At 52.8% G+C, this 285,024-nt stretch overlaps 4 protein-coding genes and 1 pseudogene across 15 annotated transcripts; 1 reads left to right on the forward strand and 4 right to left on the reverse strand.

Moving 5' to 3' along the window:
* Nucleotides 1-19,018: 19,018 nt before the first annotated feature.
* On the reverse strand, nucleotides 19,019-80,094 carry CTCF (CCCTC-binding factor). Of its 2 annotated transcripts, none has more exons than XM_048816427.2 (11): nucleotides 80,006-80,094; nucleotides 36,664-37,456; nucleotides 35,772-35,942; nucleotides 33,927-34,060; nucleotides 31,812-31,932; nucleotides 30,582-30,731; nucleotides 29,148-29,308; nucleotides 28,418-28,600; nucleotides 27,924-28,059; nucleotides 23,382-23,546; nucleotides 19,019-20,584 (listed from the first exon to the last, which is right to left on the reverse strand). In XM_048816427.2, exons 2-11 carry the CDS (start codon nucleotides 37,442-37,444, stop codon nucleotides 20,403-20,405), a joined length of 2,184 nt encoding a protein of 727 aa, XP_048672384.1. In that variant the 5' UTR covers nucleotides 37,445-37,456; nucleotides 80,006-80,094; the 3' UTR covers nucleotides 19,019-20,402. The 2 variants fall into 2 exon arrangements, with proteins under 2 accessions (XP_048672384.1, XP_048672385.1); XM_048816428.2 differs by lacking the exon at nucleotides 80,006-80,094 and adding an exon at nucleotides 40,972-41,167.
* A 396-nt stretch (nucleotides 80,095-80,490) lies between these two features.
* LOC125620565 (zinc finger and SCAN domain-containing protein 32) lies at nucleotides 80,491-101,708 on the forward strand. Its single transcript, XM_075118255.1, has 4 exons — nucleotides 80,491-80,978; nucleotides 93,496-94,039; nucleotides 97,712-97,785; nucleotides 98,429-101,708. Exons 2-3 carry the CDS (start codon nucleotides 93,520-93,522, stop codon nucleotides 97,753-97,755), a joined length of 564 nt encoding a protein of 187 aa, XP_074974356.1. The 5' UTR covers nucleotides 80,491-80,978; nucleotides 93,496-93,519; the 3' UTR covers nucleotides 97,756-97,785; nucleotides 98,429-101,708.
* Nucleotides 100,842-219,306, reverse strand: RIPOR1 (RHO family interacting cell polarization regulator 1). Of its 11 annotated transcripts, none has more exons than XM_048816420.2 (24): nucleotides 219,124-219,306; nucleotides 214,053-214,152; nucleotides 134,870-134,996; nucleotides 121,585-121,737; nucleotides 119,623-119,701; nucleotides 119,076-119,099; nucleotides 118,131-118,184; nucleotides 116,834-116,986; nucleotides 116,679-116,742; nucleotides 115,309-115,352; nucleotides 114,874-114,999; nucleotides 113,765-113,913; nucleotides 113,095-113,224; nucleotides 112,551-112,694; nucleotides 109,589-110,401; nucleotides 108,974-109,113; nucleotides 107,095-107,269; nucleotides 106,544-106,679; nucleotides 106,176-106,337; nucleotides 105,694-105,852; nucleotides 103,618-103,814; nucleotides 103,405-103,488; nucleotides 102,526-102,616; nucleotides 100,842-101,437 (listed from the first exon to the last, which is right to left on the reverse strand). In XM_048816420.2, exons 2-24 carry the CDS (start codon nucleotides 214,066-214,068, stop codon nucleotides 101,340-101,342), a joined length of 3,318 nt encoding a protein of 1,105 aa, XP_048672377.1. In that variant the 5' UTR covers nucleotides 214,069-214,152; nucleotides 219,124-219,306; the 3' UTR covers nucleotides 100,842-101,339. The 11 variants fall into 11 exon arrangements, with proteins under 11 accessions (XP_048672377.1, XP_048672374.1, XP_048672379.1 ...); XM_048816417.2 differs by lacking the exons at nucleotides 214,053-214,152; nucleotides 219,124-219,306 and adding exons at nucleotides 102,040-102,103; nucleotides 175,080-175,254; XM_048816422.2 differs by lacking the exon at nucleotides 214,053-214,152.
* Nucleotides 219,307-234,935: 15,629 nt separating this feature from the next.
* LOC125620930 (C-signal-like) lies at nucleotides 234,936-249,601 on the reverse strand (annotated as a pseudogene).
* A 9,078-nt stretch (nucleotides 249,602-258,679) lies between these two features.
* LOC125620929 (C-signal) lies at nucleotides 258,680-266,441 on the reverse strand. Its single transcript, XM_048817212.2, has 6 exons — nucleotides 266,101-266,441; nucleotides 265,536-265,587; nucleotides 263,722-263,909; nucleotides 261,017-261,175; nucleotides 260,485-260,604; nucleotides 258,680-258,894 (listed from the first exon to the last, which is right to left on the reverse strand). Exons 1-6 carry the CDS (start codon nucleotides 266,326-266,328, stop codon nucleotides 258,781-258,783), a joined length of 861 nt encoding a protein of 286 aa, XP_048673169.1. The 5' UTR covers nucleotides 266,329-266,441; the 3' UTR covers nucleotides 258,680-258,780.
* Nucleotides 266,442-285,024: the final 18,583 nt, after the last annotated feature.

The raw sequence follows: 285,024 nt of genomic DNA on the forward strand, positions 1-285,024 counted from the left end.
TGCCTCATAGGAGTTGTATTTCAGGCCCCCAGTCTATCTTATGGGCTGAGCTCCTGGAGGACTGCATTTCCCATGAAGCAATGTGGCTGCTCCCTCACCAAGCTGAATGGTGCATCACCTGTGGACACATCATGGGAGATTTCAGAGTAGCAGCCGTGTTAGTTTGTATTCGCAAAAAGAAAAGGAGTACTTGTGGCACCTTAGAGACTAACCAATTTATTTGAGCATAAGCTTTCGTGAGCTACAGCTCACTTCATCGGATGCATTCAGTGGAAAATACAGTGAGGAGATTTATATACACACAGACCATGAAAAAAATACACATTATAAGGAGAGTGATCACTTAAGATGAGCTATTACCAGCAGGAGAGTGGGGTGGGGGGAGAGAAAACCTTTTGAAGTGATAATCAAGGTGGGCCATTTCCAGCACATTTCCAGGAGTTAACAAGAACATCTGAGGAACAGTGGGGGGGAAGGGGGAATAAACAAGGGGAAATAGTTTTATTTAGTATAATGACTCAACCAGTCCCAGTCTCTATTCAAGCCCAAATTAATTCCAATTCAGCAGTCTCTCATTGGAGTCTGTTTTCAAAGTTTTTTTGTTGAAGGATAGTCACTTTGAGATCAGAAATTGAGTGACCAGAGAGATTGAAGTATTCTCCGACTGGTTTATGAATGTTATAATTCTTGACATCTGATTTGTGTCCATTTATTCTTTTACATAGAGACTGTCCGGTTTGCCCAATGTACATGGCAGAGGGGCATTGCTGGAACATGATGGCATATATCACATTGGTGGATGTGCAGGTGAACGAGCCTCTGATAGTGTGGCTGATGTGATTAGGCCCTATGATGGTGTCCCCTGAATAGATATGTGGACAGAGTTGGCAACGGGCTTTGTTGCAAGGATAGGTTCCTGGGTTAGTGGTTCTGTTGTGTGGTGTGTGGTTGCTGGTGAGTATTTGCTTCAGGTTGCTATCTGTAGGCAAGGACTGGCCTGTCTCCCAAGATTTGTGAGAGTGATGGGTCATTGTTAGCCGACGGCCAAGGATGTTTGGTGAGGTGCCAGCTATGCCCGTTTATACCATCCGTGACTTTAACCGCTAGGACGCACTGTCCCTTCGCGGCGGGCAGCCCGGGCTAGGCTGACGGATGCCCCAAGGTCCTAACCACCCGTGACTTTAACTGCTAGAGCTCAGAGCTCCTTCGCAGCGGGCAGTCAATACTGACTGACAGGTGCCCCAATGGCAGCACTAAGAGCCTCTCCACACCCGTGACTTTAACTGCTAGAGCTCAGAGCTCCTTCGCAGCGGGCAGCCAGGATTGACTGACAGGTGCCCCAAGAGTTTGCCCCGTGGAGGCGGCACAACTCAACGCTAGGCTCTTAGTACTCTCACCTAATGGCCAGGCTTTAGAGCCAAAACGGCTGAGGTTCTTTAATTGTGATGGCTGCTTTACAGTAAACCAGAGAAAACAAGTCAGGCTTATGCATAAATGGTTACCAAAATTTATTAAGCTAGATTCTAATCATGTGGTTACAAAATTGCTAGTGCCTACTTATTTAAATGTAGAGATGTTACACACACAAACAAGTTACAAAACTGAAGCCACAATCCCAAAGAAAGAAAACAAAGTACAGAGCTCTATTTCAAAATACGTGTACACTAAAGATAGGAGATCAGGTGTGGGTGCTTCTTACCCTCCTTGCATCTCTCGATTCCAGCGATGCCAAGCCAGGATCGGTCACTCAATTCCGCGGAAAGACGAATAAGGGACAAGGCGTAGGGACCCTCTTAGCTGCAGAAGCCTTGGGAGGCTGTCACTTATCTGACCAGCAGACAGATAGTGAAAAGTACTCAAAAATCATGGTGCTGTAGGTCCCCTACTTATACCTCTGTACTCCTTTATTCTCTTTCTCCTTTCTTATGCCAAATTGAGGCTGGTCTGTCGGGGTGACGCCAGCTTTTGCAAGAGTAGTTTACACTTGCAAGGGAGAGAAACAATACGTTTCGACTACTGGACATTTCTTTTATCAGGGTAAATATTTTCCCACCTAGGATGTTGGTGTGTGTGCATCACGCTACTTAGTAGGGCTAAGAGCCATGTCTGTCACAGGGCCTCTGCCTGCTGTGAGCTTAATCGTCGTATCTGTTCCCAGAGGCACATTGTAGCAGCACACCTGTGCTTCAAAGGCTGTGCTGGAATATATGTTAAGTGCCCTGTTCCTGCTTCCTCCTGTGTTTCCAGCAATGCTGGTCTGGGGGGGGGGGGGGGGGGGGCTGGCTGTCTGGCTACATTCCACCCCCTGATGCACCACACTACATCCCAGATTGCAAGGTGGCGGTGATGCCAGCACCTCTTGCCCTCCTTGGGGAAATCTAGAAATACCCAACAACCAAATTAGAGGATGAGGGTTCGCGGAATTGGTTAGGATCCCTTTTTAGCTCTAGGTATCTGACTTGCGTGGAGGAAAGAGCAGTTTGAATCAAACGCTTCATAATACATAAAGTTACACAAAAAACAATTACAATAATTAAAATGGTTAAAACAGTATTTACAACCGAATGTAAAAACGGGGACAGGGAAAATCCCAAGTGTTGAGCTAACCATTGCATCCATGAGGTTTGTCCATTCTCAGCCACTGCATGTAAAATTTTAACTGCACCTTTAATAGCAACCACATCTTGCTCTATTTGCCCTGAATGATTTACATAAAAACAACAAGATTGGTTGATGACAGCACACACTCCTCCTTGCTGGGCTAGGGTAGCGTCCAGTGCTATTCTGTTCTGCAGAGCATATCGGGCCACAGACTGAAGTTGTTCATTTAAAAGCCCTAATGCATCAGCAGTATGATTCAGAGCAATTTCCAATTGTCCAGAAACGTTTGCTATTGCCATCTCGAGCTCAGTTATACCTAACCAAGGTATAAGTGCACGTGTAAATCGGTGAAAACCAGAGGGCCGTTCAATCAGGGGGTTATAGGTGAACTTTCGTTTGGACCGGTGTATAAAACTTCCCAGATTTGTTATTCTGGGGGCATTAACATGAGGGTGTACTGTTAGTCCCTCGGGTACTGCATGTCCCAGTGAACACCTTCCAGTCCAACCTACAGGTAGATATTTATATGCCTTGTCCCCACAAATAAAGAACAAGCCAGGTTCTTTACTAAGAATAGGTGAATAAGGTCCTCTGTGCCACCTGCCCCCCTCAGGTTTAGGTATGGGTTGGTGATATGGAACACAATATCCCATCTTAATGTTAGTACAGAGCAAAACTATTAACAAATCTTCTAAAATTTGATCTGAGCGAAAAAGTCCATTTTCATTACACTGATCTAATAAGGAGTTAATAGATTTGATTAGCAATGGGTTATAAATGTGTCCGGAACTGGGAATAAAGAACAGTGATTGGTCATACCAATCTCTGCTTTCAGGGTATCTACTCATATTCAGGGGAACAATTGTGGCATTATGTATGCTAAAAAGGGGTCTATGTTCAAGTGTGCCATTGATGGGACCTTTCCAACATTTTAAAGTCCTTTTGTCGCTCATGGGTGGGTAGGTAGTCCAACCCCCACTTTTCTGATCAAATACAATTGTATGGGCACATTGCTGCTTATCTAGACTACCCATTTGTATGTCACCCTGAGTTTCAAAACAAATAGGGTATACTTCTTTAGATGATCCCGTTACATATTCCACAGGCTGTCCCCAAACAGTGCGATGCCATTGTCCCACCTCCCCCGAGTCATTGTGAGGGTTGTTGGTGTACCATGCTGGTCCCCACTGAAAGATGTCGCTTTTGTTCCACCAATCATTTAGGCTGAGTGGTACAAATTCAAGTCCCAGTCCATTGGTTGAATCTAGCAAGGTGCACATCCAGCAATTTGTAGCACCAGCAGCTGAGGCGATGGTTTGGATTGCTCCCCGAAGAGGATGTTCTGGTATTGCCAAGGTGACTGGAGCCAACAGAAGGATCATGAGGGCTTGCAGGAACATATCTCTGGTGGGTCGTGTTCTAGCTAAAAAAACTTATTTTAAAACCAAAAGCAAAAATTACACCTGCTATTATAAGTAATGGCAAATATATCAACAGTCCATAGTAGTCTCTAGTGATCAAACAGGTCTGCTGCATGGTCCATTTTGCTGACAGGTTAGCTGGCAGGTTGCTCGGAACCATGGGACCATTCCTGCAATAAATCACATGGTCAGCCGGTCTTGGATGCGATCCAAGCCTCTGTAATGGTTATTAGCCTTTTATCAGCATTTAAGGCACTCCATACACCTTTCTCTTTATAGGCGTGCAAAACGCAGGTAAAGGTACCCAGGGCTGGGTGTTTAATCACAATAGTGTCTCCGGGAGCATACTTGGAACTGTGCAGTGGTGTTCTGGCAGGGGAGATAGCTTTCCCTGTAGGGAAGAATCCCCTGCTGATTGGACTTCCTGTAGGAGTCTGTCTGTTGTTTAATCTCTGCACCACTTCGTCCAGTCTGTCTCCCCATGTGCCATCAGTAGGCTTCAAGTGATTCTTTAGCAACCCATTCCAGCGCTCGACCATGCCATTAGATTGAGGTCGATATGGAAGGTGGAAGGTTCATTGGACTCCATGGTTAAGGGTCCATTCCCTTACAAGTTTATTCTTAAAATGCGAACCATTATCTGATTGGATTTCTTGAGGCATTGGGACAATTGCTGTTAAGCGGTTTAGTCCCATAACTGTGGACAACCCTGTTGCCAGTCGGGTTGGATATGCAAAACCAATCCCTGAAACAATTTCTACCCCAGTCAAGATGTATTTCCACGTCTGCCTTGTAGTGGGCAGTGGTCCGACATAGTCGACCTGCCAGGTTGCCCATAGTGTTTTTCCATCTCTTAGCCTGGCAAACCTTTGTCCTTCTGCTATATGTTTTCTAGTCTCAGCACAAATAGTGCAGGCTTGCACCAGGTCTCTAGCCTGTCTGTGGGTGATAGGCCACCCCCTGATATGTGCTTGCCGCACTAACTCATCACTTCCTGTGTGTCCTAAATTATCATGTAACCATGAATATAAGCGTTCCCATTCTACTTGTGTGGTAAAGAGCTGGGCAGCTGCATCGGCTAAATTGTTTAACTGTGCAGCTGGGGTATTATTCCTCTGATGAGCTGAGACATGTCCTATAGACAGGGGTTGTTGCAGGGCATGCTGATATAACCACTTCCAGTATTCCAGTCCCCATACTGGTTTACCTCCTATTTCCCAGTGGTTATTTTTCCAGTTAGTGATCCACTGAGTGGCACCTGCCCATACCGCATAGGAGTCCGTATATACTGCGGTGGCTCCTGCTTCACAGGCCAGTTTAATTGCAGCTAATTCTGCAAGTTGTGCTGACCCATCAATTTCAGCAGTTAGGGGTGCTGCAGAGGGGTCTGCAGGCACTGCTGCAGCTTTTCCCTTCCATTTTCCTTTAACCAGCCTGGCACTGCCATCAGTGAACCATACTCCCTCAGGCTTAGAAGGATCAAATGGGGCAGCATCCTTAATGGGAGACTGCTGTGGAGGTAGGCGGTATTCATCAGGCATTCCTACTTTCCATAGGGATTCCTGAATCATAGTGGGGTTTTGTGCAGTGTCTGCACTACCTACCCTGTGGTGTATGTAAAGTGCCCATCTTTGGATAGTCATCTTTTGTGCTACACCAGGTGGTAACTCTTTCCCTTCCAATATAGGTTTAATGATTGGAAGAGGAGTGTGAATTGTGATGTCCTTATCCTGAGTTAATTCCTCAGTTTCTCTCAAGGCTGTGTAAGCTGCCAGAAGCACCTTCTCATAAGGCGTGTAGTTAGCCTGTGACCCTTGCCATGACTTGGAACCAAACTCAATTGGTCATCTGGGAGCAGTGTCACTTTCTTGCCAGAGAGCATAAGACATTCCAGTGGCTCCCACAGTTAGGTACAAATGGAATGGGGCTTCAGGATGTATGGGACCCAGAGCCTGATAGGTGTGTATCTCCCCTATCAGTTGCCTGAGGGCTTCCTCATGGGCAGGAGCCCATTCCCAGGCAGCACTTTTCTTTAACAAATTGTACAATGGTCTGGCTATAATGGCAAAGCCAGGTACATGTTTTCTCCAAAACCCCAGGGTTCCCAAAATCTGTCTCAATTGATCTTTACTTTCAGGGGAGGGTGCCTGATTTAGCTCTTGCACAGTGTCATTAGGCACAGACCTCCTACCTCCCATCCATACAGTACCTAAGAATTTTATCTCTTGGGAGGGACCTTGGCATTTCTCAGCTGGTAACTCTAAATTAAGGGCTTCTAGTGCTCCTTTGATTTGATTCATAGCCTCCTGTACCTCTTCTGAGGTTTTCCCACCTATTAAGATGTCATCAATGTATTGCACAGTTTGTACATTGGGTGGCAGGATAAGGTCATCTAGGACCTTTGCCAGTGCCCCATGGCAAATAGTGGGTGAGTGTTTAAACCCTTGTGGCATTCGGGTAAAAGTGTATTGTACACCTTTCCAAGTAAAAGCAAATCTTTCCTGGTCAGCTGGTTGCAAAGGGACCATGAAGAACATGTCCTTTACATCTAATACTGCTAGCCAGGGTTTATCCCAGGTTTGTATGGTGTTTACAATATCTGTTATGCTAGGGACTGCTGCAGTTAATGGTCCAGTGTTACTGTTTAGCTTCCTATAGTCTATAGTGAGTCTCCATTTGCCATTTGGTTTCTTGATGGGCCACACAGGAGAATTAAAGCGAGAGTGGGTACGAATTAAAATTCCTCGCTGTTCCAAATCTTTGATCAGGTCAGTAACAGGGCTTATGGCCTCAGCTGGGACATTATACTGCTTTATGTTTGTTACTGTTGAGAGCGGGAGAGCAGGCGCGCTGCTAAGTAAGTTTACAGAATAGTGGGGAGGGCTTTCCTCTTCCAGGTGGGTGGCATGAGGAACAGAACTGACTCCAAAAGCCCATCTTTCCCCATTAATCCTTCCCTTCTTTCCTCTTAAAACATCCATGCCCAGTATGTTGGCATTGCCCAAAATCACCTCATATTTTCGGGGCTGATGGTGGGGTTGCAATGGGATATCCAGTTTTATCTTAACTAATGGGTAAGTTATGGTACTGCCATTTACTCCTGTAACAAGTATCTGCTTTCGGCCAGTAGGTGGCGAGCCCTGAAAACTTTCTCGCTTAATCATGGACATTTGAGCCCCTGTGTCCATTAAGAAAGGAATAATGTGTTTGTCATTTACAGTTACATGTATCCGGGGGTCTTTTGCTGTTGTTTTCTCCTCTTTGGATTTAAGCTGGTTTATTAGGAGAGGAGATTGACCCCCGCAAGCTAGTTTCCCTGCTCTGGTAACTCTTGCAGTTGCTGCAGCAATGGAGTATACAGGGTGTCTGCAGGTGGGGAAAGAGGAGAGAGCTGCAGAGGTGCACTGGGAGTAGCATTAGTTCTCTCCCAGTCAGCTCTTTTAAAGGTGGTGAATAATTTTAGCCGCTCTGTGGGCAGTCCATTTATCACATCTCTGGGATAACCTAAAGCCAGACATTGTCTCCACAACTTGGCTCTAAGCTCCTTTTCCTCCTGGGTTGGCTCTCGCTTGTTTTTATGTCCTTTAGATGGTGCCCCCTTGTTTCCCTGAAGGGAACGCATCTTAGCTTTGCCTGTCAGTGCTCTGATGTCTCTGAATTCTCTAAAGTATGACACCAGAAGGTTTAGCAGTGCCCGAAAGGTACTGTTATGTGCTGCAGCTTCTGATCTAAGGGACAGTGCCATAGCCCTGTGGTTACTCGGAACTCCCTTAAGCAGGGGTCTGAGATCATCTACATCTACCTGACCCTCCCATGGGCTTTCATAGGCTAACCCTTGAGGGTTTTGGCCAAGCATGCTAATGACAGCCACAGTTAATAGAGCTGTTTTTACCTCATCTATGTTGGTCCAGTGCATTACTGTGGGTTCATCTCGGTCTGCTGGGTAAATTCCTCTTGCCCATTGACAAGCCAGAGACCAAAGTGTTTTAGGGGTGTTCCCCTCTGAGTGTTCCAGGAATATTCCTGCACCTAAGTTAAGGCGCTCAGTTTCTTGGGCTGTCAGGCGTATATATCCACCCCCAGTGTCCCAGAGGCGGACCAGCCACTCTATTATACCTTCCTCAGGCTTTTTAGCAAAATCTCCCTGGATTGTTTTTAACTCCATGGGAGTATATTGGCGGGTGGTAATTTTGGTAAAGTGTGTTGGAGCTTTACTCCCTTTTCCCTTTTTACCTCCCTTCTTTGTTTTTGAAGAGGTGGATGGATAATTGTCATCCCCTTCTTCATCCAGCTCTGCCCCACTCAAATTTTCCTCATGTTCTTCTGATTTGTGATGTGTGATAGCTGGTCTTAATTTTACAGAGGGACCTTCCTCCTCAGAGGAGGGGGACTCATCTGCTGAATCCCAAATGTCTCCATCCCATTCCTCAGGGTCTAGCCAGAGAGCAGTCTCAACTTTAGCCCGGTTGATACTGCGTGTTTTAGTCTCCAGCTTTTCCCTTCGTTCTATCCCTTCTTTCTCAATTAAGGGAAGTAATCTTTTCTGAAGATGTTCCATATCCCTATTCAGTGTTCTTACTCTGGTATCTAAATTCTGGCATTCCTGGCGCAGTGTGTCCCTTTCCTGTTGTAGCCTATTCTATTGCCAGACTATGATAATCCTTACAGGCAGCTTGCCAAATGTTAGTAAGCAGCCATATACAAGCACCTTTTCCTTTCCCTTTCTTCATCTTGCAGGCAGTTCTCCAGTTACAGAAATGCTGCCAGATCTCTGCTGGTTTTCCCCAATATTTCTCCAGCAGTTCTTTGCTCCACAGAGGATTTCCCCATCCCTCTTGGGTCAATCTTTTCTCTAGCTCAGGGAATTCTGTGGTGTTTATCATGACTAGTTTCATTGTGTTACTGTAGTGCAGCCTATATCACAATCCTGTTTGTGACGCCAATTTCTGTTAGCCGACGGCCAAGGATGTTTGGTGAGGTGCCAGCTATGCCCGTTTATACCATCCGTGACTTTAACCGCTAGGACGCACTGTCCCTTCGCGGCGGGCAGCCCGGGCTAGGCTGACGGATGCCCCAAGGTCCTAACCACCCGTGACTTTAACTGCTAGAGCTCAGAGCTCCTTCGCAGCGGGCAGTCAATACTGACTGACAGGTGCCCCAATGGCAGCACTAAGAGCCTCTCCACACCCGTGACTTTAACTGCTAGAGCTCAGAGCTCCTTCGCAGCGGGCAGCCAGGATTGACTGACAGGTGCCCCAAGAGTTTGCCCCGTGGAGGCGGCACAACTCAACGCTAGGCTCTTAGTACTCTCACCTAATGGCCAGGCTTTAGAGCCAAAACGGCTGAGGTTCTTTAATTGTGATGGCTGCTTTACAGTAAACCAGAGAAAACAAGTCAGGCTTATGCATAAATGGTTACCAAAATTTATTAAGCTAGATTCTAATCATGTGGTTACAAAATTGCTAGTGCCTACTTATTTAAATGTAGAGATGTTACACACACAAACAAGTTACAAAACTGAAGCCACAATCCCAAAGAAAGAAAACAAAGTATAGAGTTCTATTTCAAATATGTGTACACTAAAGATAGGAGATCAGGTGTGGGTGCTTCTTACCCTCCTTGCATCTCTCGATTCCAGCGGTGCCAAGCCAGGATCGGTCACTCAATTCCGCGGAAAGACGAATAAGGGACAAGGCGTAGGGACCCTCTTAGCTGCAGAAGCCTTGGGAGGCTGTCACTTATCTGACCAGCAGATAGATAGTGAAAAGCACTCAAAAATCATGGTGCTGTAGGTCCCCTACTTATACCTCTGTACTCCTTTATTCTCTTTCTCCTTTCTTATGCCAAATTGAGGCTGGTCTGTCGGGGTGACGCCAGCTTTTGCAAGAGTAGTTTACACTTGCAAGGGAGAGAAACAATAAGTTTCGACTACTGGACATTTCTTTTATCAGGGTAAATATTTTCCCACCTAGGATGTTGGTGTGTGTGCATCACGCTACTTAGTAGGGCTAAGAGCCATGTCTGTCACAGGGCCTCTGCCTGCTGTGAGCTTAATCGTCGTATCTGTTCCCAGAGGCACATTGTAGCAGCACACCTGTGCTTCAAAGGCTGTGCTGGAATATATGTTAAGTGCCCTGTTCCTGCTTCCTCCTGTGTTTCCAGCAATGCTGGTCTGAGGGGGGGGGGGCTGTCTGTCTGGCTACAGTCATCCTTCAGGATAGGTTGTAGATCCTTGATAATGCGTTGGAGAGGTTGGTTGGGGGCTGAAAGTGACAGCTAGTGGCATTCTGTTATTTTCTTTGTTGGGCTTGTCCTGTAGTAGGTGACTTCTGGGTACTCTTCTGGCTCTGTCAATTTGTTTCTTCACTTCAGCGGGTGGGTATTGTAGTTGTAAGAATGCTTGATAGAGATCTTGTAGGTGTTTGTCTCTGTCTGAGGGGTTGGAGCAAATGCGGTTGTATTGTAGAGCTTGGCTGTAGACAATGGATCGTGTGGTGTGGTCTGGGTGAAAGCTGGAGGCATGTAGGTAGGAATAGCGGTCAGTAGGTTTCCAGTATAGGGTGGTGTTTATGTGACCATCGCTTATTAGCACTGTAGTGTCCAGGAAGTGGATCTCTTGTGTGGACTGGTCCAGGCTGAGGTTGATGGTGGGATGGAAATTGTTCAAATCATGGTGGAATTCCTCAAGGGCTTTGTCAAGGTTCCTCCCCCACTCTGAACTCTAGGGTACAGATGTGGGGACCTGCATGAAAACCTCCTAAGCTTACTTTTACCAGCTTAGGTTAAAACTTCCCCAAGGTACAAATTAATTTTATCCTTTGTCGTTGGAATATCCACTGCCACCACCAACCTCTAACTGGGTTTACTGGGAAACGTAGTTTGGACACGTCTTTCCCCCCAAAATCCTCCCAACTCTTGCACCCCACTTCCTGGGAAAGGTTTGGTAAAAATCCTCACCAATTTGCATAGGTGACCACAGACCCAAACCCTTGGATCTGAGAACAATGAAAAAGCATTCAGTTTTCTTACAAGAAGACTTTTAATAGAAATAGAAGTAAATAGAAGTAAAGGAATCACCTCTGTAAAATCAGGATGGTAGATACCTTACAGGGTAATTAGATTCAAAACATAGAGAATCCCTCTAGGCAAAACCTTAAGCTACAAAAAAGACACACAGACAGAAATAGTCATTCTATTCAGCACAGTTCTTTTCTCAGCCATTTAAAGAAATCATAATCGAACACATACCTAGCTAGATTACTTACTAAAAGTTCTAAGACTCCATTCCTGTTCTATCCCCGGCAAAAGCAGCGCGACAGACACAGACCCTTTGTTTCTCTCCCTCCTCCCAGCTTTTGAAAGTATCTTGTCTCCTCATTGGTCATTTTGGTCAGGTGCCAGCGAGGTTACCTTTAGCTTCTTAACCCTTTACAGGTGAGAGGATTTTTCCTCTGGCCAGGAGGGATTTTAAAGGGGTTTACCCTTCCCTTTATATTTATGACAGGCTTCTTTTCCATAGGTCCAGATGATGAAGATGTCATCAATATAGCGCAAGTAGAGTAGGGGCGTTAGGGGATGAAAGCTGAGGAAGCGTTGTTCTAAGTCAGCCATAAAAATGTTGGCATACTGTGGGGCCATGCGGGTACGCATAGCAGTGCCGCTGATTTGAAGGTATACATTGTCCCCAAATGTGAAATAGTTATGGGTGAGGACAAAGTCACAAAGTTCAGCCACCAGGTTTGCCGTGACATTATCGGGGATACTGTTCCTGATGGCTTGTAGTCCATCTTTGTGTGGAATGTTGGTGTAGAGGGCTTCTACATCCATAGTGGCCAGGATGGTGTTTTCAGGAAGATCACTGATGGATTGTAGTTTCCTCAGGAAGTCAGTGGTTTCTCGAAGATAGCTGGGAGTGCTGGCAGCATAGGGCCTGAGGAGGGAGTCTTCATAGCCAGACAATCCTGCTGTCAGGGTGCCAATGCCTGAGATGATGGCATGTCCAGGATTTCCAGGTTTATGGATCTTGGGTAGCAGATAGAATGTCCCAGGTTGGGGGGGTTCCAGGGGTGTGTCTGTGTGGATTTGTTCTTGTGCTTTTTCAGGGAGTTTCTTGAGCAGATAGTGTAGTTCCTTTTGGTAACCCTCAGTGGGATCAGAGGGTAATGGCTTGTAGAAAGTGGTGTTGGAGGGCTGCCGAGCAGCCTCTTGTTCATATTCCGACCTATTCATGATGACAACAGCACCTCCTTTGTCAGCCTTTTTGATTATGATGTCAGAGTTGTTTCTGAGGCTGTAGATGGCATTGTGTTCCGCACGGCTAAGGTTATGGGGCAAGTGATGCTGCTTTTCCACAATTTCAGCCCGTGCATGTCGGTGGAAGCACTCTATGTAGAAGTCCAGTCTGCTGTTTCGACCTTCAGGAGGAGTCCACCTAGAATCCTTCTTTTTGTAGTCTTGGTAGGAAGGTCTCTGTGGATTAGTATGTTGTTCAGAGGTGTGTTGGAAATATTCCTTGAGTCGGAGACGTCGAAAATAGAACTGTATCATGTTCATGGGGGTGGAGGGGCTGTAGGAGAGGCCCCAAGATAGGACAGATTCTTCTGCTGGGCTAAGAGTATAGTTGGATAGATTAACAACATTGCTGGGTGGGTTGAGGGAACCATTGCTGTGGCCCCTTGTGGCATGTAGTAGTTTAGATAATTTAGTGTCCTTTTTCTTTTGTAGAGAAGCAAAGTGTGTGTTGTAAATGGCTTGTCTAGTTTTAGTAAAGTCCAGCCACGAGGAAGTTTGTGTGGAAGGTTGTTTTTTTATGAGAGTATCCAGTTTTGAGAGCTCATTCTTAATCTTTCCCTGTTTGCCGTAGAGGATGTTGATCAGGTGGTTCCGCAGTTTCTTTGAGAGCGTGTGACACAAGCTGTCAGCATAGTCTGTTTGGTATGTAGATTGTAATGGATTTTTTACCTTCAGTCCTTTTGGTATGATGTCCATCTGTTTGCATTTGGAAAGGAAGATGATGTCTGTCTCTATCTATACGAGTTTTTTCGTGAAGTTGATAGATTTCCACTCCATACGGCTAAATGCAGTGCCTTGCATACGTAAAAGAATAAATGGACACAAATCAGATGTCAAGAATTATAACATTCATAAACCAGTCGGAGAATACTTCAATCTCTCTGGTCACTCAATTTCTGATCTCAAAGTGACTATCCTTCAACAAAAAAACTTCGAAAACAGACTCCAACGAGAGACTGCTGAATTGGAATTAATTTGCAAATTGGATACAATTAACTTAGGCTTGAATAGAGACTGGGACTGGTTGAGTCATTATACTAAGTAAAACTATTCCCCTCCCCGTTTCTCAGACGTTCTTGTTAACTCCTGGAAATGGCCCACCTTGATTATCACTTCAAAAGGTTTTCTCTCCCCCCACCCCACTCTCCTGCTGGTAATAGCTCATCTTAAGTGATCACTCTCCTTACAGTGTGTATTTTTTCATGGTCTGTGTGTATATAAATCTCCTCACTGTATTTTCCACTGAATGCATCCGATGAAGTGAGCTGTAGCTCACAAAAGCTTATGCTCAAATAAATTAGTTAGTCTCTAAGGTGCCACAAGTACTCCCTTTCTTACCATGGGAGATGTAGTTTGGCTCCCTGGCCAGACTACAACTCCCATAAGGCAAAGTGCCTTTTAGGGAAATACAGATTACTATCACACTGATTGGAACAGCAGGTCAGTTCAATGCACTGAAGTGAAACAGTTTGATCTTGGGAATGTCCAAATGAAATATTTCCAAACTGATTTTTTCTAGCCTATTTTGTTTTTTTGTTTGTTTTTTTGGGGAAAGAACACCTGATATTTCAACTTTTCCTTCTGATTTGGGACAAACAACTGTTGGAAACTATTGGAATTTCCCACAAGGCAAAAATGCCAAATTTTGCTCAGCTCCGCTTTCAGCCATTGGACTTCAATATACCTCTTTCTGCTGGAGTAAAGCGCCCTCTGCTCTCAAAAGATCTTCCCCATGTAGGGCTTGTTGTGGCAATTGGGCTTGTAACTTTTTGCCTGCTTGGGAATTAACCACCAAAAGTAGGTCAAGTTGTTTTTAAATCAAAAATATTATAAACAGGTGCAAGAAAACCAGACAGAAAAACTGATTTAGTCTATGCAAAAAGGCTACTAATTAGGGCTGTCAAGTGATTAAAAAAATTAATTGCGAGATTAATCACGCTGTTAAATAATTTAGAATACCATTTATTTAAATATTTGTGAACGTTGTCTACATTTTCAAATATATTGATTTCAATTACAACACAGAATACAAAGCGTACAGTGCTCGTTTTATATCATTGTTTTTTATTACAAATATTTGCACTGTAAAAAACAAAAGAAATAGTATTTTTCAATTCAACTCATACAAGTACTGTAGTGCAATCTCTTTATAATGAAAGTTGAGCTTACAAAATGTAGAATTATGTATGAAAAATAACTGCATTCAAAAATAAAACAATGTAAAACTTTAGAACCTACACGGCCACTCAGTCAATCACGTTTGGTTACAATTTGCAGGAGATAATGCTGCCCTCGTCTTGTTTACAGTGTCACCTGAAAGTGAGAACAGATGTTTGCATGGCACTGTTGCAGCCGGCATCGCAAAATATTTATGTGCCAGATGTGCTAAAGATGCATATATCCCTTTATGCTTCAACCACCATTCCACAGGACATGTGTCCATGCTGATGATGGGTTCTGTTCAATAATGATCCAAAGCAGAGCGGACCGACGCACATTCATTTTCATCATCTGAGTCGGATCCCACCAGCAGAAGGTTGATTTTCTTTTTTGGTGGTTTCGGTTCTGTAGTTTCCGCATTGGAGTGTTGTTCCTTTAAGATATCTGAAAGCATGCTCCACACCTCGTCCCTCTCAGATTTAGGAAGGCACTTCAGATTCTTAAACCTTGGGTCGAGTGATGTATCTATCCTTAGAAATCTCACATTGGTACCTTCTTTGTATTTTTTTGAATCTGCTGTGAAGGTGTTCTTAAAACGAATATGTCTTGGGTCATCATCCGGGACTGCTATAACATGAAACATATGGCAGAATGCAGGTAAAACAGAACAGGAGACTCACAGTTCTCCCCCAAGGACTTCAGTCACAAATGTAATTAACACATTTTTCTTTTAACCGAGCATCATCAGCATGGAACCATGTCCTCTAGAATGGTGGCTGAAGCATGAATGTGCACATGAACATTTAGCATATCTGGCATGTAAATACCTTGCAACGCCAGCTATAAAAGTGCCATGTGAATCAGTGTTCTCACTTTCAGGTAACATTGTAAATAAGAAGCAGGCAGGAGTATCTCTCGTAAATGTAAACAAACTTGTTTGTCTGAGCGATTGGCTGAACAAGAAGTAGCACTGAGTGGACTTGCAGGCTCCAAAGTTTTACAGTGTTTTATTTTTGAGTGCAGTTATGTAACAAAAAAAATCTACATTTGTAAGTTACACTCTCATGATAAAGAGATTGCACTACAGAACTTGTATGAGGTGAATTGAAAAATACTATTTTGTTTATAATTTTTATAGTGCAGATATTTGTAATAAAAATAATATAAAGTGAGCACTGTACACATTGTATTCTGTGTTGTAATAGAAATCAATATATTCAAAAATGTAGAAAAACGTCCAAAATATTTAGTAAATTTCAATTGGTATTCTGTTGCTTAACAGTGTGATTAATCATGATTTTTTTTTTAATTGTGATTAATTTTTTTGAGTTAATCAAGTGAGTTAACTGCTATTAATCGACAGCCCTACTACTAATATCCTTCACAACAGTGTTGAAATCATGCTTGGAACAAACAGAAGATGTGAAACCAGAACTTAAAGAATCAAAATTGGTGCATCAGAAACTAGGCCTAACTAGTGGGGCATGGGCTAGGCTACCCAGCATTCCCTCTCTGTCTGGGTCCTTAAAGAAAGAGACTCTGGAGGGAAAATAGTGAAATAGTAAATAGTGAATAGTAAAACAGACAGAGGCTACTGGAGCAAGCTTCACCACCATAGCTGACCCCACCCATCATCTCCTGGGACCCTAGGCCTGTGTCAGCCTGATCCTGAGCGATGTCCTGCCTAGATGGGCCAGAGAGAGGGACCCAGACGACGTCGCCCCCCTTCTGGCTCCAGCTGAATCCCAGCCACACCCGGGGTGACACAGGATCAGACTACCAACAACAGCTCCAGCCCATTGCAGGTAACTGCTTCTCTTTTCCCCAGCAGGAGAGTTATTACCACCTTTGATACCTTCTAAGGGACTGTCAGACACTGGGCTTTGCCTTCTCACTCCAGCTAAAGGGAAAGGGAACAAGGGATGTTGTTACAACAGAACCCTTATTTAATGCTTTCAAAGGCTTCACCTGCTTTTCCTTCTTTTCTGTATTGTTAAGAAAAAGGTTCAAGGGATTTTTAATGGTGTGTTTGCCATGGCACGAAGCAGGCTCAGGTCTCTGTATGCCAACCCCAACCCTTGTTTAACACAGTTTAATGTTGGACAGTGAAAGACTTTAACAGCTTTAACTCTTTTAATCTGTGAGATTAATTCACCAGTCCCTATAAAACATGATCACGTAACCCTTCACTGTCTTTTGGAGAACTAAATAGATTGAGTTTCTCAAATCACTCACTATAAGGCAGACCTCAAATTGTTTGTCTAGCTCTTTTCTGTCCTTTCCAGTTTGTGAACAGCCTGAATTCTGCCACGCTTAAACCTAGCCCTGTATCTGCAGCTTCTGCAGCCTGCAAGGAAGCATGAGTGACACAGCTTAGCAGGGCAAGTGCATGAATGACCTGCTAGAATAACTCTTGGGAGGAGTCGCCTGATCTCCTATAGTTGAAACTGCAAACACTTCACATAAGCAGATCTGCGAGTGCACCCCACCTGGACCTGTATGGGCACCCCCCACTATTCCACTGCAGAGCTCCCCACACAGATAGACCAATGCATCCCTGCCCTGCCCCCCCTGCTATTCCACTGCAGAGCTCCCCACACAGACAGATCAGTGCACCCCCACCCTGACCTGCACCCGCTTCTATTCCACCCCACACCCCTCTGATCCCAGCCAGGGACTGCCCTGCTGCACCCAGGCAGCTCCTTCTTTCTGGGCCAGCAGGGCCTGACTGGCTGTTGCTAGCCCCTCTAAGCCTTGGAGGGCCAGCTCCTTGTGGTCTCCAAAATGGCTGTTCCAGAGAATCCTCTCTAGCCAAGCTTGGTAGCAAAGGCAGATTTTGATTTACTGAGGCCCTGGGCACAAAGAACATTTGCCCCCCCCACACTCAGGGGCATGACCCCCTCCTTTTAACATGGGTGTAGGCCTAGACGCGTGGCATTGTCAGGGGCTGCGCTTTGCGGTGGGGAAGCTGCAGTGCTCAGGGTGTGAATTTTTAACACCCTTGGGCACCATAGCTACGTTGATCTAAATTTTAGCACGGCCCAGGCCTCAGGGTATATGTCTAATTGCAGCCAAAAGGTGGGACTGCAGCACGTGTGCGTGTACCTGAGCTAGCTCTGAACTAGCTATCACAAACAACAATCGCAACATGAGCTGTGCAAACCCTCTTGGCGCCCTGGTATGAACTTGAGCAACTAGCCTGTGCTGCCACAGCTTACTGCTAGCATTACTCAATCTGGATAGATCAGAGCTAGCTTGGGTATGTCTACACGGGTTGCAGTCACACGTCTGACTGTAGTGTAGACACAACTTAAGATGGGGCAGGGGAGGCTTGGGGACATTTATCAGCAGCAGCTCTCACTAACCCAGCATGAACATTTCCAAACTCCTTCTCCCATCACCTGGCCACTACGGTCTGTACAAGCATCTGTCTACCAACATAGCTTAATGCCCTCTTACCTTGCCTACTGTAAATACAGCCTCCCTAGTTCCCAGTTCAGGGCTTATACCAACTGGTGCTTCCCTTCTGATCACTGGGAAGAGAGAAGCCCATGAACATCAGTGCTCTCTTCTGGCCCCTACCCTAGCTCTTCATTCGGTTGAGAATCCAGTCTGGAATTATCCTCCATGATCTCACTGTAGCCAGACTTGCTGATATTCTCCATTCAGTCCCCAGTCCTGGTTCTTCTGGTCTCCATAGCCTTGTTCTCTGCAGCTCCTACTTGGTGGACCATGCCTCCCTGAAACTCTGGGCTTTATAAATTCCGTCTAATTTCTGCAAAGCTTTTCTCTGCCTGAGCTCTTAGATGGAAATTTTCAAAAGGCCCCAAGGCCAGTGAGGCATCTAACTCCTACTGAAGATTCAGTGTGAGTTGCCACCTAACTGCCATTTGTGCCTTTGAAAGTCTCCCCTTTAACAGTAAAATTCCCTAACTACATTTGCAGCAACTCCACAGAGTTTTGAGAAGCCAGATGTTATACAACCTTGTTTTATCATCCAGCCTGCTCTTACCTACCAGCCTGCTGCAGGGCTACTCAGACCTCTTTAGCCCTCTTCTTGCTAGGACTCTCCAGGGTTAACAACATTTAGAACTAAGCAGATGGGAATGTAAGCAACAGGGGGCTTGGTGCATGTGCTATACACAAATGTACTTTCAAATTCATTTGGGGAATGGACTAGATTTCATATAAACATTGTCTTTAACCACCCACTAACAATCCCTAAATGCAATTCCTGGATGAGAACATGAGCCAAGCCCACCAGAGCTTTGTGCTTGTGTGAACAGATGCAGTTGACTGTCAGCATTCCAAACAGCAGTGCTTTCTAGCACTGATAGTGTTGAACATCCACTCCAACACATTTCATATGATTAGAAAGGTCTTCTTTCTTCTGCATAATGCCCCAGACACAGAACTCCAGGTTGCTCAGTGTCCTTCTGGAGAGAGGAGAAATTTCTCCGCAGGTAGTCACAGGACAGCTCAGAACCTTGTCTCCAGGACAAACGGTTAAATGGTACAAAGAAAACAGCCAGTGAGCACGCATGTTAATCCATTATTATTTATTAGCTGTACAGCAGTATATTCTCCTTCCCAGCTTTCAAACCCCATTACATATTTTATAACATTTTTTTTCCTCATGTTGGCTTTCTAAAATAATGAAAAATATCACACAGTACAGCTAAGTACAAAAATGCATCAACCTAGAGTCTGATAGCTAAACTGATAGCTCTCTTAAAAGCGATACATAGAAGAAAAATTTGTTTGAAATCAGCAAGACTGAGGCTCTATAAAAAGCTTACATATTTTAACGTGACAGTTCATATACAGGCATCATTTGTATTTCACATTATTCCTTTGTTGTCTTTTTATTAGAGATCCAAAATTTTATAATTACTGACCTAGTAAAATTTCCTGGCCCAGGTTTCCAGGGCTGCAGTGATCCACCTGTAAATCACCACTTCTGTCTTAACATAGGATTCATAAACACAAAATACAACTACAAAGTAGAGCAAAGAAAATGTAGTTGTGAAGTTATAACTGAAAAGGTTAATTATACAGGTTTTAAATGCCAGTTCCATGTGCTTTGAAACCAGATTTCACGGGTGGGCTTCCGTTGTTTTGCAACAATAGTCTCTCTTCTACGTGATTGGTTATCAACAGCTTTTCCAACATTTACACTCTACCAATTCTCTTGTCACTTAATTTGCAAGTAATTAAAACACTGGGGTTTTTCTTAATCTGCATTTTTTCATCTCTCTTAATTAATGGAAAAAGATTAAAATGTAAAAAAAAAAAAAGTTATTTACAAGCTTGACCATTACAGAAATGCTTTGCCCAGAGCAAAGCATAACGAGGACAGAAACCAGTTGGATCATGCCAAAACTACCGTGTGTGGCTGATTCGGAGAACCGGAGCTAGTCAGTGGGGCAAAGCAAAACCAAAAGCATTTTAAAAGTTTAGAACACTCCCCAGTCTGCATTTACAGTTAAAAACACTACTGGGAGAAGAAGGCTGGAGGACTTCGGGAACTCGAAGGGCAAGTCCAGAGTGGTGTACCACATACTCTAGTTAGGGCTTCCATTTTTCCACTTTTCTGTATTAAAACTTGTTACATGTAAACACTGTCCTTGGACCATCATTACAATGCAGTTCAGAGCAAAATGAATCGAGCATCTCACGGGAAACCCTCAAGGACTCCAACATATATCCTAATGCTCCATGATCCTGTAACGCTAACATAAAACAGCAAGTTCTAGTTAAATCACATTCTAACATCATTTTGAAGTTTTATTTCCCAGTATGTTTGGTAAAATGGTCTAAAATGATGCATTTCCCAAAGCCAAGAAAAAAGGTAAAAGGAAAAATAGATTTGAGCCGTTTAAACACAGCCCAGGCCAGTTCAGTCAGCAAGCTTGGCCTTTTCCTCCATCACCGGTCCATCATGCTCAGAATCATCTCAGGTGTGAGATCTCCATTGGGAGCTTCCACTACTGCAGGCTGAGCTTCCTCTTCTTCCCCTACTGTTTCTGCATCAGGTTCTTTCTTTACTTCCACTATAATGTTTTCAATTGCACCAGTGTTCTGATCTTCAACCTGAATGATTGCTGCAGCTAGCAAGGAAAAAAGAAAGAGATCAGAATACAGATTTCACAGGTGGGGGGGTACGTTAAAACAGATAATCTCCAAAAGTGTTTTATATAGTTTCTTTCCATGCCAGACAGTTTATTACTGAAACTGAACATAGAATATTAACCATCTTTTCACAAATACAATCCTAGTTTATCCAGGATAATCAGGGCCACAACATCTTAGCAGCATTTACTGCTGCCACAATCCACTGCTGAGCACTTCTTATTGTTGCAATATCATTTGAATTAGTACCCCAATTTTTTTAGTAGAGTCGAGCTCAGCCCTGGGTTTCAACAGTGCTCACTGGGCCGGAGGTTTACTGCTGGGGTGAACTGTAACTGTTTACAGCAGCAGTAAGAGGCTCAAGGCCCTGCATGAGAAGGGGCATTCAGCACATACCCCATAAATGGGAATTCACAAGGGCAATTCTCCAGGAACACAGGAGCCCAGCCTCTCCATGCCTGACCTCAAGAGGCACATGCTCCTCAGAATGAGGGGGCAAAAAATATGAGACCTATCTCCCAATCATCCCCAAGTATCACAAGTTCCCTACACAGCTTCCCTGCAGCAGCCTCTACATGCAGTTGTGTTGACAACACAAGTATCTGCAGTACGCTGAAAATTATGGGGCAACTTAAAATACATTGTTTCATAGCAGAGTAACTAACAATACCATACTGATTATATGGGTGTACGTGGACTAAACTCCTCCATTTGCTAACTGGTGTGATGCTGCAGTTGAATTCAGGATCAGAGTGCAGTGTAAATATTTAGACAGACAGGATTCAGTGCCTTGTAGCACAGAACTTGGGGCCTTGAATACACAGGAGGACAATGGGAGGCAGCTACTCCTTGAAGAGGGGAACAGACTCACCCTTCTAGTGTGATTTATATGAATATTTTTCTTGGATTCTGTACAACCCTCTACTGGTCTTTAGTCTTACAGTGTAACCCCTCTGGGCAAGGACCATGTCTACCTATGTTTATATAGCACCTAATACCTAGCTCATTGTACTACCACAATGAACAACGTTCTGAAAGCAAACACTAGTTTTTAACGTCTGATCTGGGCTGCTTTAAAAACCTGATTATTATTGTTACAAATTTTTAGCGTGTCCTTCGCTAGAGCGCCTGGAAGCAATTTACACAGACTGGAAGCATGTTGTTAACCTACAAAGAAAAGATAACTCTCCTCCCCTCCTTTCACAGAACTGCCTCCATAACTCTGAACTCCATAACTCTGTCAGGAAATGCCTGCCTGCACCAAAAGGAGTCTTGCGTTGAGTCCTGCAGGCAGGATCTCAACCACGCTAAGGTGCCTCAGTAAAATGATACAAAGACAGTGAACATATTTTTAAAAGTACTGAGCTCCACAGTAAGTGCTTTCCCTTCACCCTCCCCTGGTTCTTGTCACACAGACAAAAAGCAGAAGACCTAAAGTGCAGGCAATGCGATGTTTATTGGGGTTAATCAAGTAAGCATATCCATAGTTCTGTATGCCACATAGCCTTCCCAGTATCCCTGTTCCCCCTCCTCTTTCTCAGCAGGCATAATTATACCTATAGTGTACATTGTTGGTCCCACCCCATATCAATTTATTCTCATGTTCCATTTTGGAGGCTCTTGGGTAAGGGGGCTTCATTACAACCTCTTTTGTATCCCCTGGGTAGGGCCCTACCAAATTTATGGCCATGAAAAATGCATCACGGACTGTGAAATCTGGTCTCCCCCCATGAAATCTAGTCTTTTGGGGCTTTTACCCAACACTATACAGATTTCATGGGGGGGGGGGGGAGAAGAGACCAGCGTTTCTCAAATTGGGGGCCAAAAGGGAGTTGCAGTGGGGTCACTAGGTTATTTTAGGGGGTTACAGTATTGCCACCCTTACTTCTGTGCTGCCTTCAGAGCTTGGTAGCTGGAGAGTGGCGGCTGCTGACTGAGGGCCCAGCTCAATACCAGACCAGGCCATCCTTATTTCTGTGCTGCTGCTGGCAGCAGTTCTGCCCTCACAGCTGGGCTCCCGGCCAGGAGCTGCCGCTCTCCAGCTGCCCAGCTCTGAAGGCAGCGCTGTCACCAACAGCAACACAAAAATAAAGGTAGCAGGACTGCAACCACCCCTATAAAAACCTTGTGATATCTGCCCCCAAAACTCCTTTTTGGGCCAGGACCCCTACAATTACAACACCGTGAAATTTCAGATTTAAAATAGATGAAATCATGAAATTCATTATTTTTAAAATCCCATGACCATGAAATTGACCAAAACGGACCACAAATTTGGTAGGGCCCTACCCATGGGAGGGGTAAGGAGTGATGTTGTGCTTTGGTCAGAGACAGGTATTTCTTTGGCTTTTAGTGTTTCTTATACTTTCCCCTCCATCCCCCTTGCCCCTCACGACAGATTGCTTGACCTTATCTTGGGAGAGGAGTTGAGGCAGGACTGTCCTTCAAGCTTATGCTCGTATATTAAACTCCCATTCTACCCAGCTGCACTTTTAGCTCTCTCTCGTCTCTTTTCACCCCATCTGCTTGTGGGCAGATGTAACACAGTGTCTTTGCTCACACATATTAGTAAGAATATAGAAATTAGAGAAGTCAATGGGGCAAAGACCCAAAATTCTATCTCAGCCAAACATACAGGCCTGAAAACCACATTATCTTCACTCTCACTCCTAACACTCCGTTCAAGTGAAATGAAAACCCTTAGGAAGGTGCACAGAGACCCACATGAGGAACGATCAAACTGGATGCTACTCTGAAGGTCAGGCAGTGACTTACGCTGGGGCTGTTTTGGTTGGCTGGCTTTGCCTGGCGGCCTTCCTCTTCGTTTCTTAGCAGGAGGTGGTGTGGGAGCCACAGGCTCCACTTCCGGTTCAGCCTCAATTTCTACTGCTGTCTCATCCTCATCTTCATTGTCATCCAGATCTGGTTCAGCATTTTCCTCTTTAAAAAACAGAAAGCAAACAGGATAAATCATCGGTTTATGCAGGGACAAAACATCAACCCTGGCTTCCTACAAGGAGTAAGAACCAACCCTTCATCATTCTGAGGTGTAATCAGCTTCCCACCTCTACTCAAGTGAAGGTAGCGAAGATAAGTGAACCTGCGACAAGGAATTCATTAGAGGGATTTTCAATACTGGGTTATTCATCTTAGAAGGCTGGAAATTGAATCTTCCGGAAGAGGAAAAAGAAAACCCGGCCCCATATCCAGTACCAGTGATTACCGGTTTCAGTGTGAAACATTTTAGAACTTGAGGGGAAGAGCAGGACCTCTGGGAACAATTCAGTTGCCAAGAGATGGCACCAGAATCCTCACTACTGTTACCCTGCTTCATTAGCATAGAGGGGGCTGGGAGAGACAGGAAGTCTCAGCTAGCCATCTCTGGCTGAGGAAGGATTATCCAACACAGTATATTCTCAGGGGTTTTGTCTGATTTTAAGTGACTCATGATGGAGACGCCGCCTCTTCTCTTAGAGGAGACTACTCCAGCCTGACAAATCTCACTCTTAGGAAATGATTTTCCACACTTTTCTTGGAATAATTAATCTAATGGCTCTGAATTCTATCCCACTGAAGCATCCTAAACAATTCTACCTCCTCCTGAAGTTCCTCCCTTCTGATGCTTGCATTAGATAATATGGTCAATACCCTTTTAACCCCTGAAACTCCTATGCTCAGCCCATCCTGGTGTGCAGAGTTGAAGGGAACAAACTTCAGGAAAAGATGTGGTGAGAGTGAAGTTGTGTGGAGGTCAAAGTGGCTGCGACCAACCTCTGTGTAAGTGCCTCCCCTCTACAGAGGAATATACAGAGCCCGTTGCATGTGTGGAAAAAGGGGTATGGCCCGAGGAGAAGCCATACTATGCAGTAAGCGTCCATTAAATCAACTGTGGGAAAAACACATTAAGAGCTGGAGCAAGTTAATGCCTGCAGAATCACCCCTCCCCCAATCAGAAGGGTCCACAGAACAGCCCCAAACCAGCATAAATACTAGCCTGGCTGTGCTACGATGGCTACTGTTGGGTGAAGAATTCCTCCACAAGGCTGCCCAGGAGTCTTCTGGGCTCCACACTGCCACCGGTTCCACAGAGAGGGGATGGTGGGACCACTGCACAGATACCATGATGATTTTGCTCCCTTCTGTGACGTTTTGAATGGGAAGGGAAAACATAAACCTCAATCCATTGTATCTGGCTTTGTCTGCACTTCCTCTGCGTTGGCGTGCTGCTTAGTGCTCACGGCACCCAGTGCCACGTAACACCACAGAGCGCATGCATGTTCTAACTACAGCCCTTACAGAATTCTAACGAGAGGCGCTATCGTTACCCTGGTTATGCTATGGACGTCCGCAGCCCCAGGTGCGCTGGCTTTATTGCCAGCGTATCACGTTGCAAACCCATGTTTTGCTGGGCTGTTCATTCTCACCACATTCCCACTGTCCAAACATTTCCCTCCCATTGAGTGTGTGCGCTGTGGTATTTTACCCCAGGGCTATTCGAACCCAAACTAATACCACCGGGGAGGGGGAGAGAGACACTAGAACAATTCAACACATTTGATATTTTCTCCCTTTATCCACCTGATTTCATCGCAGCTTTCCTCGCGGTAATTACATGTTACCAGTGGCACAAACATGTATAGCACTTAAGATCATTTTTTCGGCTGTAGGTTTAAGAATTAGAGTCTTCATGCAGCACAAATTTAATTTTGGGTGACGTAACTTCTCTGTGCAGACTGGGCTAGGAACTCCTGCCCACGTGCTGTACTTTTCACATTAGCGTATTATCTTTGTGCATTTTGATTCCTTGGAAAGTCCACATAGACTTTGCATTCCATTTGTCAGGAAGTCTTTTCAGTCCCTCGTGAAGCCTCTAAAAGATATTCAGTGCAGAATAAGTCTTGGTTCAGCCACCACTCTTCTAGCAGAGATTTTTGGCCAGCCTACCCCACACAGCTCCTTCCAAACCTGGAGAGAGTGCACTGCTGGACAAAATATAATTCTTTATACAGCTGATAGTTTCTATCACAAGACTTCTCTTGCTGTAGTCTCTTCTCTTTGCCTCTAAGACATAGCTTCTCTTTTAAGGACTTGTGTTATTATGAGACTTTGCAATTGAGGTTTGCACAGTAAGCACTATTTTGACCCCACTTTTCTAATTTCCTGCAAAAGCCTTTTCCCTCGTTGTTTTTGCTAATACAGACTAACACTGCTACCACTCTAAAACCTTTTTTCACCAGACATTTCTCATGCATGTTCTCTTGTCAGGAAGATGACTTTTTCCCTTGGACATTAACTGCATAAGCCATTTTAAGGGTTTGACAAGGAGAGTCTTTGCTTTGGAAAATCATCTTTCAAATGCTTTGTCTAGAAACACCAGCTGTGTTTTCTTCAGTTGAGGACCAGGACCTCAATATTTTTCCATTTAAAAGTGGAAAAATTCAGAGTGCAGGCAAACAGTTTTTGAGTTATCTACTATAAAACATTCCATTAGGTCCTGGAAGTGACTATTCGTTAACCCTTTAGACATGATTGCTAATCTCCATTCTCAGCCAGTAGGTGTTGGCTGCCAGCGATCCTATCAAGTCCTTGCTCCTGGTTGTCAGTGTGCATGTGAACACACAAGAATGCTGTCCTCTAGGAGAGACTCAGGTAGTAGTGGACTCTACCATCAACCCCTTGCAGCTCTACTCTTCAGTTCACCTGAACAACTAGGAAAAACAGTCCTGGGCTGTAAGTAGTTCCCTCACCTCTCCCTGACTTGCAGCTGGGCTTCTGCTTCAGAAAATTTTTCCCCCACAGGAGTTCAATTAACTTCTGTGACTCCATGGCAAATTTGTCAATCAGTTGAGCAAAACCAGGGTCGTCTGGGACTTTGAATGAAGCGTGCGTGTGTGTGTGTGTGTATATATATATATTATAAAATTGTATAATAGCAGTCCAACCCCAGAACAAACACAAAGGGTGCCAATTTATTTAATAGGTGGAAGCTACAGGCCCTGGGTAGCTTAGGTTGCAGAAAGTAGGCAGGCAGGACAACTGGACACCTTGAGAGTAGGAGTGAAAGAGACGAGCCTCTTTTCAATTAGTCATGACCTGGAAGAAGACAGGGATGACAACTCATGACCTACTTCCCCAACAGGTGCAATCCTCTCTGCACTAGTGTGCATGTCACACCAGCTTAATCTGTTTGCTTGCCAGCTAGCTCTCAACTTTCCAGGTGCTAGAACCAGCTTGTAGAGTTTGTAAGCTCTCAGTTGGTCAGAATCAAGGAATTTATGAATGCAAAAAATGCTCTCCGGGTAAAAAGATACAGCCACATTCTAAAAGAAACAAAGTCAATTAATTCCCAAGCAAGAAGTGAGTGGCTGGGGCATTGGTCTGGTATTCAGAAGACCTGCATTCTATTTCTGGCTCTGCCACTGATCTTCGGAGTGACCTTGGACAAGTTATTTACCCTCTCTTGGCTGTTTTTCCTCATCTTTACTGTGCCTAGCATCATGAGGCCCTAATGCCTCCAGCTGCTACAGCAATACAAATAAATACAATAAAACTAAATAAAGTTGAGATATTTCAACTGATTCAGAACACTGGAAGGTGCTACTTATTTTAAAACAACTACACTTAAAAAGCCAGAGAATTCTGAACTCGGGTTCTATGAAACCTCAACTCTGACTCAAATCCCATCCACTGTCCACAGGAAACCACCTTCCTTCCAGTCACTGTATGTCATCTCCAATAGCTACAAGTCCTCACCTCATCTACTGTAAAGAGAAATTGAGAGCCACCGTCTACAAGCACAGACTCTCCTCCAGATCAGCTGCTCATTCACATGGTGCACAGCAATGTCACTTCTTACCCTTATACAATACAGAACATCCACCCCACCTAAAATTCCACCAGAAGCCAGAGAAGAAACCCACTTACTACATACTTTAGCTAGAAGCTTCCTTATCTACCTTATTCACCCCCATCCAGCAATAATCCTTCAAAAACAAGCCTGAGCTGCATCTTTGCCCTATCCACTACACAAACTGGCCCCAGATATCAGTCTCACAACAGCTGGAGTATACTGAGGCATATGTAGAACATAGGCCATTTACAGTTGTAGTCAGTGATGGTAAAAGTTCATACTTGTGTGTGTGCACTCACACAATATAGCATTCCAGGGGGAATGAAATGCATGTGCAATAACTATGCTGTCGACTTCCAGTGAAGACAATCTTGACTCATAAGGTACCAACAGGAAAGAGATGGTTTACTACAAGCTCATAAGAAAGGCCAGGTACATTCAACCAGTTCATTACACAGTGCTCTTACCACTATCAGAGGAATCTTCTTTTTTAGAACGCATCTTTCTCTTTCTCCCACGTTTTCCCTTCTTAGGCTCCCCTCCATTCTCTCCTTCTACACCATCTGGGCCAGAACAGTTATCTGCATGTCTAGCCATGGTGTTCTAATCAGGGAAAGGAAAACAAACACTGAAATAAAAACCAGGTAGCAGGCCTGTATGTACAAATCAAGTTGTACTTCGGATAGCTTATTCCTTACAAAAAATAAATAAAAAATCCCCACTTATGTAGACTCCAGAGAAACCAGTGATTGTGTTAATGTATGTTTATTTTGAGTTTTGTCATCAACTGTCTTTTCAGTTTCTTTTCAGTTTCGGTGGTTACTGCTGCAAAGAATACACTAAAACTAAGTGTAACCTGCGTCCAGCTCCCCTTCTCAAACACATGCTTACAGCTTATTGTTCTTTGGAACAGCCTCCCACCCTTTCAGAGATCAGTTCAAATCGTGGTCTGCTCACTTACCCTGCGAGTGAATGTTTTCCCACACTTTGAACAGACAAAGGCAGCAGGGACAAAGTTGGGGTCATGGTAACGTTTGAAGTGCATATCAAGGAGCTGTTTCTGACGGAAGGTTTTATCACAATGGCTACAGGCATAAGGCTTTTCTCCAGTATGGGTACGTTTGTGCATGATCATGTGCCGCTCCTGTCATTGAGAGAAACACACTCAGAAGCGTAAGCAAAACAGAGCGGTAATGAGCATGAACTCAGACACATGAATGTGAAAGGTTAGCAGTTGTCATTACTGGGGGGAAGAGCTCTAATATTTCACTCTGAGACCAGCATCTGGGAGGGAAGAAGATGCTTCTTCAGGTGAGCTGGGACATCTCCATTCATGCTACATGCAGTTGCCAGGATCCTAACTGCAGTCTCTTTTCCCTATGCCAGCCAATACTCCAGTGCTGTGACAAACATATTCCATTCTTTGTCTTCTTTAGAAGATAACTTCTGTAAAGAGACCCTTAGCTGGAAGGCTAAGGCCAGTGTGAAAGGGCACTACACTTTTCTATATCAGTCCTTAACATAAACTAAAAGAGAAGGCATCAAATTTGATCAGCTACCAAGATTAGTAGTTTCTTCTTTAATGTTTGATTTCTAGCCCACGTTTGCTATGCCTGGATGACAATGCTGTTCTGGATATTCACAAGGGCTGTGTGAACAGCCAACCTCTCTGGAATCACCAGTAGGCTTACCTGTCTGCATGCATAATCACACTGGTCACACTTGAAGCGCTTCTCATTCTTGTGAGATTTCTGATGCTGGATGAGAGCGTATCGCTCGTGGAACACAGCATCACAGTAACGGCACTTCTTGCCCTGCTCAATGTAGGAATGCTGCTTTCGCAAATGAACACCTAATAGCACAAGAAAAAGTCTTTAACCCTTTGTTCTCCTTTATTACAGCTGGAAAAGATATTCTCTTAATACCTATCCTCTTGGGTGCTTTCATTATTTAATCTGGTTGGAAGCCAAAAGCCTGGGCCCTATTAATACTTTGAAATTACATTAACAGCACCATGTATGATTAGCAAGTTCTTCCTCAAATGTCTTTTCCTATTCACCAAAAATGTTTGTTTCCATTGCCAAACTAAATGCACATACACTAATTTGCTGGGAAAGCCCCCAAGAACTAACAGCTCATTAAAATTTCTGATTTATTAAACCACAAAACTATGTCCCATGAAGAGAAGGAGTTAAAATGCAAGGCAGGCAGATTCTTTTGTGTGTGGCAAAATGAGCAAGGTAAAACAGTGAGAGAGTATCAGGCCAGAGCTTGGCGTTAGTAGTTTCTTTGCTTTGTGGGTTTCAATTGGATCCTTCCATTTAATTTGGAAGAGAGAGAAAGAGGTTAAAAAACCCCATACAATTGTGAAGAGTGAGAAGAACAGATCATTCAATCAAAGTGGGAGTGCCAAGAACCCAGCCATGTTGTGCCACACTTCACCACCGAACTTTTACCAAGTCCCTACCTTGTGACAATAGCAGTTTATAAAACAAACCTTGAAAGACTTAATCATAGCAAAGGGAACTGCACTGCTACAATCCAGCAAGACTCTTATCCCTGTCAGAACCCCACACAGTGTACAATGACTATCTCAAGTGATTTAATGTGCTGGATTTCTTTTCTATGAACAGCAGAAGGACTGCTGCCCAGAAGACAGTCATTTTATTGCTCCAAGTTTAGTTTAGAATAGCCTATTTTCGCCTTGAGACTCACTGAGCCAGTCTGACACCCTTAGATGGGCAGTGACAGCGAATTCTGTAGAGCCAGCAAGCACAGTAAGTGCTTTAATTTGGGCTCAGTAAGTGCTTTAATTTGGGCTCAGTAAGGGCATGTCGATGGGCACCACACTGGTGGCCTGCTTTGTGCTCTTGGTAAGCATGATGCCGCGCTGGAATAGTATTAGAAGCAGCCAATAGTTTTCACAGTAAGGGGTGGCTATTATAAAAATCAACAAATTACCATCCAACACCACTCAGCCAGTAAGTGTCATATTTTGCACCACTCACAAGAATCTACAGCCTATGCAATTCAGTCTATATTAATCCCTGTGCCTTGTGAAAACTCCCCTGTCAACTCTGGTCTGTTGAAAGAGCTTTTTCACCACCAGGTTAACCAATACTTACCTAAGTCACTCTTCCTTGCTATGACAGTGTCGCAGTGGGGGCAGTGAAATTTGGCCACATTCTCTGTGTGCTTCTGTAAAATGTGCATTTTCATGGTGCCGCTCTGGGTGAAGCGAGCATGACAGATGTAACATTCATAAGGCTTCTCTCCTTTGATAGGGGAAGGAAAGAGTATTTGGTGCATGAAGTTAGTTTTATTAATCAGTCTTGTCTAATTAAAAACATACCCGAATTGGAAAGAACAGTCCAAATGTGGATTTGGTGGCACAATAATTTAGTGCTCTGGTGATCTATCCCTTTCAGAGGCTAGAGAAGTTTAGGGAAGTCTCATTCCCCCTGCTACGTGTCTGCCCACATCACAAAGCCACTGTGCAACTCATCACCTTAGTTCCAAAACAGACCTGCCTTGCTGAGGAGTTAGGTACAGCAAGCGTTTTGTGAAGGGCTCATGTGCAACATAGCATTGGTCTGCTAAACCCAGGGTTGTGAGTTCAATCCTTGAGGGGGCCATTTAGGGATCTGGGGCAAAAATTGGGGGTTGGTCCTGCTTTGAGCAGGGGGTTGGAGTAGATGACCTCCTGAGGTCCCTTCCAACCCTGATATTCTATGATTCTATGTAAGGATCTGGCATGCACTAAGATTTTTGCTTTCACAAGTGCCAATATCCCCCTACACACACACACACACACACACACACACACACACACAAGACATTTTTCCTTCACACTTTAGCAGCAAGATTAGTATTGCACTAGTGTTTGTTGTCAATTATCCGTGGGATTTCCACAAACTCACTTAGTGAAATGCTCCTGTACCAAACATTGAACAAGTGTGACCCTGAATGTCTGCGAGAAGACTGAAAGTGGGGTAAATACTGATGTTCAGAGATTTATATTACCTTTCTATTTTATGGTATGCCTGTATTCTAGAGCTCTCATTCTGCTAAACAGATTTTTAGTTTTCTGTGACAAAATTGAAGACAGGCTTTCTCAAGCAAACTCCCATTTCTCAATTCAGTAACAACTTTCAATGTATGGATTTAGATGCTAAACCCGGGTGCATGCTCTCACAGACTTTACACCTTTTCTATGAAAACATGAAGCAATCTTTCATTTTGCCAGGTTCATGGTGACAGGTGCGTTGAGAGCTCTAGCATACGTTAGCATTCCTGAGCCTCTATGCTCAGTGCTGAAGCTCCAATAGCACGTTCACCAAGCATGGAATCAATACCAGAGTGGGTTCTCATGTGCCTCTTCAGTTTGTAAGTATCCCTGCTGGCATAACTGCACAAGCTGCACTGGAATGGGCGCTCTCCAGTATGAGAGCGAATGTGGCGTTTCAACTTGCTGACCTGAAATACAAGAATATGATTGGTGTTAGCACAGATGAATAAGACAGTCTTTCAAAATCCAAGCGAAGAAATTCAGTGATAAGTTTTGGGTTTTTTAAACTGAAGTATTCTGCTGGGTTTTTGACTTCTTGTATTACCCAAAATGTTCAGCCCATGTCATGAATCAGTACAGATGTGAAATGGAATAGCCTCAGCTAACGTGTATGGGGGTGTTACATGGTTACTGACCCACAACAAATCCGGCACAAGCTAGCTCAGGAGAATGATGTGCATAGTGATTATCTGGTTTCAGAGTAGCAGCCATGTTAGTCTGTATTCGCAAAAGGAAAAGGAGGACTTATGGTACCTTAGACTAACCAATTTATTTGAGCAACTACAATGAGACTGAAATGCACACTTCTAATAGAATAGAATAGATGTAATAGAATATCAGGGTTGGAAGGGACCTCAAGAGGTCATCTAGTCCAACCCCCTGCTCAAAGCAGCACCAAACCCCAATTTTTGGCCCAGATTCCTAAATGGCCCCCTCAAGTATTGAATTCACAACCCTGGGTTTAGCAGGCCAATGCTCAAACCGCTGAGCTATCCCTCCCCCCTATTATATTCTATTTCTTCCTGTACCATCTCAACCTATTACTGCACATGTCCCACTCCCGTCAACCATGCTTATGCTCAAATAAATTTATTAGTCTCTAAGATGCCAAAAGTACTCCTTTTCTTTTAGTGATTATCTGGTTATTTCTCCTCAACTACAATATGTAAATCACTGTACTGCATTCATTGCAGCCCTCAGAACTTCATATCCATAAAGAGCTCAGATTAAAAGTTCACAGTACCTGCACAGCAAAAGAACCTAGACGGTGCTGGCATAACCGCCATCTTTCATTCAGGATGAATGTAAAGAAGTGACTGAAATAATAGCAGTCTCCAAACCCAAACCAAAGACAAATGCAAGGCTGCCCAGAAATGTGTGTGAGAGTAAGAGAAGGAGGACTCAGAGACAGCACAGAATAAAACAGGCACAGCCTGGAGAATCTGTGATCCTGACAGAAGCTTAAAGAGGGGGCTTGTGGTGCTGGCTAAAGAAGCTTGGGGCTGTAAGAAAAGAATCTCTTTTGTTTGGGCCGTCCTGAGTTCAAGGAAAAAGAACTTTGTACACTACTTGTCAACACAAAAATACATGCCCATCATAATTTTCTCCTTCTAACCGGAGTGCCCACAACACCCTGAACCTGGCTAACCACTCAAATCAAAAAGGGGCAACTACAATGAGACTGAAATGCACACTTCTTTTTCTTCCTGTACCATCTCAACCTATTACTGCACATGTCCCACTCCCGTCAACCATGCTGATCCTTAGCTTGCCTAAGCCTCTTCTCCCTACTACCCAGCATGAGTAATTTCTTTTTAAAGTTATGTTTATTTTAAAAACGCTCCTTCAGCTTCAGTGCTGATTAGGGAAAGAAGAACATTCCAGGAAGCTGCCTCCCCGTCAGCTTTTCAATAATTCTGAATGAAAAGACAGATTTTTGGAGAAGAGAGACGCAAGGAAAAAAAACAAAACACACATGACTCATTTTGACAGCAGATGCTCATTCTTCTTAACAAGCAAGTGCATGGTACAAGACTGAGCACATTTCTTACATCTGAGGGTGCTGCCAACCTTAAAGTACATTTATCTCAAAATATTGTTACCTCCTACATCCAGGAGTTAGCTAATTAACCCTGAATGTTGAATATATTATTAAAAAGGGTAGTGAAAAATCTCTAGACTTCTTGTGCGCATACCACCCACAAACCAATTTCTCTTTAATTTTTTAAAAAAATCTCACCATTTGCTTTCAAAGACAGCAAAATTTCTGCTCAAAGACACTTTTTATGGCCAAAGTGTAAACTCCTCTAAATAAAATGTTTTAATGCAAATTGTTGACACGGACCCTTGCCATGTATGGCATGAATGGTTGGTTCTGTGGTAATGATTAACCCAAACGTACCTCTACACTAGCATAGTCGCACATCGAACATTTGAATGGTTTCTCATGAGTATGTTTGTAACGGCGATGCCGAACCAACTCTCCACTGGTCACAAAGGCCATGTCGCAGTCTGGGCACTTGTGAGGGCGAGTACCTATATGTGTATAGCCAGAAAGGAGGGGAAAAATATTAAAGTTGAGTGATGAGCCAATGAAAACAAACGCATGCTAGCTTCGCTTTTATAAATTAGAAACTTTGGATTCATAATCTGAAAAACCTGAGATACTGTGGCAAATATTGTGTGCTTGAACTGAAAAGTTGCCACTTTTGTGTAAAACAGCCATCGTATTACTAAAGAGATTGACAAATTTTGAGGATGATCAAAAGGATGTATTTAGCTAAATGAACGACCACATATATAGGTAGACAATACAGTGTTTTGTTTTCTGATCCCATGGTTATTCCTAGAATCCAATCATTTAGCTAGGTGTTCTATGTGTAGAGTAAATTGGGAATATGGAAACATCTTTCCCATCCACTCACTTTGTTGAGAGTGGTGGCTTTATTTTTGTTCTCATTCCCATTCGCCATTAGGCAGGTACTTCAAGAAGCCTCTATAACAAAACTAAGTAATTGATTTCTATTTTTCCCTCTCCCATATAAACTTTATAATAATTTTGTATTGGTCCCTGTAGCGGGGTGGTCACCCGCTCTTGCCCTGAAGGGCTGAAAGGCCAGCCCTTGGGGAGGGCTGTGGGCTAGAAGCTGGGTTGATTGGGGAAGTAGCAACAGCTGGGCCACACCCCAATCAAGGCCCAAATGGCCCTTATAAAGGCTGGGAGCCAGAAGCTTAGGCAGAGTCTCTCTCTGGCTAGAAAGAGACAGGCTGGCAGGGACACCTCACCTCACCTCACCTCACCTCACCTCACCTCACCTCACCTCACCTCACCTCACCTCACCAGGCAGGGCTGGGGAAAGGCCTCAGGAGCTGGGAAGCCCTAGGCTAGCAACGCTGCAGGGCCTGGTTCCAGGCCCATATAGGTACTGGGGTTGCAGAGGGGCAACCTGAGGGCGGATAAAGGCAGCCAGCCCAAACCCCTTGTTGCCTGTGATGACTGGCTTTTACACTGTAGTCTGCCCCAGGGTGCAGGGGCTAGACAGTGAAGGCAGTAGCCATGACTGAGGTGACGTGGAGATAGTGGGTGAGGGTTCCCCAGGGTGGGGAGATCCAGGGAGTGGGGCTACTGCCAGGGGGCAGCACACAAGGCAAGGACACCGGGTCCTGGGAAGGACTGGGGCCAGTGGTAAGGCGGATCACTGGCCTGTGGAGGGTGCTCTGGGCTAGAAATCAAGCTAATTCCCAAGGACGACCAGCAGGAGGCGCCACCGGGTGAGTCCGAACCCTTACAGTCCCCCTCACACTCTTCTCTTGGGGGTTTCTGTCCCTTGTGTTCATCTTTGGCCCCGTACTTGTCCTGCTTCCACACAAGGAGGAGTATCAGCATGGAACTGATGTAAGCTTAGGGCTTGAATCAACTTCTACTGAAGTCAAAGGGATTTTTCCAAAAGCTTCAAAGGGAGCTGGATCAGGCCATTTGTCAAGTTATATCCATGTGCACACCGAGCTTCTTCACTGGCTCAGCAAGACAAAAAGCAAAGCTAATTGGGCTCATATCAGCAACACTGAGGTAACAGCACTGTGAAATCCTCTCCCTACAGGAATATCCTATGGGAGAAATTTTGAAGATACAAGGGAGAGAAGGACTAATATGAAAGAGTGAATCCTATAAAATTCCTACTGTACAGGAAGTGTAACTATAACATTGTCTTTACTGATTGTATGGCATTAGCTCTGCATACAATACCTGTGTGAGTATTGAGGTGGTTCCTCAGCAGTGTGACTGTCCGGAAAGCTCTACCACAGAGATGGCACTTGTGTGGTCTTTCATCAGTGTGGCTTTTCATGTGGCGGTCCAAGTTAGAACGACGTGGACAAGTATAACTGCACAGCTCACACTGGAATGTCTTCTTTACACCTGGCCACAAAGCAAACCAGCTTTACTCTAATCAGCCCCGTACTCCACTGCAGTATACTATGTTAGGTGCAAGATTCCAATAGTTTTCCCTTGTTCCATGAAACTGTTACATGGAAAGTAATCTTGTGCAACTGAACTGTATTTTCTATTAGAAATAGAAGGCAGTGATAAGCTATTGTTTTAGGATTTTAATTAGCATGTCAATCATTTTCTTTCCTGCGCTGTCCTCACAAGACAAAAGGCTTTCCCATCATTAATAATCAAGATTTATAGTAAGAGAAAATCAAACACAAACACTGAATTCTTTTGCTGTCAGTTCTATCTGGTAATTGGTTAATAAAACAACAACACAGTTTCTGGGTTTTTATCATTTGGTATAAAACTGTTGATAAATACTAAAATTTCGGAAACAAACATCTACATGATCCAGTGAAATATAGTTTGTAGTCTAGTTGTACAGTAGCAACAACGTCAAAGCATCATATTCAAAGCAAAGTAAACAGCTACGTAGCACAGGAACAGAAGATGAAGGTTACTCTGAAAATGGAAGAACAGAGAGCTTCTACTTATGGCTTTAATAACAGAAGAAATTTTTTTACTAACACAAGGGCTTTAGTCCCAATACAGTCTAGCTGAGTTTGTCATTTTTTCCAGCCCTTTCGTAAGTTCCCATTGTGACAAATACATTTTAAACAGAGCTACTTAAGAATAGTTAATTTACCTTTCTTTTTGATTTTTGTTGGTTTAGGGGGCTTCATGTTGCCCACCACCTTTTCTGCATTAACCTCAGACAGCAAACCCTCCTGCTGCTCCTCTTCAAAGTCATACACAGACACATCCACATCTTTGCCTTCCTCAGTATAGCGGAGCTTGCTCTTTTTGGTTTTCTTTGTTTTTTTGGCTGGCGGCTGATAATCTGGATCTTTCTGCCAGTTGGGATCTTCCTGTGGCTGAAGTTCACCTTGTTCTAGTGTCTCCACCTCACCATTTGCACCTACTTTGACTACCTGGAACCCTTCCGGTAAAGGGAGCGTGTGACAGATCATAGGCTCTCCCTCCTGCAGGCCTCCTTTGGAAACCTCATTTTCATAGGCTCCCTGAAGCTCTTCCACAGAAGTAGTGGCAACTGGTACAGTCACTGGAACAGGTACTTGGACAAGCTGAAGCTCACCAAGGTTTATAGGCTGTTCTTCCATATTAACAACCTGAAGTGTTATTATCTGTGTGTCATCTACTGTAGCCTCTGCTTCCTGAGCCACTGAGCCTTCCATTACTTCAGTCTTCATTTGAAGAAGCGTTGGATCCAGCTGTTCCATCATCACCATTTGCACGCCACTGTTGACATCCTGCACTACTTCGCCCCCATCTGCCTGGTTCGGTGGCATATGGCAAGCATCCTCCTCCTGCCCACCTTCACGACGTCTTTGATAGGTCTTTCTTTCTTTCCCCTTAATGAAAGTTTCAGACTCCTCCCCAATAGCTTCGATTGTCTCGCTTTCCATTTTTCCTTCCTGCTGTAGAAACAAGAAAAGTATTTTACGGGATCACTTAGATGACCGTTTTGACAACAAGCAGTACAAATTGATGGGACAGAAGTTCAGACTGAAGACAAATGGTCAGACAAAAGGGACCCATTACATTCACTGACATTCTAACATGGAAACAAAGCAGAACTTTGGATTCACATTCTATTGACCTACTGTTGGTAACATAGCTTTAATACCAAAGTAGTAGTAGAACACAATCTGAAGTGAAACAACTACTGTGTCAGTTTCACAGAAGGAAGGGATAGGGGGAGGAGAGATTAAGTGATATCACGTTTCCTACTTCATACTTAAAAAAAAAAATCTACAAATCCCAAAGGCAGGATGTACGCTGGTATTATTCATTGCTCATAAATTATTGCTTATGCATCTTATAGTCTCACTTTACACAGTTGCCAGCAATATCACAAAGGCAATCCTGAACTACTGATTTTTAGAAAGCATGAAAATAAAGTAACAACAATACAGTTGTAGCAAGCTTTTATTATGAAGCACAAGTATACACAGACTTGGAAATTTTATTTGGTCCTAAAACTGCAAGATTTATTCTTAAAACAGAAAGAAGATGTTTCTGCAAAATCTGAAGAAAGTGCAACCTGTCTGAGAATTACAAGTCATTTAAAAAAAAAATACCCCAAATGAAATTCTGATGAATTCACATTTGTCTCTCTCTAGCTCAAAAAAAAAAAATAAAAATTACTATGTTCCACGTCGTTCAATCTCTGTAAAAATTCATATGCAACCATATTTAAAGAAAACAGATGATTTAGTAACATTTGCTATGAATCGTTTGGGGGCCCAATCCTGTTCCTGTTAATGTAAAGGGATGTTTTGGACACTGACTTCAGTGGAAACTGGAAACTACATGCATTTGTGCATATTGCCCTCTACTGGCCAGCTGCAGCTTAGCAAGAACACAAGGATCTTCTACAGCTAACATCTTCCTTTGGCTCAAGTGGCCTGCATTTTTGGAGCTGCAGGATTGGAGTTCTAGGGGTTTATAATGGAGAGGTGCTCGCTTTTCTATGCTTAAGGCAGCCACCAGTCATAGCAGAACGCTGATTTTGATTTCCCCTTGTAACTAAACAGATAATGTCATACTTTCAAAATGTTTATAGCTAGATCTTGTTGGCAACAAGAACATTTCAGAATTTTTTAAAATAAAAATGTCTATGTAAACATAGCTCCTTTCTGAAATTTTTGTCCAATATTGCTCTGTTAAAAAACTCACTAGAATACAAAATTTCAAGCATTGGTAGATTTTGACAATGGCTTGTGCAGAAGGTAGTTTTCAAGAGTAGAAATAGTAATTTACGGTTTTTAAGAAATTGCCATTATTTGGAAACAAATCTCTGCCAAAGTCAATGGAGAAAAATCATGGTCACACTGACTATATTCATCTACCAATGAATCAGCTAGGGCTCTCCTTTAGAAAAGAGAAAGTAAATTCCAGAATCAGGTAAAATGACCCCTCAGTCTTGAGAGAGCATGCATGGGTCCATTTTACAGGTGGGATAACATAGGGTCAAAGTTTAAATTAGTTTCCATATGAAGCCACGAATCAGGATCAGAATTCTGATCTCTGAGATGAGACCCCCAACACTAGACCAAAGCGTCTCTCAGAGTATTTAAAAACCCTACACTTAGTGAAGCCAGCTAATTTGGGGCTTACAAAGGTGGCAAGATTTGTTAAGAGCTTTGGGACACTAAAGATGAAAGACTGTAAAGTAAATGCAAAGCATATTAGACACATTTTTATTTTGGGTAAAAGGCACAAATTTGTGGCTTGCTTGCCAGTGGTGCTGAGCACATTCAACTCCTATTTGATTTCAACGGGAATTGTTCAGCACCTCTGAATATCAAACCACTTAAACAGTTGCCTAAGTATGATTTAGATTAACTTTCTCTATCCATTTTGAAAAAATCTGTGTATACATGCATATTATGTGTGCACACACTACACACACACTGCTTGCCTCTATTCACATCTATTTTATTGCATCTTCAGACGTTCCTCCTTTTTTGGGTCTATTGATTATTCTCTCTAAGCACTTGTTGCTTTGACAATGTATCAACATCATGGTCTGCTCAAACTATGGTTCACCTGCTGGTGCATAACCTTTGACTTTCAGAATGTTTCTTGCAAACAGAAGTTGCAGTCTCCAGGGGGCACTGAATACCAGAAGTACTGATATTTTGCTTCATATATACTTCCACTTCCCTCTTTCCTAACACCAATCAGCAATTCACTGTACAGTAGCCCACATGGACAAACATCTGAGAGAGACCTGAGTGCCTGATGCTGACTGGCAGTCTGCAGGGGGTCAGAACAGAGCTGTGTCTTTACCCCACAGTGGAGGTGTAAGAGCCTGGGCAAACTGTCTTCTAATCCAGGGGGTCTCAACCTTTTTCTTTCTGAGCCCCTGTGCAATAAAAACTCCACAGCCCACCTGTGGCACAACCATGTTTTTTCTGCACATCTAGTAGATAAAAAGCCAGGGCCAGTGCTAGGGGTAGAAAGCAATGCAATTGCCTGGGGCCCCACGCCACAGGGGGCCCGGCAAAGCTAAACAACTCGGGATCTGGCTTAGCCCCAGGTGGTGGAGATTGAGCTTGGGCTTCAACCCCAGGCGGTAGGGCTCAGGCTTCGGCTTTCTGTCCTGGGCTCCACAGGTCTGACGTCTGCCCTGATCTCTGGTTTATTTTGGTAGACCCCCTTAAACCTGCTTGTGACCCCCCCCCCAAGGGTCCCCAGACCCCTGGTTGAGAACTGCTGTTCTAATCACCATTTATCCCAGGTATCTGGGTAGGGACATGGAAGGTTAAGAGATAAAAGGAGGCATCACTCTCTAAGTGAGAACTGGGTAAGCAGAGCAGGGCAGAAAAGCATGATAGGAGGACAGAGGAATAGGAAAAAAAGAAGAAATAGAGTAAGTGCCTTAGGGTTAATTAAACTGTATGTATTCACAAGTTGAATTTATTCTAATGCATTAGGGTAGAATACAAGTTTGCACAAAAGTCCTGTAAATCTATGTGTAAATAAGGAACAGTCCAAAAGCTTACTAAGTGACCTCACTGCCTTCTGAGTAGTGTAATATTGCATCAACAGAAGCCTCTGTTCCATTTGTACTTACTATCCAAGAAGAAAACCAAGATGCATGTATTTCTTCAACTCCTCTTTCTTTACTACAAATATTACAGGTAAACATTATTATCCACCACCCCTTTCCAGGAAAGCAAAGGCTGAGAAACTGACTAAGGGAAAGTGGACACTCCAAAATTAAGTCAATTTAAGTTACATCAATGTACAGCTGTTGCAGTAATAAAACTGCTTTTGCACGTCCACACTACGCTCCTTGTGTCCGTGGTGCACATCCTCAATAGCAGCGCTTACGCTGACAGAGAGGGCAGTGCACCGTGGCATAGCTATGCCACTCAACTTGCCACCATCTAGCACAGGGTGTTTTGGGAAGGGTTTGCAATACCTCAAGGGGGCAAACGAATCATGCAGGGGTGACTGGGAACATGGTTTCAACATCTCATAATGTTTTGAACTTCTTTTCAAAAGCCCCACAAAGTTGTGTGTCTGCCATCTCTGTGAGAAGCATGGATCCTGCACAGCTCTGTACTATTATGGTGAGTATTGTGAGCACACCGCGCCTGATCCTGCAGTATTTGTAGAGCCGCCAGAGAAGTCGGGCAGAACAAGAAAATTCCTTGGAGGCTGCCTTGCTGTGGGACACAGAAAGAAACAATTCACATTTGTTATTGGCATTCATGGAGCAGCCGCAGACAGTGAAGCCCTGGTTCTGGACCCGAGAAACAAGCACTGACTGGTGGGATTGCATTGTTATGCGGGTATGGGATGACCAGCAGTGGCTGCAAAACTTTCAGATGTGCAAGACCGTATTTCTGAAAGCGTGTGCAGAGCTCGACCCAGCCTTCTGGCGTAGTGACAAAATGAGAGTTGCACTGATAGTAGAGAAGCAAGTGGCATTTGTTGTGTGGACGTGTGCAACACCAGATTGCTATCGATCAGTCGGGAATCAATTTGGAGTTGGGATATCCATCATGGGGGTTGCTGTGATGCAAGTGTGCGGGGCCATTCATCACATCCTGTTGCAAAGGACTATGACTCTAGGCAATGTGAAGGACATAGTGGATGGTTTTGCAACAATGGAGTTCCTGAACTGCAGTGGGGTAATAGCTGGCATACATATCCCTATTTTGGCACCAAACAACCTTGCCACAGAGTACATCAACAGAAAGGGATACTTTTCTATGTTACTGCAAGCACTGGTGGATCACTGGGGATGTTTTACCATCATCCATGTGGGATGGTCAGGGAAAGGTGCATGATGCACGCATCTTTAAGAACACAGACCTGTTCAGAAAGCTGCAAGCAGGACTTTCTTTCCAGACCAGAGGATCACCATTGTGGATGTTGAAATGCTAGTAGTGATCCTGGGAGACCCAGCCTATCCTTTACTCCCAAGGCTCATGGCCACCTTGACAGCAGCAAGGAGCGCTTCATCTACAGGCTGCGGTGGTTCAGAAGGACACTTGCATGTGCCTATGGCCATTTGAAAGGCTGCTGGTGCTGCCTAGAGATTAGAACTCAGTGGGGGAAAAAAAATCCCAATGGCTATAGATGCCTGCTCTGTGTGTCATAGTATTTGTGAAACAAAGAGGGAAAAGCATCCGCTGGGGTGCAGGGTGGAAGTGAGCAGCCAGTTACCAGGGCTATAAGAAAAGCTCAACAGGGAGCTGTACGGCTCAGGGGGGTTTTGAAAGACTGATTTAATAGTGAGCTGCAGTAGTGTGTGTTGCTCTAGTGTGTGGTGTTGTAGTGTGCTCTGCCTGCCCCCCCCCCTTTTTTTTGCACCCCAGTATGACCCTGACAACGAGTGCGGTGTGTGTTCTGATACAACACTGGAAAAGCACCTATTGCTATTTTGCTCTGAATGACAACGTCAGACCCAGCCAGCCTATGCTGTGAACTGATAAAGATGAGTATCAATGTTTCTACGTCTGGATCGGAGCTGTGCCTGCACAGCCTCTTCTCCTCACAGACCCAGGAGATCCACCACCTCCCGTGTCCTCCAGGCAGGAGCGTGTCTGCAGTGTGTAGCCTGAACGGTCAGCTGGGCAGGCACTAGGTGAGCTCTCCATGCCGAGCAAACAGGAAATGGAATTTCAAAAATTCACAGGGCTTTAACAGGGTAGGGGCATGTATCTGTGTACCTGGTCGCTGGGTAGCAGAGTTCAAAATGGTGACCAGAGCGGTCACGATGGGGCATTGTGGGACAACCTCCTGGAGGCCACTAAAGTCAACGTAAGTAACAAGTGTCTACACATAGGTGGACTTACTAAGTCGGCGTAATGGGTGAGTTACATTGGTGGGAGTGACATTTTAGTGTAGATGCTTATAGAGTTAGGTCAACATAAGCTGCCTTGCGTTGACCTAACTCTGTAGCGCAGACCAGGTGTAAAAGAAGAATGTGTCCAATCCATGTGTGTGGGGGAGAAAAGTGCCATGTCTTCCAGTACCAAGAAACATAATAAATTACAAAACTGTTTAGAGGAATACCCATTATGTCTAGGCCACATGGTACTTTCCCTTCTACCCCGACATTTAACTTAAGAGTTTCCTTGTTTTTACTAGTTTGTGTTCCTGTAAATACTTAGAATTAGGGTAAAATGAGCACAAATCAATCTATTCCATCTGTACCTTTAATTTGTACTTAAGCATTTTAGGGTGGAAGTTTATTTAGTTTGTTTTTAAACTATGCTCTACCTATCACAAAGCTTCTTACAGCATGATACAAGATTATGTAGAAAACCCTATGAACTAATCCAGTTCAATGACCACTGTAATGGGAAATCTTACATGTACATAGAACTATTTGATTGGTACCTTTGCTGCTTCAAAATTCTTGGCAAGTTTCCAAGAGTGACTAAGGCCTTGTCTACACGACAGTTTTGTTGACAAGTCAACTTTCATCAACAAAACAGTGGAGGTGTAAACACTAATGCTGAGAAAACTCTCCTGCTTTGCTGACAAAATAAAACCACCTCAAGAGAGGCGTAGAGCTTTTTACAGCAAAGTTATATGGACAAAGTGTCAGTGTAGACACTGTGCTTGGTAATGCCTGTTCTGACAGCTCTGCTAAGCAGTTTGAACTCCACTGCTCTGCACCCAGGTACACAGGCATCCGCCCCTTCCCCTTTAAAAGCTTGGGAATTTTTGAGATTCCACTTCCTATTTGCTCGGCATGGAGGGCTCATATTGCATATTCCCAGCTGCCCATGATGGCTCCACGCAGCAAATGCTCTCCCATTTGGAGCGCACCTGAGTTGAAGGATCTGCTTGCACTGTGCGGGGAGGCAGCTGTGCAGTCCCAGTTCCACCGTAGGACCTTTGATACCTATGGGCAGATTTCTCATGTCTTGCTGGATAAGGGCTACAAACAAGACACATGTCAGTGCGGTGCAAAGATGAAGGAGCTGAGGCAAGTATACCAGAAGGCAAGGGAGATAAACTGTGACTCTCGTGCTGCACTGAAGACCTGCTGCTTCTATAAGGAGCTGGGCTCCATCCTTTGCAGTGACCCCACCTCCATCAGCTCTGTGGATACTTCGGTGTGGCTAGAGGTGGCAGACAGTGTACAGGAGGTTGAGCTGGAGGATCATGTGGAGCACAAGGCCGGGTTGTCCGGTGGTGTGGCGTGTCAGGACCTCTTTTCCACTCTGGAGGAGTCTAGCTAGTCCCAGCAGTCCGTCTCTGGCACACACAGATTCATAGATATTAAGGTCAGAAGGGACCATTATGATCACCTAGTCTGACCTCCTGCACAAGGCAGGCCACAGAATCTCACCCACCCACTCCCAAGAAAAACCTCTCACCTATGTCTGAGCTACTGAAGTCCTCAAATCGTGGTTTAAAGACTTTAAGGAGCAGAGAATCCTCCAGCAAGTGACCCATGCCCCATGCTACAGAGGAAGGCGAAAAACCTCCAGGGCCTCTTCCAATCTGCCCTGGAGGAAAATTCCTTCCTGACCCCAAATATGGCGATCAGCTGAACCATGAGCATATGGGCAAGATTCACCAGCCAGATACCCAGGAAACAATTCTCTGTAGTAACTCAGGTCCCACGCATCTAGCATCCCATCACAGGCCATTGGGCCTATTTACCATGAATAGTTAAAGATCAATTAATTGCCAAAATCACGTTATCCCATCATACCATCTCCTCCATAAACTTATCGAGTCTAATCTTAAAGCCAGATAGGTCTTTTGCTCCCACTGCTTCCCGTGGAAGGCTGTTCCAGAACTTCACTCCTCTGATGGTTAGAAACCTTTGTTTAATTTCGAGTCTAAACTTCCTGATGGCCAGTTTATAACCATTTGTTCTTGTGTCCACATTGGTACTGAGCTTAAATAATTCCTCTCCCTCTCCAGTATTTATCCTTCTGATATATTTATAGATAGCAATCATATCTCCCCTCAGCCTTCTTTTGGTTAGGCTAAACAAGCCAAGCTCTTTGAGTCTCCTTTCATAAGACACGTTTTCCATTCCTTGGATCATCCTAGTAGCCCTTCTCTGTACCTGTTCCAGTTTGAATTCATCCTTCTTAAACATGGGAGACCAGAACTGCACACAGTATTCCAGGTGAGGTCTCACCAGTGCAGGAGAGGAGAGTCCTGGTAAGTGATATTTTCGAGTTGATGCTGCTCAGTTATATGAGGTAGAACTGTCATTTGCTCACTATATTCTAGAAGTGGGTGAAGGGATAGAAATGTACAAGACTAGCAGTGTTTGAGTGTGCTCCACATTTCCTGTGCAGCTAAGCAGTGTGACGGAACTGTATGTTAATGTACTTGTGCAGGAACCAAAATGGGCGACCAGCATAGGGACCGGGTTTGCAGCCACATGCGTGCAAGAGATGCACTCTTGCTACCTCTTAGAAGTGAGATATCAGCTTCAATGACCCCCGCCTGTGGAAAATGGCAACAGAATTATCCCTAGTCACCTGCAGTGATCCCCTTAAAAAAACCACCTAGACCCTTTGCCCCATCTTGAACGCCCAACCTACTCCTCCCTGGGGCCAAACTCACCATGTTTAGTGTATTCGCCAACATGCGTGCTTGCCAAGAGAGAGAGAAAGTGATCTGTATATTAAAATAGGTGTATTTTACTATAATGATTCAATGATGTGTTTGAACTAACAATCATGCTTCTGTGTATTGTTTGTTGTGCTTCTCTAGATGTAGCCTTCAGGGGAACCCCCTACACACCTGCAGAGAGCCTCTACCAAATAAGGTTGCGACCAAGGCGGAGCAAGGAGGGAGTTCTGAGAGGTGCTCCAATTCTCAGAGGCCAAAAAAAGAGAATACAGGGAGTGGAGAGAGACCCTGAAGGAAAAATTTAAAATAGAAAGGCAGGACAGAAAAGAGAGTGAGGAGTGCATTGTAAAGTGCCAGGAGCAGATGATAAAAGTGACGGAGGAGCAAACAGAGATGTTGAAGTCACTAATCACACTCCAGGCAGAACAAGTGTGCTTGCCCCTCCCTAAACTCCTCCGATACATTCCTTGTAACTTCCTGGAATATCTTGGTACCCCATTCACTCCACCCCAGGACAGTTTCCTAAAATGACAGCTGGACTTACACATAACTATGAGAGCCCACACTGCCCTGCACTCTTATCTCCCTTTCCACCAAGCATTTTGTGTGTGTTGTTAACAGGTATTTAATAAAAACAAACTCTCTGAAACATAAGCAATCTTTATTTATCTCCTACATGTGATGGTTGCTGCTGATAGTAATAATAGCGCCAGTTTGATCATTTGCTGCCTACAAATCCCATTCAGGAATCATTACAATTTTCACGCAAGGTGGCAACTTAAAGCATAGCAGAGTGTTGTATGGGAAAAAAAAACACTACTAGTGCTCATTGTCAAAATGTTGCCTCAAGACATCCTGATTTGAATTCCCCCATAATGCCCCTAACAGCCCTGGTAGCTAGCTGCTCAAATTCAGCAGCCAGACAATCCACCTCCATGCTACAACCTGGAGGAAACTTTTCACCCTTAGCCTCACAAATATTAGTGTGCATAGCAGGCCGCTATGACCATGGTAATATTTTCCTCATTCAATTCGAATCGGTCATAAAGGCAGCGTCAGCATGCTTTTAATCTGCCAAAGACATTTCATGGTCATTCTGCACCTGCTCAGCCTACTGTTGAAGCACCCCTTCCTGCTGTCCAGGTTTCCTGTGTAAGGCTTCATGAGCCATGGGAGTAAGGGGTACCCAAGGTCTCCCAGAATCACTATGGGCATTTCAACATCTTCCACTGGAATCCTCTGGTTTGGAAAAAAGAAGTCCCTGCTTGGAGCTTTCTGTACAGGACAGTATTCCTGAAGATGTGTGCCTCATGCACCTTTCTGGACTATCCCGCATTGATGTCACTGAAACGCCCACGGTGATCCACAAATGCCTGCAATATCACAGAAAAGTGCCCCTTTCTATTGATGTGCTTGGTCTCAAGATGGTCTGGGGCCAAAATTGGAATATGCGTGCCATCTATTGCTCCACCGCAGTTAGGGAATCCCATTGCCACAAAGCCATCCAATATTTCACATACACTGCCAAGAGTCACAGTCCTTTGTAGCAGGATGCGATTAATGGTCCTGCACACTTATGTTACCGCAGCCCAAGGGTAAACTTCCCAACTCCAAACTGATATGTGACTGACCAGTAACAGTCTGGAGTTGCCAGCTTCCACAGCGATCACCATGCGCTTCTCCAAAGAGAGGGCAGCTCTCATTTTGGTATCCTTGGGTCGCAGTGCTGGGGCAAATTCCACACCCAGTTCCTGGAAGGTGGCTTTCTGCATCTGAAAGTTCTGCAGCCACTGCTCGTCATCCCAGACTTGCATAATGATGCAATCCCACCTCTCAGTGCTTGTTTACAGAGCCCAAAAGTGACAGTCCACTGTGTACAGTTGCTCCGGGAATACCAAAAGTAATCTGGCGGTGTTTCTTTCCATGGCACATTGCAGGTCAGGCAACCCTGATTCCTGTTGAGACTGGGTGCTCTAGATATACTGCATGACTATCCGTGATGTGTTCGTAACAGTGACCACAACAGTAGAAAGCAGCGTGGGATCCATCCTTTCAGACAAAGATGGTGGGCGCACAGTAATTGCGGGCCATTGAAAAATGCAGTGAAATGCAGCTGGAAGCCCATGGAATGCTGAGATGGGAAGAACTACATCATGGGACACTGAACCCGTACCCATGATGCAGACAGAGGGGGATTCATAGACGGGTGATAAAAATTATTAGACAGGAAAAGACTTCATGTGAAGAGAGATTTCACAGATTGAGACTGCTTAATTCAGATAAAAGATGAGAGGTACAGTCAGAGTGAGTGGTTCACAGAGAAGGTAAATCAGGTGGTGTTGGTCACGTTGTAGCACATCGAAAATCTTAAGGTATGTCGACACTGCAATTAAAAACCCGTGGCTGGCCCATGCCAGCTGACTCAGGCTTGTGCAGCTTAGGCTATGAGGCTGTTTAATTGTGGGGTAGATGTTCGGGCTTGTGCTGGAGCTTGGGCTCTAGGATCCTGCGAAGTGCAACGGTCCCAGAGCTCGGGCTACAGCCACTATTAAACAGACCCTTAGCCTGAGGGCCAACCGTGGATGTCTAATTGCAATGTAGACATACCCTCAGGCTACAACATGGCAACCTAATACGGGAGGTAGCTTGCACTTCAGCTAATGTTAAGAAGGCTTTTCAACAGTGTTAAGCTAACACAGTTGAGCAATCATGACTGAAACACACCCCCTTTTTGCCCACCAAGACGGGGTCTCATAACTAGGGGTCTAAAAATTCACGGCCATGAAATTTAGTCTCCCTGTGAAATCTGCTCTCCGGCTGCAGAGCGGAGAGTGGCGGCTGCGAGCCAGGCATCCAGCTCTGAAGCCAGCACCATTGTCAGCCGCAGCGCAGAAGTAAGAGTGGCACGGTACTGTGAGGAGGTTTTGCCACCCTTACTCCTGTGCAGCTGCTGGCAATGGCACTGCTTTCAGAACCGGGCACTACTCTCCTGCTGCCCAGCTTCAGGCAGCACCACTGCCAGCAGAGGTACAGAAGTAAGAGTGGCAATACCACAGCCCCCTAAAAGGCTTGCATCCGATTTTTGGGTCAGGGCTCCCCATCTGAGAAATGCAGCGGAGAAATCACACATTTTTCGTGGATTGGTCACAACATAAATAGCAAATTTTGCAGATGTGTAACACAAAATGTGTGATTTCTTTGTGATTTAAGTAGACCCCCTACTCATAACACAAGATCAAGGGGTTGGTAAAAAAAACCCTGAAAAGCAGCGAATTTAATACTGAAAGTGACTTAAAAAAAACCAGGTTTCAGAGCAGCAGCCGCGTTAGTCTGTATTCGCAAAAAGAAAAGGAGGACTTATGGCACCTTAGAGACTAACCAATTTATTTGAGCATAAGCTTTCGTGAGCTACAGCTCACTTCATCAAATGCATCCACTGAAGTGAGCTGTAGCTCACAAAAGCTTATGCTCAAATAAATTGGTTAGTCTCTAAGGTGCCACAAGTCCTCCTTTTCTTTTTGCGGATTCAGACTAACACGGCGGCTGCTCTGCAACAAAAAGAAGATACACCCTCAAGGCACGGGACAGGACAGGAACAGCAGTCCCCTGCTATTCCCCAGCCTTCCTCTTGTCTAGAGCAGGAAAAAAGGTGTTTCTTCAAAACACGTTAGCGCCTTCAAGTGTTGCTAGCTCGTCCTAGTCATACCTAGGGGCTGCCCCCTTGTTACTCACCATTTACAGCAGGTACCTTCAGGCTTTTAAATAACAATTAATACTATAACCAACATTTTTTAAAGAACGTCCGTTCCCCCTCAAATTGAGACAAGGTCTGTAGGGTTTCTTGCACCTTTCCCTGAAACATTTGGTACTAGTCATGCTCAGAGGCAGTATGTTTTTTGAAAAGCAAGTTTGCAAGCCAGAAAATTCCAAGTTAACGTGAAATCAATGAAATAATCAAAAATGTATGGAAGTTAACCTAAACTTAGCTCTGCCAACTTTTTATTCTTGTCCATTATAGTTAATCTGTGCTTCCCCAATGTACTTATCACTGTAATATATGGACACATAACCAGACCCCTTAATAGCAACATGCACATCTTTGTTGACTATCTACGCACTAACACAGGGATCAGCAAAGTCTGGCCCCCTGGCGGGCCAGGCCAGTTTGTTTACCTGCCACGTCCACAGGTTCGGCCAATTGCACCTCCCACTGGACGCAGTTTGCCGCTCCAGGCCAATGGGGACTGTGGGAAGCGGCGCGGGCCAAGGGATGTGCTGGCCGCTACTTCCCGCAGCCCTCATTGGCCTGGAGCAGTGAACTGCGGCCTGTGGGAGCTGCGATCGGCCAAACCTGCGAATGCGGCAGGTAAACAAACTGGCCTGGCCCGGCAGGGGGCTTACCTTGGCGGGCCGTGGGCCAAACATTGCCGATCCCTGCACTAACATATGCATACCCAGCCACCTCTTACTAGGGCCCTACCAAATTCACAGCCATGAAAAACGCGTCACAGACCATGAAATCTCATCTCCCCATGAAATCAATCTTTTGTGTGCTTTTACCCTCTACTATACAGATTTCACAGGGGAGACCAGCATTTCCCAAATTGGGGGTCCTGCCCAAAAGGGAGTTGCAGGGGGGTCACAAGGTTATTTTAGAGAGGAGGGGGGAGTAGCAGTATTACCACTCTTACTTCTGCACAACTGCCTTCAGAGCTGGGTGGCTGGAGAGTGGCGGCTGCTGACTGGGCCCAGCTCTAAAGGCAGCAGCATAGAAGTAAGGGTGACAATACCATACCATGCCATCATTACTTCTGCGCTGCTACTGGCTAGCTGCCCAGCTCTGAAGGCAGCAGTGCTGAAGTAAGGGTAGCAACAATGCAAACCCCCTCCCCCAACTCCTTTTTGGGTCAGAACCCCTACAATTACAACACTGGAAATTTCAGATTGAAATAGCTGAAATCATGAAATTTACGATTTTTAAAATCCTGATTGAAATTGACCAAAATGGCGTGAATTTGGTAGGGCCCTACCTATTACATACAAACAACTTGTTCTCCAACTCACTCTCCTTTGATGAGCAAGACGCATCACTTTGTACCCTCCATACTGACTCAAAGACCTTCCCTGCAAAAGCTTATTTATTTCTATTTAAGTCAACATGCCACATTATATTATACACACACACACACACACTTTATTATCTACAAGCAGTTCACAACCACCCTCTACACCTATCATTCCACTGGAAGTCTCAAGGCACAAATCAACCCCTCCTGCACTTTGTATTGTAAGACCAGTATTCTTATTTACCTTCCTGTGTAGGTCCTACACTCCTTCACCTATATACACCAATGTATTTGCCTTGACCTCTACCCTCTCTATAAAGACTATATTTAAACTGGACCCAGAGTGTCTAACTCAGATATTAAACAGTTTTATCCATTCTACATAGAGACCGATTGAAATGTTTTACATTGCCCTGCTAGTAATTTAAAACATTGGACAAATTGCGACAATGCTTCTAGACAGATATCTACGTTACCAGGAGGGTTCACAGAATAACAGAGTATGACACATTTCAGAGTAACAGCCGTGTTAGTCTGTATTCGCAAAAAGAAAAGGAGTACTTGTGGCACCTTAGAGACTAACCAATTTATTTGAGCATGAGCTTTCGTGAGCTACAGCTCACTTCATCAGATGCATGAAACTGCAGCAGACTTTATATATACATATATGTATCGCAGAGCTTGGCTGTAGACGATGGATCTTTCACCCTGACCACACCACACGACCCATCGTCTACAGCCAAGCTCTGCGATACAACCGCATTTGCTCCAACCCCTCAGACAGAGACAAACACCTACAAGATCTCTGTCAAGCTTTCTTACAACTACAATACCCACCTGCAGAAGTAAAGAAACAGATTGATAGAGCCAGAAGAGTTCCCAGAAGTTACCTACTACAGGACAGGCCTAACAAAGAAAATAACAGAACACCACTAGCCGTCACCTTCAGCCCCCAACTAAAACCCCTCCAACGCATTATTAAGGATCTACAACCTATCCTAAAGGATGACCCTACACTCTCACAAGTCTTGGGAGACAGGCCAGTCCTTGCCTACAGACAGCCCCGCAACCTGAAGCAAATACTCACCAACAACCACATACCACACAACAGAACCACTAACCCAGGAACTTATCCTTGCAACAAAGCCCGTTGCCAATTGTGCCCACATATCTATTCAGGGGACACCATCACAGGGCCTAATAACATCAGCCACACTATCAGAGGCTCGTTCACCTGCGCATCCACCAATGTGATATATGCCATCATGTGCCAGCAATGCCCCTCTGCCATGTACATTGGTCAAACTGGACAGTCTCTACGTAAAAGAATAAATGGACACAAATCAGATGTCAAGAATTATAACATTCATAAACCAGTCGGAGAACACTTCAATCTCTCTGGTCACGCAATCACAGACATGAAGGTCGCTATCTTAAAACAAAAAAACTTCAAATCCAGACTCCAGCGAGAAACTGCTGAATTGGAATTCATTTGCAAATTGGATACTATTAATTTAGGCTTAAATAGAGACTGGGAGTGGCTAAGTCATTATGCAAGGTAGCCTGTTTCCTCTTGTTTTTTCCTACCCCCCCTCCCCCGATGTTCTGGTTTAACTTGGATTTAAACTTGGAGAGTGGTCAGTTTAGATGAGCTATTACCAGCAGGAGAGTGAGTTTGTGTGTGTATGGGGGTGGGGGGGATGTGAGAAAACCTGGATTTGTGCAGGAAATAGCCCGACTTGATTATGTAAAGAGTTGTCACTTTGGATGGGCTAGCACCAGCAGGAGAGTGAATTTGTGTGGGGGGGTGGAGGGTGAGAAAACCTGGATTTGTGCTGGAAATGGCCCACCTGATGATCACTTTAGATAAGCTATTACCAGCAGGACAGTGGGGTGGGAGGAGGTATTGTTTCATATTCTCTGTGTATATATAAAGTCTGCTGCAGTTTCCACGGTATGCATCTGATGAAGTGAGCTGTAGCTCATGAAAGCTCATGCTCAAATAAATTGGTTAGTCTCTAAGGTGCCACAAGTACTCCTTTTCTTTTTTAGAGTATGACACAGTTAAAGTACTTCCACTCTATATTTGCAATCTTCACAATTTGTCATGTCATTAGACACACATTTTAACTTTGAGGTTTCTTGGCTTTCACACATTTGTGAGGTATTTACAAGCTTAATTCCATCTTAATGTTTCTATCTGGATATTAATAATACAAATGGAAATATGTCAGAGTTTTAAATCATGGGAATACTACATTTCTCATACACAAATTAGAGTAAAGAAAAGGAGTACTTGTGGCACCTTAGAGACTAACAAATTTATTTGAGCATAAGCTTTCGTGAGCTACAGCTCACTTCATCGGATGCATTTAGAGAATCATCCTACAGCCATTCAAATCAATGGCAATACTCCTACTGACTTCAATATTTCAGGATCAAGCCTTTGTATGAACAGTCCTTCACAACAGGAGTTCTCAACCAGAAGTTCAGGGCCCCATGGGGGGGCCGCGAGCAGGTTTCAGAGGGTCCGCCAAAATAAACCAGAGAGCAGGGCCAGCATTAGACTCACTGGGGCCCACGGCAGAAAGCTGAATCCTGAGCCCCACTGCCTAGGGCAGAAGATGGACCCTGAGCAACTTAGCGACGTGGGGTTCCCTGTGGCATGGGGCCCCAGCCAATTCTCTGCTTGCTATTCCCTAACGCTGGCTCTGGCTTTTAATCTACTGAAAAACAGTAGCGGTGGCATGGAATTTTGATAGCATGTTGGGGGAGCCTCAGAAAGAAAAATGTTGAGAACCCCTGCTTCAGAACACCAGCCAATTTTGAAGCATCCATGCAAAACCCTGGCTAGTTTCAAGACTCTTGCTCACTGTGGGCAAGGGAAGCTCTGCTGTGACAGAATAAAGGCAGGATTCTATTACATCTGAAATTTCTATTTCTTCTGCTAAGTAAGTCCAGAGAAGAGAAAGATGCAGGAGAAAGAAATGCTAATAGCAAAAAAGCAGTTGCTGAAATACACAATTAATAAATATGTCCTTAATATAAACTTCAAGAACTTTGTGCTGAATGTTTCAGCAACGAGGGGGTAAAGAAGCTACAAAATATTTATTTTTCCATTGAGTTTTCCCATGTGACAGGACCTATCATACAAAATTAGCCAAGTGTGAAATATCCATTCTGTTTTGGTGAGCAACAACATTAAGAGATTTATTAGCAGCAACACAAGCTCAAACTAGGGAATTAAGCCTGTTTCCCCTAATTGCACCCAGACCTTTTTTCCTAGTTGAACTAGACAGAAGTTTCCTTCTGGGAGCAATGCAGGACATAGTTAATAAAACAAAACATTTCATGGAAAGCTTTCTTCCTCAGAAAACCTAGTCAGAGTTTAACACCTACTGACTGTAGGCATTCAGATTACCACAGATAGACAAGGTGGCAAACAGTGGTGAAATAGCAGGAACAAAATTAATATCTGCACTAGTCTTTCCTGCACTAGACAAAAGAGGAAATTCCTGTTCAGAACCACTTTTTAATGGTAAAATAAAATGTGGCCTTGAGACAGACGCCTCCAAGGAACAACTTTAAAAACTTGTGTGTAGTAAGTCACCAAAACTAGACTGTTACTTGTACAAGGATTTTGAAGGAAAGAACTGTATAATACCAAAATAGCAGAATTTCCATATCCTTGTCACTATTCTAGAAATTAGAGATGGAAGAGACTCATTAAGGTCCACCAATTTAACTCCTTAGCTCTATAAGATATAAATAATTAAATCCCATACTTCAGGGTATCAGCAGAATGTAGCATGAAGACAGCAAGGAATTTCAGCTCTTCACAATTGGACAGATCAAAGTTGGGTTCTTTTCACAGTCATCTGATGCATGAGTTAGTGGCCAATACATCAGAGGATATTAGACTTGAAAGAATCCATGTGCTATAAATCCTAGGACATATTCAAACTATACTGTGTAACGGGAACAAGCTCTCTCTGAGTTTGAGTCCTGACCTCTTCTAAATAACGTCTGAATGTCAGTCTTTTTTTTTTTTTTTTAAAAGAACAGGAGCACTCCTGTTCTTTTTGCGGATACAGACTAACACGGCTGTTACTCTTGAAACCTGTCAGTTTTCTTTTGCTATCCCTTCTCTTCGCGTTTGTGTTCCTGACTCTTCTGTACTTCTACCTGGCTACTTTATTCTTTTCACAGTCTGGCTGCTCTTCACTCAGCACTTGATGTCAAAACAAATATTCCAGAATGGAACTGATGAATAGTCCTGGTAAAACAATTTAAACAGGAAGGAGAGAAGTGTTCTCAGAATGTCTTATGTTTGCTTAATAAAAGAACTGCATAGTTCCACATCTCTCATCATGATGAACAGAATGAGTATAACCCAAGGGCTCCTATGGTGCTCAAGCAACAAACCTGCAACACAACTGTAACCTTTTAGTGAGTACAATATTAATTATTCCTCATTCTTTTTGCTAGGCAGAAAACATGGCGACTACTGAAAAATACACAACTCATTGCTCCTTAGGACTTACCACAATATTAAATTAGCCATCAAATATGGAGTCTTTGCAGTCCAGCACCAGCAAATCCTGAAGAATTTTAACTATGCATCAGGTTTCACTCTACCTTGTGCCACGGAATCCCAAATCCACTTAACATGAGGGCACTTCCTTTCAGCATCAGATTAGTGCAAACTAGAAAATACTGCCCTGCCACATGCTGCAAAAGCAGTATGTAGTAATATCAGGTCCACAACCTCCTAAAATTCTATTAATGGAATAACAAAATCAGCTGTAGCATAATTTATTATGCTTTTTTTTTTATTGTTGGGATAAAGGAGCTTCAAGTTTAGAGATGTAAGTCACAGAGACCAATTGTAAAGTTATCCTCACTTCAAGTGGGCTTCAAGTACTCAGATTTACATAATTTTTCAATTGAAACATTTTTTCAATTTAAGAGTCTGGTCATAATTATGATTAAAAACAGGTGAATTAGTTCTCTTATTCTGTGCAAGCAAAATTACAGGTATGCATGTATGCAGGAAAAAACTCACATTTCTACAAACATACACAAAATGGAGGCACCTAATAGCAACGCCATATGATTCATTCTAAAATTAGCTTAAAACAGGCTTAAAATATAAATTCCTGCTTTCACTAAAAGTAGCTGGCCTATCAGTGTGAAGTTTCACAGTTTTTATGCCCTTTGAAATGTCTAACAGACTGTTCAGTTTCTGTTCTATTTAAAATTTACGAAGTATTTGAATCTGCACCCTGGTTGAAAATTTTCTTTGACAGTCTCACTTTTCACTGTTGTTGGTATCTCTTCAAAAGCATCACCTATCTATATAAAACTTGGTAAGCAGATGAATCCGGAGTAGAAATAGTGCAATGTGTAGGGTTGTTTTGTTTGGTTTTCAAAGAAAGCCGGATTTAGGATCTTTTTTGCCCCTATTCGATCATAAGGGAGTTTATGTGATGTACACACAAGCCTGATTGGCAGGGATGGTGAGGTGTTCAGGTGCATGCAAGCCTGATGGCAGAGGCCAGGAACAAGATACCTTCTTTTGTGTCAGGAGTCACACTTTTCTCTCAGATTCTAAAGGGCTGATGCACAGCTGCTGCTGGGTAAAATATTCTCCATCAGCAGTTATACTTCTACCTCCCTCCTCCCCAAGTCCTCCTACTTCTAAGCCTCTACCATTTCCTAACATTGGAAAAAAAAAACCCTAGCAAATATTTTAAAAAAACAACCACCAACTTTTTTATGAAGCAGTCAGGGGTTTCTATACACGTTATATGAGGCAAAGCCACAAAAAAGAAAATGAAAAGTTAGGGTACCTAACAGTACAAACCCTCTACTCCTCCAACCAAAAGTGCACACCTGACCATTACAACAACTACTGTGTATCACAAGCCACACAACTTTAACTTTCCCTCCTCGACATCAAAAATCCGGTAATAGGACAGTGGGGATTAATCTGGTAAAGGATAGCATCCAGAAGAGTGAAAGGGAGCAAATTAAATATGAGTGATCTGTGAAGTACAACAGTTGTCACGGTGACATATGTACTTGTGGGTGGAGGTGGCTTACCTTTTCATTTCCTTGCTTTTCTGGGTTTATCAGGGCTGGTCTACACTACAAAGGTAGGCTGGCTTAACTACACTGCTCAGGGCTTTGAAATATGTCATGTCCTATGCGATTTAATTAAGCTGACCTAAGCCACAGTGTAGAAACCACGAGGGTTAATGGAAGAATTTTTCTATTGACCTAGCTACCCACTTCTCAGAGGTGAGTTTACTACAGCGATGGAAGAACCTACTCCGTCACTGTCATAAGCGTCTGGTGCTACAGCAGCATAGCTGCAGCTGTGCCACTGTAGCACTTCTAGCATAGACATACGCGCAGGTATTTTACACGTGTAGCAACCACAACTGCATCAGAACCAAGTTGTGTGTGAGCATGTGTGTGTGTGTGTGTGTATACACACGCGCACGCAAACACAAAAGAAATGTTCCTTCTAGAAAGGAGTAATGGTTTGTTTAGTACAAGGCTAAGTGAACAGATTTTACAGCATCTTATAAATCTCTGGCTAATTCCAGTTTGAGAGAGTTTCTCAATGGCCTTTTTTGTTTTGCCCACAGTCCCTTTTTTCTTTTATTGTAGTGATCATTCTGCATCTGTTCACTATTACCACTCTTCCTGTATCTTTGGGTGATAGTTATGAGATTACGTGGCTATGGATTTCTGTTCAGAGGATCCACTGTGTCAGAAAAAAAGTCACAAAGCAGTGTTACTAGTCCAAATTAATGCCACTACCAGAACATGGTAACACAGAATTATCTAAAGACTTCATAATAAAAGCTCTGCCTAGATCACGTGTCAGCTGATTTAACCATTTTTCCACATCTACACAAAATTTTATATTTATATATTAGGGCTGTCAAGTGATTAAAAAAATTATTCGCAATTAATTGCGCTGTTCAACAATAATAGAATACCATTTATTTAAATATTTTTGGATGTTTTCTACATTTTCAAATGTATTGATTTCAACTACAACACAGAATACAAAGTGTACAGTGTTCACTTTATATTTATTTTTGATTACAAATATTTGCACTGTAAAAAACAAAATAGTATTTTTCAATTCACCTAATACAAGTACTGTAGCGCAATCTCTTTATAATGAAAGTTGAACTTACAAATGTAGAATTATGTACAAAAAATAACTGCATTCAAAAATAAAAATGTAAAACCTACAAGCCCATTCAGTCCTACTTCAGCCAATCGCTCAGACAAACAAGTTTGGTTACAATTTGCAGGATAATTGCATAATGCTGTCCGCTTCTTGTTTACAATGTCACCTAAAAGTGAGAACAGTTGTTTGCATGGCACTGCTGTAGCTGGTGTTGCAAGATATTTAGGTGCCAGATCCACTAAAGATGTCCCTTCATATAATCATTGAATAACAGGGTTGGAAGGGACCTCAGGAGGTCATCTAGTCCAATCCCCTGCTCAAAGCAGGACCAATCCCCAATTTTTGCCCCAGATCCCTAAATGGCCCCCTCAAGGATTGACCTCACAACCCTGGGTTTAGCAGGCCAATGCTCAAACCACTGAGCTATGCCTCTCCCCCTTGCAATGCCAGCTATAAAAGTGCCACGCGAACGTCTGTTCTCACTTTCAGATGACACTGTAAATAAGAAGCAGGCAGCAGTATCTTCCGTCAATGTAAACAAACTTGTTTGCCTCAGCAATTGGCTGAACAAGAAGTAGGACTGAGTGGATTTGTAGGCTCTAAAGTTTTACATTGTTTTGTTTTTCAGTGCAGTTATGTAACAAAAAAAATCTGCATTTGTAAGTTACACTGTCACAATAAAGAGATTGCACTACAGAACTTGTATGAGGTGAATTGAAACACTATTTATTTTGTTTAGTATTTTTACAGTGAAAATATTTGTAAACAAAAATAATATAAAGTGAGCTCTGTACAATGCATGTTGTGTTGTAACAGAAATCCATTTATTTGAAAATGTAGAAAAACATCCAAAAATATTTAATAAATTTCAATTGGTATTCCTTGTTTAACAGTATGATTAATTGGGATTAATTTTTTAACGCGATTAATTTTTTTGACTTAATTGTGTGAGTTAACTGCAATTAATCAACAGCCATCATATATATATATATATATACATACATATATATATATATATATATATATCTTTGCCCTAGTGTATGGGATGAAAAGGTCTCTATGCATATACTTCTTTCCCCAAATTCATTCAGTAATCAACTGATTAATAGCTTTAGAACCTGATCCTGCAAGATGCCCAATACCATCAACTCTCATTGTCAAACAAAATTTAGTAAGACAACACCACCACCAAGATCTAAAACCTTAAAATTATTTCCAGATTTTTTAAATTGGACACACACCTCATTAAAAGCAAGTTCCCCTCAGTACCAATTAGTGTTTTTTGCTCCAGGCTTTAGGATTTTTTTCAAGATCTAAATTAAACCATCTGTTACCACATTAAAAAAAAAAGTAATAGCTTGGTCACACAAATTTGCTAAAAGTTTCTTCTTGACAAGTTATGTAATAGGAAAGTAATCTTCAGTTCTGATGATTATTTAAATCCTGTTGCCAATGCAGCCTCTTGGAAGAATGAAAAGAATCTGTAATATACAATGGCAATTGTGGTTCTTTGCCTGTATGGCTCCACACTGTAAATACATGCAAGCTCAGAACTTCTAAATAGCACTGTGCAATAAGCATCCTACTGTCCTCGCATCGCATGTGCCAGCCAAGAATACGTATGGAAGTAGAGCCCCAACTACCACTCAGTTCCTTCCACTAAATCAAGATTCTGCTGAATAATTCTAAGGGCCTGTTCTGAATTAGGAATTTTTGCACTAGCAGAACTACACGAGGTCTTGCTTCTACAGCAGAGGTGGGCAAACTATAGCTCACGGGCCGCATCCAGCCCGCGTGACTGTCCTGCCCGGCCCTTGAGTTCAGGGAGGCTAGTCCCCGGCCCCTCCCCTCCTATCCCCCCTCCCCCGCAGCCTGAGTGCGGCACCAGTGCAGGAGGGAGCTGCACTGCGGGGGCACGGGAGAGCAGGAAGGGAGGCTCACCTGCAGCCTCAGGGGAGCAGGCGGGTGGTGCAGGTGGCAAGAATGCGACAACACGGGTGGAGGACTCAGGAGGAGCACCAGGCGGCTGCGCAGCTGGCTGGAGAGAAGCGAAACTTTGAAGGGGAAACCGCCGCTTCTCTCCGGCTGTACAGCTGCCCCTGCTCTTCCAAAGTCCTCCGCCCATTTTCGCAGGGCCGCATTCTGAAGGGGGCTTTAGAGGGGGGGTTGGATAGGGGGTGGGGTCCTGGGGTGCCTGTCAGGGGGCAGGGGTGTGGATAGGGTTTGGGGCAGTCAAGGAGCAGGGGGGTTCGATGGGGGTGGGGTCCCGGGGTGGCGGTCAGAGAACAAGGAGGAGGGGGGGTTGGATGGGTCGGGGATTCTGAAGGGGGCACTCGGGGTGGGAAGGGGGGGGGGCGGATAGGCTTGGGGTTTGGGGAGGCACAGCCTTCCCTACCTGGCCCTCCATACAGTTCTGGAACCCTGATATGGCCCTCAGGCCAAAAAGTTTGCCCACCCCTGATCAACAGCCTCAGCATGCTGAGCAACAATCCAAGAAATCAGATTTCACAGTAGCAGCCATGTTAGTCTGTATCCGCAAAAAGAAAAGGAGGACTTGTGGCACCTTAGAGACTAACAAATTTATTTGCGCATAAGCTTTCGTGAGCTACAGCTCACTTCATCGGATGCATTCAGTGGAAAATACACTGGGGAGATTTATATACACAGAGAACATGAAACAATGGGTGTTACCATACACACTGTAACCAGAGTGATCAGGTAAGGTGAGCTATTACCAGCAGGAGAGCGGGAGGAAGGGGGAGAAGAGGGGGACCTTTTGTAGTGATAATCAAGGTGGGCTATTTCCAGCAGTTGACAAGAAGGTCTGAGGAACAGTGGAGGGGGGGGAGGGAGAGGGAGAGAATAAACATGGGGAAATAGTTTTACTTTGTGTAATGACCCATCCACTCCCAGTCTCTATTCAAGCCTAAGTTAATTGTATCCAGTTTGCAAATTAATTCCAATTCAGTAGTCTCTCTGAGTCTGTTTTTGAAGTTTATTTTGCTGAAGAATTGCCACTTTTAGGTCTGTAATCGAGTGACCAAAGACACTGAAGTGTTCTCCGACTGGTTTTTGAATGTTATAATTCTTGATGTCTGATTTGTTCCATTTATTCTTTTACGTAGAGACTGTCCAGTTTGACCGACGTACATGGCAGAGGGGCATTGCTGGCACATGATGGCATATATCACATTGATAGATGTGCAGGTGAACGAGCCTCTGATAGTGTGGCTGATGTGATTAGGCCCTGTGATGTTGTCCCCTGAATAGATATGTGGACACAGTTGGCAACGGGCTTTGTTGCAAGGATAGGTTCCTGGGTTAGTGGTTCTGTTGTGCGGTTGCTGGTGAGTATTTGCTTCAGGTTGGGGGGCTGTCTGTAAGCAAGGATTGGCCTGTCTCCCAAGATCTGTGAGAGTGATGGGTCGTCCTTCAGGATAGGTTGTAGATCCTTGATGATGCTTTGGAGAGGTTTTAGTTGGGGGCTGAAGGTGATGGCTAGTGACGTTCTGTTATTTTCTTTGTTGGGCCTGTCCTGCAGTAGGTAACTTCTGGGTACTCTTCTGGCTCTGTCAATCTGTTTCTTCACTTCAGCAGGTGGGTACTGTAGTTGTAAGACACTTGATAGAGGTCTTGTAGGTGTTTGTCTCTGTCTGAGGGGTTGGAGCACATGCAGTTGTATCGCAGAGCTTGGCTGTAGACAATGGATCGTGTGGTGTGGTCTGAATGAAAACTGGAGGCATGTAGGTAGGAATAGCGGTCAGGAGGTTTCCGGTATAAGGTGGTGTTTATGTGACCATCGCTTACTAGCACCGTAGTGTCCAGGAAGTGGATCTCTTGTGTCCAGGCTGAGGTTGATGGTGGGATGGAAATTGTTGAAATCATGGTGGAATTCCTCAAGGGCTTCTTTTCCATGGGTCCAGATGATGAAGATGTCATCAATGTAGCGCAAGTACAGTAGGAGCATTAGGGGACGAGTGCTGAGGAAGTGTTGTTCTAAGTCAGCCATAAAAATGTTGGCATAATGTGGGGCCAGGCGGGTACCCATCGCAGTGCCGCTGATTTGAAGGTATACATTGTCCCCAAATGTGAAATAGTTATGGGTGAGGACAAAGTCACAGAGTTCAGCCACCAGGTTTGCCGTGACATTATCGGGGATACTGTTCCTGACGGCTTGTAGTCCATCTTTGAGTGGAATGTTGGTGTAGAGGGCTTCTACATCCATAGTGGCCAGGATGGTGTTTTCAGGAAGATCACTGATAGACTGCAGTTTCCTCAGGAAGTCAGAGGTGTCTCGAAGATAGCTGGGAGTGCTGGTAGCGTAGGGCCTGAGGAGGGAGTCTACATAGCCAGACAATCCTGCTGTCAGGGTGCCAATTCCTGAGATGATGGGGTGTCCAGGATTTCCAGGTTTATGGACCTTGTGTAGGAGACAGAATACCCCTGGTCGGGGTTCCAGGGGTGTGTCTGTGCGGATTTGTCCTTTTGTGGAGTTTCTTGACCAAATGGTGTAGTTTCTTTTGGTAACCCTCAGTGGGATCAGAGAAATGAACTTCCCTCAATGTACATCAGACAGAGGGGAAGTGTGCATTGAATTCCAGAAAAACTGGAAGCATTAAAATACATTGCTTAAACTGAGTTTTCTTGATTCAGACAGGATCATAGAATCATAGAATATAAGGGTTGGAAGGGACCCCAGAAGGTCATCTAGTCCAACCCCCTGCTCGAAGCAGGACCAATTCCCAGTTAAATCATCCCAGCCAGGGCTTTGTCAAGCCTGACCTTAAAAACCTCTAAGGAAGGAGATTCTACCACCTCCCTAGGTAACGCATTCCAGTGTTTCACCACCCTCTTAGTGAAAAAGTTTTTCCTAATATCCAATCTAAACCTCCCCCACTGCAGCTTGAGACCATTACTCCTCGTTCTGTCATCTGCTACCATTGAGAACAGTCTAGAGCCATCCTCTTTGGAACCCCCTTTCAGGTAGTTGAAAGCAGCTATCAAATCCCCCCTCATTCTTCTCTTCTGCAGGCTAAACAATCCCAGTTCCCTCAGCCTCTCCTCATAAGTCATGTGTTCCAGACCCCTAATCATTTTTGTTGCCCTTCACTGGACTCTCTCCAATTTATCCACATCCTTCTTGAAGTGTGGGGCCCAAAACTGGACACAGTACTCCAGATGAGGCCTCACCAATGTCGAATAGAGGGGAACGATCACGTCCCTCGATCTGCTCGCTATGCCCCTACTTATACATCCCAAAATGCCATTGGCCTTCTTGGCAACAAGGGCACACTGCTGACTCATATCCAGCTTCTCGTCCACTGTCACCCCTAGGTCCTTTTCCGCAGAACTGCTGCCTAGCCATTCGGTCCCTAGTCTGTAGCTGTGCATTGGGTTCTTCCGTCCTAAGTGCAGGACCCTGCACTTATCCTTATTGAACCTCATCAGATTTCTTTTGGCCCAATCCTCCAATTTGTCTAGGTGCTTCTGTATCCTATCCCTCCCCTCCAGCGTATCTACCACTCCTCCCAGTTTAGTATCATCCGCAAATTTGCTGAGAGTGCAATCCACACCATCCTCCAGATCATTTATGAAGATATTGAACAAAACCGGCCCCAGGACCGACCCTTGGGGCACTCCACTTGATACCGGCTGCCAACTAGACATGGAGCCATTGATAACTACCCGTTGAGCCCGACAATCTAGCCAGCTTTCTACCCACCTTGTAGTGCATTCATCCAACCCATACTTCCTTAACTTGCTGACAAGAATACTGTGGGAGACCGTGTCAAAAGCTTTGCTAAAGTCAAGAAACAATACATCCACTGCTTTCCCTTCATCCACAGAACCAGTAATCTCATCATAGAAGGCGATTAGATTAGTCAGGCATGACCTTCCCTTGGTGAATCCATGCTGGCTGTTCCTGATCACTTTCCTCTCATGCAAGTGCTTCAGGATTGATTCTTTGAGGACCTGCTCCATGATTTTTCCAGGGACTGAAGTGAGGCTTACTGGCCTGTAGTTCCCAGGATCCTCCTTCTTCCCTTTTTTAAAGATTGGCACTACATTAGCCTTTTTCCAGTCATCCGGGACTTCCCCCATTCGCCACGAGTTTTCAAAGATAATGGCCAATGGCTCTGCAATCACAGCCGCCAGTTCCTTCAGCACTCTCGGATGCAACTCGTCCGGCCCCATGGACTTGTGCACGTCCAGCTTTTCTAAATAGTCCCTAACCACCTCTATCTCCACAGAGGGCTGGCCATCTCTTCCCCATTTTGTGGTGCCCAGCGTAGCAGTCTGGGAGCTGACCTTGTTAGTGAAAACAGAGGCAAAAAAAGCATTGAGTACATTAGCTTTTTCCACATCCTCTGTCACTAATTTGCCTCCCTCATTCAGTAAGGGGCCCACACATTCCTTGGCTTTCTTCTTGTTGCCAACATACCTGAAGAAACCCTTCTTGTTACTCTTGACATCTCTGGCTAGCTGCAGCTCCAGGTGCGATTTGGCCCTCCTGATAACATTCCTACATGCCCGAGCAATATTTTTATACTCTTCCCTGGTCATATGTCCAACCTTCCACTTCTTGTAAGCTTCTTTTTTATGTTTAAGATCCGCTAAGATTTCACCATTAAGCCAAGCTGGTCGCCTGCCATATTTACTATTCTTTCGACTCATCGGGATGGTTTGTCCCTGTAACCTCAACAGGGATTCCTTGAAATACAGCCAGCTCTCCTGGACTCCTTTCCCCTTCAAGTTAGTCCCCCAGGGGATCCTGGCCATCCGTTCCCTGAGGGAGTCGAAGTCTGCTTTCCTGAAGTCCAGGGTCCGTAAACAGGATGACCTGGAACGAAGCTGATGCTGGACTGGGAATTTAACTGCATCATGGCACTGAAACTACATTAAATTACCTAAATATAAGTACAAGTACAAACAAGAGATTTTTCCCCATCTCTTCATCATAGCACAGCTATGATGCAATAAAAATAAATATAGTAATAAGATTTCCTGGGCTCAATTTATACATTTGCAAGGAAGTAATACAGGACCTGGCAATACTTTTGTAAATTTTCTCACAGCACTTGCTAGCGCTTTGGAGTGCACTGCAAATGAACGTAACCACTGCCAGTTGGGGATTTAATTGAAGTGACCTGTGCTCTCACACAGAAGAGACTATAAGCCTCCTGCTGCTATAAGAGAAACGACTGAGTTTTGAGCCTTTCCTTTTACAACATCATTGTTTAACTGCTACGTCCAGTCAAAGGAGAGGCGCCCAGGGACTGTTCAGCCAGAAAATGAACTCCTTACAAACCCAGAAATGAAGCAGCAGCAGCAATACAGATCTGAAACACTTAGAAGAGGGAGCGGCAGGGAAAGGGCAACAAAATACAACATGCATACTTAGTGCTTAGAACACTCTTCCATGCCTAGGGTTTACCTTTTCATGTATAAGATTTATTAAGGGTTTTACAGTATCCTAGACCCATACTTTATTTAAAAACATGGGAAAAACCTGAGATCAGTCAGAAGTTTTTCCATTATTAATTTAATTAACAAAAAAAACTGAGGTGGGAGAAGAGAACTGAAAGACACTTGGGGCGCCTCATGCCATAATAGGAATAAGCTTTGGTATGATGTCTGACAGGAAGGCCTTAGGGGCTCCCTGTGGCACCACCAGGAGGCAGCCTATATTTGAAGAGATTAGCAATTCTGAGACAAGGGGTGAATGGCAACAGAGGACTCTCTATATAGACAGCACTGCCGGAAGCGGGGTTGGAGAGCAGGATCACCCCTCCATCTCCAAAGGGGTGCACCAACGGCAGGACTGACACCAGTGACTCCCTTCCCCTAAATAAATACTTAGCAGGGATGGCACAGGCACCCACATCTTCCTGCTTCACCAGCTGAAGATTGGCTGAGGGGAAGAAACATTCCCCCCACAACGATTTGCCCCTTCTGTGTGGACCACTCAGAACAAATATCTCCCAAAAAGTTACAGATGGCAGGGGAAGGAGGGAGTTCTCAGACAAGTCAGCCACATGAGCATTTGATAGCGGGCTCTACTGATGTGGGGTTACTGATTTCTCTCTTCTCTGCTCTGGCAGCAGCACCTTGATCTATCATGGGAAAGGAAAACAGCTGTGCGTCCAGTCACCGCACTGAACCAAGGATTACCCAATTTCCGAAAAGGTGAGGTAGCTAGACACTACTCTGGTTTTCTCTACCCTCTTGTTACAGATCAAAGAACTGACAGAGAAGGGAGAAGTCAATGCCTTAGCAGGAGTGAGCAGAAATGGCTGAGTATTGGATCCTGCCTCTTCGCTGGCTACACAGGGCTCCCTTCCGCTCTACAGTTAAAAAGCATCTAAAACATAAGGCTTACTGACAATATACCAAGGATGTAAAATACACAATTGGTGCTCATTTTCAATAGAATAGCCTTTCCTGTCTGTTTTTAAAATAAATAACGATAATACAGAACTCTTACATAGCACTTTGTCCATCATTCTCCAAGCGCTTTACATGCGAGAAACACATTGTTACCTCCACTCTACAGATGGGGCACTGGAGCACAGAGAGATGAAGTGACTTGTCCAAGGTCACCACAAGGGGAAGAGCAGAGCCAGGCTCTTCTGAGTCCCAGTCCAGTGCCCTACCCACTGAGCCATAATCCTGTGTAAATCACAATTTCACAGGTTTAACGGAAATTGAGAGATTAGCCCAATCCCACCATTTTTCCAACAGTAGGGAAAAACTGCAGCAGTTTGGGGTGCGGGAGAGAATTGGCAGCCATACATATCTCATGAAATTCAAACATACCCATGATGCTGCCAGGATTTAAAACAAACAAACAAAACCCCTGTGGTTTATACAGGGTCTTAACCATGTTTAGCAACTAGCAACTGTGCTTCTTTCAAGAACTTAAAGATGCTAAACTGAACAATGGGTGAATCTAATTGTTCTGTAGACATTTTTTCAACAAATTTTCAAATATAGCAGTGGCAAGTGTCCTGATTAAACCAATAAAATCTTTATTGCAGACAGATTCAAATATTCTGACAGACTATTTCTTATCTTTTCAAGGGGAAGCCATCTTTTTCCAAAATGCCGTAGTTTTGACTGCTCAGGAAATTCAGAAAAAAGTTGTTCCTTACACAATAAGAGTTGGGAGTTCATTTATGCTACCTCTTTGCTAGTGGAATGAAGAGAGAATTCCTAAGTGAAAGTTTTTTCAGGAACTGGTCTGTGTAACACACTTCTCCAGTTCTTCCCTAGAGGCTATAACTCACTGCAGAGTTAATTTAACTTATCTACACTGGAGTTAGCCTAGCCTGAGTGAGGCTGCAGCTACACTGCCGTAGTATAGACACACACTACAGCAACAGAAGAGGTTTTTCTGTTGCCGGAGTAAATCCACCTCTCGGAGAGGCAATAGCTAAGTAGGTGGAAGAATGCTTCCATTGACCCAGCTGTATCTACCCTAGGGGTTAGGTTGACCTAATTACATTGCACAAGGCATGACATTTTTCACAGCCCTGAGCCATGCAGCTAGGTCGACCTAAATTTTAAGTACAGACCTAACCTGAGAGAGGCCACATGGCGAAACAATGTTTGAGCAGTACGGAGTGACTGGATTACTGCACTGAATGACAATTAGTATCACAGAGCTGTAACTTATTCCCTTGATGGGCCAGCCAACTTGAGTAAAATGCACCACCATAGTTGGGTTAAGGGTATGTGTGCGAGGATGGGACTTGAGTTGGAAGCAACACCAAGTAACAACTCGAGTTAACTCTGCAGTGAAGGCAAGACCTGCGTCTCAGTCTGATCCTTTCCCCTTGAACGTTGTATGGGTCTCTAATACCTTGGCTGTGCATCTTTCTGCTTTCCCTATGCAGCATTCCACAGAGAAGAATTCTTTCTAAGAGGCACTGTAGAATGGATTTATATTTTTCTTTTTTCTCTCTCCTTCCAATTTCTCTCTCCCAACTATGGTCTCCCTCCTTCTCCACAATAAAAACCTCTGGGTTATTGAAATAGTAAAGAATTATTGGTCCTCTTAGCCAACTCCCCATTCTGCCTCCACTCCCAATATCACAATAAAATAATTTTTTTTAAAAAGATATCTTGCCAAAGAAGCAAGGATTCAAACAGGCTGGCAGCCAAGATGGATAAAGATCAATAATTTTTTTAAAATTTAAATTAAATATGGGTTTGTTTTTTTAAATAAATATATTTAAAATTAAATTTAAAATTATTGGAACCCACGCTAAGTCTTAAACCTATTCAACCTATTTGAATTAAATAGAAAAAATAATATTAAGCAGTACATGGTTGCTGCCAAGTTTTAAATAAAGTTAAACTGCTGAACTGATGGAAAGCACTGACTAGGCACCTGGAACCAGTTTGCTGAAGTGCTAAACCAGCTTTTGACAGCAGTAACCTCTTCTGGAAGTGAAAAGAGGATATTTTCTTCATTTCAGTTTGTTCAACACATTCAGTTCAACAACTAGTTCATTCAAAGTTAAAAAAACAATTGGGAGTTGAAAAAGAAGAAAAGCTTGTTTTCCTCTTCCAATCTATGAAAAAAGATGGTGTGAAAAGATGAGATCTACTAGTTCTAAAATCTTGAAGGACCTAGTGACCAGAAACAATCAGTTCAATTCTTTAACTACTAAACTATGTTTAATAAATCAGTTGGGTCCCGATTTTAAAAAGTATGTAGGTGTTGCTTAACTGATTTAGGAGCCTAAATCATAGTGCCTTAATCCCTTTTAAAAGTAAGATGTAGGTTTCTAAATTGATTAGGAGTTGCAGTGCTGAGCACAGCAAAGCCTAAATACCTTTAAAAATCTGGGCCTTAGTTTTAAATACACAACATATTCTGATAAACTTCCCTCTCCCCAATGTATCCAGCAAGGTAGTTTTATTTAATAAAAACATTAAAATGCTGTTTTTTGCATATTTTTAATTGAATTTGTCAACGTACAGCCACCACAATCATTACTGCGGTTTTTCAGGTCCATGCTAGCCCCTTCTGTCAGCGGTACACGTCCTCACCAGGAGCTCTTCCACCGAATGAAGTGGGGCATTATGCGGCACTGACAGCTGGAGCCAAGAGTCTCACAGCCTGAGCTGACAGCCTCATGTGGGGCGCACAGCTGGAGTCCCCTTCTCCCAAGGCTGACAGCCCAGAACACTGCTGTTACCTCCCTGTGAGGGATGGGGGGAGGAGGCAGCTTCCTGGTTAGGGATTGGTTGGGAAAAGGAGAACCTGTGTTTGGCAGCCTCCAGGTGAGGGATTGGAGTGGAGAAGGCGAGCCTGAGCTTGGCAGCCTCCCAGTTAGGGATGGGGGGGGGACGGGAGAGGAGAGACAGAGCTTGGCAGCTGCCAGTGAGGAATTTGGGGGGAGGGGGAGGAAGACTGGAAGGAAGCCTGAGCCCAGCAGCCTTCTGGTGAGGGACTGAGGAGAGGAGAAGAGCCTGAGCCCTGTGATGGCAGATCTGTGGGCTGTCAGCCCTGCATGGCTGAAAACCAACAGGCAATGTTAGTAACACAGACACTGCATTGCCCTAATTACATCAACCTAATAACTCCTCCTCCACAAGAGGCACAGCACTTAGATCAATTTAGCAGGCAATTTACATTGGCAGGAGCACCACTATAGTGTAGGTTTCAGAGTAACAGCCGTGTTAGTCTGTATTCGCAAAAAGAAAAGGAGTACTTGTAGCACCTTAGAGACTAACCAATTTATTTGAGCATGAGCTTTCGTGAGCTACAGCTCACTTCATCAGATGTACTCTGATGAAGTGAGCTGTAGCTCACGAAAGCTCATGCTCAAATAAATTGGTTAGTCTCTAAGGTGCTACAAGTACTCCTTTTCTTTTCACTATAGTGTAGACATTCACAGTTACCTTACATCGACCAAACTCTGTAGTGTAGACCAGGCATAAGTTTAAGCTATAAAAGTGCTTAAATAAATGTGTATAGATACAATGTACCCTCCTGGTAAGCAAAAGGAAGCGCCAAATTTAGTGTAGCACCAAATTTAGTGTAAAGGCTATGTTCAGCTGCAAACAAGATGTTTTATTGGTGATCAACTAATGAAAATCAACCTTTAAGAAAACTGAATACAAATAAAAAAAGAAAATTAAAATCACTGATTTAAATCATGATTTAAATAAGTGGTTTAAATTGCTTTGATTTAAATCAATCCATTCTGCTGGCAGCTCTTCTCATGAGAGTTCTTTCATAAAGACTAATCAGAGTTCATCTCTTACTCCCTAACCTTCTGTAATATGTACGGAATGGGAAAACAGGTGGTACTCCAGGTCATACTTCTGGAATTAAGCATTTTCTGCTGCTTATCCCACTGTACAAGGTACTAAACTGTTCTTTAGAGTCAAGAAAATTTTAAACTGCCCATCGTACATTATCACAATCTGAAATGTATCCTGTTTACTATGTCTTCCACACATTTGGTACGTCTAGAATTGTTTTTCAATAATTCAGTGTCATCTTGCACATATAATGTATTCTCCAAGTACTTAAATACATGGAATGAGATTTCTGAAGTTCTAAGTTTTGGGGTTTTTTGTTTTTTTTTTGGCAATAGTTACATATGTTTTAAAGAATATGTTGAAAAAATCATTACGCTTCATCCTCTGCCCATCCTTACCCTTGGCCTCTCCGGCAGGCTGCCAATCACCCCAATTGTGGCAAACCATGTAGTCATTTTAGAAAGTGGACCAATATTTATAAGGCTCTAGGGCAAAGAAACTTTTAGTTTCATTCATTTACCCAAGTCAGGTCTCTAAGTGAAAAGCTGGTTATAAGCAGAGAGAATTGCTAAGAGCTCTCCATTGATTATGAGTTTTGTGACAGATCATTTTTACAAACAGCAGTTTGGAGGTCCCAGAGCGCAGCCAAGATCTTATTATGGTAGAATCCACGTAATCTTTGACAATTATGTAACATATTGTTTGTGACATGAAGGTAAAACAGGTAGTCCAAAGACTAAGATCAGTCTATGTAGAAAGTAACCATTCTCCCCAACAAATAAACCTATTATTATTAGAACTTTAAAAATCACAATATTGCATCATAAAGAATCTTTATATCTAGTACATATAACTTGTGTTCTCAAGTATAAAAGGGAATCTCCAGACACACCAACACCCACAGAACATTCCCAGTGCAAAGAGCCCAATCCTGTTTCTGGCCAGTTTCAAGGCGAAAGCTCCTATGGTTCTAACCTCAGAGGCCTTGCTTTCACTTAAGATTTTCCTCTATTACACTACTAGCAATGGTAGCAAAGGTAAAAGGAGCAGAAATACAAACAGAGCCCTACCAAATTCATGGCCATGAAAAATGTGTCATGGACTGTGAAATCTAATCTCCTCCTGTGAAATCTGGTCTTTTGTGTGCTTTTATCCTATACTATATAGAATTCATGGGGCAGATCAGCGTTTCTCAAACTCGAGGTCCTGACCCAAAAGGGATTTGCAGGGTGGTTGCAAGGTCATTTTAGGTATTGCCACCCTTACTTCTGCCTTCAGAGCTGGGCAGCCAGAGTGGTGGGCTGCTGACTGAGGGCCCAGCTCTGCCTTCAGAGATGGGATCCCGGCCAGCCGCCGCTCTCCAGCTGCCCAGCTCTGAAGGTAGCACCGTCACCAACAACAGCACAAAAATAAGGGTAGCAGTACTGCAATCCCCCCCCAAACACCTTATTGGGTCAGGACCCTTACAATTACAACACTGTGAAATTTTAGATTTAAATAGCTGAAATCATGAAATTTATTAATTTTAAAATCCCACGACTGTGAAACTGACCAAAATGGACCCTGAATTTGGCAGGGCCCTAAATATAAACAAGCTGCTGATGTTTTAACCCCTGTAATAGACAGACCTGGTTGGGCAAGATTAAACAACACAGCATTTGATAGCCAGGCTATACTTATACTCCTATCATCATTACCACCTGTGGTGCTGTACTGGTGGTAATCTAACTTTGGGAAACTAATCAAAATGTTTGTAATGAGAAAATCCTTTCTACAAGAGATCCTCTGCTAAGGGATTTTTTTTGGGGGGGGAGGGGGGGAATGGGGGGCGGGGAGAAAGAGAGAGAAGGAAGGGAAATAAGAATCATGAATGGCCCAAACTGCCCACAGGTGGATTAAAATCTTTTACTACTCCACCCCATTTAGGGCCAACAAGATTTGTTATATAAGTGGAGCCAGCTCTTGCTATTTCTTCCTCCTCCAGCTTCTGTCTATTTTACTACACTGAGATTTGTCAGAAGCATGTCATGGTTAACAAATGATGATTCAGAAGCCTACAAAGTAAGACCAACTTATAGCAGGCAACAAACAAGGTAGGTTTTGGGTACAAGAACTCCAGATTTGTTTGACCCTATGAACATCCTACAAAAGTGGCTTTGCAACCTCGTATTAGACTGGAACGTAATGTAAAATTGAGTCAAGTTGAAGAAGCTTTAAGTTCCTGGAAACAGAGATACAGATATTGGGTGGAAACATAATATGTAAAACATAGGAAGGACCCAGTTAGGCATAACTCTCAGATTGGCCTTTTCAGGGAACTAACAAGTTTGGAGAGCTTGACAATGAAAAATCACTTGTTTACTCCAAATGAAATGAGATGGCTTCATTTTAAAATGTTAGTATGAGTCAATGACTGCCAAACGCAGAATGACCTATTTAACATTCTCCTCATCTGAGTTAAGACACTGTAGCCCTTATAGAAAAATGCACTGCAATATAGCTTAGTACAGCCACTATTAACTAGTTCCATAACTGCATTAAAATGAATAGCAGTCACAGTATACTGAAAAAATGGGTCATTATGCAGTCCAAACATGAACTGAACCCATGTCTTGTTAAACTAGTACACGGGTCTCCAACACGTGGCCCGCAGAGTTATATGATGCGGCCCACCAAGCTCCCCGCACCCCCGAGTTATTTCCTGTAGCCACCAAGCTCGCCTCACCCACCGCGTCCCTGCTCCTCTGCCAGGTACTTAGCGCTTTCCAGGGTGGGGAGTCATGCGCTCAGGGGAGGAGGTGGAGTTGGAATGGGGGTGGGGAAGGGGTAGGGCCTCATGGAAGGGGTGGAGTGGGGGCAGGCCACGGGCAGTGGGGGGGGAGGGCGGGCGGTAGCAGTGATGTACTAGTCCTCATGTGGCTGTCGTTTTAATTTGAGTTTGAGATCCCTGAACTAGTAGCAGTATGCAGCACAGTGTGATATTGTGAATGTTTGACAGTGACAGCAAAGACTAACTTTCATGGAAATTCAATATTACATAAGAGAAATGCAACCACATTTTTTTACTCTCATATAACATGAACATGTGAACTGACAATACTCCATCTCCCACAAATCTAAAAGAAACTCACAAGATGAGTATACTTATTGTTTGTTGGGCTTCAGAACAGACATTGTACAACTTCTGTATTCTTACCAATCAGCGTCAGGTAACCACATTATAAAGGAATACTCAGACTCACTGGAGTCACATTATTATAGGGTGACGGTATAAGCTTAATTCTACATCTACATGATGTTGTTCCATGTTCACCTACCAGCAGGGTAGAAGTAAACTGATTAAAAAATCCTAAACTGGGATAAAGACCCAGCAGTTGGCTTTTTTGGCCACTCCTTCATAAGAGATATTAAAGTGTCCGTCTAAACTAATTTGAGTCACACAGTGAAGAACAAATGCTCTATTTTTGTCTTAAATATCTGAATTATCTCTCAACCTTTCTGTAGGTTGAGTATGGGTTATGTGAAGAGATGTGGTTTTCTTTTTCTTTTGGGGGGGGGGGGGGGGGGGAGAGGAGAGAATAGAGACAGAAAGAGTGAGTTGCGTGAGGCTGTTTCTCCTGAACATAAAAGCTACACATTGAGTTACAGTAAAAGTTAAGGACGAACATTATTGTTTTTAGGGAACTATTAGAACACAGCTTTATATTTTTCAGTGAATTTACTCCTTGAGCCAAACTGTAGCACCATCTCATACAACTAGAATATTTTTTTCTATAATGCCTATAGAAAAATTGGAATTGTGTGGGTCTCTATGGGCTACAAGCTGAGAAATGAGAGTGAAAAGGAGCAAGCCTTACCGTTAAAAACTTATTCCAACAGTACTGACTGAACTGTTCATATGAAGTGGAGTCAAGTGGATGAACAGAGGTTTAAACAAGTCAGTTCAGTAAGGTAACCACCAAATTAGAACTCAGGAGGAGTTAAAGGACACAAGTGGGAGCCAAAGGTTCTCCATTAACATTATGCATTTCTAAAGTGTGTGTGTAAGAAGGGAGGAGCGATGACCAGTGATTACTGCATTCCTAAAGCACACCTCACCACAAAATCTGGGCACTGTTTATTCTTCAAACACACAGGCAGTCCTACTGGGAGATAGGTTGTAGTGGGGGCAAGAGTTGATATAATCAGGAGTATAGCTGTGCTCTCCTGAGAGCACTAAGCTGACATGGATGGAAAAAACTAATAATGGGAAGTCTTAGAGATTTAAGGAGAAGTCTGGCAGCAGTACATGTAAGGACCAATGAGCTATGAAATTACAGGAGATTCTAGATGCTAAACAGATGTTTAAGAAAGCTTATGCAAAGCATTCTCTGCACTGGAGATTTTTTCCCAGTTCACCATTGTTGCCAACACCAGTGCTTGCTATGTTGGGAGCCCTAGTGAAAGTGCCCATACGCCATCACCACAACTCTTAGCATCATGCTGATTAGACCTATTCATGCTGATTATTTACTCTGGAGTTTACAACACCAGTGGCAGCCAGCAGCTAGCATAGACTTGGGTTCCCAACACACGTGAACTGGTCTTAGCCATAGAATTTTTGGCCTAAGTTATCTTAGTGTGACATGCTTCCAATTCTACTCACAGGATATGCATGGATGAGAAGATATTGCTGAGAAAGGGTTTCAGTTTGAAATACTGGGGAATCTTTTTCAGGAAATGGACCTCTGCAACCAAGAGTGGGAAAATTCACTAAAATTTTAAGTGTAAAGGCAGCCTCAGAACTGCATCATATAAAGACAGAAAGAGCAACACAAAAAGATAACAGAGCAAAAGAGGCAGGCTGAAACAAATGTTCATGCTTTATGCTCACTTGTATAAAGGCAAAAAGTACTAGAATTTGTGAATGGAGAGAAGTACACCTAACCTGTGTGGAGTGAGCGTTAACAGAACAGCAATACTTGCATATAAAACTATAGGTGAAGGACATGAAGTCTTCAGATGGGTGCTCTAAATAAGGGATTTCACAGAAACAATTTCTAGGCAGAGGATTATTATGGAGAATTTTTATGGATTCCAAAAGAGTGGTGGTCTCCAAGGCATGACAGCAATGAGGAACAGTGAGATATCAAATATCAGAGGGGTAGCCGTATTAGTCTGTATCCACAAGAAAGAGGAGTCCAGTGGCAAAAACTTATACCCAAATAAATCTGTTAGTCTTTAAGGTACCACCGGACTCCAGGGAGATATCAGAGAAACTGCAACTAGGGCAGTAATTGGTAACTACACAACCATAAATTAGTTGGGGATCACACCCAGAACATGGCCTGCTGATACCATAAACCAGTGGTTTTCAAACTTTTTTCTGCTGACTCAATTGAAGAAAATTGTTGATGCCTGTGACCCAACGGAACTGGTGATAAGGATTTTGGGGTGTGGAAGGGGCTCAGAGCTGGGGCACAGGGGTGAGGGCTGCAGGGTGGAGCTGGGAATGAGGGGTTCAGGGTGTGGGGGGGGGCGCTGGGCAGGAGGGGGTCAGGGCTCTGGGCTGGGGGTGCAGGCTCTGGGGTGGGGCTGGTGATGACGGGTTTGGAGTACAGGAAGGGGCTCTGGGTTTGCGGGGGGCTCAAGGCTGAGACAGGGTTTGGGGCATGGGCTAACCTTGGGCAGCTCCCAGTCAGCGGTGCAGCGGCATGTTAAGGCAGGCTTCCTGCCTGTCCTGGCACCACAGACTGCACGGCACCCTGGAAGCAGCGAGCAGCAGGTCCGGCTCCTAGGTAGAGGCGCGTAAGCAGCTCCAAGCAGCTCTTGCCCACAGGCACCACCTCGGCCCCTACCTCCCATTGGCTGGAGCCGGTGCTCAGGCAGCGCAGGGAGCCCTATGGCCCCATGCCTAGGAGCTGGACCTGCTGCTGGCCGTTTCTAGGGTGCAGCGCGCTGTCAGAACAGGTAGGGACTAGCCTGCCTTAGCTGGGCAGCACCACCGATGGGACCTCTAACAGCCTGGTCGGCAGTGCTGACCAGAGCTGCCGCGACCCAGTGCCTTACATTCTGTAACCCACTACTAGGTCGTGACCTGAGTTTGAAAAACCACTGCCAAAAACCAGTTACTCCTGAGGGAATTCTGAGCCAAAAAATAAAAACTCTGCACCAAAAAAAATCAAAAGTTTTGCACACTATTTTAAAATTCTACAAATTTTATTTGTCAAATACATGTGGAGGCTCCAACATGGCATTGGGGAGCACAGGCCACTGGCTGCACCGAGGTGGGAGATCACTGTGCCATTCCCCCTGGGACACGGACTCAGCGGTGAGGCTGCACCCAACCCTGACACCACACAAGGATTGGGCCTGCCCCAGAAACACCCCAGGGGCTTGCCCCTCTGTGCCCAGTGCACCAGGTGTGGGCAGGCCGGATTCAAGTGTCGAAGGGCTTAGTGTGGGGGAATCCAGGTGTGGGTTGAGAGGGTTCTGCGTGGGGCAATCTGGGTGCAGGCAGCTCAGTGGGGGATCCATCTGTGGGGGAGGGGGGAGAATCTGGATGCACAGGGGCTTGTTGGGGGCAGTTCTGGGTGCAATGGTAATGGGGACTGTGGGGGGAGGGGTCCAGGTGAAGGTGGTTGAGGCTCAGCAGGGAGGTCTGGGGGATAGAGCTCAGCAGGTGGGTCTGGGAGCACAGTGGGGGGTCCAGATGCTGGGGGAGTGGGACTCAGTGTGATAGGGATCCAGGTGTAGCTGGCTGGGACTCAGTGGGGTGGGGATCTGGGTGTGGGTGGCTTGTTGGGGGAGTGGGGCACATTGGAGGGGGTTCGGAGTGCAGGGAGAGTGGGGCTCAGTGGGAGGGTCTGAGGGGGTATGGATGCACAGGGGTTGGGCAGATGAGGGAGCAGCTCCCTGTACAGGGATCCCTCCCCCTGCAGCTGAGGAGTGATGGGGGGGGAGAGAGTAACAGCAGTTTGCAGAGTTTCCTGCAGCAAGGGAGAAATCTGGGGGTGTGTCTTACACAGCCCTGGATGCTGTGCAGGGGAAGAGGAAGTCCCATCCTCCCCAGCCCAACTGGGATTAGCTGCTAAGTCCAGCACAGGGTAGGAGCCACCAGCCAGGTCTTCCCCAGTCCCGCTTCCTGCCCCACAGTGATTTACCTCTCTGCTGGCTGCCCTGGGGACCCGATACACATGCTGGGGAGCGTTGCATGACTGCTCTTGTGGCTTCCCTGTCAAAGTCACTTTTCTGTGGGGGGACATAAATTCTGCATATGCACAGTACTGCAGAATTCCCCCAGAAGTAACCAGTGGCTCTCAAACTTTACTGCTGGTAACCCCTTTTACATAGCAAGCCTCTGAGTGCAAACTCCCTCCCCCCCCCCACACTTATAAATTAAGAACTGTTTTATATATTTAACACCATTATAAATGCTGGATGCAAAGCATGGTTTGGGGTGCAGGCTGACAGCTCACAACCCCCCCATGTAATAACCTCATGACCCCCAGTTTGAGAACCCTTGCCATAAACAATTTCTTCTTTGAACAGCTCGTTCTGGAGGAGACCCCTCACTTAGTCTTGAGCTACCCTCAAACAAAAGTTGCATGAGAACCTGTAGAACTACTTCAGAAATATTCGTTTGAAGTCTGGTCATATGATTCTGCTGAAAGGTCTCAGCTGAGTTTGGGCCCTTTGATACTTGCCTTTTAAATTAATCTTTGACTTTTCTCAAACATTCATGTTAAATAAGCGTCAACACAAATTCTGAACAATCTGGCTTAAAAGTAATTTTCCTTCACTGTTCAATTTTTATTCTTGGAATATAATTTTGCTAGTTCTCTAGTCACCAAGACTTACAGTTCAATACAAAAAAAATTTGATTTTAAACATCAGAAAGCAGCACAAATGGACGAGGCCTATTATTTTGTATATTTCATCTTTATAGATGCTTTGTTGCTTTCCCATTATTCTCCTCTAACTGCCATCTTTAATTTTCACAACAAGTTTTTCTTAACGTACCCCATACCTTCTTATTTCAGTACTAAGACTAGACCTGGACATGCCTGGGTGAACTCCTGTACTTTCACATTGTGCAACTGATTTCCAAGTGGCTCTGAATATGCCTTTAACTGCAGGATCAGGACCACAGAATTGTCGGAAGGAGTAAGCTGTGTATATATAAGACAACTGGTAAGTACAAGCATCAGGGGGTTTTAAATAGTCTGTAATTAATAGAGCTAGGTAGCCATATGAGAGCTCAAGCCCTGTCATGCATTAAACTAGCTAAAAAACATGAACTCTCACCAGTGAGTTATCAGTTGTGAAAGAGGTCAATAGCAGGATACCCAAGAATCACTATTAGACCTTCAATATGTCAAACTGACAAGGGGGAATGAATAACTATATGGCAAAATTGAAAACTAAAGTGATTAAGCCTAGTCAAAGTAATGACACACTAAACCTGCTCCAGAAGGACACAAGTAAGTAATTAACCACCAACAGATTCAATTTAATGCAGAGAACTGCAAGGAAAAACTTCCCCGACTGGTACACATTACTAAGTTCTAAACTGGCTCTGGATAAACTATTTAGGTTTCATTGTGGACAGCTCACAGAAGCAGGCAAAACACAATATTAAGGGGTATTAAAATTAACAGTAAATTCAATAAATTTACAAAAAATGTGAAACTGTCATGTGGTGTAAGTGTCAGCCTTAGTCTCCTTTGGAAAAGGGCCCACCAGTACTAGGCTGCAAGGGGGAAATTAATGAGAGGCATCTGGTGAAGGGCTTGCAGAAGAGGTCATGCTCAAGAATTGGAGTGAAAAAGAGTAAAGCCCCCAGGTTCGTTAACGGGATAGCTCGTTGCAAGACGGGGTGTTTTGCCATGTCCTAACCCTGTCTTCTCGTGGCGGGGTGAGGGCAATATTGCGCTACAGCCATGGCAGAAAAGGGGGGCAATCATGCTCTTTCTGTGAGCCCCGTAGCCCAGGCTGGTCCTGTCCACGCAGCCCCGACCCGCTAGCGTAGAGCGCACCGCGCTAGGCAGGGGCCAGTGGCCGCCGCGGGAAGGGCGTGCTATAAAGCAGAGGGAGAAAGGGGCGGCCGGCTCCCTGGCCACAGCCCGGCACCAACCTATGGAGGCGAGGCGGCTGCTCCAGGAGGCTGGCGGGCCGCCGCGGCCGGCGGGGGCGCTGGCCAGGCGCGATCGGGCGCCCCCAGCCGGGCCCGCGCCCAGTGCTGCATGGCGCTGCTCAGCCTGCCTTGCAGAGGGAGCTCGAGTCCCGCTCTGCGCCTCGCCGCGCCTCTCACGCCGCAGCGCACACGGCGGCGGCCGGCAGGAGCGGGGCACGCAGCCGCCGCCGCGCCAAGCAGGACTCGGCCGGAGCCGCTTCGCGGGCCCGGACGTGGGGAGCGGCGAGCCCGCAGCAGGCCGAGCCCCAGGACAAGGCGGCGGCGCTAACGCAGGTTCGGCGGGAAGGGCCCCGGGGAGGGGGCGAACCGGCCGCCCTCCGGCAGCGCGGGCCGGGGCAGGGGAGGGCTGAGGGGAGCGGGCCGCGGGCCCGGGGGTGATTAGCGCCAGCGGCTCCGCGGAGGAAACAAAGGAAGGAAAATGGAGTCCGGGCCAGGCGGGGACGGGGCGCTCGACGGGCCGGGCCCGGCCGGCCCAGCGCCGCGCTGTGGGGAATGGCGGCGGTCGCAGGCAGGCGCCGGCCGCGCTGGGGACGATAGAGGGAGACAAAGCCCCCTGCTTCCCCGGCGGCGGCCGCTGCGGGGCCCCAGCCAAACCGGAGCCCCATCGTGACACCTAGAGGCCGGAGAAAGCGACTGCAAACCCCCCGCCACCGCTTACCTGCGCCTGGCCCCGCCAGGCCCGCGCCCGCCGCCGGGCCCCGCCGCCGCCCCGCGCTGCCCCGGCCCCGCGGAGCCGCCGCGCCCCGCACGCCCCGCCGCGGCCGCCGCTCGCGCTCAGCCCCAGCTCGCGGTTTAATCGCTCCACAGTCGCTTCGGACACAAAATGGCGGCGGCCGAACGCGGTGCGCCTGCGCGGGCCCGGCTGCCGCGGCCGCCGGAGCTGAGCGAGAGGAGGGGGAGCGGTGAGTGGGCGCGCGGGGCACCATGGGAGGGGGCCCTGCGCGCCAACTTCAAACGGTGCCGTGGCCGTAACGTCACTGACTGACTCGCACGCCCGACGCAGGGGCGTAACGTGCCGCGTCATGCGGGCGCTCTGGCGGAGCCGGGCGGGCGGTTGGAGGGAAGGCCGAGTCGCCGGAGGGTGGGACGCCGCGCGCCTGGGGGCGTGATCCAGGTGGGCGCCGGGGCCCCACGTGACGCGCTGCCGGGCGCCCTGTGCCCTCCGCGCGGGACCGCGAGCTCGGCGCCCGGCCGCTCCCCGCAGCGGCTCCGGGCGGCCCAGAGCGGGGCCTGCGCCTGGTGTCAGGCTTCGGCGGGAGACTCCGGCGCGGGGCCTGCGCCGGGCCGGGCCGCTCCGGAGCGTGCTGCAGCCGCCCAACGCGCCGTCCAGCGAAGGGACCCGGGCGTCGGACCCCGCCGGGAGGGGCGGGGCGGGGCGGGGCGGAAAGGTGGTGGTTCGGCTGCCTGGCGCTGGCAGCGTCCGGGGCCTGCCCCCAGCGCAGTCGGGGAGTGAGAATTCCCCTCGCCAGCGAGCTGCCGCGGGCTCTGTGACCGGAGTTGGGAACCGCTCTCCCCCGGTGGATGCGGGTCGTGCCCCGGACCACCCCCGTGGGGACCACCCCCGTGGGTGCCAGCAGTTCGCCGTCCCCCGGGGGTTCTGGGCTGCTCGAGCGTCCCTTCCCGTGAGGCAGGTCAGTGATGAGGCATGCAGGCATGGTGTGGCGTCCTTGTTACGTGTGCTTGATCTGCTCTACTTTAGAGGTCTTAAATTTACAGCCAAGCTTGCTTCTAAGTTTCCAGACCACGTGTGTGGCTTTGACATTCAGTAGTGAATGGGCTGCCACAGAACGAGCAAGATCTGAACAAAGGTTCAGTAGATAAATGTGGGTCACTTACCTTCCTGGGAAGTTGTGAGGTTCTTAGTCTGTTTCTCTCCCCCCTTCACTTCTGCTCTCACAACATTTTCTGTACCTTTCTTCTGTCTCCAATTGCTCCAGTCCCACCTGTTTCTTGTGTCTTTCCCAACTGCCACAGATCTTTCTGTTTCCAGCGTTTCCTCTCTTTTCCAGGGGCATTGCCCCAAATCTCTTGCCACCTGTCTAAACAAACAGGTGAGAGAAGAGAACCTCTGTGAGCCCACATCACAATATCAGACAAAATTGGCTTAAGATGGAGTTAAAGTCGAGAATAAAAATGTCAGTAATTTAAGGATAAACAATAAGGCTGTCAAGCGATTAAAAAAATAATCTAGATTAATTGCACAATTAAAAAAATTAATCACACTGTTAGAATAATAGAATACCATTTATTTAAATATTTTTGGATGTTTTCTACATTTTCAAATATATTGATTTCAATTACAACACAAAATACAAAGTGTACAAGTGTTCTCTTTATATTTATTTTTCATTACAAATACTTGCACTGTAAAAAAACAAAAAAAAGTATATTTCAATTCACCTAATACAAGTACTGTAGTGCAATCTCTTTACAATGAAAGTTGAACTTACAAATGTAGAATTATGTACAAAAAAAACTTTTATTTTTGAATGCAATGTAAAGCTTTAGAACCTACAAGTCCACTCTCTCCTACTTCAGCCGAACGCTCAGACAAACAACTTTGCAGGAGATAATTCGGCCCACATCTTGTTTACAGTGTCACCTGAAAGTGACAGCAGTTGTTCACTTGGCACTGTTGTAGCCAGCATTGCAAGATATTTATGTGCCAGATGTGCTAAAGATTCATATGTCCCTTTATGCTTCAACCACCATTCCGGAGGACATGCGTACATGCTGATGATGGGTTCTGTTCAATAATGATCCAAAGCAGAGCGGACCAGCGCATGTTCATTTTCATCATCTGAGTCAGATGCCACCAGCAGAAGGTTGATTTTCTTTTTTGGTGGTTCAGGTTCTGTAGTTTCCACACTGGAGTGTTGCTCTTTTAAGACCTCTGAAAGCATGCTCCACGCCTCGTCCCTCTCAGATTTTGGAAGGCACTTCAGATTCTTAAACCTTGGGTCGAGTGATGTATCTATCCGTAGAAATCTCACATTGGTACCTTCTTTGCATTTTGTTGAATCTGCTGTGAAGGTGTTTTTAAAATGAACGTGTGCTGGGTCATCATCCGAGACTGCTATAACATGAAACATATGGTAGAATGCAGGTAAAACAGAACTGGAGACACACAGTTCTCCCCCAAGGAGTTCAGTCACAAATTTAATTAACACATTATTTTTTTAATGAGCGTCGTCGGCATGGAGGCATGTCCTCTGGAATGGTGGCCGAAGCATAAAGGGGATATGAATGTTTAGCATATCTGGCGCGTAAAATACCTTGCAATGCTGGCTATAAACATGCCATGCGAATGCCTGTTCTCATTTTGAGGTGTTCTTGTAAATAAGAAGCAGGCAGCAGTATCTCCCGTCAATGTAAACAAACTTGTTTGTCTTAGCGATTGGCTAAACAAGTAGGACTGAGTGGACTTTAGGCTCTAAAGTTTTACATTGTTTTGTTTTTTAGTGCAGTTATGTAACAAACAAACCTACAATTGTAAGTTACATTTTCATGATAAAGAGATTGCACTACAGAACTTGTATGAGGTGAATTGAAAAATACTATTTCTTTTTATCATTTTTACAGTGCAAATATTTGTAATAAAAATAATATAAAGTGAGCACTGTACACTTTGTATTCTGTGTTGTAATAGAAATGAATGTATTTGAAAAATGTAGAAAAACTTCAAAATATTTAATAAATTTCAATTGGTATTCTATTTAACTGTGCAATTAATCGTGATTGATTTTTTTTTAATCACAGTTAACTCACCTGATTAACTCAAAAAAATTAACTGTGATTAATCGACAGCCCTAATAAAAATACTTCAATGATAGCATAATTATCCACCAAAGAAGTGTTACAAACCTAGAAAATTCAGTAGTTAAAGTTCAGTGTTTAAAAAAATCAGTCATGCCTGCATGGTGTCATGTTTTAATGCTTTTTAGGGTTTGTGGCTGCAAATTAAACGGAATTTTTTAAAGACACTATTTTTTCATTCTTCCCCTTATGGTGTCACTGCAGGGCAGAATTAAGGTGGTTGGGCATCGTAGGCTTTAATTCAACCAGTTTAGCATGTGGTAAAAATAGACATTGCCTGGTTGATGCTAGACTTCTTAGAACGGGGGTTCTCACACTGGGGGTCGGGACGCCTCAGGGGGCCACAATGCTATTATATGGGGGGTCGTGAGCCGTCAGCCTCCACCCCAAACCCCGCTTTGCCTCCAGCATTTATAATGGTGTTAAATATGTAAAAAGGTGTTTTTAATTTATAAGTGGGGGTCACACGCGGAGGATTGCTTTGTGAAAGGGGTCACCAGTACAAAAGTTTGAGAACCACTGTCTTAGAACATGTGTGCATGCTAACATCACTTCTTTAAATCCCACTCTAGATAATGCTCATGGGTGAGGAGGGCATGGGGTTGTCCAGAAAAGTGTACATATGTAGGCAGATGGGGAGCAGATGTGTGTTTGCAGTATGGAGCACGTAGGGAGACTGGTATTACGTGAAGGGCATACATAGTTCTTGAGTCCCAATATCTCTGTGCTTTAAGGGTTTCTCAGGCCTAAACTCCCCCAGCAGTGCACTGCATAGTGGAACCAACACACCAGTGCCAGGAGGAACCCTTCAGACACTGATGCTCTAGCTAAGCATGTGATTATGGAATCTTTAATAAGCATTGATTGCTGAGGCCAAGTTGTCTACCAATGGTTACTCTTGACACGTGAGACCAAGAGCCCACTGACTCATAACCGATAGAATTGTAGCATGCAAAAATAGCTGTTGAAGGGCAACAACAATTGGATGAGTTTCAGAGGAACAGCCGTGTTAGTCTGTATTCGCAAAAAGAAAAGGAGTACTTGTGGCACCTTAGAGACTAACCAATTTATTTGAGCATGAGCTTTCGTGAGCCACAGCTCACTTCATCAGATGTGTACCGTGGAAACTGCAGCAGACTTTATATACACACAGAGAATATGAAACAATACCTCCTCCCACCCCACTGTCCTGCTGGTAATAGCTTATCTAAAGTGATCAACAGGTGGGCCATTTCCAGCACAAATCCAGGTTTTCTCACCCTCCACCCCCCCACACAAATTCACTCTCCTGCTGGTGCTAGCCCATCCAAAGTGACAACTCTTTACATAATCAAGTCGGGCTATTTCCTGCATAGATCCAGGTTTTCTCACTTCCCCCCCACCCCCATACACACACAAACTCACTCTCCTGCTGGTAATAGCTCATCTAAACTGACCACTCTCCAAGTTTAAATCCAAGTTAAACCAGAATATCTGGGGGGGGGGTAGGAAAAAACAAGAGGAAACAGGCTACCTTGCATAATGACTTAGCCACTCCCAGTCTCTATTTAAGCCTAAATTAATAGTATCCAATTTGCAAATGAATTCCAATTCAGCGGTTTCTCGCTGGAGTCTGGATTTGAAGTTTTTTTGTTTTAAGATAGCGACCTTCATGTCTGTGATTGCGTGACCAGAGAGATTGAAGTGTTCTCCGACTGGTTTATGAATGTTAGAATTCTTGACATCTGATTTGTGTCCATTTATTCTTTTACGTAGAGACTGTCCAGTTTGACCAATGTACATGGCAGAGGGGCATTGCTGGCACATGATGGCATATATCACATTGGTGGATGTGCAGGTGAACGAGCCTCTGATAGTGTGGCTGATGTTATTAGGCCCTGTGATGGTGTCCCCTGAATAGATATGTGGGCACAATTGGCAACGGGCTTTGTTGCAAGGATAAGTTCCTGGGTTAGTGGTTCTGTTGTGTGGTATGTGGTTGTTGGTGAGTATTTGCTTCAGGTTGCGGGGCTGTCTGTAGTTACTCTGAAGTAGAATATATTCTCCAGCCTCTGCTGAAAGAGAGACTTTGTTATGGGGGATAATGGCAAAAAATGACCATTAATGCTAAAACAAAACAAACTTTCAAATATAGCCCAGGCATAAAATGTCAGTGAGTTTTAACTATTTGAGAAGTCTGAAGAGTCTAATGTTGTTAAGATCAGTTAGGAGAAAAGAAAGTTTTGGCACAGGGTTCTACCTTTCTTAAAGGACCTATTATAAGTTACAGATGAAAATTTTTTAAACTAAAACTCATTCGGTACTTGTAAGTCCTTTAATTTTAAGGAGGACAGCGTCTCATATGTAGAGGGTGAATTTCTGCTTTAAGTTCAAAACTCAACTCAGTCATTAACTGAAGCTGTGACCAGTCCCATTTAATACATTAACCATTCAGCTGCCTTCCTTTGATCCTAGCAATCCCATGACAATCAGTTGCCACAGCTTCTCTCAGGTCTTTTATTTCATTTCAGGAATCTGATTGTTTGGGATTTAGAAGTTGTTCTGGTGTATGACATATGAGCTCCTTAAACTCATCTCTTCCTGAATTTCTCCAGACATAAAATCAGTTCAGGATGGAAGTTTCTCAAGCCATATATGCATATGCTCCCTTCCAAGATCCTAACACTATTCCCATCATGAGTCACTGCACCTGCTGATGTACTTCAGTCTCACCTCAAGCATCCCCTGCTATTCCGGTCCTGTTCTTGTTGTACCTCAGCAGCCGGTGCACCCAAAGCCTTGCCACAGCCCACTTTCTATACCACTTCTGGTCTTCCCACACATGTGCCAATGCCTCTCAGTCCTAACCTGCAACCCTTTGCTATTCCAGTCCTGGGTCTTTCCATGCCAGTCATGTTGAAGCATGCAAGCACTCCCTAGGGATGATGAAAAGAAATCAGATTTATTTCACCTACAATTTTAGTCCAGATTTGGGTCCATATCTCCAGGAAGTTAAAATCTAGTGCCTCAGCCCTGTACTAATAATCGTGCTGCTTGGCATGCTGTGTTCAAAATGCTGTATTGATATTAACTAATCTTCTTACCACTTCCTTCAGGGAGGTACATGTCTACATTTCACAGATGGAGAAGCAGAGATGGAGGGGTTATGACTAAAATGCTAATTTGGGGTGCCTAATTGAAGGATACTTAGGTCTGCTTTTCAGAGTGGCTGAGCACTGGCAGCTGTTTTTGAAGTCAACTGTAACTGGGTACTTGCCACCTCAGGCGTACGGTGTCATCAAGCTGCCCAAAGGCAGAGGTTGCTTTTTGAAAACTTAGCTGTGTAGGATTTGCCTAAAGACATTCTTCAAATTAGCAGTAGAGCGGGGAGTAGAAAGAACTCAGAATTCTTTGAGCAGGGGGTTGGACTAGATGACCTTCTGAGGTCCCTTCCAACCCTATGATTCTATGATTCTATGATTTCTAAATCCCTTGATCAGTCCACCAGGCCATGTGTACACGTAGTTAAGACTAGGGTAGGATTTTGCCTTTGACAGCAACTTAAAACTTCTCTAGAGTTGAAATTATAACATGCTTTAGCAAACAAGTTAGCAATGGAAAGTACTCCAAGGCACCGTTTCTCAAATGCAGCCACTAGGGGGTTTCCCTGCAGCCATGGCAATTTCCTGCACAGTGGGGGGAGGGGGAGCATCAGCCCCACCCCTTCTTCCCTGTTGCTCCTGCATGCATTGCCTTTCTGGAAACACCTGTGGGGGACACAATGCTTAAGGAGAAAGGTGAGGAGACAAGCAGCGGGCTTGGGGGTGGGGGGGCGAGAGGTGAGCAGAGGGTGGGGGTGCCTGGCGGAGGAGTAAGGAAGCGAGCAATGAGCCAGCAGCAGGGTGAGGAGGCGGGCGGGGGCGACTGGCTGTGAGTGGGGGAGTGAGGAGGCAAGCAGAGGTGTGTGAGGAGGTGAACAGGGGGGTGATAAATGACGGGGGGGGGAGTGCTCCGTTTTATGGACACCCAGACAGTTAGCTATAAAGTCCTTCTTGGTGGCTGTTCTCTGCTTGCTTTACCTGTAAAGGGTTAAAAAAGTCCCCCCAGGTAAAGGAAAGGGAATAGGCATCTGACCAAAAGAGCCAATAGGAAGGCTAGAACTTTTTAAAATGGGGGGAAAAAACTTCCCCTTTGTATCTGTTGTTGTTCTCCGGGGTAGAGGGGAACAGGGCAGGAGTAATGCTGTAAGCAGCTTTTAAACCAGGTATGAAAAAGCATCAATTCATACCTCAATCCTACTAATTTGAAACCCCAGATATGTCAGTAAATCAGGGAATGTCTAGGAAGATGCGATTAGGGCTATTTCTTTTATTTCTTATTGGCTTGTGGACTCCTCTGTGCTAACCCCAGATCCTTTTATTTTGCTTGTAACCTTTAAGCTGAACCTCAAGAGAGCAATCTTGATGTTTACTTTTTGTAATTCTTTTTTTTTAAAGATCGAGCAAAAAGTCTAAGTTCTAGTTATATTTTATTTCCTTTTGTTTTTAATAAAATTTACCTTTTTTAAGAACAGGATTGGATTTTTGGTGTCCTATGAGGTTTGTGCATATATTGTTTAATTAGCTGGGGGCAACAGCAAATTTCCTTTGTTTCTTTCTCAGTTCTTCCCTGGACCGGGGCGGGGCGGGGGGGGGTGGTGAAAGGGCTTGAGGGTTCCCCACAGGAAGGAATTCCCAAGTGTGCCTTCCTGGATCTAAGGGTTTTATTTTTGGTAGGGTTTTTTTTTTTACACTTGGGCAGCGGCGTATTAACGCCTAGGCCGACAAATTTGGAGGGGCGGCAAATTTATAATAGCAGCCAGAGGCTGCTTCCTCTGGCACCAGTTCGCGCCCTACACCCCCAGCCCCACCCCAACTCCACTCCTTCCCCGCCCCCTCCCTACCCCTATTGGTCCCCTTCCCCAAACCTGCGCCCCGGCCCCACCTCCTCTCCTGAGTGTGCTGCGTTCCCCCCTTTCCCCTTCCTTCGCAAAGCTGTTTCGTGCACAAGCCCTGGCAGGGAGCGGGGAGAAGCAGGACCTGGCGGTGCACTCAGGGGAGGAGTCAGAGTTGGAGCCGAGGTGAGCTGCGGATGGGGGGCCGGGAGCTGCTGGGGGGAGGGGGGTGGCAATTATTTCGGGGCCTAGGGGCGGCAAAATCATTAATCCGCCACTGCACTTGGGTGGTGGCAGCAGCTACCCATCCAAGGTCAAAGAGAAGCTGTAACCTTGGGAGTTTAATACACGCCTGGAGTGGCCAGTATTAATATTTAGAATCCTTGTGGGCCCCCACCTTCTGCACTTGAAGTGCCAGAGTGGGGAATCAGCCTTGAGACGAGCAGCGGGTGGGGGGTGAGGAAGAAAATGGCAGGTGAAGAGGCGAGTGGTGGGGGGCCCTGGCTGTGGAGTAAGGAGGCGAGCAGCGAACAAGCAGCAGGGTGGGGGGAGGGTCTGGCTGCGAGCAGAGGAGGTGAGTGGCGAGTGCACAGTGCGGGTGAGGAGGCGAGCAACAGGGGGGCGGGGAGGAGTGGGCCCTGGCGGAGGAATAAGAAGGTGAGCAGCGAGCCAACAGCAGGGTGATGAGGTGGGCAGGGGAGTTTGGCTGCGAGCAGGGGATTGAGTAGGTGGGCAGTGAGCTACCAGCCAGCGGGAGTTCTCAGAGCGGGCAGGGAGTTGTCTGTGGCAGGGGAGCGAGGAGGTAAGCGGTGGGTGGGGGAATGAGGAGGGACACAGGAGGGTAGGCGGGGGATGAGGAGGTTAGCGGCAAGTGCATGGGAAGCAGGTGGAGCCCCCCTTTCGGGAAGCTAGCCCCTGACTCCACCCCTTCTGCCCATGCTTGACCCCCTGCAACTAGAGCCACAAGCCCCCTGCCTGGAGAAGCCCCAGGTGTGGCCCCCCTGTGGCTGGAGGAGCCCCGGGCTGGCTGAAGCCCCGAGTCCTGCGTGCCCCCCCCCCACCTGCCTGGAGGAGTCCTGGCCCAGCTGCAGCTGTGCCTCCCCTCCCCAGACCCAAGCCACCCAGATATGTTTTTCATTATCATAGAAGATCAGGGTTGGAAGGGACCTCAGGAAGTCATCTAGTCCAACCCCCTGCTCAAAGCAGGACCAATCCCCAATTAAATCATCCCAGCCAGGGCTTTGTCAAGCCTGACCTTAAAAACCTCTAAGGAAGGAGATTCTACCACCTCCCTAGGTAACGCATTCCAGTGTTTCACCACCCTCTTAGTGAAAAAGTTTTTCCTAATATCCAATCTAAACCTCCCCCACTGCAGCTTGAGACCGTTACTCCTCGTTCTGTCATCTGATACCATTGAGAACAGTCTAGAGCCATCCTCTTTGGAACCCCCTTTCAGGTAGTTGAAAGCAGCTATCAAATCCCCCCTCATTCTTCTCTTCTGCAGGCTAAACAATCCCAGCTCCCTCAGCCTCTCCTCATAAGTCGTGTGTTCCAGTCCCCTCATCATTTTTGTTGCCCTCCGCTGGACTCTTTCGAATTTTTCCACATCCTTCTTGTAGTGTGGGGCCCAAAACTGGACACAGTACTCCAGATGAGGCCTCACCAATGTCGAATAGAGGGGAACGATTACGTCCCTCAATCTGCTGGCAATGCCCCTACTTATACATCCCAAAATGCCACTGGCCTTCTTGGCAACAAGGGCACACTGCTGACTCATATCCAGCTTCTCGTCCACTGTAACCCTTAGGTCCTTTTCTGCAGAACTGCTGCCGAGCCATTCGGTCCCTGGTCTGGAGTGGTGCATTGGATTCTTCCGTCCTAAGTGCAGGACTCTGCACTTGTCCTTGTTGAACCTCATCAGATTTGTTTTGGCCCAGTCCTCCAATTTGTCTAGGTCCCTCTATCTATCCCTACCCTCCAGCGTATCTACCTCTCCTCCCAGTTTAGTGTCATCTGCAAACTTGCTGAGGGTGCAATCCACACCGTCCTCCAGATCATTGATGAAGATATTGAACAAAACCGGCCCCAGGACCGACCCTTGGGGCACTCCACTTGAGACCGGCTGCCAACTAGATATGGAGCCATTGATCACTATCCGTTGAGCCCGACAATCTAGCCAACTTTCTATCCACCTTATAGTCCATTCATCCAGCCCATACTTCTTTAACTTGCTGGCAAGAATACTGTGGGAGACCGTGTCAAAAGCTTTGCTAAAGTCAAGGAACAACACGTCCACCGCTTTCCCCTCATCCACAGAACCAGTTATCTCATCATAGAAGGCAATTAGATTAGTCAGGCGTGACTTCCCTTGGTGAATCCATGCTGATTGTTCCTGATCACTTTCCTCTCCTCTAAGTGCTTCAGAATTGATTCCTTGAGGACCTGCTCCATGATTTTTCCAGGGACTGAGGTGAGGCTGACTGGCCTGTAGTTCCCCGGATCCTCCTCCTTCCCTTTTTTAAAGATTGGCACTACATTAGCCTTTTTCCAGTCGTCCGGGACTTCCCTCGCTCGCCATGAGTTTTCAAAGATAATGCCCAATGGCTCTGCAATCACATCCGCCAACTCCTTTTGCACTCTCGGATGCAACGCATCTGGCCCCATGGACTTGTGCACGTCCTGCTTTTCTAAATAGTCCCGAACCACTTCTTTCTTCACAGAGGGCTGGTCACCTCCTCCCCATGCTGTGCTGCCCAGTGCAGTAGTCTGGGAGCTGATCTTGTTTGTGAACACAGAGGCAGAAAAAGCATTGAGTACATTAGCGTTTTCCACATCCTCTGTCACTAGGTTGCCTCCCTCATTCAGTAAGGGGCCCACACTTTCCTTGACTTTCTTCTTGTTGCTAACATACCTGAAGAAACCCTTCTTGTTACTCTTAACATCTCTTGCTAGCTGCAACTCCAGGTGTGATTTGGCCTTCCTGATTTCACTCCTGCATGCCCGAGCAATATTTTTATACTCATCCCTGGTCATTTGTCCAATCTTCCAGTTCTTGTAAGCTTCTTTTTTGTGTTTAAGATCAGCAAGGATTTCACTGTGAAGCCAAGCTGGTTGCCTGCCATATTTACTATTCTTTCTACACATCGGGATGGTTTGTCCCTGTAACCTCAATAAGGATTCTTTAAAATACAGCCAGCTCTCCTGGACTCCTTTCCCCGTCATGTTATTCTCCCAGAGGATCTTGCCCATCAGTTCCCTGAGGGAGTCAAAGTCTGCTTTTCTGAAGTCCAGGGTCCGTATTCTGCTGCTCTCCTTTCTTCCTTGTGTCAGGATCCTGAACTTGACCATCTCATGGTCACTGCCTCCCAGGTTCCCATCCATATGATTTGGACTTTCTATTATGTCAAAGCATTTTTAAATTTACTTCAGAATTGTTATACAGACAAACACTTTTACCAAAAAAGCAAAAGAAACAATAATAAAAAAGACAAGAATGTGTGAAGCAGCTTATTTGTGTTTCTATTCTGTTTGGTCTAGTAAAGAATAGAGATAACTGTGTATGATTTTTATTATTGAGTCTGCAAAAAAAACAAACACCCAAACCTTGCATAAATAAATTACAATGATTTAGATGTATATCTGTGTAAGCAGAGTCTGAATGAGCTCTCCCTTGACATCTAGTGATGAGCTGTGGAAAAAGACTTCAGTCCTTGTTTTCATGGACACACCCACCCAGCTATTTGCTCAGCAGGATGGGATTGCTTGCCCAAATGATCACTTGTGGCTGGTGTTGGGTCTCCAGTCTCCTTGTTGTTGAGGCAGGAGTAATAAAGGGTGGTTGTCCTTGAGTGAGCTGAGGGCAGCAGAACTGTACCTGGTATAACCTGATGAGGGACTCGCCCTCAGCTGAACAGTACTCCTAGGTGGGGACATGGGTTCCAAAGCCCAATAAGTTGAGAGAGGGTGGGGATAGATACTTGTACCTGGTGGTGTGGACCTCTGTTTAAGGGCCCTAGACATCATTTCACCCTTTCTCTCTCTATGGCATAATAAAAGAGCTCATTTAGATTCAATGGAGAGTCTTGTTACCTGCTGCAGAGCTGAAATCACTGGTACCTAGGTCTAAGTATTAGACCTACTTTAGGATAGCACCTCTATTGCAATAGACTGCCCAGAGTGCAGGAGCCTCACTGCTGATGCACAAACAGCTGAAATCACTGAGAGCTGTGTTAAGGGGGGGGCCCTGAAGACATCTTGGCGAGTGGCCAGCCAGGTGGCTGGTGGAGAGGCACAGAAAGCGGCCAAGAGGGAGGCTGGTGGAGAGGGACTTATTAAATTACCTCTTGACTTAAAGGATGCACTGGGTCAGGAGCCAAGATACCTTTAGCTCAAATCTTGCCTGTTCCACTCTAGTAGTAATTCTGTGTACTTCACAGTCTTGTTTTTAAATTGAGCAAAGCCTCAGGTATCATTCGTTTCCTCTCCTCATGTCTGGCTTTACAGCTGGAAGTAACGGGGGAGCTGAGAGATTGCACAAAATCACTTTTGGCAGACAAAGCTTGGAACAGTGTCTGCTGGAAGTCTCATCTGCTTAGCCACACTGCCCCTTAAAGAATAGGTCAAACCAAATGGTGGGTTATGCTTGTTCTAACATGAGACTACTGCATGTCTCCCTATAGAAAGCCCAATGAGAAACAAATGAGTGATTATAGAGGGGTAGTAGACTAGTTTACTGCTTAACAGCCAATTTTAAGTGCTGTAAAATCCACATGCACACTCGTCTTGAGAATTGCTGTGCCTCTTACAGCTGCCTTCTCCCCCCCCCCCCCAAAAAAAAATCACTTGACATCTACATTTTACAGTTCTTTATAGCTTTTTGGGGGCTGGGGGGATTCACATCTGGGGCTCATCCTATGCTCTGATTCTCCCCAAACTGCTATCACCAGCGCTACTGCCCCTTTGGGGAAGCAATGTTTGAAAAGGGTTAAATTTGGATCTCCAGTATGGCTCAAGCCAAAAGGAAGATGCATGTGCATCTGTAGCAGAGCTGGACCCCTCTGTTGCAAGTCAAGTTGCCTGCAGTTAGGCCTGGGGTACACGATGAGTTTATGTCGAATTTAGCAGCATTAAATCAAAGTAACTCTGCACCTGTCCACACAATGAAGCCATTTTTGTCATCATAAAGGGCTCTTAAAATCGATTTCTGTACTCCTCCCCGATGAGGGGATTAGCGCTGAAATCGACATCACCGTTTCGTATTAGGGTTAGTGTGGACGCAATTCGACGGTATTGGCTTCCGGGAGCTATCCCACAGTGCACCATTGTGACCGCTCTGGACAGCATTCTGAACTCAGATGCACTGGCCAGGTGTACAGGAAAAGCCCCGGGGAACTTTTGAATCTCATTTCCTGTTTGGCCAGGCGAGCTCATCAGCACAGGTGACCATGCAGTCCCAGAATCGACAAAGAGCTCCAGCATGGACCGAACGGGAGGTACTGGATCTGATTGCTGTATGGGGAGAGGAATCCATGCTATCAGAACTACGTTCCAAAAGACAAAATGCCAAAACATTTAAAAAAATCTCTGAGGCCGTGAGGGACAGAGGCTACAGCAGGGACGCAACACAGTGCCGCATGAAACTTAAGGAGCTCAGACAAGCGTACCAGAAAACCAAAGAATCAAACGGACGCTCCGGGACAGAGCCCCAGACATGCTGCTTCTACGCTGAGCTGCATGCAATTCTAGGGGGGCCACCACCACAACCCCCACCCCTGTCCGTGGACTCTGATGATAGGGTATTCTCCGCCATGCCTGAGGATTTTGCAAACAGGAAAGAAGAAGAGGAGGAGGAGGACGAGTTTGAGGAGTGCACACAGCACACCGCCCTCCCCGACAACCAGGATCTTTTTATCACCCTGATTGAAATACCCTACCAACCCAACCAAGCTGGAGAAGGGACCTCTGGTGAGTGTACCTTTTTAAATATAATACAGGTTTTAAAACAAGCAATTTTTAATGATTAATTTGCCCTGAGGACTTGGGATGCATTCGTGGCCAGTACAGCTACTGGAAAAGTCTGTTAATGTGTCTGGGGATGGAGCGGAAATCCTCCAGGGACATCTCCATGAAGCTCTCCTGGAGGTACTTTAAAAGCCTTTGCAGAAGGTTTCTGGGGAGAGCAGCCTTATTCCGTCCTCCATGGTAGGACACATCCCCAACAGTTATTTTCTGGTCTGGGAAGTAAATCCCTCCCTGCAGCCGTTTAAACGGACCAGAGTTCCTGAAGACGCGAGCGTCATGAACCTTTCCCGGCCATTCCACGTCGATGTTGATGAAACGTCCGTTGTGATCCACCAGTGCTTACAGCACCATTGAGAAGTACCCCTTGCAGTTTATGTACTGGCTGCCCTGGTGGTCCGGTCCCAAGATAGGGATATGGGTTCCGTCTATCACCCCACCACAGTTAGGGAATCCCACTGCAGCAAAGCCATCCAGTATGACCTGCACATTTCCCAGAGTCACTACCTTTGATAGTAGCAGCTCAATGATTGCGTTGGCTACTTGCATCACAGCAACCCCCACAGTAGATTTGCCCACTCCAAATTGAGTACCGACTGACCAGTAGGTGTCTGGCGTTGCAAGCTTCCACAGGGCTATTGCCACTCGTTTCTCAACTGTGAGGGCTGCTCTGATCTTGGTATTCTTGCGCTTCAGGGCAGGGGAAAGCAAGTCACAAAGTTCCATGAAAGTGCCCTTACGCATGCGAAAGTTTCGGAGCCACTGGGAATCATCCCAAACCTGCAACACTATGTGGCCCCACCAATCTGTGCTTGTTTCCCTGGCCCAAAATCGGCGTTCCACGGCATGAGCCTGCCCCATTAACACCATGATCTCCAAATTGCCGGGGACCGTGGTTTTAGAGAAATCTGTGTCCATGTCCTCATCACTCTCGTCACCGCGCTGCCGTCGCCTCCTCGCCTGGTTTTTCAGGTTCTGGTTCTGCATAAACTGCACCATAATGCGCAAGGTGTTTACAATGGTCATAACTGCTGCGGTGAGCTGAGCGGGCTCCATCCTTGCCGTGCTATGGCGTCTGCGCGGGCAGTCCAGGGAAAAGGGTGCGAAACGATTGTCTGCTGTTGCTTTCACGGACGGAGGGTTGACTGATGACTTTTACCCATAACCACCCATGACAAATTTTTGGCCCTACCAGGCACTGGGAGCTGAGCCCAGAATTCCAATGGGCAGCAGGGACTGCGGGAACTGTGGGATAGCTACCCACGATGCACCACTCGGAATGTCGACTCTTGCCACGGTACTGTAGACGCACACCACCGAATTAATGTGCTTAGTGTGGACTCGACTTTATGCAATCTGTTCCCAAAAATCGACTTCTGTAAAATCGGAGTAATTTCGTAGTGTAGACATACCCTTATTCAGGTATGAGTAACTGGGTTGCTCAAGGCGACATGCTGTGGCCACTGAACCCATGTAAAAAGAAAAGGAGGACTTGTGGCACCTTAGAGACTAACACATTTATTTGAGCATGAGCTTTTGTGAGCTACAGCTCACTTCATCGGATGCAAAAAAGCTCACGAAAGCTTATGCTCAAATAAATGTGTTAGTCTCTAAGGTGCCACAAATCCTCCTTTTCTTTTTGCGGATACAGACTGTCACAGCTGCTACTCTGAACCCATGTAGTGTCATTTGGAGTCCTCTCCTGGGCAGGTTTCAGAGACTGTCTTGTGCACATTAGTTGCACTCCTTAGGGGCTCCTTCTGAAAGTTTTGCTCTGAGAGCACTATTTAAGAGCCATCATTTCAAAGTGCTCTATAATACACATGCATACTCCAATTCTACTTGAAAGTATTGTTGAGGAAAACAGCCTTAATTCAATAAAGGGGAAATGAAAGAGGCCTTGTCTACACTTAAAACGCTAGAGTGGAGACGTAATTTTCTAGGGCGGACCAGGCCAGACTCTCGTAAGCAGAGGCACTGCACTAATATGATCATGATGCATACTCCCCTTCCATTTGCTGAACAGCAGGATCATATGTGGTCAAAGACAAGTAAGTAGCTGCGACGCTCTAACTCTTTTCATCATGCTGACACTAATGAGAATCAGGAAACTCCCTATTCTAAGGACTGGGGCAAGGCTGTCATTAACTAAAGAGGTACCAGGATACAGGCATCAGTCAAAACAGTAATTTAGGTTTGTCTTGAAAAATAAACACTTTCTACAATCATTCATCCAAGCTAGACAAATGAAAGTGAGCACTACGATCCATTTCCTCTCAAAGTGCAGCAGTTTATCTGAGAAAGGGGTCCAAAGGAAGTACTAGACATTAGACAAGTTTGAGCCATGTAGCCCTTTTAAAACCAGTCTGCTAATCTCAAATTAAACTTCCCCTTCAACAAATTTACAGAAAAACCAAGCAGTGCAGAAACCTACAGAAAATATTCTATGGTGATACTCTAACCTAAAATAGATTTTTTGTAGACTCTTTTCACTTCTGTTGAACAGGAAATCCTGGTATAATTTTAACGGTGGTTGCCAGAGGTAGAATTAGTGGTGTAAATTTGGAGGCATTCGGTCAAGGGTTTCCTGATAGACAGCCCCTCACCCCCACTGAGTTTTTTAATTTTCAAAATGCTCTAAAATCCATTTAGATAGTGAGATTATCTTGAATATTCATAGAGCCCAGTGACTTTTAAAACAATTTTTCATTTAATCTTTTTATTGTGGGAGGCCCTGGGTTGGATGTGGGGTCAGATCTTGCTCCCTGTGGGGTGGGGAGATTGCAGAACGAGCCCACCCTACAGTGGCAGCTGCTGGGCTCTGTTCCCTGGTCTTGGCATTGTGACCTGGTGCACAGGATCTCTGCTGCTCAAGTTTGGCCCATCCACCCCTCGGTCATGATGGGCAGTGGGTGGAGGAATGATGGCAGACAGGCCAAATTTCAGTGAGTGGCACTATGATCCCCAGTAACACCACTTCTGTCCCTCTTGGGTTGTTTTTGTAGTTTGTGCCATCTTCAAATTAGAGTGTTGCATTTTGCTTCTAAAGCAAATCTTAAAACAAAATAAGGAATCAAATGAATCACAATATGCAATTATAGCACAATAGCTCATGATGACATGGGACATATGCTTTTTCTTCCTGTGCTACGCATTCTGTTTTTCACAGGTTGACCTTTTTCACTACAAATGGGTTCACTTGTCAGAACATACTAAGTGTTCTCTTTAGTACAAAATAGAAACATTGTTTTTTGACCTTCTATAAGAGTTTTAAATTACTCTTTCATATGCAAATGTACATATTACTGAAGGATAAGAGGGTCTGTTTAATGATTCATATTATCATAGCACCTAGGAGCCCCAGTATGGTCCAGACCCTGCACAAACAGAAAAAAAAAGAGTCCCTGCCCCGAAAGAGCTTTTGATGTGGTCTTAACCCCTACATACAGCTCTAAAATAACCCAGTGAAATTCTGCCACAGATCTTTGTGAAAGCAGTGAAGTTCCTCTAGCAATAAGACCTAAACGCTTCCAGAGTGTACAGTGCCAGTACACGCATTGCATTCCTCCCTATCACACTACAATACAGAACTAACTTGGGCCTCTTTCTTCCCCCTAGGCAAATGTCATCTGTGCGCTGCTGCACAAGTGGTTAAGACCTGAAGTTGGTATTGCAGAGTGGAGTTATACAAGGCAAGTAATGAAGGAGACAGGCACAAAGTATTTTTTCTTAGATTTCTCCCAGTTTCAGCAATCTCCGGGGTTGCTGGGAGCAGGGGTGGGAATGCAGTATTCAGAGAGAAGTGACTTGGTTTAACAGAACGTTTTCCAGGGGTCCAAAGGAAGTTGCAGGAATTGGGGGGGATCTGAATTCCTCCCTTTGTGCCACCCAAGGGAGACCAGGCGGTGTGGCAGAAATGTGAAGTCTGAAGGGCAAAGGATGAATGGGGAGCAGCTTCACTGTGTACTGGTAATAGAACCTTCCCCATTCATGAATGGGGCTTGCTGCCCCAAATGCAAAACTGCTTTAGGGGACAGAGAAATCTTACACTGGAGGGAGTGCTGGCCTGCAGTTCCATCGCCTGTGATTAACCCAAGGGTACCACTGTACATTCCTATCACAGGGCACTGGCAAAGTAGAGCAATGGTGTTGCCCTATAGATTCAAGGGGGAACAAGTAAAAGGAGCCCCCCCCCCCCATTATTTAGGGCTCTGGGGAAGTTAGAGAGGCTCAAAAAAATTTCAGTAGTGACTCACATGGGGAGCTGCAGGAGCTTGAAAGGGGAAATCTCAGTCAGAGAATCCCATCTCTTCTCTATTTACATGTCTTCATTAGCTCGGTACTGAGCAGCAGGACAAGGATACTTCACAAGTCCCTCTTGGGCAGTTGATAAGGTCTGGCCACTTCTGGCAAGAGCGGTGAGTAATGGATGCCTCTGAGATGCCACATGTATCACCGGCTATGTTGGCGGGAAGATTGGCATGCTACTGCCTGGCTCCCACCGAGTGAGCACTGACCCAGCAGCATCTGTCTGCTACTTACAGACATAGGAGAGAGCAAAGGTTTTTGCATCCCATTACCAAAGGGCAGCTTCTTGTTTCCTGTGCATAAACCAGCGCCCTTTAGCAATCCACCGTCAGTCTGGCAGCAGCACTGCAGTAAAACTGTCCATCTGTTCAGCTTGCCCAGTCACCTTTTGGATGAAGATTTCTGTACCCAATCTGCCAGCTAGTGACTGTTTCGGTTTTAAGCTTATGCAAATTTCCTCCAGTTTTTGTGGGGTTCATTGAAGGAGAAAATCTCTGTTTCCTGTTTAAAAAATAATCATCTGAGGCCTCTTTTTAACGACCTGGCATCAACTTAAGGCCAAATGGCCTAAAGCAAACCTTGCACTGCATGAAAACACGGTTTCAAATTCCACTTGGCTCCTTGCTATTGATGCTCTGGGTCCTTGCTGCATTTCCCACAGCTCAGGCATGATGGTCGCTGCAGTCAGTTCCCCTTTCAGGTCTTTGCCCAGCCATGTCAGAGCTGCAAACACTTTGGGGGAACATCTGCTTCAGAATAACTGGTCATTGGAACTGAAAACAGTTATGGAAACAGGAGGTTTCATTAAAAGTCTGTTCAGCGGGACAGGTTCAAAATGTAGACTAGATAAAGTTGAGCTGTAGTACAAATGCCAGCAATCTGAAATAGAGGGGCTCAAGTCTCCCTCCCCCCACGCAGTGGGTGTTACATGGCTCCCGCTGGATGTGGGGAAACACTCTTGGGAGCTGCTGCCTCACCCCATCTCCTCCTGCCCAGCCCTCTCCTTGGGCCTGATCTCCCCAAAGATTTCACAAGCCTGCTGAGCTCAGACAGGCAACTTGTGCAGCTTCCGGCTCCCATCTGGCTGGTACACTGCAGAAGCTAATGGTGCATCTGGCCCCCTTTCTCAAGGGAGGCTTTGGCTGGCTGCAGCAGCTGCCCCAGGAAAGCCCAGGATCTGTGCCCCTCCACAAAAAGCCTGCTGTGCTGGTGTTTCTGCTTGATCACAGGGCTGCAGGGGAGGGAGGATATGACAGTCCCATGATTTGCTTCTGCTCCCTGCCTCCCAACAGGACAGCATGGGCCACCCACCGCACAGTGTTCACAGGCTCTTCACACACACTCCTCTGTGCAGAGTGGCACATACGGAACGGTCCGACAGTCACTGACAGGCAGAGAGTGGGATGCGGGCTCACGGGGGGTGTTTACATTAAAAAAATGTAACTTTTCCATGCTGTGCCACCCAACGCTACAGGTCAGGCCTATCCCGCCCTCGCAGCCCATGTTCCCTGCTGGGCTTCACACAGGGCCTAGAAGCAGTGGTTTCCCCTCTGAGCAGGCTCTTCACACAAGGAGCTGGCTGCAAAAGGAAAACCAGCCAAAGCACTGCACAATCTTTGCAGCCAGCTCTGCTGGGCTGCTGCCTGCATTGTATTGTAAGTAAATATGAGGTACAGTGATCAGGCCCAGTATTAGCATCCTGCTGGCTGCCTGAAGGGAGAGGGGTCCTTGTGCTGTGGTGTTCACTTGTTGAATCATTTCTACCATGCTGCATGGTGGAAAAAATACACTTGCTATCTTGCCCCCCTCCAAAGCATCTCTCCTTCAGCTACCCCACAGCCAGCAGGGTGCTGAGGGGTATCTCCAAACGGGGAGGGACCAACCACTTCACATTTCTAGGAATGAGGATCCTAAAGTGCTCTAACAAGCTAATCTCGAGGAAGACTGGCATCTCTATTTTAGAAGTGGGCAAGCAGAAGCATAGCACTTTTCCAGGCCACTAATCCCTGCTCTGCTCCCAATACCATGCTGCCGAACTCTGAGCCTCTTGCTTTAACTACTAGCCTCTACTTCTGTCCCGGGCAAAACTCTGACAAAGCGACATCTTTGCTCATTAAAGGTTTATTTTTATTTCTGGTTTAAAATCAAAAGTAGCCATTCTCTGTAATTACATTATATATAGATTTATAGAGATTTTATAGAAAAGATTTTTTTCCTTTTGCTTTTCTGCAAAACTTGGTAAATACAAAATAAAATAAATCAAAAAGGTGGCAGCTTCTGTCCATCTGTCCCTTCTCTCTGTTGCTCCTGTCCCCCACCCTGCTTTAAAAATGATGACTAACATCAGGGGAAGGCTCAGCTGGGGGTCCCTGCAGCCAATGCAGGGAGGGGGAGGCAGGAGACACTTGGAGCTGAAAAGAAGATAAGCCAGCAGAATATATTAATATCTATGTCTCGTTTTATTTGAGTCCCGGAGGCTCCAGGCGCTGAAGGAGGATGGTGCCCACAGCAAGGGAGCTCCCAGAAAGAAACAACATTGCCTCAAAGTGCATGTCCATCTGGGGAAGTCTGAGCTGCCTGTGAGCTACTGGAAGGAGTCCCAATGCAGACTTCATGTGCCAACCCAGTCTTCAGCAGGGGTGCACAAGCTCTGGCCCCACCTAGCAAGTTGAAACAGAAAAGCAAGTTGGAGGGGAGGGGAGTGTCCAAAGCCCCGGTTCTCCATGGTGGTGTGCCGAGCAGCCCCTCTGGCACAGCGCCGGGAGGGAAAGCTGTGCTCCGTAAGGCAGTGAGTGGGGTGTGTCGGGCTGGCAGGGAAATACTAATACTGCTGCATGTTCCCAAGGGATGGGAGCTGGGCCCAGGCTGTGTGAGCCTCCAGCAGCTCCCTGGTGCCTTCACCCCAAAGGGATCACAAGTAGGTTAGTGCCAGCGTGTCTCAGAAAGCTGTGCTGGCCATGCTGCCTGGCGCGAAGATCCTCGGTAAGCAGTTCAGAGTCTCCTCCAGCCGCCGGTGAGCCGATTTACCGTCTTCCCCTGCAATCACACGCCAGGTCAGTCACCCCAGCCGCTCAGCAGGCTCCCTTCCCAGGTCCCTCTAAACCGCCCAGTCTCCTCCACACACAGGCCTTGGCCCAGCTGAGCTGGAGCCCCAGTGTGGCAGTCAGGAGAGCAGAGGGTTCTTGGCTCCCCCTGCTCAGCCTGCATCTTCCTGAGCACTCTGGGCTGATGCACAAGGCTGGCTTCAGGCTTCTAAAGGACTTTTCTATTCAATGTAAATTGTAATAATAAAAAATCCTGTTAGTTAGCTGCCCTCTGAATGACGCCCATGAGGGCATGCAGATGGAACCCAGGGCGCTCACTCCAGCCCCTCTCTGCTAAGGGGGAACTGCCCTGAGCTGGCAGAGCCTGTGCAGGCTGCAGCCATTAGGGGGCAGCACACATGCCCACACCAGCAGGGCTGAGGTTTTGTACACTGTGCCGACAAATTCAGGGAGGGCCACAGAACTGGGGTTCCACAGACAGCAAAGACACACAGGTTAAAAGGACATGGCCGACAGGGTCCAAAACAAGAGACACTCATGAGCAAAGCAGCAGGAGGGGGGGAGCGGAAACGACTCTGGCCAACACGTCCCAACCTGTGCAGCTGCTGTCACGACCCAGAAGCCTAGTTAGCGAATCAGATGGTTCTCTCAGTGCCATCTAATAAATGATCATAAATAACAATGACACTTAGCGCCTCACATATTCAGAGCACCTGCCGACATTAGCTAGGGGAGCATGCTGTTGGGCTAGGGGCCTGCATCTGCTCTCGCCCCAGCCAGGCCCACAGGTGGTGCCAGCAGCAGGCGAGGTGGGAAGCCCTGGCAGCATGGCAAGCCTGAGCACTTGGAGCTAGGCATGGACCCAAGGCCTATGACATGTCCAGCTGGTCCACTGGGCCCTCGTCTGCAGCCAGGGTCTAGCATGGACAGGACCAGGGAGCCTAGCTCCAGGACCAGCTCTGTGGCACTGGGAGGTCCTGTCTCCCACTGGGACGGTGCCAAGGGGGTGCGAGCAGAGTCTGGTTTTGGTGCCACCTAGAGGAGCCGCTCCAGGCCCTGGGTGTGCAGCAGGGCACTCACCGCACAGCATCAGGCTCTGCTTGGCTGCCTCCCGCACGTCCTCCTTATCCGTTTGGCACAGATACACCAGCTGCTCGATGCTTTCTTTGGCCTGCCGGGAGAGGCCAACACAGCGCTGAGCATGTGCCCATCCTCCATGCCCTGGCTGCACGCTCAACCCCGGGGGGGAGCCCTGGGGGAGGGGCAGCACAGACAGGGCAGAGGCCAGGAAGATGGGTAGAGGGTGGGAACAAGGTCCCTGTGGTCCTGTCTGTTCTGGCAGAGCAAGGGACACAGGGATCAGTCCCGCTGCTCCACGCTCGCCCCTGCAGGCAGTCGGCCAGGACAGCGTCCCCCATGGGCTGCTCTAGGCCAGCTGTGCCCCCCGCCTCCCATCCTCCCTTAGTGCTGCCGAGGCGACCAGCAGAGGTGGTGGGTGGAGCTGCCTCCTGGCTCCTCCCCTGTGCGGGCACATCTCATGGCTTCTCCTCTGCTCCGGGCTGGGGATAGGCCACCTCCTTGCTGCTGCCTGTGTCCATCAGTCTCGCTGGGGCTCCACTGCCTCCCTCCCTGGTTCCCCTCCCCTACACAGCCACCCACACAGGATGAACTCAGCCCTTGCCCCGGCTCCCTAGACTCCAGCACAAGCGGGAGGTTGCTGCCATTGTGCCTAGGAGGGGAGGCCACTGAGGTCCCTGGGCAGGAGGAGCTGAAATCTGAGCCCAGCCCACCGGCAGCAGGGTACAGGGGGGATCTGGGCAATTTCCTCTCTGCTGCATTGGCCTGGGCCCCATGACATCCCCCATGGACACAGTGGCCCAGCGGCGAGAGGGGCATGGCCTTGGCAGCTGCTCATTGCTATCAACCCCCATGCAGACAAGGTGCGGGGGCTGCACTTACCTTGAGACACCCCAGCGCTGCGCAGCTGGCGATTCGCATCTGCGCCTCTTCATCTTCCAGCTGCTCCAAGTACCACACCAGGGCCTGGGGGACACAGACATCAGCACCCCAGGGCTGGGAAGAGCCTCTGAGAGCAGCTGGTACCCCCCACCCATCCTCCCTCCCCTTGAGCCCCATTCCCAGCCAGGGGTGCGAGGGCCCTGGGGTGCTCACCCGTTCCCGGAAGCGGGGGTTCTCGGCGAGGCTGCGCAGCTGGGCAGACACGGCGCTGACAACTTTGCTGTTGCCCTCAATGAGCAGCGAGCTCATGGCCTTCAGCCCGTCCTTCTTGAGCCGGCTCTCGGGCACTCGCTTCAGCGCCTTCAGCACCACGTCCTGGTCGTCCGAGTTCAGGTTCTGGGCCAGCAGCACTGCAGGGAGGGGGTGTGAGAACAGCCGCCGCACAGCTGGGGGAGTCCTCAGTTCTGGGCTGGGCTAGTCCCTCTGGGAAGGGACGAGCCACACTTGTGCCCTGGGGGCCGGGCTTTCACTCCCACCTGCCTGGCTCACGCAAAGACCAGAGGGACAGGAAGGCAGGTGCCCCGCACTACTGGGAGAGCCGGGTTTGGCAGGGAAGAGCGCGCTCTTGGGGGGCCATATCCCAGCCGCACTGCGTGATCCACGGGCAGAGGAGAACGAGCCAGGGAAGAGGCCTGAGCACACAGGCAGGGGCTGGCAGCCCGCAGGAGCAGCTCAGCCCAGCCCCACTGCACCTTGGGCAGGGATCACAAAGCCACCGCGCACAGCCTGGCTCAGTCTTGCCCTGCTCCATCGGCCTGCAAGTGAGCTGGCAGGGGCAGGCGCTAGAGACAGTCTGGTGCCGTCTGCTGCACTGGCTACTAACGACTCAGAGCAGGGGAACCGCGCCAGTGCCCGCCCGCACCAGCGCCCCGCCTGCACCGGTACCGCCCACCCCAGAGCAGGGGAACCGCGCCAGCGCCCCGCCCGCGCCAGCGCCCCGCCCGCACCGGCACCGTCCACCCCGGAGCAGGGGAACCGCGCCAGCGCCCCGCCCGCGCCAGCGCCCCGCCCGCACCGGCACCGCCCACCCTGGGGCAGGGGAACCGTGCCAGTGCCCCGCCCGCACCAGCGCCCCGCCCGCACCGGCACCGCCCACCCCGGAGCAGGGGAACCGCGCCAGTGCCCCGCCCGCACCAGCGCCCCGCCCGCACCGGTACCGCCCACCCCGGAGCAGGGGAACCAGCGCCCCGCCCGCACCGGTACCGCCCACCCCAGAGCAGGGGAACCACGCCAGCGCCCCGCCTGCACCGGCACCGTCCACCCCGGAGCAGGGGAACCGCGCCAGTGCCCCGCCCGCACCAGCGCCCCGCCCGCACCGGCACCGCCCACCCCGGGGCAGGGGAACCGCGCCAGTGCCCCGCCCGCACCGGCACCGCCCACCCCGGAGCAGGGGAACCGCGCCAGCGCCCCGCCCGCACCGGTACCGCCCACCCCGGAGCAGGGGAACCGCGCCAGCCCCCGCCCGCGCCAGCACCGCCCACCCCGGAGCAGGGGAACCGCGCCAGCGCCTGGCCATGCCAGCACCGGTACCGCCCACCCCGGAGCAGGGGAACCACGCCAGCGCCTGGCCATGCCAGCACCGGTACCGCCCACCCCGGAGCAGGGGAACCGCGCCAGCGCCTGGCCATGCCAGCACCGGTACCGCCCACCCCGGAGCAGGGGAACCGCGTCAGCGCCTGGCCATGCCAGCACCGGTACCGCCCACCCCGGAGCAGGGGAACCGCGCCAGCGCCCCGGCCGCACCAGCGCCCCGCCCGCACCGGTACTGCCCACCCCGGAGCAGGGGAAATGTGCCAGCGCCCGCGCCAGCGCCGGTACCGCCCACCCCGGAACAGGGGAACCGCGCCAGCGCCCCGCCCGCACCAGCGCCGGTACCTCCCACCCCGGAGCAGGGGAACCGCACCAGCCCCCGCCCGCACCAGCGCCGGTACCGCCCACCCCGGAGCAGGGGAACCGCACTAGCGCCCCGCCCGCGCCGGTACCGCCTACCCCGGAGCAGGGGAACCGCGCCAGCGCCCGCCCGCGCCAGTGCCGGCACCGCCCACCCCGGAGCAGGGGAACCGTGCCAGCGCCCGCCCGCGCCAGCGCCGGTTCCGCCCACCCCGGAGCAGGGGAACCGCGCCAGCGCCCCGCCCGCGCCGGTACCGCCCACCCCGGAGCAGGGGAACCGTGCCAGCACCCGCCCATGGCAGCGTTGGAGCCATGAGGGGACGTCTATGAAGCTCTGACCTTCCTCAGCCAGCTCCATGATGTAGGCGTCCAGCGTAGACACAGGAAGCGACTCGAAGTAGCTCCAGTACTGGAAGATGGTGAGCTGCTCACCCTGGCTGCTCCCAGGCCGCTTGGGCAGCCGCCGGGCCAGCACATCCTCCACGAGCTTCACGCACACTGCAGGGAGGGCACCGGGTCAGGACCCCTGGGGCAGCCCAGGCACCTCACTGGCACAAAGTCCCAAGGCCCTCTGGGGCGCCCTCTGGCACCAAGACAGCCCCCTCCAGCAGGTTGGTGCTTTGCCACCACTGGTATTTCCTGGAGGGGCGGCGGGGCTAGCCAAAGCAGAGGACTGGGAGGCAGGACTCCCGCGTTCTTTTCTCAGCTCTCAGAGTCGCTCTGAGCCTGGGAGGGGGAGCCAGAGACAGCCAATCGGAGTGGAGCTATTGCCCAGGGCTCGCATCCCTCCCTCTCTGGAGGGGCCCCAAGACTGCACTCACCTGAGTCTGCCAGGCCCAGCTGCCGCTCAGCCATGGGCACTGCATACTGGGCACTGAGCGTGTGCAGGAACCTCTCCACAGGGCAGGTGTAGACATTGGGCGGCTCCACGCAGCGGTCCCAGAAGGCCAGCACGCCCTCTCTCCGGGTGGAAAACTGCACCACTGTGGGCAGAGACACGGTCAAGGCCCTCCACGCCCAGCACGGGGCATGCTGCTGGCATTGCCACCACGGGGCAGGCTTCGCTCACCAGCACTGAGACCGCGACTGTTGGCCAGCCCCAGCCCTCTGACCCAGCACATGCCCTGCAGGCAGTGCCCCGTGGCGCCCATCCATGGGCCTGGGATGGGCCCTGTGCCAGGGCCTTTACCTTCCGCTGCAGCGTTGGCCGCCCCCGATTTCTCCTCCGTCAGCTGGCAGACAATCTCCAGCACCTGCGCTTCCCTCATCAGCTTGTCCAGGGCGTACGTCTCCCGGCACCGCAGCGGCCCAAACGTGCCCAGTTTCTGCAAATTACAGACACGTCAGTGCTCCTGGCTGCTCTGCTTGGGGGGCAGGATCAGTGCCTGGGGGTGCCTGCATTGTCCTGCACAGCCCCCAGCATGCCCGTTGGGGAGCTGTCACTGAGCGCAGCATGGCACACCGGGAGCTGGGGTCTTCCCAGGCTCTGCCTGCAGAGTCGGGGGCAGCAGCTGTCATGCCTCATGCCAGCCTGCAGCGTCCCTCCGTGTTGGCCACGAGTGAGTCGGTGCTTGGGCTGGCCGGGCTGGCTAAGCGCCAGGGCCACCCCACCCAGGCACATCAGAGGTTGCCAGCCTGGCGCCCCGGCACCCCCCACTCTGCAGGCACCCTCAGCGAGGCTGCAGCCCCGCGTGCCAGCAGATGCCCCCCGCCACACCACTTCCCATTCCACACACTCACCAGCAGCAGGTGGTTGCAATTACTGAGGTGCAGGACCACGGCCCTGTCCAGGAACTCATTGCCAGTGCTCATGGGGTCAGAGCTGCCCTCAGAGCCGCTGCACGTGCCGATGTCCTCGGCCGTGGCCTCACAGCCTCCCAAAGCCCCGACCACAGCACGGGCCCCGCCAGCCCTCCTGCAGGAATGGGGGGACAAGTAAACACATGCCCTCAAAGCAAGGGGACCCCCTCACCTCAGCCACAGGCGCCAACTGCCCTGCCCCGAGGAAGAGCCTCCAGCTCCCAGGGCTGGGGGTTAAATCCTTCCAGTTCTGCTGCAGGTGAACTTGCAACAAAGGAAGGGAAAAAGGAGCCATGGTTTACGTAGGACCTACCCTATTGAGGACCCCGCTGCTGCTGAACCCGCAGGCGATACGCAAGCTCATCCCCACCTCCAACTGCACTGGGGATGGGACAATGGGTGCTGTGCAAACCCTGACGCACAGGCCCAGCCGTGGGGCAGCAGGTCCCTCTGTGCATGGAGAGCCCAGTGGCAGGTGGGGCACTCCAGGGGCTGTCCGCTTGGGGTCACACCTGGGAAGTGATCATGCGAGCCCCTGGAGACGGCCCCTGGCCCTGGGGAGCTCTCACCCTGCTAGAGTGGGTTCTGTCCCTAGGCTCCCAGAGCAGCTCCCATGGGGGCAGCTGACACCCCCCAGTGCACCCAGCCCCTAGTGACTGAGCCCTTCAGGCCCCTTGGGTGGGCAACGCCAGCCCCATTACAGAGAGGCCACACAGCAAGTTCACAGCACAGCCAGGAACAGACCCCAGGATCCGGGGCCTCTGTTCTCACCTCCGGTACCAGCTGCCACCCTGCGAGCACAGAACCCAGGAGTCCTGGGCCTCTGCTCTCATCTCTGGTACCAGCTGCCACCCTGTGAGCACAGAACCCAGGAGTCTGGGGCCTCTGCTCTCACCTCCAGTACCAGCTGCCGCCCTGCGAGCACAGAACCCAGGGGTCCTGGGCTTCACACTCTCTTCTAACAGTCCCCCAGGCCTCCGAGGAGCGTGTTATGCAGCAGCACCCAGAGTGGGAGAGAGCCTGGGTTCAGGGGCCATTGCAAGTCTGACCTGTAGATCCCTGTGGTTTAGAGTGGACAAGGAGCTGGATCCGTTTGGGACCCATTTCTCCTTCCCTCAAGGAGTCAGCCCCCCACATCTTGGAGTGTGGGGGAGCAGGGGACAGCAGCTGGGCCACAGGCTCCCCTCTTCACCCCAGCTCTGGAAAGCCGGGGGGAGGGGAGGGAAGGAGTGAATACGGACACAGCACTCCAGGTCCCTGACCACTAGGTGGCGCTGCTGCAGCATAACCTGCCAAAGTGCGGCTAGCGGGGACTCGGGGCCGCACTGGCTCTGCAGCGCCCCTGGTGGCAAAGCCGAGGCTGCGTGCGCCACCTCCACTCCCAGCACCCCCTGCAGCACTCCACTGGCCGGAGGAGGCAAGGGCCTTCCCAGGGCCTGACACGCTCCACTCGCCCCGGGCGCTGCTGCTGAGAGCCAGGCCTGGCCACCGGGGGCGATAGCCAGCAGGCGCTGGGCTTCCTGGGCACATCGAAGGGGATGGGGGCCACAGCAAAACTCTAGGTACCGGGGTGGGGTGGGGGCGACGGGGATCAAACCTGGCGCCTCTCGGTCTGACTCCCTGAGCTCAACGATCATCTCTGCACGCGGCCCAGCCCCTCTTGGGGCGCCTGGCTCACCCCCATGCCGGGAACTGGCCAGGCCAGGAGCCTGGGTCAGTGCCGGGGATCAGACCCCACACAGAGCGACGTTCTGCCCCGCCCCACGCCTCCTCGAGTGGAGGCGGCCAGTGCCCAGGGAGAGACCCCCACCCGGCTCACCGCTCACTCCGGCTGCCCTCCTCCTCCGAACCCTCCGAGTCCTCCATGTCCGAGGTGTTGAGGAAGCTGAAGCTCTCCAGGGCGTGCTCCACCGCCAGGCTGATGCTGGAGGCATGGCTCAGGAAGACGCCCTGCTTGTGCTGTGGGGAAGGCACAGTAAGGGGGGGGGCTGGGCAGGCTTTGTCCCCAGGCCACTGGCCAGCTGCTGCTGCCTGGCATTTGTGCCAGCTAGGACCCGTGCCGTGGCCCCTGGGCCTGGGCTGCTCCACCAGGGGCCCTGGGCACGGCGGGATGATGGGCTGTGGGCACACTGTGGCAGGTGCAGCTGGTTCTAAATGCCACACTCCCTGCCCCACCGCATCTCCTGCCCGTCATCCCTGGGACCTGGCCACGCTCCCCCAACCCCGCTCTCCATGATGTAACCCCTTCTGCTCCCCATCTGACTGGCACACAAGGGGCACAGGGCAGGGGAACCGTGACAATAGAGCCCATGAACCAGTGTCCCCATCCCAAGGACATTCGCTGCCCGTGTGGGAAGGGGAGGAGCTGGGCACCGGCCTGCATGGTTGCTGTGGGGCTGACGCCATCCTTGAGACCCTGCCGCTGCCCCCTTACCATGAGGGTCTCCTCCAGGCATTTCAGCTCCCGCTCCAGCAGCTGTAGCTCGGGGAACTGCCCCCGATAGTCGTCCAGGGCCGAGCCCAGCGAGCCGATGGCCTCCTCCAGGCCACAGTCCACAGGCTTGGGCCTTGGCACCTCTGCTGGGCTGGGGGGCGGGAGCCAGGCAGGGGCCAGCCTCCTCCTCTCCTCTGAGACCGGCTGCAGCACCACCGGCTGGCCCGGGGAGACCTCACGTCCCTGCGGCCCCAGAGCTTGGCACACAGCAGCCTCCGCCCGCCCCACCACAGGCTCACAGGCCTTGGCCTGAGAGACGGCCCCACAGGACTCAGCCTCCGGGCCCATGTCCAGCCCTGCCCAGGGCGCTGGCGGGTTTGACGCCTCGGGGAGGGCGTCCGTTTCCAGGAGAGACAGCTCCCTGGTGCTGGGGTCCTGGGGGACTGGTGAAGGCTCCCTGCTGTGGGCGCTGGGGCCCTCCCTGCAATCCACTGCCACGTCCAGGCTGCTCTCACTGATGTGGCTCAGAGTCCGGGAGTAGGGCACGTGCCCATTGGCCACCATCTCCTTCCTCGCACCCCCTGGCTCCTCCTGCCGGCCGGGCGGCTCGGCTGCGGCGCCCGCCTCCTCTTGCTGGGAGAAAGCGATCTCGATGGCGGGGGCGGAGGCCTGCACCTCAGGCTGTACAATGGGCTTGTGGGAGGCGTGGCGGGCGCTGCCTGACAGCTGGGGGCTAGAGGAATCGTCCGACGACTCCGAGGAGATAGACCAGGCCGTGCCGTTCTCCAGCTCCTCCTGCCGCCGCAGCATGTTCTAGAGAGACACGGCACATCAGCACGGCCCCTCGCCACCGGCCCCGCCGGGCCCCGCTGCCAGAGACCGCCCCCGCAGCCGCCAGCCATAGCCACCCAGCCCCTGGCCACGCCCTCCCCACGCAGCCGCCAGCCACAGCCACCCAGCCCCTGGCCACGCCCTCCCCACGCAGCCGCCAGCCACAGCCACCCAGCCCCTGGCCACGCCCTCCCCACTCAGCCTTCAGCCACACTCACCCACCTTGCCAACTCCCCACCCAGCCCTGGCCGCGCCCTCCCCCCACAGCCAGCAGCCATACCCTCTCAGTCACTGACCACACCCCTCACGCAGCCTCCAGCCACACCTACCCACCAACCCAACTCCCCACCCAGCTCCTGACCACAATCACCTCCATGCCCACCTGCCATGCCCATCCGCACCCACGGCCATGTCAACTCCCCACCCAGCCCCTGACCAGGCCCACCACGCAGCCACCAGCCACACCCATCCACCATGCCGACTCGCCATCCAGCCCTGACCACAGCCACACCCACCCATCCCGGCCATGCCAACTCCCCACCCAGCCCCTGACCCCCCCCCCACACTATCACCTGCCACGGCCACTCCTCACCACCACCAATCACCTTCACAGCCACCAACATTCCCTCACCAGGGGTTCACGTCAGCCCCACAGCCACTGGCAACCAACAGCCCGCATGGAGCTTTCTCCAGCCTCCCGCCCCCACCGCTGCCAGGGTCCCACACTGGCTCACTGGGGTCCCAGCCACCTCCCACTTCCCCCTCAGCAGCTCCCCTATGCCACTGGTGCCCCAGGCCCCGTCTGCCCCCAGCCTGCTGAGTCTCAGGGTCTGCCAGCTGCCTGGGGGCAGGGCAGAGTCGCTGTGAGGACACCAGCCCAGCCCAACTCCATGTCACCCCCAGCCTCCCAGCCAGCTCCCCCCTGGGCAGGGCTGTGGGAGCCAAGGGCTCAGCCTCCTTCAGGCTTGGGACCAAACCAAACCCCCCTGGTGGTGAGGGGAGCGTCCCACTGGCAGGGTCCCGTCCGCAGGTCATTGCTGCAGCCTCCGGGCCAGGGTCCCTGTCACGTCACCTGGGCCCCGACAGACTGGCTGGGAGGAAGAGGCTGGCCGGGGCATAGCTTCCACCCGGCACTGACCAGCACAGCTCCAGGCATTTCAGCACCACGCTGCGAGCCGGGCCGGTCAATGCAGTGTGTACTCTGGTGCCCAGCCTGCACCAGACCCCCACCCCCCAGAGCTGCCCCACAGTCACGATGGGACACGGCAGCCTTGTGCAGACACCTCCCACCCCGGGGAACTTCTGAAAGTGCCCACGTTCCCCCAGCACAGGGCCCAGCTTCAGCCCGCACGGAGGGTGAGGCACCATCCCCTGCCCTTGGCCTCCCTCAGCCCTGCTCTACCAGGCTCTCCACACGCCTTATGGACCGGAGCGAACCAGTCCAAGGGCATGGGGAGTGTTAAGGGGGTAAGTGAGCACAGAGAGGGCAAGGGCCCAGGAGTACAAACCCTGCTGTAACTGCTCCACCCCACTCAGAGTCCTGGCTGCCAGCTCCTGCTCTGTGCCCTTCCTCCAGCCCCTAACCCCCCCAGCAGGCAGCCCCAGAGCCACCCCAGGTGTGAGCAACGGGTCCCATTGGCAGGGCTGGCATGAAGTACGAGATGGGGCAAGGAAGAGTGGGGCCGGAGGCATGTCTCACTCTGGGTGCAGACTGGGCTGGAAAGGGCAAGGGGGCAGGGTCTATAACTATGGCAAGCAGCTACTGCACCATCTCTGGCCTGGGGCATCCAGGGCAACCTCAGAGCGAAGGCTTGTCCATGCAGGGAGAGGCTGGCATGGACCTGAACGGGCCTCTGGGGGATGGGGCTTCCCTGACACTCAGATTCCTGCTCAGCCTGGAGCTAACAGGCCACTGCCAGCCCCCGTACCAGCCCTCCGGCTCAGAGACAGCACACACCCCAGCTGCTCCGGCCAGGGAGCAGTTTGGGGGCTGGGAATCCCTGTCCGACAGGTTCCCAAAGCCAGGACCTATGGATGGGCTAGTGAGCAGGAGGCAGCCGGGGCTAGTGCTATCTGAGGTGACTAGATCACCCAGGCTAAGCTACGAGCTGGCCCCAGCCAGCGAACTTACACGGCCCCGCTGCGGGCATCTCCCGAGCTGGACCGAGGAGCCCTCGCTGCAGGAGCAGCTCCGAGACAGCTTCTCAAGCAGCGTCTCATGGATGATGTCCAGCAAGGCCCCCATGGGTTTGTCGGAGACCGCCTGTGCCGGGCTCTTGGCCAGAGAGAAGAGGGAGCCGTCAGTGGGGGGAGGGGATCTCGGGGGGCCATTCAGCCGGCTGCTGGGGCTGCCTGTCTACTCCGTCTGCCATCCTCAGGGCGCAGCAGCTTTGGCACGGGGGAGAGGGGGCCCTAACAGGATGTCTGCAAATCAATGAAGCAGCAGCCCAGAGGGCCACGTCCCCTTGGAGCTGCCCTGGGCATGGGCCACAGGCAACGCACACAGAGCACAGGGGAGCCCTGCGCTCCCACATGGACACACCACGGCGCTGGGCGCACACGGGCCGAGCGGGACCCTGCTGGCGGCTCAGAGAATGCAGGGGCCCCTCCTGGAGCGCTCTCCGGCCCCCAGCTCCTGAGCAGGGCACACCCCGTCCCGGGCCAGGCACACTCACATAGAAGGCCTGCTCCCGGAGGGAGGGCGTGTCAGGCGGGCTCTGGTTGTAGGTGGAGAATCGCTTGTTGACAGTGGATGCTTTGTTGACCGTGCTGGCAGCTGAGGGCTGATCATCCTTGTCGAAGGGGCTGGGGGTGAGAGCACAGAGGTAAGAGGGGTGGGGTGCTCTGCACTGCAGGCAGGAGGCCGCTGGGCTCAGGACTGGAGCTGGGCTCCCAATCCTCCTGCCCCGCGCAGCGCTGGTGCCCTGTGCCATGGGCAGCACGAGGGAGACGCAGGGGCTGGTAGCAGCGCTGAGCTCTGACCCTGGCACGGGCACCGAGCTGCAGAAAGCGACAGCAAGCGGGGAAGGGGGAGGGCCAGGCAGGAAGCCCAGGAGAAGGGAGGGAAGCCGGGCAGGCTGCCCGAACGCGCGGGGTTAGCCACAAATGCTGGAGAGCAAAGGAGGTGTGCAGCCACTATGAGTCCCCGGGGCTGCCGATGGGACCCGTGCCCTGCCGGAGGGGCCGTGGGCCAACTGCCCAGGTAGGGGCCTGCCTGCCCAATCTGGATCCCCTGGGCAGTGCCATCGGGACAGCGAGCACCCAGCAGGGCCGATGAGCCCCAGGGCAGACAGGGCCACGCTAGCCCAGCTAGCCCCCCCGGCCACACTCCCCTAGGCCACTCACTTCCAGTTCACCTCCAGGCTGAGCTTGATGGTGCCCAGGTCATTGATGTCGACAGCCACCACTTGCGGCAGCGCTGCAAACAGGTCCTTGGTTTCACACGAGACGTTGCCCACCACCACGTGGTTGGCCAGGCTCTTGAGCTCTGTCACCTGGCAGGGGAGAAGGAGGGGCTAAGGCCGGTGCCCGGGAGAGGGGGCGCGTCGGGCAGCCGCCTGTGAGCTGGGGCTGCAGGGTTTTACCCGACGTTTACGGTCAGGTCACTGGAAGCTCCAGACTCTGCCCTTTGCCCCACCCCTGATCCCCGGGATCTAGGCCGCCCATGCTGGCCTGGGAGAGGCCACACCCACACTGGTGCCCAGGGGCAGCATAGCAGCCGCAGCTCCCAAGGGCTGGGTCTCAGCATGAGCGGCTGCATCCATCCACACAGCAGAGAACGTCGGCGGACTCGAACCTGCCACCTCCGGCAGAGCCCCGTTCGCTGCCTGCCACGGGGCCAGTGTCATGAGCCAGCAGCCGCCAGCTCTGCCAACGGCCGGGCGCTGCACAGGAGGATCCCAGGCCAGGAGTCAGCAGGTACCGGGAGCACTGGATGCCACTAGCAGCTGTTCTGCCCATGCCCACAGCATGGCCCGAGGCCCCCAAGCAGGCTGCAGAGCCCGGGCCCTGGCCCCGCGATCACAGGGCGGGGTTGCTTGTTTCGGGGGATGGTACCCACGGCTGGCTCTCCTAGCGCTCAGCTGCTCAGGCATCTCCCGAGGTTACCCCTTGCTGCCCGATGCGGGTGTAACCCTGGGAAAGGGAGGTGCCAAGGTGGCTGTGGCTGGAGAAAGCCAGCGAGGGAGTGAGCGGTAGTTACCAGCCCCCACAAGCCGCGCCAGCCAGAGCCAACAGCACAGCAGCTGGCTCGGAGCCCGGCGAGAGCCGGTCCCTCCGGCGCTGGGATGGGCAGAGCTGGGGCCGCGGTGGCAGCCGAACCCTGCGGCAGCAGCATGTGCCTGGGCGTGGGGTCAGGTACTCGAGTGCTTCCTGCCCGTGAAGCAGATCAGGATGGGGCTGCTTCCCACCCAGCTCCTGGCCCTGCTGTGCTCAGGCGCCGGGATCCCCTGTACCTTGATGGAGAGGAACTCTGTGATGAGGGGCAGGAAGACCATCTCCTCGCTGTCCCACACCTGCTTCCCGTTCCCCTCGATGCGCCCCTTCAGCTTCCAGCGCTGGCGCCCGTACTTCATGAAGATCTGAGGGCGAGAGGAGCACGGGGTGGGTGCCGGGTGGGGCCCAGCCGAGACTCAGCTGGCTCTCGGCCCACACCAGACGCTCCAAGCCAATCCCCTGGCAGGGTCCGACCCACATGTCTCCCTGCAGCAGGGCTTGGAGCGGCAGGTCCCCAGGATGGGGCTCGGCGGCGTGTTCACTCTGTCCCCTAAGGAGAGGGAAGCTGCCCAGGGTTCCCCTCTGCCTCCCGGGAGAATTTCACTGGCTAGTTCTGCCAGCAACCCCATCCCATCCCCTGCTCGCTGACAGCTGCAGCTGCATTCCCCACGTACCTCATACTGGTCCCCAGCACAGAGCCTGGCAAACCCGGCCAGTCCTGCAAGAGAAGCGGGGAAGGGAAGCTTAGAACCAGCTGACACCCCTGGCCCCAGCCCCCGCGGCTGGCACAGAAGTCAGGCCCCTCCCTGCCCTGGAAGAGAAGCCCCTCTCCTAAGCCGCGCGGCTAGAGGAGGATCAAGGCCCCGGGGTTCACCCCCTGCCCTGGGCTCAGTGCTGAGTCCCATGTCCAGGGCCTGCCTGGGCAGGAGGCACGTGGTGCAGCCAGCCAGCCACCTATTCAGGACCAATACCGTGCCCTGGGGAGGTGGCTGGGGGAGCAGGGGATGGGAGCAGGGGCGGAATGGAGTGAGGGGGAAGCAGGGTGTGGGAGGAGGAGCAGGGTGTGGGAGGCAGGGTGTGGGGGGGAGCGGGGGGCAGTGGAGCAGGGTGGGGGAGGGGTATGTGGAGGGAGCAGGGTTGAGGGGAGCAGAGTGGGGGAGCAGGAAGGGAAAGCGGGTGTGGAAGGGGGAGCAAGAAAGGGGGAGCAGGGTCTGGGGGGGAGCAACATTGGGGGAGCGGGAAAGGGGGAGCAGGGTGTGGGAGAGGGAGTAGAGTGGGGGGAGCAGCAGGGTGAGGGAGAGGGAGCATGGTTGGGGGAGCAGGAAGGGGGAGTGGGAAGGGGGGAGCAGGGTTCGGGGGAGCAGGGTTGGGGGGAGTAGGGTCAGGGGAGTGCGGTTTGGGGGAGCAGGAAGGGGGAGGCAGGATGCGGGGGGGAGCAGGGTGGGGGGAGCAGCAGGGTGTGGGGGGAGCAGGTGGGGGAGTGGGAAAAGGGAAGTGGGGTGGGAGAGGGAGAGTGGGGTTGGGGGGAGCAGGAAGGGTGTGGGAGGGGGAGCAGGAAGGGGGAACAGGGTGGGGGGAGAAGGGTTTGGGAGGGGGAGCAGGGTTGATGGGAGCGGGGTGGGAAAGGGGAGCAGGGTGGGGAAGGGGGAGCAGGGTGTGGGAGGGAAAGTGGGGTTTGGGGGAGCAGGAAGGGGGAGGCAGGGTGTGGGAGGGGGAGCAGGATGGGGGGAGTGGGAAGGGGAGCAGGGTGTGGGAGGGGGAGCAGGGTGGGAGAGGGGGAGTGGCATGGGCAGTGGTCTAACAGGCAGGGGAAGGCTCCAGGGCTGGCGGGGAGGGAGGCCATGTGCTGTCTGGTGCTCCAAAGCTGGGGGGGCGGCATGCCCACCCTGTGCTCTGGGAGGTGGGGGGACATCCAGCACTCTGCGGGGGAAGGGGGGGCAGAGCCTCAGGCTGAAGGGGTTGGCTGGGGACTAGCCTCCCCAAGCTGGTGGTTTACTCACCGCCCATGGGGAGCAGGGTGTGGGGAGGACCGGGGGGCAGTTACCTTTCATCTTGATGTGGAACTCCCCCAGCTGGCTCTCCAGCTCGCTCTCCAGCAGACACATGTTCTGGGGACAGGAGGGACGAGAGCACCCATTAGCCAAAGGCTCCAGCCCCCTCCCTGCCCGGCCCCCCCATACCCCGCCGGCCCCCGCTCACCTCGGTGTACTCTTTGTAGCCCTTGCCGGCCTCGGCCAAGCTGTCGCGTGCCTCGCGGCTGCCCGGGGAGGCGGCGGTGTAGGCCTTGACCATGTTGTGGGCCCCATCGCGGAGCCGCCGCTGGATGCAGTACGACTCGTAGAGCTCGTCAATCTGCAAGGAGAGCCGCAGCGCCACGGTGAGGAGCTGGGCGCAGCACTTGGGGGGCCCTTCCGTACTCCCCTCATTTCCATCTCAACGCCTCCAGGTGCCAGGGCAGCACTGGGGGCGTTGGGGGGGCCAAGGGGAGCCCAGAACAGCACTGGGGGGGCGTAGGAGCCCAGGGCAGCACTGGGGGCGTTGGGGGGGCCAAGGGGAGCCCAGGGCAGCACTGGGGGGGCGTAGGAGCCCAGGGCAGCACTGGGGGCGTTGGGGGGGCCAAGGGGAGCCCAGGGCAGCACTGGGGGGGCGTAGGAGCCCAGGGCAGCACTGGGGGCGTTGGGGGGGCCAAGGGGAGCCCAGAACAGCACTGGGGGGGCGTAGGAGCCCAGGGCAGCACTGGGGGCGTTGGGGGGGCCAAGGGGAGCCCAGGGCAGCACTGGGGGGGCGTAGGAGCCCAGGGCAGCACTGGGGGCGTTGGGGGGGCCAAGGGGAGCCCAGGGCAGCACTGGGGGGGCGTAGGAGCCCAGGGCAGCACTGGGGGCGTTGGGGGGGCCAAGGGGAGCCCAGAACAGCACTGGGGGGGCGTAGGAGCCCAGGGCAGCACTGGGGGCGTTGGGGGGGCCAAGGGGAGCCCAGGGCAGCACTGGGGGGGCCTAGGAGCCCAGGGCAGCACTGGGGGCGTTGGGGGGGCCAAGGGGAGCCCAGGGCAGCACTGGGGGGGCGTAGGAGCCCAGGGCAGCACTGGGGGGGAAGGGGGGGCTGTGCCTCACTCAGGGTATCCCAGTTTTGAGAAGCACTGAAGTATGTCACCCCCCACATGCCTATAAGAGCCACGGGGGGGGGCCCCCGCCCCGCAGGCAGGCCGCCCGCCCCGCAGGCAGGTCACCCCCCCCGCAGGCAGGCCGCCCGCCCCGCAGGCAGGCCGCCCCCCCGCAGGCAGGCCCCCCGCCCCGCAGGCAGGCCGCCCGCCCCGCAGGCAGGCCCCCCGCCCCGCAGGCAGGCCCCCCCCCCCCCCCCGCAGGCAGGCCACCCGCCCCGCAGGCAGGCCCCCCGCCCCGCAGGCAGGCCCCCCGCCCCGCAGGCAGGCCCCCCGCCCCGCAGGCAGGCCCCCCGCCCCGCAGGCAGGCCCCCCGCCCCGCAGGCAGGCCGCCCTTACCTTGCTGGCATGGAACTCCAGCCTGCGCAGGAACCGCTCGATCGACTTGACTTGCTGGAGCCGAGCGGGAGGAGAGCAGGTCAGAGGCAGTCAGCAGGGGCGGCCCCAGGAACACAGCACAGGCTTCCCCGCCGCTGCGGCCAGGGGCCCGGGGTAGGGCAGGATGGGGAAGCTGAGCTGCCTCCCGCTGGGGCTGGGGTCCCCATGGAGGCCCAGCGCTTAGCCCGAGGATGCCCAGTCTGTAACCGAGAGCACCTTTCTCCCACGTGCGTCAGGCCGTGGCCGCAAGCCAGCCACTAGCTCCCTATAAAACCATCCGGCCTTCCCAGCAACGAGGGGCGCTGGAGGGGCCATGACCCGGCTAGCTCTCCAGCCACCCAGGGAGGCTTCTGGGAAATGTGGGACCGACAGGCCCTGAATGACCAGGGCACAAACCCAAGCAGAACCACACCCGTGCTGGCCCCCATCGGCCACCACACCAGCGCAGAAGGGGGGCCGTTGCACTCGCCTGTCCAAGGCCCTTTAGCCCAGAGATTCTGCCCATGTGCTCCCCAAAGGCCCCACAGGGCAGAGCACAGTCAGTCGCACGTCAACCCTTGGATGCTGGTGTCTGGATTTCCCTGAGGGCTCCGTACAGGAGAGGCACCAACTGCAACAAGGACTCTGTGCAACGGAGCAGGACACAAGGGGGGAGGTGCCCCATTAGCAGAGCCTGCCCCGTGTTCCCCTGCACCTCAGGCACCGTCCTGCGGCTGATCGCCTCTGGCTAATCCCAGCTGCAGCTGGGAGGCCTGTGTGGGGAGGGCGAATGGGTGATGAGACCTGGGGCTCTGGGAGTGCCCAGTTTGGAGGGGAGGGAGGGGGCCCAAAGAGCAGCGTCAGGAGCTCAGCAAGGGGCCTGCCCCACTATTCCCCCGTTGGCTCTGGTCAGCACCAGCCCCTTACCTTGTCGAGATCGTAGAGAAAGCCCTAGAGAAAGAGGAAAGGAGAGGGGTGAGAGCACTAGGATCATGCATGGCCCTGCCATAGGACATGCTAGCACCTGGTAGCATGTCAGTGCAAACAGCACACACGTAACATGCAGCATGGGAGGCCCCAGGGCGGGGAGCTCCATGCTACGCAGCTCACTGCCTGTGTGCCAGAAGCTCAGCGGGAGAGGCACCGCAGCGCGCAGATCACACGGAGGGACTGTCACAGGAGGACACGCTGGGCTGCCACAGGGCTCTGCAGCTCACACCCATGCACACCCACGCTGGACTGCAGGGGAGGTACCAGGCTGCCAGCCAGCCAGCACTGTAATCCCACACAGACTCGCTGCTCCTACCTCTCCTGGGGGAGCTGGTCCTGGTACAATCCCCTCTCCAACTCCCTTGTGGGAGCAGGACCTGATGGGGAAACCCTGCCCAGGGACCCAGGAAGGGCTCTTTGGCAGGGCTGGCGGGCAGCACAGGGGGAGAGCGGTGCCACAAAGCCGAGCATGACCCACACTCACCAGGCGGGAATTCCTCTTGGACTCACGGATCTGGGTGCTGAGCTTCTCCAGTTCCAGCTGGTGCACCTCCAGGTAGGCTCTGCGGGCAAGAGCATCCCCCGCGTTGGCCCCCAGGCTGGGCGTAGAGACAGCCAGCAGGGCCCAGCTCCAATTGGTGCACAGACACCTCCTGGCTGTGCCACCCCCCCAACTCTCCCCCACACCCGCAACCCATGCCTGGCACCCGCCCAGCTCTCCCACACACCCGGCACCCACGCCTGGCCATGCCTGACACCCCCCCAGCTCTCCCACACACCCGGCACCCACGCCTGGCCACGCCTGACACCCCCCCAGCTCTCCCACACACCCGCAACCCACGCCTGGCCATGCCTGGCACCCCCCCAGCTCTCCCACACACCCGGCACCCACGCCTGGCCATGCCTGGCACCCGCCCAGCTCTCCCACACACCCGGCACCCACGCCTGGCCACGCCTGACACCCCCCAGCTCTCCCCCACACCCGCAACCCACGCCTGGCCACGCCTGGCACCCGCCCAGCTCTCCCCCACACCCGCAACCCACGCCTGGCCACGCCTGGCACCCCCCCAGCTCTCCCACACACCCGGCACCCACGCCTGGCCACGCCTGGCACCCCCCCAGCTCTCCCCCACACCCGCAACCCACGCCTGGCCACGCCTGGCACCCGCCCAGCTCTCCCACACACCTGGCACCCACGCCTGGCCATGCCTGGCACCCGCCCAGCTCTCCCACACACCCGCAACCCACGCCTGGCCACGCCTGGCACCCGCCCAGCTCTCCCACACACCCGGCACCCATCCCCTGCTCCCCCAGCTCAACCCCACACCCAGCACCCGCCCCCCAGCTCAACCCCATGCACTGCCACGCCTGGCACCCACCCAGCTCATCCCCACACCTGACACACTCCCCCTCCAGCTCTCCCCCATCCACCAGCCATGCCTGGCACCTAACCCCGGCCACACCTGGCACCTGCCTCCCCAGCTCAACCCCACGCCCAGCACACATCCCCCTACCCTCCTAGCTCAACCCAACACCTGGCCATGCCTAGCAGCTTCCCAGCTTGCCCCACCCACCAGCCGTGCCCAGCACTCCCTCCCTCACACTGGCCATGCCTGGCACCCGTCCCCCCCCAGCTTGCCCCCACCCACAGGCCACGCTTGGCTCCCCTTCCCCCAGCACTGTGGGGAGGCAGTGGGGCCCTGAGGTGATGGGATGGGGGTAGGGAGGTGATCGGGGGGCGCCTCCAGGGGCCAGGGGTGCCAAAATACAAGTTTACCCAGGGCACCAGATTACCTGCCCCCAACTCACATCCAACTACTGGCTATGCCCATTTCCCCCCCCCCAGCCTTCACCACACCCAGCCCCTGCCCCCACCAGCCATGCCCAGCACCCCCCCAACTCACTCTCCCCCATCGGCCACACCTGGCTCTCACAGTCACTCAGCCAGGAGGAAACAGGCCTCCGAGCAAGGCAGTAAAAGGAATCACAGGGCTGGTCACAAACCCCAGCTTTGTGCGCCCCGCCTGGCCTGCAGACCCCGCCAAGCTCCTCACAGCCATCTGAGGGGGAGATTGACACAGGGCTGGGCTGGTGCCCTCCCTTCCCACTGGGGCTCAGACTGCCCTGGAGCACAGCTTCTCTGGAGCAGCCACTTGGGCACAGCGGCCCGCCCTAGGCTCTCCTGTGGCCACTGCCTGGCATGGGGCAGGTAATGCCTAGCCACGAAGAATCAATCTTGTCCGCAGCCCTATGGCACAGCCGTCCTGTCCCCGGGCAGGGGAACTGGCTTGTCCGGGGCCCTCCCAGGGATCCCCGTGTCTCTGTGCAGAGCTGGGCACCCCTTGCTCTGTTCCCACACGCCCCCTGCTAGGGGCCATCCAGCTGCATGGCTGGATGCTCCGCTTCCTGTGCAGCTGGGCTGGGCACCATGTGGCAGGTCACTTACGTCAGGCCCTTCTTGAGCGCTTCGTACACCTCGTCCAGCCGGTCGGGCTGCGGCACCTTGGGAGGGGGGGACTTGTGGGACATGGAGAACATCCTCCTGACCCGGGAGCCAGTCTTCCTGGACACCGTGGGTGTGCTGAAGGGAGGCAGGTTCCTGGGGGGAGGAAGCACAAGAAGGCTGGGTAAGCTCCCTTCTGCCCCGTGCCAGGAGCTGAGCGCCAGGAGCCAAGGCCACACTCTGCAGGAATCAATGAGGGGGGAAGCGCCAGGGGCAACAGCAGCCACCATCCTCTCCCACCTGCCATGGCTCGGTGGGAACCTGCCACTGCTGGGCTAGTGTCAGGGTGAGGAAAGCTGCTAGCAGCAAGCCCTGCTCACAGCCGGGTGGTAGCAATGCCAGGAGTGGTGGGCGTCCCGTCTCCTTTAACGCTCCCCCGCCACAGCCAACGCCGAGCGGGGCTGGGGCCATGCAGGGCCGGTGTAGGAAGGCCGCCTGGGCTGGACCACGATTCTCTGTGCACCCAGGACAGGGCCAGAACTGCAGCCAAAGCCACCGTGCCCATGTCCAATCACCGCCAGATCTGCAGCGGTGAGCCTGCCGGTAACCCCAGGTCGATCCGGCCTCCGACACGGGTCCCAGCCATGGAAACACACCGCTCTAGGCATGTTAATAACCCACGAAGATACCCACCCCGTCACCAAATCAAACCTCCCAGCGCTGGAGAGAGGAGCCTTGCAGTGCGACCTGATGGGCAACACACCTGGGCTCAGTAACCAGGGACGGGGAGCCCATGGCCCCGACACTCAACTGCCCAGGAAGAACCAGGAGAGGGAGCAGTTTCTCAAGCAATCAGTGCTCCAACCATCAAAGCCAACTCTGTGGCTGCACCTGGGGCTGAGGTGGAGGCCAGAACCATCTCCGGCTGCACCTCTGAACCCCCAGTTCTCGAAGCGGCGCCCACAGTGGCTAGATAGAGCCTGCTCCGATTTCAGGTCTCCTCTACTGGCCATGGGAGTGCTGGGCGTGAAGGAGACCTGGTGCTCTGTCCGTTTGCTTGGCACTAGCTGGGACAAGAAGCAGGGCTGGTCATGGCTCACGCGGTGCGAAGCCAGATTCCTCCCTGCAGAGTCTGCCGTGGCCCCGTTCACGCAGTGAATTGAGAACTCAACTCCAGGCCACATGCCAGAAACGGGCAGGGAACAGAACAATGGATGCAGGACTCTCACAATCACTCAGCGCCTCCCCATAGACAGGAAACACGACCTCTGCACACCCGGACAAGCCATCAACCCAGCACCCAACAGCAAAAACCACAGCCCAGACTCCCTGCCCATGGACAGCTCCCAACCACCCATAACTAAGATGCCGAGAGAGAGGACGAGGGGCCAGCAGGGCACATTCTCCAGGCACTGGGGGTCCCAACATGGCCCTCGGAAAGCTCTCCCACAGCCAGACTGACCCCTCGTCTGGAAGCTTCGTCCCGGATTTCTAAGCAAGGCACGACGTCTGTGGGTCTTTCCAGCTGTCCTCTTTCTCCTCCCGAATCCCCTAAATACCCACATATTCATCTCCCCTTGGGCCAGCTCTTGAGCCTACAGGCCCATCTTTAGGGCAGTAGAACCCCACCACCACCTAGGCCAGGCCATCACCTCCTGAAGGCATCGGCCAGAGCTCACCCAGCTACCCAGAGAGCCCCATGGCCCAATTCGAGCCCTCCAGCAGGGCTGGGCAGCAGCTCTCTGCCCGCAGGACACGGAACACAGGGCCTGCTGAGTCCTTACCATGGACGCTAGCCTCGACCCTCAACACGCTGGCCCCCAAACGGCCCTCCGCCCCATTACCCACATGGATCTATGGTCTAGGGTCCACCAAATGAAATTAATGGGCAGCAGGTTTAAAACAAATAAAAGGAAGTTCTTCTTCACACAGCGCACAGTCAACCTGTGGAACTCCTTGCCTGAGGAGGTTGTGAAGGCCAAGACTATAACAGGGTTCAAAAAAGAAGGAGATAAGTTCATGGAGGTTTAAGTCCATTAATGGACTGACTGTATAAAAAGCCAGTCAGCTGCGAACCAGCTCAGCAGCGAACAGCAGAGCAGCTAACAGAAGGAGTTTGCCTGGGATCTGCCTGAGAGGAGGTATGCTAAGGGCTGCATTAAGGAGGCTGTGTTGGTGAGTATCTGAGTGTTTGTTTGTTGTGAGTATCTGATGTTTGTTGTGAGGACAGTTTGACATGTGCTTGATTGGTTGTTTGAAAAGGGCGGGAACTCGGAGTGCTTTGTTCCAGGTGAGACTTAAGTGGGCCTGACTGTATAAAAAGCCAGTCAGCAGCGAACAGCTGAGCAGCGAACCAACAGAAAGAGTTTGCCTGGGAGTTCGCCTGGGGAGAGCCCACTGAGGCTTACATCTTGCCGGATTCTCTGAGTAATTACTACAACTCCTGAGGAACCTCGTAGAAGGAAGGTAATATGGATGGGGGGTGTTCAGCTGTTGTGACCTGCACTGGATGTGCCATGTTTGTCTTTCTTCCACAGGACGGAAGCGACTTTGTCTGTACAAAGTGTAAGCTGGTTTCCATATTGGAAGAGAAGGTTCAAGGTCTGGAGCAACAGGTATCGACCCTGCATTGCATAAGAGAAACTGAAGATTTCCTGGACAGACATCAGGATATGCTTCTACGGGCACAATGTTCTGAAGATTCAGAGTAGGCTGCACTGCGGGGGCAGGAGGATGGCGAAGAAATTTGGCATCATGTGACCTCCAGAAGAAAAAAAGGGAACATCCATGTACCGGCAATGCAAATACAGGTAAGTAACAGTTTTCATGTTCTCTCCACAGGTACTAATGCGGAGAGTGGACCAGATGATATGTCTGGGGGAAGGGAGCAGAAGGAGACTCCGCTGACTGGAAGGCATGAGATGCACTGTCCTAGGGTTGGGGGTTCCACGACCACCGCTCCCAAGAGAAGGAGGCGGGTGGTGGTGGTCGGGGACTCTCTCCTCAGGGGGACTGAGTCATCTATCTGCCGTCCCGACCGGGAAAACACAGAAGTCTGCTGCTTGCCAGGAGATAAGATTCGCGATGTGATGGAGAGACTGCCGAGACTCATCAAGCCCTCGGATCGCTACCCCTTCCTGCTTCTCCACGTCGGCACCCATGATACTGCCAAAAATGACCTTGAGCGGATCACTGCGGACTACATGGCTCTGGGAAGAAGGATAAAGGAGTTTGAGGTGCAAGTGGTGTTCTCGTCCATCCTCCCCGTGGAAGGAAAAGGCCTGGGTAGGTATCGTGGAAGTCGACGAATGGCTACGCAGGTGGTGTCAGAGAGAAGGCTTTGGATTCTTTGACCACGGGATGGTGTTCCAAGAAGGAGGAGTGCTAGGCAGAGATGGGCTCCACCTAACAAAGAGAGGGAAGAGCATCTTCGCCAGCAGGCTGGCTAAGCTAGTGAGGAGGGCTTTAAACTAGGTTCACCAGGGGAAGGTGACCAAAGCCCTGAGGTAAGTGGGGAAGTGGGATACCGGGAGGAAGCAGGAGCAGGAGCGCGTGAGAGGGGAGGGCTCCTGCCTCATATTGAGAAAGAGGAGCGATCAGCGGGTTATCTTAAGTGCCTATACACAAATGCATGAAGCCTGGGAAACAAGCAGGGAGAACTGGAAGTCCTGGCAAAGTCAAGGAATTATAATGTGATTGGAATAACAGAGACTTGGTGGGATAACTCACATGACTGGAGTACTGTCATGGATGGATATAAGCTGTTCAGGAAGGACAGGCAGGGCAGAAAAGGTGGGGGAGTTGCACTGTATGTAAGAGAGCAGTATGACTGCTCAGAGCTCCGGTATGAAACTGCAGAAAAACCTGAGAGTCTCTGGATTAAGTTTAGAAGTGTGAGCAACAAGGGTGATGTCGTGGTGGGAGTCTACTATAAACCATCGGACCAGGGGGATGAGGTGGAAGAGCTTTCTTCTGGCAACTCACAGAAGTTACCAGATCGCACGCCCTGGTTCTCATGGGAGACTTCAATCACCCTGATATCTGCTGGGAGAGCAATACAGCGGTGCACAGAAAATCCAGGAAATTTTTGGAAACTGTTGGGGACAATTTCCTGGTGCAAGTGCTGGAGGAACCAACTAGGGGCAGAGCTCTTCTTGACCTGCTGCTCACAAACCGGGAAGAATTAGTAGGGGAAGCAAAAGTGGATGGGAACCTGGGAGGCAGTGACCATGAGATGGTCAAGTTCAGGATCCTGACACAGGGAAGAAAGGAGAGCTGCAGAATATGGACCCTCGACTTCAGAAAAGCAGACTTTGACTCTCAGGGAACTGATGGGCAGGATCCCCTGGGAGAATAACATGACGGGGAAAGGAGTCCAGGAGAGCTGGCTGTATTTTAAAGAATCCTTATTGAGGTTACAGGGACAAACCATCCCGATGTATAGAAAGAATAGTAAATATGGCAAGCGACCAGCTTGGCTTAACAGTGAAATCCTTGCTGATCTTAATTACAAAAAAGAAGCTTACAAGAAGTGGAAGATTGGACAAATGACCAGGGAAGAGTATAAAAATATTGCTCGGGCCTGCAGGAGTGAAATCAGGAAGGCCAAATCACACCTGGAGTTGCAGCTAGCAAGAGATGTTAAGAGTAACAAGAAGGGTTTCTTCAAGTATGTTAGCAACAAGAAGAAAGTCAAGGAAAGTGTGGGCCCCTTACTGAATGAGGGAGGCAACCTACTGACAGAGGATGTGGAAAACGCTAATGTACTCAATGCTTTTTTTGCCTCTGTCTTCACGAACAAGGTCAGCTCCCAGACTACTGCACTGGACAGCACGGCATGGGGAGGAGGTGACCAGCCCTCTGTGGAGAAAGAAGTGGTTCGGGACTATTTAGAAAAGCTGGACATGCACCAGTCCATGGGGCCGGATGCGTTGCATCCGAGAGTGCTAAAGGAGTTGGCGGATGTGATTGCAGAGCCATTGGGCATTATCTTTGAAAACTCATGTCGATCGGGGAAGTCCCGGACGACTGGAAAAAGGCTAATGTAGTGCCCATCTTTAAAAAAGGGAAGGAGGATCCGGGGAACTACAGGCCAGTCAGCCTCACCTCAGTCCCTGGAAAAATCATGGAGCAGGTCCTCAGGGAATAAATTCTGAAGCACTTAGAGGAGAGGAAAGTGATCAGGAACAGTCAGCATGGATTCACCAAGGGCAAGTCTTGCCTGACTAATCTAATTGCCTTCTATGACGATATAACTGGTTCTGTGGATGAAGGGAAAGCAGTGGTCGTGTTGTTCCTTGACTTTAGCAAAGCTTTTGACACGGTCTCCCACAGTATTCTTGCTAGCAAGTTAAAGAAGTATGGGCTGGATGAATGGACTATAAGGTGGATAGAAAGCTGGCTAGATTGTCGGGCTCAACGGGTAGTGATCAATGGCTCCATGTCTAGTTGGCAGTCGGTCTCAAGTGGAGTGCCCCAAGGGTCAGTCCTGGGGCCGGTTTTGTTCAATATCTTCATAAATGATCTGGAGGATGGTGTGGATTGCACTCTCAGCAAGTTTGCAGATGACACTAAACTAGGAGGAGAAGTAGATACGCTGGAGGATAGGGATAGGATACAGAGGGCCCTAGAGAAATTGGAGGATTGGGCCAAAAGAAATCTGATGAGGTTTAACAAGGACAAGTGCAGAGTCCTGCACTTAGGACGGAAGAATCCCATGCACCGCTACAGACTAGGGACCGAATGGCTCGGCAGCCGTTCTGCAGAAAAGGATCTAGGGGTTATGGTGGACGAGAAGTTGGATTTGAGTCAACAGTGTGCCCTTGTTGCCAAGAAGGCCAATGGCATTTTGGGGTGTATAAGGAGGGGCATTGCCAGCAGATCGAGGGACGTGATCGTTCCCCTCTATTCGACACTGGTGAGGCCTCATCTGGAGTACTGTGTCCAGTTTTGGGCCCCACACTACAAGAAGGATGTGGAAAAATTCGAAAAAGTCCAGCGGAGGGCAACAAAAATGATGAGGGGACTGGAACACATGACTTATAAGGAGAGCCTGAGGGAACTGGGGATGTTTAGTCTACGGAAGAGAAGAATGAGGGAGGATTTGATAGCTGCTTTCAACTACCTAAAAGGGGGTTCGAAAGAGGATGGCTCTAGACTGTTATCAGTGGTAGCAGATAACAGAACAAGGAGTAATGGTCTCAATTTGCAGTGGGGGAGATTTAGGTTGGATATTAGGAAAAACGTTTTCACTATGAGGGTGGTGATACACTGGAATGCGTTACCTAGGGAGGTGGTGGAATCGCCTTCCTTAGAAGTTTTTAAGGTCAGGCTTTACAAAGCCCTGGCTGGGATGATTTAATTGGGGATTGGTCCTGCTTTCAGCAGGGGTTTGGACTAGATGACCTCCCGAGGTCCCTAGCCAGGGTGGGGAACTACTCCACCAACCCTGAGCACCCACAGCCTGGCACAGAGGCCAGCCCCACTCGTTGTGAAGAGTCGCCCCACTGCACGGAGGAGACCCTGCCAACAGTCTGCTTTGCCGGCACCGCCCCCCACACAGCCCGCCTGTGTTCCCAGCCCAGTCCCACTCACCAAGACACTCTGAGTGCCCCAGCAGAGCCTGGCCTGCCTGGCCGGTGACAGAGCTTTGGGAACAACTGGTGCCACTCCTGACTGGAACAGCCAATGTCTCCATCAGAGAAGGAAACTTCCCTTCCTCCTTCCAACACGCCAGTTGGACAATACTCTGGATTCCCACCCAGTGCTAGCCAACGACCCCCCAGCCAAACTTCCAGGTCCTCAGCAGCTGCTGGAGATGCTAGCCAAAGGCCAATCACACACTCATTTTACTGAAGGCAACATTCTCCATCCAGCGCGATTGGGATCCAGGCCAGAATGTGGAACTGAAATCAGCTTGTGGCACTGATGGATGCTCCTCCTGCCCATAGAACATGGACAGACATCCGTGCTCATCCTCCAGGACCTCTCTGCAGCACCGGACGCTGTCGCCCAGGAGATAATGCTGTCACCTTAGAGAAGTGGCGGGGGGCAGGGTAGAGCTCTACAAAGGTTTGTGTCCTTCCTGGAGGGATGCACCCAATGATGGGAGCCTGCACCTCCCACATAGATCCCTCACGTGTGGAATCCCGCAAGGACCAGTTCTCTCTCCTGTTCCTTTCAGCAGCTGCACACAGCCACTAGGTGCTATGCCAGCAACATGCAGGTGACACACAGCTCTGCCGGTCCGTCACCACGTGCGGCCCCCCCACCACCACCAAGATGGCCCAGGGCTGGGGTGAGAGCCGCCCGCGGTGGAAGACAGAGGTGATGCTGGTGGGCAGAGCAAAGCATTCCTAGCCACGGCACAGTCTCCTTTGCCTGAAAATACACACCCACAATTGGTCAGTTCAGTCCGTAGTTTACGAGAGCCCCTGGTTCCTTATGTTGAGCTCTCCCATAGCAGCTGGGAGACCCCATCCCATCCTGGCGGACGACGAGCCAGCCTGTTCTTCATGCCTTTGTCACCTTTCAGCTGGACTCCAGCACTGACATACACTTGGGCACGAAACCTTCAGCACTTCAAAGAATCATAGAATATCAGGTTTGGAAGGTCATCTAATCCAACCCCCTGCTCAAAGCAGGACCAATCCCCAACTAAATCATCCCAGCCAGGGCTTTGTCAAGCCGGACCTTAAAAACCTCTAAGGAAGGAGATTCCACCACCTCCCTAGGTAACGCATTCCACTGCTTCACCACCCTCCTAGTGAAAAAGTTTTTCCTAATATCCAACCTAAACCTCCCCCACTGCAACTTGAGACCTTTGCTCCTTCTGTCATCTGCTACCACTGAGAACAGCCTAGATTCCTCCTCTTTGGAACCTCCTTTCAGGTAACTGAAAGCAACTATCAAATCCCCCCTCACTCTTCTCTTCTGCGGACTCAGTAATCCCAGTTCCCTCAGCCTCTCCTCATAAGTCATGTGTTCCAGTCCCCTAACCATTTTTGTTGTCCTCCACTGGACTCTTTCCAATTTTTCCACATCCTTCTTGTAGTGTGGGGCCCAAAACTGGACACAGTACTCCGGATGAGGCCTCACAAATGCCAAATACAGGGGAATGATCATGTCCCTCGATCTGCTGGCAATGCCGCTCCTTATACACCCCAAAATGCCGCTGGCCTTCTTGGCAACAAGGACACACTGTTGACTCATATCCAGCTTCTCGTCCACCATAACCCCTCGGTCCTTTTCTGCAGAACTGCTGCCAAGCCATTCGGTCCCTAGTCTGTAGCGGTGCATTGGATTCTTCCGTCCTAAGTGCAGGACTCTGCACTTGTCCTTGTTGAACCTCATCAGATTTCTTTTGGCCCAATCCTCCAATTTCTCTAGGGCCCTCTGTATCCTATCCCTACCCTCCAGCGTATCTACCTCTCGTCCTAGTTTAGTTTCATCTGCAAACTTGCTGAGGGTGCAATTCACACCATCCTCCAGATCATATATGAAGATATTGAACAAAACTGGCCCCAGGACCAAAGCTTGGGGCACTCGGCTTGATACCGGCTGCCAACTAGACATGGAGCCATTGATCACTACCCGTTGAGCCCGATGATCTAGCCAGCTTTCTATCCACCTTATGGTCCATTCATCCAGCCCATACTTCTTTAACTTGCTAGGAAGAATACTGTGGGAGACCGTGTCAAAAGCTTTGCTAAAGTCAAGGAATAACACGTCCACTGCTTTCCCCTCATCCACAGAGCCAGCCCTTGGTGAATCCATGCTGATTGTTCCTGATCACTTTCCTCTCCTCGAAGTGCTTCAAAATTGATTCCTTGAGGACCTGCTCCATGATTTTTCCAGGGACTGAGGTGAGGCTAACTAGCTTGTAGTTCCCTGGATCCTCCTTCTTCTCTTTTTTAAAGATGGGCACTACATTAGCCTTTTTCCAGTCATCCGGGACCTCCCCCGATCGCTACTTGGGAAACTCTAGCTGGTGCAGGGTGCTCAGCACGTCTCCTCAGCAACACGGACACTGCGAGCACATCAAACCAGCTCCCTGCACCGGCCTCCTGTACAACAGTGGGTTCAGTCCAAGGCCTAAAGCTCCGAGCCAAGGACCATGAGCAAGGACTCCACTCCTCTGGCACAATCAAATGCTCCTGCTTCGGGTAATGGTCGCCAGTCCCAGACCTCCACCATCCGCTCCCAGGGCCAGGCGCACTGCTCCGACCCGCCTTCTCTCACACACCTGAGCAGCAAGGACGCTGTAAAAGCCAACCACTGCAGGGCATGCACAATGCTCCCCTGGCAAGGTGAGAGAGAACGAACCAGCCAGGACAGACGTGAGTCACGCTGCCTAATGCCCTGTTGGGAGGTGTGGGAAAAGAGCCTGTACAGAACAGAAAGAATTCTCCTCTGGCTGTGAAAAGGACACTCCCTCCAACGCCTGCGCTCTCTTCTCCCGAGGCCAAGCAACACGGGTGGGCCCCGGACATGCGAGAGAGCTGTGCTGGAGGTGTTCCTGAACGTGGGTGAGACGTGGGCCTTCTCTGTACCAGGGGCTTTTCCAAAACAGCTCCCACCATCACTGCCCCTGATGCCACTCCATTGGCAGGGACCAGTGGGATTCAGAAGGTGAAATGCTGGTGGTCCCAGGAGCCCCGTCTCCAGGGGCTGCCCGGAGGGAAACATCTTATAAAAAACCCCACGTAGACACAGCCGAACAGAATTCCCTATCAATGCCCAGGGCACAGCTTGCCACGTTATTCCTGAATGGCTGGGCCTAGCACATGGCGCGGGTACAAGCAGCGCTTTCAAGTACCCCAGCCAGCAGGGCTGTAGTGGCAGCAGGGACAGTGACAGCTTCTCTCCTGTGTGCCTTGGAGGCCATTGCTGTGGAGGATCTGCCCGCCTCTGCCTGGTGCTATCTGAGGCTCCAGGGAATATGATGAGGAAGACCACGCTGTCTGACTCTTGGTTCTTCCCACCGCCGCTTTCACTGAGACCAGGGTAGCGGCCCCACACTGCACGATTACAGCTACAGCACCCATGTACCGAGGCATCCAGGTCAAACCCACACCCCCCAGGCCAAACCCCTGCTGCAGTGTCTCCCCTCACAGTCCTGGCTGCTGAAGCCCATGAGGCTTGCGTACCATGGCCTGGCTTAGCCGAGCTTGATGTGGGATCGGCTAGTGCAGTTCCCTGTGGCAACTGGCAGCTCTCCACGGTCTGCTGGTGGCTCTCTGGGGTTTGCTGGCGCACAAGGCCAGGAAAGGCGAGGTCCTGGAGGACCAGGTGGTGGTGGTGCAGGGCAGCCCATTCGGGATGAGAAGTGCTGGAGAAGAAAGGCAGAGTCCACCCCCCGGAGAGGCAGGAGAGGCCCAGGCCAGGGTTACAGAGCTCAGGCATAGCCCAACGACCAGTCTCGAGCACTGGTGTCCATTTCCCCAGCCCTGTCTGCAGCGCGTAGGGTGCAGGCCTCGCTGGAATGCCGGAGGCTTTGGGATGAGCCACAGGAGCAGAGCAGGCTATGGTGAAGAGAGATCCTGGACAAGTGAAGTGTCCCTACGCAACAGAGAACCAGGGTGAGGGAGAACAGGTTCCCAGACTGCTGCCTGGGGCCCTGCAGCGCTGGCCCCTCCTCGTCTCCACCGGCCCAAGGACACTACAGCCAATCCCGCAATCCCGTGGCACCTCCACTGGCCAGGCAGGGACTGGGACTGGCCTGTCACCACCCAGAGAGCACTGAGAGTCCCCAAATCAGACCTGGAGGGGGGGACAGGAACATTTCCCCAACCCTCTCTCTGAGGAGCTGCCCCTAGCTGCGCGGGGAAGCCAGCCCCGACACTGGACACTTTCCCTGTCTGGAGCAGCCTGGGGTAGGCCCCGACCTCCAAACTCCTTTGGGTTTGCGGTGTCATCTCCACCTGGGGGGTCTTGACTGGGAGTACGTCGCACTCGCTGTGTCCAGGGGTGAGCGATGCCCGAGGAGCAGGAGGGAGCCATGGCCATTGCTCAGACCGCGCTGCTGTGGGACAGTTCTGCCCTTCCACCTATAGGAAGTGGAGACACAGACCCCTGGGCTACCTGCCCTGCCGGGGAGCAGGAGCCATGCATACAAAAGCCACCTTTCCTAGAAACCTAGAGCATGAACCTGGGGCATCCTCCCCTCGGGAAAGCCCCTGGCCATGCCCACAACCCCGCCAAAGCTGGACACCCCCATTTCTGAAATATTCCCCACGCTGGCTCCCTGCCCTGCTGGCTTGGCCTGCTAGGGCTGGGGATCTCTGAATGCAGCCCCGGGTAATGGGGCATGGAGCCCTCCCTACAGACCTGGAGAGTGGAGTGTGGGCACCAGGACTTCTGGGATCCATGCCAAGCTCTGCGACCCAGGGACGATTCCCTCCTCCCTGTGAGGCTGAGCCGTGGGCGTCTGGGGGCACTGGGAGAGCAGTGAGTGCTTTGCACTTGGGTGGGTCAGGTGAGGGCATTCAGGCCCACAGTCTGTGCTACTCCCTGCCCTGCCCCCACAACAAGGGACTGACCCCAAAGTTACCGTGCAAGCGACAGGCCAGAACCCAGCCTCCTCCATGGTCACAAGGCCAAGCAATTCCTGGCACAAGCCTCCTGGACCCAGCCAGGCAGCAGGCAGGAGCACTCTGCCTGGGAGAGGATCCTCTGGCCCAGGCACACCAGGGCACCCCTGAGCTATGACACAACAGCAGCCCCAGAGGGGTCATGCCCATGGGGCATGGCACATGCCTTAGCCATGCTGGGAGTCGCCGGAACGCCACTGCATTGCCTGGAGCCAGTCCTGGAGCTGAGCCATTTCCAAGGCAACTGGTGGGCTCTCCTGGCATGGTGAGCCAGGAAGAGCTGCTGTGTTGGGTTCCCACTGCAGCTGCCTGGGAGAGCCCTGTCTCCCCTCCCACTGGCCAGCACCCCCAGTGTGGCCACTGACTCGGCCCCCACGGCCCAGAGCCACCGCCTCTCGCAGGACCGGTGCAGTGAGGACTTGCTGTCCTGTTAACCACACTGCCTCCCTCTGGCCATCTCCCTGCCTTGCACACGCTGCCCCTGCGACGTACTGCCCAGCCACCTAGTGCTGCCTTGGCCCTCCCAGTTCCAATCCCACTGACAGGTGCTGGCCCCGAGGGCAACTCCTCCGGCAGCAGGGGCCCCAGGCTGGCTCCGGGTTCCAGCTGCTTTTACTGATGCCCAGGTGCTTCGCTGCCAGGAAGAGCCACAGCCAGGGGGAGTGGCTGGAGCAACGCCAGAGCCAGCAGCACCCCGGGGCCCCAGCACCCTGGGCGGGAACGGCTGTCCCAGCCTGGGGAAGCTGCTGCCCATCAGCCCAGCCATGACATGACTACCCAGCAGGCTGCATCTCAGGGGAGTGGCAGGTGGCTCTGTGCCTCACCACACTGCACCGTGGCAAGGGACAGCCAGCTCCAGGAGCCCTGAGCCCTGTGGCCCTCTGGATCCATGGACAACGCCCCAGGGCCACTTCCCATTCTCAGCAGCCAAATCCCATGCAGCACAGGGAGCAAAGCCAGGGTCCAGTGAGCTCCCAAAGCTGGAGCCAGGCAGAACATCACACATCCTATGGGCCCCCCTCGGGCTCAAGGACCCCACAGCACTGCCAAGCTAGGGACCCAGACCGCCCTCCACTGCAGCCACCTCGGGGGAGCAGCCGCATGACCCAAAGCAGCCTGCACAACGGGGCCGGGGAGGATCTTTGTAGACAAGGGCTGGGGGCAGATGGGGACTCCTGTGGAAAGCACCTCGGAGCTGAACATCTGAGCTGGGGGAGCAGAGTTCGGTCTGAAGAGCTGCTGGACGACCCCATCATCCCCTGCTACACTGTAAGCCAGCCCCACCACGCCCTGGGCTGCAGGGACGCTGTGCCCATCTCGCACAGCGGCGGGGGGCGGATCAGGTCCCAAGCTAGTGCATCGCCCAGCTGCTCGGCAACCACCCGATTCTCCCAAATGATGTGCCGGCCAGGCTCTGCCCAGTGCAAGGCTCTGGGAATGTCCCCTCCACAGACTGCCCCAGGCCAGCAGCCATGAAGGGAGCCAATGGGGGTGACACATCAATGGAGCAGGGGACTGGGAGTCTGGATTCTCTGCCCCTTTCTTGCATCTGTCTGATGCTGTGACCCTCCTGTGCGAGGTGCCACGGAGGTCCCTGCTGAGTGGGTTAGTGTCGAGTCGGGAGGGGCACCCCCAGCAAACGCTCAGGCTATCCGATGCCCCACTCCCACCAGCAGCAGCCAGCCTCCAGGTCCTACCTGAAGGCCTTGTCCGGGGTCGAATTCAGGCCGGCGAAGGACTGGCTCCTATTGATCCTGGCAGCAAGGGCGCGCCGCTGGGGCCGCACGGAGAGTGACATGGTGGAGTGTGACCTGGAGGGCCTCCCTGCGGGGGAAGGAAACAACATGGTGAGGACAGGCAGGGACAGCTGGGTGTGCTGGGCTGGCACAGGAAGGGTCAGGCTCCCGGGGTGATGGCAGGGAGCGGGGCCACCTCAACTCAGGCTCCAGCACAGAGTCCCACTCTCCCAACGCCGCGGGCTGGTCCCCGCGGCCCTACACCTGGTCCTTCCCCGGCACCACTGCCAAGCCGGGCTGGGGTGTGAGCCAGGCCTTCCCAGAGCAGCTCCAGCGCCATCACCCCGTGCAATGGGGCCAGGTGCCGGTCTGAGAACTGGGCCCAGAGCTCTGGCAGGCTCCCCGGGAGCAGAGTGTGAGCCACACGGCTCTGGGACCCAGCACAGCTCCTGGATGCCCCTGAAGACCAGCGCTCTGGTGCTGCCCCCTGCCCTGTCCGCGGAGCTGAGCAACTCCCCGCGTCCCGGCCACCCACACTCCCTCTGGGGCCAGCCAGGCACCAGCAGATCACTGCCCGTGGCAGGGCAGGAGCCAGGGTCCAAGGCGGGGCACCACTCCACTGTCAGTGCCGGGAAGGACAGACACCGGGGGGAGCTGAGCCAAAGGCCCGAGACAGCAGGAAACACTCCTTGTCCCAGGCACGCCAAGACTTCCCGGAGCCCAGCTTCCTGGCCAGAGGCCAGCCCAGCCCAGGAGCCCTTCCCGGTGTAGCCTGAGACCACACAGGCCTCAGCCGACTGGCAGGAGCTGCAAGCAACCTCCCGATCATTCTGAGACACTGCCCCAGTGCCCCAAAGATCCCTCCCCGAGGGACTCGCAGCCCCGCCCCTTAGCAAAGCATGCCACGCCCTGCAGGGGTGCTGCGTGGCCCCTCGGCTCCCACACGCCCTGCAGCTGGGGGCACATGGTGCTGTAACCCATGGACAGCCCCATCCCGCCGAGCCTGGGGTGGAAGGTGGCTGCCCCCACATCAGCAAAGTGCCCCACTTGGGCGGGTGGGCCATCTCCAGTGCCTCTGCCCGGGCGCTCAGCCAAGTCTCTGGGGATGCAGTAGGCACCAGGGCGGCGCTGGGCAGACACAGGAGCATTTCGGGGCCGCTCTGCTAGGAGATTACAGAGCCCAGGCCATCTCGGCGCCAGGACAGGGCAGAGTTGCCAGCTTCCAGATAACAATCTGCTATGGCCCCCTCCTCCTGTGCCAGCCGCCACGAAGGAAGCCCCAGGACAGCAGAGCCTGCTGGAAAGTCCCCGACCCACGCTGCAGCCAGAGAGTCCCCAGGAGCCCCTCTGAGGAAGGAAAGGGAGTGAGGCAGCTGGCTCCCTGGCCCAAAGGCCAGGCCTGCCGGGGGAACACCACACAGGGAGGACCCAGCGTTCTCTGCACGGCTGATCCACCAGGGCTGCCCCCCAAATCCCACCGGGGCGCTGTATATTTCACAGATAGCCGTTTCCTGGGAAGATGTACGTAGCAGTGGCTGGGAGCCAGGACTCCTTGGGTTCTACTCCTGGCTCCTAGGTCTTGAGCCCATCCCTGTTCGCACCGTGCCTCAGTTTCCTCCTGGGTAAAGCAGGGGAGAGGATATTGACCCAACTTTCTCTGACAAAGGACATATGCTCTGCATTGCTACTGCCCCCTCCTGCTCCCCACACTGCTCAGAGCCCCCTCCTGCCCACTGCCTCCCACTCCATCTACCCCTCCCTGCAAACTTTCCCCCAGCTGCCCCACACTGGGGCAGCCCCCCAACTCACAAAAGCATGCACCCTTCTACAACAGCCTCCCCACTGCTGCAAAGATGGAACCACGAAGGCCCATGCCACTGGTTTAGCCAAGCATGTCAATGGGGCTTGTCTGGCTCATAAGCCCCAGAGAACAACCTCAACCCCCGCCTAGCTCTGTGACATGGCACCAGCCAGCAGCTCTCAGCCATCCCCTGACAGGGAAGGGAACATGTGCCCCCGACCCCTTTGGTGCCCCCCTGCTGGCCACGGAGCAAGATCTACTCCTAATGCAATGATCCATGCCCAGCATCTCACAAGGTGTGTATGGGAATGGTGCCATCTCCAGCCACAGCCTGGTAATCCCAGAGGGCCTGGAAGGCCCCCAAGTCTTTAGGGGATCACACAGACATAAGAATGGCCATACTGGGTCAGACCAATGGTCCATCTAGCCCAGTATCCTGTCCTCCGACAGTGGCCAATGCCAGGTGTTTCACTGGGAATGAACAGAACAGGTAATCAAGTGATCCATCCCCTGTCACCCATTCCCAGCCACTGTCAGTCAGAGGCTAGGGACACCCAGAGCACGGGGTTGTGTCCCTGGCCATTTTGGCTAATAGCCATTGATGGAGCTCAGAGTGGCCCAGGCCACCCACTAAGTGTCAGGACAAGCCAGATGCAGCCAGCATGTGGCCGTATTTCGCAACAGACACACCACCACACTGAAGAAATGGGGAGCCATCTGCCTTCCCTGGGGTCTGTGGAGAGATGGGCTGGCCACTTGACTGGATTTCCAGATGTACAAACCTCAGCCTGTGCCAGGAACGGATGCCAGAGGGAAGCTGAAAATACCAGGCCACAGTGGAAGACCTTGGCACAGCCTCCTCCTGCCCATCGGCTTGGCTGCACAGGGGTAATGCGCAGAGGGAGCAGTCCACATGCCGGAGAGCTGCTCAGGGCCTTGAGTAACTTAGGCACAGCCCCTCCACCACACTGATGTGCCCGCACTGCCCAGGCGGTCACTGCACCCAGACCCCGTCATGGCACCAGGAGCCATTTGGTCCAAGGCACAGCGCATAGACTCACACAAACATAGGCCTGGAAGCACCTCGACAGGCCACCTAGGCCAGGCCCCTGCACTGAGGTAGGACCACGTGTTACCTAGACCAGCCCTGAGAGGGATTTGTCCAATCTGTCCTTAAAACCCTCCAATGACTGGGATTCCACTGCCTCCCTCAGTAATTCCTCCCCGTGCTTAACCACCCTGACAGGTGGGACATTCTTCCTGATGTCCAAGCTAAACCTAGCACCCTCCTCTTTATAACAACCTTATACGTATGTCCCCCTTCAGTCTTCTCTTCTCCAGGCTCAACAAACCCAATTGCTTCGGTCTCCCCTCACGGGTCATGTTCTCTAGACCTTTGATCAATTTTGTTGCTTTTCTCTGGACTTTTTCCAAGTTTGTCCACGTCCTTCCTGAGGTGTGGTGTGGTGCCCAGAACTGGACACAGGGCTCCAGCTGAGGCCTTCTCAGCGCTGAGTGGAGTGGAAGAACTACTCCTCGTGCCTTGCTGCACAGCACTCGTAGGGCTAGTCCACACTAGAATCACTGCAGCTGCGCCTCTGTCGCTCTGCTCGTGCAGACGCTGCATGACGACAGCGGTAGCTGTGTTTGTGGGGGCGCGTCGCACACTGATACAGGGCTGTGCACCCCGGGGCTTGGGTCGGTGCAACTTACATCGCTCGGGGGCTGGCTTTTTCACACCCTGAGCGACTGACGTTCTACCGAAGTAAGTGCTAGTGTGCACAACCCCATTGACTCAGACAGAACCATCAGGATCATCCAGTCTGACCTACACATCACAGGCCACAGAACCTCGCCCACCCACTCCTGCAACAGACTGTTCAAAGACTTCAAGGTCCAGAGAATCCACCATTTACTTTAGGACAGTGGTTTTCAACCTGTGGTCCACAGACCCTGGGGGTCCACAGAGAGATTTCCAAAGGGGTCTTCGCCTCCATTCAACATTTTGTAGGGGGTTGCAAATGAAAAAAGGAAGAAAACCACTGCTCTAGTTCACCCCAGCAAGTGACCCCATGCTGCAGAAGAAGGCAAAAATCCTCCCAGGGACTGATCCGGGGAAAATTCCTTCCCTCCCCCACATACAGAGATCAGTTAGACCCTGTGGGTGAGACCCACTGGCAGACACCTGGAAAAGAATTCCCTGTAGTCACTCAGAGCCCTCCCCATCTAGTGTCCCATTACCGGCCATTGGAGATATTGGCTAACAGCAGTCGTGGATGGGAATCTATCCCAGAACGACATGGTTTTTTTTCCCAATAGTACATTGCTAATTCAAATTCAGTTTGTGAACCACCATAACCCCAGATCCCTTTCTGCAGCACTCCTTCCTCGGCAGTAATATCCCACTCTGTATGTGTGCAACTGATTGGTCCTTCCTCAGTGGAGCACTTTGCATTCGTCCTTACTGAATTTTGTCCTGTTGATGTCAGACCATTTCTCTAGTTTGTCCAGCTCATTTTGAATTCTAACCCTGCCCTCCCAAGTGATTGCACCTCCTCCTAGCGTGGTACGGCCCGCAGGCGTCATGAATGTGCTTTCAATGCCCTTATCCAAATCATCTGTGAAGATACCGAATAGAACTGGAGCCAGGACTCCCACTGGTGGCCGCTGCCCGGCTGAGGGGTGACTGCGAGAGTCTCCTGTCTCTGTTACAGCAGCTCAGAGTTGCCTTAGTGAGTCAAAGCCCCCATCTCACAGGCCCCTCAAGCCCATGTTCCAGGGGGCCCCCAGCAGGGTCCCACACACAGCCGTGCTGCTTTCAGCAGGAGGCTCTGGGCTGCCCAGGGGTTTGGTGGCAGTGGAAGTCTCTGGTCACCGTGTCAGTGCCCAGGGAGAGGAGAGGGAATTCACTCCTGCTAGAGAACAAGGCCCTGGGCGACCGCTCACCCCATGGCATGGCAGCGCCCAGGTCGCGGTATCTGCTGGGGCAGCCCAGCTCCCGCAAGGCTGTGGGGGGAGGCGCAGGGGACCTCACCAGATGGCAAAGCAAGGAGCCCCAGAGAAGCCGCAAGGAGGAAGACAAGTCCAGAAAGACAGCGTGGCTGTGGCCAGAGCCTGGCGGAGCTGGGTCCTGCCACAAGATTCGCTTGCTCTAGAAGCTGCTGGCACCGACGGCCCCTTTCACACACCAAACGGCTCCATGCAGGTGGGTGTCCGCTTTGATCCTGAATGGCCACACAAAGGGCCGGAGGGGGCACAGGGTGGAGGAGGAGCCCAAACAGCCTGGAGGGAAAGGCTGCCAGATCTCCTCCAGAAGGGGGCACAGCTCCCTTGCCCGGGCACCTGCCTGCTCACACAGCAGCCACACAGGGAAGGTCAAGGCTCCGGCATTAGACGGGGCTGAACAGATGGGGCAGGGATAACACGCCAAGGGGGCGGCACTCAGGGCCCAGCACAGGACTCCTCAGCTCCCTAATCGGCTTATGCAGAGTTTCCTCCTCTCCTTAGTCCTCTGGCCCAGGGGGCAGCCAAGCAGCCGGGTGCGTGGGCACAGTGCCAGCTGGCAGGAAGGCATGGGGTGGTCAGCTACCCACGACACTGCCCCCTGCACAGCGGCAGGGGGAGGGGACCCAGACTGCAATACGGCAGAGCCAACCCTCCAGCCACGACAGGGCCAGACACTGGGGCCTGCCTGGCATGGGGGCGGGTCCTTCGCAAGCCAGGCACACTGCCGCCAATGGCACATTCTCCCCGGGCTCAGCATCCTCAACGATGACACCTGAGCAACCACATCCCAACGGGGCTGCCTGACCGGGGAGCTCAGAGCGTCCCCAGGCAGCTGGATTCAGCCTCAGCCCGCCCTGGGACCCCACCCCAGCAGGGCCCCAGCCCACCCTCCAGAGACCTCCAGCTGCAGCACCCTGTATCCCCCACAGCTCCTCACACAGAACCAGCCCCGCCCTGGCACACACTTGCTCAGCTGCTGGCTCGGCCCTAGCAGGCTCTGGGCTAGCCAGGCTGACCCCACGGCATGGTCGTTTCCCCAGACGGAGGGCTCTGGCCCGGTCCTTACTGACCCTGGCTGCCCTGCCATCGTGGGAGCATTGCCACGCAGCACTGAAGGGTTAACTGCCAGTACTCCCACCGGAGAGAGCAAGGCCCAGTGAGCAGAACCAGGCAGGACGGGTCTCCGACGTCCAGCCCGGGCAGGCTGCTAACACAGCCAAGCTGCCTGGCCCATTCTCCAGCGCAGCGCCAGCCCCCTCCAGTCTCTAGGCCAACGCTGGCCCAATTAAGCTCCTTAAGGAAGAGCCGTAATCCCAAGTAGTCCAGCTCACCTGCAGGGCCCCAGATTACCCTATGGGGGCCATTTAATCGGCTCACAGCAAAGCAAGCCAGGCTGCTGGCTCTGGGCCGCAGCCACCCACTGTTATTTACATCCCAAGCTGCAGGGACGGGGGTCTGGGCGTGGGGTGGGTCTGGCTCCAGACCCACCTCCTCCACCAGGGACCGTGACAGCAGCATGGCTCCCACCAGCAGGGCACCGCCAACAGGGCCACTGGGGGCCCATCACGCCCACGGCCCGAACTTGCCCACAGCACTGCCAGCTGCAGAACTCTGAGCTGCGGTGGCATGGACCCGCCATCTGTTCCTGCAGAGGGGGCAAAGCCAGTCCCTCTCTTCTGCCTGCCCCTTCTCCACGTGCCCAGTGCAACGCCCCCCTGCAGCCATTCCTCTGCCTCAGGAGGGTCCATCTTGTACCTGGAGCCAGAGGACAGAGCCATTCCAGGTCTGCCTGCCCAGCAGGGCAGCCACATGTCAGCACTGGAGCAAGGGGCCCTGGGCTGCCCAGGGAGCCAGCAGCCCTTCCCACCGTCAGCTCCTTCCCCAGGCCAGGGCCGGAGCGGGAAGGAAGGCAAGGCCCAAGCGTAGCTACTGGATGCTATGAACAGTGGTGTGAGGCCCAGCTGGATGCCCGCTGCTGGCACATGCCCAGGGCTCTGCCCTGCTACTGCTAGAGCCCTCTGGGCCCAAGAAACAGCTCTGCCATGCTGCTGCTGCCCCCGCCCACCTCCCAGGCCAGCCCCTCTCCCAGGCCAGCCCCTCTCCCAGGCCAGCCCCTTCACATGCTTCTCCTATCTGCTTCTCCTATCAGCCCAGCCCTCCAGCGCCAGGAGAGGGGGGGATCCCCTCCCCTTCTCTCTCCCACTCCCAGACTCCAGCATGCACCCCCAGCTCAGCCAGGGCACCCCCAGCTTGGGCCCCCTCCACCAGCTGCCTTGGCAATGTCGCTAGGATGCCAACAAAAGTCACTCCAGATGGTGTCCTGGGACTGCTGCTTATTAGACCAATCAGTGGGCTCCATTCCCCTCTGCCCCACAGCCGCCTGCTGTACCACTTACTGCCCCTTGCCCGCCACTGAAACTTTGGGGCAGTGGCTGCCTCTGCTCCAGGTCTGACCAGTGCCGAGCACAAGGGGGCTGGGGCAGCTAGGCGCTCACAATGCAACCAGGAAATTCCCATCACATAACCCCTGCTGGCCCTCTCCTCTCAGCTCTGCCTCGCAGGCATGGCAGCTCCACCCCACTCCATCCCCTGGTCCTGCCTAGGCCCCGCCAGCTGGGCCATGTGCTTTCACTCCAGCTGCCCAGACGTCTCTCTTATGCCCAGCGGTTATCCGGCTGAGCTGGTGCCAGCTCAGTGGTGCTGGGAATCACCCCCAGGCTGGGCGATCTCACCTCCTCCCACCTTCCCCCAATCCCTCCATCTAGACCTAGGCCTGGCCTCCGACTTGCCAGAGCTGGGCTCCAGGCTTGGCAGCCCCAGTGACGTGCCATATGGATACCCTGGCTCCAGCAGGGTGCCGTGCGCACTGGGCCTATGTAAACGTGCCCAAGAACGGATCACTGGCAGCGCAATGTCTGGCTGGGGCTGGTGCCACCCCTGGAGCACTTGGCACCCAGCAAAGCATGGGCCGGATGTGTTTCTGGAAGGTATGGAGGCCAAAGCTCGGATCAAAGCACCTCAATATCAACATTGCTCATCCACTCACCTGCCCAAACCCGTGCAGGAGGGACCCAGCACCAGCATGGCCGCTGAGACAGCGCAGAGCCAGCCGGCTCCACCCTCCCCCGGCTGCCCCCTGCCACGGGGCGCAGCTCACAGCCAGCCAGCACAGCGCTCTCACCCGGCTCTGCCAAGGAGGCAGCGATCCAAGCCATGAGCAGGTGCAGACTGCAGCCAAAGCCTGAGTCAAGAGAGGGCCCACACGGTGTGGGAGAACCCAGCTGCCAGCCAAGCCAGCAGGCCATCCAGAGCCCGATGGGTGTCAGCCTGTCCCCATTTGCCACCAGTCAGCGGGGCAAATGGGTACAGCTCAAAGCACCTGAAACTCTGACCCTGCTTTCCACACCTCCTCCCCATGGCAGACACGCTCTGCCCTGCTTGGTGCACGCGTGGGGCCAGGTCTCACAGGGAGGGCTGCAGCCCAGACAGGATTCTTCTCCTACCCCCAACTTAGGGCCCCCCAGCCTCCCACTCCCACCGTGCCATCTGGGGCTGGCATGCCCCCAAGAATACCGGGCACCGAGTGCCCCACCACCCTCCGAGCTGAGAGCGTCCTCTGCTGCCTGGCTGCTCAGTCTCCAGGACAGGTCCCATTCTCCTCCTGGGGAGAAGGGCTTAGAACCCCGAGGGCCAAGGGGTTGCTGGGAGATACACGGACACATGTAGGGCTGATGTGGGACTGCATGGATGGGGCCCTGGCATCACCGGAAATGCCCCAAAAGCAATGGGGGCAAGGAGGAGGCACATTCGCAGGGTCATCCCGGCCCCCAGCCCCATGCGCCTACCTTCCCACGCAGCACAGCACCCAGGCCGGTCAGCGCAGCAGATCTAAGGGATCCTTTGGCACCATGTAACACCTGCAGTCAGTGCACCCCGGGCAGGGACTGCACCCCGAGGTCAGGCGTTCCCCGTGAAGAGCCCCTCAGAGCGAGCCATGCTGGGGCTGCAATACGGAGGGGCGGCAGGCCGTGAGCCCTGAGACGCGCGCACACAGGTGTGCCCAGCGAGGGGATCTCCCTGGCCCTCCACTCCTTCAGGGCTGGTCTCCTCCAGTGGGTGGGACAGGCCCAGTGCTCACACATTCCTGACATTGCAGAGAGAGTCAGTGACTGGTACTGCCGGGGGAGGGCAGACGCAGACAGCAGCACCCAAGGGTTTCACTCAGCTCTTCCCAGGGGCAGGGGGTAGCCGGCAGTCAGACACCCCTGTCCTGCCCCGGGCACAGACGCACACGCAGGAGAGAGGGCACCACTGGCACCCAGTCACCAGCTATCCCCCTAGCACGCAGAGAACAGACACCAGCACCTGTCGCTCAGGGGCACCAGCCCAGAGCTGTTCTCTGCCCTACATATGCCCAGCACAGAACTCTTCAGACACCACCTTCCCCAAGCCCCAGCGCCCTGATCGCACTCCCACCGGCAGCTGCCCTCCCTGTGCTCTGCTCTCAGTGTCCACCGCTGCCATGTCCAGGAACCATATCGGAGGTGACAGTGCCCAGTTGCAAGCCGTGTTCACACTGTTCACCTAGCCCACGGGCACTGAAGGAAGCAGAGAAGCCTGGGGGCCATGGGCAGGGAGGTGCCGACACTCCAGAATTCTACGCCCAGATGTGGCAGTGACAGCTAAAGCCTTATATGGCACCCCGGGCACGGGGTGGGCACTCGTGTCTCAGTCATAAGGGCCGTCTTGGGCAGAGACCAGGGCAGCAACAGGAAGATGGTAACCAGGATGCACGGCACAGGCCAGCCTGGCCCCTCACCCTGGGTCTCAGGGCTTCTAAAAGCTTCACACCCTACAGGGGGTAAGTGTCCCTCCTGGGGGCTGCAGTCAGTTATTGAGGAGGCAGTGTGGCCTAGCAGCCACAGCACTGGACTGGACTCGGGAGAGCTGGGCTCTAGCCCCTGTTTTGCAATGGACTGCCGGGCGAGTCACTTCCCTGCTCAGTGCCTCAGTTTCCCTATCTGTGGAATGGGGATAATGGTTCCGCCCTCCTCTGTTGAGTGCTTGGAGATCTGGGGCTGGAATGTGCTGTGTCCCAGTGGGGGCTATTATTACTGAGCCTCGGGTTTCTAATGATGAGACACTTTGGCGTCCAAGGTGGACTCCTGCGTCTGCCCAACACCCTATGGCGCTGCAGATACACCGCAGTTTGATGGGCACACCCCAGCATAGGCCACATCCAGCATTGTCAGTGCTAACAGACCCTTGCCCTTTCTCTAACATGTGCCAAGCCCTGATTAGCCTGCAGCGCCCCTCACAGGCACATGCTGGTGGTGGGCTCATGACCCAGATAGGAAAACTGAGGCATAGCTTTTCTGGAGAGACCACTGATTTGGGCACTCACCGCTAGACATCTTCAGCCTAATTGTGGGTGCGGCAAGAGCTCAGCATGGCTTAGCAGAGGCTGCACTTAGCCAGGCACTCTCATGGGTCTCATGGGGGCACCAGAATCAGGGACCACTTCTGACAAATTGTGTGGGACTCTCCCAAGGGCAGGGTGTGAGGAACAGAACCCAGGAGTCCTGCGTCAGTCTCTCCTCAACTCCAGACAATGCTCCCCAGATTGGTACCTAATAGGCAGAGGTGGCAGATGTCACCAGCTGTTTGCATGGCACCAAGGGGAGGAACAATTCCCTGACCATTTCTTCCGCCTGGAGCAAATGCTCCTCGTTTACAAACCCACAGAGGTCCATGAGCTATCCCCCAGCATGAAGGCATGGCTAAAAGCCAGTTTTCTCCCCCTACAATGTCAAGAGGAGACACCATTCTGATGCCTGGTGCGTCATGGAGATGACTGGGTCAGGAGGAATGCTGAATCCAATGTACTTTCCAGCTCTCAGGGCGGGTAGCAAAACCAGCTGGGTCAGTCTCAGCTGGTTTCTGTTTCCGATTCCCAGGCATTAACCCAGGGCTGCTGCAGTTGGATATATCAACAGCGCCGGGAAAGACTCAAAGGGCCTGAAGTTTGAAATCCCTTCTCGGCATGAAGGATTTTTCCGCTCCCATTAGGATGTTCTGACAGGTTGGGGGGTGGAGAGGGAGCCTCAGATCAGTCCTCGCTCTCCCCTCCCCCGCCTCCTCTCCCCCCCCCCCCCCCCCACAGCTTCTCCTCTGCACACATGCCGCCTGCCCCTTCAGTTTCTGCTTTGCTGCTGCTACCCACCCTCTGGCTGAGTGTGACAGGAGCTTCCCTGCATGGTGACGCAAAAGCAAGATGGCACAGTGCTCGCATGGCTGGAAGTGCAACTGCCCACTTGGCCTGGCTCCACACTGTCCATTGCAGAGTAAACACATGGAGCTGGCAGGGGGGAAAGGGCGTCTCCTTGCTGATCTCACTAGTTTCAGCCATTCTAGAGGGGCACAAGGCACTGGCAGATAAGGCACCTCAGGGTGCAGATGGTGTCCAGTGGACAGTGCCCTCACAGCCCCCTGCTGGGAGCTCACTGCCCCATGCCCCCCTTGGCATGCTTAAAGAGACACTTCTTCTGTGTCATCTCTTGCGTGCATCACTCCTCTCAAGGGAAAGAGCTGGAGGAAGCATCCTTAAGTCTGGGCCCTAAGACTCTCGGCGCTGTCTCTTCGCACAGCCCATCTCAGCCTTCGCATCCTTGTTTGTGCAGCTGCCTGGAGGTCAGCACAGCCCAGGATCTAAGCAATATACACACCCCAAGCCCCCACGCCAGCCTCTGACGCAGCCCTGGGGACAGAGTATCAGCGAGGCCGGCTGCCAAGAGCGGAAGTGGAGCTGCCCTGCTTCAGTCCTGATAACCAGGATCCAGGAACTACCATTTGGCTGCCTGGTCACAGAGGGCAGGGGAGCGACAGATCCCAGCCTGGCTTCCTCAAGGGGAGCCACCCCTCCCCCTTCCCTCCCCAACACACAAGATGGGGGAGGAGGAGAAAGTTCTGCTGAGTCAAAGAAGAGTCACGACTGCCTAATAGAATCCAGGCCTGCGGTGACGCCGTTCCTTGGTGATCAAGGATCTCGGCGACCCCAGACACCCCATCCCAGAGATGGGAGATACTGGGGCTGTGGACACTCAGCAGTGTCTCCAGCGAGGAGAGGGCCCCCAAAGAACCCAGGGCTTCCTTTGCCAGTGGCTCCGGTGTGAGCAGCCATTGGAGGAGGCTGAGACACAGCATCCCACGGGTCTGTCTGGCAGGAACCCTCTGCCTCCCCCACTACCGGGCTTCACCCTGTGCCCTCCTTCCCCACTGAAAGACCCACGGGGTGAGAGGCGTCTCTGCCACGACCTGGGAAGACACACTCGCAAACACTGGCGCCTGTGACCCGGCTGGGCTCTGGGCGTGAAGTCACAAGCTCCCAGCCATGGCATCAGCGGCCCACGCTCGTGAGCTCACAGTTCACCGCCCTGGCAGCGATGAGGGCCCGGAAGGAACTGCACCCAAGCAGGAGGCTGCCTGGGAGACAACCACTGCCGCGACCCGCTCGGACGGGGGGTTGACAGAAGCAGGCAGGGCGGGCGCAGCAGGCAGTGCCGGAAGTCCCCACCCTCCTGTCGGCGTGGGCTCGTGGCAGGTCACTCAGGGCACTGGCAGGGAGGTGGCAGGAAAAGGAAGGAGCGCCGAAGCCGAAGAATTGGTGGAAGTGCTTGTTTACCCCTCCAAGCAGCTGCGCAAAGGGACACGCCAGGCCAAGGGCTGGGCCGCACACTGCACCACACACAGACAAGGGGGGCTTGGAGACCACGCCCAGAGCAGTGCACACAGGCTGGCAGCAGCCTCCCGCTCCCGGCACCCCTCTCTCCGAGCCCAGCAGTGGCTGGGCACTGGCACTTGAGTTAACCAACAGAGGCTGGGCCCCGCTGGTTGGGCCCCCCACATCCCCTGAGCCCCCTCCCACTCCAATATCTGTGACTGTCCTACAGTCAGAGCCCCCAGTGCCCACCCTGCTCTGAAACCAGCCTGGCTCCCCACGCTGTGACCCCTGACTGGGATCCCGACCCTCATGAGCAGCTCATGGGAAGAGCCAAGGCGGCAGCAGCCAGGGAGGAGGGCCTAGAGGCTGGCACACAGGGAGGGCTGGGGTGGCAGCCGTGGGGGAGGAGATCTAGAACACCACACAGCTGCGCATGGCGGGAAGAACAAGGTGGCAGCCACGTGGGAGGGGTGGTTTCCAGATTGCCAAGGAAACAGTCTCTGTTGCTCAGCACTGGCCCATGCCCACAGTTGTCACAGTGAGGCCATCTGTGTTTGCATCCGCTCAGTGGGTGGGTTTCCCCTGTGAAAGGCAGCGCCAGCTGCACACACACGCTGGGGACCGCGCACCGGCCCTTGGGGGGTGGTTCTAGGCCCTGGCTATGCCGCCCTCTAACCTCCAACCCACCGCACCGACCCCTGCCCTGCAGCAGCCAGCCTGCCTTGGCCAACCTCCCTTGCCTATGGGGCACTGCCGAGAGCCAGGGATTCCCCTCTGCTGGGACATGCACAGCAACCCCCACACACATCCCGCCAATGGAGACAGACACCTGCCCATGCCCCCCCACCAATGGAGACAGACACCCGCAGCCCCCCACCCAGCCAATAGAGACAGACACCCTGTCATAAACATACAAATAAGGATAGCATAAAATCCCTCCTGGGCAGCTGTACTGAATCTTTACCTATAAGGGGTTAAGAAGCGCAAATAACCTGGTTGGCACCTGACCAGAAGGACCAATAAGGAAAGAAGATACTTTCAAATGGGGGTGGGAGAGGTGTTTGTTTGTGCTGTCTTTGTTTGTTCCCTCTCTGGACGGAGAGAGAAGCCAAGCAGGGACGACAACTTCTGAAAATATACCTGGAATAATCCATCTAAGAATTACAGAAATTGTAAGTGAGGCAAGGAAATGCATTAGGTTATCTTTTGTTTTAGCTTGTGAATTTTTCCCTGTGCTAAGAGGTAGTTTTATTCCTGTTTTGTAACTGTGAAGCTGAGCCCAGAGGGGAATCCTCTGTGTTTTAAATCTTTTTATTACCCTGTAAAGTTACCTTCCATCCTGAGTTTGTAGGTGTGATTTGTTTACTTTTTTCTTTATAATAAAGTTCTTCTTTTAAGAACCTGATTGATTTTAGTGTCCTAAAGATACGAGGTTTGGTCTGTGCTCACTTTGTTACTCAATTGGTTGGTATATTATTCTCAAGCCTCCCCAGGAAAGGGAGTGAAGGGGCTTGGGAGGATATTTTGGGGGAATAGGAACTCCAAGTGATCCTTTCCTGAATTTTTGTGTAAATCACTTGGTGGTGGCAGCAATACCCTCCAAGGACAAGGAAAGGAATTTGTGCCTTGGGGAAGTTTTAACGTAAACTGGTAGAATACAAGCTTAGGGGGTCTTTCATGCAGGTCCACACATCTGTACCCCAGAGTTCAGAGGGGGGGAGGGAACCCTGACACACTCACATGTGCCCCACCACACTAATGGAGACAGACACCCACAAATACCCCCTTACCCATCAATGGAGACAGGCAAATAGACATGTGTGCCCATCACTCCAGTGCAGATAGACATATGCATTCCCATGTCCGCAGCTGCCGGGAGAAGATGTTTTCTACGAGGTGATTGCAAGGACCCCTGATCAGTTCCTCTAAGCCTGGCTAACCTGACTAGCTGCAGCCCTGGGATCCGGGTCTGAGCCCCGCAGGCAGACAAGATGCCAGCTCCCTGGGTCACAGAGCTGCCATGGAGCTGGCGTGAACCCAGCCTGGCTCATCTCCTTCCTGAAGATTGCTGGGAGCACACTATCCATCCGGAAGAGCCTGCCACAGGAAAAGCTCCGGCTAAGCCTGCTCTTGGCGTGAGGGCAGGGCCCATGGAACACTACCCCCACCCCACCTGGGGCACCAGCCCCAAGCGCCATTACCACCACGGGGACAACCCAAGGAGTTGGAGGATGTGATTGCAGAGCCATTGGCCATTATCTTTGAAAACTCATGGCAATGGGGGGAGGTCCCGGACGACTGGAAAAAGGCTAATGTAGTGCCCGTCTTTAAAAAAGGGAAGGAGGAGGATCCGGGGAACTACAGGCCAGTTAGCCTTACCTCTGTCCCTGGAAAAATCATGGTGCAGGTCCTCAAGGAATCAATTCTGAAGCACTTAGAGGAGAGGAAAGTGATCAGGAACAGTCAGCATGGATTCACTAAGGGCAAGTCATGCCTGACTAATCTAATTGCCTTCTATGACGAGATAACTGGCTCTGTGGATGACGGGAAAGCGGTGGACATGTTGTTCCTTGACTTTAGAAAAGCTTTCGACACGGTCTCCCACAATATTCTTGCCAGCAAGTTAAAGAAGTATGGGCTGGATGAATGGACTATAAGGTGGATAGAAAATTGGCTAGATTGTCGGGCTCAACGGGTAGTGATCAGTGGCTCCATGTCTACTTGGCAGCCGGTATCAAGTGGAGTGCCCCAAGGGTCGGTCCTGGGGCTGGTTTTGTTCAATATCTTCATCAATGACCTGGAGGATGGCGTGGATTGCACCCACAGCAAGTTTGCAGATGACACTAAACTAGGAGGAGAAGTAGATACGCTGGAGGATAGGGATAGGATACAGAGGGACCTAGACAAATTGGAGGATTGGGCCAAAAGAAATCTGATGAGGTTCAACAAGGACAAATGCAGAGTTCTGCAATTAGGACGGAAGAATCCCATGCACCGCTACAGACTAGGGACCGAATGGCTTGGCAGCAGTTCTGCAGAAAAGGACCGAGGGGTTACAGTGAACGAGAAGCTGGATATGAGTCAACAGTGTGCCCTTGTTGCCAAGAAGGCCAATGGCATTTTGGGATGTATAAGTAGCGGCATTGCCAGCAGATCGAGGGACGTGATCGTTCCCCTCTATTCAACATTGGTGAGGCCTCCTCTGGAGTACTGTGTCCAGTTTTGGGCTTCACACTATAAGAAGGAGGTGGAAAAATTGGAAAGAGTCCAGCGGAGGGCAACAAAAATGATGAGGGGATTGGAACACATGACTTAGGGAACTGGGATTGTTTAGTCTGCAGAAGAGAAGAATGAGGCGGGACTTGATAGCTCCTTTCAAGTACCTGAAAGGCGGTTCCAAAGAGGATGGCTCTAGACTGTTCTCAGTGGTAGCAGATGACAGAACAAGGAGTAATGGTCTCAAGTTGCAGTGGGGGAGGTTTAGGTTGGATATTAGGAAAAACTTTTTCACTAGGAGGGTGGTTAAGCACTGGAATGCGTTACCTAGGGACATGGTGGAATCTTCTTCCTTTGAAGTTTTTAAGGTCAGGCTTGACAAAGCCCTGACTGGGATGAATTAGTTGGGGATTGGTCCTGCTTTGAGCAGGGGGTTGGACTAGATGACCTCCTGAGGTCCCTTCCAACCCTGATATTCTATGATTCTATGATTCTTGCCTCTCCCTGGGCCTGGCAGCCACGGCACAGTGGGGACCCAGTCCTTTGCTGTGCCCAGACCATCCTTCCAGGGGCTGAGCGGAGAGAGCTCAGAGAACTTCTCTGTCCCCACAGCTTACGCTGGCAGGGTGCGGTGTGAGAGGGCATTGCCACCTCTCTCGTGGAGCCCTTAGCATCCTCCTACCCCTCGCCAGTCCCCCGTCTCAGCCTGCCCTACCTGGCCAGTACCTGGCGGAGGGCCGCCACTTGCTGTCTATGCCATGAAACTGAGACTCAGCACTGCTTCTGCTCTCTATACTCCCAGCTAGGGGCCCTAATACTCCCCAGCCCTGCTCACTGGCCCCAAGCCCCCCACTGCAGCCTCTCCAGGCTGTGCAGGGGTCCCAGCGTGGTGCCCTGGCTGAGGTGCCCAGTGGAGGGACAGAGTACAAAGGGCTGTCAGTGGGCAGTGGGCGAGACCTACCCACAGCCAGCAGCAGTGCCAGCCGACTTCACAGCACCACTGTAGCTCCCAGCCTGCCCCCCACTGTCTATTTTGGGGCTCTCGCTATCCGTAACAAGTGGTTTGCATGGCAAAATGATGGCAGGGGGAGGAGCGACTGCCACAGTGTCGACTCACCACGTGAGAGACCACGACACCACAGTTACCGGAACACGCGACACCACAGAACCACCGGGAGCCCAGCTCACCGGGCACTACGCCCCACAGCTCGTGGGAGTGCAGCCCGCCAGGTGCTATGCCACAGAGTCAGCCATCTGGGTGCTACATCCCAGAGGTGCAGGGAGCCCAGCCCACCGGGCACTATGCCCCACAGCTGGCAGAAGCCCGGCCCCCTGGCAGCAAGCTTGTGCATCTCCCAGGCCCAGTAACGGGGGGCCTGTCCAGACTCCTACATCACAGCATCCCAGCTGCAGCAGGGACCATGCAGGATCACTCCAGCCTCACGCACAGCCCCCTTCTGCAACCAGCACCTGGCTGTCCAGCACACACTCAGCACCCCAGCCCAGCCATCCTTCCCATCCCATGAGGCTCTAAGCACCTTGCAAACAACGAATGGGGCCTCCTTGCCCCCACAAAGTGAAGTATGATTATGCCTGGATTACAGAGGGGAAACTGAAGCACAGAGCCAGGCAGCGACTCACCAAGGCCACAGAGGAGGAGCATACCCCAGCTCTCTTAATCTAGCCACAGGACCATCTTCCTTCTTGGGCCTGCCCATATCTCTAGGGAAACCTCAAGCCCCACACATACCCTCTGGACCTACAGCACAGGAGCAGGGGGAGGTCAGGCAGCAGAGGGCACACTCTCCCCTCCCGCCCCCTCGCCCCCCTGCCTTGCTCGCTCCTGTGCCTGGACTGGGTCACTAGAAAAAGCGAGAGGAGGAAGCCACCCGGACCGAGGTGGGCATCCCGCTGCGGGAAAGCCAGGCACAGCAGGTTCGCGGGGCGGAGATGGCTCTAAGTGGGCCCCGGTACCTTTGTATCTGCCGTTCATTCTGGGGCGGCGGTGCCAGGGAGCAGCAGCTGCTGGTCCCCTCTCTCGCAGGAGGTTAAGCCATCTAGGGCTGCCTGCAGCAGCCGGCTCTGCTCCCTGCGCTCCCCAGCCGGCTGAGCCGGGCCCAGTCTCCTCCCACGCTTCCCGTGCCCGAGGCCTGACATCACTGCATGGTTCCTGCTGCTCCCAAAGCGGTGAGTCAAACCCACGCCTCCAAAGGGAAGGGAGCGCCCCGCCAGCACCGACTACACTGCCACCATGGCCGGGGGGCTGAGACAGACACTGACGGTGCCTCCCAGCCCTCCACTGCTTGCTCCAGCCTCCTCCAGAGTGTACCCTTCAACCTGTCCCCCCACCCCCCCGCAGGATGCTGGGGCTCCGGGGAGAGCGCACACACCTGGGCACGGGCTCCCTGAGCTATGTGGCTTCCCTTCCCCTTGTGCACGGCGCCGCCGTTTGGCGCCAAGCATGAGTGGGAAACAAGAGTGAAACCAGTCCAACTCCCAGTGCAGGGCTATCTCAGGAGAAGGCCACTTCCCCATTCATTCCCCAGCAACCCTGAATTCCTGCCGCCAGGGCACCAGCCTTCTGCCGCAGCAGCCAGGGCTGGAGTCTCTGTGAAAGGTACCGTGGCTCTGCCCATCTATGTTGAACGCCTTCCCCTCCAAGGATCTCAAAGCACCGAGCCTCACAGCCTGGCTGGGGAGGGAAGCAGTGAGCACTAGCCTGGTTATATTGGCCTGGAAAGCAAGGCACGGGTGCAAGGGACGTGCCCAAGATCAGACGGGGAGCCAGTGCCAGAGAGCTCAGGCCTGTGACTCCCAGGATCCGGCACTGATCAACGGACACAAACACCCCACAGTGTTTTGTGCGTCAGCAGGGCCGGAACGTGCCACTGGGCAGTGTGCAACGGCAGCTGGGAAAGCCCTGCTTTCGAGCCCCTGTGCCAGAACCACCCTGCCCAGTTCCGACAGCCTCCTGGGACCGTGCTCCATCCTATGGCATATGTGGCAGCTTGAGGCTGGATGCCTGGGTCCCCCACACAATGGGCTGCACAGGCTGGGTCACCTTAGAAACACTACCAACCCCAGCAGTGAGATACAGCTCCTCCGTGGGGCAGAGCAAGACTCTCCTGCCAGGCCAGCCCTGTGCGGGGAGGTCCGGACCACAGCATGCAGCTGTGTCGACTCCAGCAGCGCCCATGGCAGGGCTCCATGGGCCAGCACCTGGCACCATAGAATCATAGAATAGAATCATAGAATATAAGGGTTGGAAGGGACCCCAGAAGGTCATCTAGTCCAACCCCCTGCTCAAAGCAGGACCAATTCCCAGTTAAATCATCCCAGCCAGGGCTTTGTCAAGCCTGACCTTAAAAACCTCTAAGGAAGGAGATTCTACCACCTCCCTAGGTAACGCATTCCAGTGTTTCACTACCCTCTTAGTGAAAAAGTTTTTCCTAATATCCAATCTAAACCTCCCCCACTGTAACTTGAGACCATTACTCCTCGTTCTGTCATCTGATACCATTGAGAACAGTCTAGAGCCATCCTCTTTGGAACCCCCTTTCAGGTAGTTGAAAACAGCTATCAAATCCCCCCTCATTCTTCTCTTCTGCAGGCTAAACAATCCCAGCTCCCTCAGCCTCTCCTCATAACTCATATGTTCCAGACCCCTAATCATTTTTGTTGCCCTTCGCTGGACTCTCTCCAATTTATCCACGTCCTTCTTGAAGTGTGGGGCCCAAAACTGGACACAGTACTCCAGATGAGGCCTCACCAATGTCGAATAGAGGGGAACGATCACGTCCCTCGATCTGCTCGCTATGCCCCTACTTATACATCCCAAAATGCCATTGGCCTTCTTGGCAACAAGGGCACACTGCTGACTCATATCCAGCTTCTCGTCCACTGTCACCCCTAGGTCCTTTTCCGCAGAACTGCTGCCTAGACATTCGGTCCCTAGTCTGTAGCTGTGCATTGGGTTCTTCCGTCCTAAGTGCAGGACCCTGCACTTATCCTTATTGAACCTCATCAGATTTCTTTTGGCCCAATCCTCCAATTTGTCTAGGTCCTTCTGTATCCTATCCCTCCCCTCCAGCGTATCTACCACTCCTCCCAGTTTAGTATCATCCGCAAATTTGCTGAGAGTGCAATCCACACCATCCTCCAGATCATTTATGAAGATATTGAACAAAACCGGCCCCAGGACCGACCCTTGGGGCACACCACTTGATACCGGCTGCCAAGTAGACATGGAGCCATTGATCACTACCCGTTGAGCCCGACAATCTAGCCAGCTTTCTACCCACCTTGTAGTGCATTCATCCAGCCCATACTTCCTTAACTTGCTGACAAGAATACTGTGGGAGACCGTGTCAAAAGCTTTGCTAAAGTCAAGAAACAATACATCCACAAAGCACCTTGGGGGATGAGGCCCATAGACACAGGCTTCTCAGCCAGCACGATTACAGATGCCCCTGGGGCAGAGCAGGGGAGCAGGGCTCCTCAGCACAGCCTGTCCTGAAGCCAGCCAGGAGGGACCGGACAGGCCTCCAGGACAAAGGAAAGGAGAAATCCTGGATGCTTTGTCACTCCTGCTCCAAAAAGACAGAGCCCTTGTAAGCGCTGAGTGGGTTTGACATGAGCAGCGCAGAGCTGGGGGGCAGGGGAATGCTTTATTTGCCAGCCTTCCACAATCATGAGAAACAGCCTCCCACTGCTCTGCAGCCAGAGGCCTACAGGGACAGGGCAGGAAGGGGTTAATGGGTAACCCACTCCCCAAAGGGTTAATGCACCTAGCATTGCAGAGTTAACCTGGAGAATCCTGCTCTGCAGGCGCAGGGAAGATGAGGCGGGCGCAGAAGATAATTAACCCTAGCTGGGGGACACCCAGGTCAGAGATTGCCTCCCCTCCCGTGTTGGTCCACAAAGCACCCAGAGACGGTAACCTGGGCTGCTGCCCTGCTCCTGCTCTTTACGATGGAGTTTTCCCTCCGTCCCTGCTGGTTTTTCACTGTCTCCAGTCTATGTCTTGCCTTTCTCTGGGCTCGTCACGATGGCACCGAGCGCCTCACCCACTAATGAAGCAACCTGCATGACACCCCATGCAGTGCCCTGGTATCTAACCACGCAGCCGCCATACACATGGGAGAAAGGAGGTCTTTGTTACAGATCCAGTGCCCCCCGCCCCTTTAACCCAACATCAGTGCACGGCTTCCGAGACTGGATGAGCATCCCTGGTGTGGCTGCAGGAGTGCTTAAGGCGGCCTGGCAGGGTGCAGCCTGGGAGCTCTCATGCGCTGACCGAAAGGGGCAGGGGACTGGATCTTTATACAGGTTCCTTCTTCCACCTGCTCCTAAGGCCCAAGAGGTAGACAGGAGTTAACAGAAAAACTACAGTGTTAGCAATGCGGCCAAATGCTCACTCAACTTCCTATCTGATCTCTCAGGATCACTAACTCTCCAGTCAACAGACCATCTTTGGGGCAATGCATGCAGAACACGCTTTCTTCTCACACAGGCCATCAAGCTCTGGACTACCTAGAAACAAGGGAAGAGCACAGTCCAGCTCCCCCCTTTGCAGGTCACTTTAAATCCCAGGCTGGACACTGGCAAAAGAATGGCACTCCACATCTCCACGCCCCCAGCAAGTCTGCAAAGGGAGTCGGCAAGCTGCTTCCTTGTCTGCATTTCATGAACATCCTCTCCAGTGCCAGGGAACATTCCTGGGCTGCAACCACTGGACTTTCTGCAACCTCAATGGGACCCTTTCCTCGAGGAGCTGAGTGGGGTGTGGAAGTGAACTGGGCCTTTCGGGATGCTCCTGATGGCAGGAGGGGAGGGAGATGAGGGGAGGGGCAGTGACTGAGCCCATCACACATTATGTAGGGCTCAGGGAGAGTGGCTAGTGTCCTGGCCCTGCAGTGGGATGGAGGAGGGGGAGAGAGTGGCTTGACACAGGTGTCGGGGGGCTCCCTGGAAGCCCCACTATCCAGACAGCCTGACTCAAGCAATCTGTGGAGCAGGCTCTCAAGTAACACTGCACAGGGTCCCAAAGCCTTCACGCCTATCCACGGACCTCCCCGCTCTCCCAGGAGACAGGCTGGGGTTTTGATAGCCGCATCCCAGAGAGGTAAACAGAGGCCACAGGCACCAACTTCTACTGGTGCTCGACCCCCCTCTGCCCCCGGCCCTGCCCCAACTCCACCCCTGCCCCTGCCTCCATTCCAACCCCTTCCCCAAAGTCCCTGCCCCAACTCTGCCACCTCCCTGCCCCTATTCTGACTCCTTCCCCAAATCACGGCCCCGGCCCTGCCTCCTCCCCTGAGGACGCCATGTTCCCGCTCCTCCCCGCTCCCTCCCGGAGCTTGCTTCAGCTGTTTGGCGGCACCAAGCGCTGGGAGGTAGGCGGAGGAGCAGGGACGCAGCGCGCTCAGGGGAGGAGGCGGAGGAAGAGGTGAGGTGGGACAGGGCGGGGAGCTTGGCTGCTGGTGGGTGCAGAGCACCCACTAATTTTTCCCTGTGGGTGCTCCAGCCCCAGAGCACCCATGGAGTTGGTGCCTATGACAGAGGCACAGACAGACAGTGTGGGCTAGTGAGCAGGGCACTGCTCTAGGACTCAGGAGTCCTGCGTTGTATTCCCAGCTCTGCTGCTGACTGGTGGGGTGACCATGGAAGAGTCCCTGCCCCTCTCTGTGCTGGTTGCCCTGCTCCGTGTGTCTGGCTTGTCCATTGAGATGGGCAGCGACTCTCAGTGCGTCCGGGAAATGCCTAGCTCAATGCAGCGCTGCTCTCAGGTGGGAAGTGTAGGCACCACCCCTAATACCAAGTAATGGTGACCGGAGTTAAGTGACTTGCCCAAAGTGACACAGAAAATCAGTGGCAAAGGCATGGACAGAATCCAGGCATCCTGACACTCATTCCCTATTGACTGAGGGCAGTCCCTGGTCTACCCACCAGTCAGAGAGCGCAGACCTGTGCCCTGCAACGTAGCCAAGAGCTTCATCCAACAGCCTCAATGTCACAAGCAAGAGGGCTTGCACCCAGGGGGCTCCCCCACGCTCTCCTAACTCTCCCTGCTACTCAGCTTCCGTTTCACCCCTGGCACCGCCTGACTCTGTTCCTCTCCCCTCGGTGTTTCACACCCTTCAGAGCAGCACATCCCCATCCACCGTTACACCAAGCCAGCAGGCTCGCTGCTCCCCAGATGGCCCTTCCCTCCCACCCCTTCGGTGCTGCTGCTGTTCTCCAAGTACTCCCCTGGGCTGGTCTCTTGCAGATACCGACTGGCCGAGGCCCTGGCAGGGTATCCCTGAAGGACAGCCCTTCTGTGCCTGGCAAGGTGACTGAGGCTGCATGCCTGGGGATAGCCATCCTCTCACACTGGGTACTCACAGCTCAGCTGCTGCTCACTACTTTCCAAATGGGGGAACTTTCCAAATGGCCCTGGAATGTGGGGCTTTCTGGGGGCGCGGAGAGGGGTGGGCAGGAGAACACTGAGCTTTCTGCCCCAGGCTGTGCAGCCCCTCCTGTCTCACTGAGGGCAGGGGAGGACCAAAGGTCCATTAGCCATTAGTGTGCATTGCTAGACCACTCCCTGCCAGTGGCTAATGCCATTGCTGGGCAAGGCCCCTGTGACGCATGTCTAGAAAAGGTTAAACATCCTGCAAAAACATCCCACAGAAGACATGTGCGGAGATAATGTTTTTGTTTTTGTGTATTTACATACCTATAAGTAGGGTGGACAATGTAATCAACAGACCCTGTCTATGCTGTATTCTGATAATTCAGAGGTCAAAAGAGCATCCTATCATGTAAACAAATTGTAAACACGGGCTATCTCGGTATTCATCTCTCTCTGAAATGTACTGTGAATAGTGGAGGAACAAGCAAATGGCCTTATGTTAATTCCTATAGCTAAGTACCAATGATGGACCTCCTTCAAAGTCAGCCTAATTACCTTTTGTTCCCTGAAGAATTCCAACTTGTCAAAAGATATGAAATTGTATAAAAGATCCTTGGGTCCTGATTCTGTCATCTCAGATCTCCTTAGACTTCATCAGGGGAAGTTTGAGTCGCAAGACTGAGGTCCCAGTTATGCTGGTACGCCCTGAATATGAGATTTGGACATTGGACTATGATCTATGAACTGAATTCTAAAGGAACTTTTTGCAACTACAAAGCTCACCATCTCTGCTGTGAATCTGAACCTCAATGAATTGAACTCAGGTCTGTATGTATATTGGGCTTTTAACCCTACTCTTTCTCGTTTTTTAATACATTTTAGTTTAGTTAATAAGAATTGCTAGAATTGTATTTGGGTAAGATCTGAAATGTTCGTTAACCTGGGAGGCAATGTGTCTGATCCTTCGGGATTGGTAGAACCTGTTCTTTTATATGATGAAATAAGATTTACAAAAATTGTCGTCATATCTGACGTGGGTACCTGGATGGAGTCCTGAAGCTGGGATCCCTTTAAGGGACCTGTGTTGTTTGGATTTCTGAGTAACCAGAAAGGTAATAAAGAAGCTGTTTTATGCTGGCCTGGTGAACCTAAGTATTGGAATATCCAGCAGCTTTTGGGGGTTTGGCTGCCCCATTCTTTGCAGTTCACCCTAATTGAGTGACTATAGCTGGCCCCCACTAGGACCTCGGTAACAGCCCCACTCTAGGGTTGCTAACTTTCTACTCGCACAAAACTGAACAACTTTTCCCAGCCCCCTACTCCTCCTCTGAGGCCCTGCCCCTTCTCAGAGGCTCCACCCCCCGCTCACTCCATCCCCCCTCCCTCTGTCACTCACCCTCCCTCACTCGCTCATTTTCGCCAGGCTGGGGCATGGGGTTGGGGTGGGTGTGAGGGCTCCGGCTGGGGGTGCAGGCTCTGAGGTAGGGCTGGGGATGAGGGGTTTGGGATGCAGGAGGGGACTCCAGGCTGGGATCGAGGGGTTCAGAGGATGGGAGGGGGATCAGGGTTGGGGTACAGGAGGGGATGAGGGGTGCAGGCTCCAGGCAGCACTTACCTACGGCATCTCCCAGAAGCAGTGGCATGTCCCCCCTCCAGCTACTACGGGGAGGCGTGGCCAGGCAGCTCTGCATGCTGCCCTGCCCGCAGGTGCCGCCCCTGCAGCTCCCATTGGCCGGGCTTCCAAAACAATGGGAGCAGCAGAGCTGGCACTTGCGGCGGGGACAGCGTGTGGAGCCCCCTGGCTGCCCCTACACATAGGAGTTGGAGGGGGGACATGCCACTGCTTCTGGGAGCTGTACGGAGCCATGGCAGGCAGGCAGCCTTCCTTAGCCCCACTGCGCCGCCAACCGGACTTTTAATGGCCCAGTCAGCGGTGCTGACCAGAGCTGCCAAGATCTCTTTTCAACCGGGCATTCTGGTTGAAAACCAGACACCTGACAACCCTACTTCACTCCCTGAATGGTGCCCCCAGAGAGGCCTCTGGCTGAGGGCAGGAAGGGTCTAAGCGGTGGGGGAGTTTCCCTTTGAACAATGCCAAGGTAAGGGAGGTGTCCCTAAACAGTGGCACCCCAACAAGGGCCCATCAGCAGCCTACCAGGATCCTGAAAGCTGCATCACTGCAGCAGGGCACAGCCAATCTCCTGTTCTCATCTTTAACAGGGAGGTACGGGCCACGGGGACTACAGGTCCCAGCATGCACTGCAGCAAGAGCTCCAGCTCAAGGACGAGGACTGTACTATGGGACTTGTAGTCCATGTCAGCTGCACCACCGTAACAAAGGGTGCAGTTGAGCCAGCTGCCTCTGCTCCCATACCCATGTAGGGAGCACGGTGATGGGGCACATCCCCCCCGTGTCTCAGCCTCCCACAGCTCCAGAGGGGAAAGGCCCAAGAGGAAGAGCCCGGACCCCAGCCAGGAAGAAAAGGAAAAGCCGCCTCCCTCCTGGCTCCTTTCCTGTTTGCTGCTGTTTTTAGAGCAAGGGCGGGGAAACATCCAAGAGACACAATGCGCAAGGGGAACCTCTCCCCTGAGTTTGGGGAGAGCAGGCCCCCACCCCTCCTCAGCAGGGGCCCAAAGGCTAAGTGTAGTGGGCAGGAGCCCAGCAGCAGAGCCATGCGGGAGGATCAGGCTGTCAGCGCCGCATGCGCCATTCCCCACGCAGCCCCCACCCCATTTCACAGCTGGGCACAGGCATGCACCAACGCCTTTCAAGCCAGATGAGGTCTCCCAGCCCTTCCCAGAAGATGAAGCTGGGGCTACACCCCTGTGCTCTCCCTGAACCAGAAACCTGGCATCCCACCGACAAGGCACAGTCATGCCTGTGACCTGGCAGGCTTCACTGCTATCTCTGCTCAGGAGAGGGGCCACACTGCCCCGGCCTCCCAGTGGCTGCACACATGGCTCTGCACACAGCCAGCAGCTCCCAAACCTGGCAGGACTCCGGACACGCCCAGGCCCAGCTAGGCAGACTCAGAGGAGCACCCCTCTCTCCCCCCGCCCTGGGCACAGCCACTGACTCTGGGGAGTCAGCAATTAGACCAAATGGGCCAGCACCATGTGATGCAGCCCAGTTAATTAGCCAGTGGGATGCCCAGCCTAGCAATAAGAAAAGGAGTACTTGTGGCACCTTAGAGACTAACCAATTTATTTGAGCATAAGCTTTCGTAAGCTACAGCTCACTTCATCGGATGCATACTGTGGAAAGCGTAGAAGATCTTTTATACACACAAAGCATGAAAAAATACCTCCCCCCACCCCACTCTCCTGCTGGCAATAGCTTATCTAAAGTGATCACTCTCCTTACAATGTGAATGATAATCAAGTTGGGCCATTTCCAGCCCAAATCCAGGTTTTCTAACACCCCCCCCCTTGATAATAACTTGATTATCATTCACATTGTAAGGAGAGTGATCACTTTAGATAAGCTATTGCCAGCAGGAGAGTGGGGTGGGGGGAGGTACTTTTCATGCTTTGTGTGTATAAAAAGATCTTCTACACTTTCCACAGTATGCATCCGATGAAGTGAGCTGTAGCTCACGAAAGCTTATGCTCAAATAAATCGGTTAGTCTCTAAGGTGCCACAAGTACTCCTTTTCTTTTTGCGAATACAGACTAACATGGCTGTTACTCTGAAACCAGCCTAGCAATGGCGCAGACAGTCTAATTAGCATCCTTGCAGAGTTAGACTGAGCCCAGAGACAGCTGGCCAATGGTGCCACCTTCAGGGAACAAGGAAGTTAGACATGGTCCCAGACTTCCCCAGGGCAGGGCCAGCAGCATCATGGACCCACACCCCACTCCCTGCCTGCAACATCTCCGGGGCATCTACAGCAGCTGCTCCCAAGGAAAGGTCCCATCAGCCCGTGTGAGCAGGAGCCTCTGACCTAGTGCTTCCCGCCAACTGTTCCTTCCAGCCGGGTCCTCTCCAGCCTTCCAGCCCCTCAGCCAGGCCCTCTCTACATGACAGGGCTTCCCTATTTCCCTGGCCCTGGGGAGAATGGTCCAGGCTGATCTCACTGTCAGGAGCTTTTCCAGTGAGTCAGCGGGATCCCACCCCAGTGCTCTGGCTATGCCACTCCCTGCTGGCTGTTCAGACCCTGCAGATGCTTGGCAGGCTGCTTCCATGGCCCCCTGCAGTATGCAATTAACCATGTTCATTTAGCTCTTTTAATCACTGCTCCCCAGGCCTGTCACTCCCGCCAGCCCTCCCTGGGGCTGGTTTCTGGTCTCTGAACTCACACCAGATTGCTGATGTCTTCCCGTACCAAGCTGAGCTTCCCCGGCATGGTGTGAATCTGTGCCGGGGAGAAGGCAGCTGCTCCCTGTACCAGCCCTTCAGCACGCAGCACCAGTTACCATAGGCCTCGGAAGAACTCACCCTGCTATAGCGCATCCCAGATCTCCTCTGGGCCTGGCAGGGACCTGCTCCCTTTATTGGGGATCCCAATAGCAGATGGGAAGCCCTGCAAGAGCCTCTTAGGGATAAAAGCTGCAGGGATGGCACGTAGCAAACTACACAGTGCGGCCGTGACCCCTGCAAACGTGAGGAACAGGAGAGGTACCGAGGGAATGAGGGGAGTTTCACCTTCTCCCCCAATTCCCCAAGACTCCCTAGAGCCACTGCTTCATACAGCCATGCCAGGAACTGTGGGATAGGTACCGGAGGGCAATGGGTCTGCAACAGTGTCACAGAGACAGTACGGATGTGGGGTGGGACTACACGGACACGCAGCCCAAGTAGCACTTCCACCAGCGTGGCACGGGTCTCTAGGGCACAGGCAGCCGCTCAGCCAGGGCTTCTGCACGGCCACCACAGATGCCCAGTCCCCTCCAGCGCCCCCTGCAGAGGTCAGTCACAACGCTGACGGGTTTCCCTGCACCTAGGCTGAGCCAACACTGAGCAGGTTGATCCACACAACCTGGGGGCCATCATTTTCATCCTGTCTCCCAAAACATTGTCCAGAGCAGGGGGAGGGGCTGTATGACAAAACTCCCAGGGATTCACCTCCACTTAGATTGCATAATTACAAACAAGGATAACAATCCCCAGCGCTGAGCTTGACCTTTCCACCACTTCACAGGGAGGGAAACTGAGGCACATAACAGGGAAGTGACTTGCCCAACGTCACCCAGCCAGCCACTGGACCTGGGGTTGCCACAGCTGACACTCTAGCCCTTCGTGCCTACCTGCCCAATGCAAACGCTCGCCCCCGGTAGCAGGCCTGCTCAGCCTGGACCTGCCAGAGCAGCGCCATTTGGGATCCAGCTGTCCCCTGCCTGAGGAGAGCCAGTGGAGAAATGAGGGACACCACCCATCCAGCAGGAAGCGGGGGCAATTGGAGGAAGAAGCGTCTGAAGTTCTCAGCCCCTTTCTAACAGCAGCAGAGACGGGCCCTGGATAAGTATCACTAAGGAGGTTTCCAGGGCACTCAGCCTCCGGGAGAGGCGCCCACGTAAGGCCAAGGGCAGATGGAAGGGAGGTGTTTTTAAAGGACTGTTCTGCCAGTCCCTGCTTATATTCACAGGGGCTCTGGCCCAGGCTGGCAATCCATAGGTCCAGCCAGCCCAGGAGCCTGTACCAACCATGGTCGGCACCAGCTGCTTCAAAAGGAAGGTGCAGACAGTCCCAGGGAAGCCTCTAGCTCAGCCATTGCAGTTAGAGGTGGTCTGGCCTGGAGGTGGGAGAGGGCAGTGCCCTTCCCAAACTATTGGGGGTTCTAAATATTTACTGTAACGGGCTATTCTTGTTCCCAGTCTCAACATCTAATCCCTCCTGACTCCTGCTAAGCTCTGGGCCGCAATATCAGGTGGCAGTGAGTTCCACAGGCCAATTTCACATTGTGTGAAACAGCATTTCCTCTCATCAGTTTTACAGCTGCTGCCTGTCAGGTCACTGACCAGCCCCTGCTTGGCATCTACATTCCCAGGGGCCATGTCCTCTCTAAGGGAATCATCACAGGAGCACGTCTCTGCAGGCTGGTGAGCAATGCCTCTCTGGAGAGCCCAGGCCGTGCTCCAAGAGGCAGCACACATGGGAGTTTAACGTCTAGCACAGAGGGAGCAGGGGTGCACAGAGCACCTTCGGCTTCCTCTGGGTCTCTCCCCGTAGCCTCACTGGATAGCAAGAGCCTCCACTAGTGCACGACTGTGGTAGCAAGTTTATTTATTGGTCTGGAAATACCTGGGTCATTTGGGCCATGTATGGGAGGACCAGCATGGCTGGGAGTTAAAGGTAACCTGAGGTGGGGGGGAAATACAGGGCATCGGCCCCTTTTACTTCTTTCCAAAAGAGAATAGCTGCGAAAGGGCTGGAGGGCAAAAACAACAGGGTTATTGCTTGTTTCCTGTTTACAATTGCCATACTGGGTCAGACCAAAGGGTCATGTAGCCCAGTGTCCAGTCTTCTGACAGTGGTAAATGCCAGGTGCCCCAGAGGGAATGAACAGAACAGGGAATCATCAAGTGATCCATCCCGTCTCCCACTCCCAGCTTCTGGCAAACAGAGGCTAGGGACACCATCCCTGCCCATCCTGGCTAATAGCCATTGATGGACTGGTCCTCCATGAACTTATCTAGTTCTTTTTTGAACCCTGTTATAGTTTTGGCCTTCACAACATTCTCTGGCAAAGAGTTCAACAGGTTGACTGTGAAAAAATACTTTATTTTGTTTGTTTTAAATCTGCTGCTTGTTAATTTCATTGGGTGACCCCTAGTTCTTGTGTTATGAGAAGGAGTAAATAACACTTCCTTATTTACTTTCTCCACACCAGTCACTTCATGGACCTCTATCATATCCCCCTTTAGTTGTCTCTTTTCTAAGCTGAAAAGTCCCAGTCTTATTAATCTCTCCTCATATGGAAGTTATTCTCTATCCTCTCTGTACCTTTTTGAATTCCAATATACCTTTTTTGAGATGGGGTGACTAGGTCTGTAGGCAGTATTCAAGATGTGGGTGTACCATGGATTTATACAGAGGCAATTGAGGTGTTGTCTCCCTTGGAAGACTCTGGGGTGACTGGAGAAGTGGGGACATGACATCTCCCAGACACAGCCAAGCCATCACTATTATACAACAGTCCTGCCCAGTGGGAAGTCTGCAGGCCAGGCAGGAACAGAACCCAGTTCTCCTGGGTTCCAGTCCAGTGGTCTAGCCCCACGAGAACTCTGTGCTCTTTTTAACTCCCCCCCCCCCACACACACACACGGCCCTCTCAGCGTCCATCTGGTGACTGAGTGATGCAGGGGTACTACAGCATAAGCTGCACAGAACCATGGAGTTCATGACTGGATCACAATGCATGTGCACAAGGGGCAGAGTTAAGATTGCCCAGGCAACCTTAATACTGGCATTTCCTAACTTCTGAGCGCTCGGCTCTGCACGCTGACCAGCCTGGGGATCAATGTGCAATGGGAAGCCTGGCCTAAAGGAGTGCTCTAGAGCACCCCAAGCCACGGGGACTGTGGCACAGCAGACTCTTGCTTCCCAAGACCACAGCGCTGGCATGTCCCCTTGGGCGCTGGCCCTGACAGGGAAGGTGCAGGACAGAGTGTTGCTGGACTGGCTGAGATGCATGCAGCCAGTGACCTTTACACAGGCCTGACACACACAAATCCCTGCCTCGCTCCCCCCTCCCTCCAGCACAGGATAGGCAGTGAAAGAGGTCAATTCTCCCTGCAGCCCAGCCATGCGGAGCCAACACACAGCACGTGCCCAGACAGAGGCAGCAGTTCTGTTTTGGGCCAGCTTGTCTGTTCTCCTTAAATCTTGACGAGAACACCAGGCTAAAGCAGATGAAGAGGGCACCAGAGGCGAGGGGGTGGATCCTCCCCATTCCCTGCTGCCCAGCTTCCAGAGGGCTGAGAAGAGGCCCCCGGATGTCAGGAGCCCTGGAAAAGCCAGGGACCTGTGGGCTGAGGGTCCCCTTCCTGCCCTAGGCCAGGTACCCTGGGACCCATCCAGGGCCTCTGCCTTTCACTTCTCCCTTCTCCTGCAGGCTCCTTTTAACCCCTTGGTGACCGGCAGCCCACACCCAGTGCAGGAGGTTCTGATCTCTGCACCAGGCTAGTTGGCACATTCCCAGTGGGAGTATTCTTCAGTTGTATCTGGGCATGGGGCAGTCTCCCGGGAGGTGCAGGGTCCCAGAGCCCAGGCTCCAGCCTGAGCGGCTACATTGCAGTTCACAGCCCCGCAGCCCAAGCCCCATGCCCTAGAGTTCAAAGCCAGAAGGGAGCACCAGAGCATCCTGCCTGACCCCCTATATAGCAAAGGCCCCCAGCACCCACACAGTAACCCCAACAACTGGACTGAGACCAAGCGTTACAGCCCTCAGGAGAGGACTGCCCTGTGCCAGGCAGAGAATGGGGAGTGAGGGTCACCAGTGCCCGAGGCCCCACAATGGCCAGAAAACAACAAAGGGAGCTACACCCCAACAATCCTGCCAAGTGACCCCCATCCGCTGCCAAGGCAGGACGAACCGGGATAGAGACCAGGGCTGATGAGCCTTGCTCCCACCCAATGTCCCAGCCCCAGCCCTGCTGCTGCAGAAGGAGATAAGCCAAAACAAAACAGAACGCATGGGTGGGGCCGGTGGGGGAAGGGGGGTGGGGGCACGGGTCGGGCTGGTAGGAAGGATTGGAGCCGCTGGCCAGGGCAGCAGCCAGGTGCGAGGCAAACAGCAGCTGGGGTTCCTACAGGGCTCTCCCCAGACTTTGCTAGAGGGATCCAGGCTTTATCCCAGCCTCGGGCTGGCAGGCCTGGCCCTCCCTCAGTCAGAGCTGCCTGGGGGCCCCCCCAAAGATGGAGCCCAAAGCCAGCAGCAGGAGGCTGGGCTCAGGTGCCCCCCTGGGTAGCTGTTCAGATACAGAGTTCTCCGCCTGGAAGTGTCCCCTGCTGCTACCAGAGCCACCCGCCAACAAAAGGCCCCAACTCAGAGGGCAGGTACCATGGGCTGCTCTGATGGGCTGGCTCCAACAGGGCTGGTGCAGGCAGCTAGTGGCCACCCCACAGCAATGAAGGGGTTAAACTAAGTGCAGCCCAGAAGATGGGGCCGGAGGGGGGGCTCTCTGCCACCTCTCCTCTCACCTCAGGCCCAGCCTTTCAGGGACAGTCCCCAGAGTTCCCCTCGCTCGCCTGGATCCATTCACCTGGCCCAGGGACTATCCAAGCAGCTGAGGGGAGCCCATGCAGCCATGCTGGAAAGCCCCACACCAAGGGGGCCAGCCCGAGGCTCTGCCACCAGCACCCACCTGCCTTCGGCTACACGTCCGGGCCTGCCTGCCACTCACTACGGCACAGCCACCCAGGATGTACCCCTCTCCCACCTGTTGAAAGGCCCCACTTGTGCCTTGCAGAGGCCCACCCTCCCCACGGCCCTGCCAGCTCCCTGTCAGCCTGTGGGTCTCGGCTGCCGGCTCTCCCCAAGGCTGGAACGCTCCGCTGCCATGGGGGAAATCAGCTGGCCCTTGGCCTGCTGCAAGGGGCACAGCACCTGTGCTCAGACTGGGGCCTGCCCGCGCTCACTGCCCAGGGGCAGGAGAGAGGCAGGACCTGCAGCTGGGCATCAGGGGTGCTGGCAGGGGAGTCACACCCACGTCCTCACCTCGCCCCAGAGTGAGCCCAGCCAGCTGTGCCTTGCCAGAGTGATCTGCTGCAGAGAAACGCAAGGGGGGGTGGGGAGCTGCCCTCCTGGCACCCAGGGAGCAGAGATCAGCCACTCAGGACGCTGGCCCCAGCCTGCAGGTGCCTCAGGAACAATCAACACAAGAGACCAGTCACCTCCAGAGACCGGGCTCAAGGAGAAACAGCTCCCGTGGGAGTGGCAGAGCCACAAAATCCACCACAGTCGGGACAAAGCAGGAGCGAGGGGCACCAGCAGAGCCCAGGCCAGGAGAGGAGGGGGCTGTGGATCGGAATCGAGGGGCACCTGCCGAGCTGGGGGTGTAGGGCTTGGATAACAAGGGGGGCTGAGGGTCAGGACTGAGGGGCACCAGCAGAGTGCAGTGTGATCGGGGGTGGGGGGCGGAGCCAGCCTAGCACCTGCCTGGCCTCAGTTTTACTAACATGCACTGCTCCCCCCAGTCCCCATCTCCTCCTGCCCCACAAGGCCACTGAAGGATTCATTTTCAGCCCCCCCTTTGAACCCCTCACTCTGAGGTCAGTGCCCTCTCGCAGGAAAGCAGTATGCCAAGCCAAGCCACAGACTGGGCACTGTGCACCCACTGGGAGAAGCCGAGGCAGGGACTGTGCAATATTGGACCTAGCACAGAGCTCGGGGGGGGAAGGCAACCGCAAAAAGCCACCATGGGACAGTCCAGCCCCAGGGTTTCCCCGGAAGTGGGGGAGGGGGCTCACTGATCCAGAACAAAGGGGAAGGTCTGACTTTGAATGGGCAGGTACAAGATGATGCACCCGCCACCAGCAGGCCACAGGGTGGTAGCTGCTTCCCCCAACCCCCATCCCGCCCGCCCGGGCCTGAGCAGGAGACTCCATCAGCCAGAGGGGAGAGGAGCAGCCTAGCAAGGCCACTGCCTTCCCAAGATCCACGGCGCAGAGCTAGAGGGGCCAAGGTGAGTCCTGCCCTGCCGAGTAAGGCGTGGCTGCTAGGCAGATAACTCGATCCCTTACTGCACGCCCTGCCATGATCTCTACCCAGGTCAGCTCCCTGGGCATGCCCCAGCCTGCCGAGGGGGGAGCGCTCCTCTGCACCCAGCCATGGGCTGTCTCTTCCCAGGCCTTGCCCAACACCGGATGCTGCCACTACTGGAGTGAGCACGGCCCCCCAGGGCCACCCTGGCACAACGCCCACCAGCTCCCGTGCCCCTCGGCCTGCCATTGCTAACACAGCATGGGTCCGGAGAGATTTAATGCGGCCTCATGCAGCCGGCCCCTGCCCGGGGAGAGACTCATGGGCACAAGGAGAGCCTGAGTGGGACAGAGACAGCAATGCAGCTGCGTCCTCGCCCCAGAGATCCAGCCCCTGGGACCTCACCCCACACGGGCTACCTCCGCAACTGTGACCTCGACCACACCCACCCACACTCAGAGGGGTCAATCACACAACTGCCCTACCCACACCCAGTCATTTGGGTCTGTACAGCAGCAGGCAGCCAGGCCCAGGGGGTTCTAGAGGGTAACCATGTCAGCCCTCGATGTTAATATGGGGTACAGCCCATGGAGACTACAGATCCCAGCATGCACTACTCCACCTCAATGTGACCAGCCTCAACAGGAAGCATTGCATGCTGGGTTCTGTAGTCTCCATATGTCCCATCGTCCTCCCCCCACCGTACTGGGCTAAAACGTGGCCAGCACCCCCAGAGTCTGGTCTCAGAGTGTCATCGTCTGTGCTGAACTGCCAAGTCCAAGGAGAGGCCTGGGGAGGAGATCTGGGTTTGAACTCTCAGAGCTCAGGGTGGGAGGGGTTTGTAGAGTCTTCTCACAGGAACCCAGGGAATAGCTACTTTATTTGCCTATGCCACTTAGGAGCTCTGTATCCCAGATCCCCCTGAGCTGGAACCGAGGAGTCCAGCCAGCCATTAACCCAGCACTGCGATGCTGCTAGCTGGAAGGAGCCCAGCCCTTTCGCTCGCTGAGCAGGCCGAAGCGTTAGGGATGAGAAAACCCGGGGCTGCTGCCATTCTTCCCGAACTCTGAAGCCATGTGGCCCTCCCTTCACACACAGCAATCCCCTCTGAAAGATCAGTAAGAAGCGTGCTTGTGCGCATGCACGAGTACAGACACACACAGGTCCTGGTGACACCTTAACTGGAAACAGATGGCAGCAAAGTGGTGCCTGCAGCAGGAGCTCAGGTGGCCTGGCTAGCCCATCAAATCACTTTGGTCTCACAGCTACGCACAAGTACTCTAGACATGGCCGACAAGGTGCGTGTGTACAGACCTGCGAGGGCGTGCTCTGCGGCTGGCTGGAGCTGGTAACACCAGTGTGCAGAGTGTTGTGTACACTACCCCTGAGGCTTAATGCAATGTAGGGCTTTCTGAGGAGACGCAGCCCTGGCCTGTGCTGAGCTGTGTAGGTTTTATGCCAATCCCATGCCACCACTTTCAAGGGTTTGCTCTGAGAAGTGAAACCAGCTGTGCCCAGAGGGCTCTCTCTCTGCCAGGCGTCCTCCCTACTCAGCACTGCCCATCCATCCTGAGCGCGAGGGGCACCGAAGTCAAGGAAGGGAGAGCAAAGGGAATTCGGCATGAACCTCAAGGTCTCCCTTCCTGCTTCCACTGACATCAATGGCAAGACTCCCGCTGAAGCAGCAGGATCTGATCACAGAGGGGTTTGGGACCTGGGGCCTTCCCACAGGGAGTGCTTGGCCAGCAGAGAGGGGAGTGCAGCAGGGGATGCAGCATGCGTCATGCAAGATCCACAACAAAGCCATGGCAAGTCTAGGCACAGTCTGCAAAGCCACGCACTTCTCACCCCTCACTCCGGTTCCCTGGAGCCCCGCACAAGCAAAGGCCGCCAGCCTGGAACGAAGCTGGATTCACAGGGCTCTCATTCTGGATTCTGAAGGCTGCTGGCAGGCTCACAGACCCGAGATGTCCCCTTCCGATCCCCAAAATGCTCCCGCAAAAATGAACTAAATATCGCAGCCCTGCTCCACCCCAGGCAGCTGCAGATTGATGGACAACCTCTTGGGCGGGTCTCCCAACACTTCTTCCTGCCCCTTTCCTAGATTTCAGACAGTCTGAGCACCTGTGTCCTCTAGCCAATGAATCCCACCCAGACACCCCGCATGGAGCTCAGTTATGTTTGCCTGAAGCATTTCTGTCCTCGGGAGACTAAAGTATCGTGTGCCACAGGCAGAGAGCAGCAGGGACTGAGGGGCCCCGGAATGGCAGGGACTGATGAGATGAGATGTGACAGAAGAAAAACTGAAGAAAAACTGTGCCCCACGCTGCAGAGGAAGGTGAAACCCCCCTAGGGTCCCAGCCAATCTGACTTGGGGGAAAATTCCTTCCCAAACCTGGTGATCAATTAGATCCTGAGCATGGGAGCAAGTCCCAGGCATCTAAACAGAGGAGTCTGGACCACCCGCAACCCTGTCCTGTTTCCAGCTGTAGCCAATCTCTGATGCTTTAGAGGAAGGCAACCCCCCCCCCCCCCGCAAAAAAAAAACAAAAACAAAAAAACCAAACATCTGACCAATTGTGCATCTGGGAGGGTGATTCCTTCCTGACCCTGCAGGCACCTGTCTGAAGCCTGAGAATTGATTACAATTATTGTCTTAATGCAGAGCTGCAAGCATCACGAGCATGCTGAGGACAATGCAGGTGCCCTGTTCTCCCCAGGGCCCATAATGGAAGGGGATTCCATGACCAGTCGCTCCGCCCCCTGCCCACCTAGATGATGGAGCTCATCCCAGAAGCTGGATTACAGCATGTCTGACAGAAAGCTACCTATTCTCCAAGCTATGGCAAGACCACCAGCCCCCTGGTTAACTATTCCAGTGTCTAATTCCCCTCACTGCTAGGCTCTCACCCCATTTCCACTCTGCACCTCCTGTCACTCCCACACAGCTCTGGCCTGTCATGTTCAGGGCTCCTCCAGGCACCGTGGACTTTCTACTCTGGCTTTTCCTCTCACCTGAGTCCCTGGTTTTCTTTTGGAAGGCTCCATTTCTAGTTCCCTCCCGCTTCCATGCGGCCCTCACCCACGGGACTAAGATTCACCGCTGCTCTCCAGGAGCCAGTCCCTACAGATAGATTTTGTGGTCAAAGCCTCAGGAATCTGCTAACCAGTATTTTCCAGGCACCCTGAGCCCTTCCTTTGAGAGTCCTAGAGATTTTTAGGTCACCCAGGAGACATAAATTCTGCCACAGATTTCTCTATTAAATCCTATCAGATGGTTTAAACGCCGCAGCAGGACACCCTTCTCTGTTAGATTCTACGTTTCTAGAACAATTGCCCTAAAAGTCCCATTAAATGGAACGGAGCCCGATTGGTTTCACCCCCAATCAATGGGGCGGGACTATTCCATGGGGGCTGCATTGCTTTGCCGCTTTTGGCTCAGGTGCTTTGGCCACCACTTGCCCTCTGCCAATCCTGGTGCTAGGAGGCAGGGCTGATTTGACTGCCCATTGTGGACACTGTGAACCCAGGGTGAAGATGCTCACACCAGTGCACTATTCCTATAGGGCAGGGGGATAAGCTGTCTTGGCACAGGGTGTCTTTAGACCCCTGTTGCTGTGTCCACACTAGGGGCTGCACAACGTAGCTATTTCAGTGTTAAAAAAAAATCACCCCCAAGAGAAGCAATGGAGAGCAGCCCTTAGAGCCAGGCCCCAGGAAGTCAGTGGGGACACAGGGGTTCCCCCACTGGGTTTGCAAGGTCAGATCCCTGCCAAGCAGCGAGTCCCAGGAGCAGGGAGAAGGTGGGTGCATGCAGGACTCAGCGCTGAGTCCTTGGGGGCAGACCAAGCAGGGGCTCTGAGGCACAAACAGGATCAGCCCTAGCAACCCCCTCCCCACTTCACTTCCTCGCATCTCCCTCAGCAGGACAGAAATAGAGTGGATGTCCCTATAAATAGCCCCGAGGGAGAGGCCAAGGAGGAAGGGGACAGTGAGAAGGCCTGGCCAGGCGCCACTATGGGTCCTGCGCCACCAGAGCTCCTCCCCATTCCCGGGCCAAGAGGGGACCATGGAGACCCAGGGATGCAGCCCCTGTGTCATGGGCCAGCAGATTTGCCCCCCAGCACCAGCAGCCCCCTCTCCAGGTGCTGGCGGGGAGAGGCCCCTAAGGCAGGAGTCAGCGCCCTGCTGGAGGAGCAGCACTAGCTCAGACATTCCTGCGCCCCCTCGGCACTTCTCACCCTTCCTCAGCACTTGACGGGCACGTAACCTGGTTCCTCTAGCCCTGAGAACATCACCCGCCGGCCCTGAGCAGGTGCTGGTGGCTCCTCAGCACCAGAGGATTCCCGCAGGTCTGGAGGCTCACCGCTGGTGCAGCCTGTGCCAGGACAGTCACCCGGCAGGCTCATCCGCACGGGGTGTTTGTCAATTCCCCCCCACAGCCACTGCCATGCGCGCTTGCCCCAGGGAGGGTAGCCAACTCCCCCACCCCCTGCGCTTGCCCCTGCGAGGGTTCTAGCCAGCACTAACCCAGGCGTGTGGGGCCTGGTATAACTATTTGCTCCCAGCTCTACTGGTCAGCACGTATGCCACCTCAATCTGTCACAGCTCTGAGCACCTCATCAGTCACCTGCCACAGGGTGGGGGTCAGGGAGGTATGGTTAATGAAGTGTGAGCTCTGCAATTCGGTTGTCACAATGCCCCACCTCCAAGGAACACTGTGGGGGTGGGAGGGGGTGGACGTGGATGGCATTTGTCAGACAGCAGCTAGCTAGGGGCCAGCATGACAGACTGAGCTTCCAAGCCGGGTCAGGGCAGAGCCCAGTGCCCCCTGTCCACCCCCCAACCCCTTTCCAGCTGGCCTCTGGCTAGTGGGTGGCTGGTAACATTTCCCAGGCCTGGCCCAGATGCCTGCCCATTCTCCAGGCACCATCCGGCTCACTGCAAGGTTCTGGGGTACACCCAGGTCTAGCATCCCAGCAGAACTGACTGGGAAGCGGGCATTAACACCCCCACCCCCACCCCAGTTTTCTGGGCAGGCAGTGGCTGGGCAGGAATACATGGGAGTAGCCAAGGCAGCAACAAAGCAAGGTTTGTCCTTTCAATTCCTTAAGCATTCCTCAGCCTGTCACAATAGCAGAGAAAGGAGAAAGTGCTAACCCAGGGAGGAGGCAGCCGCCAGCAGGACAAACAGCCATTGATCGACTGGCAGTGGGTGGCCTTCCCAAGTGCCCCCACAGCCTGCCTACGTCAAGGGCCCCAGCCTCCAGCCACTGCGGATCCTGCGCTGAGGCACTGGGAACCGGATGCAGCCGCAGGGGTGGGGCATTGCGAATGACATCGCCCTCCAGCTGGCCCTGGCCTGAATCTCGTCCAGCAGCACAGCACCTCTGGGAGCCACACAGCGAGGGGTGAACCCACCAAGCCCCAGGCAGGGGGTGGCTTGGGGAGATTCCTCTATGCAATGACTTGGCTTCCAATTAGTCCTTTCCAGTTCTCCCCGAGCCTCCCAGGAAACCAGACGTATCCTTCCCTGACAGGAACAAGCGGGGTTTTGACTGCTATCAGCCTCAGTCCACGAGGCCAGTGGGCGCTTTGCCACCAACTCAGCGTGCATGTGGTCAGCCCCAGCCATCATTGGCTTGCAAAAATCCACGTGACCAAGCGCCCCGAGGTTAGTGTCTGCATGAAACGGGCCATGGGCAGCACCAGGGGATTAAACCCAGTCCCGAGAGGACACAGCAGCTGTACATTCAGCCCAGTGACACTCATGGACCCCTGCTCTGCAGAGACCAAGGCCTGAATATCTCGGAGTGGGTCCCTCCAGGGCCTATTGGCCTGGCAGCAGGGACGGGGGCTGCCTATCCTGGTCCCCAGGGACATCAATCCAAACCCCTGGATTACAACTATTGTAAATACCCAAGCACGAGGCTGAACTTGAGAACAATAGGGCTCAGGAGCGAAGCCGTGGCCCAGAGAGCAGGCGCTGCCAGGTATGACTGCTGGCAAAGCCCGGCTGGTCCATGGCACGCAGAGCGGCCAGCACTGACTGCAAGGAGGTATCCTAAGGCTCTGCATGCCCTGCCTGTCAAAAGGCCACAAGCCCGCGCTCAGACCAGTGTCACCACGCTAACCAGAGATCACCCTGCAGGCAAAAGCCACCACCATGAGCACCAGCCAGATCCTGCAGGGACAGCCAAGGTTTGCTGGCCCAGCTCTGGGCTGCGTCCCCTTCTCTACAGGCACTCGGCCCAGCATCTCCCCCACAGGCCTGTTCAGCAGGATGCAAATACCAGAGCGGGGGGGAGGGGGCATCCCTAAACAAGCCAGCAGCCCCCCATCACTCCCACCCCCTTTCCGGCACTGCCCCTCCACCCACTGGCACTCACATGTCCGGTGCCAAAGCAGAGCGAGCGTGCAGGGAGCACGCAGCCAGCCACTCGCCTTCCCTTTGTTCCACTCCCATGGACAGAAGGAAAACACTGAAGTCTTAAAGGCACACGGGAGCCCACCCCCTTCGCCTTCTCCATGGAAACTGGCTCCAGCCATGTGATTCAGACAGGAAACTACAGGGATATCAGCTGCAAAGAGCTGGGAACTCCTCCCCCAGCCCCCACTGATAGGGAGAGCGCCCAGCGCTGCGAGGCTGGCACGGAGAGAAGGGGGCAAGCCAGGAACCTGGCAACGAGTCTGGGCTTAGCCCGGCCGAGTGCCACTCAGAGCCTGCATTCGGTGGGCGACTGCAGTGAGGAGACTGGTACCACAGTGCTCACTGGGCCCTGGGGAGACATGCCAGAATCAGGCCCGTGTCCTGCAAGGCTTGGGGGGGGGGGAGCCCCCACCAGAGGGCACTACTGGCAAGAGCCAATTGCTCAAGCCCCCACGGACCCACACAGAAGAGACTCCAGTCACACTGGGTCACAAGGGAAAGGTGTTTGGGGCCAGCAAGACTGACAAAGGCCCAGTGTGGAGCACTGAGGGGTGGGGGCTGCCGGTCAGGACTCAGCCTGGGTGGGCCCCCAGGACCAGAACAGCAGGGCCCAGTGGGATGCTTTCCTGAAGTTCCTGCTTGCTCAGTTCTGCCCCACTGAGCCCAGCTCTGTCCCTGTGGTCAGTGCAGGCAGCTCCAGCTATGGTTCCCTTCTGGCTGGGGGCGGCCTTCCCCAGGAGCCCTCAAGAGCTTTCAGGCCTCACATGACAGAGGTGACCTCTCTTGCACCAGTCAGCATGAGTAGCCAACAGGAACGGCAGACATGGGGTAATGGTGCCAGCCATTCCCCGCTCCCCCAAGCTCTGTACAACTCAGGCTTCACTGAGGACACAAGACAGGTGAAAGTAGCATGGACTAGTGCACAGGATCCCTGCGTCCCATTCCCAGCTCTGCCACTGACTGGCTGGGATCTTGAGCGGTCCCTTGCCCTCTCTGTGGTCATCTGTAAAGCAGGGCTGATAACACTAGCCCCCAAACTGGACTATTCCACACACCCATCCAGGGGTCACCCAGTGTAATTAAGAGGCAGCAGGTCTAGAACCAACAAATGGAAGTTCTTCACACAGCACACAGCCAACCTGTGGAACTCACTGCCAGGGCATGTTGTGAAGGCCATAAGCATAACTGCATTAAAAAAATAACTAGCTATGTTCATGGAGGGTAAGTCCATCAATGGCTATTAGACACAATGGGCAGGGACGCCACCCTGTGTTCTGGGTGTCCTAACCTATGACGGCCAGAAGCTGGGAATGGGCGACAGGGGATGGATCACTTGATGATTCCCTGTTCTGTTCATTCCCTCTGGGGCACCTGGCACTGGCCACTGTTGAAAGACAGGATACTGAGCTAGATGGATCACTGGTCTGACCCAGTGTGGCTGTTCTTATGTTCTTATCCACCCTATGAGACAGCGCCATCCCGTGGCTGACCCCGGGTGGGGCAGGGCCATCAAAGGGCAGCCTTGCTCTGGATGGAGCTGGCAGCATTTCGATTGCGTCTCACACCTCGGCAGATGGTCCCATGATCATGTGAGTCCCAGCAGAAGGGTATTACCACTGAATCCAGGCCCTACACCACCCACTCTCCCCAGGGCCAATGCCACTGGACTCTGAGCTCAGGGGGAACGTGTCTCTCACACGCATGCCACGAACTGACAAACCCAGTGTGGAAATCAGAGCCTGGGTAGCGCCAGGCACAGCCCCTAGGGCATGAGTGCACAGATGGGCTGCACTGGCTGCTCCCCAGGAGCCCCAAGGAAGTACCTGCTGGCACGTGAGGGAGCAGATTGCAGCCATCCTTGTCTCTAACGTGGGTGTGTCGGCCATGAAATGACCCACCCCAGCCTGAGTCACCTCTCGCTGGGCCCTTACCCTGGGCAGCTACGTCCATCCCCCTGTGGGTAGCGAGCCCCCTTTGTGGACAGCAGTGAGAACACCTTGACACTAACACTCAGCTTGTCCAGACAGGTTCCCATCCAAAGGTCTCAAAAGCACCTTGCTGCAGCAGGAGAGTGCAATTAAACACATTTCACTGATAAGGAAACTGAGGCCCAGGGAGGGGAAGTGACACACCCAAGGCCACCTTAGTGAGCCAGCGGCCGAGGCAGGAACAGAACCCAGAAGTCCAGACTCCCAGTCATGTGCTCTAACCACTAGACTTTGCTGCCTCCCCTGCTGATTTGAAGAGCTTCATTCTGGAGGGTGGGAGCCGGAGGCTTGAGCTCAAAGTTGCCTCCCCATAAAGACAGCGCCTCCTAGTGGGGAGTCAGCTCCAGACAATGCGGCCAGAAGCAGCGAGGGCATGTGCAGGAGGGGCAGCCCTGCTCACTCAGGGCCCAAGCCAAGACACACCAGCTACAATTGTTCCGGGGTCTCCCTGACTTCCAGGATGCAGCAGGCGAGTGCAATTAAACCTGCAGCCTGCAGGTACAATATGCTCCATACAGAGGGCATCTGCAGCCAGGCCTAGTCTCAGGGAGAGAATTCCCACATTCCAAGAGTCTGCCCTTCGGCCCCACTGCACTCGAAGATGGAGATGTAACTGCATCCCGGTGTACAAGCTCCGTGCGAGGTGCTGCAAGGGCAGTTGCACCTCCCTCCAGCACAGAGCAGGGAGGCGGCCCCTTTCCAGCTAATCAAGGAAAACAATGAAGGGTTTAGTTCATTCTTGCCCGCACCCACAAACCCTCTTGTACCATGGCTGCAAACCAGCCCCACACTAGCCACATTATGCCAGCCACCTCTCCCCACCCACCCCAGGAGAGAACTGGAGTCAGAGGAGCTCACGGGCAAGAGGCTCTGCATGCCGGGAGCACAGTCTGGGCCGTTGCCCTCGCAGTTTGCAGCTGTACGTAGTTTTCTTATCCAGGGGTGCTGTGCGCAGCTCTGCTCAGCGCTTGCGTCACGAGCTACAGGTCACCGCCCAGCCGGCTTCAAAGAGCAAATGAATCTCGTGCTGTCAGACTAGCCCAAGGCACCCCAGGCTGGGGCAGTCACTCCACAGCTCCCGAGCAGCAGCCAGCACTCTCAGCCTGACACAGCAGAGGCAGGTACCACCTCAGCCCCAGCCCACCCTGCTGTCAGGAACAATCCTGTGGTGACCCTGGGGGACAGGCTGGCTGATCTAACAGGGCTCTGTCAGCTCCAGGTTCAAGGACTCAACCACTCTAGAGTTCAGCAGGGAATTGCCACGGCCAGCTTTTGAGCAGGCAAGAACTGGCTATGCTGGGTACTGACCCAAGCTCCTGCTCCGTGCTCTGGGGAGACCTGTACTTGGTCCCCAGTTCCCATGCCTGTCACAGGCCGGCAGAGCTGTGGATGCACCGGCGTGAGGGTAGCACATCTCCAACCATCAATGAAGCAGAGCTTACTGGCATGGCTGCACCCATCCTTCCCAGCTCAGAGGTCTGCAAAGCTCCCCCACTCTCACACCTGGCCTAGATTTTGCAGGATCGCCCTAGTTTGAAATGGGCCACGTCTGTCCCAGACCCCTGTGGACCGTCCCATCGTTCAAAGGAGAGGCAGCAATGGTCTGATGCAAGAACACTCATCTCACTTTATGTTCAGGGTTTGCAAAATTGCAATGAAGTAAGCAGGGCAATGAAGTGGAACAACAAACAATGCCGTGTGCTGAGGCACTGCTCCTGCAAGTCTCACAGGGCGTCCCACTCCTTACCGGAGCAGTATGCCCAACCACGAGCCACTGACGCACCCAGGCGAAGGGACTGCTCCAGGGTCACAGAGGGAGTCTGTGACAAAGCCAGGAAGAGAACCCACAAGTCCCAGCTCCCAACCCCTCTACACACTGCATCATGCAACCTCTCAAATACATAGAATAAGCCATTCTGGCCTAGAAGATGCAGTTGGATCACAAAAAACCTGAACAGCGTAGAGAAGGAAGAAGAGAACAGGCCCTCTTAGCATGATCACTAGGGAATTAAACTGAAATAGACACCAAAGCAGAAGCACACAGAGATGCCACAAAACACACCCAAACAACCCCCATCTGGTCACTTTTCTCCCGAACACTCCTTCCAGCTTCCCCCAGTTACATCTGAGCACAAGGCTCGAACTGGCAGTTCCATGTCTCTCTTTACTCTCCTGGTCTGGGAGGTTCTGGGCAGAAGAAGGGCAGGAAGGGCAGCAAGGGCGCAAGTCAGGCCATTACACCATCCGGTCTTCCCCAGCCTGGAGGTCTGCAAAGCACCTGGGGCAGTTACCCTGCCGCTCTTCCCACCAGCTGTATGCTCTGGGTGCTGTCACTGAACATACTGACGGGGGAGGCTCCAGGGGACGCGCCTTGTTCTGTCCGATGGCAGCTGGATCCCATGGTAGCCGTACATACTGCCGGACCCGGGGACTTGCATCATGCACCCTTCAGCACCGTACTAAAGCCTTACGAGTCAGCAGACCCCCAGACTGCAATCAGCTAGACGGCCAGACCTTGGATTTCCAGGGCAGAATAACCCTCCGTCTGGCCCAAGCTAAACGTACTGACTTCAGGTGTCCTCTCTGGATGGTACACCCAGGCCGGGGCAGGAGGAGGATGAGGAGTGGAGTGGCACTCTGCCCACAAAGTGAACCCACTGACTAGTGACACTACCCTCAATAGGGAGCAGGTATTCACAATACAATCACATGCCCTCTCCGGCTATGCTGGGCTCCTTGGACCTGGCTCCCCTTCGGTGGGGCTCAAATACCCTGCTGGCTTCCCCTCAGCGCAGGAAGTATGTACTGCCTGCTCCATGCCCAGGCTGCACCTCCCATGCCTACACTGCTACACGTAGCGGCATCACATCCCACTGCCAAAGCCTTTAGCTGCCATACGTAGCTACACACTGCAGCGAGTGCGGACAAAGCCTGTGGCATGCAGCTACACATGGCCTACAGCCACCGCAAGCAAAGACAAGGTCTTTGGCAGCTCCCCACCTCTAGCTTTGAGAGGCCCCAGGACAGCATCGTCAGCGCAGGCTCAGCAGCGTGTACCGCCATTGCACCGGGATGGGCTGCTCTCTTGGGAGAACTCCCAGGTGGCAACTTCACAACGAATGGGCCACAGGTGAGAAACAAGGCCCTGCGGCCGAGGGGCTAGGTGGAGAGGAAGTGGGGAATAGCTACGCTACTGGGCAGTTCCCCACCCGCCACTCTGGCCCCCCTCTCCGCACCCAGGGAGCCTCACCATGCACTTTTGCTAGTAAACATTAACTCCACAAAGGTCTCCACTCAGCACTGTCTGGGCCAGGGGCACAGCCTGCTCCAAGCTCCCTGGAGCCCTCTCCACTCAAGCTCCACCCATCAAATAGGGAAAACCCTTCCAAATGAAGGGAGGTTTGGATTCGCCTGCCAGTAGCTCCACAGCAAATCCCCGGCATGCACACTCGAGGGGAGGGGAATAAATTCTCCATGCAACAGCATTTCCCATTTAGCTTGAGGGCTGACATCGGATGGCACTAAGGGGTTAACGCTGACAGGCCAGAACGCGCTGTGGGCATGTCAGGATCTAAGCCCTGAGTGGCGCTGCCCAGCAGACCCTGCTGCGGAGCAGAGAGAGTCACAGAGCCCGGCTAGGAAGCTAACACAATGAAATACCACGCACCCCTCTTCCCCAGTGCAGTGACCAGCCCCCACAGAGACACGGCCCACACCTTTGTAATGTCTGGCTTCAGGAGGGTGCCTAGACGTGAGCAGAGGTGCCCCTGCTCCACCAGCCCTGAATCCGGCCCCTAACGAGGCACGAGCCCAGGGGCTGCACCTGCAGGGTCTCTGCTGCCACGAAGAGCCAGGGCCGTCTGCAGGCCAACTTCATGGGGGGAGGCGAGCACAGCAGAGGCACAGCCCTCTATCCAAGAGCCACCTGTGTCTCCCTGGAGAGGCTTAGTAATTGCCTGTCAGTCACAGGACGCAAAAGCTGCCAGCCATCAGCTGTGTCTGCTCTGCCAGGAGAGAAGACAAAGGCTGCTCATGGCCCCCAGGCCACCCCTCAGACAGCTGCTGATGGCTCTATGTGGCCACACTGAGCCTGTCCCTGGGGGCGCCTGAGGCGGCCCCCGGTCCCAGCAGGGCGGCAGAGGCTAGAACCATTTTGCTCATTCCTTCCACTCTCTTTGGCGAGAAGCACACGGCCCTGGCTCGGGGCCTTTCCACTCCACGTCACCCCTTGGAACGGCTGTGCTCCCGGCACTCCCTGCCCGCAGCTGCAGCCCAGCAGAGCTCCTGGCCAGGGCCTCTGCCGCACTGCCCACAGGCCAGCCTGGGGCGGGGGGCCAGGCACGCTTCCGGCAAGTTCCACCAGCTGCCCTTCAGTGGGAGCTGGGAGGGCAGCGATAACATGGGGGGGCCTCAAGCTCTCAGAGCGCCTGGGCGTCCTGCACTAAGCCTCCCCCCCACCTGCAACACCGACCCACCCCCGACCAGGAGCAAGCAGTGAACGAGTGTCCCCCTCCACCCCTGCTCCTCTCCTCTCTTTCCCTCCCCTCCCCCTGCTCGTAGCTGCTTTTCATTTACTTGGCAACTCAGCAGGCCTGAGACTCATACCCACTCAGCCTGCCAAAGGTACCGCTGTCCTCACAAGGCCTGCTAGTGCCTCTCACGCAGGGTCCACCAGCCCCTCCCCAGCCCAGTGCAGCTCTGCCAGCTTCACAGCAGAGCGCGAATCCAGCTCGGCAGGTCCTGCTGTCGTGCCTGGTTCAAACCCTCTGGTGTGGTTTCAATGCAGGTTGGCAGCTCAAGCCTGCCGCAGGAGCACAGAAAAGGGAAGGGAGAGCATTTCGCTGCTACAGAACAGCTTCTCCTGCCTGGGAACTCGGTCCTGAGAGGCCCTCGGTACAGCCCTGCGTCAGAGGGACCCCACCCCCAGCTCAGTAGCAAAATGCACGGATGGGCCCTGTGCTCATCACCTGCAATGGGCACGCAGGGCTGCCAGCATGCACAGGGCCGTGCGGACAAAGCAACAGGCAGGACCCCGCCCTATGGAGCTGAACCTGGACAGACAAAAGTGCAAACAATAGGAGACCTGGGTAGGTAAAGGAGCTGGAGGGCAGGACAGAGTCAGAAACTGCCAGTTCAATCCACTTGGCCCAAAAGCCACCGGGGAGCCTGGCCCTGGTCACTATCCAAGGGGGTGAGATTCCAGGCTGCAACCCTCAGAAGTCCAGTCCCCCCTCCAGAACGACTCCGATCTCAGCTAAGCCCGGGCACAGAGCCCCAGCACCACCAGCTGCCACCTCCGCGCCCTCAGCCTGGGGCCATGGGCAGCTGAGCTGTCCCCAGCCATTCAGCCCTGGTTTTCGGTCCCTGTGCCACACTGGTTCCCGCCGTGATGAGCCAGCCCTGCTCCATGCTCTGCGGGTCCATCAGGGACCAGGGCAGGCTGCCCCATGAGTCAGAGCTAACTGCAGACAACGCATCACTGGCAGAGGTTTCTAACCCATGCCAGTCACCTCCACCTGCCGGTGCTTCCTGACGGTCCCAAGGAGAGACTCAGACGCTGCCCCGCATACTTGTCAGAAAGACAACACCCACGCGCTACTTAATTCACATTATCGGCCCAAGACCAGCCCAAAGCAATGTAAACCCAGCCTTCCCTATTGGGCCCCACATGTGCCAGGTAGTTGTACGCATCACTTAGGCTGCGACACCTAGGCCCTAGACAAGGAGAGTCGAGGATGGAGATGGAGCCCTGGCTTTCATGGGCTAATGCCAACCATCAGTGTGAGTGATGGTGCAAGGGCTGGGCTAGCAGAACTCAAGTCAGCAGACCCTAGGTTTGCTAACCTAGGGCTCCAGCATCCACACTGCATTGTGCATCCGAGTCCAGCCCTCAACTCCCACACCTCCTAGCGCTGCTTGGGCCCTGTGCTCATAGTGCAGCATGGGGCAACTCGACTGTCCAGAGGTCACAGAGAGTTGGCCCGTGAGATTTTGGGATACTATTGGTGGATTCCCAGTGCATGAATCCAGCGGGGCTGCGCCCACGCTCCAAAGCAACAGGGCTTGAACCCTGGGTCCCAGCTTGCCAGAGGCTCAGACCCTCCATCCCCATGGGGCGCTAGGGCTCTGAGTCAGCACAACATGTGTGTAGACGGAGGGGGTTAGGCCTCAGCTGGAGTTCGAACCTGGCCCTACCCTTCAGCCCAGACACACCTGGGTCCCAGCCACACTAGGAAACTGGCCTGGAGCTGATAAGAATCATAGAATATCAGGGTTGGAAGGGACCTCAGGAGGTCATCTAGTCCAAACCCCTGCTCAAAGCAGGACCAACCCCAACTAAATCATCCCAGCCAGGGCTTTGTCAAGCCTCACCTTAAAAACTTTTAAGGAAGAAGATTCCACCACCTCCCTAGGTAACGCATTTCAGTGTTTCACCACCCTCCTAGTGAAAAAGGTTTTCCTAATATCCAACCGAAACCTCCCCCACTGCAACTTGAGACCTTTACTCCTTGTTCTGTCATCCGCTACCACTGAGAACAGTCTAGAGACATCCTCTTTGGAACCGCCTTTCAGGTACTTGAAAGCAGCTATCAAATCCTCCCTCATTCTTCTCTTCCATAGACTAAACATCCCCAATTCCCTCAGCCTCTCCTCATAAGTCATGTGTTCCAGTCCCCTCATCATTTTTGTTGCCCTCCGCTGGACTCTTTCCAATTTTTCCACATCCTTCTTGTAGTGTGGGGCCCAAAACTGGACACAGTACTCCAGAGGAGGCCTCACCAATGTCGAATAGAGGGGAACGATCACCTCCCTTGATCTGCTGGCAATGCCCCTACTTATACAGCCCAAAATACCATTGGCCTTCTTGGCAACAAGGACACACTGTTGACTCATATCCAGCTTCTCGTCGACTGTAACCCCTAGGTCCTTTTCTGCAGAACTGCCACCGAGCCATTCGGTCCCTAGTCTGTAGCGGTGCATGGGATTCTTCCGTCCTAAATGCAGGACTCTGCACTTGTCCTTGTTGAACCTCATCAGATTTCTTTTGGCCCAATCCTCTAATTTCTCTAGGTCCCTCTATATCCTATCCCTACCCTCCAGCGTATCTACCTCTCCTCCCACTTTAGTGTCATCTGCAAACTTGCTGAGGGTGCAATTCATGCCATCCTCCAGATCATTAATGAAGATACTGGACAAAACCTGCCCCAGGACCGACCTTTGGGGCACTCCGCTTGATACCAGCTGCCAACTAGACATGGAGCCATTGATCACTACCTGTTGAGCCCGACAATCTAGCCAGCTTTCTATCCACCTTATAGTCCATTCATCCAGCCCATACTTCTTTAACTTACTGGCAAGAATACTGTGGGAGACTGTCAAAAGCTTTGCTAAAGTCAAGGAATAACACGTCCACTGCTTTCCCCTCATCCACAGAGTCAGTTATCTCACATAGAAGGCAATTAGGTTAGTCAGGCATGACTTGCCCTTGGTGAATCCATGCTGACTGTTCCTCATCACTTTCCTCTCCTCTAAGTGCTTCAGAATTGATTCCTTGAGGACATGCTCCATGATTTTTCCAGGGACTGAGGTGAGGCTGACTGGCCTGTAGTTCCCAGGATCCTCCTCCTTCCCTTTTTTAAAGATGGCCACTATATTAGCTTTTTTCCAGTCGTCCGGGACTTCCCCCGATCGCCATGAGTTTTCAAAGATAATGCCCAATGGCTCTGCAATCACATCCGCCAACTCCTTTAGCACTCTCAGACACAGCGCATCCAGCCCCATGGACTTGTGCTCGCCCAGCTTTTCTAAATAGTCCCGAACCACTTCTTTCTTCACAGAGGGCTGGTCACCTCCTCCCCATGCTGTGCTGCCCAGTGCAGTAGTCTGGGAGCTGACCTTGTTCGTGAAGACAGAGGCAAAAAAAGCATTGAGTACATTAGCTTTTTCCACATCCTCTGTCACTAGGTTGCCTTCCTCATTCAGTAAGGGGCCCACACTTTCCTTGATTTTCTTCTTGTTGCTAACATACCTGAAGAAACCCTTCTTGTTACTCAACATCTCTTGCTAGCTTCAACTCCAGGTGTGATTTGGCCTTCCTGATTTCACTCCTGCTTGCCCGAGCAATATTTTTATACTCTTCCCTGGTCATTTGGTTGCCAACAGGCCCTTCTGAGCTGCCACTGAAAACTATTCAACCACTTGGTGTGGACACGACAAACCCATGCTCGGTACTGGTCCCAGAGCCTGGCCCGTCTCAGCAAGTCTCCAGCCCACGTTCTGCCCCACCCCAGCCCTTTGCAACACCACTTCGGGAGGCTGCTGCCGACAACCACCGACAGCAACGCCAGGTTCTAGCATAGGCAGGGCCTAGAAGAGAGGGTGAGATAAGCCCAGAAGACCCAGGCTCCCAGCCGCCTCGCTTCATAAGCCAAGAGACATCTCCCAGGCTGAGCTCTGCTCCTCCGAGCCTCGAGGCCCTGGGGTAAATCCACGAGCAGCAGCTTCCAAGCCTGCACTGAAGGGGGCAGAAACACTGAAGCCAGAGCTCTGGCCTCAGTCATGCACTATGAGTCAGTCAGCCACTGGACTTCCACCCTCGCCTGGCAGGGACGAGCCCCAGGGCTGCACAGTCAGACAGCGCCATGCTTCTAGGCACGGTCCGGCTGCCCTCCACTCCCACTTCTTCTTTCTGCGTTTACAGCCCAACAGGGAAAGGGCCTTTCAGCACCCAAGGCAGCTTAGAGCAGCCACAGACTTTTACAGCTGCCACAGGCACTCGGCACTAACCCCCCTGTGGGCAGAACACGCCCAGGCGACTGCTCTGCAACGGGAATCCGGGGCAGGCAGGGGCTGAACTGGATGGAGCCAGAAAATTGAAAACACAGGAAAATTGGATTCAGGCTACAGAGCAGGCTGTGCACTGCGGTAGCACCAAGGAGCCCCAGTCCCAGACCCCTTTGGGCTAGGCCAGGGGTGGGCAAACTATGGCCTGTGTCCGGCTCATCAGACTTTTTAATCTGGCCCTTGAGCTTCCACCGGGGAGTAGGGTCGGGGGCTTGTCCCGCTCCGGTGCTCCAGCCAGGGAGCAGGGATGGGGGTTTGCCCCACTCCGTGCATGCCGTGGCTCTGTGTGGCTCCCGGAAGCAGTGGCATGTCCCTCCACCGGTTTCTACACATAGGCGCAGCCAGGGGGCTCCTCACGCTGCCCCTGCCCCAAGTCCCGGCTCTGCAGCTCCCATTGGCCAGGAACCGCAGCCAATGGGAGCTGCAGGGGCGGTGCCTGAAGACGGGGCAGCACGCAGAGCTGCCTGGCCAGCGCCGCACCTCCAAGTAGGAGCCGGGGGGGGAACAAAGCCCTGGCTGGGATGATTTAACTGGGAATTGGTCCTGCTTCGAGCAGGGGGTTGGACTAGATGACCTTCTGGGGTCCCTTCCAACCCTGATATTCTATGATTCTAACATGCTGCTGCTTCCAGGAACTGCTTTGAGGTAAGCACCACCCTTCACCCTTCATCACCTCCCAAGCCCCAAACCCTGCTCAAGCTCTGATCCCCCTCCCACCCTCTGAACCTCTCAGTCCCAGCCCGGAGCACCCTCCTGCACCCCAACTCTACATCCCCAGCCCCACCCTAGAGCCCACGCCCCGGCCAGAGCCCTTACCATCACCCCCTGCACCCCAACATCAGCCCAGAGTCCCCTCCCACACCCTGAAACCCTCATTTCTGGCCCCACCTTGGAACCCACACCCCCATCCCAGAGCCCCCTCCCATACTCCAAACTCCTCTGCTCCACTCCCAGCCCCCTCCTGCACCCCAAACCCCGCATCCCTGACCCCACCCTAGAGCCCACACCTCCAGCTGGAGTCCTGACCCCCTCCCGCAACCCAACTCCCTACACCAGCCCGGAGCCCCCTCCCATACACATAACTCCTAATTTCTGGCCCCATCCCAGAGCCTGCACCCCCAGCCAGAGCCCTCACCCCAACCCCCAATTTTGTGAACATTCATGGCCCACCATACAATTTCCATACCCAGATGTGGCCCTCAGGCCAAAACGTTTGCCCACCCCTGTGCTAGCCACCGTACAGACACAGAACAAAGCTGTCCCTGCCACAAACGTGAGAGATGGGCCATTTGGGGGGGCAGAAGAAGTGCAGTGGTAACCTGTGGGTTATTCCAGGAAGCCCATACTCTGCTCTTCCTCCAGCCTTCTTCCTCTTCTCCCATCACAGAAAGCATGTCTCAGGCCGTGAGGGCCAGGAATTTGGGGCATTTTCCAGTCAGTGCCTCAGCTGTCCGCATGCAAGCCCCCAAGGGCAGCGCGAGCTCTCCGTATCAGACCGGCTCTCCTCCCAGCACAGCAGGAAATGTCTCATGTGCAACTCGGAGCAATCACTCCAAAAGTATTCATGACTAACGGGATTCCTGCAGCCCTAAGGCGCTGTCAGACACAGAGCTGAGGAACAGAGCTCACCAGCAAGAGAGTGACCAGTGTACTGCGCGGCCCGGGGGAGTCAAAGCCTTTGAAGGCAAGGCCGTCTTCGGCTGCCTCTTGCTCCCCCACCCCCTAATCTATTTAACTCTGCCGCGCTGGGGGTGCCGCTGCATGCCAGATGCTGGATAGCAGAGAGCCATGCTGTGGGACATGCACAGCTGCGGGCCCACACCTATGCTCCCCCCACAAGACAGGTCAGTGGACCCAGGAAGCTGGCGTCAGGCTGCTGCACTGGGTGGACTGAAAGCATCCATGCTTAACACTGCAAGAACCCCTTTGCCTTGTCCTCATTGCTCCCGGATACTGGCTACATTCAGACAGACCAGCCCACAATGGCTCCTGGGGACCATTGACAAGACAGGGCTAACCGCGCCAAACCTGAGCAGCACAGTGGTTCAGTAGTTCATACCATCCTGTGGGCTCAATCCTTATCCCAGCACCTGGACCCAAAAGCTAGATGGGCCCCCGAGAAGACGCAAGGATGCATAGTCCTGTGACCCCTTTATGAGAGGAGAGCAAGCACAGGATGATCCGAGTAGCCACAAACCCTCCACTCCACATCCTGCAAGCGCTGCCATGCAGGGATCCCCTGGGGAGATGAGCGGCTTGCAGCCCACACGTTCCTCAAACCCCACTGGCATGCAGATCCATTTCTTCCTCAGGTGACCCATACTACTGTGCCATGGAGTAAGCACTGCTCAGCTTGCTGGGCACCTGAGTCTGTTTCCCCCAAGCCCAGGAGCGTGTGGGAAAGTGCTCTTTGCAGCAGTATTTATAATTCAAGCAGCAAAAATGCTCTTAAGTGGATTAGGAAAATGCAAAAGGACAAACACACAAGCAAGCTGCAGAGCAACAGGAAGTGGCTCTAATCACCTCCTGTCCCTTCTGGATGGCAGAGGCCCAAAGCGGGATCACCCAGCAGCCAGAGAGACCCCAGAAGGAAGTTACGTGCCTGGGGACAAGTCATGGAACGACAGAGTTTGTGAAAGTTCCCAACGAGGTAGGGCAGAGGGTGAACCCAGCTACCCCAAAGCATGCTGAAGCCCAGGGCTTGGCTGCTCGTTCCCACACTTGGGAGCCCTGGGAGCCACTCCACAAGACAGTCTGCAGTGCCAGGTTTCCCCTTCCCAGAACCTGCAACTTGCTGAGAGCACCCAGTGCCGCTCAGGGGACTTTGTCCTCAGAGGTCCCGCGGAAGGCCCCTCTCCAGGACCAGCAGCGACAGGCACCAAATCCAGGGAGACAGGCGTGCCAGCTGCTCCACTAGAAGCTGAGTATTCCAGGGGCGAAGGGGAATTCGGGCACTCCCCGCCACCGGCTCTGGCATGCTGCAGTTGCCTGGATGGGTTAGGTTACACTCTGTCCTGCACTCTCCTCTCTTCGGCTGAGAGAAACATGGATCAGGCTGAGTCAAGGTCTGACAATGGCCCCCCAGTCTGGAGCTGGGGAATCAGCCTCCCAGTCAGGGGGAGAGGGGAAGGATTAGGAATGGAGACACACACCCCTGCACTGGCCCGAGACAATACCCTGCAGGGACTGTTCTTGCCCTGCCTCCCGGGGAACAGCCAGCTAGACCCAATGGCACTTTCCTGTCCCTGCCCTCTGAGGACACGGCCAGCTAAGCCAGCTGTCGGAGGCAGCATTGGCTTTCTCCTGGAGGGCTTGGGCAAGGGCAGCCAAAGCTGCCCCCTGTGACGCTTCAAAGCAAACCAGCCCCTCCAGCCTGACGCCCAGCACTCCGGCCCCCTCCGAGGAGACAGGCAGCGCTCAAAGGTTCCGATTCCTGCACCCGTCAGCTCCCCACACCTGGGCCTGCCTTGGCATGGGGTGAGGTGAGCTCTTGAGGTTCCTCCCAACCCGACCTCTCTCTGATTGCTGCGATTCTGTGACTGGTTACAGGGCCGGCTGCAGCACTGCAGCCTGGGGGCGGCTGCCCGGCCTTCCACCCAGAGCACGCAGCCACTTCCAACACAGGGTGGGGGGGAAGAGTAGATGAGGCAGGCCCTAAATGGCAAATGGGTGAAAACTCTTTGGGCCTTCAAGCTTTAATAGCCAGAGCCCGCACGTTGGATGCCCTCTGCAAGTGCCCTCCTGCGCGTCAATGAGAAGTAATGCCCGCCAAGGACATAGATGCCAGAAAACACAAAAGCAAAAGGCCTTCAAAGCGATCACTAATCGGTTCAGAGGCTGCCCAGAAACACACAGCCTGCATCACCAAATTCCCCTCATAACTTACAAAGCTTCTATTAATATAACCAAGGGGAAGGAAGGAAGGAAAAGAGAACCCAGTGTGTTATCTTGTCTGGCCTGGGCAAGTGCCATCTAGTTTAAGGAAGACTCACCCACTGGCCTCCAAACCTAGCCCCAAATGGGAAGCGAAGGCCCAGATCCTGCGCCTACCTGCATCACAGTACAGCTGGAGCCCTTAACTTGGGGATACACTTAAAAGTGAGCTGCAAAGGTAAACTCCCATACATTTATATACACACACACACACACTTACTTTGATTTTTGTCTGGCAGGTTCTCGCATCTTGATTTTTGTCCTTATAAATATCAGAGTGTCAAGCAAGGCTGGTCTTTCCTTTTTCACTGGAAAACTCAAATGTGGCCTGGGAGTTCAGGTAACCCTTTAACAAAGGGGCTGGGATGCTGACTCCTTAGCAAGGAGAGCTTGGGTCACAGGTTTTCAAAGAGGCGGAATAAAGATCACTTTCCATCTCACTTAATTGGATTCTCCTTCCATGGACACCCTGATGTCCTAAACCACCCAGCTCTCCAGTCAACCACAGAGTCAAAGAATTTCAGGGTTGGAAGGGACCTTAGGAGGTCATCTAGTCCAACCCCCTGCTCAAAGGAGGACCGATCCCCAATTAAATCATCCCAGCCAGAGCTTTGTCAAGCCTCACCTTAAAAACTTCTAAGGAAGGAGATTCCACCACCACCCTAGGTAACGCATTCCAGTGCTTCACCACCCTCCCAGTGAAAAAGAGTTTTCTAATATCCAATCTAGACCTCCCCCACTGCAACTTGAGACCATTACTCCTTGTTCTATCATCTGCTACCACTGAGAACAGTCTAGAGACATCCTCTTTGGAACCCCCTTTCAGGTAGTTGAAAGCAGCTATCAAACCCCCCTCATTCTTCTCTTCTGCAGACTAAACAATCCCAGTTCCCTCAGCCTCTCCTCATAACTCATGTGTTCCAGTCCCCTCATCATTTTTGTTGCCCTCCGCTGGACTCTTTCCAATTTTTCCACATCCTTCTTGTAGTGTGGGGCCCAAAACTGGACACAGTACTCCAGAAGAGGCCTCACCAATGTCAAATAGAGGGGAACGATCACCTCCCTCGATCTGCTGGCAATGCCCCTACTTATACAGCCCAAAATGCCATTGGCCTTCTTGGCAACAAGGGCACACTGTTGACTCATATCCAGCTTCTCGTCCACCGTAACCCCTAGGTCCTTTGCTGCTGAACTGCTGCCTAGCCACTCGGTCCCTAGTCCGTAGCGATGCACGGAATTTTTCTGCACTTGTCCTTGTTGAACCTCATCAGATTTCTTTTGGCCCAATCCTCTAATTTCTCTAGGTCCCTCTGTATCCTATCCCTACCCTCCAGCATATCTTCCACTCCTCCCAGTTTAGTGTCATCTACAAATTTGCTGAGGGTGCAATCCACGCTGTCCTCCAGATCATTAATGAAGATATTGGACAAAACTGGCCCCAGGACTGACCCTTGGGGCACGCCGTTTGATACCAGCTGCCAACTAGACTTGGAGCCATTGATCACTACCCATTGAGCCCGACGATCTATCCACCTTATAGTCCATTCATCCAGCCCATACTTCTTTAACTTGCTGGCAAGAATACTGTGGGAGACCGTATCGAAAGCTTTGCTAAAGTCAAGGAGTAACACGTCCACTACTTTCCCCTCATCCACAGAGCCAGTTATCTCGTCATAGAAGGCAATTAGATTAGTCAGGCATGACTTGCCCTTGGTGAATCTATCTGACTATTCCTGATCACTTCCCTCTCCTCTAAGTGCTTCAGAATTGATTCCTTGAGGACATGCTCCATGATTTTTCCGGGGACTGAGGTGAGGCTGACTGGCCTGTAGTTCCCAGGATCCTCCTCCTTCCCTTTTTTAAAGATGGCTACTACATTAGCCTTTTTCCAGTCATCTGGGACCTTGCCCAATCGCCATGAGTTTTCAGAGATAATGGCCAATGGCTCTGCAATCACATCCGCCAACTCCTTTAGCACTCTCAGACACAGCGCATCCAGCCCCATGGACTTGTGCCCGTCCAGCTTTTCTAAACAGTCCCAAACCACTTCTTTCTTCACAGAGGGCTGGTCACCTCCTCCCCATGCTGTGCTGCCCAGTGCAGCAGTCTGTGAGCTGACCTTGTTCGTGAAGACAGAGGCAAAAAAAGCATTGAGTACATTAGCTTTTTCCACATCCTCTGTCACTAGGTTGCCTCCCTCATTCAGTAAGGGGCCCACACTTTCCTTGACTTTCTTCTTGTTGCTAATACCTGAAGAAACCCTTCTTGTTATTCTTACCATCTCTTGCTAGCTGCAACTCCAAGTAGGATTTGGCCTTCCTGATTTCACTCCTGCACTCCTGAGCAATATTTTTATACTCTTCCCTGGTCATTTGTCCAATCTTGCACTTCTTGTCAGATTCTTTTTTGTGTTTAAGATCAGCAAGGATTTCACTATGAAGCCAAGCTGGTGGCCTGCCATATTTACTATTCTTTCGACACATCAGGATGGTTTGTTCCTTGAACCTCAATAAGGATTCTTTAATATACAGCCAGCTCTCCTGGACTCCTTTCCCCCTCATGTTATTCTCCCAGGTGATCCTGCCCATCAGTTCCCTGAGGGAGTCAAAGTCTGCTTTTTTGAAGTCCAGGGTCGGTATTGTGCTGCTCTCCTTTCTTCCCTGTGTCAGGATCCTGAACTTGACCATCTCATGGTCACTGCCTCCCAGGTTCCCATCCATTTTTGCTTCCATGTCCCCCGCGATAACTCACTCACTCTCTAACACACACACTAAAGCATTTAGTTTGGCGAACACCAGAAGCCCCTTTTGAGCTCTCTGTAGTCATCATAAAATGGGGGAAAGTAGCACAGGCCTAATTACTTTCTCTGTGCAGGTCCCCTTTCAAGAGGGTTCTCACAGTAGCTGCTTTCAGCTCTCAAGGGCCATGAAAATGCTTCTTGGTAATTTAAGAATGAGGAACCCCTCAGCTGATCTTGCTGGCACACACAAGCACAGAGAACTCGAGGTCACAGCCCTGAATTTCAGAAACATCCCATCACTGCAATAGCTTTACTGTCAAACCAAACCTATCCGCTGCATACTTTCCTCTCTGGCTGGACTCTTCTGTGCCATGCCTTAGCTACCAGCAAAGGATTAAACAGGCCCAGCATCAAAAGCAAGCCGGGGAGGGTGGGAAGGGGGGCAGGCAAGCTGCAAGGAGCCGAAACCTTTCATCTGTAAATTACAGCCTACCAAGCTGAGGAAACTCGTCCAGCACCAGCCTCTGAAACCCACACTGGTTATTACCCAAATAATGCAACTCGCTGGACACAAGAGTCCCGCAGGCAGCGAGGAAATCAAAGCCAATTGGCACCCAGAGCGGTCCCTGGGAGCTGGAGCCTGATCACTCCTTTCCAAAGGAGGTTACAATTACTCGGCAATGATAGGGAAAATGACGATGGCCCAGTGTCCCCCGGGCCCGAGTGCCCCCCTCCATGCAGGGGTGTGCCCCCCCATACAAGGATGAGGGGGGAGGGTCCCCGTGGGCCCCCCCATAGAAGGATGAGGGGGGAGGGTCCCCCGTGGGCCCCCCCATAGAAGGATGAGGGTCCCCGTGGGCCCCCCCATAGAAGGATGAGGGGGGAGGGTCCCCCGTGGGCCCCCCCATAGAAGGATGAGGGGGGAGGGTCCCCCGTGGGCCCCCCCACAGAGGGGTGCGGGGAGGGTGGAGAGGGGACTGGGCAGCGGCCGCGGGAGCAGTGCCCAGCGCCGCCAGCGAGCCCAGCCCGGCCCGGCCCGGCCGCTCCCCCCCAGGCCCGGCCCGGGACCCCCGCAAGCCCGGCCCGGCACTTACATGGCTGCAGCAGCCGCTCGCTCCCCGCCCGGCGGCCAGGCCCGAGCAGCGCGGCCCGCAGCCACCGCCTCCTCCAGCCCCTGGGCGGGGCCCGCGGCAGCGACTCTCGCCCCCGGCCCGGCCCACGCCGGGCCCGGGCTTCAGCGGGCCGCGAGCCGGAGCTGGGCTCGGCCCCCCGCGCAGCCCCTCACCCTGTCCGGGGGGCTCTGATCTTCCTGCCCCGCCCGCTGGGGCGCAGCGACCCCAGGCCAGGCCCCCGCTGGGCCGCGGCACGTCCGTGGGGCGGGGGCCAGGGCCCGATTCCTTCACAGGATCCGTGGGGCCGCGGCGTGTCCGTGGGGCAGGGGCCAGGGCCCGATTCCTTCACAGGATCCGTGGGGCTGCGGCACGTCCGTGGGGCGGGGGCCAGGGCCCGATTCCTTCACAGGATCCGTGGGGCTGCGGCACGTCCGTGGGGCGGGGGCCAGGGCCCGATTCCTTCACAGGATCCGTGGGGCTGCGGCACGTCCGTGGGGCAGGGGCCAGGGCCCGATTCCTTCACAGGATCCGTGGGGCTGCGGCACGTCCGTGGGGTGGGGCTCACTCAGACCCTGACGCCTGCACAGGATGCTCAGGGACATGGTGTGTCCAGCGGGCAGAGGTCAGCTCCTCACCGCCTGCACAAGACCTTCGGTAACGTGGCACCCAATGAGTTCAAGTTACCACTGTATCAAACCCATCTGCCCCATTACTGCAGTTAAACTGGCCTATGCCCAAGGGCCTGGGGGGTTGACTTGCCCTCCCTTATCACTGCATAACCTGGGGCAGGCATACCAGTGCTAAAACCCCCCGCCCCCAGCGCAGGGCAGGCCTCACCGCAAAGGAAAGCAGCCATTCCAGTGCCAACATGGGTCTGGACTCGGGGGTGGGTAATGGAGTGAGTGGACGCCCTACCTCTGTCTTTCCTGGGGTCTAAGTGGGATCTGGGATCTGATCTGAATATAGCTGGTGTATCTGAGACCCAAACTACCACAGTGCAGCCAGTCCAACCCCACTCCCACCCCAGCCAGGCCTGCAAACCTGTGACTGGCAAGGGCCAGAGCCAAGAGTGAGTTATGGAGGTTTCCCCTTATGAGGGATAAGTATACCTCATCTCTGCTCCAGCCGCTATTTATAGAACTGGCCTCAAACGGTTCACTTTGTTGTTATTACATCTACTGCTGTCTGATTTCCACGTTCCATCGCCCTGCCGGCTCCCCACCCCTATACAGCCTGAAAGGCCAGCACCCATCAGCAGGAGGAATTGCAATATTTCATTTTGATTGACAGGAGATGTCACTATAGCGAGGACGGAAAGACATGTGCGTCTGACCCATCGACTCATGTCCGTCGATGCTCCGGGCCAAGTACATGCACGCAGTGGGCAGCGCAGGCAAGAGAAGATGCCCCCGCCTTGCCAGGAAGACTGGTTGCATGGCAGAGCTAACGCAGCTCAGACTGAAGAGGTGGGCAGGGCCAGGGATGAGACCTTACGAAGCAGCTGGGCACACTGGAGAGAGAAATCATTCAGAGTGCATTGAAATCAGTGCTCCCACACCCCTTCCAGTGGAAGCCATGCCTTCTACGAATGGCTCCCTGTGTCAGACGCTGGGCTTAACTTCCCTGGACAGAACACCCAGCTCCCCCACCCTCTGGGTGTCTTCTCACCTGGCCAGGCAGCCCTGGGTGAGTGGGTTCTAGCCCAAGGCCCGTCAGAAACTCGCCCCGGCTCAGGGACAGAGAGCGGTGCGTTCCACAGCCAGAGAGGAGCAGTGGGGGAGGAGCGGCGATGGACGGGGCTGCTGGTTTGTGAAGCAGAATGGAAACTGGGAATCACTCGGGGCAAGTCTACACTACAAAATTAAACCAACCTACATTAAATCAATGTACAGCAACCGCAGGCATTACTGCGGTGGTTCATGTCCACACGACACCCCATCTGTCGGTGGTGCGCGTCCTCACCAGGAGTGCTTCCACCAATTTAACTGGGTAGGCACTGACAGCTGGAGCCCCCAGCCCTGGGGCTGACAGCCCGAGCTGTCCCCTCTGGCTGTCAGCCCTGGGAGCAGCCAACAGGCGCTGTAGGTAACGCAGTGTCTGCAGACACCGTGCTGCCCTAACTACACCGACCTGAGCATTACGCCTCTCGCGAAGGTGGAGTTTTGACCTTGGTGTAGTGGGTGACTTACATGGGCAGGAACAAAAGTTACCTTACATTGACCTAACTCTGTAGTGTAGACCAGGTCTCAGTCTCCCCTGCCCAGAAATCCTATCCCCGAAATGCCATCAGGTGTAAGTGCAGTGCGCCATGCCCCACCCCTTCCTTCATTGCTGCCTTACTGTCAGGAACTGAACAAACCCTGAGCACCTGCTCTCCCAGAGCCCTGGGATTTGTAGCAATGTCCCTACAATGGAACTCGTCAGGTCGCTGTGAATGCTGCTTGCCTGCAGTGATTTTTGCTGATCAGAACAGGAGCTAGATACAGTAACAACAAAGTGCATGTTCTCCGACCAACACGAGGGCTCCTGAGTGGGAAGGGACAAGTTCTGCAAGGGAGGCTTCAGTGCAGCATTGCTTCCAATACAAACATAGAATCATAGAATATCAGGGCTGGAAGGGACCTCAGGAAGTCATCTAGTCCGACCCCCTGCTCAGAGCAGGACCAATCCCCAATTTTTGCCCCAGATCCCTAAATGGCCCCCTCAAGGATTGAACTCACGATCCTGGGTTTAGCAGGCCAATACTCAAACCACTGACAGCACCTTGCATCCCTAAGCACTTTGCAAGCTGTCTGCATACATCAGCACTGAAATGCAGCACCTCTGGGGCAGAAAGACACTGCACACAACACAGCAGAGGGAGAGGAAGAGGGACTTGCCCAGGGGCCCTGAGGCAAACCCCTATTTGGGCAGAAAGTGCTGGGAGGTTTGCAATGGCTGTGCAAGCAGACCTTAATCTTGCTGTTTTAAAGGGTCTTAAACTGCCTCAACTCAGCATCCTCCCTTCAGCCTGGATGGTGCTGCACCAGTGATCTCCCTCCCAGTCCTTCCTGCCTCAAGGGCTGCTGTGCTGGCTGCTGCCTCCTCTCTTGCATGCAATGTAGCCGCAGTGGATGAAAAGCTCTGTGGGGCTTGAAGCCTGTCTCTCTTTCCAACAGAATGATATTACCTCACCCACTGGATCTTCCTCTCTTGGTCACTATGCTACGGTGCAGCGCACCATACAGGGCCCTGGGTTAGTCCCATAGGGTTGCAGCTGGCTCCGTTGCATAAGGAGAGAGGCAGTGCATTGGGACCCTGGGCCTCACAGCAGAAGGGAGACGTTGGAAAATGAGCTGGGAAGAGGGTGATCAGCGCCCTGGCCCATTCTCAGGAAATGGATAAAATGATGATTTCATTAGCCTGCCTGCTGAGAGGCTGAGCCCCAGCCACCCTCCGTCCACGCACTGCCCCACCAGCTCCCAGACATGCCCACTATCGGGTTTAAGGATCGTCCCAAAGGTGGTAGGTGGCTGAGTAGGGACTAAGGCCCAGATCCGCAGAAACATGTAGGCGTCTACCTCCCACTGACATTAATAGAGCTATGAGGATCTAGGACCAAGCTCAGCAGCTTCCGAGCAGAATGGGCATGATAGTCGGATTCACACTCACTCACTATCTGGGAAAGAACCACACTGGCCCCACCGGGATCACAGAAGCAAACATTGTGCCAACATGATGCTCCAAGCAGGACCAAAAGCCAGACAGCATCTGTGCCACTCACACAGATCTCTAATGTCTCTCTAATGTGCTAGATATGGCTCCTTCAGAGCTAAGCGATGGGGCGCAAATATTCACCTGGAGCACATTGCTGTGTCTCGTTTCCAGGGCTCCCCCCCGAAGACTGGTCCTTGGTGTGCAGCGATCACCAATCTCTCTAGCTCCCCCCCGCCCCGCTCCAGACGTAGCCCTCTCTCCCTGGCACAATGCCCTTAGCACCAATTCAGAGCTAGGGTGCAACCCCTGTTGGATTCTTTCCATGGGAACCCACAAGGGCCTGCAGGCCATGGGAAGGACAGTGGCTTTGCTTGCTCAGAGCCAGATCTTGTGTCCGAAGAAGCTCTGGGCAGCTGTCGGCACCCTTCATGCCTGTGTGTGCCGGGAGCAATTCTGCATGAAGAGCCCCTGTGAGTGCTCAGGACTGAGCCGTTGGATGGCAAGCCCATTACCCTCTGGCATAGCAGCATGGCCAAGGCCTCTCCTATGGATTTCTGGATAGCCCCTCATTAGGAGAATAGTTGAGCTACCAGGTACTGAAGGGGTTAAACTTTGCCCCAGGAAGCAGGATTGGTTGATGCATCAGAGGCCAGGTGGGAGTCCCAAAGCCTCCCACTCCCAAGAGGGTTAACACCCACAGGGGAAAGGGCTAGTCTGGACCGCAGGGGAGTAGCCATGGGTGGGCCCAAATCAGAGCCTCGGGCAGAGCCAATGTCCGAATGGCTGTGGATAAGGAAGAGTAGGTGGCTCTTGGCCGATGTGCGGAACACCATGGCCTCTGCCCAGCGCTCCAAACTTCTCCTGGCTGACTGCCTGCCCCTGACCTGGCTCAAATCGTGCCTGCCCATGGGGCTTCAGGGATCACCCCTCTCCCCGCCCCTAGCTCCCTGCACACAGGTCCCTTTTCTGCACCCAGCTACGCTGTTACACTCCTGACCCTGGCATTCAAATACATGATGCAATAATACATAACATGCAATATCAATTATTTGATGTCACATTAGACCCTTGGGCATTGCTTATCCATCATAAGTTGGGGCCCAGCCAACTTTCCATTCCTAGCTCTGCCACTGCCATGTAATATTTCCACCCTGGCATCTGCCTACCCCACCCTGCCTGCTGGCCATGGTTGGCTGCTGCCCCCAGACAGCAGGCAGGGGAAGGGCGGGTGATAAAACAAAGAAAGGAGAACTCAAGGTTGAAGGAAACAGGGCTCCCTGCCATTACTCACTGGGCCCAGGGCAGCTGCAGCCACGGCCTCATTCCCTCCACTCACCCTGCCAAGGTCCCGTTCTGACTCTGGTTCACAGACTGGGGTCCTGCCCTGATCGCTCTTAAGACAGACCCTGTGCTGAACTCACTAGGGTCCATGGTCATGAGCCCCCGAGGGCCCCTAAACCCCCAGGAGCCCAGCTATGTGGCAGCCCTATTCCATGCAGTGTCCTCCTTGCAATTCATAGAATCATAGAATATCAGGGTTAGAAGGGACCTCAAGAGGTCATCCCCTGCTCAAAGCAGGGCCAATCCCCAATTTTTGCCCCAGATCCCTAAATGGCCCCCTTAAGGATTAAACCCTGGGTTTAGCAGGCCAATGCTCAAACCACTGAGCTATCCCTGGAGAATGCGTGTTAATTCCACCCAACCAAGTCACGCCACGCGCCTACAAGCAGGAACTGATTGAGCCTTGGCAGACAGGCCACTTGACAGCAAGGCCAATATGGGCAGGAAGTGAAGTGATGTGCCTGAGGCCACATGGTCACAAGTCAGGAGCCCCACTGCACTGGTCCCGCTGTTAATCCCACAACGTGACTCTCCAGTGACTTTCAGGGAAAAGCACCAATTGCAGGCGTGCAGCAGTGCCAGACAAGGTGTGCACCACTCACACGCCTCCAGCACAAGCACGCAGTCTGTCGGTCTCCAGAGAAGGAGGGCTCCGCCCCACCCCCATCACGTGCTGCAGCTTTCAGGAGCCCACGCTGCGTGTGTGCGGATAATTATCATTCCCTCCTGCTGGGGCATGTGGCAGGATGAGTCACACGCTTCTCCTGTATCGCTGCCTTGCGATACAGCCAGTGTTTAGGGGGAAGGCACATGCAGCCACACAAGCCAGGCAGCTTCTTCCTCCCAGAAGACTCTTCCTGCTGTGGGGCAATTATAATAGTTACAGATGCAAAGCGACAACCTGATCTCGTTCCTTTTCCATCTTTCCCAGAAATGTTGGCAGAAGCACACGGGGTTCAGAGCTGGAGCTGCCCTTTTTCCCAGTCAGGAAGCTTTCTCTGCTTCCAATCCCTTTTAACAAGGCTCTAACCAAAGAGAAGCAAGAATCCAGATTATCCAGCTCTGTAGGCAGGGCATCCGGGGCTCTTCCTGTCCTTGAATAGCATATTCCTCTTTGATCAGAGGGAGCAGGCCTGGCCTAGGAAGCTGTAGACCAGTTCATCTAAGGTTCTAAAGTCCCCAAGATTGCCGATGGCTGCAGGGCTCTCCAGCAGACTGTAAATTGAAGGCTAGCATGGAGATTCCCACTCAGATTAATGGAAGACACTCCAGCCACACCAAATGCATCAGATAGGTCTCCTGGATTTGATTGGCAGGGATGAAAGTCCAAGCCAGCAAAGAATATTCCTGCAAGCCACATGTTAAGGAGAAGTGGCTGAGATGCCAGCTGCTGGCACAGAAATCTGGTGCCAGCCTTTCACAGCTGATATGTATGAGCTAATGAAACCAGTGCTAGCAGTAAGTCAGACCCCATCAACAGAAACCCCATCGGCTTATCAGGTCACCTGGATCCTTGTGCCCACCTAGAACGGCTTCCGAGGACAGTCTCTTGGAGTGCTTCTTTGCTATTGGTTCTCTATTGCTCACAGTGCCTCCCCCAGCCATGCGGAGGGGGTGCTGCGCTCTCTCTCTGACAGCAGTTTGTTACCTTGAAACATTCCCCGGCTGGATTCTGTAGAGGTCAAAGTCCCTGGCCTGTTCTCCTGGGGGAATAAAGGAGACAGTGACCCCTACTGAGATCCAGAAGAAGCAGCCAGGTCACTCTGCCCACTCCCCTCCAACCCTATCTTTTAATTGTTTGTTTCTGCCCCTATCTGAGTCCAGGACTGAGGCCTGGAGAGACTCTGCTGATCCAGGTCCTCTGCCAAGAAAGATGTTTGACTTGAGCCTTCTGATGGGGGAACAGAAAACAAAGAGAAACTCTTTGGCGCACCCCCAGGAGGACACAGGCCTGTCAGCTGGGAGCGTGTCTGCTGAGAGCCAGCACAATAGCTCGCTGGCATATTGCAGGCCCTGGGACCGATCAATGTTCTAGGATGCTATGCAGCACCGACGGAGCTGGCTAAGCTTTAAAGGGTAACTTTATACTGCAATAATAAACAGGAGTGGTCACATTCCTCCCCAGTGTCACTCCACAGGCGCCCATGGAGCGACACCAGAGAGAAATTTGGCCCCAGGAGCTTGAGCTCAAGGGCCAGGCTCCGGTCTCTGAGCAGTGGGGTAAGATCGGGAGTGGCTACTTTGCAGTCAGTGGGGTGGAATCTGGCTGATGGACCCACGTCTTAGCGCTCAGTCGTTTCTGTGCATGTGCGAGCGACACAGTCTGCTCTGTTTGCTTGTGCTGCTGTGACCAGTGCAGCGCAGACAGGTCCCCGCGGGCCTTCGGCCAGCAGCGTGCATCTGCGTTAAGGCTCGTGCAATGGTGCATTTGGTTAGGAAAGTAAAACCTGCTACCTACAAATAAAAGTATAGGAGCCGGCCTTGTTGCTGGGACTCAGATAACTCTGGCTGCGCTGGGATTCAGAGCAGGGGCGGCTGCCTACGGAATGGGACGCCCAATGGCTTCAAATAGCTGGACATGAGAAGCCAAGATCTTCCTGGAGCCGAGCATCTCCACTGGTAAGGGACAGTAGCTCAACTCAGCTGCACAGCTCTCCACGCCGACTGGCCTGTCGGGCAGATCCACTGGCCTCCCCTCCCACGATGATACGAGATCCCCGTGGTGGAGCTGGGGCTGAGCCTCAGACCCTTTCTCTTCAGTGAGTGGAGGCAGGCAGGGGACTCCCTCAAGAAACAGGGGTGAATGGAGCCTGGTCCAGCCCTTCCCAGATGGATGGACAGACCTTGAGCTGCAGGGCCTTGGAGAGTGAGGGAAGAAGGCTTTGGGTGCAGAGAAGTCCATTCATCAACAGCAAAGAGAGGCTTTCTGGGAACTCCAGAGCTCACGTCTCTTCCCCCCCGCTCCAGCCAAACTGTCCAGCTGCAGGTTGGCGGAGGCTGCGAGCTCAGTGTGCAGTGGAGAGCTGACAGGAGCGGCTGGGGAGGACTTGCCAGGCAGACACCGCTAGCAAGGAACGGGCGAGCGACAGGCGAAGGCTGCCCCAGCCACAGCTCCTCTCAGCTCCGACTGCGCCAGCTGGGCCAGGCTCATCACCCGACAACAGGGGAAACACATGGGCCAGAGAGCCCCTGACCGTGGGAGGCGAATGGCTTTTGGCATCCCGGGCACTGCCCAGCAGGGCTCTCCAGCAGGCTAGCGCAGACCTCACCTGCCCTACCCCATGACACATTCCTGCTCTCCTCCCTCCTGGGGGAACCCCCCCCAGACGGTAGGTAATTTACCCTCCTCCAAGAACAGGCTGGCTAGCACAGGGGCACACATTGGGTCGGGTCGGCAGGGGTTTCAGCATAAAGACCCCCTGAGAGGCCAGGCACTGACTGGCTGGAATCCAGAAGCAGTCCAGCCACACAATAGCAGCTAGTGGCTTAGCCCCCCTCTCTCCCCGGCCTTTGGCTGCTCCGCCCCAAGTGGGGCCAGTGAAAGGGACTTGGGTGGGTCATGGAGCTGGTGACAAACCAGGGGCTTTGACACCAGGTGGCCAGTTCATCTCCAGCCCGGGGCAGCAGTGCCAGCGAATTAGCGACCGCTCTGTGCTCTGGCATCTCTCGGCAGCAAGCATCCCTGGCAGTCAGCACCCACTGCTCCCACCCAGGCTTAGGCCAGTCCCAGCACAAGGCCAAGGAGCAAAACAGCCGGGGAGCCTGGCTCTCCACGCATGCCAGGGATGTCTCCCAGCTCAGAACGCTTGCACTGGTAGGGAAGCAATATTGCCCCTGACCACACGGTCTCAAGCAGGAGGTCGACCTCCCAGGCTTTCCACCCAGGGCTGATCCTGCAGCTTTGCATTGCTGCTGAGGTCTGCACAAGCAGCATGGAAACACTTGGGCTGGGAAGAAGCTACGTGTAGAATGGATCATGCATGTCCAATTGCCCTCCTGGCCTTTGAGGTGAAGGGCCCGCAGATTTCTCCACATTGGCAGAGAAATGCAGATTTGTTCCCTGGCTCCTCTCAGCCTCCCTCCCTTCTGGGATATCTCAAGTGGGCCCTGCCAGAGCGTGCTTCTACCCACATCCCCTGGCCCTCCAGAAACCATCCCTGGGCTGCTGTCCTGTGAGGCCCCCAGCACTCCTGCCGAGTAGCCCACCTCTTTCCAAGCTGTGCCCAGAGACCATCTCTTGGTGCTCTATACCATGGATTGCCTCACCCTCACATCCCTGACCCCAAGCAGTGGAACGTGCTACCACCCCTGGAGAGTGAGGCACCTCGTGGGACAGCCCTGATTCACCTCCGGTCCCACGGCGATATTAGTTGGTGGCTCCTGCACAGAGCCGTGAGCACGGGCACGTGTCTGGGGCAGTTCACAGACACCTCTGATACACGCCTCTTCCGTGGGGAGCAGCCCCTGGGGCATGGCTAGCTGGATGCAGCCCCCTCTTCCAGCTCCTCCCACTGAGCTTCTGGCTGAACTTTCCCCCACACCTAGTCCTCTCCACAGTCCCTGTCCGTGGCCATACAAAGTCAGGGGAATGCCTTAACAATCTCCTCCTGGCACTGGCCAAAATGGCCACCCACCAGCCCCAGATGAGGACACTCGCTGGGGAGATGCTATGCAACTGGGAGGCCTACTTCCATGCCCAGGATATCTCATGCATCCAGGCAGAGTGCTCTGGGAAGCATCCACAGACTACATGGCCTCTTTCGCCAAGCAGCAGGGGCATCCAGGGTTCTCTGCCCAGTGAGCCCCTCCGATTCCTTCATTTTAAACCTTGGACACCCCTGCCACTCCTGTTCCCATCTGAGCCTTCCTTGTCCCACAGAATCAGCTGGTTTTCTAGGCTCTGTGGCCCTTCCTCGTTGGAGGGCAGCCTTGTGTCCTCGGCCCATCCTCCCAGAATTCACACGGGCAGACCGAATGACTGAACACTACTACTAAAGGGACAGGTGAGGGGCATGCTCTGGGCCAGCATCTCCCAATTGAGCAGGCCAGTGGCTGCCGGTGCCCAGCCAAAGAAACTCATTCTCCCCAGACAAGTTTCCCTAGCAGTTAGGCTGCACTTTGAGCTCCGCCCCTGCAGGGAAGATGGATAGAGGTGTCCTTCGTACAGGGCTCAAGCCATGCATTGGCACCTGGTATTCCACTTGCTGGAGCCAACAGTCCATGCTGAGGTTTCCCAAGAAAACAGTTCAGAAAACTTGTATTTTTGCACTCAATCAACTAGCAGAGCTTAGGGAAGGTGCTTTCATCTCCCACCTCCTTCCTGCTTCTGTTTGCTTTATCTACAAAGCGGCACTTAAACCTTCCACGGGCTTTGGACCTGGGCTTGACCCATCTATTTAGAGGTGCCAGGGCTCATCCCTGGCAAGCCCTAGCACAAATTAAGCACGGAGGGAGATCCCCTCATCCAGGCAGGCTAAGTACAGTTCTGCTGCCCTTTTCTCATACAATAAGGATAACAACATTTCATGACCCCACATTTAATACTTAAGTGATTTGTAACCCAACACCAGCCAAAATTGATCACTTGGGCAGCACAGCTCTGTCTGCCGGATACCTAGGTAGAGTAAGTGAGTTTGTGTAAATACAATCTGGTCCTGAAGCCTTTTCAGGCACCCCTGGCTCATCACTAGCTGTCAGAGGAGAGCTCATTCAGACCTTGCTTATAAATAATAATTTCAAATTATTAGGTAGGCCAATATAGCCGAAACAAATGTGCCACCATTGACAAAAATAACAGCTGTATGAGGAAGCTAGTCTTTGCTCAGACTTTTCATGCTCTCTCAGGTACAAGTATTTTCTCATACACTTTATCTGCTTTTAAAGTGTGTATTAATGTTTCAATTTCAATTCAAATTTTCAACCAATGACTAAATTGGCAGCACTGCACGTAACTGGGGGGAGGGTGTTGGGAAAATTCAGGGGAGGTGTACACCCCCCCTCGGGGGGAGGATTGGGCCAAAAGAAATCTGATGAGGTTCTGGAGCTGGCCAGAGAATTGGACTATGCTGTAGTGACTGCACCCCAGAATGCTAGATTTGTGACCGGGAAACATACATAAACATACGTTTCCTAGTAGGCCAAGACTTTTAAAATGCATTATTTGCCAAGGTTCTTATCTCACATCATCGCTGTCTCAAGAGGTCATTATATGGGGAGTTTCTGTACTAAACTTTTTTATTATTATACTTATTTTTTATGTAAGAACGGCCATATTGGGTCAGACCAATGGTCCATCTAGCTCTGTCATAAATATAAAGGGAAGGGTAACCACCTTTCTGTATACAGTGCTATAAAATCCCTCCTGGCCAGAGGCAACCTCCTGTTACCTGTAAACGGTTAAGAAGCTCAGCTAACCTGGCTGGCACCTGACCCAAAGGACCAATAAGGGGACAAGATACTTTCAAATCTTGGGGGGAGGCTTTTGTTGTGCTCTAAAGGAATTGGCGGCTGTGATTGCAGAGCCATTGGCCATTATCTTTGAAAACTCGTGGCGAACGGGGGAAGTCCCAGATGACTGGAAAAAGGCTAATGTAGTGCCAATCTTTAAAAAAGGGAAGAAGGAGGATCCTGGGAACTACAGGCCAGTCAGCCTCACTTCAGTCCCCGGAAAAATCATGGAGCAGGTCCTCAAAGAATCAATCCTGAAGCACTTACACGAGAGGAAAGTGATCAGGAACAGTCAGCATGGATTCACCAAGGGAAGGTCATGCCTGACGAATCTAATCGCCTTCTATGATGAGATTACTGGTTCTGTGGATGAAGGGAAAGCAGTGGATGTATTGTTTCTTGACTTTAGCAAAGCTTTTGACAGGGTCTCCCACAGTATTCTTGTCAGCAAGTTAAAGAAGTATGGGCTGGATGAATGCACTATAAAGTGGGTAGAAAGTTGGCTAGATTGTCGGGCTCAACGGGTAGTGATCAATGGCTCCACGTCTAGTTGGCAGCCGGTGTCAAGTGGAGTGCCCCAGGGGTCGGTCCTGGGGCCGGTTTTGTTCAATATCTTTATAAATGATCTGGAGGATGGTGTGGATTGCACTCTCAGCAAATTTGCGGATGATACTAAACTGGGAGGAGTGGTAGATACGCTGGAGGGCAGGGATAGGATACAGAGGGACCTAGACAAATTGGAGGATTGGGCCAAAAGAAATCTGATGAGGTTCAATAAGGATAAGTGCAGGGTCCTGCACTTAGGACGGAAGAACCCAATGCACAGCTACAGACTAGGGACCGAATGGCTAGGCAGCAGTTCTGCAGAAAAGGACCTAGGGGTGACAGTGGACGAGAAGCTGGATATGAGTCAGCAGTGTGCCCTTGTTGCCAAGAAGGCCAATGGCATTTTGGGATGTATAAGTAGGGGCATAGCGAGCAGATCGAGGGACGTGATCGTCCCCCTCTATTCGACATTGGTGAGGCCTCATCTGGAGTACTGTGTCCAGTTTTGGGCCCCACGCTACAAGAAGGATGTGGATAAATTGGAAAGAGTCCAGCGAAGGGCAACAAAAATGATTAGGGGTCTGGAACACATGAGTTATGAGGAGAGGCTGAGGGAACTGGGATTGTTTAGTCTGCAGAAGAGAAGAATGAGGGGGGATTTGATAGCTGCTTTCAACTACCTGAGAGGGGGTTCCAGAGAGGATGGTTCTAAACTATTCTCAGTGGTAGAAGAGGACAGGACAAGGAGTAATGGTCTCAAGTTGCAGTGGGGGAGGTTTAGGTTGGATATTAGGAAAAACTTTTTCACTAGGAGGGTGGTAAAACACTGGAATGCGTTACCTAGGGAGGTGGTAGAATCTCCTTCCTTAGAAGTTTTTAAGGTCAGGCTTGACAAAGCTCTGGCTGGGATGATTTAATTGGGGATTGGTCCTGCTTTTGAGCAGGGGGTTGGACTAGATGACCTCCTGAGGTCCCTTCCAACCCTGATATTCTATGATTCTTTGTTTACGTGGTTGTTCTCTCTTGGGACTGAGAGAGGCCAGACAGAAATCCATCTTCTCCAACCCATCCTAATCCAAGTCTCCAATATTGCAACCAGTAGAGGTGAGCCAAGCAAGGCGGATTAGTTTATCTTTTGGTTTATGTGAATTTTCCCTGTTTTAAGAGGGAGCTTTATTCCCATTTTCTGTGACTTTAAGGTTTGCCCAGAGGGGGATCCTCTGTGTTTTGAATCTGGATACCCTGTAAAGTATTTTCCATCCTGATTTTACAGAGATGATTTTTACCTTTCCTTTTTTTTAAATAAAATCCTTCTTTTAAGAACCTGACTGATTTTTCCATGGTTCCAAGATCCAGGGGTTTGGGTCTTTGGTCATTTTGTAACCAATCGGTTCGGATATTATTCCCAAGCCTCCCCAGGAAAGGGGGTGTGTAAGGCTTGGGGGGATATTTTGGGGGAAGACGTCTCCAAGTGGGTTCTTTCCCTGTTCTTTGTTTAACATGTTTGGTGGTGGCAGCGTACCAGGCTTTAATCTAAGCTGATAGAAATAAGCTCAGGGGGCTTTCATGCGGGTCCCCACATCTGCACCCTAGAGTTCAGAGTGGGGAAGGAACCCTGACAAGCTCAGTATTCTGTCTTCCGATAGTGACTATTCCAGGAGCTTCAGAGGGAATGAACAGAACAGGGAATCATCGAGTGATCCATCCCGTTGTCCACTCCCAGCTTCTGGCAAACAGATGCTAGGAACACTCAGAGCATGGTGTTGCATCCCTGCCCATCCTGACTAATAGCCATTGATGGACCTAACCTCCATGAACGTACCTAGTTCTTTTTTGAACCCTGGTATAATTTTGGCCTTCACAACATCCCTGGCAAAACGTTCCATGGGTGACTGTGTGTTGTGTGAAGAAATATTTCCTTTTGTTTGTTTTAAACTTGCTGCCTATTAATTTCATTAGGTGACCCCTGTTTCTTGTGTTATGTGAAGGGGTAAATAACACTTCCTGATTCACTTTCTCCACACCAGTCAAGATTTTATAAGCCTCTAGCATATCACCTCTTAGTAATTTCTTTTCCAAGCTGAAAAGTCCCAGTCTTTTTAATCTCTCCTCGTACGGAAGCCGTTCCACACCCCTCATCATTTTGGTTGCCCTTCTCTGTGCTTTTTCCGATTCCAATATATCTTTTTTGAGATGGAGTGACCAGAACTGCCTGCAGTATTCAAGATGTGGGCATATCATGAATTTATATAGTAAAAGTGGAGGAACTTGGTTTGCCAGACTGATCAGCTAAACCAATACTGACAACCTATATGAAAAGGCTGCAAAACACCATGCCTCTGGACTGCAACAACGTGCAGATAGCCTTATAAGCCAGTCACTGTCAAAGCCAATTTTTGGAGAACTTAATGAGGCTGTTAAGAATGATGGAGACACAACTCAGTTTATACAACGAAGAGTCCTTGTGGCACCTTAGAGACAAACAAATTTATTTGGGCATAAGCTTTCGTGGGCTAAAACCCACTTCATCAGATGCATGGAGTGGAAAATACAGTAGAGAGGTATAAATACACAGCATTTATTGAAAAGATGGGAGCTGCCTTACCAAGTGTGGGGGGTCAGTGCTAACGAGCCAATTCAATTAAGTTAGAAGTGGGCTATTCTCAACAGTTGACAAGAAGGGGTGGAAATCACTTTTGTAGTGCTAATGAGGCCAATGTGATCAAGGTGGCCCATTTCAAACAGTTAACAAGAAGGTGTGAATATCAGCAGGGAGAAATTAGTTTTTGTAGTGACCCATCCACTCCCAGTCCTTATTCAGGCCTAATTAGATGATGTGCAGTTTGCAAATTAATTCCAAATCTGCAGTTTCTCGTTAGAGTCTTTCTGAAGTTTTGTTGTTGAAGAATTGCCACTTTTAAGTCTGTTATTGAGTGTCCAGGGAGATTGAAGTGTTCTCCTACTGGTTTTTGAATGTTATAATTCTTGATGTCAGATTTGTGTCCATTTATTCTTTTGCATAGAGACTGTCCAGTTTGACCAATGTACATGGCAGAGGGGCATTCCTGGCACATGATGGCATATATCACATTGGTAGATGTGCAGGTGAACAAGCCCCTGATGGTGTGGCTGATGTGGTTAGGTCCTATGATGGTCCTATCTCGGGGCTTCTCCTTCTGCCCCACCACCCCCCATGAACAGGATACAGTTCTGCAGTGACCTAGAATCCTACTTTCGACGTCTCCAACTCAAGGAATATTTCCAACACACCACTGAACAGCATACTAACCCACAGAGGCCTTCCTACCAACGCTACGAAAAGAAGGATTCTGCGTGGACTCCTCCTGAAGGTTGAAACAACAGACTGGACTTCTACATAGATTGCTTCTGCCAACGTGCACGGGCTGAAATAGTGGAAAAGCAGCATCACTTGCCCCATAACCTCAGCCATACAGAGCACAACGCCAGCCACAGCCTCAGAAATAACTCTAACATCATAATCAAAATGGCTGACAAAGGAGATGCTGTTGTCATCATTAATAGGTTGGAATACGAACAAGAGGCTGCTCGGCAACTCTCTGACACCACATTCTACAGGCCATTACCCTCTGATCCCACTGAGGGTTACCAAAAGAAACTACACCGTCTGCTCAAGAAACTCTCTGAAGAAGCACAGGAACAAATCTACACAGACACACCCCTAGAGCCCCAACCAGGGGTATTCTATCTGCTACCCAAGATCCATAAACCTGGAAATCCTGGACATGCCATTATCTCAGGCATTGGCACCCTGACAGCAGGATTGTCTGGCTATGTAGACTCTGTCCTCAGGCCTTACACTACCAGCACTCCCAGCTATCTTCGAGACATCACTGACTTCCTGAGGAAACTACAATCCATCAGTGATCTTCCTGAAAACACCATCCTAGCCACTATGGATGTAGAAGCCCCCTACACCAACATTCCACATAAAGATGGACTACAGGCCGTCAGGAACAGTATCCCCGATAATGTCACGGCAAACCTGGTGGCTGAACTTTGTGACTTTGTCCTTACCCATAACTATTTCACATTTGGGGACAATGTATACCTTCAAATCAGCAGCACTGCTATGGGTACCTGCATGGCCCCACAGTATGGCCACATTTTTATGGCTGACTTAGAACAACGCTTCCTCAGCTCTCGTCCCCTAACGCCCCTACTCTGCTTGCGCTACATTGATGACATCTTCATCATTCAGACCCATGGAAAAGAAGCCCTTGAAGAATTCCACCATGATTTCAACAATTTCAATCCCACCATCAACCTCAGCCTGGACCAGTCCACACAAGAGATCCACTTTCTAGACACTACAGTGCAAATAAGCAATGATCACATAAACACCACCCTATACCGGAAACCTACTGACCGCTATACTTACCTACATGCCTCCAGCTTTCATCCACACCACATCACACGATCCATTGTCTACAGCCAAGCTCTAAGACACAACTGTATTTGCTCCAATTCCCCAGACAGAGACAAACAGCTACAGGATCTCTATCAAATGTTCTTAAAACTACAATACCCACCTGCTGAAGTGAAGAAACAGATTGACAGAGCTAGAAGGGCTGAAGACTATCGCCATTCTCTCTCTTGTAAATCTACTGTTGAAACCACTTGGGTCATTAAACAATGTCATCCAGGCTTTTGCTACAACAGTAGTAGATCTTTGTCTACCCTTGGAGCAATCCGAGAGCTATCCACTGAAAAGCGTACGGGAAGAAGCAAAGAATTCAGTCCAGAAGTTGACTAATGAAGGTATTTATATTGACTCCTTAAGTGAAGGGGACAAGAAGTGTTTGTTAAGCCAGCTGAAAAAGTACACAGACTTGATTTTTACAAATCTACAGTAGAAATTTCTGGATTCTACTCGACCTCTACGTAGCTTTTACAGATGCCTGTTCTATAAAACACCGACAGTTGAGTGGGGCGAGGCACTGCCAGCCATGGGGCTGCCAAGTGCTCAGGACAGAGTAGAGAATTTTGAACACAGAGTGGAATATCATAGGACAAACAAATGAAGATTTGACTTCAACTTCTTTTTTATCATCACTAGTGGCTCGACCCGATCTTTGTGCTGTTTCCCGGGATGAAAGAAGTAGGAATTCATCTCTTGCGGCTCCCAGTCACAACAGCTACAGCCAAGCGTTCTTTTTCATCACTGAATAGAATTTTGTGTTTTGAAAGAAGTCGCCTTCTGCCTGATCATGAGCATAATCCTGAAGGACTGGAAGTAATGGACACACAAGAAGACACCAAAATTACAGGAAGAAACCAAGAAGGTTGTAGCTATTGAACTCCTGTTCTTTTTGTAGTACAGGGAGTAGCCAACTTTAATTTTTGTGATGATTTTAAAACTTGAGTTAAATCTAATAAAATAGTCATGAAACATTTTTCAGTTTTTAATATGGTGCCATACAGCCCACCTTTGCCCTCACAGTCTCAACCCTTGTCGGCCCTCACCTGCCCTGAATAGTACACACACACACAATTTCAATTCCTGGGGAAAACACTGGCCAGCTCCAGGCAGTGAGCGATCAGAGCATTTCTGTGCTGAGATGACAGGCAGAAGACCTGGGCCTCAAGCAGGGCCTTGAGCTGCAGACTCCAGCCCCATATCAAGGGGGGAGGGATAGCTCAGTGGTTTGCGCATTGGCCTGCTAAACCCAGGGTTGTGAGTTCAATCCTTCAGAGGGCCATTTAGGGATCTGGGGGAAAAAATTGGGGATTGGTCCTGCTTTGAGCAGGGGGTTGGACTAGATGACCTCCTGAGGTCCCTTCCAACCCTAATATTCTATGAACCAGTCCCCTCTTTCCAAACCCAAACCCATTCTAATGTCTGAATATAAATCAGCAGGCAGCCACATCCAAACAGTTTGTGCAGTACTGGTCACCATGTCCCTGCAGGAGGTTCAGAGAAGGGTAACAAGTGTAATCAAGAGTCCAGAAAAGCTCTCCTATGAAGACAGGTTGAAGAGACTAGGATGGTTATCTAAGGCTTTGTCTACACTGCCGCGCCACTAAAAGGTGCGTAGTGTAGCTGCTGTTTGTTGGCGGGAGAGAGCTCTTCCGCCAACAAAAAACTTCCACCTCCCATGAGCGGCAGAGCGCTCCTGTCGACAAAGCGCTGTTCACATGGGTGTTTGTCAGTAAAACTTTTGTCATTCGGGGCAGGGGGAGATTTAACACCCCTGAATGACAAAAGTTTTGCCGACGAAGTTCCAGTAAAGACAAAGCCTTAGAAATGAGAAGAGGGGCCACAATGGAATCCAAAAAATGCTGACTGGAATAGAGGAAGTAGATGGGGAGCAGCTATTCTCCCAGTCTCAGAACAAGGGTGTATTCAATGAAATTGAAAGGTAGGAAATTCAAACATCAATAAAAGGAAATCTCCCTGCCCTCAACACGTAATTAGCCAGTGGAACTCACTGCCACATGAAGTCATTGCAGCCAGGAACTTAACGAGAATCGAAATAGGACTGAGGCATTGATACAGCTAATACAACTAGCCAGGGTGATCATACGTAACGATGACAGAGGATATTGACCCTCCTGCTTCATGGCTTGAGCCAATCTCTGTCCACTAGAGATGAGGAGGGGTCCATGTGTGATGTGGATTATTCAGCACCTCCTATTGTGGGGTTTTTACACCTTCCCCTGCAGCAGCTGGTGCCAGTCCCGGCTGGAGATAGGATACTAGGCTGCACCCAGGATCTGACCCAGTCTGGCAGCTCCTATGTGCCTCATGCTCAGTGTATTTGCCCTGCCTGTCCCCTTGGCCAGGCCTCCTGTGACAGACTCCACGCTCTGCTCCAGCTGGGACATTGTCTGTCCCCCCTGAGGGAGCTCTCCTGCCATTCCTCTTGCCCCCTCTTAAGCCCCACAGGGGGGCACTCCTGGGCCCCTAGGAAAGCCTGGTCCTCCTCTCAGTGTAGCTGGAGCCTGGACTGTGACCAGTCAGAGCCAGAAACTCAGCAGGCAGGGTGCCAGCAACGGCTGCCAAGTCTAGCGGTTCAGAGCAATGTGGCATGGTGACATCACAAACCACAGCTGGGCCCGAGAGGCCCGAGCACCCCCCGCAAGCCCAGAAAGTGCGGGGGAAAGCTGACAGCTCCAGCCACCTCCAGCTCTGAGCCGAAGGCTCCACTCCCCACTGGCTTTTGACACCCCACCTGGGGTCTCGTGAGTGATCCCTCCCAGCCATGCAACCGCTGCCTGGGCCTGAAAGACCCCTGCCTACCCAGAGATGGCAGGGGAGCCAGAGAGACAGGTGGGTTCTGCCCTGGTGCATGCTGCACCAAGCACGGTGCAAAGAGCAGGAGCTCTGTCGGCAGGGCCTGGGGCAGTCAGCCAGCAAGAGAGCCCTGCCCAGAGATCCTGGCAGGCAGGATCCCCTTGGGCTCGGGATGCAGGAGACCAGCTGTGGCTGGCACGTCCCTGCACAGTCTTATCTTGAACCAGCAGCTGCACCCCTGCCATCTGGCTGGGGGAGGGGAGCGGGAGGGAGGGAGAAGAAACCGCAGAGGTTGGTGTATGTCTGCGAGGGGTCAGTGCGGAGAAGATGGTGCTGAAACCCAGTGTACCCAGCTGGACCCAGAGACGGGGCCTGGCCTGGAATGGAGCCAGGGTGAAGGGTTGGGCCTGAGAGAAGTGCCCAGAGACGCTGGGAAAGGACAGTCCTAGCCCCTGCATTGCTCACGCTGCCTGCCGGTGATCACACACTCTGGGGGTGGCGGGGGGGGAGGAGACAGTCCCATGATCCCCTTGCTCTGTTTGTAGTTCATGCGGGGTTAATAAACGACCAACAGCTGCGATAAGCATGGCCCATGCAGCAGGGCAGGTTTTGAGATGGCCCCACGCCCAAGAGGAGAAGGTGCCTAGACAGGGCGAAGCCAGGGCTCGGAGCAGCCTATGGGGTTCTGACAACCCGCTGAAACATCTCTCGGTCAGTTATCCCATCAATGGGACTGCAACAGGCAGCGCAGCCAGGGAGCCATTCGCCGCACAGCGGGCGCCACCGTACCATACTCAGGCAATCTCTGCTCCTTGCCTGCTTGGCCCGAGGCAGCTCCCTGTGCCTGGCTGGGGGGCATCACGCAGGCAGCACAGGGACCCAGGAGCAGCCGTCGGGGCGGCGGTCTGGCTCTAGGTCTGCAAGCACGTGGGCTGCACTTCCTTGGGCTGCCTCCCAGGTCAGCTCTGTTAGCTAGAGACCCCCACTGGTCCGACTCCTGTGTCCCTACCTGTGTTTGCTGTCATGTCCTGCTTTCGCCAGCACCATGCAAATGGAGAGCCTCCCTCTGCCACCCACTCCACGGGCCGGGGACTTCTTCAAACAGCCACCTAGGAGAGAAGCCAGTGGGGAAAAGCCATACGCAGCACCAGGAGTAAAGAGAGAGACAGCAGGGATGGCATCATGCCACAGAGTGCCCCAGTGCCAAGTTAAGCTGAGACTCCAGGAAACATGATACCTTTTGTTTTGTATGTAACCACTCTGTGCCCACCATTATCCCAAGGTGCCATCTCTGAAGTCTTAGCACTGATTATTTTCACTATAGTCCATCTCAATGCTGGCATCCTGGGTAGGGTGACCAGATGTCCTGATTTTATACGGACAGTCCCGATATTTGGGGCTTTTTCTTATATAGGCTCCTATTACCCCCCACCCCCTACCCCGATTTTTCACACTTGCTGTCTGGTTACCCTAAGCCTGGGGCCGAGCTCAGCTGACCCAAAGAAACTGGAACAGCGCACAGTGTGCTGGGGGGCCATCGCAGCTGGGAGCTTCTGTGAGCGGCCAGTGGGTCAGGGCTGGACACTGCAGGGGGCTCGGGGGGCATGGCAGAGCATGGGCTGGCGTTGCCCAGTGGAGGCTGTTGGGTGCAAACAGGCTGGTGGTGTCAGGAGCTGAAACAGCAAGTCTTCCTCGCGCTGGAGGTGGGGCAGGGGAGTAAACAAGGCGACTCTCCACCATCCACCAGGATGGCTAAATTGCCGGGGCCCATGCTTTGAGAGAAGTCTGTGTCCATGTCCTCATCCCCGCGCTGCCATCGCCTCCTTGCCTGCTTTTGCAGGTTCTGGTTCTGCAGGTACCACACGATAACGCGCGAGGTGTTTACAATGCTCATAACTGCCGCGGTGAGCTGAGCGGGCTCCATGCTTGCTGTGGTCTGGCGTCTGCAGGAGAGCAGAGTGCCAGCAGAAGCGGTCATTCAGTGATGATGGTTTGCAGACCTACTGCACCGTCCACTGCCAGGACACAACAGCTGAGCGGGCTGCACGCTCAAAGCCGTTTTATGGCGAGACAAGAGCAGCCGAGCAGAGTGGCCACGGAAGCGGCCCTGCGAGACCACTGGGAGAGCAGAGTGGCCGCGGAAGCGGTGGCTGACAACCTGTGAGGTGGATTCATGAGAGCAGAGTGGCAGTGGAAGAGGGAGCCCATGAGAGACAACATGGAGAAATTTGCTATCGAGACAAGAGCACAAGCAGGAGAGCAGAGTGGCAGCGGAAGCTGTTGTTCGATGACGATAATTAGCATCCTACTGCACCGGCTGCTGACAGCAGTATGGGGCCCGCACGGAAAAAAGGCGCGAAATGATTGTCTGCTGTTGCTTTCACGGAGGGAGGGGCAACTGATGACATGTACCCAAAACCACCCGCGACAATGTTTTTGCCCCATCAGGCATTGGGAGCTCAACCCAGAATTCCAGTGGGCGGCGGAGACTGCGGGAACTGTGGGATAGCTACCCCCAATGCAACGCTCCCAAAGTCGACTCTAGCCTCGGTACTGTGGACGCACTCTGCCGACTTAATGCGCTTAGTGGGGACGCACGCAATCGACTGTGTAAAATCGCTTTCTAAAAATTGACTTCTATAAATTTGACCTAATTTTGTAGTGTAGACATACCCTAAGAGGAGAGCTACAGCTCTGTGCACTGCAAACTGCCCATGTTCATTGCAAAGGCATGTTCACTCTGGAGCCTAATGACACCCAACATTTAAGTTCACTGGCTACTGTTTTACAAAGAACAACCAGCTGCTCTGGGGCAGTGGGAGCCATCAGAATGGGGGGCACATCAGATACCATGGAGAGGGGACACCCAAGTTGCGGTCTCTTGGTTACCCAGGGAAGGCCATGAACACAGACCCTCTTATTCTGCAGCCCTCCGAGACAGGGGTCGGCCACCGTGGGGGAGAGACCAGGGAGCCCCGGAGGGCACAATGGGTATGGAGGAAGGTGTGGAGAGTTTGCAGAGAGAAACCCAGCGTGGTGGGTGGGGTGGCCACAAGCCCTGGAGTGACTCACTCAACTGTCCTTTGCTGAACGCTCACACAACATGCAGACGAAGCTACTCAGGATGTGAACCGAAGCCACAGGCACCTTCCCGAGGAGTATTTCGAGTCTCGGTGAACACAAACATAGCCAAGGAAGCACCAGGCTAGAGGCTCTGGCAGTTGGAAGAAAACTGCCCTGACACAGGGGAGGGGGTTCCTCATGGCTTGGCAAAGCAGCAGCCCTGAGCCGGGCGGGTTTTCAGCCATTGGCTGGCCAAGCCTGGGCAGAGCCAGGCTCATGTACCATTGATGTCCCTCTGGTGACGAGGGGGAAATGGCCCTTCATCCTGGGAAGAGTCACGACCTCCCCGGCAGGTGGGGCAGCACATTTGCCTTGGTGTAAGTGCAGTCTCGGAGCTCCACACTGGGCCAGGCCACGGCTGCAGGGGGTTGGAGGATTTGTACACAGGACTTTGGGGAGCAGTGAATTGCGAGGGCAGGTCCAGCAAGGAGCTGGCATGGTAGATCCTGCTCAAGCGCAAGCTGCCCTCTGGGTGATGGAAAGAAGCCTCCAGCCCAAGTGTCCTTGGCTTTGCTGTGCCAGGCTTCGCCCCGGCAGCAGGAAGCGGCCGGGAGCTGGCAGTGGCAGGACAGCAGGGCTCAGGCTGGGGAAACAGCCCCCTACCCCTTCCCTGACACCACAACTAGCTGGAAGATCCTGCAGCTGCTCCCCCGGCAGGACCCTCACAATGGAGGAGGGACGTTCCCTCACTCCCAAGCAGATGGGCAAAGGCACGTGCCAGCCACACTCAGACACCGGGTACCGTGCCCGCAGATCAGCCCCGCAGCTGCCCCCCTCAGCCCTGCATTCCCAGCTGGATCTTCCCAGTCCCCACCTCTCTCCTTGTGCGCTGGGTCCCTCCTCGTTGCCTCTCCACCCCCCTTTGCCATTCACCCCATAGATCCTGCCACAGCCAGCTCCCCCCGCCAGCCCTTTATCCACCAAACTCTCCATCCCTTCCCACCTCTCGAAAGGAGGAGCAGGAATGCATACGCTCCTCCTCGCCCAAAGATCCCCCCCATGGGCACCTACCTGGGCCCCTCTCTCCAGTGCCCATAGGAGAAGCGAGGGCACCTCCAGCACCTGAGCAACTCCACTGCACCCTCTCCCCACCCCGGCTGGCCCCGAACGCTCAGCAGACGAAGCTGTCCCACGTGGGCGTGAGCAGCTGGTGTTTGGCCTAGAGAGAGGATGGCCACAGTGCTGAGGGACCCTAAGACAACTGTTCGTCTAAAGGACCTGTTTATCCAGAAGCTGCGTCCCTGGCCCCAATTAAGCAGACTCTGATGCTGACGAAAGGCAGTTCCGAGGGGCCCGGCACGGGTTGCTTGCTCTTACGGCCCCAGCACGGACGAGAGGGTGCGTACGCCAGCAGGGACAGGAAAGTTTGGAATTGTACAGGGGCTGCTAAGGGAAACCAGTCTAGCTTGTCACGGTTTCGTTTTTCTCTGAAAGGCGAAGGCACCTGAAGGGACTCTTCCAAAATGCAATTTTTCTTGTTTGCGATTTATCCAAGAAGCGTCAGGAAGGTGAAATCTGTCCTGGTGTTGCTGAAGGTTTCCCCGACAGCCCAGGTATCTGAGAACTGTCTGAGCCCTGAACAGAAGGGGCCAGCGTTTTGCAATTCCCCTCCAAAGAGGGCTTTTCTCTCAGCTATTTATTAGGCATTTGAGTTATATAGGTGTAAACAAAGCAATCCCGGTGTTTGAAACCGTCTGCTAAGAAACGCTGCCCCACGCAGTTCGAGGTCAGCTCTGGGGGTCTGGGATGTCCTCATCCTCCCAGGGCTCCAGAGAGTCCTCCAGGGTCAGCAGGGGAGATGAGACCTGAATGTCTAATGCAAGAGAGCAGAGAAAAGCAGCACAGAAAGCCTTCCCCGCCGCCTGTCCCCACGCCTCTGGGAAAGGCAAGAGCCCCATTGTTTTCCTTTGCAGGTTGCTTTCTGGGCTGCGGGCTGCAGGTTGCCTTTGAGAGGCTGGGCCTGCCCTACTGAGAAGGCGCCCGTTCCCCACATGGCCCCGACTTCTCCTGGCCCCTCTTCCGAGCAGCTCTGCTAAGGGGACACGCTGCAGCAGCTGGCGGGGCAGGGGTGCCTGGGGAGGGGATGCCCAGGCGGCCTCTGCTCAGGGGTGGGCTCAGAGCCCCGCCACTTCTCTCACGTGCTGGGGGAGCTCCCTCGAGTGCCCGCATCGCACCGCCCCCTCCCCGGGAGCAGCGCCCGGCGGCGCCGCCCGTGGGCGGCCAGGGAGCGGACACCAGGCGGCCCCGCAGCCCGGGCAGGGCGGGCTGAGCCCCGGGCCGAGCGGGGCATCCCGGAGCTGCCGAGCGACTTCCTCTGGCGAACAGTAACCGCGCAGCGCCCCGAGGGGCCGCCCGTGGGCCCCCTGGGCCAGGCCGTGACCGCATGACCCCGGCCCGGCCAGCGGCCACAGAGGCAGGAGGAAGCCGCCGGCACATTGTCCGCGGTCCCCACCCTGCCCCTCACAACCAGGGCAGCCGCCGACATCAAGACGCGTTTCCTCCCGAGCAGCAGGGCGCAGCGCCCGCGCCGGGGCCTGGCACTGCCGGGCCTGGCACTGCCGGGGCCCCCGGGCAGCGCAGGGGCCAGCTGGCCCTGTCGTGCGCCCCCGCCTTCCCCAGCAGCCGCCAGCAGCCCCGCCGGGTGACAAGACGGCGCCTTCCTGGGAGAGCCCTTAGCGGGAGCCTGGGGAAACCCTTCTGCTGGAGGAGCCCCCAGAGCAGGGGAGATGGCGCAGCCAGAGGCTGCTGGGTGCTCACCGTGTCCCGGCTGCAAAGGGTCGTGCCCCAGGGAAAAGCTCGGCAGGTTTCCAAGTGACAAGGGGACTCCCAAATCAGAACTCACACCCCGCCGCAGCCACTTCGAATTGCACCAGCCATGGCTTGGCCCTGGAGCGTGAGGGAGTCTCGGTGCTTTCAAGTCACTGGGGCCATAGACAAGAAGTCACGGACGGACTCACCAATCCCAGGGGCTCCAGGAGCTGGACATGCCACTTCTTCCAAAACTCAGGCAGCTGCGACCCCCTCAGAGCAGCTGCCTTTGCTCCCTGCGGCTCCTTCCCCGGCCAGCCCTCAGCTTGCAGCCAGCAGCCTCCTGCTTTACCAGGAGCTGCCCGAGCCGCCCCCTCCCCGGCCAAGCTGGGCTGGTTTGAAGAGCTGCCTTAAGCAGGGGACACTTAGGTCCTGCCTCCCATTAACTGCTCCACCTCCCACAGAGCAGCTTCAGCAGCCCCACCTTAAAGGGCCAGCACCTTCCTTTCTCTGTCCCCCTCGCCTTCTTGCTCCCAGTCCTTTTGCTGGGTGTGTCAGGGCCCCGTGAGCAAGAGCTGCTGGTCCCTGCAAGGCTCTGCAAACCCTCCACAGCTGTAGGGTCACCCCTCCAACCTGGAGAACAGGAGCAAAGCAGGCTCACCCAGCCACCCCCAGGAAATACCCTCCCTGGCCTCCTGCTAAGAAGCTCACCTCCATGAGTTAACAGAAGGGCTTTAAACGGGGGCCAGGGCTCAGCCCCCAGCTGCAGTAAAGTACAGTTCTACCTTGAGAAGTGACTCTGTAGAAATAGCTCCTGTCTCATCTCACCAGCTCCCTGCGTGTCTCACAGTCAGAGCCACCAACTCGACTAAGAGACAGGTCTGCCACTTGTTACTCCTGTGGGCCCTGCCATGGGGGAGGGAGCTGGAGCCTGTCCCTGTGGGCCCTGCCATGGGGGACGGAGTCAGAGTCTGTTCCCGTGTTCCCTGCGGGGCCAGCCTGGTCACAGGGGAGGTAGCCAGAGTCTGTTCCCATGGGCCCTGTGGGGCTGGCCCAGCCAAAGGGGAGGTAGCCAGAGTCTGTTCCTGTGGGCCCTGTGGTACCGGTCCAGCCACAGGGGAGGGAGCCGGAGTCTGTTCCTGTGGGCCCTGGGGGGCTGGCCTGGTCACAGGGGTGGTAGCATGCCCTATGAAGGGCCAATTGGAACAACTCTGGTTTTAGGGGTAATCATGTATCTGGTTTTAGGGCATAAACACTTGCCAGAGGAGACCAAGAGAGACTTGTGCCCAGCACTGCTCAGCTAGCCAGGTGCAGTATGAGTGCTTTTATCTCTGCTCAGGCAGCCCCACTGGCTAACCTCAGCCTCCCAGGCTTGGCTTCCGACCACAGGTTGGGTTGTTGAGGGGGAGGGCTAGTTTAGTGGTTCAAGCATTGGCCTGCTAAACCCAGGGTTGTGAGTTCAGTCCTTGAGGGGGCCATTTAGGCATCTGGGCCAAAAATTGGGGATTGGTCTTGCTTTGAGCAGGGGGTTGGACTAGATGACCTCCTGAGGTCCCTTCCAATCCTGATATTCTATGATTGTTTTATGCCTGGCCAAAGTCAGTTCAGTTGCTTACGGACCTGAAAAAAAACTGAACCACTGAGTTAGCCTCCTGGCTAGAAGCAAATCCACCAACTTCCATGGCCCAGTGGTCTGATCGGAGATGACTGGTCCTGTGGATGGTGACCCAGTCTCGCATTGATTCAGTATCACTGTTCCTGGAACTCCCCAAAGTGTCTGTATTTCACACAGTGCCTGTGTGACCTGTACATCACAACAGTATGTCAGTCTATGGTTCCCTGTGCCCTGGCCACTCATAGTATCCAGCACGTCTGGGCTAGGACAAGGGGTCATGGTTAAACAGTGTTAGCTCACCCATTTTAACAAACATGGTTCATATTGGCCAGGAGGACAGTCATAGCTGACCCTGAATCCACTCCAGCAGCACTGGTTTGGTGGGGGTGGCTGTCCGGGTATGGACGTATGGCTAGGTTGGAAGAACGAATTGCAAAGTGCATTTCCCAAGGCAGCCAGTGATCACATGGGCACCAGAGGTTCTGGTGGTGCAGTAAGACTGGCAATGGCAGACACAGACTGCTCATCCAGCTAGCCCGTCTCAGGGACCCAGCTACAGATCAGTCCGGCTGGTGGTCCATCAGCAAGGAGGTCCTGTCCCTTTGGGAGCTGTTATGATGAGGGTGAACGTAGACATGGTTTAATACCTTTCACACCCTGTTCCTTGTTACTGCCCCCTAACATGCTTTACTGACAATAATGAATTGTAGAACCTCCCCAATGCACAGATGGGGAACCCGAGGCAACAACCAGGGAAAAGACCTGCCACGTTCCCATAGTGGATCCATGGCAGAGCCTGGAAGAGAATCTAGGTCTCCTGACTCCTAGTCTTCCCCCGACGACCAACCCCCTCCATCTTCCTTGCTACGCTGGAGCTTTTCAGCCTTCACTCTCTCTTTCTCGGGACATGTCCCACGGTTCACTATTTTGCCCCCTCACCCATTGTGTATCCTCTGAGTGTTTAGCTAGGGCTGTGCCTCAGGCAGACATCTTCAGCATGCCCTATTCACAATGACTCCCAGGCCTTCTTCTGAGCTCCCTGTCATTTCAGAGCCCAGCAGTGTGTGGGAAAAGGTCAGAGTATTTCCATGTGTTTTCTCTTGTTATATTCCGAGCCTCTTCCAGATCTCAGCTAGAACAGCAGGACTGCCATAAACATACCGGCCTCTCTTTCATCTCTGCTCCATGGGGCATGGAATTGCCATCCACAACGGCAAACATTTTTATTTTCTGGGGAGTCGTCCTCAGTCCAGATGTGCACATTATGGGCTGGACAACCCCCTGATCTGAACCGCACCCACCTTTACACTTCAGATTAGAAATGCCCCAGGAAAGCCCTGCCTGTAGCTGATAAAGTTGGGACCAGCAGCTACCATGTTCCTAAGATTTCAAAGCACGTCTTCTGTGCACTGTGCTGGCTCTTGTCCTGTGTCTCAAGGAGCTGTTCGGGTGGGGAGCTCATGGGCGGACGTGGGGACGGAAAGGAAACCTTTCACATGTTTTGAGGCATTCTCAGAAGGAGCTAAACTTCCTGGGGGCTTTCCAGGCTGACCTGACCCTGGTGGCTTTGCTCCTCACTGGAGCACTTGCCCATGCTCCTCTCAGAACAAATCTGGGCCAGGCTGTTTTAACCCCAGAGGAGCAGGGATATCTCAAGTAGTCTGGCTGCTGCCTATCCACGGTGAGCAAATCCCTCCCACGCTGCTCTGGTGCAAATGCCTTCAACCAGGCAAAACCACCTGCTCTGAACCACCCTGGGGCTGCAGGCATGGCACAGCCTCCCATGGAGAGCTTTCCATTCACAGGCCCCATGTCACACAGCATGGGACGGGACATCACACACCACAGCAGTGGCAGAGGCAGGACTAGAACATTGTGCTGGAAATGGCCCACCAAGATTACCATGCACATTGTAGGGAGAGTGGTCACTTTGGATGAGCTATTACCAGCAGGAGAGTGAGTTTGTGTGTGTGGTTTTTGGAGGGGGGTGAGGGGGTGAGAGAACCTGGATTTGTGCAGGAAATGGCCCACCTTGATTATCATACACATTGTGAAGAGAGTTGTCACTTTGGATGGGCTATTACCAGCAGGAGAGTGAGTTTGTGGGGGGGGGGGGGGGTGGAGGGTGAGAAAACCTGGATTTGTGCTGGAAATGGCCCAACTTGATGATCACTTTAGATAAGCTATTACCAGCAGGACAGTGGGGTGGGAGGAGGTATTGTTTCATGGTCTCTGTGTGTATATAATGTCTTCTGCAGTTTCCACGGTATGCATCCGATGAAGTGAGCTGTAGCTCACGAAAGCTTATGCTCAAATAAATTGGTTAGTCTCTAAGGTGCCACAAGTACTCCTTTTCTTTTTGCGAATACAGACTAACACGGCTGTTACTCTGAGACTAGAACATTGCTCTCCAAACCGCCCGCCCAGTGGCTCAGTCTGCGAGACCCCAGCTTCGCCCGTGATGTGGGGAGAGCCAAGCAGGAAAAGGTCGCAGTAGGCTACTTTCTCTAGTAATCTATTCCCATTCATGACAGAGCATCCCATAGCAAACATCCTGCTTGCGCTTTCCATGGGCACTGAATGAATGGAGCCTGGTGCTGTGCCTTTAATCTTGCTCTCGCGCAGGGTGCTGCTTTGAAACCAACATTTTCAAAGTGGCCATGATTCTGTGTGAAACATTCTGGGCCCAACTGCCAGAGGGGGCTGAGCACGCACAAGGCAACGAGCACGGCCAGGCACCCAGCTTCTCGGATAAACAGGTTGCCTCTTTAGATGCCTGAATGCGGGTGCACAGTTAGACAGCCACTTCTGCAGATGTTAGAGTTAGAGTAGAGACAGGAGAAAAGCCCAGCAGCTCATTGCTCTTTGGCAGGTGGAATGTGCTCGCTGCTCTGCTCCTGTTCCTGTCCACACTGCCATCAGGCAAGACATCAGTCTCTGCGCTGGTAACCGGAGCACAAGTGATCTGGAGCTCGTGGGAGACAGTTCCCATGGGACCCACCCCCATCAGGCCACTGTACAGAGGAGACAGAGAGTGCTATGCTGTGAACCGGCCCATAGCCCAGCCAGGGCGGAGGAGATAAGACAAACACACATATTGGAAGGATGCAAGTAAGTAACCAGCACAGGAAACAGCAGGCCGAAGAGGAAAGAAAGAGATAATCAGAGCAAACACCCGGAAGATAAGTAAGGGGAAAAGCAGATACCGCGGCCAAGTGCTAGCCTGTTGGAGGAAGCGGCTCTTCTGGCTGGCCCCTGACTGGAAAGGGACTGTCTGGGGAACTCGTTGGAGAGCCAGAGACATTCAGCCTCCCCTGCTGTGGAAGGCATGCCATCATCAGTACAGGGAGGCAGAACAAACCCTTTCAAAAGGCTCCCTCCACGCAACAAAAGCTACAGCCCCCTGTCTTGTTCCTACGAAAGCCCCCTCCCAAGCACAGGGTGCCTTGTCTTTCCAGATCCCGCCAGTGATCACGCCAGGGCAGTTCATCCTGTGCAGCTGGGCCTGGTTATACAGTGGGGTGAATGGTGCGTTTGCAACGGGGTAATGTACTGTGCTCAGACCCCCGAGGGATACTCAGGAGAGGGGCCTAACCCTGAACATGGCTGAGACGTCAGACCTTACACCGTGGGCATTTCTGTGCACTGAAAACCTCTAAGGGTATGTCTACACAGCCAACAAAGTCCTGTAGCAGCAAGTGTCAGAACCTGGGTCTACAGTGCTAAAAATACCCGTGCAGCTGTTGCTGCTACAACAGGCTGGAGCTTGGGGTCTGAAACCTACCCGCCTCCCTAGCTTCCAGCGCCCGACTGGGAATGGATACAGAGCAGAGCCATTTGTAGCATTGCACAAGCCCCAGGCTGTACACTTGGGCTCTGTGACTCGCTCCCACAGGGTTTTGCAGTGTGGACTTATGTTTGCCCGGTTCCTTGTGAGCCTTGTGCAGTTGGACTCTTGGAAACTAAGGCCCTGGCCTTTGTAGGCAGATATGTACAAAAACTACTCCCAAGAGACCCCAAAATATGCCTCAGTGAATATGTCTGCAGCATGCAGGGAATCCCAGATCCCATGCAGTGTGGCTGGAAGAGGGTCTCAGTTCCCATGGGATGACTTGAGTAACCCACTGACAGTTTTGCCACGCATGATTAATGCAGCCAGCCCGCATTCATACAGGTGAAAGCCTTTATGTGACCCCATGTTGTGATGTATCCCCAAAACATGTATACAGAGAGAGCTCTAGCCCCGCCCCATCGCCATCTAACCGCCCTACAGAGAGCTCTAGCCCCGCCCCATCGCCATCTACCCGCCCTACAGAGACCTCTAGCCCCGCCCCATCGCCATCTACCCGCCCTGCAGAGAGCTCTAGCCCCGCCCCATCGCCATCTACCCGCCCCACAGAGAGAGCTCTAGCCCCGCCCCATCACCATCTACCCGCCCCACAGAGAGAGCTCTAGCCCCGTCCCATCGCCATCTACCCAACCTACAGAGAGCTCTAGCCCCGCCCCATCGCCATCTACCCGCCCCACAGAGAGAGCTCTAGCCCCGCCCCACCGCCATCTACCCAACCTACAGAGAGCTCTAGCCCCGCCCCATCACCATCTACCCGCCCTACAGAGAGATCTAGCCCCGCCCCATCGCCGTCTACCCGCCCTACAGAGAGCTCTAGCCCCGCCCCATCGCCATCTACCCGCCCTACAGAAAGCTCTAGCCCCGCCCCATCACCATCTACCCGCCCTACAGAGAGCTCTAGCCCCGCCCCATCGCCATCTACCCGCCCTACAGAAAGCTCTAGCCCCGCCCCATCGCCATCTACCCGCCCTACAGAAAGCTCTAGCCCCGCCCCATCGCCATCTACCCGCCCTACAGAGACCTCTAGCCCCGCCCCATCGCCATCTACCCGCCCCACAGAGACCTCTAGCCCCGCCCCATCGCAATCTACCCGCCCTGCAGAGAGCTCTAGCCCCGCCCCATCGCAATCTACCCGCCTTGCAGAGAGCTCTAGCCCCGCCCCATCGCCATCTACCCGCCCTGCAGAGACCTCTAGCCCCGCCCCATCACCATCTACCCGCCCTGCAGAGAGAGCTCTAGCCCCGCCCCATCGCCATCTACCCGCCCTACAGAGAGAGCTCTAGCCCCGCCCCATTGCCATCTACCCGCCCTACAGAGAGAGCTCTAGCCCCGCCCCATCGCCATCTACCCGCCCTACAGAGAGAGCTCTAGCCCCGCCCCATCACCATCTACCCGCCCCACAGAGAGCTCTAGCCCCGCCCCATCGCCATCTACCCGCCCTGCAGAGAGAGCTCTAGCCCCGCCCCATCGCCATCTACCCGCCCTACAGAGAGAGCTCTAGCCCCGCCCCATCACCATCTACCCGCCCCACAGAGAGCTCTAGCCCCGCCCCATCGCCATCTACCCGCCCTGCAGAGAGAGCTCTAGCCCCGCCCCATCGCCATCTACCCGCCCCACAGAGAGCTCTAGCCCCGCCCCATCGCCATCTACCCGCCCCACAGAGAGAGCTCTAGCCCCGCCCCATCGCCATCTACCCGCCCTGCAGAGAGAGCTCTAGCCCCGCCCCATCACCATCTACCCGCCCCACAGAGAGCTCTAGCCCCGCCCCATCGCCATCTACCCGCCCCACAGAGAGAGCTCTAGCCCCGCCCCATCGCCATCTACCCGCCCCACAGAGAGAGCTCTAGCCCCGCCCCATCACCATCTACCCGCCCTGCAGAGAGCTCTAGCCCCGCCCCATCGCCATCTACCCGCCCCACAGAGAGAGCTCTAGCCCCGCCCCATCACCATCTACCCGCCCCACAGAGAGAGCTCTAGCCCCGCCCCATCGCCATCTACCCGCCCTACAGAGAGAGCTCTAGCCCCGCCCCATCACCATCTACCCGCCCCACAGAGAGCTCTAGCCCCGCCCCATCGCCATCTACCCGCCCCACAGAGAGAGCTCTAGCCCCGCCCCATCGCCATCTACCCGCCCCACAGAGAGAGCTCTAGCCCCGCCCCATCACCATCTACCCGCCCTGCAGAGAGCTCTAGCCCCGTCCCATCGCCATCTACCCGCCCCACAGAGAGAGCTCTAGCCCCGCCCCACCGCCATCTACCCAACCTACAGAGAGCTCTAGCCCCGCCCCATCACCATCTACCCGCCCTACAGAGAGATCTAGCCCCGCCCCATCGCCGTCTACCCGCCCTACAGAGAGCTCTAGCCCCGCCCCATCGCCATCTACCCGCCCTACAGAAAGCTCTAGCCCCGCCCCATCACCATCTACCCGCCCTACAGAGAGCTCTAGCCCCGCCCCATCGCCATCTACCCGCCCTACAGAAAGCTCTAGCCCCGCCCCATCGCCATCTACCCGCCCTACAGAGACCTCTAGCCCCGCCCCATCGCCATCTACCCGCCCCACAGAGACCTCTAGCCCCGCCCCATCGCAATCTACCCGCCCTGCAGAGAGCTCTAGCCCCGCCCCATCGCAATCTACCCGCCTTGCAGAGAGCTCTAGCCCCGCCCCATCGCCATCTACCCGCCCTGCAGAGACCTCTAGCCCCGCCCCATTGCCATCTACCCGCCCTACAGAGAGAGCTCTAGCCCCGCCCCATCGCCATCTACCCGCCCTACAGAGAGAGCTCTAGCCCCGCCCCATCGCCATCTACCCGCCCTGCAGAGAGAGCTCTAGCCCCGCCCCATCGCCATCTACCCGCCCTGCAGAGAGAGCTCTAGCCCCGCCCCATCGCCATCTACCCGCCCCACAGAGAGCTCTAGCCCCGCCCCATCACCATCTACCCCCCCTACAGAGAGAGCTCTAGCCCCGCCCCATCACCATCTACCCGCCCCACAGAGAGCTCTAGCCCCGCCCCATCGCCATCTACCCGCCCCACAGAGAGAGCTCTAGCCCCGCCCCATCACCATCTACCCGCCCCACAGAGAGCTCTAGCCCCGCCCCAACGCCATCTACCCGCCCTACAGAGAGCTCTAGCCCCGCCCCATCGCCATCTACCCGCCCTGCAGAGAGCTCTAGCCCCGCCCCATCACCATCTACCCGCCCTACAGAGAGCTCTAGCCCCGCCCCATCACCATCTACCCGCCCTACAGAGAGCTCTAGCCCCGCCCCATCGCCATCTACCCGCCCTACAGAGAGCTCTAGCCCCGCCCCATCGCCATCTACCCGCCCTGCAGAGAGCTCTAGCCCCGCCCCATCACCATCTACCCGCCCTACAGAGAGCTCTAGCCCCGCCCCATCACCATCTATCCGCCCCAGAGAGAGCTCTAGCCCCGCCCCATCGCCATCTACCCGCCCCACAGAGAGCTCTAGCCCCGCCCCATCGCCATCTACCCGCCCCACAGAGAGAGCTCTAGCCCCGCCCCATCGCCATCTACCCGCCCCACAGAGAGAGCTCTAGCCCCGCCCCATCGCCATCTACCCGCCCTGCAGAGAGCTCTAGCCCCGCCCCATCGCCATCTACCCGCCCCACAGAGAGAGCTCTAGCCCCGCCCCATCGCCATCTACCCGCCCTACAGAGAGAGCTCTAGCCCCGCCCCATCACCATCTACCCGCCCTACAGAGAGAGCTCTAGCCCCGCCCCATCACCCTCTACCCGCCCCACAGAGAGAGCTCTAGCCCCGCCCCATCGCCATCTACCCGCCCCACAGAAAGCTCTAGCCCCGCCCCATCGCCATCTACCCGCCCTGCAGAGAGCTCTAGCCCCACCCCATCGCCATCTACCCGCCCTACAGAGAGAGCTCTAGCCCCGCCCCATCGCCATCTACCCACCCTACAGAGAGCTCTAGCCCCGCCCCATCGCCATCTACCCGCCCTACAGAGACCTCTAGCCCCGCCCCATCGCCATCTACCCACCCTACAGAGAGCTCTAGCCCCGCCCCATCGCCATCTACCCGCCCTACAGAGAGAGCTCTAGCCCCGCCCCATCGCCATCTACCCGCCCTACAGAGAGCTCTAGCCCCGCCCCATCGCCATCTACCCGCCCTACAGACAGCTCTAGCCCCGCCCCATCGCCATCTACCCACCCTACAGAGAGCTCTAGCCCCGCCCCATCGCCATCTACCCGCCCTACAGAGAGCTCTAGCCCCGCCCCATCGCCATCTACCCGCCCCACAGAGAGAGCTCTAGCCCCGCCCCATCGCCATCTACCCGCCCTACAGAGAGAGCTCTAGCCCCGCCCCATCGCCATCTACCCGCCCTACAGAGAGCTCCAGCCCCGCCCCATCACCATCTACCCGCCCCACAGAGAGCTCTAGCCCCGCCCCATCGCCATCTACCCGCCCTACAGAGAGCTCCAGCCCCGCCCCATCACCATCTACCCGCCCCACAGACAGCTCTAGCCCCGCCCCATCGCCATCTACCCGCCCTACAGAGAGCTCTAGCCCCGCCCCATCACCATCTACCCGCCCTACAGAGAGAGCTCTAGCCCCGCCCCATCACCATCTACCCGCCCCACAGAGAGAGCTCTAGCCCCGCCCCATCGCCATCTACCCGCCCTACAGAGAGCTCTAGCCCCGCCCCATCACCATCTACCCGCCCCACAGAGAGAGCTCTAGCCCCGCCCCATCGCCATCTACCCGCCCTACAGAGAGAGCTCTAGCCCCGCCCCATCGCCATCTACCCGCCCTACAGAGAGCTCCAGCCCCGCCCCATCACCATCTACCCGCCCCACAGAGAGCTCTAGCCCCGCCCCATCGCCATCTACCCGCCCTACAGAGAGCTCCAGCCCCGCCCCATCACCATCTACCCGCCCCACAGACAGCTCTAGCCCCGCCCCATCGCCATCTACCCGCCCTACAGAGAGCTCTAGCCCCGCCCCATCGCCATCTACCCGCCCTACAGAGAGCTCTAGCCCCGCCCCATCACCATCTACCCGCCCTACAGAGAGCTCTAGCCCCGCCCCATCGCCATCTACCCGCCCCACAGAGAGAGCTCTAGCCCCGCCCCATCGCCATCTACCCGCCCTACAGAGAGCTCCAGCCCCGCCCCATCACCATCTACCCGCCCCACAGAGAGCTCTAGCCCCGCCCCATCGCCATCTACCCGCCCTACAGAGAGCTCTAGCCCCGCCCCATCGCCATCTGCCCGCCCTACAGAGAGCTCTAGCCCCGCCCCAATCACTGGATAGCCACCATAGAGATAGCACTTGCTCCATCCCTAATTACCATGTACCCCTATAGGCAGCTAGTGCAATCTCGGTGTATGCGTGTGGGGGATACATAGTGTTTTGGGGTGGAGCTAGTATTATCTATGGTAATTAGCTAGCCAAGTGGGTCCATCCGGCTTTGGGGACGCACATGTGAGCTGCACGATGCCATATCCCTTGGGTCTATGGCAGCCAGCTCCCCGGCCTCGGGCAGAAAAACAGCCTCCAATAAAGAGAAAAAGCAAATGTGTGCAAAGGCCAAAGGGGCTGGGCTGGGAAGCTGGGAGGCTCACAGGTTTTGTGACCTTGGAATGGAGCTGAGGAAAGGAAACCAGCATGTCCCCGAGTCCCTGGCTCAGCTCCGTTTGTTTTGACAGGTGTTAAGGGCAAGAGGAAAAAGCTGAGCCCTTTGTTGCACTGCCTGGATGCATCTGTGCAGCTGAGGGTCCCTCTCCGCCTTGTTTATCCCCCACTTCCCAGTGACCTCTACTGGCAGCATTGCATGCCTCATGAGCAGCTCCAAGAGCCTGGTCTAGCTAGGAATGAGGCACCTCTCACTGAGACAGGAGTGAACCTCAGAGCAACTGCAGTGAATAGGAGAGAACCATCGAGTCCCACTCAGCACAGTCCCAGGCCCATCTGTGGGGCTCATAGCATAGGGAAGTGTATCATCTCCAGGTCAGAAATGGGGAAACTGAGGCACATAATGGGGACATGATTTGTCAGTGAAAAAACTGGGGACAGAATCCAGGTGTCCTGGCTCCCAGCCCTGTGTTCTATCCACTAAACCATGTTGGTATGGGCACCCTAGCACTGAACTGCCCCTTGTTACAGGTGCTGCCTGACTCCGTGATATGGCCACCATGACAGGGGTCGGGCCTGACTGTAGTCAGCCTTAGGAGCCAATGGGGAGAACTGTCCCCTGGGCTCTGGAGCGACGCTCTTATAAAACCCAGGCCGGCTGGCACTAAATCCCCCAGACAGGGGGCATGGCGGGAACACAACCGCCCAGGGTAACGCTGGGAGTCTGCAATTGGGACACCCGTCAGCCGGTGACAGCTCACACACATGGGCAGTGTTGCTATGCTACACCCTGCCTTAGCCTCACCTGTGCCGCCAACCGGACTGTTAACTGCCTGGTCAGTGATGCTGACCGGAGCTGCCAGGGCTCCTTTCGACCTGGCATTCCGGTCCAAAACCAGACACCTGGCAACCTTAGTCTCCCCCCTCCCTTCTGCCTGGGAGGGAGTTGCCTGCAGAGCTGGGGCTGGGAGCTCCAGTTGCCCAATGCAAGTAGGAAGCAGCCCTGGCTGAGTAGGGGCTGGCCTGGGCAATGACCCAGCACCTCCCATCAACCCGCATTTACCGGACTTTGGAAAAAGTTTCCCTTCACGAGCGGACTTGTAAACCGGGCACCTGGCCACTTCTCCATTTTACAGAAGGGGAAACTGGACACAGAGTGGGAAAAGCAACTTACCCAGGTCAGAGCCAAGCTCCCCTGAATCCCAGTGCAGTGCTCTGTCCACTGGGTCGCCCTGCAGCATTGACCTTGCAGCACTCCCTTGTGGGCTATAAAGAAGACACGCAGCCTTCTCTAATCCAGACACTAGCAACAGAGGCGCGAGCCAAGTGCTCGGGACTTGACCAAGGCCTGGCTGCTTAGCCTAACTGAGTTATTCCTGGTTTGCCACTAGCGCCTTGTCCTTTTTAATTCAGCCATCGCAGGGTTAAATCCTCTCACAGTCGGGGGCAGGAAGCAAGCAGGGGAGCTCAGCTCCAGCCTCCCCAGCTGTGGAAACTCAGCATCAGTTCCTTGTGGCTGGCCAAAACCCAAAGAGGCCTTTCCTTTCCAGGGATGTTAGCCGGCAGCAAGCTGCCACGCCATGTACTTCAGAGCCATGAAGGATGAACCCCGCCCCCTGCCGGCTCAGTCCTCAGGACATTGCTGCACGCAGGCCTCGCACCTCCCTGTCACAAGTTGTTCCCCACACACCCCACTTCTTCAACAGCAGCTGGGCTGGCCCTGGTCCTGCCCCTTGTGCAGGGGCTGGAACAGGGATTTCCCTACAAACCCTCTAGGGAGGTGTACACCCCCCCCCTGAATTTCCCAACACCCCCCCACCCCCCAGTTTGGTAAACTAGTTACATGCAGTGTTGCTAATTTGGTGATTGTTTGGAAATTTGAATTGAAATTGAAACATAAATGTACATGTTAAAAGCATATAAAGTGTATGATAAAATACGTAGATCTGAAAAGTATGAACATAGACTAGCTTCCTTATACAGTGGCTGTTTTTATGACCATGTCAGTGCATTCATTTCGGTGATGTTGGCCAACCTAATCATTTCAAATTATGATTTGTAAGCAAAGTCTAAATGAGCTCTCCCTGATAGCTAGTGATGAGCTGGGGGCTGGGGGGGGAAGGCTTCAGGACCAGGTTGTATTTACATTCACACCTAATCTACCTAGGTATCCAGCAAATAGAGCTGTGTTGCCCAAGTGATAGATTTTGGCTGGGGTTGGGTTACAAATCACTTGAATGCGGGCGGGGGGGGGGGGGGCGAGGGGGAAGTAATGAAATGTTGTTATTCTTATTGTATGAGTAAAGGGCAGTAGAACTGTCCTTAGCCTGTGCTGATTGAGGGCATCAGGAGAGAGGGTGGGGACAGGTGTTTTGCTTGATGGTCTGCCAGAGTCACAAATACGATTTGACCTGCCCCTCTCCACTGTTTAAAGACAGAGCTGATTAGGCTCCATAGAGAGTCTTTTGTTCTGTTAAGTTTCAGAGTAACAGCCGTGTTAGTCTGTATTCACAAAAAGAAAAGGAGGACTTGTGGCACCTTAGAGACTAATGAATTTATTTGAGCATAAGCTTTCGTGAGCTTATGCTCAAATAAATTGGTCAGTCTCTAAGGTGCCACAAGTCCTCCTTTTCTTTTTGTTCTGTTAAGTGACCACTGCAGCTGAAATCACTGAGAATCAGGTCTAAGTGTTTAGACCTGCTGTGGGACAGTGTTTCTGTGGCAGAGACGGCCCAGTCTGCACTAGCAGTGAGGTTCCCCCACTGAGAGCTCGGCTGAAATCACTGAGAGCCGGTGGAACTGCAAGAGACCGACTCACAGAGGTCACAGTGGCAGCGTAGGGCCATTGGCAACACAGTGATGGAGTCAACAGCGGCACAACGAACAACAGTGGCCAGAGCGAACAGTGAGCAGCTGGAGGAACGAGCAAGGTGCCTTCTTGCCCCCCACCTGGGAGGTGAACTCCTGTGAAAGCAGCTCTGAACTCTCAGTCTCCACTGACCAAGGACAACACCGGTGAGTGTTAATGAGGCTGTTAAGAATGCTGGGGACGCAACACAATTCATGCAAACACACATGGCTGTGGCATCATACTTTCTATTTAGGCAAGAGATACCACACGCTACAAACTGGAGGCCAATGTTAAGTGCATTGTCACTTGTTCATCCTGAAGCTGAACGCTGGTTCCGAACAAGACCAGCAAATGCTCACTGTCTTTCTGCAAGAAACTCAACTGACTGGCTAGATGCATGCGGTGCAACAGTGAAAGACTCAGCAGTTGAAAAAGTGAAGGACTCTCTCTCCACATTCAGAAAATTTGCATACATGGCTGACGAATGCACCGATGCAAATGGGCATCAAGTATTACGTCATTGTGTACGTTATCTTGGTAGATACTTTAAAAAGTCAGTAATAATGGGGGGGTTAGGGAAATCCCTGTCCTGGCCCCTGCACATGGGGCAGGGGCAGGGGCAGGGCCAGGGCCAGCGCAGCTGCTGTTGAAGAAGTAGGGTGTGATGATTTTAAAACATGAGTTAAATCTAATAACATGGTTATGAAACGTTTTTCAATTTTTACTATGGTGCCAGACAGCCCACTTTCACCCTCACGGTCTCACCCATCATTGCCCTGACCCCCCTGACCAGTAAATTCGAACACCCCCCTAATTTCAATTCCTGGGGAAAACACTGGTCTGGGAGGTGGCTGGGGCAGGATTCGGTCCTGCCCTCACCCCAGGCACCTCCTTCAGGAGAGCAGGGGTGGAGAAGAGGCATTAGCTGGGGATTTTTAAAGGTGCTTCCAGGAATTGCAGGCACCACCCCCACTAGATTTCTGCAGGATTGGGGCCTGCTAGGGCAGCAAGTTTCCAGTCTGAGCTCCATCCCTGCCATAACGTGGCTCTCACTTGCCTCTGTAACAAAATTCCTGGCCAGCTGGGCTAGCAATTCAGGCCTGCCCATGTTCCCACTCATCCAGCATTTGTCATAACTCCAATGCACACAATCTGTCGCCTGCAACAAATCCAAGCTTGGAAAACGACGCTGGGGCTTCAAACGCATTTTTCACACTTAGCGGCATGCTGCCCCTCTCGAAGCCAGCATGCAGGAGCCTGTCCCCTTCTCTGTCCCAGAGGGGTCATGGGCCCAAACTCTAGTCCCACATGGCAGCAGTTGACTGTATGGAAAAAGCTACAGCTCTGGGTCGGATGGCAGGGGTGTGGTTATTTTAGGAGTCTCATATTAGCCTCTCTGAGGACCCTCTATCCACAGCTCTTCCTCCATGGAATCCCTTGCAAAGAGGCCAGGCAGCAGGCAGGGCTGGCGGGGAGACCGGTGTGCCAGGGCGCGGATGCAGCAATGTAACCTATGGGGCAGCCCACGGAGGCTGCTGAAACTCGGCACCCAGAGGTTGTCTAACTCCCACCAGTGGCCTCTCCAGCCCCAGAACAGCCTGGATCAAGGGTCACACACGCGGCTTACAGACCCCTTAGCTGCCCCCGCTGGACTGTGAGTTCTAGGCTGCCCCTCGGGCTCTGAGCCAGGCCAATCCTAGCCTTGTGTCGGCTCTAGCTCAGGGCAGCCCAGCCTCATCAGAGGACAGGCTCTCTGGGTCCACGTCAGACGGGGAGAGAAAAAGCGAGTTTTAACCCTAGATGGTTGTGGCAGAGAAATGCACCTCCACCTCTGCCAGCCCCCAGCCAGCACTCTCCACCCGCCAGGCTCCTAAGCAGCTGCATACCTGTCTAGTCACGCACGTGTACAGCTCCCCCGTTTGGCCATGTGGTAAGTGCACACACAGACAGGCACAAGTGATATGAATCAGGCTCTGGAGTCCTGGGGAGAGCAGGCAGATAGGGGCCAGGGCACTGCCTGGTTCCGGCAGGCCAGGGCAGACCTCCCATCTGCAGGGGAGCCCTGGGGCTTGCTGGGAGAAGAGAGAGGACTGCCACTGTCTGTGTCTCAGGGTATTTATTAGTGAGGCAGCTACAGGGAGCTCATGGCCCCGTCTGCAGATCACACTGACTACGTGGAACACACCAGTGTCTTTACAAACAAGGTATTGTACTCAGTGACCTCAGCTCTGCAAACACCTAAACAGATTCCATGGAGCATGCGAGCACCACCTGATGTCATGGCCTCCCCTCTCGGGCCGCAGGGTTTCTGGCACACGGCACCTCTGCTCTCCGCCCAGGTACGGTGCTGCTCTCTCACCAGGGAATAGTCTTCCCTGTCCAGCTCCAGAGGCTCCCACTGTGCTTCTCGGAGAGGGTAGGAAGCACGGCGAGAATCCCCCGCACACTTTCGTCCACGGGCAGGTGGGCCTGCAACAGTCCAGGAAATTCAGACGTCAACAAGCTGGCCGGGGGGCTGGAACAATGTGTATAGTTTTTGGGGAAGGGGGTGAGAGCCATTGAACCAACCTGTAACCCCTGGATATGATGGAAACCAATTCAAACCAGAGGGTGCGGCAGCCCCCCAGCCTCTCAAGTTCCAGCACCTATGGAAGCTGGACTCAGTTCTCTGGGGCCAAGCCACCCCATACAGTCAGGCCTGGGCATGCTTCCTGCACATGTGTACGCCCAGACTTGCAGATGTGGGAGTTTATCTGTACATGCTCCTACGGCCCAGCTGCAGAGCCCTGAGCATGTGCAGAGTTGGCAGGTGTGCACACAGGTGACTGGTCAGTTACACGTGTAGGTACCAGGCACACAGCAGATGTGGGGGCAGATCACCTGGTTCTGGCTTGCAGCTCTGGGCCATGGTGGGTAGCGTGTATTGGATAAGCTGGAAGGCCGGCCACAAGGCTGGAGGTCGTGACCAGCACAGGCTGCCTTCAAAGGCCCAGGGGCAGTGGAGGCAGAGATCAGTTCACGTACTGCTGCAGACGGCTGCTCTCCGCTGGGAGGTTCCTGAACCCCAGCCCCTCTCCCGCGCCACAATCGCTGCTCCCAGGGACCCAGCACTCACTTCTTGGGTGCCCATGTCGGTCTTCACCCAACCGGGATGAACTGCAGTGCACAGAACGCTGTCCTCCGCGTAGCTCAGTGCCTGGCACCGGGTCAGCATGTTGAGAGTGGCCCACATGGGAAGGGTTCGTGAACTGAGGGTATTACCATGTGCTCGCCCTGGCTGTGTTCCTCCACACACAGGAGCAGCTGCACGATCTCAGGAGAGAGCCTCGTGTGCGCGGCTCCTCTGTGACAGGCAGTAGCGACACTGAGGCCAAAACGCCTGCTTAGTGCTACGGTGAGGCCGTCACCGGCGTTCTGAGCGTGTTAAAGGCACAGCACATAAAAACCAAGAGCCCCACAGCTACATCCTGCAAGGTCCCACCCACCGGTACTGCCTTTGGACACTGCCCAGCTGGAATAGCAGGGTACGTTAGCAGGGGATACCATTGCCCCTGGGAGCCAGGCTTGGGGAAGGAGGGGGCTGTACCTTGCTGCAGCGGTAGGAGATGGCTGGCACGGAGAATGTCTCAGGGACTCTCTCAATGAATGTCTCAGGGACTCTCTCAATGGATCCCATAAAAGAGGAAATGTTCACAATGGCCGCCTTGCTGCAGCTCAGCCCATTCTGGCTACTTCCCTGGGCAGCCTTCTTTAGCAAGGGCAGGAATGCCTGGCGGGAAGACAGTCCCACGGGGTCTGTGTGGAGCTAGTGCCCCTTCACTCCGGGAGCGAGCTCCATCCAACACAGTCCCAGGCAGCCCAGGGGGAAGCACAGACCAGAAAAGGAGGGATTTCAATTAGCCCCAAATTTCTGGGCTTTTCCTCCCACCCGAGCAACTGTCCCTCGAGAGCGCTCCCAAGCCCTGTGTTAGGTGAACGCATGAAGCAGGAGCACAGGACCAAACGCAGAGTTCTGGGCTCAATCCTTGGCTTTGTCACTGACGTACGTGACCCTAGGCACATCCAATATGCCTCCCTGTGCCTCAGTTTCCCATTGGGAACACAGGCACCTGCATAAAGTACTTTTGACAACCAGGGCTGGATTAACCTTTTGTGGGCCTGGCGCCAAACATGTTTGTGGACCCCCATGTGGTTGTTATGGGCCCCTTCTGAGTGTGGGCCTTGTGCGACGACACCATAGTATACCCGGTACTGCTGGGATGGGGATGAAGACCTTTATTTAAACAAAATAAGATATTTAAAGCCACGGTTGATTGAGATCTGCACTCAGCCCATAGAGAACAAACTGGGTTAGCATGAATATACCCAGAATACTCTTGAATGTGATTTGTTTGTGGTGGGGGGGTTTGTGGTTTGTTAGTTTTGTCTTTTATGTTTAAACACTCAGGGCCTGCTTGGGGCCCTGAACACAAGTGCTTAACTACCATGTTTATAAGCCACATTAAGCCCAGACGCAGCAGTCACTAGAGTTGCATCTCCCCACCTCCTCCTCCACCCAAAGTTATGTTTCATAAATACATCTTTTGAAAGCTGGATTTTCTACTTTGGTATAATAATGTTTACAGAACTTTTTAAAATGTTAGTTTTTAGCCTATTTCTCCCTTTGTAGCCATGAGGGATGTAGTAAGATGAGGCCCTGAAACATAAACCCTTGGTATCAGAGGCCTGAACCAAAGGAATGGTCAAGACTTCGCTATCATAAAGCAAAGTTAAGCTGTGAGCCAGAGGCAGACTTGTTGGTTCGAACCAACATGTACCAGGAGAGAGGCAGCACCCCAACACGCGGAGGGATTGTACCTCGATGCGTCAGGAGTGATGTGTACTTTGTTTGGACCTATGTATAAGAATGCATCCCTGAGTGGGAGTCTTTGTCCAGCCTAGGGGACAGTGGAGTATCCTGCTACTATCTGAGCTGTGTCCATTGTCAGGTGGCACATATTCGTAGTATGTCCTGTAGAGTCTGCTGGAAACTATTACTGTGCTTTGTTTAACAATAAACCTTGCCGGTGCCTTCGTACCTTATCAGAGTCGGTAGTCATTGGGGGTTCTCTCGGGGTCTGCTGGGTCAGCAATCTGCAGAGCCGGGGCAGCACACAGAGGGAACACGCACGCAGCCGACTGGTATCAACACTGAACAGAGCAGAGCACCGCACCGGTGGTGTCTGAAGACAAAGGGTGGTGAGGCAAGCGAGCCAGTAAAGTTACTGGGGTGGAGTGTGGGGAGGAAAACTGCTGGTGCCCGTCTTTTGCTGGGAGAAAGGGCCGCTGAGAGACACACAGACTTTACCACCAAGGCGACCACAATCCAGCCTCAAACCAAGCCCCTACCCCAACCTTCACACCGGGGCTCCCCGAGCCCCCCAATTCACCCCCACCTTCAGCCCAGACTCTCCCCCCCTCCCTCCTCAGCCCAGACTCTCCCTCCCTGCCCCCTTCAGCCCAGACTCTCCCCCCCTGCCCCCGCCCCCTTCAGCCCAGACTCTCCCCCCTTCCCCCCTTCAGCCCAGACCCTCCCCCCTCCCCCTTCAGCACAGACTCTCCCCCCCTCCCTCCTCAGCCCAGACTCTCCCCCCCCCCGCCCCCTTCAGCCCAGACTCTCCCCCCCCGCCCCCTTCAGCCCAGACTCTACCCCCTCCCCCCCGCCCCCTTCAGCCCAGACTCTCCCCCCCTCCCTCCTCAGCCCAGACCCTCCCCCCCTGCCCCCTTCAGCCCAGACCCACTCCCCTCCGCCCCCGCCCCCTTCAGCCCAGACTCTCCCCCCCTCCCTCCTCAGCCCAGACTCTCCCCCCCTGTCCCCTTCAGCCCAGACTCTCCCCCCGGTCCCCCTCCCCCCCCCGCCCCCTTCAGCCCAGACCCTCCCCCCCGCCCCCTTCAGCACAGACTCTCCCCCCTTCCCCCCTTCAGCCCAGACCCTCCCCCCTCCCCCTTCAGCACAGACTCTCCCCCCCTCCCTCCTCAGCCCAGACTCTCCCCCCCCGCCCCCTTCAGCCCAGACTCTACCCCCTCCCCCCCCGCCCCCTTCAGCCCAGACTCTCCCCCCCTCCCTCCTCAGCCCAGACTCTCTGCCCCCTTCACCCCAGACTCTCCCCCCTGCCCCCTTCAGCCCAGACCCACTCCCCTCCGCCCAGACTCTCTGCCCCCTTCAGCCCAGACTCTCCCCTCCCTGTGCCCCACTTCTCCTACCCCCCCGAGTCACCGCCCGCTCCCCCGTCGCTCCCTGACTCGCCCCACAACTGCCCCCTGCGCTCCGCGCGGTGCGAGGGGCGGGGTCCGGCCACCCCCCTGACCGGCCCCGCTGCCATCGCCCCCTGCGGCCCGGACGCCCACGGAGCCCAGGCGGGTGCGCGCCCCCCGCCCCGCCTCCTTTCCTGGGTCCGCTCCCACCCCACGCTCGTCGCCGGCGGGCGCGGGGCATGCTGGGACTTGTAGTGCCGGTGGCGGAGCAGGCCCAGGGGCCCAGGCGGAACGCTCTGGCCTGCGGACTACAACTCCCAGCCCCCCACCCCCAGGCCGGGCGGCGGCCGGGCCGAGAGCCGGGGGGCGCCGCCATGGGCCCGGGGGCTCCCGGCTTGCCCCGCTCCCGCTCCCCGGCCTGTGCCCCGGTCCCTGCGGGCGCCCCGCGGCCGCTCAGACCCCTCCGCCGCCGGGCCGGGCTCGTCTCGCCGGGTCTGGGGCCGGGCCTCGCCGCTGGCTCCGCGGGGCCCCGAGCGCCGTCCGTGGGCCCGGGGCTCCCGGCGGCTCCGCCCTGCCCGGCGCCGCACCCCGGAGCGGCCGAGCCAGGCCGAGCGCCCTGCGTCCGACAGAGAAGCCTCGGGCTGCCGCCAGCGGCCGCTCCGGCACTCGCCCGGGGGCCAGGGGGCCTGCTGCGGCCCCTTGCCTCAGTTTCCCTCGTGCGTTCTTTGGTCCGGTCCAGCCAGACTCGTGACCTGATCCTGAGAGAGTCTGGCTGGACCGGGCCAAAGAACGCGCCTGATCCAAAGACAGTAAGTGTGAAATTGGGATGGGGTGGGGGGTAGTTGGCACCAAAATAAGAAAAAGCCCCAAATATGGGGTCACCCTAGCCTCCCTCCCCACACAGTCTAGGGCTGGCACCGTCTCTGCCTTCCCAGGGCTCAGGCAGGTGCCATCCCTCAGCAGCTCCTGAGTCTCCGGTTTTGTTCAGTATCTTCATAAATGATCTGGAGGATGGTGTGGATTGCACTCTCAGCAAATTTGCAGATGATACTAAACTGGGAGGAGTGGTAGATACGCTGGAGGGGAGGGATAGGATACAGAGGGACCTAGACAAATTGGAGGATTGGGCCAAAAGAAATCTGATGAGGTTCAATAAGGATAAGTGCAGGGTCCTGCACTTAGGACGGAAGAACCCAATGCACAGCTACAGACTAGGGACCGAATGGCTAGGCAGCGGTTCTGCGGAAAAGGACCTAGGGGTGACAGTGGACGAGAAGCTGGATATGAGTCAGCAGTGTGCCCTTGTTGCCAAGAAGGCCAATGGCATTTTGGGATGTATAAGTAGGGGCATAGCGAGCAGATCGAGGGACGTGATCGTTCCCCTCTATTCGACATTGGTGAGGCCTCATCTGGAGTACTGTGTCCAGTTTTGGGCCCCGCACTACAAGAAGGATGTGGATAAATTGGAGAGAGTCCAGCGAAGGGCAACAAAAATGATTAGAGAAAAGAAAAGGAGGACTTGTGGCACCTTAGAGACTAACCAATTTATTTGAGCATGAGCTTTCGGTGAGCTACAGCTCAAGCTCATGCTCAAATAAATTGGTTAGTCTCTAAGGTGCCACAAGTCCTCCTTTTCGCGAATACAGACTAACACGGCTGTTACTCTGAAAAATGATTAGGGGTCTGGAACACATGAGTTATGAGGAGAGGCTGAGGGAACTGGGATTGTTTAGTCTGCAGAAGAGAAGAATGAGGGAGGATTTGATAGCTGCTTTCAACTACCTGAGAGGTGGTTCCAGAGAGGATGGTTCTAGACTATTCTCAGTGGTAGAAGAGGACAGGACAAGGAGTAATGGTCTCAAGTTGCAGTGGGGGAGGTTTAGGTTGGATATTAGGAAAAACTTTTTCACTAGGAGGGTGGTGAAACACTGGAATGCGTTGCCTAGGGAGGTGGTGGAATCTCCTTCCTTAGAAGTTTTTAAGGTCAGGCTTGACAAAGCCCTGGCTGGGATGATTTAATTGGGGATGGGTCCTGCTTCTGAGCAGGGGGTTGGACTAGATGACCTCCTGAGGTCCCTTCCAACCCTGATATTCTATGATTCTGTCCAACTCCAGGCTCCCCTCAGGAGCCGCCTCCCTGCATCTCTGCCTTTGTGGAGAGCATGAGCACCCAGCTCTCCCCCTGTCCCAGGGGCCTGCCCCCTGCTCTGTTAATGCCCCCTGAGCCCCCTGCTCTGTTAATGCCCCCAGGTGCATTCGGGGAGGGGACCACCCGTCTCCAGATCCCACGGACACGGCTGATATCTCCAGCCAGAAGCTCAGCTCAGCCCTCCCCTTCTTCCAGACCCTCCTGTCCACCCCAGATGACTCCCTCCTTACACCCGCTCCCTGGAAGTGCAGCAGCATCCCGGCCACTGCAGCCTTACCTGGCCCACCAACATTGGCCCAACCATGTTGGTCTTGTAGGCACCCAGCATCTCTTCGGAATCCACCATTGCCAGAGACGTGTTACAGAAAATGCCAGCGTTATTTATTACCAGGTTCAGGCCCAAGCCATCCAGCTGCTCCTCAACCCTCCAGGCTGCTTCCTTGATGCTCGCTGGATTCATGGCATCTGTGAAGAGGGTGGAGGGGCTGTGAGGTTAGGGCTACAAACAGCCCCTTCCTTATGTTACAGGCTCTGAGATCCTCGGGGGTGCAGTCGGACTCCAGAGTGTTCACCTCACTATCTTGTTAGAGGCACTTCAGTCCCCAAGCAATGACTGCTCAGACAAGCATCTCCGGAGAGACCCTGAGTGTCTGTCCACGCAGTCTGCAGCAGTGAGCCTGGATCGACTCAGAGTTGGAAGATCAGGGTTGGAAGGGACCTCAGGAGGTCATCTAGTCCAACCCCCTGCTCAAAGCAGGACCAACCCCAACTAAATCATCCCAGCCAGGGCTTTGTCAAGCCAGGACTTAAAAACTTCAAAGGAAGGAGATTCCACCACCTCCCTAGGGAACCCATTCTAGTGTTTCCCCACACTCCTAGTGAAATAGTGTTTCCTAATATCCAACCTAGACCCTCCCCCACTGCACTGTATCATATCTGTGTCCATGAGAGACTGTACTCGCACATGTGCACGAACAAACAAATACACTTACTTTCCATATTTGCTTCATTGTCACACCAGCTTGGACAGGCTGGGTGACACAGGCAGGGAGTCAGTCCCGGAGTTAGGGGTTGGGTCACAGGAGCAATATTTACAATCACGTGCAAAACGGAGCTTGAGCAAACTCCCACTGAAGTCCATGGGAGTCTCTCTGTTGACTTTAATGGGAGTTGGCTCAGGCCGCTAGACACCGGGACAGATCCAGAGAACAGGGAGATTCCCACAGCCACCCCATATTTAGTCACACACAAAAAGCTCTATGCTGAAAGAACATTACAACTGCAAAGTCATGCACTCCAAAGTTAGGCCATGCTGGCATGTTGAGGACTGTCCCAGTTAGAAAATGGTAAGTGATGTATTTCTTACTTACTAGATGGGTAAGTTTTTACTTGTGATTTGTGTCACGCTCTACTTGAATTGCCATCCAAGTGAATGTAAAATGTGCAAAACCAGCATTTTTTGGTATTCGTTAAAATAAAACCACTTTAAATGTGCTGGATGCATAAAAAAAGTCATTTATCAAAAATGTTTTACATTTAAAACTGATTTATTAAAACAAAGGAAGTATCTGTAGTTAGTGATCTGAACTGATGGTTTCTGGTACCATGTTCCACAAGATTTTAGGACTAGCAGATCTCATCCTCTCAAACCCGGAAGAGAGAAACAAGCTTTTTAGTTTTTCCAGCTCCCAAGTTGCTTCTTAGAAAGAACTTGTCATTGAACTTTAAGGAGTGTGGCAAGGCACCTTCTCGGTCTCAGCAGCCTCAGCTCTTTTTAGCCTTGGTGAGATGGGCTTGGGTAAAACAGGCAAAGAGTCCTGTGGCACCTTATAGACTAACAGACGTATTGGAGCATAAGCTTTCGTGGGTGAATACCCACTTCATCGGATGCATGCAGTGGAAATTTCCAGAGGCAGGTATAAATATGCAAGCAAGAATCAGGCTAGGGATAACGACAGCTATAAGGACTGTAGGGATAACCTCATCACGCCAGACCTCGCCAAGATTTCCACTTTCAGCTGGGGTGATAGCTGCTTCTGTTGTAATGTCAAAATATGCCTTCTGTGCCTCCCCACACAGAAAAGGAGCAAGGATACCAGCCCGCTGGTCTTGGGGCCAGGCCTGTCGCGGGGCTGTTTTCTCGAACGTGAGGAGATATGCCTCTACGTTGTTGTCCATTGTCATCTTCTGTAAGTAGCTGCTTGCCTGCAGGGGCTGGGTCCCATGGGGGCCGTGCGTCAGGGTGGTCAGGGCCTTTAGCTGGTTCACAACCTTACGCAGGGTGGCTCGATCCTGGGCCACCTGGCTCATCAGTAATTGATTCATCTCCTGCTGTATTCACACTGACTCCTGCTGGGTAGCCATCTGAACCCTGGTAGCCTCTTGCTGGGCTGCGGTGGCCTGCACCAACGCCTTCACTAAATCCTCTATTTCTTTTTTGTTGTTGTTGGGGGTGATTTACCCTGCCCTGAGATGGTTCGCCACAAAGTCTCACTCACACATCTCACTCTTGACACGACGTGTGGTAAGACACCACCTCAGTCTCACCAGCCTCAGCTGTTTTTACCCTTGGTGAAACGGGCTTGGGGAAAACAGTTCCTCTTGGCTGTACAGGGACAGTCCGTCCTTCTCTCAGCCAGTCTCTTGGGCTTGTTTTCTCCCTTAAGGGAGGGAATGCAGCCTGAGGCTCACTGTCTTGCTGCTCCTCACCTGCTGGCAGCTTGGCTCCTTCTCTCTCTCTCCTTCTCCCAACAGGGGAGGGTTTAAAAAGGTCTCAGACAGGCCTTAGTTGGCATCATCTGATCCTAATTGACCTCAGGTAACTCCCTCTCAGCTGATCCTAATTAATCTCTGATAACCCTCTTCACAGCTGAACCTGATTGACCTATAGTCACCCCTCCTCAGTTGATTGGGAGGAGGACCTTTTAACTTCTGGGACTGTTCCCCCCCCACATCCCCTTGCAGCTGTCTGACCTGAGTTTATCACAGGAATTAAATAACTGATATGAAGAAAGAAAAGGAGTACTTGTGGCACCTTAGAGACTAACCAATTTATTTGAGCATGAGCTTTCGTGAGCTACAGCTCACTTCATCAGCTCACGAAAGCTCATGCTCAAATAAATTGGTTAGTCTCTAAGGTGCCACAAGTACTCCTTTTCTTTTTGCGAATACAGACTAACACGGCTGTTCCTCTGAAACCTGATATGAAGAAGATATTCTTTGCACCTGCTGAAGAGGCTACTGCTGTCAAAAGCCGGGTTACCATTTCATAAGAACGGTCTGACCCACTATGGCCGAAGGTCCATCTAGCTCAGTATCCTGTCTTCTGACAGTGGCCAATGCCGGGTACCCCAGAAGGAATGAACAGAACAGGTCATCGTCAAGTGATCCACTAAAGCAAACTCTGGTTCCAGGTGCCTAGACAGTGACTTCCCCAGTTCAGCAGTTTGACTTGCTTTAAATCTTGGAAGGAAAGCAGGACTGGTGAATATTATTTTTTCTATTTAATTTCAATGATTTCAATAGATTATAATAAATTTAGGCCTTAAATTTACAATATTTTACAATATAAATTTACAATAGGTTTATTTTTAAAAATTGAACCTGTATTTAATTTAAATTCAGGCTGTCAAGCGATTAAAAAAATTGATCACAATTAATCATGTAATTAAAAAAATGAATCGCAAATATTTGTGCGATTAATAGCACTGTTAAACAATAATAGAGTACCATTTATTTAAATATTTTGGATGTTTTCTACATTTTCAGATATTGATTTCAATTACAACACAGACTATAAAGTGCACAGTGCTCACTTTATATTTATTTATGATTACAAATATTTGCACTGTAAAAAACAAAAGAAATAGTATTTTTCAGTTCACCTAATACAAGTACTGTAGTGCAGTCTCTTTATCATGAAAGTTGAACTTATAGATGTCGAATTATGTACAAAAATAACTCATTCAAAAATAAAACAATGCAAAACTTTAGAGCCTACAAGTCCTCTCAGTCCTACTTCTTGTTCAGCCAATCGCTAAGGCAAACAAGTTTGTTTACATTTATGGGAGATAGTGCTGCCCATTTCTTGTTTACATTGTCACCTGAAAGTGAGAACAGGGATTCACATTGCACTGTTGTAGCCAGCGTCACAAGATATTTAAGATTCATATGTCCCTTCATGCTTTAATCACCGTTCCAGAGTACCTGTGTCCATGCTGATGACGGGTTCTGCTCGATAACGATCCAAAGCAGAGCAGACCGATGTACATTCATGTTCATCATCTGAGTCGGATGCCACCAGCAGAAGGTTGATTTTCTTTTTTGGTGGTTTCGGTTCTGTAGTTTCCGCATTGGAGTGTTGCTCTTTTAAGACTTCTGAAAGCATGCTCCAAATCTCGTCCCTTCCAGATTTTGAAGGCACTTCAGATTCTTAAACCTTGGGTCAAGTGCTGTAGCTATCTTTTAAAATCTCACATTGGTACCTTCTTTGCATTTTGTCAAATATGTAGTGAACTTGTTCTTAAAACGAACAACATGCTGGGTCATCACCCGAGACTCCCATAATATGAAATATATAGCAGAATGTGGGTAAAACAGAGCAGGAGACATATGATTCTCCCCAAGGAGTTCAGTCACAAATTTAATTAATGCATTATTTATTTTAAACGAGCGTCATCAACATGGAAACATGTCCTCTGGGATGGTGGTTCAAGCATGAAGGAACATATGAATCTTTAGCTCATCTGGAACTTAAATATCTTGTGATGCCAGCTACAACAGTGCCCTATATGCTTGTTCTCACTTTCAGGAGCCAGCCGCCTCCTCCCAGACCTTTCCCTGCCACATCCCTCCTTGCTTGCCTGCCCCCACAGGAGGCGGGATGAGGCGGGATGCGGTGAGCACCTCTGGAGATGGGGGGTGCAGTGGAGGAGAGGAGAAACTCACCAGCCAACAGCAGCAGGCGTTGGTTGGGGTCCTTGGGGAAGGGGCGGAGCAGGGAGTGGAAGGGGCGGGGCCACCACAGCCCAGCTGTCCGGGGGCGGGTACACCAGGGAAGGCTCAGCCTTGCCTATTACACCCGCTGCCAATGCCCTGGTGCACATGTACGAAGGTGCGTCAGGTTGCAGCCCCCTTCCGGCTCCTCCAGGGCCTCTCACTCAGGCTGTGGCTCTCCCCAGCTCCTGATCTATGCACCCCCCATCCGTGGCCCACGAAGTCTCAGGACCGCCTTGTCAGCTTCCTTGAGGCACTGGGCAAGACTGCTATCCAGCGCTCCAGGGAGGAAGCTGGATGGGGGGGGCTTTTTGACTGTGGGGACCATTTCTAGTCCCTTGCGCTCCCGTCTCTGGGCAGAGTTCTGCTGGGCTGTGTCCACTAACTCCTTGGACACCTTTGAGGAGTGGTGGGTGCCGTCCGGCGTTCTGGGCTCAGTGTCCAACTCTGATCTCTGATGCTTTACCTCTGACCTCACGACGCTCCTCTTTTTTCCTTTGCTGTCCCCAGAAATCAATTGTAGCTTGTGATGGGTGGTTCCTCCCCCTTACTCGAGGGGGGAGGCCGAGCCCTCCTGCCCCAGTACTACATCGCCCTGCTCCAGCCCTAGAGCAGGTGCCTCCTGAACATTGAGGGGTCCTGTGCAAAGAGGGAGTCTGCACGAATGTAATTAAACACAGTACCGTAATGCCTGTGCAAGGGGGCCAAGTTAAGGCTGCACGGGCACCCATCATTCCGGCACTTCCTAACTTGGGAGCATTTGACTTTCAACACAATTAGCCACAGCTGCTACCCAAAGCTCACTGGGCCAGCTTCTCTACGGCCTTGCACAGGTGGGTGTGCTCTCCGTACGCAGGCTGGTTGCCTTTGACCCTCACGTTGCACAGCTGCAAAGGCCAGCCTGGCTCAGTGCATTATGTAGCTAGAGGCCAATGGCAAGTCTCTTGCCTGCGGGGTGAGTTTCCTGAGAGTGGTTAGATGCAGGGTTTTTGCTCAGGCCCCTCTCAGTGGCCCCAGCTGGTCTGTAGCTCAGCAGAGGCTGGCAGAGAGATCGGTGCATTGCTCTGTGCTGACCCAGACATGGCTGCAAGGACCTTTACTATCAGAAAGCAGCAGTTCATTCCAGGGACGCAGGCCAGCTAAGCAGCCTCTCCAGCTTTCCGTATGAACACGAATGCAAGCCCAGCGGCAGCGCTCCGAGGAGACTGGCTCTGGTTATGTAGCCGCACGTGCACAGTGTTGGAGCAGTGCCAATAACAAAGCCAGATGTTCTGGCAGGGGTAGGCAACCTATGGCCCGCGTGCCGATTTCCAGTGGCACTCACCCTGCCCGGGTCCTGGCCACAGGACCGGGGGGCTCTGCATTTTAATTTAATGTTAAATGAAGCTTCTTAAACATTTTAAAAACTTTATTTATTTGACATGCAACAATAGTTTAGTTATATATTATAGACTTATAGAAAGAGACCTTCTAAAAACGTTAACATGCATGACTGGCACGCGAAACCTTAAATTAGAGTGAATAAACGAAGACTCGGCACCCCACTTATCATAGAATCATAGAATATCAGGGTTGGAAGGGACCCCAGAAGGTCATCTAGTCCAACCCCCTGCTCAAAAGCAGGACCCATCCCCAATTAAATCATCCCAGCCAGGGCTTTGTCAAGCCTGACCTTAAAAACTTCTAAGGAAGGAGATTCTACCACCTCCCTAGGTAATGCATTCCAGTGTTTCACCACCCTCCTAGTGAAAAAGTTTTTCCGAATATCCAACCTAAACCTCCCCCACTGCAACTTGAGACCATTACTCCTTGTCCTGTCCTCTTCTACCACTGAGAATAGTCTAGAACCATCCTCTCTGGAACCACCTCTCAGGTAGTTGAAAGCAGCTATCAAATCCCCCCTCATTCTTCTCTTCTGCAGACTAAACAATCCCAGCTCCCTCAGCCTCTCCTCATAAGTCATGTGTTCCAGACCTCTAATCATTTTTGTTGCCCTTCGCTGGACTCTTTCCAATTTATCCACATCCTTCTTGTAGTGTGGGGCCCAAAACTGGACACAGTACTCCAGATGAGGCCTCACCAATGTCGAATAGAGGGGGATGATCACGTCCCTCGATCTGCTGGCAATGTCCCTACTTATACATCCCAAAATGCCATTGGCCTTCTTGGCAACAAGGGCACACTGTTGACTCATATCCAGCTTCTCGTCCACTGTCACCCCTAGGTCCTTTTCCGCAGAACTGCTGCCTAGCCATTCGGTCCCTAGTCTGTAGCTGTGCATTGGGTTCTTCCGTCCTAAGTGTAGGACCCTGCACTTATCCTTATTGAACCTCATCAGATTTCTTTTGGCCCAATCCTCCCAATTTGTCTAGGTCCCTCTGTATCCTATCCCTCCCCTCCAGCATATCTACCACTCCTCGCAGTTTAGTATCATCCGCAGATTTGCTGAGTGCAATCCACACCATCCTCCAGATCATTTATGAAGATATTGAACAAAACCGGCCCCAGGACCGACCCCTGGGGCACTCCACTTGACACCGGCTGCCAACTAGACATGGAGCCATTGATCACTACCCGTTGAGCCCGACAATCTAGCCAGCTTTCTATCCACCTTATAGTGCATTCATCCAGCCCGTACTTCCTTAACTTGCTGACAAGAATACTGTGGGAAGAATACTTCTGAAAGGTTGCCGACCCCTGTGCTATGGTAATTCCTGACCTGTCCTGACCTGTCCTCGTGCTCCCTCTGGGTCCCGGCAGGTGGCAAAGACCCACTGTGGTGGGTTTGATTCCCCAGCAGCTGCTTCACCAGCTCTAGCCCAATTCCCCGATTGGATCCGGTCAGCAGAACACTGCGGAGGCTGAGCCCTGCCATGCTCCCTCAGCTGCCACAGGCCCTGCTCTGTCGGCGTGAGCTCAGGAATTAGGCCCCCAAGCTCCCTCCTACTCGCCCTTTGTGCATTTCCCCTAGTGGCTGCAGCTAAACGGCACTGTCCGGGTTGATTTCGTGTGGACTTTCCAGTGTCTTCCAGTCAGGCCAGAGCAGCACAGGAGTGAACAATTGTTATAGGGAGGCACGTTTTCTCTGACAGGCAAATCAACTCCTCTTTATCCTAGAGTGAAGCAGTCCAAGTGTCTTGCTTTCTAAAAGGTGGGTAATGAGGGCTCGTTACATTTCTTCTGGCTGACTAAATGAATTGCATTTGAGGTATCCAGGTTCCCTTGTTTTACAAACATCCATTTCACAGATCCCTGGGCTCCCTGCTCCCTTCTCCCAAACTTTAGTGTCATTTGTACCCACAGACACATGTATCTGCCAGTCACTGTTGGCCAGAACAATACTGTACTAACAACCCTGCCAGGTGTGTCTTTATCTGCTTCTCCTTCAGCCTCAACAATAAATAGCGAATTGCCATGCAAGTTAAAGGATTAATTGGGGTTCTCTTTCCTAAATGGCTAAAGATCCAGTTAATCTGCTCTCCACAAGGGTAGGAAGTAACTTAATAGCTGTAACTACTGTAGATTCAGTATTACTATCAAGAATGTAAATACAAAAGCAGGTGGGATTTTCTGAACAGAGAAATTGTATTTTCAGGCACAGTGAGTGAAAACATTCATGTCCTATTGGTGCAGACCTGGCTGCATTGACACATGTAATGGGTACTGCATGTACTGATTACAAAACATAAACCTACAGTAGGAAGGGGGGTTTCATTTGGGAAAACATTTTCCTGGGGGGGGAAAAATCGCTCTGTTGCCAGTTCTTGATTGATGGGAATAGAATTTTATCCCTACATTGAAAGCGCAGGGAATAGTGCTCATAGTTTGAAACAAGGGGAAGTTGATTAGCTTTACACATTTTGTAAACCCTAAATAAGGAATTAGACGTTCCTGGTTTTGGACAGAGAGAAAAGCAAACAATCAAATTTCTTCTCTATTTACTGTGGCCCTGATCCTGCAAATATTTGTACACATGAGATATTTCATGTTAAGAGAAGATTTTTTAGAACGTAAGGGCCTGATCCTGGGACTATACCCATGAGGAGACCCACTGAGTCAAAGCAATTTCTCCTAGGAGTAAAGTTACCCCAGTGCGTAAGTGTTTGCAGGATCAGTCCGTAACTGCCTTCCTCTCTCTTAGGCCTTATATTATATTACAAGTAGATTAATATTAAAGAGAGCTTAGGTCTAAAAAATACATCCCCAATTGTGTTTTTCTCTTTATTAGAAGTTTCAGAGGAACAGCCGTGTTAGTCTGTATTCGCAAAAAGAAAAGGAGTACTTGTGGCACCTTAGAGACTAACCAATTTATTTGAGCATGAGCTTTCGTGAGCCACAGCTCACTGATGTGAGCTGTGGCTCACGAAAGCTCATGCTCAAATAAATTGGTTAGTCTCTAAGGTGCCACAAGTACTCCTTTTCTTTTTATTAGAAGTGATTTTGAAGACAATGCGGTTTAAAGGTCACCATGGAGATTTTAACTGTGTTAAGCAGTGAGAGGAAGGAATCTTAAGACAGACACCCTCCCCCTCAACTGCGCATGCTCCATCCCAACCCCACAGAACAATTGGGCAAGTCCAGCAGTCATAATAAAGATGATATCATAATGCATAGTCACAAGGGGACCAAATTAAGGTTGCACAGATAACCTTAATTCTGGCATTTCCTTGCTTTTAAGTGCTTGAGTTTGCAACTTTAAAGTCTTTTAACCATTTTTTGTAGTGATTCCCCCTCTTGGTAAAGCACTTGGAGATCTAGGGAATGAAAATTCTATGTAAATGCAAAGTTTTGTTATGAGCTCTGCTGGCAGCTTTCTGCATGTGCTTTAGCACCAGGATGAAGGGGTAAACGTCACAAGGAAAGATGCTCCTGATGCAAGCTGAGCGGTAGGAAAGTCACCAGAAGCAGGAAGTTTCCAGACGGTGCAGTGCTCCTGATGCATGTGGGTCAGCAATCATGCAAACCCTCCCCCACCTTGTCTCTCTAATATCCTGGGACCTACATGGCTATACCAATGGTGCAGCTTTAATAGGAGGCTGCAACTGGTGAGGCTGCCAACCTCTTGGGAAAGCTGAGCTGCCCGCACAGCCCATCTGAATGGAGGAATTCCACTGAGGGAAAATACAGGGAGGATTTCGAAAGCAAAGAAAGCAGGTGGTGTTTGGAACTGGGGGTGCTGAAGACAATGCTTTAAAATAATGAAATGTTTGCATATTGCCAAAAAAAAAGGGTCTGTTGTACTTTGCTTTTGCAACAACCTAGGGAAATTCAGGGTCCTTTTTGCAACACTTTCTTCTCTTTATATCTTTTTTTGAAAAGTCAGAAACCAACTGTGCCACTCGCGCTTTGCGGAGAGGAAACTTTCAGGTGGTACTGGTTACTTAGCTGAAGGTCATTAGGCACAAGACCTTCAAACTGCTACTTCCTTTCAATTCTGTGTGTCTTTCATGTGTTCGGTTTTCGCCAGAGACTACCCTACAGTAACGACGAAGTGGATGGTACACAGAGCGGAAGCAGCTTGGCTGGGGACCGAGCTCTGTGGCTGGACAGTGCTCTGTAACTGAATGCATTCTGATGTGTTCTGTTGCCAGGGGCGGCGAGTCGTATGGGCCCGTGGTGCCCAGGCTCCAGGAATGTTCAGGGGCCCAGCTCCACCAATGTTCAGACTCAGGTCTCTCCCCTGGCCCTGCCTGCACCCCCCGTGCGCCTCCCCCTGGCCCCGGAGCATCCCTGCCTCAGGCGGGCGGCTGCCCTGCCACTCGGCGCGCCGCAGCCAGCAGCCGCTGCTGCCTAAAGCGCACGAGGTGGCTGCTGCATCTAAGGAGGGGAGGAGGGGCACGCAGGGTTGGCAGCCCGCCCCTCTCTGGGCACCCCCCAGGAGGCGACGCCGAGGGGCTTCTGGGAGACGGAGTCTGGACCTCACCTAAGCAGCTGCTGGGGCTTGGTGAGTGTCCGGCCATGTGATCCGTGGCCCCCACAGCCACGACTCCTGCCCCTGTGAGGATACAGTGAGGGGCAGCAGGGGCGGAGGCCGTGTGTGATGGCATCCCCCGGGCACTCACCACAGGGGAGGCAAGGGGGCTTCCTGGACCTGAGGGGGCCTGGCCCCTAGGAGCACGTGCAGTGAGGGTGCCAGGTGGGTGTGCTGTTGGGGGGAAGAGGGGACCCCCTCCCCTGCAGCTCACTGCTGCCAGCAGGGAGAGCCACAGCCAGTCTCAATTTGGCCGGGTTTCCGTAACCACTCCATTTGCCTTTCAGAATGCTTTGTGTTGTGCTTCGGTCTTTTTCTCTTGTGTACGCCAGTCAGTCCATTTCCAGACTTTGGCACAAAGCTTCTAGCATGTTTGTCATAAAACTAAGGGGGCCGGGCTCTCTGTGTGCCTCGCCCCCGCCCTGAACTCGGCTTAGCAGGGCCGTCCCCACCCATACGCAAAGTACTCAGCTGCATTGGGCACCAGGAAATTTGGGGCACCACGTTTCCTGGTGCCCTGCACAGCTGCGTGCTGCTCCAGCCCCTGCTCCGGCTCTTCCCCATGGCCCCCGCCCCTGCTCCTCCTCCACCCCACCTCTTCCCGCCCCTGCTCCGCCCCAGCCCTCCGCCCACTCCGCCCCTTCCCCAAAGCCCCCGCCCCTGCTGTGCCTTAGCCCCGCCCCCACTCCCCTGAGGACTGCGGCAGAGATAGGGCCTGCCCTGCACTCACCCGCAGCGATAAGTGCCGCATCCCGGCCCCAGCCTGCTCCGCAAAGCCAGCTCCCAGCCACGCCACCGGCGAGTGCTGGGGGGCAGTTCACCCCTGTCCTCCAAGGCTGGGAGCCCGGGGAGCAGTGCAGAGCGGGCTGGGGTCAGGGGATGGTTTCCCCCCAGCCCATCCTCATGGAGGACTAGGGCCCCACACAGCCCCCCCCCCACATGGGGGCTGCGTAGGGCACCAAAATGGCTAGGGACGGCCCTGTGGTTTATGTTGGACAGTGGTAGGGCCGCATTCACACCCGTGACCCAATGGCATCCCAGGCGAGGAGCATCCTCGGCTCTCCCCCTCCCCGCATTTGTAAAACATTTGAATACCTAGATTTGTATTGCATTGGGAGCCCATTTCACGACTTTGATGCATGATTTGCAGGCATGAAGAAAAGGAGTACAGGCATGCGTTATCCCTGTCAGATAATACATTTGCTAACAACAAAAGCAGCACCCCGAGCCTGGTGCCCCCCCCAAGCCCAGCACTCCAGGCAGTCACCTGCATCGCCTGCCCCTAAATCCGGCCCTGCCTCCAGGCCAGCCCAGGAATCTCGCCCCAGCCTTCATCCCACAGGCCATTCCAGGAGCACACGGGGCTCCTGCTCACATTTTCCCCCGGAGTCCTTGCCAATGGCAGGTCCTGTGCCCCAGTGAAATCCAGCGAGCTCCTACCCATGTGAAGAGGGGCAGCCTCTGGGCTCCAGAGGCCATGATGGTTCAGCTCTGGAATATCAAATCAAACTCCTCCCTGGTGCCTCTCCGCGTCCAATGCCCTTACCCCAGACACGAGTCTGGCCCTGTCTGTCTGACACGGTGCTGGGCCCAGCTGAGCCTGGGCCCTCCTGGCTTCTGGGCCTGCTCTAGAATGATGGCGCAGCACAGGGGTGTGGCAGCAACCTAAAAGCCCTGTTGGGGAGGAGCAGCCGGAGCACCTGCGACTCTGGGTGGGGGTGGCAGTCTGTTATGGCAGGGCAAGCTGCGACGCACGGCATGGGGCATGCACAAGAGGGATACACAGATCCTTTCCTCTGATGGGGTGGCCATGTGCCAATATCCGCAGCCCCAGGGCGGTCTCCTTGGGATAAAGCCACCATAGCTGCTCCTACCCCCTCCACCCTACAACTGGCCCAGGACACATGGCTGAGGGAAGGGGAGTGTGGCTGTAACAGCCCCCGGTGCAGAGCAGCCCCAGGACGGGGGAGGCCCCCAGAGGTGCACTGAGGGTCCCACCAACCTCATGTCTCAGGTATTGAACTTTGTCACCCACAGGCCCCTCTGACCGTTGAGTGCAGCTTGCAGGACATCCTGAGCGTGCTGGCCGGCCTTTCGCAGGCAACCACTGTGGTGTTCCTGGACGGGGAAGGGAACAGCCTGCCCTGGTGAGGGGACTCCTGGCCAGCAAGCTCCTGCAGACCCGGTCCCCTGAACAGCATCCCTGTACCACCTTCTGAGCTAATGGTCTGTCTTCCCTGGCCGTGGGTGACCCCCCGCATCCCCTGCTCTGCTTCGGTCATGCTCAGCCTCTTGGCAAAGCTCTCTGCTCCCGCCCCATGACACACTATGCGTCCTTATGACATTTCTCCTTCTTCCCTGCCCCCGCTGTAGCCACAATTCTCCCCCCACCTGCTTGCTACCCATTTCCTCTTGGATTAATTACCCTCATGAACTGTTTGTATCAGTGTAGCGCCTCCGAGCCCCAGTCCTGGCCCAGGACCCCGCTCTGCTGGGCACTGTACAGTCACCAAACAGAGAGACACCCCAAAGAGCTTCCAGTCTCTCTGTGAGACAAGAGACAGTGGGTGGGGGGTACAGACAGACCGATGGGGGGCGTACTAGAAACAATGACTCGCTATTGGCCAGCATGACAGGCCAGGCTCTCAGCTCACCAGCAGCCTAGCCCTTGTCCAGTGCCTGGCAGCATCGCAGCACGGGAGAGTTTCAAGGGGGGATTGGAAGGAGGGACCGGTGCGGATGTTTGCAGGGAGCTCTTCCCAAGCACGAGGGGCAGCATGAAGGTGAAAATTCACGAAGTGGCCGGGAGGCTGGCAGAGGGGAGTGACGACAGCTTGATGGCAAAGGAGAGACGATACGGCGGGTGGGGACAGGCCATGACCGAGGGGGAGCCGTGGACGGATGCAAAGAGAGGGGTGACGGTCTCAGAGCGCCAGGCTAGGAAAAGGATCTTTGCAGCAGATTCTTTCTGGATCTGAGCAGGGCGAGATTACACTGGTCCCATTTCCGTCCGTTGAGCCAGGCCAAGGCAGAAACCCTTTCCTCCCCCACTTTTTCTCCTCACTTTCTGCTCCTTGTCAGTTAATGATGCTCCCATCCGTTGCTGTGCCCACTAGGAGCAGGGAGTATCTTTGACCTGCAGCTTTCTCTCTCCAGCCTGTGTCCCATGTGGCTGGACCTTGCAGCTCCCCATAATACCCGATGCAGCCGCAAGTCACCAGCCCAGGAGCTTGTCACCCTGCCCCTCAGGTTCAGCAGTGCTCTGGTCACATCTCCCAGCAGCCTTTCTCCAGCCGGCCAGCCTGGGCCCAGCCCATGAGCTTTGCTGTCCCTGCCTCACCTCTCTTCATGTCCCAGCTCACTCTGCATGGGCACTCTCCCCTGTCTAATCATCTCCCCACACCCATTTCCCAGTGGCCCACCTACCTTCTCCCTTTTATTTCTGCTCGTTTGTAAAGCCGGCCAATCGCACCTCTAGGCACACCTGTGCCCAGTGACTCGCTGAGGAAGGTGACCCGGTGCCAGCTAAAACAAAATCCCCTCCCAGCTCCCTCCTGCCTTCCCAGTCCCCCTCCCTCCCCCCACTCTGGGACTCAGCGGCTCCAAGTCACACCCTGGTCCTCTCAGGTGCCACTCCCTGGCGCTCTCTTCTGCAGCTCTATCAGCCTGGTACCCCTCCGAGTCTCTCTCTCCTTCCCTTTTCCAAATGCTGGAGCCCTTTGGGGGCTCATGGTTTTCTCAGGCCCTAGCACAGCTCCCATCCTCCCACCTGGTTCTCCGTGGGCAGCAGGCTGGCTTTGGTGGGTGGTTATTGGTGTGTCCCTCTTCGGGGCCCAGAGCCACCCCCAGTCAGTTGGATGTAACTGCTGAAGAGCACACTCGGCGTGTCCGTCCTCCCCTTTCCCACCCGTCTCCCTGTTCAGCGTCTCGGTCTTGTGCCTCGTGCTGTTTTCGGAGGGATGAAGCCCATACATTCTGCCCACAGCAGTGGCCTCTCTAGCCCATCTAGTCATGTCCCTGTGGTTGCCTCGGTGCCCCCATGGCTGCGTGGGGTGTTGCTATGGTTACAGGTGGATGCGGCTCTTTTCAGAGCTGGAGGTGGGGAGGAATCTTGGTTTGAGTGCCCCTCTCCCAACAGACCTTCCTGCTGCCCGGTGCTGTGTGGGGAGCCCCTGGCTGCGTCCCATGGGTTTGGGCCATGTGCTTAGTTCCACCTTCATAGAATCATAGAATATCAGGGTTGGAAGGGACCTCAGGAGGTCATCTAGTCCAAGCCCCTGCTCAAAGCAGGACCAACACCAACTAAATCATCCCAGCCAAGGCTTTGTCAAGCCTGACCTTAAAAACTTCTAAGGAAGGAGATTCCACCACCTCCCTAGGTAACGCATTCCTGTGTTTCACCACCCTCCTAGTGAAAAAGATTTTCCTAATATCCAACCTAAATCTCCCCCACTGCAACTTGAGACCATTACTCCTCGTTCTGTCATCCGCTACCACTGGGAATAGTCTAGATCCATCCTCTTTGGAACCCCCTTTCAGATAGTTGAAAGCGGCTATCAAATCTCCCCTCATTCTTCTCTTCTGTAGACTAAACAATCCCAGTTCCCTCAGCCTCTCCTCGTAAGTCATGTGTTCCAGTCCCCTAATTAATTTTGTTGCCCTCCGCTGGACTCTTTCCAATTTTCCCACATCCTTCTTGTAGTGTGGGGCCCAAAACTGGACACAGTACTCTAGATGAGGCCTTACCAATGTCGAATAGAGGGGAACGATCACGTCCCTCGATCTGCTGGCTATGCCCCTACTTATACATCCCAAAATGCCATTGGCCTTCTTGGCAACAAGGGCACACTGCTGACTCATATCCAACTTCTTCCCCTCTATTCGACATTGGTGAGGCCTCATCTGGAGTACTGTGTCCAGTTTTGGGCCCCACACTACAAGAAGGATGTGGATAAATTGGAGAGAGTCCAGCGAAGGGCAACAAAAATGATTAGGGGTCTAGAACACATGACTTATGAGGAGAGGCTGAGGGAGCTGGGATTGTTTAGCCTGCAGAAGAGAAGAATGAGGGGGGATTTGATAGCTGCTTTCAACTACCTGAAAGGGGGTTCCAAAGAGGATGGCTCTAGACTGTTCTCAATGGTAGCAGATGACAGAACGAGGAGTAATGGTCTCAAGTTGCAGTGGGGGAGGTTTAGATTGGATATTAGGAAAAACTTTTTCACTAAGAGGGTGGCGAAACACTGGAATGCGTTACCTAGGGAGGTGGTAGAATCTCCTTCCTTAGAGGTTTTTAAGGTCAGGCTTGACAAAGCCCTGGCTGGGATGATTTAACTGGGAATTGGTCCTGCTTCGAGCAGGGGGTTGGACTAGATGACCTTCAGGGGTCCCTTCCAACCCTGATATTCTATGATTCTATGATTCTCGTCCACTGTAACCCCTAGGTCCTTTTCTGCAGAACTGCTGCCGAGCCATTCGGTCCCTAGTCTGTAGCGGTGCATGGGATTCTTCCGTCCTAAGTGCAGGACCCTGCACTTATCCTTATTGAACCTCATCAGATTTCTTTTGGCCCAATCCTCCAATTTGTCTAGGTCCCTCTGTATCCTATCCCTGCCCTCCAGCGTGTCTACCACTCCTCCCAGTTTGGGTCTGTGATAACTTTGTAAACAATTGGTTAGGATATTATTCTCAAGCCTCCCCAGGAAAGGGGGTGTAAGGCTTAGGGGAATATTTTGGGGGAATAGGAACTCCAAGTGGTCCTTTCCCTGATTCTTTGTTAAATCACTTGGTGGTGGCAGCGTACCCTCCAAGGGCAAAAAGTTTGTGCCTTGGGGAATTTTTACCCTAAGCTGGTAGAAATAAGCTTAGGGGGTTTTTCATGCGGGTCCCCACATCTGTACCCTAGAGTTCAGAGTGGGGAAGGAACCCTGACAACACCCTTGCCCCCTGACCACCACCCCGAACTCCCCTGCCCTCTATCCAACCCTCCCTGCTCCCTGCCCCCTTACCGCGCTGCCTGGAGCTGCAGCTCTGCAGCTGTGCTGCCCGGCCGCCCAGAGCATTGCGCCGACGGTGCAGTGAGATGAGGCTGCGGGGGAGGGGGAACAGCAGGGGAGGGGCCAGGGGCTAGCCTCCTGGGCCAGGAGCCGGGCAAGAGGGTCGCACGGGCCCAGGCCGTAGTTTGCCCACCTCTGCTCTAGAGGCATCCCTGGTCCTGCCCCTGCCATTCGCTGGCTCCCTGCAGCCCGCTATGTCTCTTGGACTCTTTGAAACCAGCCTCCTGACTACCTGGCTCCTGCTGCCCTCTGGGTGCTGAGCTGCCCTGATCTCACTTGCCACGGTCCTGGCACTGGCATAGCCCCAGTGTTGGGAGTCCAGCCTTTCTGCTCTGCTGGGCATAGCTGGGTTAGCACTTGCCCAGCTTTCAGGCTGACTAATTGCTACAAAACCAGCCTGTGGCTGCCAGGCCAGGCCAGGCAGGACCCAGGCAGGGCTGTTGCGTTAGAACAGTGGGTTTATTAAGGACACCTGCACGGCTGACGGTGCGGTCACTGGAATGACCTGGCCCAGGGCTCCTGTCGCTGGCCGGGGAGCGTCTCACCAGGGAAGAACTTTCCCTTCCCAGTCCACAAAGGCCCCGTTGTCCTTCTCGGAGAGTGTCGGGAGCAAATTCAGGATCCCTCGGACACTCATGTCAACCGTCAGTGGGACCTGCGGGGGGCAAAGAAGAGTGAGAGGGAGAAGCCTGCCCTGGGGCTGGCCCAGGACACCAAGGGCCCAGGGGCAGGGCCAGGATCTGGGACAGGATCTCAGCAATCCCATTCTGCCCTCGCTGGCAGTGAACGGGGAGCCAGGTCGTGAAGACAGACAACCAGCTCCAGACGACCATGGCACCAGCAGCCCCGGGAAGCAACGCCCAGGACACAGCATCAGAGACGCCAACTTTCGTTGGCACCAGTGGGTGCTCGCGCCCTACCCCTGGCCCCGCCCTGAATCCATGCCCCCCTGCCCCTATTGGATCCCTCCTCAAATCCCCGCCCTGGCCCTGCCTCTTCCCCAAGCATGCAGCGTTCCTCCTCCTCCCCCTGCAAGCGCTGGGAGGGAGTGGGGAGAAGCCGGACACGGCGGCGCGCTCAGGGGAGGAGGAAAAGGTGGAGGTGAGCTGGGAGGGGTCGGGGTGGGGAGCTGCCAGTGAGTGCTCTGCACCCACCAATTTTTCCCCGTGGGTGCTCCAGCCCTGGAGCACGCACAGAGTCGGCGCCTATGCACAGCACTGACTCCCCAGGGAGCTGGGTTGTCATAACTATAAAGGGAAGGGAAACCACCTTTCTCTATACAGTGCTAGAAAATCCCGCCTGGCCAGAGGCAACCTCCTGTTACCTGTAAAGGGTTAAGAAGCTCAGCTAACCTGGCTGGCACCTGACCCAAAGGACCAATAAGGGGACAAGATACTTTCAAATCTTGGGGTGGGGGGAAGGCTTTCGTTTGTGCTCTTTGTTTACATGGTTGTTCTCTCTTGGGACTGAGAGAGGCCAGACAGAAATCCATCTTCTCCAACCCATCCTAAGCCAAGTCTCCAATATTGCAGCCAGTAGAGGTGAGCCAGGCAAGGCGGATTAGTTTATCTTTTGGTTTATGTGAATTTTCCCTGTGTTAAGAGGAAGGTTTATTCCTGTTTTCTGTAACTTTAAGGTTTGCCCAGAGGGGGATCCTCTGTGTTTTGAATCTGAATACCCTGAAAAGTATTTTCCATCCTGATTTTACAGAGATGATTTTTACCTTTCTTTTTTTTTAATAAAATCCTTCTTTTAAGAACCTGACTGATTTTTCCATTGTTCCAAGATCCAGGGGTTTGGGTCTTTGATGATTTTGAAACCAATTGGTTAGGATTATTCTCAAGCCTCCCCAGGAAAGGGGGTGTGTAGGGCTAGGGGGGATATTTTGGGGGAAGACATCTCCAAGTGGGCTCTTTCCCTGTTCTTTACATGCTTGTTTAACACGCTTGGTGGTGGCAGCATACGGTTCAAGGACAAGGCAAAGTTTGTACCTTGGGGAAGTTTTTAACCCAAGCTGGTAAGAATAAGCTTACGGGGTCTTTCATGTGGGTCCCCACATCTGTACCCTAGAGTTCTACCTGACATGGATCCTGACAACCACCTCACTGGGATGGGAGCCCCTGAGAGGTGTCATCAATCTGGGGGGTGTGATAAGGGAACAGCCTCCAGCGTAACCATTCCCCCTACAATGAACATCTGCTCATGACATGAGGCTGCACCTGGCCTCTCCCAGCGAGGCACCTACCTGGTGGGAGGCTGAGCTCCCCATGTCAGTCTGCACCCAGCCAGGATGGACAGCAATGCTCAGGATCCCGTCTCCGCCATACCCCAAGGACTGGCACTTGGTGAGCATGTTCAGAGCAGCCTGTGGGTGAGACACCATGAGCAGAGAGAGCAGCGTGTGGGGAGATCAGGGACCCACCCCCAGGAAAAGGTGAGCAAGGGGGGCAGCTGATGCAAGCTGCAGCGTGTGAGTCTCTCCTTGGGGATGATCAGCATGTTACTGAGTCGCCACCTCTCACTGCACCGGGCCCACGTGTAGGACCCAGAGTCCTGTTCCAAGGTTTGGGCTGTGGGGTCAGGTGACCAAGCATCATGTGACCCGGAGGCAGTGCTTCCCATAAGAGGGAGCAGAGTGAGACTGGCCTGAACGCTGGCCTGACAGGTAAAATCTGGGGGTCAAACCAGGGGGGCAAGAAAGACTTTTCTTTCCCCTTTGCTGTAGCAGAACACAGGGAACCAGCGTGAATTCGTGCCCTGCTGAGCGCACCCCCTACCTTGCTGCACCGATAAGAGATAACTTGCCCCAACTGCCAGGCAAAGGGATTCGTGATGGAGCCGCCCGCACTGGACATGTTGACAATGGCTGCCTTGCTACAGCTCAGCCCTGGCTGGGGGCTTCCCTGGGCAGCCTTCTTCAGCAAGGGCAGGAACGCCTGGCAGGCGGGGAGAAAAGAGCACCCACAGAGTCAGCTCAGGAGAAAGGACCCACACTCCTCTCTTCACCAGCAGACTCTCACTTGAATTGAAGTGGGTCCAGCTGTTGCCCAGCTGCGGCGCAGCACCGCCTGTAACACCTCTGGTGGGCTGGCCCCCTCAGCCTGCTGCTCCTGGGCCATGCTCTCTCCCTGCCCCTCCAACTTGTTCATAGCCTCCTCAGCCCTGTTTTAAAGGCTGGTTTCTCTGAGCTGGGTAATCCCGTTCTGCCCTTGCTGGCAGTGAACGGGGAGCCAGGTCCCAGGCCAGGGTTTACAATAGAAAGTGGGTGAAAAGGGCTGCACCCCTGAGAGACAACCTAAGCCCCAGTGGAGACAGCATGAGGCCAACAGAAGAATTCTTCCATTGCCCCAGCTACCGCCTGCGAAGCAGTGGATTTATTACAGCAACACAAGAACCCTTTCGGCACCACTGTTGTGTTTCTAGTGTAGACACAGCCAATCATACACTGTTTCCCTTCCTTAGAGCCCTGCACAGAGTATCTTGTGGGATTGTACACACCCTCTAGACCCGGGGTTCTCAAACTGGGGGTCAGGACCCCTAAGGGGGTAACAAGGTTATTACATGGAGGGGTCACGAGTTGTCAGTCTCCACCCCAAACCCCGCTTTGCCTCCAGCATTTATAATGGTGTTAAATATATTAAAAAGTGTTTTTAATTTATAAGGGGGGGTCGCACTCGGAGACTTGCTATGTGAAAGGGGTCACCAATACAAAAGTTTGAGAACCCCTGCTCTAGATGCTAGACAGAGGCCTCAACTCGCTGACATGGAAGTATTTCCCCCTATAATACACTGAGCTGTACTCACACAGCATACTGCAGAAATCAGGTAGGATGGTCAAATACCAGCAGCTTTGGCCTAACTCTGCTTCCATCCAAGTCAATCGGAGTTTTAGCACCGAGGTATTAAGAACCTAGTTAGGCCAAAATAATTTACTTCTTCAAATCCTACTTAGTATAAGAGTAAAAGCGAAACTTGTGGGCATATCCGGTATAAAATAGTCCACCTATGATCAGAGCTAAGACAGCCTCATCATTAGCTGCCTTGTCCAATACCTGTCCCTACAGAAGGCTGGACTGCTGGTGGAAAAGAAAGTACCTCGTATCTAGATGTTAACAAAGAGATGCAAATACACACTTCAGGGACAACTTAGCACAGTGTAAGGTTGGGATTTAAGTGCCCAACTCTCATTCACTGTCAATGGGATTTGTGTGCCCAACTCCCTTAACCACCTTTGAAAAACCCAGACCTAGTGTATAGAGACAGAGCAGGCTAGTCCAACAATCACATGAGTGTACAGATAAAAGACATGGGAACGATGCCATGGGGAACTAAGGGTGCAGGAAAAGTTGTAGTTATATTTATCTGCTGGAGCAATAATAAGTGACCGTATCACTGAAGAGCATCCTGTAAGGCACGTGTCCAACGGGGCACAGCTAAGGTTGTATGGGCAGCCTTAACCTCTGATGAATTGCTCTTCACAGAATCATAGAATATTAGGGTTGGAAGGGACCTCAGGAGGTCATCTAGTCCAACCCCCTGCTCAAAGCAGGACCAATCCCCAATTAAATCATCCCAGCCAGGGCTTTGTCAAGCCTGACCTTAAAAACTTCTAAGGAAGGAGATTCTCTTGTTTGGAATGTCTTTCCCACTCTGGCTGGGGACGCTGATTGTCACATTCTGATTGGCTGGGTCACACCCATGCACTAGCTCCAAAGAGTGACCACTTGTGACCTCCTCCCCAAAAATCGTTTACACTCATCACTGCTCCCATGCTGTCCAGCGGGGTGTCCTGGGCTCAAATGAGAGGGTCAACAGCAGCTGCATGGTGAAGGCAGGTGACAAGAGGCTGCTGTGGGATGGGGGGAAGGAGAGGGTGGGACTGGGGGAGAAAGGGAAAGAGATTTGAAGTGCCCCCCTCCCCTGCCCTGGGAGCTGGTGCCTGGAGCCTTAAAGCCTCTTTAGACCCAATTTCTAAATGGTTCAATTTGCCAAATCCAGTTCCTGACACAAAGTGCCTTGAAAAGGGCTATAAGCCCTGTGGTGGAGCTGAAAGGGCAGCAGCTGGGAGATGAAGGATCCAGAAAAGCTTAAACAGAAACTAACAAGCAAGAGCAGCATGCGGCACTGGAAGGAACCCTGGTCTTACTATGCTTGCCAGCCATTCTACTTTGGGAGTATTTGTCATAGTGGAAGGATACAGTAGAGAAGCATCAGCATCCTTTTCTCTAGGGAGATGGCCTCTACTGTGGGGGCTGGACTCTTGGCTCAGACCCCACCGGAGCAGGGCTAGGGGCTCTAGGTCCGTTTCTCGGATGGTTACAGTCCCATAATGCACCTGACACGTACACTGTGATGAACACACACCCGCCAGGTTGGCTCATTGGTCCAGGAACCAGAGCCCTGGGGGGAAGGGAAGCGTTCTGGCCTAAGCAAAGTCAAACCCCAGTGTAGCTGGCGACGTGCCCTCTGTTGGAGCCCTTACCTGGCTCACCAGGAGGGGCCCCGTCACGTTGGTTGCATACACCAGGGACATGTCCTCCGGTGTCTCAGACTCTAGTGTGTTCAGCCTCAGTATCGCAGCGTTGTTTATCAGCAGATTCAGCCCCGAGCCTTTCAGATGCTCCTCAACTCTGGCTGCTGCCGCCTTGATGCTGGCTGGGTCCGTAACTTCTACAGAGACAGAGCAGGGGGTTCAGGGGCCTGGTTCCTCTGCCCTGTAGCTAACCCCTCTAGCCGGACACAAAGCCCAGGCTGCTCCACAGAGCCATGCTAAGATCTCGGGAGATGGTAACCACAGCTAGCCAGACCTGAGTCGAGCCATGGCAAGGGCAGGGCGGATTGCATGGAAGGCAGAGCGTGAAATCGGGGCACCAGGGATCAGCCGGGCGAGTGGAAAGCAGTGCGGCCGTGTGAGTGTTAATGGGGCGGGGGGAAGGGCATGTTGAAACAAAAGGATCTTCCCACTGGTGAGCAGGATTTGAAAGCTGCCATCGGAGCTCTGGCAGCCTTGCCCTCGCCATCCCAGGAGCCAGCCTCGGGGCGCCCAGCGGGCGCGCTTGTTTGGCAGAGGGTGAAACACGCCGATTTTCCCTTTTAAAAAGTGACTGCCGCATTTTTTTTACCCGAACCGTCAGCAGCATTTTTGGGTTACTGGAAAAGCTGGTTCGATGCTCAATAGCCATTTCGATATGTCCCCGAAAACATCAGACAAGCCAATCGGATCCCCCGAGGGCGGCTGTGACCCTGTGTGCGAAGTCACTACGCCACTCGCTCAGATTTGGCCCCGCTCCCCACATCCTCGGTCATGTGAGCAGCACTCCAAGCACCAGCGGGATCAGCAGCTGGTCCCAGAAGATTCAAGGCATGGCCAGCCCAGCCACGGTGAGTGCACTGTATGGCTATTGACTGGGCCTGGGGTGCCCCCCAGGAATTTGGGCCCTGGCCATTGCCATAGTTTATCTGGCCCTGGCAGGATCCCTAGGCTGGGATTAGTTCCCACTATCCCATCCCGTGAGAGGCATCCCTGAGGCTAGCAGAGCTGCCCAAAGGGCAGCCCCGTTCATGAAATTGATTCCCTGACTCCAAAGCTTCAACTACCTGAAGGGGGGTTCCAAAGAGGATGGAGCTCGGCTGGTCTCATTGGGGGCAGATGACAGAACAAGGAGCAATGGTCTCAAGTTGCAGTGGGGGAGGTCTAGGTTGGATATTAGGAAGCACTGGAATGGGTTACCTAGGGAGGTGGTGGACTCTCCATCCTTAGAGGTTTTTAAGGCCTGGCTTGACAAAGCCCTAGCTAGGATGATTTAGTTGGGGTTGGTCCTGCTTTGAGCAAGGGGTGCGACTAGATGACCTCCTGAAGTTTTTTCCAACCCTGATCTTCTATGATTCTATGAGTCTATGAAAGCAAATCTGCCCGCAATAGAGAGAGGCCCGTTCAGACCCAAACCAGCCAGGCTCATACATGGCACAGGCAGCCCCTGACTCTGAATCAAAATCATCCCTTCCCTGCCAATCTGGCACACGGGGCAATCTGCAGATACCAGGAACTTCCTGGGCCTCCTCCTGACCAAGCCCGCAGAGCCTGAGTGGGACGTGGGAGACCTGGGAATCGCTCTGCTGAGACGGGTGAGCGCTAGGCACCCTCCCCTTCACTAACACCTAGGCAAGACTAACACTAACAGTGGCTCCCAACAAGGCAAGGAACAGGAACACGGAGACAGGGAGACAGGGAATGGGAAAGAATGGGACCCAGAGCAAGGGAACCTCATCTCTCTGGGTCCAGGGCAGGGCACCCACCTAGTGCAACAATCATCAGGTTTGGATGCCTGGATGCCAAGGTCTTTAATTCCTGAAAAAGAAAAAAGTCAATGATTATTGACAGAGCCCCCAGTGATGGTCAAGCCGGGCATAGTCCAGGTCCCTGCTGCTACCCAGGACCAAGTAAATATCTCATTGCTTTGACGCTGCAAAGCTCCCATGCGCAGGGTCCAGCCCTGGCTTTCGGGGTCTGCAACAGGGGTCTGCATCCTGGGTCTTTAAGACGCCATCATCTAGCCCAGTGCAGTCAAGTCAGGGACACGTTTCCTTGTCCCCTTTAGGACACAGGCACAAACCCGCCTGTGCTCCCTGCTCTCTCCCTCAATGCACTCTGCTAGCTCTGCATGTGTCCCGTGCAGAGCTCGTCCCCAGCCAGTGTAGCTGCCTTATGCGCCAGGGAACGTCAGCCTGGAGCAGTGTCTGGAATCCCCTCTTGCTTGGGCCTGTTGCTTTTGGGTCCAAGTGCTGAGACGCTAGAAGCCCCTCACTTAGATTCCCCTACCCCAGGTACAGCTAATTCCATCTCGCCTCACCCCATTCTCACCTGTGCTTGTGCTCCCTCCGGATCCCGGCAGGTCGCAAAGACCCACTTGGGTGGGTTTGATTTCCCCAGAAACTGCTTGGCAAGCCCCAGGCCGATTCCCCGATTGGCCCCAGTCACCAGAACGCTGTGGACATTAAAGCCAGCCATGGTCCCTTGCCTGCCTCTGCCCCAGCCGGCACTGCCTCTGCTCAGTGAGAGCTGGGCTAGCTGCACCCACTTCCCCTGCATCTGGGGTTACCAACCAACTCCTTGATCCTAGCCAGGGACTCCTGGCTACAGTCCAGGCCTGGCCTGTGCAGAGTAAATCAACAGAAGCCCAGCGGAGGCTCCCTGCAGGGGTATGGGAGTCATCATGGATTGGAGGAGCTCCCCAGAAGGGCGGAGCTGTGAAGTGCAGAAAAGGAGATGACAAGGGGGGCAGGCTGATAGGAAGCTATGGGGATGGGATGGATTCATGCAATTTTGGAGGGTGACTTTTCAACTGGGCAGGGTTTGCAATCTCTCACTGAAGTGATAAGAATTTGAGCAAGTTAATATTCAACATGGTGAAACTCATTCTCCACCCCCCTGACTTGGTTGAGCCCAGTGGCACCTAGAAGTGGCTTTCAGAGGTTGTGGACTGTAGTTTGACACAGTAATGATCTGTTTTAAGGTACCTGCAGTGTGAGAACCCTACATTTGATTGCCCCATGAAGACTGTGGACAACACCCAGGCTGTGCAGCACACTCCACACATGTCTTTTGAGGGTTATTTATTTTGCAGGATGTTTAACCCTTTCTAGCCATGCGTCATGCCTATGAACTAAATTCTAAAGGAACTCTTTGCAACTACAAAGCTCACCATCTCTGCTATGAATCTGCGCCTAAATGAGTTGAACTCATGTCTGTGTGTATATTGATCTTTTAACCATACTTTCTCTCTTTTGTTTTTAAATACATTTTAGTTTAGTTAATGAGAATTGGCTGTAACATGTATTTGGGTAAGATCTGGAATATTCAATAACCTGGGAGGCAATGTGTCCGATCCCTTAGGATTGGTAGAACCTGTTCTTTTATATGGTGAAATAAGATTTTCAGAAATCATCATATTTGACTTAGGTACCTGGATGGAGGCCTGAGGGTGGATCACTTTAAGGGAACTGTGTTGTTTGTACTTCTGAGTAACCAATAAGGTAATAAAGAAGCTGTTTTATGCTGTCTTGGTAAATCTAAATATTGGAATATCCACCAGCTTTTTGGGAACTGTCTGCCCCATTCTTTGCAGTTCACCCTAATTGCGTGACCACAGCTGGCTCCCCACTAGGACCCCAGTCACAATAGGTTATAGTCCAATGTCCAATATCATATTCAGGGCAGACCAGTCAGCACTGGGATCCCAATCTTGTGGCTTAAGCTTCCCCTGCATTGACGCATCGAGCAGATCTGAGATGACAGAATCAGGACCCAACGGTCGATTATACAGTTTTCTAGCATACACTTGACCGTACAGTTATGGGTAAACAATAGGCTTTTGATGTAACCTTTTGCTTTCAAAACACCACAGTAATTCGTTACACAAATTAACATAGGGCAATTTATCCATTAGGCAGTCTATCATAAACTTCAAAGAGACATATAGACAATAACATTACTTCATCCAAGATTCATCTAAATGTTAGGTTTCAGAGTAGCAGCCGTGTTAGTCTGTATTCGCAAAAAGAAAAGGAGGACGTGTGGCACCTTAGAGACTAACAAATTTATTTGAGCATAAGCTTTCGTGAGCTACAGCTCACTTCATCGGATGCATTCAGTGGAAAATACAGTGAGGAGATTTATATACACAGAGAACATGAAACAATGGGTGTTATCATACACACTGTAAGGAGAGTGATCACTTAAGATGAGCTAATACCAGCAGGAGAGCGGGGGGGGGGGGGCGGAGAGGGGAAGAAAACCTTTTGTAGTGATAATCAAGGTGGGCCATTTCCAGCAGTTGACAAGAACGTCTGAGGAACGGGGGAGTGTGTGTGTGGGGAAATAAACATGGGGAAATAGTTTTACTTTGTGTAATGACCCATCCACTCCCAGTCTTTATTCAAGCCTAAGTTAATTGTATCCAGTTTGCAAATTAATTCCAATTCAGCAGTTTGCAAATTAATTCCAATTCAGTCTCTCGTTGGAGTCTGTTTTTGAAGTCTTTTTGTTGTAATATTGCGACTTTTAGGTCTGTAATCGAGTGACCAGAGAGATTGAAGTGTTCTCCGACTGGTTTATGAATGTTATAATTCTTGACATCTGATTTGTGTCCATTTATTCTTTTACGTAGAGACTGTCCAGTTTCCCCAATGTACATGGCAGAGGGGCATTGCTGGCACATGATGGCATATATCACATTGGTGGATGTGCAGGTGAACGAGCCTCTGATAGTGTGGCTGATGTGATTAGGCCCTGTGATGGTGTCCCCTGAATAGATATGTGGGCACAGTTGGCAACGGGCTTTGTTGCAAGGATAGGTTCCTGGGTTAGTGGTTCTGTGGTGTGGTATGTGGTTGCTGGTGAGTATTTGCTTCAGGTTGGTGGGCTGTCTGTAAGCAAGGACTGGCCTGTCTCCCAAGATCTGTGAGAGTGATGGGTCGTCCTTCAGGATAGGTTGTAGATCCTTGATGATGCGTTGGAGAGAATTTAGTTGGGGGCTGAAGGTGATGGCTAGTGGCGTTCTGTTATTTTCTTTATTGGGCCTGTCCTGTAGTAGGTGACTTCTGGGTACTCTTCTGGCTCTGTCAATCTGTTTCTTCACTCAGCAGGTGGGTATTGTAGTTGTAAGAATGCTTGATAGAGATCTTGTAGGTGTTTGTCTCTGTCTGAGGGTTGGAGCAAATGCGGTTGTATCGTAGAGCTTGGCTGTAGACAATGGATCATGTGGTGTGATCTGTAGAAGCCCTCTACACCAACATTCTACACAAAGATGGACTACAAGCCATCAGGAACAGTATCCCCGATAATGTCACAGCAAACCTGGTGGCTGAACTTTGTGACTTTGTCCTCACCCATAACTATTTCACATTTGGGGACAATGTATACCTTCAAATCAGCGGCACTGCTATCGGTACCCGCATGGCCCCATAGTATGCCAACATTTTTATGGCTGACTTAGAACAACGCTTCCTCAGCTCTCATCCCCTAATGTCCCTACTCTACTTGCACTACATTGATGACATCTTCATCATCTGGACCCATGGAAAAGAAGCCCTTGAGGAATTCCACCATGATTTCAACAATTTCCATCCCACCATCAACCTCAGCCTGGACTAGTCCACACAAGAGATCCACTTCCTGGACACTACGGTGCTAATAAGCGGTGGTCACATAACCACCACCCTATACCGGAAACCTGCTGACCACTATTCCTACCTACAAGCCTCCAGCTTTCATCCAAACCACACCACACGATCCATTGTCTACAGCCAAGCTCTGCGATACAACCGCATTTGCTCCAACCCCTCAGCTCAGATGGGGGTAGGCAGTAGTCTATATTATTTGGAAAGAGGTACACAGCCTAAAAAGTTTGAAAGCCTTAAAGGACTAATGCATTAGAACTGCCCCTGAGAGGGCTGGGCAGTACAGGACATACGTTTCTGAGGAGAGTTCAGGACTGGGGGTGTGTTGGGGTCACCCTGCAGGCAGACCTAGCGCTAGGCCAACTAAGCAATTGCTTTGGTCACCAAGCAGCTCCAGGGGCCCCCATTCACATTTTTAGTATGTGTTTGGGGAGGGGGGATATTCCTGCGTAGGGCCCCCACTGGACTAGCACCACCGAGGCTGGTGAGAGCCAGGGTGTGACTGGCAGGCTGCAGTTACACAGGTACATCTGGGAGTGACGTGCATGCTGGCGGCTGGCTGGCTGTGAGCAGCCCAGGTTGGAGGCTACCACAGCAAAGCATTTTGAGGCAATGAGGTTGCAGAGCAGGGGTGGTACAGCCCCTTGGTGGTCTGGATTTCACCCCGGTATGTCGAAGCCCAATCTGACCTCTTCCCCCAGCCCCCTGCCCTCCCCTGCCTCACGTGGGCAGCAGAACGCAGGGGCGGCACAAGGCCTTCGAGTGGGGTGTTGAAGGGAGCAAGGTGGAGGGGAGGACAGCCATGCAGTGCCCAGAGGAGGTGAGTGTAAGGTTCATGGAGGAGGCCAGTGCATCTGTGATTGGTTATCTGATCTCTTCCTCCCCACCCTCCATCTGGGCTCCAAAGAGAGGACAGGTGCCCTGGAGGGAGGAGGTGGGCAGTTGAAACCTGCCTGAGAGCAGAAGAGGCAAGAGACAGCTGCAGAGAGCTGCTTGGGAGGCTTGGCGGAGAAAGCTGGGTTCAGACAAGTTGACACAAAACCGCTGGAGGAAACTGACCCAGGCTGGGGCCCTGCGAGTGGAGGTCCCAGGCAGTGGCCCCTGGGCAAAAGGGAGGATCCAGGTTGGTCAAGGAAAGCCAAGGCTGGGGGCAAGGGGACAGGTGTGTCCTGGGCAGGGCGGGGGAGTAAAATCGGGGGGAGCTCTCTTGTGGGAGACTTGCCGTGGGGGCCAGGGTGAAGTCAGGAGACTGGCCAATGTCCGGCAGGGAGGCCTAAAGAGGTGGGACACAAGGAACTGGGAACGCAGCACGGCTGTGAACACTGCGGGGGGAGACCGGGAGGCACTGGCTTTGAAAAGGAGAATGGGAAAATTGTTGTACCTTTATATGGTTACCATGGGTTTGTCGAGAATGGTTTTACTGCCAGGGTTTTGCTCCTAAGTGCCTAAATTGCTACTAACAATGAGATGTAGGCGGCCCCTGAATCAGCTGGGCATTGCAATGCTGAGCAGAGCCTATATTCCTGTCAGGAGTGAACAGAAAGGGAAACTGAGGCAGGTGGAGCTGTCCTGCTGTAGGAGGACTGGCTGACAGGTTTTCCCTGTGTCCTATCATTCCTGGGGCTTTTCTATGCCTCTCCTTTGTTATTCTGCTCCTCAAGTGGCTGGGTGGCTCCCTGGCCCAGATGGCTACCAGCAGGACGAGCACAAATTCCCCTCCTCCAGCCGGGTTCTCACTCCGAAAGCCCTTTTCTGCAGAGTTGGGGAGTCTCCCTTTCCCTTCCCAGGTTTGCAGGCAGGACGCTGCTCTGTTAACTGCTGAATGTTCACTGATCACAGGAAAGGTCAGCGTGCGATTGCCATCTCCCATGTACTGCCCCGTGGAAGAGCCGAGGGTGGCTGGAGGGGTCATGCCCCACTGGGCTGTTCAGTTTGTATGGAGCCACTGCCTGTGGCTTCCCTTCATGCCCAGTAGCTTCATCCCAGTCCCAGTGTGGCCGGCACAGGGGCCTTTCTCTGTGCCCACGTAGCAAATACATTGGGGCTGTTTCCAGCCAAGGGGTGGGTTCCAGAGCTGAAGCCCCGCATACTGCCTGCCCTCAGCAGCAGCTCCCTCTCTTATGCCAAGAGGCTGCTAGCTCAAGTGCCATATGTCACTGACCCTCTCCTTCCCTCTGAGCCCAACTTCTAACTGCACCATTCCCAGGGACGGGGAAGGATGTTAACGGGGGGGACAGAATTCAGGGACGCAGCAAACCCAGTCCCATTTGTCCCTGACCTGTAGAGAGCTCCAGCCTCTCTCTGAGATTTGAGGGGGGCAACAAAACCATCACGAGGGACAAAACATAACAGGCTGGGGCCACTATGCTCTGGATTTGGCCTTCTCTCACATTCGGGGCCACTAAAACTGAGGTTCAGCTCATTGCTCCAGCTCGCTGGAATATTCCCTGCTGGTCTCAACCCAAAGAGGAGCAAAATCAATTTGTCTTGGAAACTGGCCCAGAGTCCTCCCTTTGTGAGCTATGGGGGAAGGGGGGCATGGCCTTCTTGAACTGAGCTGCTCCTGTTTGCTCATGTACACAAGTCGCTGAGTTTTGCACACACAGGTTCTCCAAGCAGCCAGCGCTCTGTGAGGACTTTGGGCCAGTTTGCCAAGAAAAAACAACTTCCCCCTCTCCAATATCAGCAGCTGAAGGCTCTGTTTTGTTCACACCCAATGCAATATTTACACTGAGTGTAGAGTTCAGGCTGCTTATAGGGTGACCAGATGTCCCAGTCTTATAGGGACAGTCCGAATATTTGAGGGTTTGTCTTCTATGGGTGCCTATTACCCCCCACCCCCGTCCTGATTTTTCACATTTGCTCTCTGGTCACCCTAGCTGCTTATGGGGCAGGGCCGGCTCTAGGGTTTTTGCTAGAAAAATATTTGCCGCCCCAAGCTCTGAGAGCGCCACCGCCGAAGGGTGGCCGGAACGCCGCTCCTGGGATCGTGCTGCCCACGCACGTGCTTGCTTTGCTGGTGCCTAGAGCCGGTCCTGCGGGGGGGGTGTTGAGAAACGCTCGTCTCTCTCTGTTAGCTGTGCAGAGCAGGCATGGGTTTGCGGTACGCTTACTGAGGCCTTCTCAGGTTGTCTGGATTATGCACCTGTGAAAGCAGTAATAAATGGACTGATACTAGGCACCAAGGGCATCAGGGGCTGGCCCTTCTGTGGGCCTAGGCCTGCTGGAGTGACCTTTTGTGGGCCCAGGCCGGGCTCTATGTGGGCCTGCGCCAGGCCCGTCAGGGTGGGCCAGGCCCTTTGTGGGCCTGCGCCAGGCCCAGCCGGCTGGGCCAGCACTCTGGGGGCCCGGGCTGGGCAGGTGGTTTGTGGGCCTGGGCCTGGCCTAGCTGGTTGGGCCGGCCTGTCCCTTTGGGGGCCTGAGCCAGGCCTCTGACGAACCGGGCCTTTGGGGCCTGCGACGGGCCAGACTGGCCCTTTGGTCCTTTGCAGACATCTTGGCTACAGCCACTAGGGGAAATATTCAAAGGGTGAGTGGGAGGGAATTAGGGGAGGTTTCTTGAGCACCCGCCTCATTCATGGGCATAGACTTGCTATGCTTCTACTCGCCCTAAGTCAGCGGGAGCAGTTGGGCAGTACTGCACTACCCTACGGCAAACGCCACCAATTGCTCCCTAGCAGAGCCCACAGGCTAGTGTTCTGCGTGAGGCTATAACACAGAAGGGGCCCCTCGAAGCGAGGTACGTCGCAGGCTGTCAAGGCTGATTCCCCACTCTGGCACTTCGAGTGCAGAAGGTGGGGCCCGCAAGGATTCTAAAAATTAATACTGGCCGCTCTAGGCGTGTATTAAACTCCCAAGGTTACAGCTTCTCTCTGACCTTGGCTTGGTAAACGTTGCCACCACCCAAATGCAAAAAATCCCCTTTGACCCAAGAAGGAGCACTTGGGAATTCCTCACTGTGGGGTACCCTCAAGCCCTTTCACTCTCCCTCACCCACTCGGGGGAAGAGCTGAGAAGAAAATGAAGGAAATTAGCTGTTGTCACCAGCTAATCAAACAGCATAAACCTCTTAGGACACAACAATCCAAATCCTGTTCTTAAAAAAGATAAATTGTATTAAAAACAAAAAGAAAGAAAATCCATCTGGAATTTAGGCTTTTGCTAGATTTTAAAAGAGCAATTCCAAAAATTAAGCACCCAAAATAGCTTTCTTGGGGGTTCAGCTTAAAGGTTACAAGCAAACAAAAGCATCTCGGGTTAGCACAGAGGAGCGTTACCAGTTTTGCCCGTTACTTTGGGATATGCTCATTTATTAGGGTTACTCTTGGGGGGGGGGGGGTGTTCTGTAATTCTGTTAATGTACCGCTTCTGTCACTTGTGTTCTCATATGGAGCTCTACTTCTCCCTTCTGCAAGTCCCCTCCCAATGGAGTTCCTGCAGGACCTAGGTTCCCCAGGGCTGGGTTCCTCCAGCCCCAGAACCAGATGAACACACACGCACACATATTAACAGAGCAAGTCTGAGTGGACCTGGTCAATCAGCACTTTCAAGCTGCCACCCTTATATGCCCCTGGACTCAGCAGACTGGGTTAAGCAGCACTTCCAAGCTGCCACCCTCATATCTCACAGGTTCAGCACGGCCCTATCCCCACTTTCACGTTACAATTGTACTGGTAGTAACCCACTTGATGAGCAAACCCCACAATATTTTTGGGTGCTACAGGGATCTTGAGCTTAGCTAAGAGAAGCATTGCTGCAGAGTAAATGGGGAAGCTAAAAACGCAAAAGAGTAAAGTTCTGAGAGAGAGAGAGAGAGAGAGAGAGAGAGAGGGAAGCAACCAGCTTAACCATAAAATTTATTTATTGAATAATAGTGATAACTACACAAGGAGAGCCTAAACAAACATAACAGTTACATTATTAAAGGTTACAAAAGTCATATATAGAAAACAATACCTGATCAAACAAGTTAGGGTTAGAAAGTTATACCTGAGGTAGAAAAGAAAACAGAGTGAGAGAGAGAGAGATCTCACCACTCCATGAAGCTTGAACTGGTTCCCAGGTGATGGTGGTAGCTCAGGGTCCTGAGTGCTGGAGACAGGCAGAGCCCCCAGCACGGTCAGTCAGGAGAAGATGAAATCCCAGTGGAACTGATGCAGAGTTTGGATCCATGCATCAGAACACTTACTGGAGTGTGGGTAGGGTTTTTTTGTAGGGAAACAACAATGGTTCAAGGGAGAACACTAAATTTGTTTATGGGTAAACTGATGACTCAAGGGTTTTCTTTAGGCTAGACAATAGGAGCTGATCACTCTTGGCTATGGGTGGTGTTCCTTCCAGGGAGCTCACATTGCAATTAGGCAGCTTTAGTATTTTGGATATCAATCAAAGGATTCCTTACTAGAATTGGTCTGATAACTGCTGAGCTGGGTGTGTGCTGGTGTAGGTTCATTAACATCTGGAGCAGAGATCCCCAGGATGCAGTGCTTCCCTGCTTTTCTGGTCCCAGAGTTCAGTGCGGTTCTTGCCTTGGAATCTCTGTTCTTCATTCTGTCTGCTAATGGAGATGCCACCTTGTCCCATCTTTGATGCAGATGAGACATGGGGAGTTGCCTTAATCCTATCACCCTTGTCAGGAGGGGTCTAGGTGTCTCCCACCACTCTTCACTGTTTTCTGCAAGTGTTTTCTCTCATCGGTTTTGGTTCAAGCAGAGGCTGGGGCGGGCGTGTCCTTCATGAGTCAGACAGGCTGAATACTGTGCCCTGGTTTCCCAAGAACACAGAGCTGACTGGTATCAGGATATCCAAGAGCCAAAATAAAGAAATAAACCTGATCGTGTTTATCTAAACATTCCCTATCCAAATGATTTCTTCTAGGTATGGAAGATAATTTTTCATATCTGGTTCAAACCTTACACAGCATTCCTGCTTATAGCATTGCTGCGCCACGTTCCTGCAGCCCAGAGAGAACAACAGACAAAGGGAAAGTTTCTTTCCCAATTTAAAAAAGTTCTAGCCTTTCCCTTGACTCTTTTGGTCATGTGCCCACTTTTTTTCTTTACCTGGGTGACTTTTTAACTCTTTACAGGTAAACCAAGTAGAGAACAGCTACCAAGAGGGATTTTACAGCTAAGTGGCTGGCTGGGTGTCCATCAAAGGGAGCTCCACCCCTGGTTTATTTATCACACAGGCGTAGGCATCTCCCTGGCCGTGGGTGGCACTTAGCCCATTTCAGCTCTGCTTCCATTGCTTCCATTGGAGCCAGGGGAGTATGATCAACTCGGACTGCCGGTCTGGAATGAGAATGACCATCAATAGCCATGTTCTGTTCACACCTGTGTGCGGTGTGGCAGAGAGGGGCGCTCCCCAAACTCAAAGCCGACAATCCCCCAGCCACAAATGGCAGGTAACTCCACCCCAGTAACTCCCACGGCTGCTAGTCTAAAGCCAGCGCCTGTAGAGCTGCCCTAAGGGGTGTCGCAGGGCAGGTCTGCACTTTTAACCCAGCTGCTGTGGCATTCAGTGAGGACGTTGCTGCCCTGCTGGGAGAGCGTCTCCCGTCAGCGTGGTTACTCCACCTCCGCGAGCGGCCCATGCTGTGTCCGTGGGAGACACACAGCAGAGGCTAGGCCGGTAGGACTGAGTCGCACAGGGCAGTGGCTGAGCAGTGTGGTCACCCCGATTGTGAGGTCATAGTGCAGACCTGGCCTGAGGCCCCGTGCATTTACACCAGGAGGTACCCAGGGGATCCCAGATCCGGGTGTAGTGACTCCTGCACAGTGCTGGTTTTATGGCCCTCAGAACGCTCATTGGTACCAGACAGGCTGTGGCATGCCAGCCTATGCTCTGCATTTATTTCTCCTGGCAGCAGAGCACCATCTGGTGCCTGCAAGGAGGTGGCAAGGATAGTGTGTCTGTGAGGTAGAGCCCAAGGTCACTGCCAGGTGCTGGGTTTATCTAGGACCCAGACTTGTTTCTTGGCATCCTTCCCCTCATCTTCTCCTTCTGCTCTCCTTCTCTGGCGTCCTGCCAGCCTTCCCAGCCCCGTTCACGGCTGGGAGAGATCTTGCTTCCAGACAGGCTAAGTGCAGAAATGGTGAAACGAAGAGCTGGTGCTGCTCTGGTGCTTTACCAGCTGGGTAAGTCTAACCCTCCCGCTCCGTCGTGGCACCTCTGGGGATCTGCACAGATTGGAACTGCCCCCTGGCTATTTCTCCAGCATGGGACGCATGAGGGTAACTGCAGAGAGAAGGGACAGGGTCTCTCCCACACCAAAGTGATGTGGAATCCTTGCTGCCTGTGTCGAAGCTCCCAGCCCCGCTCCTCAGGTTCAGAGCCCCAGCTCCCATCTGAGCCACGAATTCAGAGCACTGTCTGCACAGCTGGTTTGGGAACGCTGGCGCGAGACCAGCTAGCCCCAGTCTGTCGATCCAGGCTGACTGCTGCAGACTGCGTGGACAGACACTCAGGGTCTCTCCGGAGATGCTTGTCTGAGCAGCCGTTGCTTGGGGACTGAAGTGCCTCTGGCAAGATAGTGCGGTGAACACTCTGGAGTGCGGCTCACTGAACTGAAGGGCTAGTGGTGGACAGGACCTTGCAGGTCTGGGGTGGATGTAGCTGTGGGGCTCTTGGTTTTTACATGCTGTGCTTTTAACATGCTCAGAACTCCAGGTACAGCCTCACCATAGCACTAAGCAGGCATTTTGGCCTCTGTGTAGCTGCTGCCTGTCACAGAGGAGCCGCACACTCTAGGCTCTCTCCTGAGACCGTGCAGCTGCTCCTCTGTGTAAGTGGGGGAATAGTCCCGCTATTGGGGAACTTTCCTGGCTTCTGCACGACCCCGGTGAAGTGGGCTAGCGAAAGGATCTGAGTCCTCGCTCCCACTTCCTTTACCCAGGGGCCTCCCTGCCCTTGAGGACTCCCCTTCCACTCTCCTGTCTGGCAGAGTCCTCGTAACCCCAACAAGGCTGGGCCCAGGATTCCTGGGGGGCTCGACCCCCAACTCTGCTGTGGTCACCTAGGACAGGGGCTAGGGTGTCCCCACCCCGGGGTACTCTCTCTGCACTGGGCACTTCTCTGACCCACTGACCATTACATTCAATTTAAAACAAATGCAAGTTATTTAATCAACAATTAATTTTAAAAAGAATAAGGAAACATGGGAAAGGTTAAAGGAAACACATCACCCTGCTCTGTGGCAGGGAACATCACAAACAGCGTCTCTGGAACATCAGGGCAGTTCACAGTCTGTTCCTTGCAAGTCCCAGGCCTCCTGCTCTGGCCCTGGCCGTGCTGCGAGGATGCTGTGGGTTGGACACTTGCTCTGGTGGTGGCCTCACGCTCTCAGGCTCTAAGTGGTAGGACCCTTCTTCCCAGTGTCGCCCCCGCCCTGTCGGGGTTATGATCCAAGCCTGGCCTGCAGAGCCCCTTGGCTGAGGCGTCTCCCTGTGCTGGGCCCACTGCCCAGGGTCCCCCTCGCTCTCCCCAGCTGCTCACCGCACCCAGCTCCGGACTGCTCCAGCCCCAGCTGCACCACTCAGTCTCTGCACGGCTGCTGCTGCTGCTCTGCCTCCAGCTCCCTGGGCTGCTTCTCTGGCCCCTCTGGCTCTGGTTGCTGCAGCTCCGCTCCCAGGACAGGTCTGCTCTGCCGGCTGCTTCTGTGACTCTGCTCCCAGCACTGACCTGCTTCCTGGGCTGCTTCTCTGGCCCCTCTGGCTCTGGTTGCTGCAGCTCCACTCCCAGGGCAAGTCTGCTCTCTCTGGGCTTTGCCTCTGTCTTTGGGGCTGCAGCTCTGCTCCCAGGACAGGATCTGCTCTCTCGGGATCTGGCACAGCTCTGCTCCCCAGCTCAGCTCGGGCCCCTGCTTTCTCCTTAGCTCACCCTCACTCTGACTGACCCAGGCAATTCCAGCTCACACGGAGGACGGGACCCCCCTGGCCTCCTGACTCCCTGATTAGCCTGCCTGCCCTGTCATTCAGGCTGACCTGGAGCATTGGCCTCTCCCCATTGTTCCTGGGGACTATCAGTCTCAGGGTCCTGATTTCCCATAGACCCTTCCCCTTTTAGTACTGGGAGCTAGCCAACCAAAACACCCCCACTGAATGTTAGTAAGGGGGCAACAGTCCCCTTACATGTGTATGGAGAACACAGCCAGGGCGAGCACATGGTAATACCCTCGGCTCACGAGCCCTTCCCATGCAGGCCGCTCTCAACATGCTGACCCGGTGGGAGGAGGGTTAAGAATCCCGGCCATGAGGCCCATGTATGCAGAGCCTCATTCACATGCCTAGTCCCGAAGTCACTGGGCCCTCTGGGAGTGAGGACAACTGGGAGCAGGGGATTCAGTCCCCAGCCCCTTTCCATGCTGGGCTCGCTCCCCAGGGTAACCGGGCTGTCTGAATCCGGGAAGTGCTGGCGGGCAACTCTGCCGCATGGGGACTAGGCCGCCCCCTTAGCCTCGGTCCCATCCTGGAAGGTACCTGGGGGAAGGGCATCCACACAGGGGCATATTTCCACGTCATTAGCAGGACGATGGCCCTTGGTGGGGGAGGAGGGCAGTTGGGGGCCGGGTGGTAACGGACAGTGAGGCTGGATCTGCTGGACCGGGAAGGCTTGGGAAGCCCCATGGCTGCCTCTCCCGAGCCGAGAGCACTGCGGAAACAGTACCAGTCCTGGAGTTCCCAGGCCCATGCATGTGAAAGGCCCTAGGCTCTCTGCTGTGGGCTGCAGTGCGGGACAGAGCCTCAAGGTGGCTGGGGTTCGGGAACCTCCCAGCGCAGAGCAGCCATCTGGAGCAGTACGTGAACCGGTCCCTGCCTTTGGTAACCCCTGGGCCTTTGAAGTCAGCCTGTGCTGGTCACGACCTCCAGCCTTGTGGCCGGCCTTCCAGCTTATCCAATACACGCTACCCACCATGGCCCAGAGCTGCAAGCCAGAACCAAGTGTGTCTGATCTGCCCCCACATCTGCTGTGTGCCTGGTACCTACACGTGTAACTGACCAGTCACCTGTGTGCACACCTGCCAACTCTGCACACGCTCAGGGCTCTGCAGCTGGGCCGTAGGAGCAAGTACAGATAAACTCCCATAAAATCTGCAAGTTTGGGCGTACACATTTGCAGGAAGCATGCCCAGGCCTGACTGTATGGGGTGGCTTGGCCCCAGAGAACCGAGTCCAGCTTCCATAGGTGCTGGAACTTGAGAGGCTGGGGGGCTGCCGCACCCTCTGGTTTGAATTGGTTTCCATCATATCCAGGGGTTACAGGTTGGTTCAATGGCTCTCACCCTCTTCCCCAAAAACTATACACATTGTTCCAGCCCCCCGGCCAGCTTGTTGACGTCTGAATTTCCTGGACTGTTACAGGCCCACCTGCCCGTGGACGAAAGTGTGCGGGGGATTCTCGCCATGCTTCCTACCCTCTCCGAGAAGCACAGTGGGAGCCTCTGGAGCTGGACAGGGAAGACTATTCCCTGGTGAGAGAGCAGCACCGTACCTGGGCGGAGAGCAGAGGTGCCGTGTGCCAGAAACCCTGCGGCCCAAGAGGGGAGGCCATGACATCAGGTGGTGCTCGCATGCTCCATGGAATCTGTTTAGGTGTTTGCAGAGCTGAGGTCACTGAGTACAATCCCTTGTTTGTAAAGACACTGGTGTGTTCCACGTAGTCAGTGTGATCTGCAGATGGGGCCATGAGCTCCTTGTAGCTGCCTCACTAATAAATACCCTGAGACACAGACAGTGGCAGTCCTCTCTCTTCTCCCAGCAAGCCCCAGGGCTCCCCTGCAGATGGGGGGTCTGCCCTGGCCTGCCGGAACCACGCAGTGCCCTGGCCCCTATCTGCCTGCTCTCCCCAGGACTCCAGAGCCTGATTCATATCACTTGTGCCTGTCTGTGTGTGCACTTACCACATGGCCAAACGGGGGAGCTGTACACGTGCGTGACTAGACAGGTATGCAGCTGCTTAGGAGCCTGGCGGGTGGAGAGTGCTGGCTGGGGGCTGGCAGAGGTGGAGGTGCATTTCTCTGCCACAACCATCTAGGGTTAAAACTCGCTTTTTCTCTCCCCGTCTGACGTGGACCCAGAGAGCCTGTCCTCTGATGAGGCTGGGCTGCCCTGAGCTAGAGCCGACACAAGGCTAGGATTGGCCTGGCTCAGAGCCCGAGGGGCAGCCTAGAACTCACAGTCCAGCGGCAGCAGTGCGGGGGCAGCTAAGGGGTCTGTAAGCCGCCTGTGTGACCCTTGATCCAGGCTGTTCTGGGGCTGGAGAGGCCACTGGTGGGAGTTAGACAACCTCTGGGTGCTGAGTTTCAGCAGCCTCCGTGGGCTGCCCCATTGGTTACATTGCTGCATCCCCGCCCTGGCACACTGGTCTCCCTGCCTACTGCCTGGCCTCTTTGCAAGTGATTCCATGGAGGAAGAGGTATCAATCACTGAACTGGAGACACTGGGGGAGACTAGACAGAAGTCATCTCTCCTGGCGAAGAGCGGCAGCAGGAGCACGCATGGTGGCCTTGAGGGCAGAGATGGAATGCAGGGAGGGATTTTGGAGAAGCGACAGACAGGGGTGGCAGGTTTGTATAATTTTTGGTGGTGCCCAGAATGGATCAAAGTCCTGTCTCCTCCCCCCCTCCCTGACCCCGGCCTTGTAAGCCAATATATATTTTTTAAAATAATGTAAAAATGGACTGGAAACAGTAAGCTTTTAACAGTTTCCCTATATTGCAGAATGTGGGGGGATGAGGGCCCTGGCTGGGGCAGAGGGGTGGGGGTGGAGTGGGGCCAGGGATGAGGGGTTCATGGTGCAGGAGGGGGCTGAGGGTGGAGCAGAGGGTTGGGGTGTGGGGTGGGGCTGGGGATGAGGGGTTCATGGTACAGGAGGGGGCTCGGGGTGGGGCAGAGGTTTGGGGTTCAGAGGGTGAGGGCTCTGGCTGGGGGTGTGGGCTCTGGGGTGGGGCAAGGCAGGGGATGAGGAGTTTGGGGTGCAGGCAGGCTGCCCCTGGGCTGGGGCCAGAGAGCAGGACTTCACAGTCCTCCCAGCCCTCTCCCCTGGGGCAGCTGCCCTTTCTGAGGAGCTAACACTCAGCGTACCCGTCACTGCCGTGGAAAGGCCCCACCCAGGGTGACGGTCTGCTTGAGAGGGATGATTAGTAAATGAGCCCCTGGAGCTAATAAAGGTTCCCTAAGCTCAGCTCGGGGGACTCCCAAGGGAGACAGGAGGCTCCTGGGGAGAGGAGCTCCCGGGAGAGGCCCGAGTCGGAGGACTGAGCAGGAGCCTAGAGGGCAAGCTCTCCGGGGAACCCCCCAGAAGAGGGGCTTCTGGAGGGGCTGGACTGTAGTCAGCAGGCATCCAAGAAGGCCGGATCTCCCAGACACTGGCAGGAAGCCTGACTTTGCAAGGATTTTAGTGAGGGACTTTGATGTTTGGGTTATTTTTGAGTGTAATGCCATGGTTTGGTTCTGGAACGACAGCTTTCTTCCTAGGTGCTGGAACTAGGGGGGCTGCGGGTGCTGCCACACCCCCTGGCTTGAAGTGGTTTCCATTATAGCAGGGTTTGGTTCAGTTCGGTTCAGTGGCTCTCAGCACCCCCACTATAAAAATTCCTCCTGCACCCCAGCCTTCTTGCTGTTACTGGTAACTCAGCATAGGCGCATATAAGGAAGAAGAAGCCTTTCCATTCAGTTACAAACCACAGTTTAGGTTGGGGCTTGTTCAGGCTACAGAGACTTTGCCGGTATAGCAGAGCCCCCAGTGTAGACGCGGTGTGAGCCAGCTGAAGGAGTGGTGCCAGCAGAGTGTCCCAAATGACGTCAGCTAAGCTGACAGAAGCATGCTTGACTCTTCGACCTTTGTGGGTACATCTACACTGCAATTCAACCCCCACTGCTGGCCACTAAGTGACTATGTTTTTGGATAAGGAAATGGGTTAAGGGAAAAGATGCTGAAAATTTTAAACAACAGCTTGATCTCATTGGTCGGAACATTTCTTGAGTATATTTAAGGATGATGTAAAGCAATGTCTTTGGGATAGATCTGAAAGTCTGTGGCACAAATGGCTGCCCTGGCAGATGTGTTTCAACAAGCCCAGTCATCTAGTGAGTGTAAGCCAGAGTAAAAGGGGTTTAAACCTAGTGGGAAGGGGGGATCCACTGTTTTACCCCTGGGACAGAGGAGGAGGGTTGGGAGGCTAGGCAGTGACCTCCCCCGAATCATTCCTCTCCTAGCAAGTCCCATTACAAACCTCCTATGATGGAAGAGCCCAAGGAAATGTTATCAGTGGAACTACCCTGAGCACCAGAGAAATCAGGGCCCCGAGCTGAGAGAAAACTAGCCTCAGCTGTCCTCAGCACAGAAACCCCTGAAATGCCTGAAGTTTATCTGAGAGGTTTGTGAGGATTGGCTCTGCAGAGCTAGAGATGAAGCCTATTACGGCTGGTAAAATCAATAACAGAGTATGCACGGGATGGAAAGATACAAGGACACAAAATTCTCCGCTTACATTGAGTGAGATTCCAAAATCTGACCTGTTGCTTAGCCGAATGGCAGAGCTTGTGTTAAGAGGACGATCTAGGAGTTTTGTACCTTTAGCCATGGAGCATAGAGAAGATGATGGTTTACAAAGTGATTGACAAGTGAGGGTGGTGGACAACATCTCTGCTGACATGCTTATTGGGAACTATTTGTTTATGTGGCTAAGGTTCTGGATGTGGTAACCTGCAGCAAAAGCCATCTTTGTGTTGAGATCCCAGAGAGAAGGGGAAAATCTCAGAAGCTACTAAGAGACAGAGAAAGTCTGTTTAATACCCCTGCAGCAGAGAGAAGCAGCGTGTCTCCAGCAGCAAAGGGAGGTGCTGAGATGAATTTCTGCCATGCAGCAAAAGGCAGCCTGCCCAGTGCCCTCAGAGTCAGAGGGGGTTGAGGTGGTGCCTGTCACTGAACAAGCCAGAGTTTTGCAGTTGAGCAAAGCATAAACCTCGCTCTAGAGAGCACTAGGGAAGGTGTCTTAAAGGGGGCCCCAGGAAAGGAAAACAGGGAAAGGCCTTTTAAAGAAAATGATACATTGCCTAGGGAAGCTTCTGTGGGAGACAACCAAAGCCTTGATCAACCCCCTCAGCAGTTGGGTGTGCCCAGCCAGCACCATGGGGAACTAATGTTTTTAGTACAGAAATGTCCTCATGCTGGTCACTTGGGAGTGTGTCATAAATATAGAGAGAAGGGCTGCTAGGCAGGAGCTAGATCAGTCTCTCTCTAGCTATAGAGAGAGAAGGACCTGGCTGCCTGGGAGCTGAGCAGGGCTGGGGGAAGGCTAGAGGAGCTGGGGAGCTCCAGCCAGGAGAACCCCCAGGCTGCAGGCCTTGCTAAAGGCTGGGAAAGGTACTGGGTTGCAGAGGTGCAGCCCAGGGTTAGGCAAAGGCAGCAGGTCCAAACTCTCCTTGCCAATGATGAGTGGTTTACAGACTGCAGTCTGCCCCAGTGAGTGGGGGCTAGATGGTGACTGGCAGTAGCCACTGAGGCAAGGTGGGGATAGAGTGTGGGGGTTCCCCAGGGAGGGGAGACCCAGAGACTGTGGGGGTACTGCAGGGGGCAGCACCCCAAGGTAAAGGGGCATTGGTGTCCAGGAGGGACTTGGGGGCCAGTGGCAGTCGAGACACCGGCCTGCAGAGGGTGATCCGGAGGTTGGAGAGCTAATTCCCAGGATGACCAGCAGAAGGTGCTGCGCCGGTGAGTCGTTGTGTCACTACAACCTTGTATAAGCTTTATACAGAATGAAATGGATTTATTTGGGGTTTGGATCCCATTGGAAGCTGGGTGTCTGGGTGCTGGAGATAGGTGACAAGCTGAGCAGTTTTTGGTTAAAGTCTGCAGCTTTGGGGGCGTGGACCAGACCTGGTCTGTGTTGTAGCAGGCTAACGTGTCTGGCTCAACAAAGCAGGGTTCTGGAGTCCCAAGCTGGCAGGGAAAATGGGCTCAGACGTAATCTCAGCACATCAGATGACAGTCCCAAGGGGGTCTCTGTGACCAAACCCATCACACTCTAAGACAGAATTCAGCCCCTGCCTCTGTAACAGCCAAGGATTTGAATCTTTCAGGCTGAACATGCAGGTGTCTGTGAACATGCAAATGACCTGGCTGGCTGGGGGGTGAGAGAACCTTCCCCTTGGCCAATAGCACAAAGGAAGCAGCAGAAAGAATGCTGCTAGTACCAGGGACACCTGGACAGAGGGAGGATTCTCTTAACCCACAGAGCCCACATCACAACCCTCCAGGAAAGGGGGCTGGGGAAGGACTCAGTCTTGGGGGTGAGGGTCTCAGGTTGACCCCAGATGGGAGATGGGCTTCTTGCATATGCACAGCCCTGGGGTTGGGAGACAGCTCCAGACAGGGCCTGCCAATGTGCAGGAGCACCCTGCATCCTCACCTCACCAAAATCTGGCACACCACAGCCCCAAGACTCTGACTGGATGCAGGATCCGTGCTGAAGGGACCCCTGAGGGAAAAGAAGAGCCAATAACTGAATACAGACAAAGGTTCAGGAAGGAGTTAAAAGTCACAATGGGATTGTCCAAACCAACCTCAAAGACAGAGGATCTAAACCAGGGGTTCTCTGAAGACA

Source organism: Caretta caretta, chromosome 12 (assembly GCF_965140235.1).
Source record: "Caretta caretta isolate rCarCar2 chromosome 12, rCarCar1.hap1, whole genome shotgun sequence".
Lineage (NCBI taxonomy): Eukaryota > Metazoa > Chordata > Testudines > Cheloniidae > Caretta > Caretta caretta.

Bases quoted from the DNA above. Each gene is read 5' to 3' on its own strand.
- LOC125620929 (XM_048817212.2), bottom strand. From the start codon at position 266,328: ATGCAGGGGAAGTGGGTGCAGCTAGCCCAGCTCTCACTGAGCAGAGGC. The intron at 260,605-261,016 runs GTAGGGGGTGCG...TCTCACCCACAG, and splicing joins TCTCTTATCGGTGCAGCAAG to GCTGCTCTGAACATGCTCAC. The intron at 258,895-260,484 runs GTAGGTGCCTCG...TGCCCCCCGCAG, and splicing joins GGAGCTCAGCCTCCCACCAG to GTCCCACTGACGGTTGACAT.
- LOC125620565 (XM_075118255.1), top strand. From the start codon at position 93,520: ATGCAGTCCCAGAATCGACAAAGAGCTCCAGCATGGACCGAACGGGAG. The intron at 94,040-97,711 runs GTGAGTGTACCT...TCTTCCCCCTAG, and splicing joins AGCTGGAGAAGGGACCTCTG to GCAAATGTCATCTGTGCGCT.
- RIPOR1 (XM_048816415.2), bottom strand. From the start codon at position 175,239: ATGGCTGGAGCCAGTTTCCATGGAGAAGGCGAAGGGGGTGGGCTCCCG. The intron at 121,738-134,869 runs GTAGGACCTGGA...TCCTCCCCCCAG, and splicing joins ACCCCGGACAAGGCCTTCAG to GAACCTGCCTCCCTTCAGCA. The intron at 101,438-102,525 runs GTGAGTGCCCTG...GTGTGATTGCAG, and splicing joins GCAGAGCCTGATGCTGTGCG to GGGAAGACGGTAAATCGGCT.
- CTCF (XM_048816427.2), bottom strand. From the start codon at position 37,444: ATGGAAAGCGAGACAATCGAAGCTATTGGGGAGGAGTCTGAAACTTTC. The intron at 29,309-30,581 runs GTAAGTATTGGT...TTGTGCTATTAG, and splicing joins AGCAAGGAAGAGTGACTTAG to GTGTTCATTTGCGAAAGCAG. The intron at 20,585-23,381 runs GTAAGTCACTGC...TTTCCTTGCTAG, and splicing joins CCAACCAAAACAGCCCCAGC to CTGCAGCAATCATTCAGGTT.